This window comes from Lonchura striata, chromosome 5, assembly GCF_050655825.1.
Source record: "Lonchura striata isolate lonStrDom1 chromosome 5, ASM5065582v1, whole genome shotgun sequence".
Taxonomy (NCBI): domain Eukaryota; kingdom Metazoa; phylum Chordata; class Aves; order Passeriformes; family Estrildidae; genus Lonchura; species Lonchura striata.
In genome coordinates, this window is record NC_140707.1 from 57165722 (window position 1) to 57404823 (window position 239102).

The window sequence follows — 239102 nt, forward strand, 5'->3', positions numbered from 1 at the left end:
CAAGCGCCAATGGATCTGCCTCTTGGCTGCTGTTGTGTCTTTTGGGGGCTTTGCGAAATGGATTATCAAAAATACATTCCTGGCCATGTCTCAAACAACAAACCACTTTCTTTATGGTAGTAGTGATGGGTGATTCTTACCAAATAAATATTTGACAATATTACAACATAATTTGACAAGTTACTACATGTGGACAAATGCAGTACATGCTATCCTTACCTGTCAGTGAAGTATGAGGCCAAAAGGAAGAATTTGGAAAATATCTGAGAGCAAACAGAATGGCGTAAGGTAGATTACCAGAAAAAAAAAAACTCCAGATGATGTAGAAAAGGAACTGCTCAGAAAGGTTTTGAAGCCTCTTATTTCCACAAGTTGAGCAGATACATTGATCTAGGCAGCAGCAAGCTGAAAAGATACAGGTTTGGGTGAATTTTTTCCAATTCATAATGTTCTACTAACCTGGAAGCAAAAATTATAAATCCTCTAGAACAAGCCCTGTATAAAGTTCTTCCAAGTGACTGTTAGTTAGTTACCCAGGACTCCAGCCTGGAAGAAGTTATGCAGTACAGCACACTGGAGTAATCTGGTTATGACCTGAAAATAACCACATAGGTGGATGAAGCCATGAAGAATGAACCTGTTCATGTTCACATCAGGATACTGTAGCAATACAGTATTGAGAGACATGGCAGCTCTGACCCATGCTTCATAAAAAGTGGTTGATAATAGCACTGGACTAGATGACACCAATTACTGAAGTGATGAGTCAGGTGGAGTTTAGAAGGGTTATGACTGGGTCATAACATGATTATGAGAATGAAATATCAGGTGTGTTTTCATTACAAGAATGACATCTCTTTAAATGCATTACTCTGAATAGAAAATTACAGTGTCTGTCTCTGGAAGGAGAAGTGATTTGATGTGCCAAGTTCAGAGCATCGAGGCCCTATTCATAAGCTGAAAACTATTTGTAGGTACCTAACATTAATGTGCACTACCTTACAATATACCTGTGAAGTGTACTCTTAGACTGAGCTGTTATTTGCAAGTCTGATTCCCTTGTCTTTGCCCTTAAAAGGGCAAAATACATTTTTGCCATAGGAATGTATCTTTAACATGTAGCAACAGGGATTGAGTGAGCATGATAAAATATTATTCTGTCTCAGCTAAAATAAATAGCTGAGACAGACTAATAAATAGTAGACAGTGAAACTTCCATGCTAGGAACAGTATCACCTATTTCAAAATCCCAAAGGAGCCATAACAGGATATCCCATTTTTGATTCCCAGAAAAACCTCAGCTGATACACAAAATAGACCTGCCATATATGTTACATATTATTTTCAAGTATATCACTCAATCGGGCTAGATTTTTATCTAGTCAATTCTTTCTGCAAAATCTTTCCTAAGAAATGTCATCTGATGAGTTTAGGTCACCTCTTTGTTAGCATGTGCTGAGTGTGTTTCTCCAGGTTATATTCTTAGTCAACCAGTGACGATTGTCTGGAGAGCTGAAGTTGAAAGTGTTTGTTAATAATGGTCAATGAAACAATAGCAATTCTTTGCCTGCACAGAATGAATATGTAAGAACTGCCATTTCAGTGTACGTGTTTGGCTGTTCGAAAAAACAAATACTTATTTTACTAACTGGAATTTCACAATTCCCTGAAATAAATCTGCCAGTAAACTTTGCCTTGTGTTAGTAACAGTCATTGAGTGGAATGGAAATGGAAAGTGCTTTGTGTGTGACCAGCAAGCCCATGTTGGGAGTTGTGCAGAAGTGATGATTAGTTTCTCCTTGATTTTTTATGTGTGACTTGTCAAGTCTTCTGTGAATGAGGTATGGAATGAGAGAACCTTGTTGACATGTTTTGAAGGAAGAGAGGATGTTGAAAATTACCAAAACGGATTATATTTTCAGTCCTTCTAAGCTACCATCCTATTTTTGACAAACACATGAATCAGGCATGTATAGAGGTGTATATATAGTTTGTATAGAGGTGAAGAGGGCAGAAAGGCACTGTAATAAAACAGGAGCTTAATTCTAATCTGGATTTGCAATAGTAAGTTATTTAATTAAAAAATCTACAGTGGTCCTAACTTTACCTTTTGCACACAGTTTAGTATTTTGTTTACACTTAATATAAAATATAAATACATATTTTTAAATGTGTGTGTGTGTATGTGTGTGTTTGTGTATAATATGAACTTTAATATGGATTTTACATTTCAAATTCTGAGAGATGTCTCCAGGATGCTTGTTGAGTGCTTCACCTTGGACTTTATTGGCAGGAGGAGGCCTTGGAAGAGGGAAAAATGACTGACAGCCAGTGGGAAGAGTTTTATCCACTCCTGTCTAAGCTAAACAGGGGAGACCTTCACTGGGCATTGGTCTTTACAAAGCTAATCAAAAAGTCCTTCCAATTGCAACTCACAAATGAAAATTGACACTAATGCTGCATATACAGAAAGCTGGCATTTGTGAGAGACTTCTGTTGCTGTTTTCAAATGAAAGAGGTCACTCCTTTACTCATTTGTTTGGCATTTGTCATAATAACTGTAATTATGAGGCGCTACTGTGATAATTTAATGTAATTTAGCACATAATTAGTGAACAAAAATACTACACAATAATTCTTTCATGGAGCCATTCTGCTAATAAATTGTGGCATTCAGTGACATCTTTCCTGTCATTTTTCCCCATCAGGCTTATGTAGCCTATAGTATTTTTACTTGTCTTGCAGGGATTTTTTCCTTTTTTTTCCCCCCTTTTATTTTTTTAAGAGTATAAGTATCATAGCAGAATACTGAAATGAGAGCTGCAAAAAATTGCTCTGCCCTTTGACAAAGAACACTAACTTATCCATTAACCAGTGAGTGCAGCTTTAAAAAGAGTGTCCTCTGAAAGCGTCATTGTCCTTTCCATGCTCCGATGATGCTCAATAATGTCATCACTGATGATTCCAGGGAAAAATACTTCCATCAGTGGGAGGGGGAACAGTAATTTCAATAGGCTTTTCTGGTGCAAACTCTTTTCAGTTAATCTTGAATACAGGAGACAATCTCTGCTGTTTTCTCTTCATATAGAAGAGGAAAGGCTTGAACTGTGGTGTACTGGGACCACTCTGAACACACACTGGAGAAAGCTCAGACCATGGAGTTGACACATGTCACAATCACAAAGCTGAAGTAAAAGAACTAAAAAAGCTCCCTTTTGAAACCTCCTAAATATTAATGTGACCATGGAGGCACAATTTTGTATACCTTTCAGATCCAGTATCTGAAGGAGTGCTCCAGTCCAACAGTTTATCTTAATCCAGATTTTAAAATACAAGTTCTTCCTTAAACTCATGTTTAGCCTTAAAGAAGGCTTATAGGAATCTTACCAGTATGTATAGATATGTACCTGATGCAAGGGAATGAAGAATCTTTTCAGTACTGCCCACTGACAGTTCAAGAGGCAGTGGGCACAAATGGCAATGCCTAAGATGTTCAAAACACAAGAAAGCAGGTTTTTTTACTGTAAGGGTGGTCAAGCAGTGGTGCAGGTTGCTCAGAGAGGTTGTGGGTTGTTCATCTGGGGAGACACTCAAAACCAATGCATGCAGTCCTGAGCTCCCCACAATAGCTGATCTTGAGCAGAGTGGCTGGACTGATGGGCACCTGCAGCTAAAGAAATTTTGAGCAGAAAGGAAAAAGGTATCTCAGCACTGGGGTGCCTGTAGCCAGATGTTGGCTGCATTAACAAAGAATGGGGACAGCACCATATTTGCCTCCACACTGAGATCTTATTAGCATGCCTGAGGGCTGGAAGGGTGTGAGTAGTCCCCCCTCTCCAGAAATCTTTTTTCATCAGCTCTATTCAAAACCTTTCATTCTAAATCTGAGCCCTTATGGTCCTGCCCTTTCTGTATCAGCCTATTATATGGGGATGTGGTTAATCCCCGAGCCCTTGACCTTTAGTGATTTGTACTGCTGTCAAGACACATTATACAGCTTTCCAAACTGCTCTGCACTACAGAAGAAAATGTCCACAGTAGGGTTCTTTTGTTTAAACCACCAGGCAACCGGCATCAGCTTTATCATGCAAATATTTTCTTATTTTTCTTCAAGGGAAACAAGCCCCCCCTGCCATCCTTTCCCCAGAAGAGTTTCAGCATGAAAAACAGAACTGAGAAACTCGAGTAGGTGCAGAAGAGCTGTTTGCAATTTGCAAACCAATGAAGATTATGGTATTCCTGCTGGGACAGAGCTGAGAGGAAAATGTGAGCTTAGTATTAATATCTAGGAAGATGATGGCTTGATTTTTCAATGAAAAAAACTTAATTTTTGAAGCGGCCCATAACTTCGTGAAAAAATGTGGGTTTCTGGGATTTAGGAGCAGCTGTATGATACTCAGGGACCTTAACTCTACTCTTCATGGGTTTTGGTGGATAAGTCACCTATGAAAAGGTGTAGGAATTAGAGGGTGTTGTCCCATTAGCCACAAAGAGAGCAGATGCCGCATGCATGCAGTCTCCCAGCCTCGAAGTTCCTTTATTCAGAGATTTAATCTTAGCATAGAAGGGACAATTGTCTCTGCTTGTTCATTTATTGTTTTTGTTTGTTTGCTTGTTGTTGTTTTTTGTTTTTTTTGAGGACTTTGGTACAGTCTTAGCTGGACTAATGGGAGGTTTGAAGTGGACTAAAAAAAGCAACTAATTTCACAGCCAACAGTGATGCCTTTCAGTCATTGGCCTAAGCTATATTTTGATATGGAGTTAGGACAGGAAAAGGGATCTTTGGGTCACACTTATTATTTCTCTTGAAACTGCATCTCAATACCCTTTGCATAAATTCACAGGTGCTATGTCTGAAGTATCATCTACTTGCAGCTGTGGTCCTTCAACCTGGCAAGGGGAATGATGGGATCTAGAGGCACACTAAGAAGGGTAACTGGGGTGATGATACACGAGAAACTGCTCTTTGCACAGAGAATCCAATAGCCCCTGGTTCACTGTTTTACAGCAGAGATGACTGGGGTAGAGTTGACAGATTTAGTATGGTCACAAGTGATCATATTAAAAGAGAAAGTGAGTGGGAAATGATTATTCACAAGCCCTTGCAATACAAGTTAGCTAATGATATTACCTCTTGGCCAATACAAAACAAACAACATGAAGCCTGTTTCCCCACACAAGAGTTCCAACATTAAACCCATGAGATTCATTGTTGTGAATGGCTGTGGAGGGCAAAAGTTCAGAAAGTGGCAAGACAACTTCAGGAAGGGTAGGTCTGTCAGGACCTATCAGATATCAAACCCTGGCAGCAGCCTGAAGCTCAAAAAGTTCCCATCCTGCTCCCCACTGGGGACTGGAGGCTGCTGCAGCGGGATTGTTCTGTCCACACCTCATTTTGCTCCTTCCTGAGCATCCTCTCCTGGCAGCTGCTGGAGCCTGGAAGGGACAAACTGTAGGTACTGTACTCTACAGACCTTGTCTATAGTTGTGTGTTGGGTTTACCACCCATGATAAGTGTGTCAATAGTGTTACAGGCCTGAGAGCCTGGGCAGAAATTCATGGAACAGCAGCAGGAAGTCTGAAGCCAAGCATGTGACTCGTGTTTTGCCACTGTAACAAAGATCCTGCTGTGTTTTCTGCACCGTGTCACGGCTAAACCACGTGGGTCACATTTCACAGTGATTTCTCTCTACACGGTTGTGTTTTGTAACAGTATTGCAAGGATTTCCAAGCAGTGAAAAGATAGTTTTCTTGCATTCCCTTTTGCTGCTGGCCTATCCACCCACGTTTCCCTTTACTGGTAGCAGTTGAGACCTTTCCTTCAGAAGTTCTCTCGGTCCCTGGATTCCCCAGCTCCATTCTTGCCAAGTAAATATGGTTTTCAGAAATGAGAAATCTGCTTGGCAAAGGGAAAGGTAGGGCAAAGGGGCAGAGACAGTTGGAAAACTCGTCAGGCTATTCACCCACTCAGCTCCAGCCACATTCCCTCCTCGTTCCTCACGCCTGTGTTTCCAAGCTCATTTGTAATCCATTGCAATAGCTCTCAGTCTTTCCTGTGCTTTGAATTTGCAAATCAGTCTGCCTGTCTAGAGCCATATCAAATGTTTCCACCCAGCTCCTCTCTTTCTCCCTGTCAGCCCTGCTGACTAGATGAGTAGGCTCAGGAGCTGGGCAGGGCAAGCCCTGAGGGGACTGGAGGCTCTATCTGCAGCAAAGCTTGCCATGGCAATTGAAGACTTTACCATCTGCAGCTCCCTCTGTTTTGAGACTTGCTGTTTCATAGTGGAAGAGGATAAGTAGCTGCTTCCACCTTAACTGGCTTGCTCCTCGTTCTCCTCATCAGCTTAAGCCAGCACTGAAGGCTGAGCCAGTGGTCACACTGACACGGGGCCACTCCTCTCCCTGCCACAGCACAAGTGCTTAGTCTGCCATGAGATCTCCCTTCCACTTTCTGTGCTCACCAGAAAACCACCACATATGCAGATGTGGTCTTTGATGAGAAATAAGTGACTTTTTTGGTTTTGTTCTTCACTATAATTAACTCAACGGAGACAAGATATGTTAGTTTTGCTTAAGGAACTACAATAGGCAATGGCAACTCCAGGAACAGCTGTTGGCTGCAGCTGAATTAATTTTTTTTCATTCCCCTCTCCACTGGAATATGTTAGAGTAAGGTAAAGCTGTTACAGTGAGCTCATGGGCACTCTGTGCTCCCTTCCCCAGGACCCTGTGACTCTGATCAAGATAACCCTAGACCCTCCTTCCTGCCCCAACGGGTTGGTGGAGAGCCAGGGAAGCCCACCCTGTCCAAAGTCTATACAGACCCCTGACATTTCCTGTTCGTGCTCTTTTGCCCCGCTCTCCCCTTAAACACCACAGAATAAAGAGAGCTGAACCAACACATCTCGGGTAAGAGCCTCTTTTGGAAATCTTTGCCATCTCCTGATATTCCTCCCCTCACAGCCTAGGACCTCTGAGCTAGCCTAGGATATTCAGGGGGCTGTGTGAGGGGGGGGAAGTCAGTAAAGCAGCAGATTTTGCAACTGAATCTCAATTTTACTTAATTTCTTTTCTGAGCAGGAATCCTGGGAAAGCCCTTTAAATCACAGAAGTATTTTCTTGTGATGCTTTCAAATATTCTTTTAATTAGCAGCAATAATTCATTTAGAAGTTTTCCTTCCTGTTTTGGAGGCTCAAGCAAAATATTCTAGGTCATTTTTCTGCTGCTCTGAATTGATAAAAAAATTCCCACACATTTTGGATTGCACAAAATGTCTGTGTTATTTGATTGTGATTGACTTGAATCCCCAACATAGATTAAATTTTATTAGTTTTCTAATGTGAAAGAATCAAAACATCAGTTATTAAGCACATCGCACAGCACATATTGCTTGTTTATTTCACAGTTGAGACAATACTTTCCTTTGTTGCATTACATCCTATTTTATACAGTCTTCCTGTGTTGCCCTGACAATTCCTCTGCCTCCTCCTGGCTGTCCTCACCTCTCCAGGCCTTTCTGTTGTATCCTTCTGCTCTATATAGGTCACTACTGCACTTCCCTGAAGCCTCCCCTTGTCGTTTCTGAAATGAGATGCTTCATTAGCCACTCTCCAGTCTTCTGGCATTACTGACTTCTGCAGCCAGCTTGCAGACACCTCTGCTAGTGGCTGTCTCCCCCTTCTTGCTGCTTGCCCTACAGAAATAGTACCAAAGACGTTCATGAGTCAGAAACTCTGGGGAATGCCCATTAGTGTGCGATGGGTTTCTCTTGGGTGTGCTTCACACTCTGAATCCTAGGGAACCTCATTATGTTTCTTTTCTATTTAGATGCTCGACATAGCTAATATTTGAGGAGGACAGATGCAAGGTTTTAAATTTTTTTTTTTTTAATTCCTTACATTGCTGTATTTTGGGGTAGAGGGAGGAGATTTGCAAATGAAAAGCAGTTCCATGCTTCCAGCTCAAATGACTCTTATTTTGCCCTAAGAAAAAGAAAACTAAATGAAGAGGAAGAGAATTATGTACGTGAGTCTGTGCAGCTCCCTGCCCCCTCCAACAGGAGCACTGAAAACAAACACGGCACAAATGCTGTCTTCTGCTGGGAAGAGGCATTGCAAAGGTGGGAAACAGGGAGCACAAAGTGTGTGTGCTCCAGAGTTCTGCACACAATCACCAACAAATCAGCCTGGCAGCATCTTCACTCTCTGTAGGAGTGTGTTCCATGCAGTTAATCCCTGTGTCCTGAGTTGCCATCTGGAATATGCCACAAGCAGGTCTGTGCAGCAGAGGTGTTGCAAGCCTGCCACAAGCCAGGCAGGGCAGCCAGGGCCTGCCAGCAGCCACGGGCTGTTCTTGCTCAGCCACACTTGCAGTCTAACACACAAAATGTACCCAGTGAAGGGCAACCACCCCTTGGGAGAGGTCTCCTGGAAATAAAAGCCTGATTTGTATCAGCAGTATTTCCCTCACAGAGTGTGGGAGTGGGGTGGCCCACAGCCATCCTGGGGCACCACTGGCACCCTATGCCTGAAGCCTTTCAGAGAGCAGGAGAAATATCAACAAGAAGCAAAAAATGCTGAAATACAGCGAGAGGATGCTTGGTCCCCACTGGGCTAGGAATGAAGGCCAAGGCCATGTGGCAGCTGGGGGCTCTGAGACCCAGCCCACAGTGCACATTGCTCCATCTCACACCGTCTCTGTCTGCTGCTCATTTCAGACAGCAGCATCCTGGCACCCCCTGGCACCCTGTGTGCTGGCCCAGGGCCTCTGGCAGAGCCCCAGCAGCTCATCTGGAGAGCCCTGTGGTGTTCCCTCACCTCTGTGGAATGGAGGGCCATGCCCTCATCCAAGCATCAGAGGGCCTAGATTGGGAAGGAAGAAGAGAGATGTGACATCATCTTCTGCCTGCTCTGCCTTGCTCCTGTCTCTCCCAACAGCTGCGATTCCTCACCACCTTGAGACTAGAGCCCTTGTGTCACACAAGAAGTAGAAAACCATCCATTAATCCTCCTTCAATTTCTCCCCCCTGGAGCTGCTGTTCTCCCCCAGGCAGAGATGCATTTGCTTAGAAAGGCAAGTGCTGCCTGTGGGCAGTGAACACCCTCTCTCTGCCCCTCTCTGGAGGGCTCTTTCTCCCCATGGGGTTGCAGCAAGAGCCTCCTGCTTGTTCAGCCTCCTGCTCCATCCGTGGCAAACTGGCAGATGGGTCACCTGCTGCTCCAGAACCAAAGCACCAAGCCCCTTTGTTGACATTAACCTCAATAGTGAAAGGTGCAACTTCTGTTTGTAAAGAAAAAGAGAGAAAAGGCAAAGGTTTGGGTCATGTGTTTCCTCACCTCCCCCTCCAGTGGCTTTGATCCATTTTGGGCTATGGTCCAAAAGCTCATTACGAGACAAGTATAGCCAAGTATTACTCTGAAAGAGAAGAAAAAATGGCTCATCCATCAGGAGAAAGACAAACAGTGTCAGATATGGGTTGCTAATTTGCTCTCCCTAGGAAGAGCTGCTTATTTTTAACCAGAAGAGAGTTTTTCCACAGAGGAATGCTGACTCAGCCAGACTCTTTCTTACCCTGGGCTTCTCCCTTTTCTGGGAAGATCCCAGTGCAGACATCTCTGTTGATCTCTGAAGTGCTGATGGGCACTGCCTGGGAAAGAAACCAATACATGGATGGCAACCTAGGAGTCTCCTGCAGCACCTGAAATGTGACAGATGCATCCTGTAACAGCAGCAAGGTGGCAAATAAGGAAACTCAAAAGAGAGAAAATAGTCTGAACCACAATTCTATTATTCCATTACTCTGGAGAAAAGGATGCTGAGGGGACACCTTATAGTTCTCTACAACTACCTGAAAGGAAGTTATGGTCAGGTGGGGGTCGGTCTCTTCTCCCAGGTAACAAGAGATAGGACAAGAGGAAATGGCCTCAAATTGTGCCAGGGGAAATTTACCTTGGATATTAGGAAAAAATTCTTCCCAGAAAGGGTTGTCAAGCACTGGAACAGGCTGCCTAGGAAAGTGGCAGAATTGTCATCCCTGGAGGTATTTAAAAGAGGTGTAGGTGTGGCACTTAGGGACATGATTTATTGGTGGACTTGGTAGTGTTAGGTTAACTGTTGGACCTTAAGGATCTTTTCCAACTGAAATGATTCTGTGATTCTGTGACACCCAAGTACAGAAAAATAAGAAAAATGAGGCATGTTTTTTTTTTTTTAAAAAAAAAAAAACCAAACATTTTTCAAGACAAAACTAGTTACATCAATACTACTAGCCCAATACTCAGGGCAAGGACTGTAGAGAAAGCTAGATAAAGATGAAAATGTTGCATGACAACAAGGACATTGGGGTTTTTTTTGTGTAAAAGTCATTCAAAAGCCTTTTGAGCAGAGATTACTGAAGATGTTGATTTGCAGTGTTGCTAGGAGCACTAGGGATATGACAGAAAAGTGGAGGAAAGGTGATATACTAATATTTAAAATATATTTATGAGATGTCCTTTCACGACTTTTGGGTCCAGGCGAAGTAATGGAAGAGCTGAATGGAATTATTTATTAAAAATGAAGGAAGAGAGGGTTAACAAATGCCAAACATTGTCAAAGTAACTGGAGTCTCTTTCTTTGCTGAGATAATGTTTGGTTCTTAAAGGTAAAAAATACTTGTGTGTTTAAATTTAGTTTTGAGCCAGGCATTTTCTTCGAGAAAACACAATGTTTTGATTAAAAACCCCAAAATGATACATAATTCAAAGTGGAACATGTTCAGTGGGTTGGAAAGTGACTCACAAAGCTCCTGTGTAATCATAACTAGGGAATTGTTGTTCCGGCAGGCCTGTTTCCAGTTGGGTCATCTGCAGGAGGAGGAATCTTGCCTCACCTCCTGCATTAACTGTGGCATGTGTTGTTTTGTGTGTGTGTGTGTGTGTGTGTGTGCATCTCTTTTTCTATGGGTTTGCATCTGTCTACAGGGGCTGTTCCTTGATCCCACATCTTCAATGGCTTTTAGCAATAATCTGAAGGGCATCAACATGACCCTTTGCTGATCACATCTGCAGGCAATATAGAAGTTGGAACCTGTTGAAGAAGGAGGATATTTGCTTACTGACTCAATGCATCTAAGGCTGCTTGGTAAGATGAGCACAGCAGAAAACTTCTGCTTGGTGACTGAGCTGGAAGCCCTGGTCTGCTGTGGGAGCTTTGCCTCTGCTTAAATCAAGTTTTCTCTGACAGGTGCTCCCATCAGGAACACACCATTGTAGGGCTTCTCAGTCTGGCAGGTGAGAGCACAGGAGCAGCAAAAGCAGGGAAGGTCCATCTCAACAAATTCAGCCTGGAAATAAAGTCCAGATTTTTCACAGTTGGGGAACCACTCCTTGCCATGACTTGCCAAAGGCTGTGGTCACTGGGCACATGATATGTTCTTTTTTCAAATGCTGTGCCCATGTTCTGTTGGAGTTGATTCGAGGAAGGCCTCTGGTCTCTAGTGGTAGTTTTCATGCCCTTTTCATCTGAGAACTCCATACATTTTTGCCACTGAAAATGTAGATGCCTTACAAATGCCATTTATGTAGATTGTAATACAGATGTTACTGCCATTGCTTTATTGAAGTTGACCTGTTTATTCATCTTTTCTATATTTTAGAAGATAGTCTGCATGGGTACAGTAGGTCAGCTGTCACAGGCTAACCCTGGCAGTCCTGCTGAGCTCATCCAAAAACTGGTACTTGTACCAACTTATTCTCCAGAGAAGGATATATCCTCTAGTACAACATTAGTCAGCAGTCTCCTCTGCTTCAGTAGCTGCTATTTTTAAGTAATGGGAAGGAGGGCTGCTTTAAGAAATACCATTTGAGTCACAGGAAAATTGAACAGGGGTCAAGTCTCACTGTCCTGAGTAGGAAGTTGCACTCCCACTTCCTTCCTTCCTCTTTCCAGAAGAGTTTGGTAATCATCTCCTCCAGTCTTTCTGTCACTGGGGACTGAAACCTGCTCCCTTTGGAGCCTGTGAAACACTCCCTGAAATGGCCTCTCCCAAACCCCACCGGCTGCATCTTCTGGTGAAGCTACAGGGCATCACCAAGATCTTTTGTGAAATCTTGGATACTCAGCCTCACCCATCCCTTGCTCTGGTGTCATGGCTCCTGGAGAGGTGAGAAATAAAGTACCCTCAGCTGTGGGAGGCTGGGCTGGGAGCCCAGAGTGTGGTGTGGAGCTGTCCACAGCTCTGCCCTGCCATTAGCACCTCTTCCTACTGGGCCACCACGCCTGAGCAATGGCCACTTGACCACCTTTAATTGTTATTGGGTTTGCTGCAAGTTGCATGTTTCCTGCTAAATAAATTGATGCATAACACAGGGAACTATGATTTAATTCCATTTTGCAAATGGGAAAAGTTTAGGCCCATTCCTGTACGTTACACCACTGAGGGTTGTGGCAAAAACCGGGCTAATTCTAGGTTACCAAGGAGGAAAAGGCAGAGGATACACTCATCCTGCCACCACATGAGCAGCACTGCGGGCAGCGCTTCCTCTCTCCAGCACATGGAGGGAAGATGCTCCGTGCTGCTAATGCAGGGTGGGAGGTAGTGCTGGCTGATGAGCTGCAGGGAGGATGTGACTCCACGTGCCACCGGAGCAAGGCCAGCAGCTGTGCCAAGGCAGTTTCCAGTGGTGACTGCCACTGAGCCAGCAGACAGGTCCTTGCAGCTTGGATGTTGTGTCTGGCTAAGGAGAGACCCTGAACAGAGAGAAAAGGCTTAGCTGCCATGGTAACAACAAAGCCACTGCTGGACTGCACTACCCAGTCAAGGCGGGGTGGAAAGATAGGAGGTGGAGCTTTCTGGTTGGTTTAGAGGACACCTGCACACCCCACTTTGTAAACATATGTCCTCATTGCCTTGAAAGTGGCAATGTGCCCCTGACTGAATTTTTTGGTTGTAAGACTCAATTCCTTGTGTGTTACCCTTCATACAAGGTTCCCAAAGCTGTCTGCAGTCCTTGACTAAACTAGTGAACTGGTGCCTTCCAGAAGTATGTAGATAATAAGGAATGAATTTCATATGATTTTATATATATGTATATATATATATATATATATATGAAATAATTTAAAACATGTTAATTTTTTACACACTGAAATACCACTGGTTCTTTAAACTGATGTGAGAAGGGAACAAAATTGGATTTTCCTTTTTGTGTTTGCAGGACACACTTGCCCAAGGCTAGCAGGGAGCTTTGATAACACTAACTGCAGATCTTCATTCTTACTTAGTTAGAGGTGGCTTTGTGCCTGCTGTCCTGCTGAGCCCCACACGTGGTGAGCTGACAGCGCTGGTGCCCCAGCCTCTCAGACACAGCATGGACAACAGAGAGCTGTGGAAGATGGAGTGGTTCTGGGCAATGCTGGCAGCCCTCGCTGTGCACATGGTAGCAGAGCATCCTCTGGGCTCATTCTGGCTGCTCCCAGCAGTTTGCCTGCACAGAGGCACTGGAGCCCAAATGTCATCACAGTGATGCAGCCCAACCCACTGCAACAGAGGCAGTGTGGGCTTGTTCAGTTGTGCTGTTTGCTGTATTCATTTTTATTTTCACTGTGACAGCTTTTACATGGATAAGTCAACTCTTCTCCTAGCTAAACATGTTATTCTATTGCATTGCAAAAGAAAAGTAGAAGCACTGTTATTGTCTGCAAATGTCTATAAGTGTGGTGAACGTATTATTAGGAGAGGAGGCTCTAAATTCTTATTTTGAAGGAAAATTAAAATTGTTATCAACCGTATCTCTTTTGCATTCTGAAGGGCTGGGTGTACCCTAGGTTTTGGGCAAAAAAATCCAGGGGACACTTGCAGTTTTGCAGTTCTTCCTCTGAAACCTCTTGCAGAGCAATGGGCACAGAGAGCTGCCACTGAGCATCACTGAGTGCAGACAATAGCTACTCTGCCTCTGGCAGCTGGATGTCTTTGCAAGTGGATTACAAAAAGTTTGCCATTCTCTGTGTTGTTTACATGTGATAGGATCTTCTATAATCAGTAAGCAATTAGCAAGCTGGTATGCAGGTGTAAAAGACAGAATTCTCAGACCAGGTTTTGTTGTAGTTTTAATCAGAACTATCCCTTCTCACTGCTGTTGTGCCCTATTTTGTCTAAGCAGGATTAGTTTGTGACCAGAGGGCAGCTCATCTGTGAGCCCAGGTAATCTTTTGAAATGCATTTCTGAGGAGACCTCATTATTTTGCCAAATGACACTGAGATGGCCTAACACACCAGTCTTTCAGGGCAGCCTTGGGCAGCCAGGCAGTGCTGTCAGCCAGCAGATGATTTTCCTAACTGTGTCTTAAGCAGGGCATTGTGGGCAGCAGGGAGGAAGAAGAAAGACTGAATTTGGGGGTGCAGGTGGAAATGGGGCAGGATTGGTGCCAGGATGTGTTGTTGCATTGCTGTAAATCCTTGGCCACCAGGGCGTCCTGGGTTTTATTAGGATGATGTGACATGACCCAGAAGACTTCACACAGAAAACTAGAAGTGTTTCTGCTTTCCTCTTACTGTTTCTCTGAGCCATTCACTGTTTTCACCACTATGGAGAAATTAATCAGGAGCATGCAGCAGAAGTGACTGCAATGTGTAATGGATGGTGGGGCCTCAGTGCAAAACTGCTCACCACAACAACCAGGAGGTGTTTCTGCAGAGAAGCCTGGAGCCAATGGTGCAGGCTGGACATCTGAACCATAACCACAAAGGGCAAGGCATGCTGCTTGTAGTTGTCCTCCCTTGACCAAAGCCTGGTGGCACAAGAAAGACCTCCTGCAGTAGCCAGGATTGGGGAAGGAACACTGTGGAGTGAGCCCCCCAACAGAACATTGATGTTTCTGTACCCTGGAATGGATTGGACACCATCAAGTTGATGAAAGGCACCAAGACTGTACTCCAGCATGAAGGAAAATCAGTGGTAGGGCTGCTCATACTGAATTATGTCTCAAAGCATTGTATTTGTGGGTGCCTGGATATAGATTGTACAGTGGTTTTCTCCTTGTAAAAAAGGACACAATGTTTGTCTAAGAATAATGTCCAAATTCAGCCCAGAGTGGATTCCTCCAGAATATAGCTTTTGGCCAGACTACTCTGAATTGGACAAGAGCATCTGGAAAAGCCTGTGTCCCTTGACTGGCTAGAGAAAAAAATGTGCTTGATCTTGGCAAATATCCCAGCTCTCTTCAAGGCGCAGAATGATTCTCTCCTTTTTGACCTTGTTGCTGTTGGACTTCACTCCATCCAGAGTTTCTTGCAACAAACTGAAGCAGCTGGCAGCTGAGTTCAATACGTGCAGGAATAAGATGGCTGATTCCTTTTCCAGAAAGGCACAGCAGTGAGGCTTTGTCCAGGCAAGTACATCCCACAAAATGTAGGAAGCAGAGCAGATTTCATCAGCTTCAGCTCACAGAGACTGCCCTAGGAGGAAAAACATCATTCTGCACCACATAAATCTGCATTTTTTCTGTAGGTTAGGAGATCTGTCTGCCATGGACCCAAGCAGGCTGATGCAGCAACTTTCAACAGCAACAGGCCACCTCACTCAGGGAACTCAGTTCTGCCACTTTGAAACCCTGGAGTTAGTCACCATTACCTGGTTAGCCCACTCCTCCATGACGTAGCATGTGAGTACATTTTTAACTACCATTGTAGTGCTTCATGGCATTTATCCAGTTGAAAGGCAAAGGAGCAACACTGGTTTCAAAGAGAGGTGCAAGTGTGGGTGGAAATTCCTCTTCCACGTGTGTGTGGTGAAGCCAGCTGCTGTGCTCTGAAGCTGGCCCTTGGCTTGGGCAGAGGGAGGTGAGAGGTTCCAGTTCATTTGTGGGGCACAGGAAGGGCAGATCCAGCCCCTTTGCAAGCAGGGTGCCAATTTTCCAGCATGGCTCTGCCAGTGCTGGAGACAGATAGGTCAAGAGACTCTGCAGTTGACTCTGTACTGCTGAGATTTGCCCAGTTTCTCACCCACCTCCTGCCCTAAGAAGTGTGAAAATATGTTTTCCTGAATGTTTCCTAGCTGGCTCCCAGCCAGAGGGGGTGAATCACAGTACCACAGTCCTGCAGCTAGTTGCCCTCAGCTGATCACTCTTTGCCAACATAAGGCCCATGAAGCAGGATGGCTCTTTCTGTCTGCCTCCTAACATCCTTCAGACTCTGGGCTGGGGTAGTCCCTGCCCTGTTGCTGACCTGGTCAGGAAACCTTCAGAGACAATCCAAAGTCCCTGGGTGCTCCAAATTAGGCAGGCTTTTCACTGCATGCTAGGGAGCACTGTACACCTACACCTAAATAAATTGAAGAAGCTACTTCACATCAAAAAGACCACCCATTTTACTGACATGGCCTCCCCTTCATCACCCCCAGCCACTACTTGCTCCTGGATCTGAGTATCCACTTAGCGACACAGGCTTTCAATTGTGTGGGGCTTTTTAAATTTAAATTTGAATTTGAGAAAGAACGAAATGAGCTCCAAGTACCAGAATGCGATAGCTCTGGAATATTATGCAGCATTAATCTCAACAGTGAGTGGGAGCAAGACACTGAGGGATGCACAGCCTGAGAAAACCAGGGAGGCTCAGCAAGTAGCAGGAGCAGATAAAAGCAGACAGCTTGGAAGATTTTTTTGGAAGAGAAATATCAGTGTAAGGAAGGCAGACAGGAGAGAGACAACCCAGGCCACTTCCAGGGCAGACCTTTCAGTGAGTGCCAGCAGTTCTGTGCTGCTGGATGTGGAATTGTTTTATGAGTTCCTCTAATCTCCAGGCTCCTGGAAAGCTATTGTCTAGTGCCTGATCTAACAGGAAGTACAACTGCTCAAACCAGGGAGCACATCCAAGAAGAAAAATGAAAATCAAAAAATTAAATTCAGAGGTTAGCTATTCCTATTTTTAGCTTTTCTGCAAGTTATCTGGAATGCATGCAACTTATTTTGGAAGATTTAGGAAGCAGAGTGTGTTGCTAATTCTTGCAGTAGAAAAACCCAAAGGTACTGCACCTCTTGTGACAGATGCTGAGCTGCAAAAGATACTTAAACAGGCAAGGTTGTTAAGGGATGCTGGTTTTAGATGGCTGCATTAAAGATTTGTCTAGTAAAACTCCCTAATGTTAAAGAGAGACACAGAGAGTGGGACAGGGACCCAGCACATGTGGTTCTGCAGATGGGGTCGCAGAAATTACTGAATTGGGCCACAGCTCTATAGGTGTTTTGCATTTCCAAACTCTCCCATAAGAGGGAGGTTGCACTGGATGCTTTGCAGAGATCCCCACGGATCTGGTGGGCATTTGGCAGCAGGACTCCGATGGTTTGCCCATGTTACCCACAGCCAGGTAAAAGCATTGCCCAGGACCAGCTCCTTTCCTGACCCCACTGAGCACTGCTCTGCTCTCTGGCCTCACCATCAAAGAGCTGCAGCCTGAGCTCCTCAGAGCAATCCCCAAGCTTTCACTGAGCTCCCACCTTCATTTCAGGTCTGGCATCCTTGAAGGGGAACAGTGATTTAACCTCAGCTTGTGGCTGTCTTGAGTCCCTTTTCTCTGACTTACTGCACAGATCTAAAGAACTCAGTTTTGCTTTCCTGTGAACCACTGTGGCTTGCTGACTCCCACTGAGTTGCTCGTGATGAATACACAAAGCTCTCCCTCACCAAACACAGCTATTCCTGGTGCATCCAGGCTCCCTCTTCCTCACAGCTCCGTTTCCTGCCAAGGGCTTGTTAGCTCCCCAGTACATCAGGAACTGGGCTGAGGTGCCTTTCCCTCCTGCAAGCTCTGGGAACATCAGGATCCTAGAGGTAAAGGTACTCCAGGAGATCATAACCAAGAGATTTGTCTTGTGTTCATCCAGGAGGTTATTGTCTGCAATACTCAGGTACTAACTGCTGATGAGACCATATATATGTAACACATTTTGTTTCTAATCACATAAACAAGTATTTTCCTGGCCATGGCACTGGTGATTAAAATTTAGTGAGCTCCTTCCTCTCTCTGGCAGTGAGCATTCCCACCAAGCCAGTGAAGCAGCCACTGGCCATGGTCATGATCTGAAGCACAGGCTGAGCAATTCTGCAAAGGAACATGCAAACCTGTGGGAAGGATTGTTTTCCTTGAAAGGGCTGCAGAGTTTGATGCTCAGAGGACTCCACTGCATTATTTCATCAAGGCAAAGGCAGTGCTGCCCCACAATGGACAAAAGGGATGCAATACCTCGAGGTCTTTCCTGGCAGGCTCCCAAATTCGAGAGAAGACAGCCTGAAAAAGAGGCAGCCATGTCTCTGCTGATCCTGCCTATACTCTCCTGGAGCACCTTCACTGTGTGCATAAGGGCTACTGCTGATCACTGTGATGTTTGGTATGGGGTGCTTGTTTTTCTGACATTCCCATCCTCCAGTGATGCTGAAGATGTGGCATCTGCATGTCAGGGTATGCAGAAAGGCTGCTTCCCCCAGCATGCCTGCTAATACCTGTGAGCTTTCTATGATGTGCAGGAGGAATTGCTTTCCAGCCTAGGGTGATGGAAACCACTACACAGCTTCCCTTCCCTTCCCTTCCCTTCCCTTCCCTTCCCTTCCCTTCCCTTCCCTTCCCTTCCCTTCCCTTCCCTTCCCTTCCCTTCCCTTCCCTTCCCTTCCCTTCCCTTCCCTTCCCTTCCCTTCCCTCTTGCACAGTGACCTGTGGATGCTCCTATGTACTCTTGCTGATCCCTCAGCTGATCTCAGCCACTCAAGGGATCCAAGCCCATATCCCAGGTGGATGCTAATTTATTCAGGAGGGCTTGCTCCTTTGGCAGATGTTCTGCATTTCACTACTTTGGGTACTCAGCTGTCAGCAGAGAGTGGAACATGATGTTGAGGGCCTCCTGTACTGACAGCTATTGCAGAAAGCTGTTTGAAATGCTGGGCAGGGATGGTAATGCACCTTAGCACATGCTGTGCCAGTGAGAAGCTCCCTTGCAGGCCTATGGAATCTCACTCCATTTATTAGGCAGGCTGATTGCTCTGATCTCCACTCAGAGACACTTTTCACTACCAAGCTAGATGGAGAGTTTACAGTGTGCCAAGTGTGGCATACTTGCAACCTAAAGGGATAATGAAATTTAAGCTTTTTTTCTAGAAGGTGGCTTAATTCACTTTCATGTTCCTTGTTCAGTGATTCCAGGTAATCCTCTACCCACAGGAAGGGAGCACATGGGGATATTAGCCTGGATACTGTGCATTATCTCCCTCAGGTAGTTGTCCATGGATATACAAATGTGGTCAAAGGTGATCAAAGGTGGTTGTTGGTGTCTTCCATCTTATCCTATAAAGCTTCTAGTTAGAGCCATGAAACTGTAAATTTGGAGCATATAAAGGCCTAAGTGCTCTGCTAATAGCAGTGCAACAGGACTTTGTGTGTGTGCAAGGAACAGTTGAAATAGCTGAAGTAACATATTTGTAATTTTAAAAAATTTCCTCAGGCTTTCTGGTTTGTTTCACCATGTGGTGATGTTCCACCACCTGTGATGTTGGAGTAAACAGTGCTAAGCAACCTGGAGCATGTATGTTGTCAGTATATAACTCTAGATGGTGGTGGCATGTCATGGGTGAAGACTTGCTCAGTCCTGCTCCTCTCAGGAGCTCTGACCATAGTGCCATGCCATGTAATAACTGGAATCATTGTGGTGGCATTCCTTCAGGCTGCTCCCGACTTGAGCACATCTGAAACTACCAGAAGGAAGACAATTACTGGAATCATCATAACATGGCCCTCACACAATTGTTCAACAACATTGCTGGAGCTTTCAGCTAAGACCTGGGCAATAGCTGAGCTGTTTATTCTTGCCTGAGATTATATTCATTCACTGGTGTTTAATTCCTCAGGTCTAGTTGATGGATGGGCTTTGCTGTGTCCCACTGGTTTCTGTAGGATGCTATTCATTGTGCTTCTTAAGATTCAGCTTCAGCTATCAAGGTTGTATTTCCAAGGCAGCAGTCAGCCAGCAGCCAAGCCCTGCCAGCCAAGAAGGGCACAGTGTCCTGTAGAGCATTATTCAGTGATAAGTGTATGTACAGAGGGACATCCAGAGGAGTCTTTCTCACATTAAGCAGCACTCCCAGTGCAGTGCCTTGCTGCAGGCACCCTCTGTGGGACAGCTTTGCCTTGCACCCCTTTGCAGTCTGGTGGTGGAGAAGATGCCCAATCTCCAGCATTTGTAGCAGTAAAAGCACTGTAAGAGCTCTGTTGCTAAGGGATGGCCTCAGCATAGTTCTGGCTGCAAAAGCTGTGTGTCTCTCTGACACAGTGATCCGTGCAGAGCAGTGACAGGCACAGGTTGTCACCAGCTCTGGCTACCAGTGGGTTGCAGCCCTTCAGCAGCTGGTCTGCATCTGGCTGTGGAGCAATGAGCTGGTCCTGGTGAGTGAGGTGGCTCAGCCTGGCAGGTGCCTCCCTTTGGGGGCACAAGGGAGGCCTCAGCCAAGCACTTGCTGTGATTTCCATGCTGAGGTGATGGGTGAGGGTTACTGTTGTTCACATCCCAACATCAACTTATGAAACCTCTCAAGTCTGTCAGCCTGTGGATTTGTTTCATGCAAACAGTGAAATTCCATGCCACTTCCACTCCCTGCCCAAGGTTTAGGGTTTAGCTAAAATTTTTTCATCTCTCCTGGATGGTAATTTACAGGCATCAGTGACACCCAGCTGAATCCACCAGGAAAACCCAGCAAATGTAGGTTACTACTCATGAGTGCAACCTGCACTTCCAGGGAGTTTTGAGGCTTGAAGTACTAAAAATCACTGAGCATCTCCTGGTCAGTAGGGGAGTTTGTGTGTCCTATAAACCAAGCACCACATACAGCTGGAGATGGTCACATTGGGTCTGTTAGACACTTGGTTCCTGTCCCAAAAACTTCAGCACTATTTTGCTGCAGTCTCCTCAGGCTTGGTGTGCAAATGTGCCCAAGTCCTGCCAGCCAAGCTACAACAGCACAGAAATTACAGCCTCCATCCAGTTGATAAGATAGTTCAGGTCTTGTCTTGTCTTGTCTCATCTGGGCTGGGAGTGTTTGGACTCACAGCTCCCGCAGCACAAAGACTGGCACTCAATCAGCAGGGTAAGGAGGGGAGCTGGGGAGAAAGCATCCCCCTGTTGAAGCTGTCCTGCAAAGAGGAAGATGGGTTCCCAACAGCTACATGGCATATGGAGTAAGGCCCTTGCCAGAGCCTCATGAGTGAAGCTGGGCAAGCCCAGGGTTCGTGACTTGCAGAATATATAGGCTTTTTATCTTTTTCTAAGTCAGTCACTAAAATAAAGCTCAAACACTCACAGTCACTGATACCACAGTAAAATTTCTGCAAACTACTTAAAAACATGAATTTTACCAAATTCATTACCAGGAAAGCTGGAAATTTTAGCTCTCCCCTAGTATAATTTTGATGCTGGCTCAAGCAAAGCTTATTGCAAAACCAGGCTGAACCTGAATACTGCAGCTCTGTCCATAGTGCCATACCATGTAATTTTTCCTGCCTCTCTTCTTGCAAGCTATTTATACACCCCTGCTTCATGTAGGCTGCAGCTGTCGCTGTGCCTGAGCGTCTCAAGCCGAGTGAGCAGCTCTGAGAGGATGCTTTCTTCCAGGAATCAGGGCACAAAAGCTGCTGGAGCGTATTGTTCAGCATGTCCCAGAGAAATGGGAAATCGAGGGCAGAGAGCAGGATGGAGGCAGCTCTTGTCAGGAGTCCACAGTGGGCTTTGCAGAGAAAGGAGGCTGCCACAACAGAACATGAGAAGAGCATCAATATCAACATACTGGGAAGTAAAATTCAGCTAAGGCTGAATTGCCAATATCACAGAATATAATTCCCAGTGAAAATCCTATTTAGAAATGTCTGTGAAGGCTGGATGCTGACAGATCTGTCTCACAAGCACAGCCAGACTGATGGGACAGTCTCTCCTCTGTGCCAGAGCCCTGTGCTAACATTGGCCTAATTTGGGCCTAGGGCAAGAGAATGATTCAAAAACTGCAACCCACTATACACAAACTGAATGTTTGGTGGTGATAATGGCCAAGAATTACAACTTAACTCCATTTTGGGGCCAGGAAAGGAAATAGTTGGGCAATAGCATCACTTCCCATTCAAATCCTCTACAGAGAGGGAATCAAGGTCTGATAAGACTCCTAGATAAGAAATACAAAGTGAAGCTGATATGCTCTGAGGTATGTTGGTCGTGAGAGTTGTTTTCAGTTGTGACCTATATAATCTGTGCCTTCTTTCCTCTGGCCGTTCTGGCAAGGCTGGGAGCTATGAGTCTAGGCTACTGTTAGACACCAATTTACAAATTCTCATAGTTTATCTGTAAGCTACAGTGAGCAAAGTCCACATTATTTCTGAACAAGAAACATCCACATAAGCATGTAGTATGTTTTTATCATACAGATTATTAGCATCACAGTTGTAATGAATGCATTTTAACTTTCCTGAGCATCTCTAATATCACCCAGTCTCTATTTTTCAAACTGTAATGTAACAAGAGACATCATTAGCATAATACATCAGGCTACTACTCACAGCAAAGGCATCTCTGCTGGGAACAGAAACCTCCCATGCTCTTTCCTATTGTGTTTCTTAGGGCAAGTGTGGTGCTCTGTGGCCAGGATGAGAAAACTACTTTCCATGTGGGTGAGACCCAGCTGGGAACTGCCACCCTACTTCAGCCTTTGTTTTGATGAAAACATTGAGGGAAACAAGAGTGCAGGTTCTCAGTAAGCATAATCCAACCCACCTAATTGCTCTCTGTTTCTGAAATGGGCTCACATCGCCTCCCCACTTCCACTGCCTCCTCTGCAGTGAGAAAACAACCCAAAAAGTAAAGGCCATGAGCACGGTGGGCTGGTCTGGCTTGCCCTGTAGCCTCACACTAACCAGACATAACAGGAGCAAAGCAAACACAAGGACAATGTTCCTGTTCAACAGCAGCTGCTTGGTTTGGGTCAGGCATGAGATGAGTTGCCACCATATGTGTGCATGAGTTTGGATGCCGCCATAACCTGGCATCCAAAAAATATTTTGATCAACCCTTTCTGTTGCTGAAGCTCAGCCTTGCAGTGCATGATCCTCCACATGAAGCCTCTAACCTAAAACAAGCAACAAAGAACATGCCTAGAGTTCTCTGATGAGCACAAGATGGAAGCTGTATAAAGGTTCGTTTGCATCTGCTGGTGGGCCCTCCTGGGGGCTTTTCAAGCCAGAGGAGCTTGTGCCTACTTCTTTTACTTTTTGGCTGAGTTGGCTGACCCAGCACACACCATGAAACAACTGCTTCCAAAGCAGTGCATGTGATTTCCTGCTCCACGTGGTGCTGCCAGCCCATGCACCCCTGAGAGGTGAGGCAGGGCAGTGGCCAGGAGAACCTGTCCTGGAAACGGGGCTTCCTGCAGGCTGGCCACCAGCATGGGCAACCCCTGCAGCACTGGGGCAATGGGATCATCAAGTGGGACTTAGTCCTGAAGGACACATCTGGGAAGAAGTGATTTTAGCCTAAGAGCCTGTAGGTCCTGTGTCAATGAAGGCACTTGCTGGGTCCTTTGGCCACAGAACCTGCCCTGAAGGTTGCAGGGTTCTCATTCCAGCTCACAGGAGCTAGTTATCCTAAAAGATTGCAGTATTAAAAAGAAGAAAGGCAAAAACCCATTTTTGAAGGGACCCTCAAAAAAAATTTTTTTCAGTCAGAAGATTGCTATTTTACTTCCAATAAAGAGCTATTTTTGCAAGACAGTCAAAAGGAAAGCAACTTGGAATGTTTTATGGCCTCTGTTGCCCCCTCCAGTCCTACATTAGTAGTCGGTGCTGTTTGGAAAACAACAATCTTAGGAAAGACTGCACTAATAATAATGTCTCAGGCTTGTCTTTTGATATACTCCTGACATGCACTTGAAGTGAAAATTGGGGTCACAGTTTCCTTTTCTGGCACAACCAACTATCTGTCAAAAAAACCCAAAGCCTGTTTATAGAGAAGAGAGCTTTACAGCAGCTAAAGTGAACTTCTACTACAGGAGCTAAAGTGAACTTCCTCCCAAAACTCTGCCATAGATACAAGATGCACCTGAGGCATGGCTCTCTGTAATGGTGAGCATATCCATGCATGTGTGTAGAAAAAGCATCCACTTAAAAATTGGTAAGCAGGTCCACTTTTCTCTTTGGGAGCCAACCCAGGGGCTCACATGCTGATCAGATGCTTACTCCTAAGCTGTACCCACCAGAGGGACTTCCAGCTTTACTGTCCTCACAGAGGAGGGGGCTCAGCTATAGAAACAAACAGGTAAATCCTGCATGTTTTTAAAGGCATGTCACTGTGGTAATAACCACGAAATTTCCTTATTTAATTGTCTATTTTTTCAAGCCTTCCGTAATTTCATACTGAAGAGTGTCACATCCTTGGGGAGGCAATTCTAGAGGCAGAGAAGGAGCCAAGAGCCAGTCATGCTACTCTCAGTGAGGACAGGGGGAACAGGTTGTACAGTTTTATACCTGGATGAAGCAGACAAGGGTCATCTCTCCCACAGAGATCCCTGCCTCATGTAAGGACACAAAGGAAAAGAATTCAGCACAGCAATGACACATTTCATCAACCCCTTAATGTCTAAAATAGGTTTTTACACTCAGTACCTCCAAGGAAGTTTTCTAAGGCATATTTAGAAAGGCCAAAGTGCTCTCCCTCCTGCCTTCAGGAGCTTTGCTGTTTGCTCCTGCAGTGCTTTGGGGACACATCCAAAAGATCACATCTGGCAGCTGTGGCACTCTGGGAATGTCCGAAGCGGTGCCAGGGCGGTGGCACCTGGTGCTTGTCTGTCCCATGACAAGGCTCAGAACAGGAGCCAGACAGACCAGTTACATCTTTTCAAATGACTTAGAAATCATCAGGTACAGTTTTTTCTCTTTCAAATAGTAACTGGAGGGACAATACACCTGGGCTAAAAAGGTGCTTTAAATTGAGAACTGGCAAGGCCAGGTGACCAAGGTGGTGACAAACCAGCATATCAGTACCATGCATCCCTGCAATGGGGAAGAGCAATATCTGACCAACACTCACCCCACACACATTCCTCTTCCCAAAACAGCATTCTGATTTTCCTTAGGCTGAACTTCACTGTCCCATTTCTTTGAGCCTGCCTACTGGCTTGGCAAGTCTGAAACTCCCTTCAAATTTCACACAATCAGCAATGACAGCCACACAGGACAAAAGCTGAACACTCTTCATCTTTCCTGTTGTCCATGAGCAGAATCCTCACCAGACAGTCTTTGTGATAATGTGGATGCATGTGGAAGTGTAACACAGTCCAGCACAGACCATCAGTGAGATCAGAAAAAGGTAGTTTGTAAGTGATGAGGTTACATAGATTAAATACTGGTGAAGTGTACTTGTTCAAAGTATATTTTAGCATATAAGCTTTTTAACTTGATGCTAGAGGAGAGAAAGTATGATTGTGAGAAAAATATTGTTACAACTCACAACTGAACAAACAAAGAATTAGCAAGGTAAACCTGGAACTCTAATATACCAAGTTTCTGCTATCATTTCACAGTAGTACAGTCTACTCAGGATAAAACAGCTTTTCAAAGAAAATTAAAGCAATTTAAAAAATAGCTTTGATGTTTAAAATGCATATAATTAACAACTAAAGTTTTCCAAGATACAGTTGGATTAGTTCTGCTTGGATTGCTTCTCTTGTTCCTGTGATTCTCTATCAATCATGAAAGCAAAAGTAGAAATGAAATAAATTGTGAAGTAAAAATGGTTATCTACACCAAAATTCGAGATAAACTTTTACCAACTACTTGAATGATAAATTTTCTTATTGCAGACACTGCAGAGTCAGACTTTTATTGCGTGCAACAGACTGCTGCTACACTTTAGCACACGCTTAGTAAACCAAATGTTAAGACATTTTGAGTAGCACAAGCACACTGCAGAATAAGGGGAGTCTCCTCTGAAACCCACTATTCCCATCTTTAAGATTGGAATTTCAGAGAAGTGTATGTAATCCCTGAAAGGTTGAAGATCTCAGGCTTGCACAACTTGTCCCTACATCAATACGAGTGCTCGACAATGCACTTTAATAACCATTTTATTTGACTTGGCTCCCACCCAAACGTTAGTAAAACCTTGAGACAAGGGAGCAAGGTGTAGGCATGGTTTTCAGCCCCTGACTTACCTCACTGATCATTTCAACGGTCTTATTCCTGCCACAGGCTGAGGGAGCAAGAGCACACACAGATTGTGTGCCCACATGGAGATTTTGCCAGCCACAAAGTCCAGGAGCAGCCCTCATGAGGATGACACCAACCCACAGGCACCAAGGGAACACTTCCCTAGGACTGGCTGTGCACATGGGCATTGTTTCCTTCACTCCAGTGAAAAGTTATGGTGGTCTGAGATCAGATTGCAAAAGGCAGATCTCTCTGTATTGCAGCTAAAACAGATATAAAAATACCTTGGCCTTCTTACTAGATTTTAAAAAAAAGAATGCAGCCGTAAAACCTAGGAACTTGTTGTTTTAACTTGAAAACTGTGTTTAAACAAGCAGTGCTGTTTAATTCATATGCTGCAAGGATTTCCACTTCTGCCTGAAAATTCCTAAATGTACAGCCTTACAGAGATAATCCATTTTTAAAAATAGGTAGCTGAGGCTATTCCCAAGAGGTAGAAGCTTGTGGATTTACAGTGAAACTGATTCCAGTGCAAGAAAAAGGAAACAGATAGTCAGGTTCACCTGATATGCACAACACCAGTGACAACTTCTCTACTAATAAAAGACATGACACAATTAGATTGCTAACCTTTCTACATTGGGAATTTATCAAAAGAGGCCTGGACTTGACATGGAATGAGAAGAATTGAAACTGAATTCTGTTACAGAATTCTCCTATTCTCTACTTTTGTCTGAAGCTCTGTTGAAAGAGACCACCTGCCTCAGATCTAGGTGCAAATTACCTTGATAGAAAAGCTTTGATATTATAGTAAAAGATAAGTCAATACTGTGAAGGAGCACTCCTGTAAAAGGTAGCACAGTTAACTAATGGAACTGGGACAGGAAAAGCATTCAGGAAGAACAGAATTAAACAAATAAAGGTTTTGCACTATTTTTTGGTATCATGTAATGGGTGCCAAAAGACAGAAGGGCCAGAACACAAATTATGAACTGGGACTAGGAAAGATTACAGTTGGCAAATAGAAAAGAGAAAAAGGAAGCCAAGGGCAATAGGAAGAAAAAATGCCAAACAGGGACTTTACATGGGAAAACAAAACTGATGTTTTTTGCAGTGAGCAAGATGACACAATTTCTACTGCCTTTAAAATAGATTTGAAAACACTACCTATTACAGGGTTTTGATCCATTTTACAGAGAACATATGGTCCAAATACCAAGCAGATACAATTTCAAAGTAGCCTCAGCCTAACAGGCATTTGAAATGCCAAGGGGAAAACTGAAGAGCTCCCCAGGTTTAAGTCTTCTGCCATTTGAAGATGCTCACTGGGAACCCACACTGCCACAGTGAGGATCCTCCATGTGTTTGAAGTGCATAAGCTCTGGTGAGGGACAAAGAACAACATTTGCTGTTATTTTCCTGAATCATCTGCTATCCTGTGCTAAGCACTTTAAAACCACTTCTTATGACAACCAGCCAAGTATCAAGGAGCACCCAGTCTAATGGGGAACATGGAGTTCTTCCCAGACTCCAATGTGCCCAACGCGGTAAATGAGCAGACACTACTACCCCAGCTCACGCACCTGGAACAGTCACTGCAACAATGACTCTCCACACATCCCAGAGAATCTCTGTCAAACATCTGTCTACTAAACCAGCCAACTTTTCTTTCAAGGGACACAAAGGGCAGGAGATGTTGAGAAAGAACTATGAAGACAGTAAAAAAACCCCAAAGAATATTGTATAAATATTTAACATGCTTTTCCCACGCACTACCAAGGTGTATGTAAATGTCCATGTATTATGTAGAGGCAGTGTAATCTGGCTTTATCAAGAGTTGGAATGGAAGGAATAAAAAAAGGAGTTGTGAAGATTTAAGGAAACCTGAAATCTAAGATAAGAGTACCCTTGGCAAAGAGTATAGCAATTTCTTTTCCCTAGACTGCCTCAGAATAGATAATTTTGGTGTTGTTCATCTTCACGGCCAGCCAGCCACCTCATAAAAATGTGTTCACAAGCCATCTACTTCCCCCAGATTCTTAACCAGGACACAGGAAAGGTTCCATTTAAAAATCATTTTATTATTAACATAATCTTCCCATTTAGCCAAGTCTGGGTTCATGTATAAGGAATGTCGGTAAATATTCCATTTGAGGCTTCTTTTTACATATTTCCATTGATAAATAAACTCTGAATTCACATAAAAAAGTTAAACTTAAATAACTAATATATTTTTTGTAACAGGCATACATTGGTAAAATATAAATATTCTTGTACTCAGCCTTTGCTCTAGATAACAGTTAGCCACACATCACAGTTATTAACAACTAAAAACAAGAACTCAACTGATTTTCTGGCCTGGACTAAAATAGAGATGGAAACAGAAAATTCACATTTTGACTTCGGGCCAAAAGAGGTTGAGAGGCAGGAAGAGAACAGTTTTATTAACAGCCTTGTTAAAAATAGTCTGCACTGCCACTGAATCTTAACTTATTCTACAATTGGTAGTTGATTCCATTATAATTTTATGTAACACTCAAGTTTCACTAACAAAATATGGCACATCATCCATGAACAATATTACGATGTTTTAAACTACCAGGGCAAATCTGCAGGCAATATGAGTGATTTGGCTGTGGCTCACCACTCTGTCCTCTCAGCCTGACATTAACATATGGTGGCACCTCCCAGCTCTGGCCACTTTCCCACAAAAGAGTGGAGTTGTAACCTGTAGCTCTGAAGTTTCTCAAACTAACCAGTTACCAGGCAGTCTCACACAGTGGGTGTGCTCACCCAGAAGTCAAGACCAAAAAGCGGGTGATGGAGATGTCCTCTCACAGGACCCTGGGGATGATGGTAAAAGGGACCACGGGACTGCTGGCTTCAAGCTCCAGGGCCGTCAGGAAGCATTCGGCCGCGGCATCATCATTGCCTTGAGCCTGCAGCACCTCCCCCAGGCTGTTCCAGACCTCATGGGCTGTGGAGTTCACCTGGACAGCATCTCTGAGGATCTTCTCTGCCAAGCTATAGCGCCCAAGCTGCTGAAGAATCAGAGCCTGCAAGAAAACAAAGGGAAAATGGCTGAGAACAGCCAGTAGGGCTTTCCTGAAGCTCAAACAAGGTCACTGCAATGAAATAAGGGTAGGCAACTCTTGGACTCAATAATTTTAATTTATTTTTTAAGTTTAAGAAATAAAATACCTGATTCAGGACTGGAGCAAGCTACTTCACACCAACAAAGTCAAGTGACTTTGGACAGGAAACAAGACTAAATAACAAAAACTCCACCTATATGCCAAGAAGTAGGAAGTACCAGGGCTTTTGAGCAAGCTCCTGTTATCTGAAGTCCTCAGGTGTGTGCCCTGAAGTTTTCACACCCTCCATGTGCATCTCAGCACCCAGCTCATGCCCTGTAACACCTGAGACCACACACAGCACCAGTAGCACTTGGAGACAGCTGTAACAAGACTGAGTTCAGCTCAATGGGCAACACCATGGTCCTTGACTTAATCAGTGGAACAGGAGCAGGGACTGATACTGCCCCAGTAATGCACAAAGGACCAGCAAGCACAGAACTTCCTCATGAGCATACTTGTTACACGTCCTCTATCTTCCTCTGCGAGATGGGATCCAGTTCAACACTACACGATCCAGAGCATGTCCAAACCCACTAGGATATGGGCTAAATGAGGCCATGGAAATCTCCATCCATCACATTCAGCTATGTTACTGGGCCAGAAAAGTCATGGAATGAACCAGTAAAACAGCTTTATTTTGGGATTATAATAATCCTAACTTTACATTGTGATTCTGTATTGCAAAACACATATGGACCACAAATCTTTGTTTTGCAGAGAGGTGTCCCAGTTACATGCTTACAGAGGCCTTGTGCCTTCTGCCCTCCCAGCCCCCACTCCTTGGACCACAGTTTCTTTTATCTCTCTGTACATCTGTCCCTCAAATCCTTATTTACCTAAGCACCACTGATTAGAAAGTACTGACATTCTATATAGCCCCTGAATTACCCACCATACATTTCCGGAATTGTGCCCACCTGGCTGACTTTCAGCTTGGGTAGACTTTAAACTCCATCCTACAGAACAACTGAGCACACCCTGCTCTGTAGAACAACATAAAGAGTGCTGCACAGTATTGGCAAGTGAACAAATAAATGCAATGCAGGATAATTTCTATCAGCCCGCAGGTGTTCTCACATAAAGATGCTAGAGGGCTTTTCTGGGTTTGGACTTTTTCTGAGCTGTCAATTGAGTCAGCATTTTCAGAGCAAGTGAATAGTACTTCCAATATAAAAACTGGGTAACTCTCAGGGTCAGTGTTTTTTTCCCCTGCAGTGAAGTGATTGTCAGTGACTGGTAGGTATCAGATGTGAAACTACAAAAAAATGAAGCAAGGAGATGGAATACACAGAGCTGATGTTGCTCCAATGCATAACTTTAATAAAATTTAACTGTTATTATTTTTCAAGATTAAGAGTCTCTATTTTCATAAGGCTCTCTTTTTTTGGGGTACAGATTAATTAATTTTATACTGATTAAACATGTGCATTATTTGAATATTGCTAATACTTTTTTCCTTAAATATGCCAGACCATTTTGCCTGCTTGCTAAGGATACAAGTTGTACTTTTCAAGACCAAAGAAAAACCAAATTTTGCAGATATAAGCCTGTTCATAGTAAGTGACACATATTACATCACATCTGCCCTATTCTGTATGGCAAAAAGGATAGCTGAGATTTTCCAGGTGATAGAACTAGAGCAACCACTGGCTGCTTTGTCTGCTTTTATACTTTCCTAAGAATACAAGCATTAGTGTTGAAATTAGCATTTAGCAGTAGTGAAGGAACCCCTCTTGCATGTGCAATGAGGTTGCATCCTGTCCCCTCATGTGTTGGGGACACAGCTTTCTTGAGGGAGTGCCTCCTGAAAGTCAGTCTTTCACTGGTGTCTCAGCCTGGGATGGTATGAAGTCTCCTGCCTCAGGTAGTAACCCTGGAAAAACAAGCTTTGCTTCCGAAGAACCAATAGAAACTTAGACTTGTTTCATGCAGAGCATTAAAAGGATAGTGACAGTTGATCGCTGTAGCTGTAGGCTGAACTCAAATAAGTGATCTAGAGAAAGAACACAAAATACCCTCTCAGAATGATGGTCAGATGTCACACATTGTAAGTGTCCAGTTTGTAAATCCCCTTCCTGGATGACTTCATTAAAATTCTGAGGCACAGAGCGTTTCAAAATGTTTGCAGTCCTTGCCTGATTTGCTCTATTAAGCATTACACACCACACCAGAAGGAGCAGACATGTCTATCACACAGCAATATCCTTTGGTGACCTCACACCAACACTCATCCAAGAAATCTAACTTCAGTTTACCAGCTGTCAGCACACACTTGCTTTCTGCATTAACGCTTCAGGAAAAAACCTACACCACTAAAACCAACAACAACAAAACCCACCCAACTAACCCCCTTCCCAAACCAAAACTCCTCTAAGACTTTCCAGAAATCAGTACAAATCATCCCAGTCATCCCAGTCCTTCACTGTGTACATTCGTCTGCTTTCTAACTGGAAACAAAATCTCAAAGCTACCAGTTCTGGCCTTCACCTATTTAGCAGCAGATGTACAGACAAGATTTATTTGCACAATAATGTTAAGTCTTTTGCTTTATGGCTGGAGATGGGCCTGAAAAACACATCAGGTCTGCAGAAACACAGAGGGGTACCTAAGTGACATATGGTTCATGCCTTAAGACTTGGCATGCTACCTTAAAACCTAAGCAGAATGCCTTTTCTGTATATCCTCTCAATAAATCTTTAAAAAGATAAAATATAAGAGGGATTCTGGAACCTGAATCAATTAGAAAAAGTGCTATATCATAATTTGTGTAAATAAGAAGATCCATTTGACAAAATACAATAAAACCAGTAAGTTCCTAAAGCAACCTATTTGTTCTTTGTACATTTTAGAATACTGCAGTACTTGACAGAGGTGTTAAGACAACTGTTGGCATCTGCAGCAGAAAGCAGAATCTTTTCTGCTTTTGCCTCTCTTTCACATGAAAGAACAATAAATGTATGACATCTACTTCTAACACAGCTAAAAAACCTCTAATGTGAGCAGACCTCTTAATTTTGCAGCTCAGTACAATTGTGCTTATTACTTTACTCCATGTTTGGTTTGCTGAGAATTTGGTTGCTCCTTCAAGATTGATTTTTTTAATGCACTGATCTCCCCTCAGTGAGTTAAGGCTTTCACTTTCTCTCTGGTTAGGATGTCTGTATGTTGTACATTCTCTAGGCAAACCTTGTTTTTCTTTTAGCCAGTTTTACATTGTAGGGGTGGATTTTGTAACTCAAAAAACTCCAAGAGAGAACTCTAATGAGAAATGGCACAGGCAGAAAGTGAAGAGAATCTCTGAAGAAACAAAGAGACTTTTTTATGCCATCATCACAACCAATGAAGCCAGTGCCTCATGACTCCAGTCCGCTGATATTTATACCAGTCACTTTGAATAATCAGCAGTACTCAAAGATCTGTGGAGTTGAGATGCTCAAGGAAAGGTCAACAGCCCTTTACAGTGCCCAGCCAGAGCTGGGAATAAAAGGGATTTTGCAATTCTGAGAGCCTCCTGGGGCTCTCCAAAGGGGTTTTCTAAAAGAGCAACACTGTGTAACACTGTGTACTGTTGTCACCACAGAAAGGTTCTATGCAAACTTCACATCCTAACAGAACAAAACCCTCTAGGAATTAATCAAAATGGGGAAGAAAGGGCTTCCAACTTTTGCCACAGGTTATTTTCAAGATCTTGCCAAATCTTTCCTCACCCAGTCTGGAGTCACAAAGTCTCCTGCTTGTTGGGCAATGATTTTACATATGTTTCCTCCCTCAGTCATTCCCTTTACGCTTCATTTTACATTGCCTCACATACAAAACTGCTATTCTTTGCTTATTCCACCCAAACATCTCTCCAAGGACTATTTTTACAATGCTCAGGCAAACAAGGCCAATTTGCTCATTAGACAAATGTAAGCATCTTTTAAAAGGAAAACATTCACATGAATTTGGATTTTCAAATGGAGCACTACAGTCTTGAAATAAGATTTCCAGTTAGAAAATGCTATTATTTATCAATAAAATATCATGACTCAGAACCTGACAACATCCTGTAATAAGCAATTGTATAAAGCTTAATTGCTTAAATAAGCCTGCAAAGGTATCTTTTTTCTGCAGAAGGGCTTTCTCGCTTTCCAAATTAACCTGTCATAATGATTAACCAAACAGTCAATGCAAAACACATATCTAGACAAATAAACATAGGACTAAAATTCTGTAAAGAATTAATTTTTCATTTTGAAAAACAGCTATTTAAAAATTATTTACACCAGACATTTACAGTAGTCTAGTAAGGTCACTTTTTTACTTGCTTCTAGGCAAATGAGAAACTAACATTATTTTTTTTTCCTGTGGAACTAACTTTGAAAAAATTACAGTCATAGTTATTGCCCATCATACATCTCATCAACACAGAGCTTTATCGTAAAGTGCTAAACTATATTTGCATTAACTGGAAAATAAAGGGTAGAAAGGTAACAAAGATACAAAGATCACTGTGGTTTTTTCAGTGTAACAAAAAATTTTGTCTCAAGAGAGCAGGAGATTTCCTTAAGGTTTAACTGTTCTGACTACTTCTCCACTATGCCTCCACTCAGCCTCAAGAGAAGCACCACTTAGGATTTTTACCTTTATTCACTTGATATCAAGAGGAATCTTTTCATTTTCTCTGAGAAAAATATAGACTAGAAGTGGGAGATGTTAAATAAATTTCATTGCTTTTGAGAAAAGTGAGAAAAAGGGGACTGTGACTATGAGTCTCTTTGCACTCTTGCCTTTTTTGGGGAGGGTGCTGAACTCTCTCTGCAGAGAAGGAACCTGGGAAATGGGAGAAATGGACAGAATAAGAACAAGAAATGTGGCTGATTTAACACAAAAGAAAGTGCCAGAGATTCTCACCATGTTTAAGAAACATAGTCTGTTGACCTACAGAAGTCTAAACTATAGAGATTTGAGTAGCACCAGATATGATATTCATATTAATTTATTCCTGGCAGGTCTGTTACATGACTTGTTTGCTAAAAAGCTTCCTATACTTGTATGATACAAGTCTTATTTAGCTAAAAAATAGCCCTCAGAGCTAAAAGTTTGTCTTGTAGAAACAACAGCTACAAGAAAACATTATAAGCACAGGAAAATAAAAAACGGACTGATTTTGCTTTTAATGATAAGAGCAGGGAGACAGAAGAACAGTGGCCTGTTTTGCTGATGATCTGCTGAAGCCCAATAAGCTAACAGCTGATAATGTATAAGCAGACAGAGTTATTCAGATGTGGAAAATAATGTTTTTTAAAAGCTACAAAAGATTTAAAAATTCACTATATCCAACTTCACAATAATTTTCCCAGTTCACTATCTTTCTGTTTCAAAGTGGGTCCCAGCCTAAGAAATAATCAACTTTAAGCTGTGATAGCAGAAGGATACACTAGAAACATCCCCATCCTATCTAAAAACTTAAGAATCAGGGATTATGACCATAAACATCTACAAAACTCGATGTGCAATGTATGCATTGCAAATCCATATGCAGTGTAATTTTAGCATCAAAAAACTGCCCCTTGTTACATGCTGCTTTTTCAGCCTATTTTGCAAGTGTTAAGGTGGTTGCTATTTTTAAACAAATCTATCAAACTTGAAGGTTTACCAGAGACTTGACAGTATTATGCTATAATAATGAAACAGAAGTGTTAGTGAGGCAAAATGAGAAGAATTTGCCATGATATATGGAAAAAAAAATAAAATTCTACAGCTGATGCTTTCCAACCTCTGTGATAAAAATATGCATTTTAAATGTAGTCTACAATCAATATTTTACACTTACATAGAGTGAAACAGAACATTATTTATATACTGTGCTCTCCTATTTTCATTTTAGCTGATGACTTTGTGCTGAAACATGTCCATCTAGTCAAAGTATGACTTTGCATAAGAAATCATTTATAAACTCCTTTCAAAGGCACATGCATGTTGAGTCATTGTGCATAATTATTTTCTGCAAGTGCGAAAAGATTGTGACACAGTACATCAGTTAGAAATAAACCATTCCATCAGAAAAATGATGAATAAACATAGTTCTGTATCTGCAGACACAGGTTGCATTTTAATGCAGAGATTTTGAAGGGTGACTACATTATAAGGTTTAAAACCAACCGGATTGGCTACACTACATTCACCTTACAAGTAAAAGTGATAATGAATACATATTATTTTTAAATCAGAAAAGACTGCAACTTGCCTATCATTTGTTTACCAAAATGCAGAATAAAAAGTACTTATCTTATTTTCTCTAAAACTACTTATCTTATTTTCTTTTTTAAAAAATAAAAAGCACATTTCTTCAAATATTGTCTAGATAAAACTTCCTAGAACCTCAGTATGGATTTTTTTTTTTTAATGAAAACAACCAGCTAATAATACTACATTTCATCACTCACTAAACCAAACAAAGCAGCTGATGAACAAATACGAGCCTGTGCCTTGAGCCAACCCTGTTGTTCAGTCTATCCCAGCTCATCACCTGTGCCACGTCCCTCTCTGCCTCGCCCCTCGCTCGCCTTCCTCCATGCCCAGCCCACCCTCTGTGCGCTCTGTGGCCCCGCTGGAGCCCCAGTTTGTTATTTCTCTGCCCTTCCCCCAGTGCTAACCTACCCTCTAAGGTATCCAATTGCTTCCCCTGCTGCAAAACACTTGTTGCTAGGAGAAAACCTACTGCTTGGCAACAGATTTTTAAAACAACAACTTTGGCTTTGTTACTCACTGAACTGCACATCACCAGCATGAAATAACGAACCCATGTGGTCGGGAGTGCATCTCTGTACTTATAACTCCCTTGGAAGTGACTGACCCTTCCCACAAGGATGTGCTTGCCTTTTAGTTCCCTACTGCTCACAGCCCAGAATGCAGAAAGGTTCAAAATTGAAGGTTGTTTTTAAAAAGTGCTGATTGTAGCATTCCAGTTAGATGGAAGCCCTTGGGGGACTTATTTTCCTATTAAGACAACATAGTCTTGCAATAATCTGCTGTAATTTTGATTTGCACCTTATGTGAACGTCCTATCAGCTTTTAAAAAATAGCATGACTACCAGGCTACATTGCAAGAAGGAATTTGACTATAGCAAGCACACTGGAAACAACAAAACACCTGATGACAAAATGAAGCAGCTAGTGACTCCAGAACTTATTTAACTTTTTATCTCCATCTGAAAATTACATTGAGGGCCTTATTTTATACACTGTGGCTACCACCATAATAACCCCACAATGGTTCTCCCTTCAGAAGTCAGATGGCTGCAGCTGTGGCAAGTACTGTATCACCACTGGCATCAAGGAATAATTAAGCATGGCCTTAGCCCTCAGATTATGGCCAGTCCTAAACTTGGAGTATTTGTCATCTGGTGCAAATGTTTCACATTCTGTCCCAGGTGTGACACCATGAGGTGACACTGAAGTGTACGTAGGTCCCTGGATCACCTCCCTTATCTGGAAGCTTGGCACCACTGCATCTTCCCTTCCCCTGTATCGCTTCACCTCCCTCCCTGCACTGAAGCCACATCATTGTCTTCTCACCTTTCCCACAAACCAGAAATCAGGATTTCCCAGAAGTATAAAATACATGTACCTGTGATGAAAATGGGTGCAGGAAATCACAGCTTCACACAGTGCTGTTTATGAAATGGACCTATAGTCATTTCTGTAATTTGGTATGTTCTTGTCTTTTGTGATTCATACCCTCACCTCTTCCCCTATGTAGACAGCTCATAGATATCAACACATCACAGTGCACTCCCTACAGAAATCCTGCCACTTTATCAGCCTAATCTCTAGCTGTATTTCAACACTGCCTGGGTTCAAAGCAAGGCCAAGTTTACCACTGGATCACTGTGCTCCATACAGAGACTCAAAAGCACTGTTTGTCATTAATGCCATTATTTTTCCAGTATTGAGTGAAAGGGTCAGAAGTATAGGAAACTGTATTTCTGTTATTCAAAACCTAGGAGTAACATAGAAGTGTCAGTATCCAAAAGAGGGAAAAAAAAAAACCCAAACCCAATTCCTCCAAAAATTATCCATGTGCCAAACAGGATAAATAGACCAAGTTTTTTTGAAGTGAGGAACCTCAAAGTCAGCCCACTGAGTCAATATTCAATTACTTCAGCAGAAGCTGGATTTTTCACAAGAACTGAGGATACCAGGAATTCAGGGTCCTTACTCCACTGCCTAAAGCTAGGTTCCAGTTTAGAACACCTGAAGGGTTCTGTTTTGAAAGCTGATGCTCCATGCAAACTAGTATAATGTCTAGAAATCAACATTTTTCTGTCCATCAATCAAGTACAGATAGAATTAAGGAACAAATAATTAGAAACAGCAAGCAGTGACTTTTTAAGAATCTGTTTTTCATTAGTGACAGTTCTATGCAACCACATTGAATGCACTGCACTGTATGTGGCTTCTGGAAATGGTAATTAGAAAAATTGATCAAATGTTTTAATGAAGAAATCAATCTCAAGTCAGGGGAATAGTTTGTGTATCAAAAGAAAAACCAGAGCTGCGGATCCAGTACTAGGCTCTGTGAGTAAAATTTATAATTAATAGAACTGTCAGAGTCCAAATCGAGCTTTGGAGATTTTTAGCTAGATTGCCACTGTATTGAAATCCAGCACTTGCAATGCATGCTTGTACACACTCAGTACTACAGAAACTAGCACTTACTTTTATGAACTTTTGAGACTGTGGAAAAGGAATCAGTAGTGAATGATATTCTTCTGAAGTACCTTTTTGCATTTATGCATGTGCATTTCTCTCAAATATTCTGAAAAATGCTGTATTAAATATTCAAAATCAGAACTACAGTATTAGATAAAAGATGACCAATCTTTTCGTTACTAAAATAAAACAGATTCACAGATTAAAGCACATAATTCATTTTTTTATTCCTTTTCCCCTTAGCCAAAGAGACTTCTGCATGTAAAAATACGTACATACATATGCTATAACTATGACTAATGTCACTGTTTCAAAAGTGTTATGACACCACAGCAGTACTTACTGCACTGGCACTGCAGTAACCACTAAGAAAAGAGGTTATTTTTAATACAGCATTAATAAATATATATTTTTATAGCATCCCCAATAAACAGATGTGAACTGCCATCTGCTGCTCAGGCTCAGCACTCTCTGGAAGGGCCATCCTCATGGCAGTGTGCAAAACCTCCTGGCAGGAGAGGGAATGCACCCCCTCTCCCCCTGGATTCTGAAAGGCAAGGCAGAAGCTGTAGGTAGCTGTTAACCTGCCAGTCTGCCAGGACAGCTGCCAGCAGATCCTTCTTTAAGGGACAGCTATTTTCAGTGTGAAAGGAGGGCCCACACCCTCCCATCTGTGCACCATCAGGCACAGGTCAGAAGAGCCAGAGCCTAACCATTGGCTAAGAAAGGGCTTCTAGCACTTCCAGAAAAATAAAACAAACACTTCCCTATTACTGACTTACCCTGCACAAAATTGGCAGAAGCTGAACATACTGAAAACTACAGAAAAAAGCTTCTGACAACTAAAGAGAGAAGCCCAAACAGAAGTATTTTGGGGAAATATTATTAAGGAGCTAAGAATAACATCAACGTACCTCAACAAAGCAGCTTTTGCTAGTACTGACCTGGAAGCAAACATATTACTATAACTGAAGCATCACCTAAGTTTTATAATTAAGTTCCACATAAGCCTATCACATTTTCTCTCAACTTTTTTTTTTTTTTTTTTTTTTTTTTTTTTGTGGATTATTTTAATTGTTATTTTTTTATCTAAAACTTGCAAAAGTAAGGTATTTTCCATTTAATCAACATCAGATCAGAAGAGTACTCTTAGGTCACTCATTTCTATCTCCTGTTGTTACAGATAACCTTATGACAAGATTTCTTGCTCCACAATGTTTAGCCTGTAAGTGCTAGGAATCCTCTTTACATCATCTTCCAAAATTTTTCCCTAGCTAGTTTTTTTTAGTTTGCTCCAGTGCCAATGCCCCTTAGCCTTATTTGGATTATGCATATTCCTCTCATGTTTACAAGGATCATATATAATTATTTAAGTTTCTTACTCCTCCCAGAAAGTGCTGCAGAGATTTCCAGCACCGTACTGCTGTGCAGCCACCTTGGCACTGACCAAGCCACATGCTGGGTTTGCCATCCAGCCACATTTCTCAGGATTACAAGAGAATCACAGCCCCAGCCTGTGAGGAACCAAAGTGAAACCTCTCCTTAGTGCACACAGAGGCTTCACCTGCCCTGCTGACCAATCCCAGCTGCTTTCGCTGGGCATGGCAGTCTCTGTTCTGGGTACATAAAGCAACAGTGGAGCACAAACACCACCATTCCACAAGGGAAGGAGAATCTGTAGGCTTACAAAACTAAAGGTGAGACTACACTCTTGACAAGATGATGATGCTGATAACTGGGACAAGATGATGTCTCATGTTGTGCCCAGCCAACTTATGCACAATTGAGATGCAGCTCTGATCAAGTACTACTCCAGCTCTTTGTCCTCCCCACTCATTTCCATACTCAATCTTGCTCTTGCATTTCTGAGAATTATTTTATTTCTTTCACTGAAGGATCTCCAAATCTCACTTTTAATCAACTTTGCCTTTGTCCCGCAACTCTTCTCACTGAGTAGAGGTACTGCATGAACTATTGTAAAATCTGTTAACAAATCTAGTAATATTCAGTGAAGCCTCAGTTATTTAATCAACTAGGTCTTCCAGAATTCTGGTCAACTCTTCTATACTCTTCCACCAGCAAGTACTTCCCATCATTTCCATACTTTCATTTCCACTGCTAATTTTACCTTTGCCATACATGATAAATATCACATACCCATTGAACACTGAGGCAAAATATTGCAGTTATGGACTTTTTGTAAGTGGATATCCATCACTGTTCTGATTGACACTGCGTGTTAGATCAGAATCCGTGGTTGGTTTATGGCTCTTGAAATACATTTTTCAGACTGTATAATAAATTAGTGCACAAGGTTAGAATCTGCAGAGAAAATGTAATTTCAAATGCAGTTTCTTCCTCAGTCCTCCCCTCTGGTTTACTACTGTCAGCTGACAGGCAGCTGGAATAAACTGGAGCCCTGCTTCCCCAAGTGTAAGAGCCTTGTCCATTTAGTCACTTTTCTAGTTCACTGGAGCAGAATTGGCAGGAAGAACAAGAATGACAGAAAAGGCACTCCCCCACAAAGCTAGGATTTGATCAGAGTAAGCAGTCTGGGAAGTTAATGCTCCCTGAGTAAAGAGCTGAAATGCAGAGTGGCAGCTTCCCCTTTTCAAGGAAGGGATTTTCATGGCATAAGAACTACAGCATGGGTTTGGTGGGGAAGGTGGGAATTCTGGAACTTAAATGAGCTGCTGAGTCTGAGGTGAGATACAAACATTTCCTACCAGCTATTGTGTTAAACATCCATGGATTTATCTTCACAAAGATATTCAGATATAAATTTTATATGAACTCAAATGTGATCCACACTGCAGAAAGACCACACCTACTCATAACACATCCCTAAAATTTTGAAGCTTAGGCTTTGATTCTGCAGCAAATGAGGTGAGTTTGGATGGCCAAACAAAAACTACCTCATTTATTTTCCAGAGATCACCAGCTGTTCATACTATCATATCACAATTTTAAAGGAAATTGAGTTTGATGTGTCAATTACTTTAATAGATCTGACAGCATTTCATACTTTAAATCAGAACCAGTTATTTCTGCTAACTGTAACCTACCAGCTTGTGGCTAGTCATTCAATTACCATAGCAAAGCATCATCACAGACTGCCTTTGTGTCATAGCATTTCATAGCTCTCTGCTAAATCTTTGGGTCCATGACCCTCACAATGCCATCTGTTCCAATGCTAGTGTGGCTATCACCTTTTCAAATGGCCATAAATTTAAAAACAGACAGAATCCCAAAGAAGCTATTGTCAGCTGTCAGGACAAACTGTTACAAGGACCATGAAAAAATGGAAATTGAAATGGCTTTGCAGTTGATAGAGGTTCACCTGCTCATGTTTTGAAGATTTGCAAACATATGACAATATCTGCTTTAATTTATTACTTGCACCCATTTAAAAATAGGGTTTTGGTTTTGTTTGGTTTCTTTTTTTTTTTTTTTTTTTTTTTAATGAGAGAATGTACTTCTAAAACTGTGTCTTTATTTTAACATACTTATTTTAAGTTAGCAAAACCCACTTACCATCAGAGACATTTTAATTCAGAAGCCAGGGCAAAATCCATTCTTTTAGTGGGTCAGATCACTTCTGATGGATGGCAAGTATTCTTAGATGGCAAGCATTCTTCCAAAGTGCTACCTAACACCACCTTTGTCCATGTAGATTTAGAGCTTTGAAGCCATTTTCACACTGCATCTTATACAGAAGAAATGTTGAATCCACATTATTTTTTTTTGTTATTTCTATAGCCCTTTACAGATAAGGTCTTTACATCACACATAATTCACTATTTCATCTAAACATATTATACAATGCAGGAATATAGCTAACTAAGCTAATGTAGCACAATACATTATGTTATGTTCTGGAATAATTTTAAAACATCAACTTTTAACAGCACTGATTCAGTGAAGCCTGGTTTGGGTTTCTAATGACTGTGTCTTACTTTGCTGCAGCAGAGAATTTACACACACTCACTCTTGTGTGTTTGGTGATACCTGATAAAAATCTGAAATAATAAAAAAGTCTTGGTAGTCTTTCCTCCTGCCTCTATTTTTGTAATATTTGCAGAAGCCTTTTTCTTTCATCATTCCCTCTTCTGTCCAGATGAAACAAAAGTGTTAAAGAATGATTTTGTATGCATGATTTTCTAAGGATATTGGTCTTAAGTAGTAAGTTCAATGTGTGAGACATAAACAGTGTAGCTTACATTACAATTAGTAGTGGCTGAAGAAGACTGAACACAGTGAGTTGCAACAAATCATTTCATCAGCATCACTGATTAAAGACTATTTAATTAGAATCCAGAAAAAAATGGAACTCACAAGTTAATTTCAGACATACCCATAAAAGAAGCATTTGTAAATTCACTTACAAAGTTTAGTTCTGGAAAAACAGGAAAGCATTTAAAAACTTCATGATTTTTCATCAAAGTAGTTAGAAAAAAATTAGAAATAAGAAAATATCTGCATCCCAATGGATCTACTAAAGCTCAAGTGGTTTTGGGCAGTGTCTTTCCTTGCAGGGCTTAGCTTTCAACAGTGTGAACAATGTGCATGTTTTCATATTTCTGTCAAATATGTGCTTTGCAAATGAATTGCTTTGCTTTGTTCAGCTAAGCAGTACTAAAAGACTGAAGATTTCTTCCAGGTCAAATGCTTTATGTATAAATATGTGGCTCTTGAATATGAGCCCTCCATTTTAACTAAGTGTTTTCCTAATATTTCTTTTTCCTTCAATTCTGTACCAGCTCTTAAGAAAGAAAAGCTGTTCCTAAAATCAACTTCAAATCTAATTTAAGGGCTATTTCTTAAAAGCCAGAAGCATCAGAAGCTTTCCTTGAAGCATCACACCAGCATCTACCACAACACAGGATTTCTCAGACTTGTGTGAAAAAGCCACACATGTATAAACTACACATCAGAGATTAGCAGAAAGAAGTTGTAATGCAATGTGAGGCAGAAAGTGTTCTCAATTTCCCAAGACTCCAATAAGGGCATCTTAGTACAAAACTACAATCAACCTCAACATCTGGGCAGTAGTATATGCTTACAACCATTGTGACACACTTCAAGATATTAAGCAGCCCTCTTTTGTTTACCCCCAGTAATCACAGAACAGGAGCACAGAGTTATAGTTTGACATTTCTTACCAGACTGATCTTCCCCAGAGGGTATTATCCCTCTTCAGGGAAAAGCTGGCTTGAGAATTCTTACTCAAAGCAGTATTTATTGCATATAATGGTAATTACATAAGTACACAAACAATATAACAGAGAAAACTAACTCTGGTTACATTTGTGCTCACCAGTTCAAATTAGGGATTATAATAGTCTTCAATTTCCCCAAGGACATAAACAAGATTTAAGTATTTTTTGTTCACACCCAGGTATGATTCTCACTTGTAGGAAGATGCACCAAGGCATAGAACTGAACAGAACACCTAAGAAACCATTGCATAATAAAAAACAATTGTATAAAAGCAGCAATCCTTTCTCCTTTAGATTTCTATATCCACATACTTAATATTTAGTTCTGGTTTGTAGTTAACTTTTATTCAATTTTATCTTATTACCTATTAAAAATGCAAGATAAGAAACAAAGATTTATAGAAGTAGTTTACCTTTATCACCTATAAAAATATCTTACTAAAAACAGTGCAATGTTTAACTGAGCTCTCAAAACCAGAGCAAAAAGTAATCACAGAAACATGATTACAATCAGTACAAGTACTGATGCCTCAGGTACTTATGAATCAGTTTGCTATCCAAGCAGACATCTCCTGCACCAAGCATCTCAGCTGCAATGACTTGGGAAGTAATATATTCATTGAGCAAATCCAACATTGAGAAAACTTCCATAAAGGAAGGGAACTGGGAGAAAGAGAAATGTAGGTAAGTGAAGTGATATATTATTTAAGAGTATTGAAAGTGAATGATATACACAAGGGCTTCATTTTACATGGCTGAGCTGAATGACTATCAAGGAACTGCCACAGATCCCTTCACTTAAACTGCATTCAAAGGCAAGAACTATCAAATACGTAATTTTCACTGATAATCAATTTACAATGATAGAACTGATTTAATAATCTACATTTTAATAGGAGGTTCATCAGTGAGAGTACTAAATTTAAACATCATAAGGGAAAGTCCTCCTAAAGTCTGCCAATCATTTGCAAATCAAAACCCACAAGACACTCCACAGGCTCCTTTCAGCAGGCAGGGGAATACTGATACAAGATTGACACTGGAGATGCCTATGGGGAAAATTATTTTCTTCACATTGTAAAGGCACTGGAAAGAATAATCAGAGGAATTAAATGTGAGTGCCATGAATGTGATGCTCAGAATGAGAAATCAGGAGGTTTTTACTGTATTTAAAGCCAGGTATGTCACAGCACCTACACTTCAGTTTCCTCATTTCTTAGTGGGAATACATGCTTCAGGGCCAAACATACTTGAAACGGAACATGCTGAGCACTCAAAATTACTATTAAAAAAATACTATAACCTTTTTAAAAGATCTAAATTTTTCATTTAGAAAAAGGGTAAAAAAGCCTGGAGTTATTGTCTTACTCTCTGACACACCAACTCTTAGTTGGCGCAACACTTCTAGGTGCTCAGTTAGCCAGTTACTTTTTATTCTTCCAAATTTCCTCAGATGCTTAAATAGTCATGCCTGAAAATATAATAACTGTAACTAATGGTATTTTTTTTCAAATGCCAAGAGTTTTTTGCAAAGCTACTGTTTTAACAAAACATACAGACTAGAGTCATGATTAGCTGGTGAAACTAAAGATAAACTGGTGAAACTATTACCTCTTGGCTCTCTATAAGGTGTACACATATTAGTATCAAAATTTAAAAGGTGCAGATTAACACTGTACTGCTGACTGAAAAAGAGATGAAAGCTGAAAACAGCTTCCTGTTTTCAAGTTTATCATTACTTAGTCTCATTCATGATGTATTTCTCCAACCATCTCAGATTAACTATACTGTTTACCATGACAGAAGAAGCATTAAAAGCATTAATAACTCTAAATCTGCAGTCACTTTTATTGGGAGAAGACACTGCCCTTTTCCAGTGAGATGAAGTACACAAAGTGGCCAGAGAGAAATCAAGAGATGGCAGCTTTCTGAATTTTCTTCATGCCATTTATTGATACTTGTTGAAGAACATATACTCTAACAGGATTATTAATGGGAAAATAACAATCACCCCTTCAAAATAAACAGTTTTCAGAGATGCACAAAACCCACTGCAGATTTTCCCAGAAATTAAAGCTCCCTGCAATAACTGCTTTCTCTGTAATTAATTTGTTCATCTAGATTAAACAAATAATTTGATATAAAAAATAGCCCATCACTAATCTTACAGGCCAATTCCCTAACTTCATCTAACACAAGTTAGATGAAAAAACCAGAAAACACAGTCTATTTTAAAAGAAATCTAATCTTGGAGAATATATATTACGCTATTCACATATAATAAGTTGGTTGAATTCTTCCAAAGTGCAAGGTGCAAGTCATCTTTAAACAGTAGACTCATGAGCAGGGGAATTACTGCTAAGTGTAAAACTGGCTAGCAGAGAAGCTAAGCTTCAGCAAATGGAAAAGAGGTGTTCAAATAAAATTTAAAAGGAGATGAGCTGAAGAGGAAGAGAGAGACACATAAGACTGCTCCAGACTGGGGATTTGCAGAAAAAACTCTGAACAAGAGTTCAGTTGTCTAAGAGTAGACAACTTATCTGGGGAATGCAGCTGCTTGACATAACTCTGCAAAAATGAGGATTAAAATTATTTCATGGGGGACAATTGCTTCCAGATCTCTAGTTTTGCATTAAGGTAAGCTACCTTTTGCTTGATAAGGATAAGATAAAGCACAGTTTTCAAGAACAAGTTGTTTATAGTTCCTAGTCAGAAAAAAAGAATTATAATTGATTAGGTAACTTCTGGTCCTCTCAAGAGCAGGAAATAGCTTCTGCCAAAATAAGTAAAGCTCCCCTGTGACAAATACAAAGCAAAAAGCAAAATATCATTTAACCAGTGCATAGAAATGGACCTGAAAACTGCATGAGATTTATAGCAAAATACATGCACTGATAACTCCTGCACCATTTTATAATAATAGGCTTTTCTAAGAGAGACTGAGAAAGAGTCAGGGCTCAGACACCTGGCAATGGTGCTGCAAGCTTCTCATGCACATTTATTCACCACCTCAACTAAGCACATGGAATGGTTTATCTCATTCAGATTGCTGTTGATGGTAGCACTTACTTATATTTCACCAATTTAGAAAGCTATGCAGCACAAGAAAAGAAAAGGGAAAAAAAAAAAAAGACAACATGTGTAGATGATTGCAGACTTCAAATGTCCTGTAGCTAAAGAGTTCTCACCTGTAGAATTCTACAACAGAACCTTTCTCAGGAGAAGGAAAATAAAATCTCTCTTGTTCATTTAAAGATGAAGATGGCTACTCTCTTAAAGCCTTTTTCACATTCTTTATATTTACACCCCTCCACCCCAATCCTTAAAATTATTTCTTTATTAATTATATGAAATTAAATTGTAAGTGATTAGATGCCAGATGCTACCTACAAGCAAAGCATACCAGGTGCTACATAGCTTTTATTGCTGTGTAAGTTCTCAGCCCCAGCTATACTTTAATAAATTCAATGAGCACAAAAATGTCCAGGGAAGCAAAATAATCATAATTAGCTCAGTGCATACTTCAGCAGAATGACCTAATTTAAAAAGTGTTTTGCAAAGCAATTCTCATATTGAAAGGCAATTACACAGAGCAAAATAAAAATAGAACTTTTGAGATCCATGCAAAAAAGCACCAGCAAGTAACCATGAAAAAAGATGTAAAAGACTACAGAGGATAGCAGTGAAGAGCACACATTTTTAATTTTTTCCATGGCTTCTCTCTTTTCCTTTTTGCTCTTTTTTTGAAAATAAGGAGAACTTCAATATCAAGAACAACTATTAGCACTTTACTGACACAAGGCTTCCTGGCCATTTCCTGAATTACCAAAACTACTGACATTTTCCTTATGTTAAATTAGTCATCCTTGTTAATATTTTTTTGATCAGTATGGATCTGTATGTTTTACATTCTATTTTAGGCAGCCAGTTACCCAGGAAAAGGCACAGAGGAAAAGGGATGTCAACAAAACACAGCTGTCAATGTAGTCGGCCCTTTCGAAGGTAAAAGACATAAGAAGATGGAAAGACTCTGGAAAGACTTTTAATAGGAATTACCCTCTCTAAACCCTACCAAAAAACAAAAAAAGCTTGAAAAAGGAAAATTTTCATTATGCTGTGATCAGATGCTTTTACAATTTTGCTGACTCTTTATCATCTCTACCTAGTACTACAAAAGAGATACTTCCCATGTAAATAACAGTAAAGAGTAATAAATATTTTGTTTTCTTTAAATAATATTAGACACATGTCTGTCTGTAGGAGCCTCAATGCAGATCATTAAGGTATACTTGAACCTTTAAGAAAAACAGAGAGACAGAAGCCCCAAAACCTAATTTCTGGAGGTCCCAGGTGAGGCTTTTCAATTGCACTGTTTTGAATTGACACTTCTGTATGCAAAGACATTAAGATGTATCCAAAATATTAACGCAGATTTGTAGGGCAGAATATATGTACAGATACATACATGTGTGTATTTTATATGCACATAGTTGAGTGACATCAGTTGAGAAAGGTATTCAACTCTTGCACCTTCCTTCCTTGATTGCTATGGGTAATGTACCATGGAAACAAGAGAAGAAAGAAAAATTTGTGCTTTATAGATTTTTACCACTGGTAAAAATAAAGTAAGTCTTGCATAACAGTAAAATGTAACAAGTCCTTGTCCACAGACAAGTGTTCCCATAATGTTTCCTAATACAAATCATTATCTCTATCTACAAAGCTTGCCTTGCTTGCATTTCTAGAACCACAAGATGACAGAAGTAGGAAGGGTACTTAAGATTCTCTACAGCCAAACTTGAAACAGAGTTACCTACAGTGGGTTGCCAAGGGTCAGATTTTGAGTATCTCCAAGGATGTGAGACCCCCACAAACTCCTGGCAAATGGACGCATCTCACATGTGCCTCTGAAATACTGTCACCATTACACAAATGCTATCACATCATGCTCCTGTTCCTGTCAATTACTTGAAACAGTGCAGGGCAGGGAATCCTGCCTCAGATGCTTTGTTAAGATGGCTAGAAAACCAAAGCCCTGTTCCAGACTGGGCCATCATGATCCTTGGCTTTTTTCTTTAACTTGAAACTATACTTGGTTGCTACTTCCCAAATTATAATATTTAATTCATAGTTGCTGTATATGAAGTGAATTAATAATAGCTCAGTTTTGATAACAGAACCCAATTCAAAGATTTTATCCTATAAAATGTGAATCAAAGCTTGAGATGAACACTACTTGTATCTCAAAAACTGGAAACAAAGATTCTTAAAATCCTCCAAGCAAAGACAAGGAACTTTGGAGTAATACTGCACGTTGCAGATTGACCTGCTTCAGCAGCAAATTGTCATGAATTATCTGATGGGTGAAATTTTATCAGTTCCACACAATACAATAAAAACAGTGGAATTATTTGTGACCTGCCAAATAAAGAGCAGTAACTCTAGCCAAAGCATCCCCTCCTTCTGCCAGCATCTGCCACTAATTAATTTTCCACTTTTTAAAATGGGAACAAACAAGTGATAAAATGGTTTCTGGCAAGCTGTGCCTGAATAGATAAACTGTGGAAAAAATCTATCACATAGATAACATGAAAACAGAAATTTAAAGGTTGTGTGCAAAAATCCTTATGCTAAAAAAACCCAGCAATCAAAAAAAGAGAAAAAACAAAAAACCCCAAACAAACACCCCCCCCAAAGTTTAAAAAAAAACACCCAGCCCAGCTTTCTGAGCCTTTAAGTGTTTCAGGGTGGGTTTGTTTGTTTGTTTTGTTTTTTTGTTTTTTTTTTTTTTGGTCTACTTTTAAATTAACTTTCCTGGGATTTCTATTTCATAGAGTTTCCCTCTGTATTCAGAAAGCTGCTTTAACCATTGCTACTAGATTCTCAAAAAACAGTACACCTCAACAGCTTCGCTTCTCCATATGAGTCTAGTTCCTTTCAATGCAACCACTGTGCATGCTGCACAAAATCAGATTGCCTTTTGCATCTTCTGCTACTCAGATTGTCTAAACCAAACAACCATTTAAGCAAGCTGCAGAATTCCTCTTGTAATGACAGCTGACAGCTGAGGACAGTACCCAGGAGTTGAAGAGACCTTAGAGAGCTCGCTCTCACAGGGTGAAAACCATCCAAGAATGGAAGTATTTTCTTGTTGACAGATCTACTCCTGTCACAGCTGCTTTGAGCCATCTGGAATAAATACAGAGTACTGTAAAAAGAAAGTTGGCTATGAAGTAAGACTTATAATACCATCAGCCCCATAATTCCACTTACAGAACAACAGTTCTCAGGGAATCAACACAGTCTTGCCTGAGTAAATGGGAGCTCAGTGCTTCAAGCTATAAACAAAATTAGTGCTGTAAATTCCTACAATCACTTTCTGTTTCCAAAAGAGCAACTAGGTTCTAATTTAAACTTAATTTGTAGTAGTTATTGTTGTCAAATAAAGAACATATATAGATCTACTTTAAAAGAGTACTGTGAAATTCAGATAAAGCATTTAGGACTTAAGAAATTCTACTAATCTTTGTCCAAGTCAGTATGAAGTAGTTAACAGCTGTATTTGATCTCAACATTAACAAATAAAATAAGGTAACTTTGAAACAAACAGGGAAAAAAACTTTTTTCACCTTGATTTCTACTGTAATATACTTCAAGCACTAGTGGCCATGCAGGTTGATTTTATGCAATTTTTTACTGCATCAAGCACTGATGGTTTTCTCTTGTAAGGCTAAAAGGGGAAATAATATTTTCATGACAGAAGAGAATATAGCCTGTGAGTGACTCACAGCAGATGAACTATTTAAAATGTATCGAAATGGTCCTTGAGTCACTTGAACTCAATGGTTTCCAGCTTAAAATGCAAGCAGAATGGCCATAGTATTCTCAGGGTACAGAACACAATCACTTTAAATATTTAGATGTTTAATCTGGTCAAATCACAGTAAAATGCCTTCTGTATGGAGTAGTGAGATTTTGCTTTCTCTACTTTTTGTGAAATGATCTTGAAGTTTCTAAAGGACAAACCCACGACATTTTACACACAAATCTAACAAAACCAATGACCTTTATTTCTCCATTCTTCTTCAACCACGCTGTGCATAAGGATGCACTTAGAGAGTGAGTCAGATGAGCACTGAGATTTGGCATCAGCATTTAGCTCTGTAGTAATCAGTTACAACCCAAACCACCCATGAAAACCAGCATAATGTGCTTAGAACAAACCTGTGAAGCCTAAACCAACAATTCTACCGTGCAGGGGCCTGAGGATGAAAATAAAATGAATTACTGAATGTTCTCCAGATTACAACACTGAATTACTGAAAGAAAAAAGTTAGTTGTGTGACTGTATTTCTCTTCCTTAACTCCCATGACCTCTTCCACACAGGTTCTGAATTCATGTTTTAAAGTCTTCTCTGTTTTTCCTTTTTTTCAGTCAACTCAACATCTGTGACAGGCTCACAAGCACACACAACCCATATACACTGCCAGACTTCCTTCTGGCAGTGTCTTTGGGTTGAAAAAAACATATAAGAAGACAGTATAGTACAATAAGAAATAAATAACTGTATTTATAACTGAGAGTTAAAGCACACATAGTGGTTAATCTAAGCCTTATGAGATCTGGTTTAGCTATTCATAATTATAGGAAAATAACAGTGTGAAGTAGGAAATGTAAGTCCCTAAGATATGGCTTTCTGAAAAGTAATTTCTACATGAGCAAATTGTTAAGTAATTTCTCCCTTTCTGCTCCAGTTTTCTGCTCTTAGAATCTAAGTTACTAATAACATTAACTGGCAAGTGCTATGGTTTTGTTTTGGTTTTCATTTTTGATATTCAGAAAATACTACAGTCTTCTGAGATTAAAACAGCATGAAAATGCTGGATACCTATTTCATCTCAAAGCTACATTTAAGTAGGAAAATTTCATCCTGAGAGAGAATACATAGATTTGTTTCCTGGACAGTGGATTGAAATATTCATTGCAATTTCAGGCATTACTGAATGATGGCCTGTTTCAGGAGTTTCCTGACGTCAGCAGTAAGGGCTACTTTCCACAACAGCACTCTGACTGCAGAAGATAAAAAAATGTTTATTCCTTTTTTCACAGGGGAGGAAAACAATGAGAAAAGCAGGAAGGCAGCAATAATGCAGAAATCTGGAGGCAGTGATAAAGAGTACGGAGAATGGAGAACGTTGTATAAATAAATCCATTCTGGCCAAAATCAGGAAGGTGATAACCATAGGTATATGACACTGAAGTGTAAATCATCTTTTTAAAATTAAGTAATTGAAGAAAATTTTAAATTTTATTCAGTGTGAGAAAAAATTATTTGAAATACAGAAACAAACCAAAGCATTTCAAACCTTTAGAACACAAGTTCATGTTGTTTTTTCTGAGTGCACTATACAAACCTTAAAAAAGAAGAAAGGACACTGCATTTGTTCAAAAGAATTGCTGCTGCATTCTGTAAAGGACACCTAATTAATACTGACATGTTATTGCTTCCCTTTTGACATCTTGTGAACAGTCAGAGCTAGCCAAATAGCAACGTGGTATAACCTCTGGCTTGGAGAAAATTTCACTTGGTGACAAACAGTAAAAAATAGCACCTGAGAACAAGGCAGAGTTTAAAATGAGCACTGCTCAACAAAATAAAGTGAATGAATGTATGAATTAAAACATTAACTGTACAGGAAATAAAAATTTAGTTCCACAAGGAACTGCAGATAATTTAAACAGCATTTCTCATTGAAAAAACCTAGTTTTGTTGTTAGGCTGATTTAAATAATAAGCCCCCCAACATCTTGGAAGGGGTGGAAATAGCAGTGAGCTGTGCCCCTGCAGCCTGCTCTCCTTTGGAATAGCTCCCATCTTAGGTAATTCAACAGTATGGCCCAAGCAGCTCCATTTCCCTAGTTTAATTGAGCAGAATACAGCTAAACCATTTTTCATTTACTCATGGATCAAGACTCCAACATTTGGTGTTACATTGTCTTAGGCATTTCATTAGTAAGGTAAAAATCTTCCCCATCAAACCTCCCATTTATGATTATAATTTTGTCGGCAAACAGATCTCTTTCATCACTCTTAACTGCTCCAGTTTCCACACCATCATCAAGATCTCCTGGTTTTCATTTTAGTAACTTTCTTGAAACAGGAGTAAATCTGTGAAGACTTTAGAGACAGCAGCAAAATGAGTAAGAAACTGTTTCTTTAAAAATATTGCAATTTTGTAAAAAAGATGATGCCAGCCAAGAGAAAGTCATTTAATTCAGATAATACACTAGACCTCTGCAGAGTCTTCATGGTCACACTGATAGAATGTGGACTCTGCATGAGAGACAAATGCAGCAGTCTTTTGGCAGAAACTACAAAGCACAGCACATGCTCACAAGAAGAAGTAAAATACTTCTGAAGCCACAAAACGAACCTTTCTGGTCTTTACTTATACAGTTCTCCAGTAATTTAAATTAACATTGCTTCTGTGTAGAAACAGTAGATCATATTCACGAATAGGTACTTGGAAAGACAGTGAAAATATTGTATGAAATGATATATGAAAAATAGTAAATTTTTCTAAGTTTGGGTTTTAATCCTTCTTACCAGAGTGATGTAACATCATTAAAAGGATGGATTATAAAAGGAAAAAACTCCTATTCCCAATATGCTATTGTTGTTCAAATTGAAAAATACATTTTATTTCACCTTTCCCCCCACTATGGACAACTACAAAGATTTTCAAATCAAAGATTCAGATTTCCAAACCATTAGCATCAGGAAATTTTATTGAGTGTCACTCAATAGACGTCACTCATTCTAAAATTTTAATTAAAACAAACAAAAGTCCTTCCAAACTGATTTCAGGTTCAAATATTTTAAGTAGTTTCACTTGGAGAAGCAGGCCTGGATGCAGATCCTACATGCTAGAATTCATGCCATCTTTAAATCTTACTTGGTTTGTTGCATTTTATACATAAAGCTACTATGATTTATACTCAGTACTTGCCCCTCAAAAGGAAATTCACCAAAACTTATTAAATAAATATAGGCTCTAAGGTAAATTTTATGTGGAAACAGTTGCATTTGATATTACTTTCTAAGCATTGCTAGAAAGCCATATCAAATATTTTTAAAATTTCAAATTAATCACAGAAAATAAGAGGTTTTGCACAGAACTTTCATTCATAAACCAACTGTCAGTTTAGAATTGTGAATACAAATATTAGAAGTTAATGTTTCAGCTGTTGTCATAGAGGCTGGTACCTCCACACTGCTATTGCTATAGATCATTTGCCACTGAGATCATATTTCTTTATAATAAATAGGTAAATATACACAAAGTGTTGAGATGTACAGATACTCATCTGTACACATAGGCAAGCGTAAACACTGCAAGCTTCCTCATTAAAATAGTTTTTGCAATAGTCAAAAGGTCAAGAAGGATAGAGAAGCTTGTACTTTCTCCTACATGAAATTACACAGACAAGTATTTTTATAGCATACATCTTGAATATTTTATTTAAGCAGCATAAATCTCTCAGAATCTACTCAAAACAACATCCTACTGCAGAAAAGGTGTAGAACAGTTGAAAAAGCTCATAGAAACAAAATTTTAAATTATAAGAATCCTTAAAAAGGACTGTCCAATCCAATGAAATGAGAAGTTACCTTCAAGACAGGACTCAAACAGAAAATCTCATAAAAATGTCATCTGGACTGGAAGCCCAATAATTTTCATCTCACATGTCTCTTAGGCAGCTAATTCTCAGTCATTCTGAAGAGCACTATGTGTTTACAGACTTATTTATTCAAAGGTGCATTCTGAGGAGGGGCAAATAGACACCCAACAAAACATGAGTTTTCATTTTCATTGAGTTGCACTGCTTTAGATTGACTGCCTGCTTCTTTGGGAAAGGGAATCTTTCGGCACTTGTCAGCAGGCTCAAATATCCTGAAATGCTGAAAAAGGTGAAACAAAAAACTTTCTCTGTGCTGCCGCCTTCCTATCTGATCTTTTGTCTCATATGTTTCCCTCAGGGAAGCACAAGAAATTTCTCTGAATAATTCATAAATACCTAGGCAGAAACCAGCTTCTATTTCTGAACAAAAAGATTGGGTAAGAAGCTGATTTCAGTGGTTCTATTCTCCTCTATCTGGAAGAAAATAGGATTAAAAGTAATTTTCCTAATATGGTAAGCACACAATATATACATGTATGTATCTGTGAAGTATGTAAACAAACATATGTTATCCTAGGGAAGGTACCTTTGCACTTGGAGCTATACATTCATTTGGGGGCAAGACTGATTCTCTACCTTTCAAAAACCCAAGAAATCACATAGCACAAAGGTAATCAACAAACATGCAGAATGCAGAAAACAGCTGTACTCTGCACTGGTGTGGCCTCGAGTGCTGTGTGCAGCCTGGGCACCACAATGTAAGAAGGATATAAAGGTACTGGAAGGCATCCAAAGGAGGGCAGTGAGGATGGTGAAGGGCCCTGAGGGGAAGCCGTGTGAGGAGCGGCTGAGGTCACTTGGTCTGGTCAGCCTGGGGGAGACTGAGGGGAGACCCCACTGCAGTTACAACTTCCTTGTGAGGGGAAGAGGAGGGGCAGACACTGATCTCCTCTCTCTTGTGACCAGTGACAGGACTGAGGGAATGGCCTGAAGTTGTGTCAGGAGAGGTTTAGATTGGATATCAGGAAAACCCAGAGGGTGGCTGGGCACTGGAACAGCTTTCCCAGGAAAGTGGTCACAGCACCAGCCTGAGAGAGTTCAAGAAGTGTTTGGACAATGCTCTCAGACACAGGGTGTGACTCTTGGGAGTGTCCTGTGCAGGGCCAGGAGTCGAACTTGATGATCCTTGTAGGTCCCTTCCAACTTAGAATATTCTATAATTTTATGAATTTAACTTTTACTTCAGAATACAAAAATGACTGGTCTTCCCTGTACAGTATCCAGCTACAGTATCCAACTCTTCTCTTACCATAAGCCACCTTCATTTCCCAATGGCATGAATACTGGGCAGCTGCAAATTGTTTCTTGTTCTATAGTTTCTATTAGGATTGAAATACTCTTATGGCCTGCAAATCCCTTTTATGTCCCAACACATAAAAGACAGAATAAATGCCAGGAAAGGCTGTTTCCAAAGCATCTTGTAATAGGAATATAGATCCCAAATTCACAAGGTACAGGTTACCTACACCAAGTCAAGACTTCACACTACCGTATCACCAGCTGAGAAGACACTGCTTACGAACATGGGCTCAAGACTTACCAGCCTCTGCATGCTTTTCACGTGGGTAGGATTAATGGATAAGGCCTCTTCATACCAGCGTTTGGCTTCATCAATATTTCCACGAAGTTCAGCCACCTGCCCCCTCATGTAGAAAACATAATGTGACACTGGAAAGAGATTAGCTGCTTCCTGGGTACACGCTGTGGCCTCAGCAGGCTTCCCAATTCCTATGTAGACTTCAGCTGTGGAAGGAATGTCACGACCAATTAATGATTCTTGCTTCATCATACCATGACTAGACGTTGCCACATGTGCTTTATTGGTAAATATTTTCCATTCAGATAAAGACTATTTTCCTAAAAAAAATTGCATCTTAAAAGAGAAATTATTACCTAAATTATTTTAAATGCATTATTTTTTTCAGGAAAGTTGTTTTTCTAAGTATATCAGGACTTACAACTTTTAAATGGCTGTTTGAAACCCCAGAATACTCTTTCTAGTTTGCTATTTTTATCTTAAGTCTTGGATTTTTTTTCTTCTTGTGGAGAAGTCTCCATCGCATGGCAAGAGAGACTCCCCTCCCTAAGAGAACTGAAGAAAGACTATTTCAGAGGTGGTGAACTGACTGAAAGTTCCAGGTTTTGCCTCTTTACGTTGTGAGAAAGTAAAGAGAATGTGGGAGGAGTAGAAGGGCTCTGAAGGTTTCTTCTGATTTTCTTATTATTTTATCTTTTAATTCTTTTAATAAAGTTTTCTTTATACCCTTTAAAGTTTTGGGCCTGTTTTGCCCTCCTCCTAATCCTTATCTCACAGCAGGAAATGAGTAAATAATTTTAGTGAGTACACTGGCATTCAGCCAGTACTAAACCCACTCCATTAATTGGTGCGTTGGCCAGGAGAGAAGAAACTCAGATTGGCAAACCAAAACTGCCATAACCCACAAAAATTTTTTAAAAAAACAAAAAAAACCCCACCAAAGAGAAAATAAGTAGTGGAACAAGCTGCCACAGAAGGCTGAGAAATTATCAGCATTATAGATTATGAGAATTACTGTAGATGGTCATCTGTGGCAGTTTATAAATATTTAAAGTCAATGATGCCACAATGCAGAGCAGGTGACTTTACTACACCCTGTTGGACCTTGCCCTATTCTAATCTGTGTTGCTTTTGAGTAGCCCAAATGAGATCACTACTATTAATCACTGTAATTGCTTTCTTTCCAATCTCCAATCTTCTGGGCTTTTTCTCTAAACCACCAAACCATTTATAAATGGGAGCCATTACCCTGCCATGACTTTCACACCATAAAACTGTAGACGTAAATAGGTAAATTAAAATGCTACATAAATGCTAAATAAAGCACTGTTTTGTTGAAAACATGAAAGAAAAAAAATATGTCACTGCAAAAGTGATTCTGAAAGCAGAGCAAGGCATAACAATTGCTGGCTGATTTCTAAATTACATCTTTCTGATCCAGCTATCAATAAAAACAATTCTATGTTATACATTTTTAACTATATAAAAATACACTGGATCATAATTTTCTGGTTAAAATTTTATGCAACAGCCACCTGTGATACTGCAGTTAGCTTGAGGCATCAGAATAATACTAAATCCACTCAAGATGACTCTACATTTAGACAAACAATCCTGAGTCTTTTACACTAACAAAACCAGAAGGAAAAGAATGGAATTTGGGCTCATTATCACAGCTGCAAGGGACAGGTTGCTCAACAGTACTACTACTGTTCCTTTACCTGCATATGCAGTTATTTCTTTTCTATTATAAAATTTTGTAGTTACAGGAAAATCTTACAAACATCTTTTTGCATTCAATGGATTCAGTAATCTGGGATTAGCTCAGTTGCTTGGAGCATGGTGCTAGTAATGCCATGGTCACAGGTTCCATCCCCTCATAGATCATTCACTTAAGAATTGCACTTGATGATCCTTGTGAGTGCCTTTCAAATCAGAATAGTATGTGATTCTGCAAGGACACCTAGATTTCCAAGCACTGAGATGCTCTAGAAACTTTAGAAACTAAATTCTTCAGAGATAAGGGAGAGAGTACTGTATTTGCTCTACAAAAGATATGACTCCAGTGGTAACAGCTACATTCTAAAACTACTGCCTAATCTTTCATAAATGATCTTACAAACAGAGCAACTCGTGTGCTTTTTATTTCTTGGCTTGTTTCAGTGCCACACACATGGAAAAAATATTATCTGATAAGTGATAACAGATTCTGAATGAAACAGATTTTGCTAAGTCCTTAGGCTAGTAATAAAGGAGAGGGCATAAAAAATAAATTTCACTATCACAATACCTGCATGAAGCCATATTTGAGCCAGAGTCATCCAAGGATACATGGGACCTTGTTTAGGGGCACTGCTTTGCAGGGAAGAAGCAACCTCAGACAATGCTTGCTCCACTCTGGAAGCTGCTATTGAGGTGGCATGGACTGAACCTGTAGAAGCAATAAAAAGAATTTACCAGCACAGAAATAATGAAGGCCATATACGTTGCATAAAAGATGTAATTGCAACCCTTTTCATAAGAGGCTGCACCCCAAATTCAATATTTAATTTACATTTACCATCCTGGAGAATTTTTTAAAATGCTGGATCAATTTTCTTATGAAAGCTTTCATATTGGTCTGAAAGTCTATATAAAACACACACTAAACTTTGGTAACTGTACCTGACAATTTTTCATTTTTTTTGGGTTGCTACTATGAATATTCTCTATTAAACTTGACACCTCTTTTCTAGGAATGTGCAATCCAAAAAAGGTTTGTGATGGTATGACACACTATAGTCTTCAGGTTGCTGCATTCACTTTGATGTTAGTATTAACTACGTCTTTCCACAGAGTGCAATTAGAGGATTATTTTACAACTAATAACAGAACAAAAAAGAGAACTAAAATACACACAGCGATCACGACACACACCATCACAAATACACTATTAAACCGCACTGAATGTAAAACTTGCCTAATCAAGAAGGCTGAGTTAAAGTACCTTGTGGCTAACAAGTCCACAAAGTTTTTTTGCATAGAAAACATTCCCAGAGCATACTAAAGATAATTCTCATAAAATGTATCATTTCCAAGTCAGATTAGAGTCTCATTGGCAAATAATAACCTTTTCAAAGTACTGGAATTAAAAAGCTTCTATGACTAGAGAATATCTAATGGCAACTGTACTTTGTATAGTCAATTACTGCCAGCATATTTAGTCATGACTTTTTTTTAAATCAAGACCATGAATGTTTTAAACTACACTCCTTCTTGTCATCTAAGCCTCGGTATATCTCTAGTTGTTTTATAATTACAAATTACAAAATCTCATACTGATTAGGCCTGATTAAAAAATAAAGGCAGTAAAATATTCCATACTGGATCAGATGAGAAATTGTCCAATTCCATCACCATATCCATAATGATCAACAATGGCAGATACTCCAAAAGAAAGTATTGAATCCTGTACAAGTTGAACTGCACCCCAAAAGCTTGTCCTCATCATTACAAGTTAATAAATAAATAAAACCTTCACTCTCAAGATCACAGGTTTTCTAAGTATTTTAATGGGAAGAGATCTGTCATATTAAATGTAAATTTTTAAGTGTGATGAGATAAATCAGCAAACCAGAAAGCACCAGAAATTCCTAGTACCCAGATCAATAGGAAGAAGAAGTTAGTCTGAAAGTATGCATCATAGTTCCCTTAATTGAAAGAAACAAAGGAAAAGCAGCACAGGACATAATTAGCATTTCATGTCATTATGAACAAGGAATTGCCCTGGATATGTGAAACAGTGTCTGGCAGTAGAGTTTGCTTTCCTTTTTACTTGCTGATGAAACAACTCCAAGTCCAGCTTGCACAGCTGAACATTCACTACAGTTAATTTTGTCTCCCATTTTAAAGCTTAAATTCTGAAGAAATTTAAAAGGGAAGTCTAAGCAAGAAGCACATGAAGTGTGTTATAAGAAAAATACTAGCAAGTGTACCAAAAACAAGCACTAGTTATGAGTAACCCTCTTCTTGTCTGACAGCCATTTCTGTGAAGCACTTGTTAGCCTTTCAGGGACTAATAGTGAAAGCACCTTCTTCTCACCAGCACAATTTGTAAAGAAAAGGTGCAATTCACTGCCATAACAAAGATCACCTAATCCCTTCCTTTGGAAAAGTAACTATACAATTCAATGTTAAAAAGGGCCTATATTTTCTATTATTTAAAGCCAGGATTCTGACTGCTAGCCAAGCCACAGGTAATTTAATATAGAAAATGTGCTGCTGAATTTTAAGCCTCCAGTACTAAAGCACATATGATAATATATTAAAACTTTTTTTATGTCAATTTATTTATAAAAAATAACTATACTGTGATAAGATTCTTATGAGTTTCTGTGCCATCTGTATTAAAATTAAACAGAGTGAATACTGAGTGCTTCCTACCCTGGACTTTATAAGGAGTGGCAGAAAAAGATGAAAAAAAGTTTGTAAGTATTGCTAAAATTTCTCTTTGAAGCGGTATTATTCAAATTGTTTCTATTTCCTCCTTAGGAAAAAGGCATTCCTTAACATATTGCAGCAATTAGTTCTCTGAAGAAAATGCACACATATACAAAGCAATGGTCAACCAGGCATCTTTCAGGGTCATTGCACTCATGCTAACACTCTAACCCATAAAGCCCTATATACTTTAGTACTCCCACAATTAGGTGTCATCTGACTAATTTCTGGCTCTTTTTGTTAAAACACATTTAGTAAACTTTTCACTTCATAAACTAAACATAATTTAAAGATCTTGTGTACTAAGAAGTTTTTTCCTACCTTCCTTCAAATTTTAGTCAAGTATTTTCATATTAGTGCTAACTTATCTGTACCCTTGCCTTAACCCAAAATGTCCTGAAATAACAGGTTCAGATCTTTGTATTCTAATGACAATTCTAAAACATACAGCAATATCAGATACAACTGAAATTGTAAAGACACGAAGCGGCTTGTGAGAAACTGAGGGGAACAAGTGTGTCTTAGAGTCACCTTGAGGCTTTATAGATCCTATGTAGCCAGTTTCTTTGGAGGTTCCCTGTTCATTTTGTCACTAGCTCTGCTCTCTTGTCTTGGTCTTATCTGCATTTGTCTTTCTTTGATCTGAGGTCAGGACCCACAGACAAACACAAACATATCTCACTTTCACTTACAATTTACTCTGTTGTAGCTTGCTTCAAATTCTCAGGTAGAGTTGCAGCAATTTCTCATTTAAAATTTTACTGATCTTTCATGCACAAAAATACCTTTGCACCTCCTGATAATTTCTATACCTGCTGTTATAGCACAACATTTAAGACTCACAAATAACAGAAGCAGCAAAGAGTATTTATTTTGAAAGGGAAATCATGAAGCATGGAAAATTAAAATATCACCAAAATAGATCCTGGCTACTCACTTTCATTTGTTTAGCTTTGTTCTGAAGCATTTGTTTATACTAAAATGGCAAAGTGTGAAACAGGGACTGTCTTTGCAAGACCTAGAATTCACCAGCTAAATTGTTTAAAATCTGGAATCACGATCACATTGCAAAGTGTGACAGGAGGTCTTAACGTGACAAAATGTTCCTAAACAAAAAAAGGTATAACCTGCCACTCAAGTTTCCTATAATGGCACTTGCACAGAACCTAGTTTCTTCTCATCATACTAATATCCTTTCTGCAACAACCATGTTGCAGATTCAATGTTTCAAGTCAATCTCAAATAGAAAACCTACCAAGAGCCTTGAACAAAAACAATTTACCCAAAAAGTTAAGTCATGTCACAGAAACCTTTCCTTTCCAAGTCACACCTACAGATAAACTTTTGTGAATCAATTTATTCTCTTTGGGCTTTTCATAAATGTTACAAAAGAGTTCACATGAACTCTCCCATTAAATACCATTTATAAACACCACACACCCTATGTAAATGAGCGTGTTATGAATTCTTCAGTTCTTTCCTTGGTCATTTCCACATAAATTCTTCACAAGGCAGTGTAATGGACGTAAACTAATATGTGGACTCTATCAGGACCTAGATGGCACGACAGCTTTGAGAAAATCAAAATAACTTTGCTATGTTCATCAATTTCCCTTCTGAAAATGAGTAATAGAATGGATTGTAATCCTTCATGGAACATGATCATATCAATTCACAAAATCACTATGGCAGGATTTCTTTTTATGCCATAACAGAGAATGTTACTCAACAGTTTTACATTCATCCCATTTTAAACATTTCAATATTTACATAAAGAAAAAAATGCTTTAACTGCAATGCTCATGCAGGAGAAAAGATGAAAACCCCCATGACTCAACTTTACATGCACACAAAGAGGTGGAAGTAAGAACATTAGTGATGTGACACACAGAGAACTGTAAGAAAAGCAATTACATAATACAAAGAGGCAGTACCTTCTGCAGGACTAATACATCCCTGAAGTGATGCATTTGATAAGACAGATTGGCAAATTTAACCAAATTTCACTTTTTTTTTTTTCATTTAAAATTCATTAAGAGCCTGAGATACCTTTCACAATCACAAATTACAAAACAATCTTATATTTTACTACAAAGTTGTGCATGGAGATGACAGTAGTCAGGCAAGGACAGCATTATTCACAAAGCATCCTCTCAGCTCCTTGGAAAAGATTTTCTGTGCTTAGTCACTGTCAATTATGTGGCTTATGTATCTTCTTGCTTTTCTCTCCTCCACCAAATTGATCTCCTGTATTACCCCAAAAAATTTATGCAAAGGTAAAGTAAACAATGAAAAATATAATTGAATGCTATGAGCACAGCTTTACAAGGTAACTGGTTGGAGAAAAAGAATATTAATTCACATCTTGATTAAAACAAGTTATTTTTATTGATCTATATTCTTAATTCTTTCTTATTTAGTCTGCTTTCATAATTTCATTATTTCAAAGTGTACTCTTCATTTATTTTACATGCAAAACTCATACCACAAAAGAAATAGCTTATTATGAGTCATGACAGTAGCTGCAATATTGCGTTCTGGATCAGTGTAATTCTTTAGGAACAGCAGTGGTATAATACAATGTACTGGCAATTGGCCATTGTGTTACACCAGACCTGCCTAATATATCTTTATTTGCAGTCCTCTAGAAATGAATACTGCCTCTTTAATTATTAAATGCAAGTGTTAGTTGAGTGCATTCAGGTCTCGTAAGATTACAGCCCTTAGGGTGACTGAATGGGCAAAGAGCATCAGCCTTGCTTTACACATCAAGATTCGACTACTGATGGACAAAACATGTACGTCTTGTGCTAAAGGAAAAGGTGATTTTAGTCCTTCAGAAATTAATAGAACTGCACAGTCAATACTACTTACAAACTGAAAAAAGGGAGTAAACCCCATGAAAGTAAGCATCTGATGGATTGCCTTTGGATAGATCAAACCACAAATTACAATCCAAAGTAAGAAGAAAAAAAAAAAGTTATATAGAGATGTATAAGCCAGAAATTCAAAAAAGCGAAAGGATTTCTGATAACCTTCAAACTGTAAATCAGGTTTACAGGATTTCAAAAGATAAAAAAATTAAGTAAGATGGTACACCTCTAAAATCATGTTCCTGTTCAACAGAAATTGAAAGTCAAGTCAGTAATACAAAATGCCCTTGGCTTCTTTCACTAGAGAAAAAAAAATTCAACTGAGCAAGATACAGAACATGAGATTTTCAGCTCCTGAAATCATATTAACACAGGCATCCAGGGAAACTGTTCCTTACTGAGGCAAGTTTAACTTTCATTAATTTAACTTTCATTAATTATTGACACCATACAAAGGACTCCAATATATTTTTTTCTTCTTTTTCATGGTTCTGCTACTTTTCATACAAATGGTAGAAGCTCCTTTCCCTGAGGATACAGTAGCTTGGAAATTGAAAACTTGGGCTCCACATAATGGAATCTGTGCTCTGACTTCATGATTCTTTCAGTTTGCCTTTATTCTTGAGTAGGTTCTTACTAACTTAGCTTTGCAAAGAACAAGTTAACTGGGATGTACTGTTTATAGTATAGGTATGAAGAAGTTCAACTCAATGACAGCCAAACCTGTAATAGCAGCTAATCAGCTATTCAAATGCTTCAAGGAAGTCAGACTCAAAGTTCTGTAGGACACAGATTTCCTGGCAGTTCCAGTTACAGGCTTACATATGAACTAGTGTTTTCAAAACCCTGGTCTTATGTCAGCTATTTAACAAGTGAATTTTGCTAATACACTAAGATTTATTTGCTACATTTTGCTTGGAATTAATATATTTGACATGAAACCAGTCTAATGACTAGGTGTCAAAAATAACTTCTTAAAATCAGACAATAGTAAATTCAGTGACAAAAAAGTGCTATGTATAAAGGTATTAGTGAAGGACAATTTAAAAGAAATTAAAAGGAGTTAAAAGGAAAAGGCTGAAAAACTACATTGATTTTACCCTGTCACCTGAACTACCCCGGCAGCATTTTGTATTTAAACACCATGGAGACCAATCTTATAGCTGGTTTAAACTGGCATAATTTCAATTAACAGAAAGGCTCTTGACTTGAAACAGCAGAATGCTGATTTTCACTGCTCTTTATGCCTCCTCCAAATCAATCCAATATGCCCTACTTGCATCATGATACACACTGATATTCAGGCAATGGTTTCCTTTGAGTGAATTTTCAGGGAATGTTTTTGTTGTAATTAGTGACAGGCTTTCTGAAATTAAGTTATTAAAAATTGTTCAAATAAGAGGACATTCTGTGGCAGGGACAGTCTCGTTAGGCAAAAGATGCCAGCACTGGAAATAATTTACATCAGTAAATGCTACAAAGCAGCCTTGGCCAATAATCTCTTTCACTGAACACCTATAATTCTCTGTAACACTCATGAGAACAGAGTATTAAATATGTCTGTAGCTTTACATCTTTTGGGATGAATAAAACAGTCTTCTCTGATGAAACTCTTAAAACCCATGCAGTATTTAATGAAAAGCAGCTGAAAGGCCAGATTTCACTGACACTGTTGAAACATAATCTATTCAACCACGGTTTATCAGGTATGAAGATTATCAGAAAAATACAGCACAAACAAGCTCATCAGGAATAGAAAGCCAATTTACAGTGAGTAGGTGAACAGGGCTCAGGAACTTGGTCACAGTATGGAGAGGCTGCATGGGGCCAGACAAAGGTGTCTGGCTTAGGATGAGGATGAGGAAGATGAGAAGATACAAACAGTTGGAGAGGAGATTCTGTTCTTGAGAGAGAAGATGAGGAAGTATCAGAGGCTAAAAAGCGAAACAAAGAGAATGGTAAGGGGGTGTGGAGAGGGACAGGAAAGAAAAAAGATCCAACTGGGTTTAATGGACTCATGGATGCCAAAAACGCAAAGCATTTGTTTCACTATTCAGTAAGATCGAAGGCTCCTACATAAAATAAATATCACATCTGAAAGCAAAAATAACAAAAATACCCCTTTATTTATGCTCTCCTTTCCTACTAAGTTAGATTTAAAAAGCAAATATTTTTTCCCCTTATGTTCCAAGGCATAAATTTAAAAAAATATATATAGTGAAAAAAAAGGTCAAAATCTAAAACTCAGGTTATATTGTTTCTTCATATGATAAACTTGGTGGACTGAAAGCAAATGGGACAAAAAGTTTTTAAAAAGATTGATTGCAATTTCTCTGAATCAAATAGCCAATTAGCCTGTAGAGATTTGCATATTTTTGTATGTCCTTGGATGTGAAATGTGTCTGTCCCCCTGTGAGATTGATTGATTGATTCATCAAAGCTTTTTTTTTTTCCCCTCTACATTTTTTTCCTTCATTGATATATACAAATATAACTGCATGCCACTCATGGCAAGCCAACTGAAACAGACAAGCTTAAAGTAAATTGGACACAGTTATTGATCAGGACATTAGAATCAACAGTCTAGACTTGTAAGAAAATCACAATCTCTTTTGATACTTTAAAGGCTACACAAATTTAAACTTCAATCACTTAATCATTATAGGATTGGAAAGAGCTCCATATAAAGCAAGTTTTCAATCTTTTTTTAAAAGGTCACCTTCTGCTAAATTGATAAATTTAAAAATAAGAAGAATTTACACCCATTGTACCTGGATTTTTTGTAAGGATTTTACATAAACTTCAAATTTGAATTTTAGCTCTCGTTTCTTGGTACTTAAATGACTGAATTCAGACTAGACAGGCAAAAGGGATCATCATCATCATCATCACAGACGGCAAACAAAGTTATGAAGGGAAAAATTTCCAAATGTTCACACATATCCAGACATGGAAATGTATTCACAAAGTAGCATTACATGAGGTAGTTTAACAAGGAGGGGGACAAACACTTCCATCCCGAGAGGATTTTCAGCCAGAACTTTCTTGCATTTTAACATTTTTTTACTTATTTGCCAAATTCCTTCTGCATTTCTAAACACTGTGGTTCCACAGATTTTGCAAGTGAGCCCTTTCAGCCCTACACAGGTCTAACATCTTGACCATCTATCGTTTCTATCATCTATCTGTTGTGCATAATATTTTACTGACAGTCTGAAAGTCTATTAAACTTTCTCAAATACTATGACAAGCTTGACTGTTTTTATTCTTGTAGTACCATCTTCTTTTAATTCCTACAAAATGTTTATATAATATTCTGATGAAGAATTCTGGACAAATACTGGATCTGGAGCTTTTTTATATATAATTACATAGATTCAGTAGATAACAAAGTTCTAGTCCTTGCCAGAAATTAAGTACTGATATTGCAACACAGTTTCTTCTGCTAAAATTAACAATTAAAAAACACCAACATCAACTCCAGCTTCCATAAAAAAAAAAAAAAAAAAGAAAAAAAAAAGGAAAAAAAAAAAAAACGGAAAAAAAACCATAAGGGACATCTACCAACTGATCCTTCACAATTACCTTTTATAAAATAAATAATCAAAAACTGATCCCATATTTTTAATTTTCCATCTTGTTCCCCTTAACAACAGAGTTAAGTTCTAATAATACAGCTAAGATTCAGAAAAAATACAATTTGGACCTGCTAGAAAAATCAGAATGTGTGCAGAGATCCTATTTAGATCAGGATATTGGCTGCAGGATTTGAATTTGGGGCAAGCTGCTTGAAAAGCTTACTGTTTTGAATGAGGGTTCATCTTTACTTAAAAGCATTGAGGAATATGCAGTCTTTAAAGTGCACTAATTCACTGTGCTCTCAAGTATGGCAGACATAAACTGGGACACCCTGAAGGTATAAATCTAGAGCTGTATGCCCCCACTGAAAAAGAAACAAAAACCACCACTAGCCACAAAAACCTTTCACAACAACCATCCCCAACAAGCATTTTTTGAACGCATAAAACTTTATCTATAGTTATATCTATCTATATATATGAAACCTATAAAACCTAGTTAGGCTCTTAAAAATGAAACAATCAGCTAGACTAGAATACAGAATGATCACCATAGCATGATATGTTATCTTACCCCTTTTAATTATATGAATACAAGACAGAAGATTCCATGTTAATTACACCATATCATATTGCTATTCTTGAAACCAAGTGACCTGATCTTTGCAATTAAAACTGTGTGCACTATAGCAAGCACAGAACACTACACTGAAAATTGAACATTCAATCCAATTTTAATTTTCAGAAGTTAAATAATTAAATTGGATTTTTCTCTACTGCACCATTGTGATACTAGACATACAGTACACATTTCAATGTGTCTTAATTTATAGGTCAAATATACTGGCAAATTCATATACTGGCAAATTTTCCCATAAGCTGTTTGTGTCAAATAGTGATTGAGCAGAAATAACTCCCTGAAAGGTCCCAGAAAAAGCATTCTGTTGGTTTTAAAACCCAGAAAAAAGAAAACTCAGTATTTAGAACACAAGTAAGATATAGCAAACGTTTTTGGAGTTAGCATATCATGGTAATTCCTTCTAAAATCTTGGCAGAATGTATGGCTCATGTACTTTTTGAATACGTAACTTCTAAGGTACATTAGTTGCATTGGGATAACAGAATATATTCATACAGGCAAATTATATATTGTCAGTATTTACGGACGTGTAACAATTTTAGCTTTTATGTAGCATACCTGCACAGCACAGTTTTTATATGTATATAAAAATACCACAGTATGTATGAGTTACAACAAATAAATTTTGCTTATAATGCCAAAATATGTCCACAGTAAGCCTAGCCACACATGTAATTATATTTTAATATATATTTGAGATTTTAATTAATTCAAAACTATGTCTTTTATTCTTTTGAGATTCAAAGGTCTCTAATTTTTTAAAAATCTATCTTTTAAACAAAAATGTGAAAATACTGAATGAACGAAAAAGCACAGGACTTTGGCAAGTAGGCTAGTTCAGCATACTAATTTTTAGCCCTTGCATAAGGAAATACTACTAAACTCAGCCAGATCCACACCACAGTTATTTTAACTTTCAGAAAACATGGTCAGCAAGTACTTCATAAATTAAAAAGAAGAAAAAGAAACCTTATATCACACAATGTCTATTTCCACTAATATGACAATAACAAAAATATAACTTCATTTTGCAAAATCAAAAAAATAACTAATGTGAAATCTAGCTATGGCCAGATCATTTAACCTATTTTATTGTTTATATGCAGTTCTTACCTGTTTCAGGATCACTGAAATCTGGTAATGTAATTGTATTGAGCTGTCGTCTATCAGCAATTGCTCTGTCTAACAAGCTGCTCCCACGTCCAGAATCACTGTAATGAAGTACAGAAATTGTAAGCTATTAAAATACAAAATTATATACTGATATACAAGTTGCATGCTGCCCTACTCCCACAAAGGTTCTTGCTATAAAAGTTACTGCTATGACCAAATTTAGTACCAAGCACTACTAACCACTCACAGTGAATTAAGCCAGTTGCATTAAAACAGAATTAAGCTGAGCAAAATTAAATCCTTATTTACTTCAGCAATTCTGTTTTCATAATTAATACACTTAAAAAGGGAATAGTGGCTTTTAATTCAATTGATAACTAACAGCTCTACAGAAAGAATCTATTGTATTATATTTACATGATATGGGGTGAAGGTTTCACAGAAAGCCGAGAGAGCAGGTGTAAGTTTGAAAATCCACACTTTCTCCAGAGTCAATAGAAACACTAAAACCAGGACATCTAATTTTAGGTAAAGACGTTATAAAGGGCTGGTTTAATTTTGTGTTTTCAGGTTTTCTTAATATATGCACATATACATATTAACTGCCTAATGTTCAACTTGACTCTAACAGCATAGCAGAAAACCATTTGAACACTTCAAACATCTCAGGAGCATAAGCAGTACGAGTGATTTTTATTGATTGCACCTGTGGGCAAATGCACTTAACCTCTACTTTAGCAGTAAATCAGTATCTGCCCCTCAGGCTTCTTGTAGATATGCTTGCAGGAAAACTTACTGCTCCTAGAACTACTATTAAAAATTCAGCAGAAGAACAGGGACTGAAGAACTAAGTGTTTTTTCTCCTTCAGATGAGGCAAGCATTGAGATACATTGTCAGCAACATGTAAGGAAGCACATATGGGCATTCCTTCTTTAACATTCTGTGGTTAATATAGTAATTTCATTTTTAGGATTGTTAAGTCTAGTACTATTCATTATCAAGAAATATTTTCTTTAAAACCTCATTGAGAACCAAACCACCCCACAAACTTAAAAGTAATTAAGATTTAAAGCAGCTGAACTGTTAGCCCAACTTAGCAGAGTGCAATATTTTGTCCAATTCTCCCTGAAGAGAAAGAACTGTATGAAATAGTTTAAAGTAAAGCCTGAGAAACTTTAATTTAAACTGCATGTCTGGAATTCTGCACATTTCTCCATTTGTCTTAATTTTAGAACTGCCTCCTTCTGAATTTGGAAGTTTCCCAACAGTTCTTAATAGTTGCAAAAGTCAGTGAAACAACATTCCCTCTTTTTAGAGCTGTTGCTAAAATGGTAGAATTAAAATTTTTCATTACTCTGACATTACTGCAATATTTCCTTACAAAATGACATAATCATAGAAATCCACAGGAAACAGAGGGGAACTTTCTGGGCCATGCACTATCAGCTATGGCTGTTACATCACTTGGTGTCAATTTTCTGTGGTAATTACTTCCTCATTCCACATGCAACCACATGCCAAATGTTGCTGACAAGTAGAGCCAGACCTACTGTCAATATCTTCTAAGCACAGCACTGGAACTGTGGTTTGTTCCTTTTTTGAATGCAAACCATAAAGTGGAAAAGAATTCAACTATTTTCTAATGCATTTTAAGCAGTAGGCTAAAGTAAAACACTTAAAACCTCCAAGCCTTGCACCACAAAATAATTTTAAAAGTCATATTAACTATCTCATGAGAAAAAAAGATTGTATGTCAATTAAAGACAAAAGTTCTATATTGACTGAGAAAAGGTAATTCACCGTATTGCATTTAGCCCTTTTTAAAGTATATCTGGGTATTTGTGATTTATTTTTATTTATATTAAGGACACTGAACCCATGATCCCACTAAATCTGATTCATTGCAGAGGAAATATTTAATATAACCCACAGCTTATCAAAAAAGTAAATTCTTATCTCATTGGGAGAATGATACGCCAAATTATTTTTCAGTCTAAATCATAATAGAAACAGGTATTTCAAATAAGAATAAAAGATATTTAAATCTTTGAAGAACAACATTATAAAAAGGGTTCAAATTATTTAAAGACCTTTTATACGGGCTTAAAGAACTTTTTTTAAAACATCTCTCATTATTTCCAGTGGGAGACATAATTTTCAAATGGGGCTTTGCAACAAAATGAAGTTTGTGTTAAAAGGTTGAAAAATTAAAGCTTTCACAACAATCCTACATCATCATTCTTCAGTATAAGAGGAGTGCAGCTAGGTGAAGAGAACTTCCCAGTCACCAGGTCTGAGTGATAACTGTTACCCCTGCAAAAGAGTTGGATGGATCTGGATTACCATGATACAATATGTAGGTACTCAGTCCTTGTATTTCACACAGACCAGCCAAAGGAAGACTACAACTCAGTATCCTTATTCACTGCTTGATGTAACTCTGAATGTGTGATTTGGGAAACCTGCCTCCTTCCATCACAACACTTATCCACAGTTCGTGTTCATTCCATTCTGAATTGGATTCTAATGCACTACCATAACTTCAAGAAAGGACTTAAGATGTCAAGATAAAAAAAGTCAGTATGAAAAAAAAATCAGATGAAAATAGTCCTCACTGATTCTTCCACTTAGATGTTCTTGAAGGAGAATGGTGCCAAGGAGAGTTATCAACCACTGCTGTTTGAAGCTGACACAGCCAAGAGTAAGTTTTCACAGTCACTGCTGATGCCTGAAGGAGGCATTACTTAAAGTGTGTTTAACACGGCGCAGTAGCTCTTAGCACAAGAACAACAACGCAGTAATGACAAGTTATGATTAGAGCCCCGATATGTGTAAAGGATATAACAGCAGAGATGGAAGGTGAAAAGTTGTGTTGGAGTACATGCAAAGCCAGTCTGAAATTAGGCTTGCAAAAAACTGTAGCTATTCTGCAAAGTGCAGTATTCTGGTACTAAACTCTTAACCCTGCCTGCCCACACACACAACCAGCTAACTAAAATACAGCACCACCCACTAGGTTAGAAGAGAAATTTTCTCCCTGGCCCCTACTCCTCGTTCAGTCACTTTGAATTGAAAAGATTCAGCTCAAACCTTTCTGGTTGCTGACATACTTGCTTTCTGTAACCTGAGTGATGCTCCCTGCTCCACAATGCAGTGTCAGGGTCCCTCAATATGCCGCGACTGACTCAGGCACCCTCCCAGGCTTTTCCTGCCACACCCCCCAAACTTTGCTGCTCTGAATGCTCACTAGCTCCACAATCAGGGAAGCAGTTTTCCCTCTTCTGCCATTTGGTTAACTCTCTCAATCTTCTTAAAGAGATTAATGTGTTTACATGACTGGAATCAAAGTACAGGAAAAACTGAATGTCCATCATACTACTACAAAGGTATCTAATGCTACCTGGTACAAAGTTCTTCTGATGTAGCATCTCTTCTCCAGAGGCTGTCAACCCTTCAAACAACCAGACAGCAGGAAATTCTGCTTGTCTCCTACTCCAGGTATTTGATAAACATATTGAATAGTACCAGCATGGATTTCTGCTAAGTTGCCTTCTCATTTGTTTCACAGCTTATCTAAATATATATATGGCAAAAGACCTTCACAAAAGCATTTTGGAAACCCAAACAGGACTATAACAACTTATATTCATATATTTGTTAATCCCTTTGAAGAACCTAAATAGGTTCATAAACAAGACCTCTGTTTAAAAAACCAGCCATGCTGACTCTGCAAATACATCATTTATATCCACGGGACCCCGATGCTTCCATGCTTTTAATTAATGTCTTGTCCTCCTTCATATTATTCAGTGAAAACCCTTGAACTAAGCAATCTCTCCACTAGCCAATATATAAGACTAAAACCCTGATCAGGAAACAAAACAAGACCATACCAGTACACTGAGAATTGGTTAACTCATTCGAGTTAATCAATCTGTGTAACCAGCCTTCATCATTGCAGCATTTAGGAGCTTTGGGCGTTTACTTCATAGACCCCTGGGTAATTCCACATGACCATCAACTGGTGTCTCTGAACATCAGTCTCTAGTTTTCCAGAGGATTAGTTTGTTTATATGAAATACCAAAACAAGTAAATGCAGGACTTCTGACCTAATATTGCCTTGAAAAGCTACTAAGCAAGGCAGTGAGCAGCCCAACATTCTACAGCATATTACCTTGGGTTAGTTAGATTGTAGCAGGATTTCCAAATCTGGAGCATATGTTTACAGGTAAGGAGTGCTTCATCTGGGCCTCTGCACAGGGACTCCAGTTTGACTTTTGTAAACAGTAATCTAGTGAAAAGGAAAAAGAAGTTAAAAGATATTTTAAGATTCTACAGGCTGTATCATGTTGTAGGTTCTCCACCAAGATTAACCTAGACAGCTGCCTTGTTATTTAAAGAATATAAATACAATGTGACAATAAAGGAGCTAATCCATTGGTAGGTACATTTTAGGAGTTACAACACCTAGGAACAGATAATACACTAGAAAAATACTAATTTAAAAGCAATTTTTAGCAAAATCACAGATTAAAGAGCACAAAGCAGGAGGAGAGCATGCATATAAAACTGTCAGCCTACTTTCTGTTTTAAAACCCAGGTGTACTTTGGTATTTTATTCCACTGCAACCTTAATCATACTAAGTGAAAAATTTATATGATTGCTCATATGGTTTGCGTGGGAAGACTGAGAAGGGTGGGGAGGGGGAATGTGTGAAAGCTCAGAAGTTTCTTATCCCAAATACAAACTTGGAGGCTGCTAATAGTAACTGAAAAGTGCAGAGAGTTTTCTCAAGAATAAGAAATTACATCAAGTTATAGTAGCTAAAACTTCAGCATTGCACTGAACATCCTTGGCAGAAACTACCCAGCATGTAAATCCAAACATTAATCACACAACCTTAAGTGTACAACGTGTGCACTGTGGGACTGAGGAAGAAACCAAAGGCAGTTTGCTATGTTAGTTTAAGAAAATAGTTTAAGAGCACCTGCCAGGTACATAAGGTCATATGAAGTCTCTTGATATCTTGTAAGAATCTAGAGCAGTGTAATCACTCTGTAACATAGAGCAGTTATACTAGCTTAGCTTTTCTCCTATCAGTAAATTGGATTTGAGTATAAAGGGAAGTACATGGATCATTTAAAGATGCATTTCATTTGGCAGAGATGTTCTCCCTAGATACTCATTTAACAGTGACTGTAATCCCTGAAAGAAGAAGATGTCTAGGTCTATCCATGATTTTACTGAAGATAAAATGAAATATGACAAATAACATCCTCCTTCCTTCACACTCCCCTCAACTAGTCTACCCCTTAACACATGCACATGCAAACCTCACCCAAAGAGCAAGACCTAGGCATCAAACCTGAAACCAAAATCACAGGAATCTGTCTAATACAATCTCTTTCCTGCTTCTCTGTAAGATGGTACATTTGACAGTTTGAAGAGCTTATAGAAGCTCAGTTTCTTAAAATTTATGATTGTAAAGCATTTTACAAAAGTTATGGAACATAATCAATTCAGAAGCACTGAATTTGCAAGTCATTCTAGAGTCAATAATCATAATATATACTTTATTATGTACAGTTTACAGATAGACTGAATTTCCATTAACAGTATTCAAGCATTTAAGAGTTTTAGGGATTTTTTAGCAGAGGGGAGGCACAGGGTCAGCAAAATGCTAAGATTCAACAAGCAAATTTTAAAAGGAAAAATGGAGCAGGGGATAGAAAGAGAGGAGATCTGGTTATTAAGAAATTACTTAAAAACATAGGTACAGCATAATAGGAATCAGTGCAACAAAAATGTTGGAACCTGGGCTACTAGTGTAGGATTCAACATCAAGACAGCAGAAGACAAATATATTTGTAAGAATGAAAGCAATACATCAGTTTGGTGCTTTTGGATGCACTTAGTACATATTGCAATATCATTCCTGTTTCTTGTGCATTATGGCAGTCAACAGGACAGTGTGTTCACATATTTTCCAAAATAAAAACAACAAACAAAGTACATGATGGAAAAATATTCACAATTCTAATACAGAAAGGCTAGGACATTGTATCTAATAAATAAAGTACACCAGTGTAGGATTACCCACACTATAGCAAAAATAATCTTGGGAGTATAAAAGGTCGCATTAATAAAGCCACATCAAGCAGCTCCCCTGGATCCAATTAATACTTGGACTATAAATCTTAAAAGTACTAAGACACCTCAGAAAACTAAAACATGATGTTAATAAAATGAAAACCTGTCAATCATGCATACTTTACAAATGGGGGAAGGAAGGGAAGATGAAGGAGGCAACAGAAAGGAAGAACACCATGTGACAAAGAAGTCTCACATATTACCTTAATTCTATCAAGTTCCCTTGAAACATGGCTGAAGGTATAAGCAGCTCAGGGACAAGTATTACCAGGAAGGTTTTAGAAACCAAGAGGTAAGGTTATCTGAAAAAAGATTTTCTGAAAGGTCAACTTCACACCTCTGTGAAAACAGCTTTTCTGGGACACAGCCTGCATTACAGACACAGAGAATTTTGAACCTTACAAGAAGTTTTGATACACTACTAAAATTATGAAGAATAGATAAAAACTACCAAGTGATATGTGGAGGAAAATTAAACTGTATATTTTATGAACATCAGTAACTACCTGTTTGTGTCTGACAGTCAGAAGTTTAAATTACTGGCACATGGTAGCAGAGTACCCTTGACATGGTGGAACAGCAGTCTATTAAGAATAGAAGTACTGAAGAAAAATAAATGAAAAGTAGAACAATGTGTGTCAGAGATGTAGAATAAATACAACAGGTAAGAACAGAAATCTGTTTGGGTCAAATCCTTTGGGGAAGGGAAGTAGGTAAAACAGGTTCTTTCAAAGACAGACTAAAAGAGAATTTGTTCCAGCAACAGTGTTTTCTATGGATGCAGATCTTTAACATCGCTAAAAATAAAGTGAATTATATCATTTCAGGTGACTAATTACTCAGACACAAAATGAAGAACAAATCAAACTCTTAAGTGGAACGACTTAGTTATTCTTGGAGCTAATGGCTGATAAATTTATGAAATAGCTACTGAAGCAGTAAATTACTCCATTACTTCAAGACTGTTCTCACTAACTAATGAGGACATTATAAAACAGCTACTCATAACCTAATCCATATATTACTGGATTTTTATTTAAATAAAAGATGAAAAATCCCAAACAGGTTAATAACTAGGTCTTTGAATGTCAGTGACAAATATCTTGATAGTGAAAGTTAGCAAAGACATCCAAGATGCAGCAGAAGCCTGGTGTTTAACACAAGGATGCTCAAACATTTTAAGGATATGTATATCAAGTTGAATGGGTAAAACTCCATGTGTGACAAGCCAATCATTGAGAAGATGTGCAAGTAAGACATCAGAAATGTGCAGAGATCCTATCAAGAACAGCAGGGGACAGGCAGGGGACAAAAGAGCAACACCAAAAGCTGCATCTTATGCAGCAAATCTAAACTACACTTGAACAGATTATTATACACTAAAATTATAGTCTTTTAGGGCTTTTCTGTATCAATGTAGGAAAAAAGGGAAAATGTGTTTACTAAAAGGGATAAAAACTAAGAATATTCAGGAATGAATCCCCAACCTTCACCATAATCTTTACCTATGTTGTCTGAGCTATGAAAACTATGACAAATGGAAAATAGGAACACTTTAAGAATGACTAAAGTTCAGGCAGTCAAAAAAAATCAATTTCTCAGAATTATGGAAACAATGACACATAGGATTGTCCTTTCTAACATAAAACTTCAAAGAAAATATCACTTCTGGAATGAGTGGGGAACAGCATCTATATTGCCAATGATTCTGTCAGGAGGGAAGGAGCATGAAGCAACCTGTGTTGCCATTATTCCAAACCAGAGCTGCCTAACAGTGGGTTCATCAAGGTAAGACAGCTGTGAAGAGGCCAGATGCAATTCAGGGAGTATTCACTGGAATGGAAGAGAACGACCCAGTGGCATTGTACAACATCCCAGTGAGACCACACCTGGAATGTTATATGTAATTCTCCTTGTAACAGCTAAAAAACCCACACACTCGAGGAATTTCCAATTGGAGCAGCTGCACAGAAAGGCTGCAAGGGTGATCTGGAAACTACAGAGTACAAAAAGTACTTCATTGAGTTAGTATAGCAGAAAAAAAAAGCCAAGAAGAAGTACAAATTCCTTCTATAAATATAGACGAGACAAGCAGCAGGAAGAGAAAAGAACGATTTATCTAGAGGAAATTGTTTCCACAAAAACAAGTATATCTAAAGGCCATTTAGACTATTAAAACACTAAGGGTGGGAATTAGGTCTCCAAATTAATAATTAGGTTGTAGAAAAGACTGCTTCCTCACAGTTTGTTCTGTTTTCACCACAGAAGAGCTGGTGCAAATAACCTAACTTCTTAAAATACAACTGGTAAGTTCATGAAAAGAATTACAGATAGGACCACTATAATAATGGGACCTTGTGCCATCAAAGGTTCTTGCTACTGCTTTATTCCTAATCAGTGAAAATTAATCTATTAATTAATGATCTGAAGCTTTCTTTACCAGACAGTGTAATTTGTAGCAAAGAACTTAAGAATCTCCAAAATGCAATTATTGTCCTAATTCTCATCCATCCTGTTTCACTTTTTGAAGATGCTGCAACCATAAATTTTCTTCTATAGCAACTCTCTTACAATGTCAGGAGATCAAGAGGAGTTAATTGGTCCAATACTGGCTTAAGCTATTGAAGGTATTTCTATTCTGTTGAATGAAGCAAAAAATTGAACTATGGAAGACTGAGCTCTGCTATGTGATAAGTAACACTACTAATACTGAGAATTCTTAGTTACATCGGTGAACAGATACTGCTCACCTCAAGCATCATTTTAAAACCAGCTGTTTTGCTTTTGGGATCAAGTCAGCAATTTCCACAAGTTGCTGTGCAGTGTAAGAGCACAATGGCTTGGATCAGCCATAGCTGGATATCTGTATTTAATACACTATTGTATGGGTGAGACCTGCCTTACATTATGTGATCCTTTCTTCAAATCAAGCAACATGACACACTGTGATGCATCAGCCTGCTACAGCACTGTCACCCAATGCAGTAGTAATCAGGAATCTCTCTGAAGTCCTTCAGATTAAGCAACATCCTACAGGAAACTTACAGTTCCACTAGACTTCTTCTGAAGGGTCCATATCCCCATATCCTGATCAAAATTCATCAGAATGCTCTACTTGCAGTTAGCGTTGGAAGCAAATTTCATTATTATTCTCTTATTATACAGATTATTTACATTGTTCAGAGCTTGAAGAAAATAAGGAAGGGCTGTATATAACACTTTAAAGTATGTGCATTGAAAATTATAGTGTAAAGCACCAAAAGCCTTGCTGAGAAACCCAAGAGCCACCCTAGGAAAACAAAATTTAAAAGGATGCATCAGATCAGCTTGATTAGAATGCAGGATTAAAAATGAAACTACTTTGGTTTATGTTTAACCTACTTGTTAACTTACTAAGTTTTAAGAGAACCTTTTAAAATAACTTAAGAGTTTTCTAAGAGTAATTTCAGCTAACAGTATTTTTTACATGACAATCAATTATTTAAAATGTTAGGAAATAATTAATATACTGGCAGTCTCATAAATATGGGTCCAAGCAACAAAAAATCCACACAATGTATCAAACGACAGCCTGATTTCCCAGAAAACCACATCAATTTCTACAATAGCTTAACTAGAATAATAAACTTTATATATAATCAATTCTGATATATAGCCTGTTACTTATGAGAACATAAAAGAAAGGTGGCAAATACCAGTTCTGTGTGGAGTTCTATAATACTTCATTTTTCACTTTTAAGTGCTTATTTGATATATCCCACAACTTCAAATCCTCAAATGCTAGAATAATTCAAAAGAAGTTGTTCTGGTTTTAAAACCAAGCACTATATTAAAAAAGCAAAGAAACTGCCTCCCCCCCCAAAAAAAACCAACCCCCACAAAAACTATCAAACAAACAACACCTCCAGCCACCCAAAAAAATCCTCACCAAGTCTAATCTTATGACTTCTAAAATCCTAGACTAACTAGTTTGACAATAATTCTGCACTAAAAAAGTCATAAAAAGGATGATGCAGAATGCAACACTAAAGATACTGAACTCTGAAAATAAACTCATTTTTAACAGACAACGTAGACTTCAGATTATCTGAATTCAAGGGAAAAAATAAATATGGTGATGTAGAACTTACGTTCATCTGTGTACTTCATACAGTTTGATGTAATTTCTGTAACAAACTGTGATAGTGTCAACTATTTGTGCAAATTAAAGCAGGTTAACTATGAGACCCCAGAGAATAATTGCAGTGGGGAAGCAGTGAACAGAATAGACAAAATTAAGGTGCAACAAATATTATTCAGAATGGATTATTTGCAAGAATATAAATCTATTGACCTTTCTAGATAAACTGTTAGAAAGTTGCTAAGTTGCTTGTTGCACTCAATAATTACATTCATAGGAAAAGTTCTGATTATTGACAGGAAACATAACAAATGAGGAAGTAGGCAGGAAGCCAAACTTTGGCATGGTCAGTTTTCTCTGTGTCAGTACATGCTGTGAGAAAGTGCCCTTCTAAAATCCTTGTAACTACTCATAAATAAATAGCTTGGAAGAAAAAACTTAAAATTAGAAGAAAATCCTGAAGTTCCCAGTGTTTATCTCATTCACAATCCAGATTTTGACAATAGTTTCCTTCTGCAAGTTGATAGTTCCTTTTAGAAGGAGAAGGTAGAGCTGACTGCCTTAAAATTCTTCACTTGAGAATTTCAATTAAATCTAACAGGACTCTAATTTACATGTAATATACGCCCCTAATGAAAAGATCTTTATAAAACACAGTAGGAAACTTCATGAAGAAACTGTTCAGCAGCATGGCTTAATAACTGTCAGGCCAAATTTCTTTTTAAAAATGACATATATAGGTATTGGAACAAATACAGCCTTTGCAATCTATATGTGGGAACACATTATAAAAGTAACTAACCATGAGAAAATAAGAAAGCCAGCACAGGTAGTTGAAGTCCCCAGTGAAGCAATTATGCTCGAAGTAATTAACACAACCCTTTCCAAGAGATGTGATGCACATGCTTCTCTGTATAATGATGTAATAAATGTTATTGAAATATTTTGTGCAGTTCTGGCTCACATGTGATGAAAACTGGCTACAGTGCAAGGAATAACTGAAAGGCAGGAGAACATGCCCTTACTGCCAGCAAGTACCATGAAGTTCTTATCAGAAAGGATTCTGAGAACTGGTCTTACTACAAAAGCTCCATCAAGAGAATGGAGTCACCAGGATTGCAGAGGGATTAGCAAATTATGATATAAAAACCAGTAGCTGGAAACAAACCAATAAGGGATCAATTAAAATTAAAAATAAAAATGCAGTCTTAATGAAGAGTGCAGCTCCAACACTGAAACAAGCTACCACATGCTACTATGGTTTCTCCAGGTTTTGATGTGTTCTGATCAAGATTGAAGTTCTCTGGAAGGGATGCTTTAGCTAAACCTATATTAATATAAAAAGTAAAGTAAATGTAGAACCTTCTAAAATATAGACAGTCAGGGGGTTTGAGATTTGATCCTCCTAGTCTCAAACTATTAATTTGAGCATCCAGTTATGATAGCTGTCCCTTTAACACTTGCTGTAGAAAGCTTACAGCTAGCTTCACATTACTCAACTCCCAAATACCTGCCTCGTCACCAAAACACAAAATTACACAATTGTAAAAATTTTCTCCCTATAGGGAGAATGACAACAAAACTGGACAGACTATGAAAGACATATACATTTATAAAGGATGTATTTATGCACCAATGATCTTAGATGCAACCATGATAATCAAAGTACACAAAGAAACTTAGAGGTGTCTTCTGCAATTGCAAAGTGAGATGCTGCACAGTCTACTCCATGTTGAGTATTGAAGGAAAGTTCTATTATCAGGAAAGACATAAATATAAGGAGTTCATTATTAAACATGAAAAATCATCATTTTTAAGTACCTTGAAATCACTAAATGCCCAACACTGGCAACAGAAGGTCAAGCAAACAAATCAAGTTTTTTTAAATCTCCAGGAAAGCATTTAGCTTGATAAAAAATAAATGTCCTAAACTCAGTCAATCACCAAACCTTCTCCAACAAGAGCCGCACAGATTCCAAGTACTGGGAAGCCCATATATACACAGAAACATGGACGAAATAAAAATAGGCTGCTCAGATTGCTATTTGAAGCATGACTTTCAAAAAAGCATAAGAAGCAACAAAATCAGCCCTCAAGCCCCAAAATAACAAAATTTTGTGAAAATCATAAGTAGGTATGTTTGGTATCCATTGGATGGCCTTCTTACACACCCTATTATTCCCCATATATTTGCTCCCAAAGCAGTCAGACCTGTGATTTTTGCTGCAGTGTATGTATACTGTATTCCACATTATTAACCCAATGTCCTTAGGAAAATGTAGATCTCTATGAACTATAATGAAGATAGTTTCTGACTAAAGCCAGAACAAATTAGTTATACTTGAAAACTTTTTGTTTGCCTGCCTTGAATTCCCTGCAGCAGCCAGCTCATGACCCAAACTGGGACTCTTTCAATCAAGTTTCAAAGAATCTACAGCCTAGCAAACATAATTCAGGGGTAAGACCCTGAGGCCACTGACCAATTTGTTACATAAAGCATTATCTACCTATCAACAGTGTCTTCTTTAATGGACCATTCAGTAAAAGCATATAACAACAACCAAAGGGGAAGAGGGATGGGGAAGTAAGATAGAAGAGCCAAGGATAAAAAGAAAAAACACAAGCAAATGATACTGTGTTTCATGACTTACAGAAAAATCATTCCTGATAACTAATTCATTTAACTCCCAATATAAACAGGATTGAAATTGAATGAATTTGAAAATTCATGTTGTCAAATATTGACAAGAATGCATTCACAAATCTGAAACATATGATTTTGGCAAGCACAGAACATCACTACTTCTTCTCCAATCTTACATTATCATCCTTTCTTCAAATAATCCCCAGTGCTCTATTTATCAAGGGAAAAAACCCCACAAAAGCACAAGTTTTACCAGCACCACACACTGCAGTGCAACTAGAACTAACCCTGGGAAAGCAGAATAGGGTAGTCTGTTTCCTTCCGTTGATAAATATCTTCCTGTCCCACAAAACAGCAGTGTATATCCAACACTGCCTGTACCAACCAATTCTTTTCTATGCCCACCTGGACATCTCCAAGAAGAAAACAAGGTTTTTATTCACTGAACTGAGAGGAATGTTAAAAGGCTCTGTGATTCTGGGAAATCTAATGTAGCTCAAAAGAGCCTTGAGGGTCAGGAAGGAAAAGATTTAATAGTTTTCAGAGGAATGACATATTGGCCTGATGCTTCTGTGAAATATTCTTGGAAGAAAAAAAATTTCCATCACACTTCAAGAAATGTAAATGTTTAAACTGTGAACTAAGTCTTGAGTTGTCTTCAAACCTGTTACCATATGCCTTTCCTTTTTGAGTGTACTTAACATTAAAATAACATGCTTGCACTCCTCAAATAACCCATCTGCTGTTCCCTACTTCTGCTACTTTAAAAGCTTGTCAGCTGCTATCCATTGCAGTTCCAATTCTTAGCATAAAATTAGCAATTTACTATTTACTTTGCCTAATTACACTAATTGTAGGCATTGTATTTGTATTAAAGTGCCCCAGCATTTAAAATATTAAGGGAACCCCAAACAGTTAAGATTAAGAAAACAATATCCCAAGTACTTCACTAAGAAACCTGACTCCATCTCCCTTGACTGAGAACCTACTCTTGACTAATTATGAATTTAAAACAGACAGAAGTGCTGTTTCAAGATTTCACATCATTCAATACACCACCAAGATATAAATTCCTTGTAACAAGAAGATTAAAAAAAAACGAGGGACTATTGCAAATAAGGCTGCTCAAGAAATTGCAAATGTACAATATATACTGTACAACATAGACAAGCCCAGTATGAACCAATGCAGTGCAACCACCACTACCTTGCATCACCCTGAATACACCCTCAGACTGGAATGCACACCTCTGGGACTACTTACACATTCAGAGTGGGAAATCACTGGATTAATAGAAACAAAACTCAAGGAAAACCCAAGCAACTGAGACCTGAAGCCCCGCTCATGGCTAAGTACTTTAGCAGTTTAGGATATTTTGTCACTCCTTGCTGCCTAGTCTCACATTCAGGGCAGCATGTCCTTGTTTCTGTTTCAGGAGGAGAAATGGATCATCTCATTCAGCTTCCCACATAGTTTGATGGTTAGGACTCTGAGTTGCATTATTTGTGGGCTAAATCCTGTCAAGCTGGATAGGAACTGAACTTCATATTTCTACTACTGGGACAAGCTCTCTAATGAAAGGAGAAAACCCTTAACTTTCAATGAATTCAAAGAAAGTAGCACCTGATTGGGATTACCTATTCAGGTTTACTAGTGCTGGCATCTTATTCCCACCCATCTCAGTATTGATACTGAGTGCAGCATTCAAACTCTTCAGTATCTTAACCTGTTCAGTAATCTTTTGTCTAGAGATCTTTTTGTCCCTAGATTAAAGCATTCTCAGATTGCAGGAGGCTTCAAAGATTAGCCAGCATTTAAAAGGAGACTGACTGTATTTCTTTATGATTTCTTTATAGAGTGGCTACAACCTAGCAATTTAAGCCTACGAGAAGTTTGGAAAAACAATGCTATAAATATTCAGCAAATAACTTTCCTTTTTGTATCTCTGAAAAAAAAATTACTACAGATCTATTTCAATTTTACAGGTTTCTTAGATTTTTGCCAATAGTTTTCCCAATACCTGTTCAGATCTCAGAGCAAAGGGCATATTTATGCTGCCAATATAATGAATACAGGAAGAACAATCAACTCTCTATTCAAAGAAAAAGCTATACCTTGCTACTAACAGCCCAGGGTGTTTGCTCATTCCTTCCATTTCTTTAGATAATGATCAGACAGAACTCTTTGGCTCTGAGGAATTCTTTCTACTTATTGATCTAAAATGCCCAGGGCAAAATCATTATCTGATTGGCCAACTCTCTAGCTTTATAGTGTAGGAAGGTTAATATTAATTACAGATCCAAAGGTATGCTTGCTGTATGCTTCAAATATTGAACTCGAACTCCAGGAATGCACTGGGTTTTCAAATATCAAAAACTGACAGACAACATATTTACTAATTGATTACAACAGAAGAGTGCTGGAAAGTAGCCACTTCTCTGCATTATTAATGGTGTATCCTATGAGCTCCTTGCAACCTCTGGCATTTTACAAAGAATGCAATATTAGCTTGTGAAAATGTAGATTCTTTTTAAAGCGATACAAAAGAAAAAGAACATACAGCTGTGAAGAGAGCAAGAACAGCACTCAGTGCAGCAATGCAATGACAGCATACAGAGGAATGTAGATAGGAATAATGCACAAGAAATGAGAGAAATAAGGAATAACATAAATCAAAAGCACTATGCTTTAATATTTCCAAATACAGGGATTTATTACTCTGCAAAGCCATCACATTATCAATTTGCATAAAGCTGTGGTAAAGCATCCTGACAGAAACACTGAGAATACCACGAGAATTCTTGTAGTATTCAGCTTACAGGATTGCAGACATAACTGAAAGATAAAGAATAAAGACAGCTGAAGTGTTTACAAAAGCCAGTAAAGCACCATAGGTGAATAATGAAATGTTTCAGTGTATCTAAAAATTAGCAACCTGTAGAGGAAGAGAAGAGGATCTCTTTCCAATCTACATGAGATTATATTGTTTACAGAAGTTGCAAAATAAGAACACAGATTCAGCAATACACTAAGAGGTTGTATTTTATATATACGCATGTACACGTTGCCAACCATTTCCAAAGCACTACATATCAAAAGCTGGTAAATCCTTGTAAAAATAACCCAGTTACATGATAGAATCAATTCAAATTTATATTATTGACCAGATGTGCCTGTCTGGCTGTCAGTATCAATTGCAGAGAGCTGATAAGAAATCTCAATCATATTTTTGATTTCTTTGGGAAATTGACAGCGCTAAAAACAAGACTCTGAAAGACTTTCTAGAGATAAATTTAACTGTTTCACCTTGGATTCGTCAGCATTTGTTACTGCATTTGATGGTGATTCCTACTGTCAAGATATTCCTCTGAAATTCCCTGATCTGTAGCAGTACACTGTAATGCCGCACACTGTATCACCACAGAGTCCATATCATACCACAGGAGCAACAATTTAGCATCACTGCTATGACCTCTATGATTAATATACATACATACATTAATACAAACATCAGTACTGTAATGAACAACTTGGAATGTTTAACCAAAGCCGCAGTATAAACTACTCTGGAAAAGCCATGAACCACATTTGAAAAATCCATAAATACTTTCTGAATGCTCACAAGAGTATTTTTAACCATTTTACTGAATTGATCCTTGTTCTCCCATTACAATAGAGATTAATATAATAGGGAATTCTCTTATAACAATAGGGAATTCTGAAAGTACAGTCTCAGAAATACTTTGGGCTATTACTAGTCTGAGACACATAGCAGTTACAGCTACATTATTTACATTGCCACTAAGTGGCAGAAGATGAAACAAAAACAGACAGAAGATGACAGTCAAAGTGCTTTGAACATATTTGCCTTTAACAATAATAGGGTATAAAATTAGGAAGCTGATACTTCAATTGCCTTTCAAACCTTGACTTACTGACAAGTCCCTTGGTCCTGAGGAAAGCACAAACAGATTTGAAAGAGAAACTGCTACATAGTTCTGAAATTGTGAAACATGTATAGAAGCCTCTGATAAGAATGGAAACAAGTCATAGGTGTGCAGATCACCTCGGAAGTGAGATACAGCAAATGGCAACAAAAGCCATTGCACAGAACTGGCTGCAAGACACAGAAGTTCTGACAAGAGGTGATACCAACAGAGGTCCTGGTCAGATTTGTGATGAAAAAGGCAACAGTACCTTATAGAGACAGTCAAATGGAGACTTGAAATGTCAATGAACAGGAAGGGAAACAACTATAGTTTCTGTTTTCAAATTAATAATACTTAAAGAAATAATATTTTTCTGGTAGGCTGATATAATAACAATTTATGATATAGAATCTAAGAATGAGGTAATTAAAAAAATTTGTCCAAATAAGCATATAGGATATATGGATTACAACTTTAGTGACAGCTGGTAAAGCACCAAAGTGAAAGACTGGAAGTTAATGAGTTAATTGAAACTGTCCTTGAGATATTTTCCTATAAAGAATTCTATTAGATTTTTATAAGAAAATAAATAAAAAAAAAAAAAAAAAAACCAGAAAAAAACAACAAGAAACCCTTTACAAAAGTATAAAATCCAAATGTATGTTAAGATGTACTTAACATGAAAAATAAACAGAAAGAATGATTTCTTTCTTAAACAACAGAACATTTAGCAAACATGCTTCTTCCCTGCTCACTCATGTAGCTGTCCATCAGCCAACTTCAGATGACTGTTATTAGGTAACCAAACAAGGAGATTCTGTTTTATGAGGTATTTTACAAAATAGATTCCATACAATATCCGTAGAGTTATCTGTACGATGGGATAAATCTATCCTAGCTGATAGGAAAGTCCTGTTTATCCTTCTTGCAATATTTCATAAAAATAGAATACACAAACATAGTACGAAGCATGCAACAGGGAGAATTTATTTACACAGATGGTGTAGAAAAAAACAAAGTAAGATCAACTATCCAGTTCTAACCACCCTTCCAAAACAAATACTTTAGCACTGTTTAACAAGCCTTTAATAAGCGGACTTGAAATAAATGGGTGGGAAAGAACACTGGTGGAAAAAAAAATAGGTCCATCTTCAAATCCATCCCCTCTTGAAATGAATGAGATGAGAATTCAGGAAAAATAAGAGAAAGCATAGAAAGGAAACAAGACATTGACTCACATAAAATTTTCTGGATATTCACTCAAGGCCATATCCATGATATTCAAAGCATCATGATAGTGTTTCTGGGCTGATAGTAAGAGTGCAAGGAGATGAAGAGAGTTGGCATCATCTCCTTGTAGCTGCAGAGCCTGACGAACATAACCCAAAGCTTCTGGTATCTAATTAAAAAAAAAAAAGGCAGAAAAAGAAAGCACCACTATTAGAAGTATTGCCTTTTACTTGATTGACATCCATAAAATTTTCAAAATGCTTATGTGACATGTAGAATTCTATACACTCCTGTAAGACACTACTCAGAAGTTTAAAATGGATGTGATGCTCTACAGTGAATACTGAAAATTAAATTAATATATCAATCCTGGAAACAAAGATATAATAAAATAATATAAATATTATATATATTTATATATTATAATATATAAAATTAAATAATATATTAACCCTAGAAAGTAAGATATGTTTTTATAAAACAGTTACCTTCGGCCCCTTAAAATATTCTCTTTCGAATCCTAGTTGTATTTCTATATAATTTTGAAAATATTTTAATTGCAATGCTTAACTGAAATGTACAGCAACAGTAACTTTCTTTATGTAGAATTTCATTGTCTCCTCAGCTGCCTGTGTTTTTGTTCAAAGTAAGTACAGTAAGTGTTAAAACAAGTGTTAAAACAAGAAATTTAATTAAGCAACACAAGTATTTTGGAATTCAGAATGTACACAGTCATAGCCTGCTCCTCAAAAATATTTTGTGCTAGTAAAGTGACAATCCATTCCACTCTAACACAACACAGTCCAAGTTCTGTGCTACTCATTAGCAATGAAAAGTTGTCACTAGAGAATGTAAATAACTGCGCTCAAGGCTACTTTGTGAAATAAATGTGACATAGAAAGAGATTGACCATGATATACAGAAAGTAGTTCCATATTATCCATATTCATCTGATGTATGGTAGAATGGCTTAAACCTAACAGCTGTACAAGTTGGACTAAGGTCTGATCTCTTTTATAGTGACAAAATATTTTCCAGTTTTCTTAAATACTTTTTTGTAATTTTGTTCACAACAACCAAGCCTCACAGAGATACTCAGAGTGGGTACAGATATCAGCAGGTACTCAAGATTTAAGCACTGTAAAGATCGTTAAAGACTAGATTCAAGAGCTTCCCTCTCTATGATCTGAGCAGAGATTACACATAATAGTTAAAAACACCTTAAAAACTGACTTTTTTTGCTCCCTGTCTAGCAACATAAATGCTGAAATAAGTGCAATGACTTCCATCTTATTTCTGATCCTAAATCTGGAAATAATGACAAAATTCTGGAGAACTGCATAAGACTGAAGGTGCTTGGAAAGAGTATTTCGGGGTTTTTCCATATGTATGAATATGTGCACAAGGAAAACCAGGTTTTTATTGAAGAAATCTTCATCTCTATTCATCAACAGATACAAATTCTTACCTTTGTATGACAGCACAATGCTGCACTTTTAAAACATAACTAACCTGTCTGGAAATGGCAAGCTGCAGTGCCAAGTAAAACGCTGCCAAATGATCTGTTGGAGACAAACTGTGAGCCCTTAAAAACAAAGAAACAAAACAAAAAATGAATTTTACCCCTGTTCAGATAGGTTAGACATATCCATAAATGCATATATATTCATTTATTCATATTCAGGACTCTTCACTACATGTATGCTCAAATTTTGATATAAGTGGTGTTCATTTCAGCAACTTTTCTTATGCTTCTCAATCATCCTTGATCTAAAGAAAGCACCTTGGGACATGAAAAGTCTTTTTTAATAGAAAATAATAATGTAATTTCTGCTTAAATCTTAAAATAAATCTTTAATACAAAATTATTCTTCAAATAAATTAATACTCCAAAACACTAGATGTCATTACTTAGAATATTTATAAGAAAAATTCATTAAATGAAATTTTCTTACTGAAAAAAGGTGGGGGGGAAATCCAAAAATGAATTCCCCAGAACACCATGCTTTTAAGGAGATTGATTATATCAACTTTTTTCCACCTTTTAAAAAAATATGTTTGTTATCTCCTCTTTAATATTTTGGTCAAATGCACACTCTGAGTTTTAATCATTTTACTATCCTACAGAAATTCTTCTTGCAATACACTCTACTATTTTTGCCTGTAATAAAATCTTTCTGCTACTAGATAAGAGCGTTTTAGCAAGGGGATGCTTGAGCATAATGACAAAAAAAATATTATGGCTGTACCCCAAATGATCTGTAGTAAATACTGGGCAGGAAACCTGGGACTATTTTTTATTTACATTTGTTGCATTATTTTAACGGAGTCTCATTTAGAACTCTATTTTGCAATAATCATCTTTGGAACATCTAGTGAGTCGCTTCCGTTGGGAGGAAGCATCAAAACTGACCTTTAAACCACCAAAACCACAGAGAACCTTCTGCTTCTGACCTGTGCATTTCTGCCTTCTCAAGTCCCAGCAGCTGCACAGGTCCATTAGCTTAGTAACTACACCCAACATGCTTCAAAGAGGTTTAAAGTTATTAAAGGACAGCTCCATATTTTGGTAACTTCACCTGTAAATTGGAGACTAGATGCACAGGTAAAGCTAACAGGGTCCAGGACCAGTCCTTTTTTAAATTTTAATTCACAAATTAAGCAATACTAAACAAGAACAAGAGATTTTTACTTAGAGAGTACTTCTTCAGTCACCCAAGCTTCAGATAGTGAAAGAATGAAGCTATTAGTATCTATCTACCATGTGGTGAGTTCTGTGAAACTTCAGTTTACACCAACCACAGGAAAAGCATTGAAAGTCTCCCAAAGTTTAACGAAAAAAAAGTTAGTGAAACAAACATCCCCTCAGTACTGCGTGAAGAGGGCAACAAGCACCTTCTTGAACAGCCACCAACATAAATTGGTAAGCCTTGAAATCTGACTCAGGCAAGGGTACAAAATGTAACTGTATTTCTTCAGGACCACTATTTCTTCAGGAATTGGCTCTCTAGGTAGGTGATTTTAAAAATTCACAAAAAAAATTATTGGAAAAAAAAAAAGGTACATCAAAATACCGAGTCCAGTACAGGTGGCTTGCTTTATAAACTGGTAGATGACAGAGAATTTAACTCCCATCTCCTGGAAAACTTTTATTTTTCAGATGTGGTAAGAGAAAATGGGCATGACTAGTATGCTGGGTGAAAGACAACGTAAGACACAACCAAGCAACAACATTAGAACAGAGATTGAGAAAGAGTAATTTCACAGTGATAAGAAGCTGAATTTTGGCATGACCTGGCAATGTGCTTTTACCAGCCAGAAGGCCAAACATGCGTTGGGCTACATCAAAAGAAGTCTGACCACAGGGCAAGGGAGGAGATTCTCCCCTTCTACTCCACGCTCATGAGACCCCACATGGAGTGCTGTGTCCAGGTGTGGGGTCCCCAGCATGGGGAGCATGTGGATCTATCAGAGTAAGTCTAGAGAAGTGCCACAAAAATGATGAGAGGCCTAAAGCACCTCTCCTTTAAAGACAAGCTGAGAGAGTTGTGATTGTTCAGCCTGGAGAAAAGAATGCTCAGGAAGATATTACAGCACCTTGCAGTAACTAAAAGGGTCCTACAGGAGAGCTGGAAAGGAGGTTTCTACAAAGGTATGTATGGATAGGAAGAGGAGTAGCATCTTCAAACTGGAAGAGAATAGATTTAGATTAGATATTAGGAGAAATTCTTCACTATGAGGATGGTGAGGCACCACCAGAACACATCCTGAGAAGTTGTGGATTCCCGATCCCTGGCAGTGGTCAAGGCCAGGCTGAAGGGACCTTTGAGCCATCCAAAAAGTTGACTCTCAGAATTCTGAGAATCACTATTCTGAACTGGAGAATAGGGTCAGCAGAAACTGAACTGGAATGGGTTAGCTTCACACTATGGTCCATTTCATCCCTTGTTGTTTCAAAGAACCCTCAAAAGAAAGCAATTCACTGTTGGAGTCTCAAAAAGTAGTGAATGCACAGAATTGGTGAAAAATGGTTAGCATATTATTTTTGAAACAGTGATGATTAAGTCAGTAGAGGTAAGAGGGATAAGTGAGGAACTGAGGTATAAACCAGGAGGTAGAAAGTTCAGTTTCAACATGGAGAAAATACCTAAGTAGTAAAAAACCTAATTAAAACCACTAAGGAACAGAAGAGCAAAGATAAGTTAAAACATACTTATATACAGAGGAATTGCTAAAACAAGACAGAAAAAAGCACCAACACATACCAGCCTCGCTCTAAAGTTACCTGCAAAACACTTTTTCAACCCTATCCCCTCAGATACAAAATCACCACCAAAAAGCCAGGGCTTCATTTTAACATTAATGCACAAAGTGGTTTCCCTACATTTAGGCTTATCTCATCAAAGAAGGGTTTTCAAAGGTACATAAATATAAAAGACATATTTAGATGCTGCAGCACTTTTGCCAGCTTTGCCATCAAGTTTTGTTTCCTCTGTAATTAGGGTAGAAGTAACCTCATTCACCTGTTGTCATTTCATTTGCAGAGTCCATGAGAATGAACTACTGTCATCCCCAATGGCACTGCTTCCAGGTAATACACTTGGAAGATGACATCTGCACTGCCATTGCCTACACTGTTATGTTTCCAGATAGAATTTTAATTTCCTCTAGCTTACTACCTCAAAACCTGCACTTCACCCCTCAACCCCAGCAGCACAGCATCAATTATTGCTCTGCTTCTACAGAGATAATTGCAAGGGCCTCCTATACAATCTGATCAGTGGACAGCACTCTTAGAAACGCTGTCTCATTGAACCATGACTCAAAACCTTACATTGTGTGGTTTTTCATACTAGATGAGAATGTCTGAGCAAATATATTATACTAGAGAGCAACACAAATGTCTCTAAATAAAGGGAAATCCTTAGAAATCAATTTAGGCAATGCTGGCAGAAAATGATGGAAATAAATGCTACAGAAATACATTCTGTTCTCATGATGGGAGACTCCCAGAGGTGAAGTTGTCATTATACCATTTTTACAAGTCTCTCTTTTTAGAACATAATAAAAGCTTTGCACTACATATAGCAGAACAAAATGGAAAGATCAACACCCACTTACCTCTGAAATGCAAGAAGAGCCTTTCTCTGCAAGACCTCTTGCATTCCTCGCAAAGATGCTAAAAAGGATATATTTAATCAGTGATACGAATGATGATGAGGTTTCATGCCACACACTAATTGAAGAAGCTTTAATACATTGACTGAAAAAATGGTTGCACACAGAAGATTTAATGTCTATCATTCTGCCAGGTATCCTTCTTTAGGCAGCATGGGAATTTCCAAGCGTGAATGTTTATGCCTATCTTACCATCAGTAGCCTGCAGACTGTAAGTCAATCCCAGTGCCAAGTAGCCTTTTGCTTTGAACTCTGATGTTTTGTCCCCGAGATCAACAACTGCTGTGGCAAACCTTTCAGCTTCTTCCAACTGAAAATATTACAAAACATCCATGTAAGTCTAAAACTAGCTAAATCTTACATTATAATGATAAGAATTCTCAGAATACTCAGAATGTATATTATGCACATTTAACCTGTTAAAATCTCAGCCATGATTGCTTTGAAGGACTATTTCATTTTCATTAGACATCATTTTCTTACTAAACACTAAGGAAAAACCAGAGATTTTAAGCAGAAACACATATTTCTATGATTAAGAGAAATCTGGCACAAAGCACACTCATTGCGCTTTAGCCTTTTTTCTTCTTTTTTTTCTTCTACTACATACAGATTCAATCCATAGGGAACAATTTAGTGAACTAGGATATAGTTTAAGTAAGGCTGCATTTTGTCAGCCTCAACAAGTCACATTTGTGCTACTACACCATTTTCTCAATTTCTATATGTAACCTTTCCCTTCTCTTTAACTTCTTTTTCAAATATACTCATTCTTGTAAAAATTACACAAGTATCTTGAAAACAACATGATGATCTTTCATCACTTTAATGTTTTTGTACAGATACACCCATTTCAAGTTTATCTAAAATACTCAACTGTCCCAATTATAAATTCATAAACCACAGCTACCTGCAAAGATGGTACCACCAGAAGTATCTCTTGTTTATAAGAGGTTTGCCTCGTTATTTTCCAGAAAGTTATTTTCCTCTTCCAGAAAATAACCAAAGTCTAAGTTGCATTTATGATCCATCCTCTGATGTTCCAATTTCCATATATTTTAAGCTATGTCTTAGACCAGTATCAGAATATGCTGCCTTGATAAACATAACCTCTGTCAAGTATTTCAAATTAGCCATTCAAACAGGGACGTACATGTGCATGTACATTCTGTGCTGTGTTTTTAGATAAGCCCAAGAGCGTGCAGTCACTGTGCAAAAGTATTCACTACATCTCTAAATGAAGATTTTAGTAGAGGTCCCGATGAGAAGACAGGGGGCAAAGCTTACCCAGTGCAGAGATCCCATGCAGAGCTTTGCAGCAAGGAGTGGAATAGTTGCATCATCCGGTTTCAAACGTATACATTCCTTCAACACTTTAACAGCTCGAGCAGACTGTTTAAAACATTTTCCATTTAAATTACTATAAACATAAATATGTTTCACAGATTTTTCCTTTGTGAAGGAGACATTACTACACATTTTGTTGACAACTGGTCAGAGCTCCTCAAGCTAGTGAAAGACAAGTCTTTAGGCACTGCTATTGTTATTTAATTCCTATTTAAACTTTCATTAAGCATCCCCAGAAGAATGTAATTCCAATGGTATACAATTCAGAAAACAGTTTTGAGATGCCTCTAAAACTTTGCTAGGCCTGTAAACTCACAGCATTTGAGCCAGACAAAGGAAAGAGAAGGAATGGGACAGAATTTTCCAAACAAGGAATGTTTTGGTGTTCTTTGTGAGTTAAAACAGCACACAGGAATAGGTCTGATATAAGATAGAATGGCACTGCTCCTCTTTTTTTTTTTAACTTATTTGGCTCCATCCAATCACAGTTTGTAAGATAACTCAAAATAAATAGTGTTGGAAGAAAAATCAAGTCTCTTCAGAGCCCATGTGCCGCTAAAATATTTTCTAAGGAAAATACATTCCTTTTGCCCATTCTGAAAATAAGCAAAATATCCCCATTGAAAATTATATTTTAGAAAATTAATTATTTACATTATATGATGAATGTATTCTCTTTACAGTATATGATGAATGTATTCATGTAATATGACAGTAAAAAGCAAAAAGAACTGAAAACAGAATTGCATCTAAAAGCTAAAGTTCCTGGTTTATAATTTTTTTTTTAAAATCCATTAGTTGCACAGAATACACAGCCTCAAAGGCAGCAATATTAAAGAAGATAAAGTCAGGCATTTCCAAAGGGGGAAAAAAAAAAAGAAGAGCATCACGAATCAGCATTAATTTTTACCTAAGAATAAAATAAATTAAGTAATCAAAAGCACACTTAAACAAGTTTTACAGGATAATAGGATCTGGTATAATTCACTACTTGTATTCAATCAGCTTATTTTAAGATTATTGGCAAGATAGTTGTTATAATCACCTAAATTAGAAACTATACAAATAACAACATTCTTTGTAAAGCACTGGGAATAAATTCAGGAGTACGACATAGTTAGTCTATTCAATTATTAGAATTATTTTCAAAAACACTACAGATGAAAATTATGGAAGTGCTAGCCATTGTTATCAAATGCCAACAATACAGGAATTATATGAAAAAATTTATACTTACTTTTCCTGAGGCCATTAAGGACAATGCAAACTGATACCAGAGATGGAACTCTTCAAATGCAAACTTCATAGCTCTTTCTAAACACTAAATATGGGAGGGAATTTTTATTTTAGCTCATTTTTTTCAATTATTGAGAGGATACACTAGTATTGAGATTTTTTCTAGACTTTTATCTAACATACATATAATAAAAAAATTAAATTTTTCAAATACATGAAAATAGCTGCCAGATTCTATATGGAAAAGAATGCAACAAAAAACTGATTCCCCATTAAGTGTGTTTGTTTAAATACTCTTGCAGATACTGTATTATGTAGTCTGAAAGAAGGAATGATGAATATCAGCTTACTGAAGATACCATCTGTAAAAAGTAGGAGATAAGTCTTAAATGAAAAGGAAAATTGTATGCACGCTCTTCCTAATTTGTGAATACTTAATAAGCAGTGGTACCACAAGCACTTACAATTAAAATAAGGGGTGGTATCTAAAGATTCACCTTGAAGCATTATTTCTACTTGTAAAAATTTTAACTTCACATTCCATATTCTGCTGAGATTTTAAGTGAACTAACTGAATGCCAAAAGAAAATTCATTATTAATACACTGAGATTAAATAATGAAATTAGCATTAAACACTAATTTTGAATGTTTCATATCTGCTGTTGTCAATAAGAATTATTTCATTTTGCTATGTTAACTTTAACTAATCAGCCCGGTTCTATACAGTAGAAAGGTGAAACACTTTTCTGGAATAAACTGATTTAGGAAATAATTTTCTAGTCTGCAGAGGCCAGCAGCTTTCTGCTCTGACAGCTACAGTGTATATGCTAAACTGTGAAAGCATGAATTATTTTTCCCATACAAACTCAGCTTTAACATTACAGAAAGCACAACCAGGTGTGCAGTATGTTTCCACACTACACCAGAATCTGAAGCAAAGAACAGCGCTGAAGAGGAGACAAAACAGAAGTGCATTATTTTAATGTATGATAGAATTTATCCTACTGCACAACGTCCAGTACCAAGAATATTATCAAATAGAATTTTTATTACATTATTGTAAGGAAATTATTTTCTTTACGATTGCACGTTATTTTAGAAATACTTTCTAATATTGTTGTTAAAGGTTCACCATCAGATTGCATGTGTAGTAAGTTAATTAAATGCCTGCTACGATAAACAAAAAAGAATTTATTTTCCCATTGGACTTTGCATAAGTGGAAACAAAAAGAGCACAGAAACAAACAAGTAAGTTATGTGTGATTGCTTCTATTATTTTAGATACTTTACATAGATGCATACATAAGGCTCACTGTACTGTAAAAAATATAAAATTTCTTTTCTAGGCCTTGCTCAATTAAAAATTATTTACCATTTCGAACTTCAGAAAATGAGGTTTAAGAAATTGATACTTCAGGATTTTATAATTTTGCAATGATAAGGGCACAGGACACAACTGTAGATTATCCTAAATGCCTTGAGTTTCAACATACTAATAATATATCTACCATTTCTTTTGCTTAACTTTAAGTTCTATTTCCTTGGCCTTGCTCAATAAGAAAAATGACAAGTTATGTGATTAGTCTTTTCTTTGTAAGATACAGAACTGGACATTAGGGTACGTGGAGGTAAGGGATGAATGGATGGATGGGATGTGTTTGTGATCTGCACAACAACATGAACGAACACCTCTTAAACTGGGTTCTTCTGACAAAGTCACAACAAGGAATTTCAAAGACCTACAGGCTCTACGAAGAAATACCTAACAAACAATAGTCACCAGGCAGGCTGCAAGTTAAGATAATGCTCAGGATAATGGCAACTGACTTTACTACTTGAAAACACATTCAGCACAATCCCTCTCCTACAAAAAATGCCATTGCTGATACTGCCTTGTAAACAATCACAAATCACTATATGAACAGGCTATGTTGAACACATTACTGAATTTGGTTGTTTATCACTATGGTTTCCTGGAAAGTACATGCCTGAAGTTAGAGAGCTGAAAGATGAAATCATTAAAATGTAGGAAAATTTCTGGTCTGGAAGACATCTCGTCTTGTAGGACACTTAAAAACTCAATATCATGCATCCTACAAAGCTTAAAAACGAACTTGATTATAACCAGAGTACTTTTGTTTAGGAAAGAACTGACAGGATAAAGTTCCTTCATCTAGTTGACACTACCTTAAGAAATTGAAAGCCCATTATATACAAACGCAATAAAAACATGAGCCCTTTTCAGATAAGAACGTGACTTGGCATTAGAACAGTTTAACAAGGAGAAGACAGATTTTTGATCATTTAATATTCTTATATAACAACCAACTACCTCTGTAAGTATTCAGCTATAGCTAAACCAGAAGGCAGCAATAAGATATTGGAACTGGTGGGTGAATACCATTTTCACAGTTAGAATAATTTCCCAACTTCTGATTTAATCTACAACTTCACCAGAGCAATAAAAATCAGCCCAAAGAGAATGAAGCCCTAAAAAATTCAATGCTTATTATATAACTGAACAGAATGTTTTAACATTTCTGAATATGTGTTTATTACAATACTTCAAATTATGAAAGTTACAGACTATCAGCAGCAGGATTTGAGGGCAGACATCTTCTGCTCACTAAACCTGCAATGTTCCCATAAATATAATGATTCTTAAACATTCTAAAAAAGACCAAAAATCCACAACAAAACCATCATGACACCAGACAAAATGTAAGAATCAGATTTGGAACCCAGGGCTGCTCTATTCCTGCCTAGGTGTTAATCTACTATACAAAACTGAAAAGTTGCCAGTCACTTAGAGAAAAAAAGAAATCAAAGCTTTTCAGGTTTTTTGGTCTCATTTATTTGTTTTTTTAAAAAATACTTGCTGATGTCTCTTGTTTCAGAAGTTCTAGATTGAAATATATGGATGGCCACCTCTTGCACCTTTGGTGCAACCACCTAAAACTACATGAAGGTGATTGTGTCTGTAGTGACAAGTAAATGGAAATATTCCTGATTAGATTATGTTGTAGGGCTGGTCCTGTGTGAGCTTTGTACTCCTTTGTTCTGTGAAACACCTTCCATTGTACTGATTTAAACTGATTTGTATCCCAGCTGGCAGCTACGAAGTTCTTTCAAGAAAAAGAAGACCCAAACTGAGGGTTTAACATCACAGGAGATGCAGATAAATGGGTGATCATCAACACATACCAGAGAAAAACTAGAGTGCTTTTTTTGCATCTTTTTCTTAACAGAAGTCCTCTATTATGGTAGAGAGAAACCATTTCTCAACAAAGCAATTCCTGGGTATGCCTTCCTATTCTTTCTGGAGACTAAGAATTAATTGTGGTCAGCAACAGTACCCTGTTGCTGGGTGAGTACTGTCTGAGCAGCAGAAAGATCTGCTCTGCCCAAAGAGCTGTAGCTGTTTCACAGGTATAAAACTGTTACCAATATTTGGCAGTTTCCTGAAGAATTTGCCACAATCTAACAAACACAAGCATGCTTCATAATGAAGCAGACATTGTGGTAAGTAACCCATTTCCCAAAGACCTGAATTTTTTTTTTATTAACTTTATTTCCTTTTTATTATAAACTGTAAGAACTACAGATCACCTCAAATATTAACAAGTGTAAAAGAAAGTTTTCTTCTGAAAACTTATTTCATTTGTTACAAATATTTTTTTTAGGAAATTATATTTATCATTTCTATATCCAGAACAGCTTTCATTTTTTGCCATTCCTTCTTGCTCTCTCCATTAAATGTGCACCCTTATAAGCAGATCCATGCATCCCCACCTAAAAATCGTGCATTTCTGAGGCATTAAACATTTACCTCACCTTCCACAAAACTTTTCTTGTTTGGCCACCTCAAGTCACTTGTATAAATTTAGACAGTAAACATTTTGGGGTGGAAATTATCTCGTGTATTTATAAAACGGTGAGAGTAACAGTATCCTATGTTTGTTTCAGCCTTTTCTTACTACCACAATTAACATGATTAATAGAAAACAGCAAAAATTATGCAGATGAATATTCACTATTATCACAAACCTCTGAAAGCATTTCATACTGGCCTCTTCTTCCCAAGGCTATTGTAAGTAAATCGTAGACTACAGATGCACTTTGCAAACTGATGATGCGATCATTCTTGTGCTCTGGTATTCTGCTCAGTACAGCATCCCGGTTAGCCTGAAACACACCACAGAGAAAGAAACCAAGTCAAGCACTATAATTCAAGCTGCATTTTCACTCCAGTTACTACCTTTCTATTCAACCTCACAGTCAGTAGTTGTTGTAAGGAAGAGATCTGAAACTAATTTTTAGATAGAAAGAATTATCAATTTTATGTATTAGTCACAAGATTGATGTTTCTACATGGACCTATTTTTAATTACTCCATTCTAATTCCATAATCCAAGTAATGTATTTAAAATTATTAAAGAGCTCTCAGAAGAAAAAGAAGGTATATTTTCAATATAATGGATATACATCTACAAAAATTTCTCTTTATCTTTTGTGTGCTAGTAAAACATATTAAAAGTATGTTCAAGTCCTCTATTCCAGCTTTCGTAAAATAAGGCAATTGACTTATTTCCTCTTCACAACATTATGACACTATCATCTCACTTGTGAATGGTAATATGCCCAGGATAACCCACATACACCTTCAGGAGTTACTGAGTTACTGAGAAATGAAAACTGATCCTGGTTCCAGGTACAGTTTTGGAATCAGGCTGTTTGCAGTAAAACTTTGTATTTTCAAACCTATTTTGCAAAAGGCATGTTGCAAACCTAATTCCTTAAGTAAAGTGCTCCTTCTGGGAAGGAAGAAAGCTGAGCTGGAAATGGATTAAATTAATTGACCATGTTCACAGAAACCATGTTCAAGAGCAAAGAACAAAGTTCACGTCTCACCATAGTTAGTACCTCCCTGAACTACCCAGTACTTCTCCTACTTTATGATCAAGCCTCTGAAAAGACATTATCTTGCTATCATATCTATTTCTAGTTTACTTGGCATTTAATATTCCCATTACACATTTGTACAAATGTTAGTATATATGTCAGTCTGCAATCAGAAGTCAGATTATTCTCTCTTCTTATCACCCTCATTATTTTTAATTTCACAGGGAACGGCCCACTTAGCATGTTTACTTAAAACCACCAAATTTTAATAGGTAGCTTATTTCCCCCTCTTTCAGATGCAAAAAATGTCACACAATAAGGGATAATAAATTTTTCTCCACTTTAACAAGGTAACATTTTAAGCACTGAACAACCTCTATACATCTTTAAAAACAGAATAATTAAATACTGAAATTTTTTCAAAGAGATATGTGGAGTGCAAAATGCACAGATATCTCAGGAATTATCAACTGAATAATCTACATTTTAGTTTGAAACAACCACACACATGCACACACACACACACCCCAATGAGATATTTTGCTTTCTTTTGATCAAGATGTCTTTGGCTTTTACTTTTTACACTGCATAAATATTCAGTCAGCTTCAAGAACTTCTTTTTAACTCCACCTTTAATCACTGTTTGACTCAGCTCCTTGCAAGTTTTGAACAAGCTGTGAACTAGCACTTCTTGTGAAACAGTGGTTGACAATGCCAAAGCACAAGAAGTTCACAATTATTACAGATACCTTGTGTATTTGAACAATCATTTTCTTGATAATTATAAAACAGAAAGTACATAGGAACTGAAGTGCTCAGTATTTCAGAACTGCCGTGGTCTCAGACACACTAAAGTGACAGTCAAACTGTAATGAGTCACATTTACGCCTGTAGCACACTTGAGCGGCGCAGCCACAGAGCAAGGAAGGATATGCTCAGCCATTTTCCCACTGGTTAAGAATCTCCCACAAAGCAGAGCCCAGGACGTGGTGAATAGTGGAATAGTGACACCAAGCCTAGTTGGAGGCCAGGAACTAGCAGTGTGTCCCAGACATTGATACTGGGCCTAATCCCAAGCATGTTTGCTGAACTGATATGCCAAAGGGCTGTGCTGCCATCCAGAGGGTCCTCAACAGGCTGGAGGGATGAGCTGACAGCAATGTCCTGCACCTGGGATGGAACAAACCCAGGCACCACACATGCTGGGCACTCCCCAGCTCAAAGGCAGCTTAACAGGAATGCACTTGAGGGTCCAGTGACACCCAAGGTGAGCAGAAGCAGAAGCTAGCAAGGTGCCCCAGCTGAAAAAAAGGCTATTGATAGCCCAGGCAGCATCAGCAGGAGTGTTGCCAGCAGGTTGAGGACAGTGATCCTTCCCCTCTCTGGCCTCAGCACTGGTGAGGCCACATCTGCAGTACTGGGTCCAGTTCTGGACTCTCTGGTACAAGAGACTGGAGAGAGTCCAACAAATACCCACCAGGTATTTGACACCCGAGTAACTCTTTTATGAGGAAAGGCTGAGAGAGCTGTGACTCTTCAGTCTGGAAAAGACAATGCTCAGGAGGGGAGCCTTATCAATGTTAGAAATATCTGCAGGGAGGATACAAGGAAAAGGGAACCAGGCTCTTTCCAGTGGTGTCCAGTGACAGGACTAGAGGCAATAGGTATGAACTGAAACACTGAAGGTCCCCTCTGAAGATCATGAACTTTTTTTTTTTTTTTTTTTTTTTTTGCTGTGAGGGTCAATGAGCAGTGGTACAGGTTGCTCAGGGAGGCTGTGGAATCCCTCTCCTTGGAGATACTCAGAAGATGTCTGGAGAGAGATGCAGCCTGCTCCAGATGGCCATGTGTGAGCAGGGGGGCTAGACAAAATGACCTCCAGAAGTCCCCTCCAAACATAATCATTCTGTGATTCTGTGACCACAACTCAGCTGACATGCAGCAAAACATACATGCACTGTTAACATGAAGATGTCAGATCACAAAACCACAGGATGGTTTGGGTTGGAAAGGACCTTTTAAAGATCATCCTGTCATGGGTGGGGACACTTTCCACCAGACCAGATTGTCCAACCTGCCCTTTATTGGAGTGTTTTCTTACAGACAATGAAAACAAGGGACCATAGTACTTTAATACAATAGCATATCAAAACACCAACTGCTACTCAGTCTTCTCTAAGTGTTATTTCTTTCCCAAATACTGGTTTCAGAATCATAAATCACATCCTACTTCACAACTACTACAGCTAGAAAGTTAGCATGCACTGAAGCTGAAATAAAAGGTCTCAATTCTCAGAAAGGTAAGTTTGTAATGATGAATATTTTTGTGCTATATCTCTATCCCTTTCCTCACTCCAAAATTAATTTGAACAAATGACTTAGCCAAAGTCAATCATGTCAAAGATCATACTCCCCCGAAACAAACTCTTTTGCCCAAAATAATCTGCAATAATTACTGTAAAAAATTTTGAAAGCTTGCTAAAGTTATATGCTCTATAGTGACAGCATTTGATATAATTAGGCAGATCTAATTCACAAAGGAAAAGCTGTAAGTAACCTGAAATTACACTTAACAAGGCAGTACTTTTAATTTGGTTTTTGCCTTCTTAATGATGATATGTAAGGAACTACACACGCAAACACAGCAATTAGTAGTCAGATCTTCCAAAACTAGGACTGCTTTCACTTCACATGAAGACCACAGCTCACATCAGTATTCTCTACACCTCCACTGCTGCTCAGGCACATTACAGAGACACAGGCAGCACCTCTCAGTGGTAAGCATATTCTGCAGCAAAACCAACATATGGTAAGTGGAAATGTTTGCTCAGCCAATTTTTCTGTATTATGAGAATCAGAATCTACACAGAATTTCTAGATTCTGTCATGAATACTGCAAGGCAGGTCTCTAGGAATGAGGAAAGCAGTTGGCACTACAATGTAAATATCTGCCATTTTAAAACTGTTAAACTAGGACATGTTCACTAAAATGTTCTGATCCTATTTAACTGTAGCAAAACAGAAATTATGCCAAAACAAGTTACTGATGTGCAGAGAGACAGACTGCATGATGCCTGAGACTGCAGAGGTTTCACCCCTCTAGCTAAAAAAACAGCAAAAGCTCCAATATTCATTTTACCTGAACATAAAACTGACATGGTATGAGAATGACATGGTATGTGGCAGTTGACTGATGACGAGCAGAAAATATGGAAGGTTGATAAAGGGCACAAGTAGACCACTGAAAGGAATAATTTATTGAGGAAATGGGGACATTTAAAAAAAATAATTCAGTAGCCAAGACTGAATGTCAGTATCATTAAAAATCATTTACAAATTTGAGTGACTGAAGTTTAATGCATGATGGAAGGCACTTTTTGACACTTTTTTATTCTGCTCTTCTAGTAGTTTTTGATTTGCTTTTTACAATAAACAGAACTTCGATTTTATGTCTGTCTGAATAGCAATCAACTGGTGTAACAGTGGTTCACACTGGTAAGTGATGGCAAATGAAGGACCCGGCTTGTTCACCTGCCTATGGCTGGAAGGTTAGGTACAGCCAGCCCAAAGGAGAAAAACCCCAGAACACTTGCAGACCTCATCCAGCTGGCTCAGAGGAACAAAAATTTGAGTTTCAGAAATAACTGCCTGCTTTCTGAACAGAAATTAAAAGACAAAGCAAAGGCTTAGGGGAAAAATAAAGCCTATTTTATAAAAAACAAAACAAAGCAAAATAAAAAAAAACCACCCAAAAAACAAACAAAACAAAACAAGGAAAGCACACACATACAGCAAATGCACATACATTCACTCTATTTTACCTACCATAGATTCACTAATAAGCAGCAGCAGTAAGGCTTCTTCTGTATTTTCTTGAGGACAGAAGATGCTGTTCAAAATGAGAATTTAATTATTTAAGCAAAACACGTTATTTTTATGAGTAGTTCACACATATATATTAAAAGCACTGTAAAAACTGGAAAATGTCCAAAAAAGAAAAGAAAAGTAACTTGCATAGAAAAATAACTGGTTAAAATTCATTTCTTCACAATGCTTTATATTTGCATTTCAGAAAACTTGGCTGAATACAATAAAAGAACAAAACTACCACAGCTGTCAAAGTTGAACTCATTCAAATATCCTAAAATTGAACATTAATTTGACAACTGTAAACACTAAACCCATAGTTTATCGAGCCTCTTATACACAATCTGCCTGAAATCAATCTACATCATGGATTCAAGTGCTGGCAAGAGGAAACTCACACAAGAACAGGAGAACTTTTGTATTTTAGGCAATATGTGAAGAAATACTTTCCTGAGATATGCTTGAGAATTTTTTCCTGATGCATTCAATGTCTATGAATATTTTTAAATTGACCCATGACAATCTCCTCCTGTTTGCCATAATCACTCTTAGTTCCAAACAGTAGAATTATTTACTTGTAATGAAGTACAGTTCCCTTCAACTTAATGCTGAAGGTTTGCATAGGACTAGTTTCTAGACTTGAGTGCTTTCTCTGAACACTGGATGCTTTTTGAAAACTCTTCTATGTTGGTGGACAGACAACAGTAATCTACATTGGGTACTGTCAGGAATTCATTTATCCATTCTCAAACAAATTAAAAAATCCCCCAAATCAGTGACTATGTTTTATCTGTTCAGATTTCTTCTTCTAAACTATTTCTGAATTAGCACAAGTACTATTTCCTGTTAATTCAGTTCATTATCTCCACAATTCCCCATTTAAATTGAGAAAATAATTTGTTGCTGTCAATAATAAATTCCTATGGTGCCAAGGATATTTAAACTAAAATACATTATAGACAGGAAACAAAAGTTGTCTGATATTAAAACATCTTTCCAGTTTTTTTTAAAGTACTAGAAATATAATCAGTAATTCAATGCGTGAAAGAAAATAGAAACTAAAAGATATCTTAATTCCAGGCAGTTTGAAAGCAACATTGTGAATGTATTGTGGTAATATACAACAAAACAGCTAAGACCCCAGGGCAGCTGTTCTGTTGTTGTATTTTTATTTTTTAATCAATGTAACTGCTTACCACGTTTTTAAGAGTATTCTACATCTTAGAATTTAGCATATGATTTGTTATTACATAACAAAAGAAATTTCAAACCAGTTAGCCATGAATAAGAACCACCCACGATAAGGAACGAGGAGTGATGAGGAAGCTCAGAGTACTCCTTATTTAACAATCCACTCCTCTTTGCAGAATTTAACAACCTGGAAGAGGACTTAACCTGACCAACCTATAATGGCACCCAGAAAGCAGAATAATGACTGGAAAGAATTTCTGGAGAAATTATTCTCTCAGAGAAAGAAGGGATGCTGCCCCAAAGAGAACTACTAAAACACCACTTATCAAACCAAAAGTAAACATTATTTTCTCTAGCAATTTCAAACATATTTTTGTAGATATGTTGATGTTTGTCTCAAACAAGATCTTTCCTGTGCAGAAATTACTGAGACATTTCTTTGACCTCTCTAAGCAAAAAAGCTCAGTTAAGTTGACTGAACGAATTTTTTGTTTGTCCTGATAGATGCAGGCACACAATTAAAGTAATTTCAGTGTAACAGGGCAAAAGAGGCAACTGAAAGCATGAAACAGCTATCAACCAAAGACAAGCCATGGAAGTTATGATCAGTTGAAGAACTGGTTCATGTAAACTCTAAGAGACAATAACACATAGATCTAAAAAACCATACATGCTACTAGCCAAATTACACCCATTATAATCCTTGTAAGAACACAATGCAGCTATTTAATGTTAGGCAACATACTTAGAAAAAACAGTGTATTGCAAACGCAGAGTGGGTGGTCAGAAGAATACCTAGGAATAAATTTCCTAGATATCATTGTCTTTGATACTTCCTTTCAGTCACTGCTGGAGATGAGATGCTTGGCTGGACATGTTTTATGTGGTATGGTATAAACCAGTCTGACCTAATGAAAGGACTTAATTATATGCTCTGTTGAAACTGTGTAACTCCTTACCTGCATGTGCCAAGGACAACAGAACTAAACTGAACAAAGCCCCACTTTTGCAGGAAATATGTTGCTATGAAGGATGAGTTGAGAATGGAGAACTTAAGTTTGAAAGACTGAGCCTGAGAAACCTGCTGTAACTATTCTGGATACAGGAAGGAGAATTTCTAGAAGTCTTTGAAGATAAAGGCCATTCTATTTAATAACAGTAAAGGCACCATAATTATGTGGGCTTGCTGCTGTGTAAAAGATTCATTAATGGAACTTTGTAATAAATACAACTAAACAACTCAAATGATGTCATATTGCAGGCATTTATGTTACAATATAAGGATACTGTGAACACTATAACAAAACATCTCTCCACTATGTAAATAGGGAGACTTCTATAATCAAGAAAGATACTAACTTCTAAGAAAAATTTCAAATTAAAGGAAATGGCTATCTATATTTAATAGTAACCCTAATGGTGATTAGTTTGGAAAAAAAAAAGTTACATTTTCAAGAAGGAAGAAACATACCATAGCTACTCTAGAATTCACTATGAGATCTACCAGACAAAAATGAACCAAAAAGTATCACCTGATTTGATTAAAGATGAAAACTGAATAAAAAGGTGGAATCATAAAAAAAAAAAAAAAGCCAAAACTAATCTAAGATGATTAGCTAAAAGATTAGCCTTGGAAGACAAACTAGCTTTGAAACTGCTAGATAAATTTCTAGATATGTTATTTTTTTCATAATACTTCCAGGACCAACTTGAATCTCCATATTACTGAATCTTTCCTTTCTATAATAAAGAAGAATACATGTCTAGAAGCAGCACATTTAAAATGTGCAATACCTGATTTGCTACTCAGTTCATGTTTTCTTTTGTATCCCACATGTAGTAAGAGATGTCTATCACATGCACCAGGACAGGAAAAAAAATATTTCTACAATTGAGAACAAAAGGTTTAATGTATACAGTGCAAAGTTCCACTGGGAGAAGCATGTTTCTTCTCTAGTTTGCCTTGGGGAATCTATCTACACACTGCCAAGTTCCTTCTCCATTTTCAAAAATGTAAAATAAATTATCCAGTGTACTGGGGCAACAAGTGAAATTATAGAAACAAAAGAGGTATAAACTCAGCCATACTTTTCTCCAGTGTATACCCGTGGTCTCCTACTGAGTGCATAATTCTTCGTATTTGAACCTTTCCGAAGTGGATCATCAAGGGGTGATTGGTGAGGAGGATCCTCCAGTGGATTCCAGTAACTCTGTTCACACATACCTCGTAACAAAATTTCTGCAAGTTGTCTTGCTATTGTCTGTAAAAGCAAAAGATAAATATTTTCCCTAGAAATGCTGAATACTAACTCTTAAAAAATGCTCAGATTTTTTCTTATGAAGACTACTTATATACAATAATTTTTGTATTCTATAACATCCAAAAAAACAGGCATGATACTGCTTAAAAGATACAAAATCCAGTTCAATTCTCTAAACACAAAGAAAAATAACAGCAATAACAAACAATTTTTCCATTTTATCAGTTAAATCCAGATACTTCTGAAGAATAAATAACCCAGCTGTTGCTCCTAAGATAATCAATAACCTAAGATGCTCAATAACCTCTACTGCCTCTGCAGACCTGGAACAGTTGCTTGCATGGGAGAGACCACAGTGGAGTAGTCCAAACTGCAGCCTGCCAAGAGAACCATGGTGAAAAACAGGATGATATTCCCTGAAGGAACTGCAGCCCAAAGGAAGGACCCCATGTGCAGCAGGGGAGAAGTGAGGAGTAAGGAGCAGGAGAGAGGAACTCACCACAACCCTCCACCCCTCATGCACCACAGAGGGAATTGGGAGGGTAGGGAGAGGAGGTAGAAGAGTCAGAAGTCAAAGACTGAAGTTGAACCTGAGAAAATGGGGTGGAAGGAAGATGTTTCAGTTTTTGTCTTTGTTTCTCACCATCCCACTCTCTTTTAAGTGACAATAAATTTAATTTCCTCCAAGAAGAGCCTGTTTTGCCTGTGACAGTAACTGGTAAGCAAACTCTCTGCCTTTATCTCAAACCTATCTCAGACCTTTTCTAGCTTATTTCCTCCCCGTCTGTTAAAGAAAGGGAGTTTGAGGACAACTGAGTGAGCATGTGGCAACCATACAAGGCCAACCCACCACAGAAGGTTATGGTCTGTGGGCTGAATGGGGCTTCTGACAACTCATACCTGAAGGTGCTGGTGTTAGCTACTCTTAAAGCCAGCAAAAATGAAACAAGGTTGAAAATCAGCATGAAAAGATTTATTTTGACCAAGTATTATTGTCACCACATATTTAACCGTAGAAATACTTACATAAATATTATTAAATTAAATAATACTAATTTAAGGCTTTTAAGTCATCCTATAATCCATAACTATCAGGTTAATCTCATTAATGTTTCACACACATGCATAGACCCTCCACGACTACATATCACGATTATGAAAATTCAAAGATTTTCTACCAGGGCAGTAGAAAGAAGGCAAGGTCTAAATTTGCATCAGAATTGGCAGCATTTCCCAGTAACATTTTCCAAAAAAAAGAAGTGTAATGTTTAAGTCACAGACAGCACCATGAGATCTGCATCTTCCTCCATAACTCCTATACCATAATAAGTCCTTCATCTTTTCCATGAAAATTTGCATTATCCCTCTCCACTGAAAGTCTGTTATGAAATAATTTTAATATATTTACTAGGAATCAGTTATTCAATGAATTAAGAAATCACTTACCTTCCTTACTACCAGTTTGGAAGTTTTAAAGGCCCACTATTAGGAAACTAATCTAGAATATTTTGAAAATAATTACATGACAGTAAAAGATATGAGCCTCTACTTTTTATTATATAAAAGATTAAGTTTGTGATGATATAAGTAACAAAACTTCATGATTTTGCTTTTGTGGTTTTCCTTGAAGAGGCTTTATAACTTGATAGCTTTCAACTTAATATAAACACACAAAACCAATGTATTCCCCCACTAACTTACAAAGATATAAAACTACATTGACTCGTAAATAGGGCAATTATAATTAAGGTTGAAAGTATGGTCAATCAGAGACCAGAGTCAGGTTCTAATTATAACCACAAACAAGAAAAAGGAATAGGGGGGAGACTGTGTACCAAACATTCCTTACTTTAATCATTCATTAATCATCCTTAAGCCAGGAAATGTAACCTTATAAAGTGTTGGATAACAGGTCCTTATCAATATGCTACGTATCCAACTGTCTCTAACTCATCCGCTATATTTATACTTTCTCTGCCTACAGAATTCAGATGCTACAATAGGAAAGTGGTTTAATGTAACTTACCATTCGCAGGTTTTGTGTAGTTCTTGTTTCAACAGCTCTTAGTAATTCTCTAAATCTACCAACTCCTCTTGTCAAGTTCCTGTATATAAACATAGAATTTGATAGTATTCCAACTTGGATGAAGTAACACCTTAAAATATTACTCAATAAAGTTGTTAAAATCCATGCTAACTTTTTTTTTTCATTTCATGGCCTCATTGCCTTTCTGTGAGATAGACATATAGAGACACAGATATAGATAAATCCATCAGGGAACCTCACCACTGATTACTATAACAACATTCCCTGACAGTTTATTGAAAAAAAGAAACATTTTCATGATCAGTAGACAGATCAAGGGAAAGCAAGGAAAAAAGTAAGAAGCAACCACCTCAAAAAGAAAACAGACAAAACAAAGTTGTTCTCATTGCTACAGTAATTTTAGTTTTCAATTACATTAGGCTTCAAGGATAAACTTTGAAAAAAAATATTTAGCTGCCTCTTGACACCTTAAAACAGGGAGATTAAAAATGAGTAAATCTTGTAACCCTGAAAGCAATACAAAACATAAAATTCTGAACTCCTTTTTAAAAGGGTAAAAGCACAAACACTTCAAGGCCCACTGTGTGGCCAGAAAAGGACTGGGGGATCAGTGTTCTGTTCTTGACTCTGATTTGTTTTTCACGTGGCTTCTGCAACCCAAGTTTATCCATCTACGCTTCTTCCACATCTGCTGCCTAAAGAGCTTTGGCAGAGATTCAAGACCCTCAGAGGCATCATTGATACTAACAATTTCAGCAGGTCTGAACTTTCGTCTGAAAAAAAATAGATTATATTGAATGGTCTTATAGCTTTACTTTTTTCTCATCTCTTAATCAGTTGTTTGGAGGTATTATTGTACATAAAAGCAGTTGAGAATATTTTATTTTCTATTAATACAATTTGTCTTTGAACTGGTGAAGGACTGGGTTAGCTTTCTGCTGTCCTGAACAACTGAATTCTGCAGCATGAACAAAACAGATAGGACAACCATTTCACTATTTTGGGTTTAATTACAAAACAAAATTATGATCTAAAGTGTATTTTGTGTTAAATCACTGCTGTTACATCATATGTTTTCTTATGGTGTAAAGTTATGTGCAAGTTGTGTAGCATTTACCAAAGACAGAGCCAAAAGAGACAAGAAATATTACATATTGTGTAAGTTTTTTATAAGTAAAAGCATTATGCAATGCGCTAAAAATCACAAGTTAAAACTGCCTTCCTTAGACTGCTGGCTGAATTTAAAAATACGTTTAAAATACTGACTTTTGAACTGCAACTGTACAAACTCCAAAAAGCCAGCATTTTTATACGGATATCTTCTTTCAGTTCAGCTGCAGAATATCTGAAACTAGTGTTTGATGCAAGAGATCTTGCTATAGGTCTGCAGAACTCCTATCACTTTACCTAGAGACCTACTAATTTATTTTACTCTTCAGATTACATGACAGCACTCATCTCTCTTCTGTTTTACATAATAAAGGATTTTCAGGATATTTCAGAAACTTTAGTTTCCACACATCTTTCACTAGCACAGGCATCACATTTCATTAACACAAGTTCACCTTCTAAACTACTTTTATATAAAAGCTCATCTTAAAAGAAGTAGCATTTCCAAGTAACAAACCCATACGAATGGTTGAAAGTTATGCCAAAGAATGCCACCAGTTGGCTAAAAATAAATAATCATCAGTCACACAAGACATAAAAATTGTTTGTAAAAAGCCCACATGCTACAGCAGAGCTTGACCAGAGAGCGACAAGCTATTACATACTAAAGAAAACTCATCTTGTGCAAATATCTGCATGGAAACAACTGTGTGAAAAATTATATTAATTTATATATTTCAAACAGGCAGCCTCAATAGCTGGTGACTATTAGACTAACTTCATACACTGAGGAAAGACAGAAAGTCATTAGGCCAGATTTCAAAAAAACCTCCAAACTCATTTGAAGCTGGATACATTCAGCACATTTGTAAAGCCAAAATACATATCATTCAGTAATACCACATTGCAAATATTTTAAAGAGCCAAACCCAGTCCACTGGAATCCCAGTTTTAAGTTTTCTGGTCTAAGTGGGTATTTCTCATGAATGGAGCTCTCTCTCAAAGACTCTTGCAAAATCACAAATGCGTCCTTATAACAAGATTAAAAAATAAACCAACCAAACAAAGCAGACTTGCCACAAAACTGAAATGCTTCCTGCAAAAAAAGAGTGATGAGCAAGAACTTGTCAGCTTGAAATTTTATTTTCCCAGTGCAGATGAAACACACACTATATAGTAGAACTTCAAATCACAATAACTTCACTAAATTTTAGGAATTGGCATTTTTTCCATATGAAGTTTGTCTTTTGATGCGTTACAAAAACAGTAACAAAACACTTTATGAAAATGCATGCAACTTTCACAAGCCTTTAAACACTTCATGACAGGTTACTTTTAGTTACCCATTACACTTTTTTAAGCATCTGCAAGGGACTGAAACTTGTGACTGAAGTTCTACTGTATCATGGAAAAAGCAGTAAGATTGTATAAGAAAAAAGCAGTTAAAATAGAGAATTAGCTTTTGCTTCATAAAGCATTTAACAGTGATCCACTGCACACATCAACACAGACACAAAACAGATTTGTCAAGCATCTTCTACGTGAAATTTACTTTAAAAAAACACCTCAAAACTACAATTTAAATCACCCTAAAATTGAGTTAAATGCTTTTAGAGACAAGAAATGAAGCAAAAGATACCATTAATAATATGGTAGATCTCCACACCACACTGCTTTTAGCAAAGTACATTTCCTGTATTTGTTAACAGTTTGTAACATTGAGAAGAGTGGTGGCTGCTCTGGTACACGGTTTTCCTTCCTAGCCTGGGATACACAGCTTTTACCTGCTTTTCACTACGATGTGCTTTCATGTCAGCAGTCCTCCCTGTGCTGATGGACTGCCAGAGCAAAAGGGCACATTAACTTAGACAGCAATGTCCCACAGTGTCTGTAAATGACTTTGAGATACCCTCCTTCCAGGGACAAGGAATTTTAAAGTACATTAACATTCACTTGGAACTGACACGTTTTCAGCGATTTCAGACAAGACAAAGACAGCCCACAGATGGACACTGATAATTACAACCATGTGTGGTTATATGACTGCCTCCTGCCAGAACATGCTCAAATCAACTCCTTTGAATTGTATCTTCCTCATGTTTAAAGACAATTAGAATGTTTGCTGCTTTAAATCTTCAAGAAAAACACCCCTACTTTGACTCTTTAAGTAGCAATCTGCCAGTTAGGCTGAAAACCAAGATCTGAAAGTCTGTACAGACATTCCTTTAGGGCCTGTTTGGATCCTTGTGTCTATATATTTGCACCCTAAACTCCAACTATTCATGTTAGAACCTAGTTAATTATTCTGATACAAGATCAGCTTTTAGGCTTCTTAAACAAATTCAGACAGTATTTCTGTTTAGAATAATGCAAATATCTTAACTGCACCTATACAAAGATGCCCACTCCTAAATAGAGACAGAAATTAATAACATTAGATATGATACAAGCAAAGTGCAGGAAGAAAATTAAGGGGCACCAAGGATAAGCTTTCAAGGCAGGATCAGAAAACGTGTATATAAGCATGAGATTAATTCTTAAGCTGTAACAGAACATCCTAATACCGAGGTATGTCATTTACCATACTGCTTTCTATGGCTCTACAAAAATGAATTTTACAACATTTGAAAAGAATTGCAATTCTATGGTTTGGTTCCATAACTTTATTAAAGGCTGACCAAATGGACAAGACTACATACTCTGCCCAATGGATGGTGCTTTGGATAATTGTGACTAATGTCTGTGTCTGTTTTCCATCAGGTTTAAGAAGGTGGAGAAGTATAACTTAATCCACAATTAGAAAAACATCCTGGTAAGCATTTGGATACCTATCTATGAGAGGTAATATAGTTGCAACTTCAGACAGTTCTATTTTCCCACTCTTCCTTTAATGCTTAAACTTTCAGTACACCCACAATATAATATAATTTTCACAAAACATTAATTAACACTGGACATTATTTTCTGCATAAAATGTAGAAAATCCCTATTTTGCTGACAGAAGCTAAACTACTCCTTTCTAAAAAAAAAGGTAATGAAAAAAATTATCATGGCATACGTCTCATTTTATCCACTGTTACCTCATACAGAAATAAAAATCCTAGATATCTCAAATTTGCTACAGAAGATCATGTTAGCTTGATGCTTGAAAGTTCTTTAAGGATATTTGAGCTTATAAATAAAACATTTTCAGTGTGCCATTAGAGCTACACAAGCCTAAGTATTTGAAAGAGCCCAATCAAGCAGCAATTCTGGCATTCATGCATTCAAAATGAAAATACTTGCTGCCTAGACTGCAGTTCTCCTGGTGGTTAATCCACCTAATGGTTCACGACCTGAAGAGGAAGATCTCATCCTCCCCAATCTCATCTCGTAGTGCTTGCTCCCTTTTCCCACCATTCTTCCTTCTTGGTATCTTCCTCCTCGCAATTGTATGGTCCTATCTCTTTTCTGACAGCCATACCAGCCATTATCAACCTTCCAGTGAATCAATTCTCACCAGAATGACAGAAAGCTATGATTTCTTTGACAACAAAATTCCACAGAAGAACCAAACAAGCACCTGAACCAGCAAAAGACAAACAAGGAAAATGCACACTAGGAGGGTAGGAGGAAGGATCTGGAGAAAATTACAATAGTAACTTCTCTGTAGACTGGAAAAACAAAAGCATTAAGAGCAGTAAAATGAGTATTTTGAGGGGAGCAGGGGAGTGTACAAAATATTAACTCCCCTATTTGAGGATCCAAGACCATTTTGTTTGCCAGCCATCACAATTCAACATAAAACCAAAACCTTCAATCTGATACTTGCAAATTAAATCATCAGCCACTGTCAGCAAGATATGTGGTACATGAGCTAAAAATGCTAAGTATCTTCTTGGAAAAAGTGAGCTGGAGTCAAAATTCCAACTACAAATTATTAAGAGTATAAGTCTTGAACATAACGCAGATACTAACATTACTCTTTTACTGTTCTTTGTATAACTAGTTGTTACAAATGTTGATAAGATTTTGAATAAAAATAATTCCTTCATGCCTTCATGTTATATCCATCTTAGTCTTCCATGTAACACTGCCAGGTTTCCCACCTGTAACTTCACAATGGAATCTTGTTTTCAACTTTCGAAGTTAGGATGCAATTCTGAGCAATAAACATACAGTAAGGTTTGAAAGAGAAAGCATTCATAATGGATTATTTTATCTTTAATATCTGAGGGAATAACAATTTTCTCTCATGTTCAAACAAAGTTTTTTCAATGAAAACTAACAGGTGAGAGAACAGTATTGGAAACAAGGATGAGGAAAGCATTTGATATGACAGACAATAAAATATCCTTTGCAAATTTATTTTTGCTAGGAATCACAGAGAAATTATTTTTGTTCCTATCTTGAATCTATTCCTGCCTTAGCTTCCTAACCACACAAACACAAAAGCAGGCATACAGAAAACAAAGCTCTGTTGAAAACTGCAACAGCAGTGATTTTGTTTCCTTTCCAACACACAGCAGTGATGTTTTACATATAAGAAATGTGATGCTTTGTAAGGTTTCAATGTTTTCATCTTACTTTCTATTCTTTACTTAAACACCAACTTGTTTTGAGAGTTATGTAGGATGTGAAACAGGATTTCAAGAGATGCAGAGCGATGGGTATCCTGCACTATATTCTAATACAGTAGAGAGCTGATCTTATTGGATCTTCATGTGCATTTATGTCAAGCATTTACATAAATCTTCCTCCCATGGATTTCTTCCCAGTAAAGTCCCTATCTGTGAGCACTGTACAGATATACATGTGGAACAGAAGCACCTACAGAATGCCTCCCATCCACTGTTCCTCTCTTACCAGAAAGAGAGCAATGTTGTTATGTTATTTCTGTTTGAGATATCAAATATGTTAAATACTAATGTCAAAGTTCCTGTGCTCACAGCTTTTCTTGGAAAAACATCAAGACTTTGAACTCATTCAATATGAAATTACAAAGCAACTACTATACAAGTTATGTAATCAGCCTGAAAGCATGGGAAGTTACACTTCAGAACATTTTTTTAAAAACTCAAAAATCCTACTCTAAGTTTTAGAACAAATTCCTCAACTTCTTTGTTACATTTCCAAGCTCAAATGTTCCTCATCTCCCAAGTGAAAAATGGGTATGTAGTTTGTTTCTTTAATAAAATTCTGTACGCTTCAGAAGAAACCATTAATTTCAGTTTTGTGTCTTAGCACTAAACTAACACTTTTCTGGTTGAGATTATTCCCACTTCAACTTTTTTTTTGACTAATTGAATTTCCATGTATTTTCAAAATACCATCACTTAGCAGAAAGGCTAAGTTAAGTTTCAAGCACTTCCTAGTTTTTTATACAAGATAATGCATACCTGAAAGATAATCACTGAATCCTCTACAAAATCTTGATTATTTGACTTAAGAGAAAATCTCTGTACAGTTAACAAATGAAAGGGAAATTTGAAGTAGATCAACTAACCTTATAGGTATGCAGCAATACTCCCTATGTTTCTGTTGAAATTATGATCTTCCAGCTCATATAAAAGTTATTTTCTTTTCTGGTTTGAAACTGATACACGTGTACAAAGATGATTTTAGATTACATTCAAACTTGAAATATGTTGCAAAGTTTCCTGGAAAGATCTCAAATCTACTTTCTATAACCTAACATCAGGAGGGATGACACTTAAAAATGAAATAAAACATCCTTAAAATAGATTTATTAAAAAGCAGGCTATAATTTGTTCCTGTTAGAAAAGGTATATATTTGAAGTTCTCTTCAGTTCTGGTAAACCTAAGTTAAAAAATGAAAAAAATAAAAAAGCAATCCCTAAAAGCAGCCACATAACAAGCAGCCTGGAACAATGACCATATTAGGAAATATTGTAAGAACTGTGATTGACTCTGAATTAAGGAAAGGAACTAAAAGATGTAACAGCAGGAATATGTAAAATAATGATTGCCACAGAGCTATTTTTCCTAACACCTTGCTTCATATCATACCACAAAAAAAGTACCACTGGCCAAAGGAACTAGAAGAAGAAATTCAAAATTCTATATATAATATGTAATCTGTTTATAAACTGCAAGTGACCACTGTACTAAAGACTGCAAAAAAATATATATGCTTGTGTAGGCGTTAACAAGATCACCAGCAACTTTGCTGTGAAGAATTAAAATGCACACAGAATAAAATCACCTTCCAAAGCTCACACCAGATGAGCTGATACAGTCTAGCAAAAACACTCCTGTCTGGATATTCCTTAACAATCTACCGCATGACCTTTTCTGTGCAGTTGCTTTTTGTTTTCTTTGTTAATTGCAACCTGCTAGGTCTACTGCTCATTGCTTTTACAAAAAACATGTCAGATTAAATGCACCATTTCCGTCCCTGGCCTTCAATCAAAATTCTTCAAAATGTGGAATTCTTAGCTTATTCTTAACCATGACTGCCATTGGGATTTTTGCAGGAACTGTATTTTATTTATTTTTTGTGCAGACATGAAAATAGAGATCTTATTTTTAGTTCTGGTAGATGAAAAAAATCAGCTTTCAGAACATTCCATTCCTCCTGCAATTAAATTATGAAAACAGAACAAAAGTGTAAATCTCAGATCATATTATTGCACCACTACTTCAATACTTTAAGAGATTTCAAAAGTGTAGTGATCATTTCTATGTGGAAATTCCTGAACAGCTTAAAATTCGGGTGGGTTTTTTTATCCTACCTTCAGTACATTAAAATCTTGAACTCTTTACAGACACTGCATTATTTCCTTCATCTCTTGTTTATGTATTTGAAAGAATAAGAAACATTTTTGCTACAAAACAGTAGTCCCATCTAGAGTTCCAGTATTTCAAAAAATCACATTTTCCTAATGAAATAAGAAGCCCCAGACACAAGTTTTTAAACTACGTGATTTCAACAAATTTCAGAAATGTACTTAAAGCCCATCTATACAGAGTTTTGAAGTTCTTAAAAATGGAGAGTTGTATTCTTTTTCTCATTCTGTGTGGTAACTGAATTTATTTTTAGGCTTTTAAGCAAAGCCTTATTTAAAATAAATTATAAAGGAAGTCCCATGCAGAATCTAAAGGGATCTACAGAGCAGGTACAATAAAGATTGTATACTTGTATACATACTGTTGATCTTCATGCACATTTATCCTACAGCATAACGTTAAAATAAGTGATAACTGAAGAGATTTGGAAAAAAATTACAAAATCAAAATTATAAAAATCAACAGTTTCAATATGTTGACACTGTTTACCAGTGTTAGATAGTAAATTTCAAATAGTTAAAGCTTAAGGTATTTTAAGTTCTTACATTTAGTAAGCAAAACTATAAATATTTTCTGTGACTAAACAATTTTCCAATATGTAAATAAATACAATATGGACAGCCTTACTATTTTAATCAAAATGTTACTACTTTATTAATAAGAGACCTCACAATTACAGAATCCACAATTGCTAAAAATAATGCCCAGTTAAAGCACAACTACAAAACCTAATCCAAAAAGTAAGCACAATAAAAGAAGACTCAAATCTCACCCATTCTTGAAATATAGAACATGTGCTCTCTGAAGTCCTGTTTCCAGGAAAAAACTAAGCTCTTGTTCATGTGCAGTGGGCCCTGGCTTAGGGCTTCTGTTTTGCATGTTGGCATTAATTACCTAAGAGAACACAAGAAAAGGAGGGGGAAAAAGTCTATTTAGGAAAAAAAAACAACCTTAAAATCAAGGGTTGTGTACTTTTCCACAGAAGCTAATATTTAATGTTGGAGATATCTTTGCCATTTGTAGAGGTAGCTAGTAGACCATTTCTAGCTTTACCTCCATTGCCACCTAAATATAAACTCTTTTGTTCTTGGCTATACCCTTAGAGATAATTTATTTATCAAGTACAAATATTGCTAAGCAAAATTTTACAATACTTTTTCAGAATTTTTTGTGAAGAATGGTATATAAAAGAGAAGAATATGAAAAATAATATTTGCAACCTTATTCAGTAGCAGGAGGTGATGGTATTCAAAAATCTAAAACTCCTGTTAGTGTAGAAAAGACTGCTGCAGAGAGCAGTAAGAAGATTAAAAGCTATCTCCAGAGTGATTTCCAAAAAACAATTTAGAAATAATTGTATTACATCAGCATTAAAAATGCTGTCAAAATGTAATCAGCTTTCAGTGCACGTGGTCTACCAGCCACTATAAGACAATAATAAAACAGCAAAAACCCTCAAAAATAAAAACCTGTATATATTTAAAAAACAGTATTATTTACTTTTCCCCTCCATCACATTGGTTTTCTTTTCCCTTTCTTCTGTTTTTCATGACCCTAAATGAGTCTTATAACTCCTTCAAAGACTGCTGTCAAGTGACAGGCCTGAGGCTTGCAAGCAATGGGTCTGAAAGAGGATCAGATGGATATTGCCAGCTCACTTCACTCTAACAGCATTCACAATCCAAAGAACAGAGTCCCGAGTGTACCTCAAAGTCTGAAAAAAAGCAGTAGTGTATAAATCCTAGAAATAAAAGGTCACACAAATTTCTTTTAAAAAGGAATTTATATCAATCTTTAAATCTTCAATTTAGAAAATCACCTCAACTTACCCTTTCTATCTCCTGAAGGTACAGGAGAGCAATATCCCCAGCCTTCTCATAGCATGTAACAATTTCTTGTTCACGGTCCACATGGAGATTGCTCGCTGAGGAAGATATTGGCAGCTTCTCAAGACAGAGACCTTGGGAGGCAAAAAAAAATTCAAACAAAGCATTAAAAACCAATGTCATATAATATAAATAGCTAAATAATATTCCAGGTTAAGCCTCTTTAGTCAGGGGAAGAAACAATGGAAATGAAGCTATGGTCCCCTAAAACAGACACTAATAAATATATAAATGAAAATTACTCTTCCTTAATAATTATAAATCCAGAAGCAGCATTTTTTTAAAGCAATTCTGATTTAAAAGGCATTGTGACGATCTACCATAAAAAATATAGAGTGTCTTTATATACCAGTTTCACATTACTCTGTCTTCACTTTTCCAGAATGATCATAGAAACCAAGGTACAGCAATGAAAGGCACTCAAGGTAATATTAATCCAGTCACTGCGCAAGAGAAAAGTATCCATAAAAACAAATACATTTAAATGTATTAGGAAGCAATGTGTTAGGAAGTGTAACTTTTGTGTTTAAATTTAGAAGAGGTAGTTCACTCTCATCAAGGCCATGTAAGTCTTTTCTGCTCAGGATTTACCCAGCAAATACATTAAGTATTGCTTTAAAGCAAAAAAAAAAATTCACTTGTCTCAATAAATAAATAAATAAAATCCAACAACTCTTACTAATCAATACTAACTCCTACACGATGGAGAGGACCTTGAGAATATAAATCCATTTATCTGATGGAAGACTCAACCAATCCCTGACACTTGTCTAACCTGTTTTAAAAGCCACTATAATAGGGATGCCCTGGCCTTCATATGCAAATTACCACAACTACTCTCACAAATAGTTTTTCCTAGTTCTAGAATCTCCTTCTCTAGATTAATTACTTTGATTCATCCTCACAGAGAGGTTTTTCTATTCTTCACAAAATACTGCAAGTTAGAGCATGGTGTCAATAACACCAAGGACATGGGTCTGATCCCCCTATGAGCCATTCATGTCCTTCTGGGTCCCTTCTAAGTCAGAATATTCTTTGACTGATTTAGAGAGAGAGACATACTCGCAGGAAAAAATATAAATTCTCATCAATTTTTCATCAATTTCTCTTTTCATGCTTCCTTGACAGTTAATCATTTTTATTTCCTCTGGACACTCTCCAGCTGGTTACCTCTACCTTGACCCACTGTGCCAAAATGGGATACATGGCTTCACTTGGAGGCCTCAGCTGCACAGAGCGAAGAAGATAAAAGACTTCATGGTTTTCATAAGGGAACTTTTTAAAAAGGTATTAAAAATCAGCAGAACTTTGGTGCCTTCCCTTACATATTAGTAAAAATTATCTTCCATTTATGATCTGCAACAGACCACCAGCTCATGTCCTTCAAGCCAACTATTTCATCTTATATTTATTTGAATAATCAATTGCATTTGCAGTAGCACTTTCCACATATTAAGAGAGCTTGAGAGAATGCTTTAAGTCTGTATCACAGTTTGTTGGCCACCTTTACCCTCCAAACCACCCTATTACCAGTACAAACAACACAGATCTTACACCTTTATGTGCTATACATCCAGTTAACATAAAATCCTGAATCCAGTACTAAAACCCCTGCTAAAGACAAAGTAACATACAATATACTTTTGAAAAGAACTTTGCATTCCTAAAATGCAGCAAACACACAAATTGTCTGTCTCTTAAAAACCTGCTAATCCTGAGTACAGTAGATACTGGGTGTTTCTGACATGTAATAGTTTTCACCTAGCATACCTCTAGAAGTTAACTATATTTGTGAATAGTCTATATTTGTGAATAGAGTAGCCAACTAATCTGCTTTTTTTTCAATTTTTCAATCAAATCACAAACATCCAAGAATTTTTTTAGTATCAATAAGTCAGAGACCCCAGAGCAGCAAGGCTTAACTACAGAAAAAAGTCAGGTCTCCTTGTACTACAGTAGGTTTGAAGAAACTCTCTAAAAAGAAGATCTAAATGTAAGGTTGATATTGGATAGAAATTTTGCTGTGTCCTACAGGAACACCTTCAAACAGAAAATGCACTGCAATAAACACATCAAATGACTGAAAGCACCAGGTAATTTGTGTGTGAATCACTCGTCCACATTCCTTCTCTCCTACATTATGAACAGCCAATGACCCCAAGTAACCATCTCCTACATCAAGCAAATTACTCAACTATTTGTAGATCTGAGTCACATTTATTCTTTCTATTTTTACAGTTTATGGCCATAACTATAATATTTAAATCTGAAAAATTCACTATAAAGACATTTTCTTATTTTAGCTGAGAATTTTTATTATGATACAAAAACACCTTAGTGTTCAGCCAAAAATGTTAAGTAATGCAGTAGGGAATATGTTAAATTTTAACATATTTAACCTTGTTCTTTGATGAAGTACAGAATACTACTCCATAGAGAAACACTGCTATATAACTAGCATTCACTTTTTTTTTCTGCTATGTTTATTAAGGACAGGAAATTATATATTTTTTTAAGCATGTCATGCTTTGGGGAAGGAAGTTTATTTGGAGATCTATTCTGAAATGACCTTTTAAAAGAATGGTTTGCATGTTGTATTTGTTTTGATGACACAAGTAAAAATTGCAATTTAATGCTGTATTCACAATGAAAACCTATCAACTAGAGGAGAAACCTTTAATAAATTATGGTTTATTATGTTAAAACAAGTCACTCCAGACTGCTCATTCAATTTCTTTCTTAAATACAGATGAAATTTAATAAATAGTGTATTAAAGTATATAAAAGTACTATTTAATTTTAAATTTATATACACAGCAACACAGCAATAACAGTTACATGGTATACTGCCCAGTTCCTCATAAGAATACTGAGAGATGAAAAGAAGTTAATTAAAATAGGGATCATTATATTAGGCCCTCAAAAACAAGAAAAAGCACATGGTAACATACAGAACAGAAAAACAAATGAAGTTCAAAAAAACACATATAACCCTAATTTATCTGCTGAAGTCTTGTCATAGAATCAGACACGTCAATTGTCCCCTTTGTGATTCTTCCTACACCTGCCAGACAGGAATCTGCTGTTCTCCCTCAAAACGATAGGCATTTCTTTAACTGTTTATACACTGCTTAGGGGTATTTGGAAAAAAGTACAGGTTATTACCATAAAATGTTACTGCATTTGCTGTAAAGGCCATAGCTATTGCTTTATTTAACTTTTATTTTGTTTGATTCTGCATTCAAGAGTACCATGACAACTGGTATCACAAGTTGACTTTGATATTCAAGGCTTTTAAGTTTGAACCCTTCCAGTTAAAATAATTTTCAGATAAAAGCTTCCAACAAACTGGGTCAGTTTTAATTTAGGAAGACACTTATCTCATACATATCTAGTCCTGATATCAAGCAAGATGACTCCTGAGGGAAAAGAAAGTGAGAAGCAGTGAAACAAATACGAGCCCATACTAATTAAGTTTACATGTTTTGCAAGGTAACTCTAAAATTGCTTGTCATAAGAGCAAAAGAGCAACAAACAGCATTTGGACAATAAAATAACATTCCTGGTGTTTAAATTATATGGTAACTTGCAGAGGTTTTCCTTAAATTTTCAAAAAGTTACCCATATTTTGTAAAATGGTCAGAAAGCAAACACCAGACAGTTTTATTATTTGGAAAAAGTGGCATTCTTGTGTCTATAGTCGCAAGTCAGTGGTCAAGATTAAGCCAAGTAAACAATTTTTACAAATAGAAGACCAGGCCAGCCCTACCACCACATCTGCAGAAACTGACCACTACCCAAAAAAGAGGATGCCTCAGCAAGAATAAGCAACAAACTATTTTTAAGAAGTCCTCACACCCATTTTTATGTTGAAAAACCCCTAGGCTTCAGTTCTGTAGGAAAACCAATTAAGCCACACTCCCATTTCACTATACAGAGTAAAACCAAAAGTTACTAAAGGTCAAAAGGGAATTCACGGCACAGTTCAGATCTTTACCACGTACTCTTATCACACAGACCACTACTGAGATCATTCCAAAAAAACCAACAAAACCACTTATAGCATTGTGTATCTGAAGATTCTCCATGGTCCCAGCTAGTACCTTGCCTGTATAAATTTTAGAGACCACAAATAATAATTGTTAATCTACTGTTTCCAGTAGATAAATCAAAGGACAGAGGAAAAACAGTAAACTACTGGTTTATACTTAAGTCAATAAGCATGTTTTTTCAAGAGAGTGTTGTCTCAATACATAGAGATTTATGGGTTTGCTTCTGTTTTCTTTGCATAGACATGTAAAACCCAAGTGTATCTTAGTATACAGCACTTTCTGTTCCCTATATATGATATGCAAAGTGTTAGTACATGATATAATAAGTGTTCCAAATGCTGTACACAAAAAGCCCCTTTTCACCTCCTTCTAAAGAAACTTCATGTTTAGCATATTGTTATTGCTATCAAGGAACTCCCACATTTATTTATTTCTGAACTTAGAACATGCACTGCTAATCTCACTGAAGGGAAGGACTAATTAAGTCCTCAATCAAAGATTTTTCTTGCTTGCAGAGAATTTTTTTTCAGAGATTATTTTAGAAAGTAAAGCACGGGGCTGTTTTTATCTTCAATTCCCTACTGATATTTGCAAATTATTATAAAGGAAAAGAGAAAGAGAATACAGAATAAGCAAATATATTTATAATAAACTGCCTTTTACTTTTACAGCTACTCCAGATACACTGTAGGGATTGCCTATTGGTTTAGACAATTTAAGGAAACAAAAATAATTCCTATGATTTTTGAAGTACCTTGTACTGCCCATACTTTTATGCCAAGATTTGAGGGAAAATGTCTCTAACAATTGTCCGAATGCAAAGTCTCCTATTTTATGGCTAGTTTCACACATACACTCTCCAGAAAAGGCACCAGAAAAAAGCCAATATCCCCTTCTCTTAGCACACTAGATTTTTAGTGAAGCACCTCTGGCTACTCACTCTTTTAAACACAGGCTACTTATAGAGAATTAAATTCCATTCTAGACTAAACCCAGAGTAACATAAGCAAAATTTTCAGCATTTTATCACGCATGCTCAAACTGCAATGTCATTTCATTACTACAGGTTTTCTAATGCCATAGTTATGCTAGTGCTTCTAAGTGTCTTGAAATTTCTCAGAGTTTAAAAAGGGAGAAAACCCAGAAATATTCACCTCTTTTTCTGAATTGAATACCTACTTAGTACTCCAAGCAGTCAATAAAAGCACAACAATATTTTGGGATTTCTTTTAATATTATCTGAGACAACTGTTGTGAACAATTGGTCACACTCTTCCTCTAAATATAATGCATTCCAATCTTTGTATTTCCTTAAGAAACAGTCTTTTGCAATATTTTTTAAATAGATCAGTATTTTTTTCGAACATACATTTGTTTCTTAATAATCATATGCCAGCCAATTCTTGCTGCAGTATAGCCCTTTAACAGGCCAACATCTTGTGGCAGGGCTGGAAAAGTTCCAACTAGAGATAAAAGCTGGAAAAAGAACTAGTTATTGTTGCACATCCTGGAGTGAGTGGATGCTCCCCAAAAGCAGAAATGCTGCACACCAGTATATGGAATGGGCGTCAAGGAAGCTGTTTGCTCAGGGGACAGGAAATTATTTAACTATAGAATTTACACTGTTCTGCTGTAAAGTGTCAGGATTGCTCCTACAAGCACCTCTAAGGAAAAAAGGCAAAACTCTACTGTGATACCTGTTCTCCCTGTGGCATGAGAAAAAGAGGCCAGAATCACTACTTTTTAATTGGAGCCCAATATTTTTAATCTCTCTTCACTCTGTCAAAGGAAGGATTCTGAATAATTTCTAAATATTTGGGAGAAACTAAGAATAAGACACCACCAAATTGCCCAAGTCCTAAAGAATTCTATTTTAATAAGAAACATAAGTTTCTCATTCAAAGTTTAGCTTTCAAATAAGACAGCTAAAAGCTGTACTTAGGAAAGCAGGACAAGTGCTTGGGTTCCTCCCAGTCCCTGCTCCAGCAGGGCAGATGTCATAAATGTAGTCTGGGGAAAGAAAAGTTTTACTGGAGAAAATTTGAACTCCCTATGGCACAGGCCTCCTAGTCTACAAAATTCTCACTGACAGTCTGCAACATTTGCACAGCAAGACAGGAGGAGGGAGGGAACCTGAGTTCTTGACCCATTGCCTAATGAGTCTAGAGATCCCCAGCGTAATTACTAAACCAGCTTTCATTTAGCATTCTTCCATGAAGAGTTGCTTGGTGTCTGCTGACACAGGCTAGCAGTGCACGAGATCCCATTACAATTGCATATGATTAAAGTTAAGTGCAGCATCTTTTCCCAACTGCAAAGTAGCAATCCACATGCACCTAACACTGCCACTGAACCTAAGGAGTATTTCCATGCTTCTGTAAACAGAACTAATTAATAGCCAATCATTTAACTTGGTAAATGCAACATTAAATTTGAATATGGGTCAGCAGCAGTAAAGACAGCCTCACCTTCCTCAACATACATCATCTAAATGTAAACACATTTATTCAAACAAATATGTAGGCAATAAAGATGTAAAATGACCTGCAGCAATAAGGCTAAAATGCTGTAATGTCACAATCTAACTTATAAAACAACATCCTTCACACTTAATAAGAATTCATTACTGTAATGCAACAGTCATCTTGACAGATACCTGAGGTTGTCTATGAATCTATAGACTATGCTAATTGTAAACACATTTTCTTTACTAAAATCAAGTTTACAAAGCTGCAGACTTTAAGAAACATCAGACCTGTAAATTGCTATGTTCCTCTATAAGCATTTTTAGAAAGGGTCATTAATTTGTAATGCCAAGTATTATAAATTCATTTTTTCAATTGTCTTCTGACTTAGGCAGCAGTATCAGAATTATGTTGCCTAAAATCTGAATAATCTTATTTCCTGTTTAAATAAAAACTTCCTATTGCAGAGTTCCTCACAAGTTGCTTCTCCTCAGAATAACACCTCAATATCCCACTGTGCATGCATTTCATCTGTTTCCATAAGCAAACAAAATTGCTCAGAAACATAGGCGATACTGCCTGCACAGTATTTGCATAATGCCTATGCATGCTCTCCAGTATATTACCTCATTCATATAGTGCTGAAAACGTGCAGAAACTTAATTGTTCTGTTCCCAGAGGCCACAACCCGAGGGGATTATTAGCTTCAGCCAACATTAAAATGGATTATAAATACATGCTTCTGTATGGCAACAGCACATAATTTTTTTTTTCTGATTGATCTTACAGGAAAGTTGGGAAAGTTGGAGCTAGTAACACAAGCTTAACATGAAAAGAAAAAGATATACATACTCTTTACTTCTTCATGGATTCATAACTTGTCTTATTTTAATTTTTCATGAGTTTAAGATCCTCCTCAATCTCAGAACTGAGCATTGCAAATTAAACTGATCTGGGGAAGAAAGTAAACAAATAGTCCCTAAAGAGACAATCTTTGGAACAAGGGAACCTTCCCTACCTATCAGAAAGTAGTTCTTCCTATGAGGATACTTAAAAATCAAGTATTTAATACATCCAGAAAAATGTAAAACATCTCCATGTTTTACTTTGAGCCAAGACTTGCCACCGCAATCTCAAGACTGTCTTTCATTCCTCCTCCCCCTGCTCAGCATCATTTCTTAGCTTTGCTCAATCCACATAAGACATCTCTAGTAACCAGTACTGATATCAAAGTTATATTTGTGGCAGAAGAAAAAAAATCTGCTTCTTTTTTTTTACTGCTCCTTAAAATTTCATATTAAAGGTATGACATGCTCCTGTGACCAACAGGCAACAGCTTCAGGGAGCCAGCTCCAGCAATTTCATACATCTGCTCTCAGGCTCACATATTGCCACAACAGTCATGCAAACCTGCCCTTCTCCTCAGCAATGTCATTCTTTTATGCCTATTTTTCTCTCCCTCATCACACCCTCTTGAAATAAACTGGCAACTCCAGCCATAGGCATTTTGCTACAGAAAATTGTTTTAGTTTATGCTTCTCCTCTGTTTATGTGCCAAATAAATTTACAAGCAGATGGGGGAAAAGCTAACCAACAGATCCAAATAAGTATTCTCATGTTTTTGCAAAACTAAGTGGTCCACTGATTTGAAAAGCTTCATCTTTTCAATATATGTTTTATACTATATTTTAAATGTCCCACTGCATGTGTTCAACTTTCTGAATTTTAAAAAATTATGTATTTAATACAAAAACTATGATTTTATTAACACTCTATCCCACACAACACCTTCTACATACCCATACAGAATCATTACTCAGAAGCACAGCATCAAAATTAGCTCCTTCCTTAAAGAAAACACTAGGTGTAATCAGAACTGCATTCTATGGGCATACACATAAGAATATCAAATTTAAAGTTAAAAAGGTATGCCAGTCCATAAAGTAAACTACATAAAAGAAAGCAATCTTCTTCTACAACTCTGTTTTTAACATATAAAATTGAGGAAAAGTGTGAAGAAAAGCAGGAAAATATTGGAATTATACTAAGCAAGTTTCAGAGACTTTGCCTCGTGCATACACACAGTCTCCTCCTCATTGTTCTAATGGACACAGAAGCAGATATCTTTTCATCCCTCATCTTCTGCGAGTCAGGACAGAGGACAAGACATCACTACTAGAAGTTATTTTTGTTGCCAGAAGCCAGGAAAATAATTAAAACTCAACCATTTGTCCATGAGCTATTCAGTCTGATAAAGTACAGCCATTCCTTTATCACCACACTAACAATTTTGCGCTTTCCCTAGAATGAGCAACAGAAAGAAAGGAACCACCTTCCAGCACTTCTTGGTCACTGAGAGCCTGTGATTCCCTACACACCAGAGGCTTGCAAACAGTCAGATGTAATAGAAATTTAAAAAAAAAATTCAAAAGGTAAGTTGACAGGATTTTCTTTAAAATTTGTTGAAATGTTACAATGTTGCATTTTGACAAACTAGCATGAAACTTTATTTGGAAGAGCTGAAGCATCATTTCACTAAGTAGATATTTCCAAGAAAATAATAACAATCATTTAATCATCCTTGCTGGGTTTGAAAGTCTTTGAATCCTTGGCTTGACTTACTATCATTCCATATTATGCCTCTTCTCATACACAGTCATCTAAATATACTGTCCTCAATTAAAGCTGTAAGCAGCACAAAGAATTGAAAGCATTATTTTAAATATACATATATAAGCATTTAATATACTCATACATATACTCATTTATGTAATAAAAATTAATGAGTGCACCACAGGCAGTAAATGGCTTAGTTCTCTGGTTTTCCCTTCCATGTTCCAATTCCATTTTTTCTCCCCACCATTGTCACTACTGCTATTCCTCTTCCCCTTCTTTTAGGTGTCAGTAGATAAAACTCCAGCAAAATTTAGCTTGAGGCTGACCCCTGAATCCATTGTGTACTTTGTTGTGTCCATACATACATACAGACCCTTCCTTGGCTGTGAAGAACAGAGAGGCACAGGAGACTTGGAAATGAGGTAATTTCCAAGGGCTTGTTGTGAGCTGTGGAACTGTCTATGGTTACAGTGCAACATGCTCATGTAAGTACCCTGTAAAAACTGTAGAAGAAACATGTCAACTCATGCATCCCTCTCAATCCATCACCTCTGAGGTTACAGAATAAAGCCTCATAGTGAAAAGGTAAGTACATGGACATGGTCCCACATTAAATAATGAAAAAAATTTTAAGGCCATTAAAAACTACCATTTGTTACCTGCCCTCTGCCTTTCTCAGTGGTAAGAACATCAGTATTTGACCACTAGGCAATAGTATACAAGACTATAAATCCACTGGAACTGGATACAAATGAGGAAATTTCAGCAGGTTCACTGCTTCGGTGCAGCTGGGCCAATGCTTGCAAACAGGCATGGACAGTCCTTCACTGCTTAATAATATGGTGCTATGACTGCCAAAGAAATAAAATCCAAATACTCTGACCAGTTTTATAAACTTTCTATAATATAGTTATCCTTGTACATACAAACAGAAATAAAAATCCCAGTGAAGCACAAAATCTCTGTAAGAATAACTTGTATTTAGTTGGGTAATACCTACAAGCCACAGTCACCTCTGAAGAGACTCTGAATTCAGACTATAAAATTTACAGTCACTCTTAAAAGGAGAAAGAAAAACATCAACCAGAAATGAGGAAGAGGGTGAGAATTAAATGTACACTACTGGGTAGAAACATATGCTCTTTAGTTGTCAGCTACTCTAAACCTGTCCAGACTTTGAATACTAAATTTAAGACTGCTCTGTAATTACCTCCTCATTCTAGATCACATAGAAGACTATATTCTTGCAATCCTCTACCATAAGAAGAAAGGAAATTAAATTTTGTTAATCTTCTGAGAGAGTTGGGGCTGCTCAGCCTGGAGAAGAGAAGGCTTTATGCAGACCTTAAATCATCTTCCAGTACCTAAATGGGCCTGCAAGAAAGCTGGAGGCAGACATTTAACAAGAGCATGTAGAGACAGGACAAGGGACAAAGGCTTTAAATTGAAAGGGGACAGGTTTAGACTAGCTGTTAGGAAGGAATTGACTACTGTGAGGGTGGTGAGGCACTGAAATAGGCTGTCCAGAGAAGCTGTCCAGACAGGCTGGATGGAACTTTGAGCAACCTGGCCTAGTGGAAGGTGTCCCTGCCCATAGCAAGCTTAGAATGAGATGATCTTTAAAGTCCCTTCCAACCCAAACTGTCCTGTAATTTCACTCAAACTGGAAACACTGTAGCTAAAAAATATGTTCCTGGACATGAACAAAACAACAAAAAAGCCCCAGCAGTTTGCACAGGTAAACTGGCAGCCAGTCAACCAATAGAACTGACAAAAGTAATGAAGTCCCATCAAGATAAATCAAGCCTCATATGACAGATTTCAATGTTTTAAGAATAAAGATTGAAATCAGAAGGAAAAAAACCAAACATCTAGACAGAAAATACGCTGGGTTTAGAAAAAAATCTGAACCGACAAAAAATTCCAGAGTACAAAAGGTATCTGTTTTTCTATTTTCTAATACATTATGTTTGAATTAAGTAAAATTAATAATACTGATTTTATGTGCAAAATTTATGCCACTGTGGTTTAAAATGCTTTATATCCTTATGAGGCCAAATAAAACAGAGCCAGAAGAGTTGAACTCTGGAAAAGATTCAATTAAATTCCTTGGAGATAAAAGCAAATTTAAGTTCTTAAAGTTGTTCAAGTCCATGGAAAGAACATGACAAATTCAACAGACATCCTCATAGATTTAAAAAACAAAACAAAAAAGAACAGCCAAAATCCACAAACCTGACTGGTAGTATACCCAAAGCAGACACTGCTCTAAAGCCCACAGAGATGTTATTTGAGGAAACGGAGCAGATTTACATCATATACAAGAATTCCCTCAATACTCCCATTCCCACTTCAATCTAAATAGTGACCAGACTTACGAAGCATCCTTTTGATCCTGCTACTAGCTGGTTCCCTTGTTTCTTTGACATCTCTATAGGACATGATTCATGCCTGTCTAACATTTACTGGAGGACTGTGTTGGTGGAAAACAGCCACTCTCTCCCAAGACTAACATTAGAAACAGTCCTTGATCAATTTGTCAGTCAAAGCTATAGAAGCCTCTCACAATTTTTTTGCTGCCTTTGACACTCCTCTTGCCATTACAAAACGTACACATGCAACCAAATCCATGCTTAAACACAGCAGACCAAAGCAAACACTTCACTCAATAAATTCTAATAAACCCCTGGCATACAAACTGCCATTTTCCCCAACACACTGACCAGCCCTAAGTCTATTACAGTTTTCTAAACTGAAGTGGCACTGCCACCTTAAGACACGAGGCCAGCATTACAATTTTCATTATACTAGAGTAGTAAAGAAGAAAATGGTTTTTAATTACCTTCACTTTCTGATTTTTTTTTTAGAAAATCAATATTCATATTAGAAAAATTTACATATAGAAGTGCGTAAGTGATGCATTGCCTTAAGTCAGTTCTCATGTTATTAATACTCTTCTGAATTAAGTGGCAATTTAGCTATGCAGCCTAGCTTAGGCTGAGCATTTTAACATTCAGTAAAAGGCATCACTATGAATCAAAGTTCTCCATTCTACCCACAGCCACCACAAAACTGCACTGCATTTTTTAGCCCTTAACTTTCGGCAACAATGATAATACTTTTAGCAACTAGCCACAGTTACTGTGACATATATGGGAGGACTTTTAAACGCATACACAAAAAAACTGATCAGGTGACAGCACAGTTAGAATATTAATTGAAGTAAAAGTCTTGTCAACTATCATAAACTTGGAATAATTTGGACTCAAACCATCCTCTTATTTTATCTACAAATATGGCACTCCACTACTGTGTAGATGACATTCAAACTAAAAAATTCTTCACTTTTGGATAAGATATAAATTAACTTTTAAAAAACTACTTCCACATTATGATACTGGAAAGAGCAATCTTACCCTTTGTAGAATATGCTTCAGCAATCATCCGTAGCCGATATGGTGGCACTGCAGTCAGTTGCAAGTCATCAACACCAACTCTAGCGTATGTGTTCAGAGCTTCTTTGTAATCACCTTCCACATAGTTTAATTTGGCCATTATTAGGTTAGCTTCTTGTAGGAATTCTGGCTAGAAGGAAGAGAAATAAGGAAGAGTTTTCCCTAAGAAAACACATCTAATTCTTTCTGATAATTATTAGGTATGCTGTCACACCTAGAATATTTCTTCTAACAGAGCAACAAATGAACAAAATCCTGTCTTGTGCAATATTTGAGAAGCTTGAAGTAATGGGGAATTCACTAAATCTCATTCTGGCAAGCTACTGAAAAGTATTACCAGCCATTTTAGATATTCACATGTGTATTTACACGTGTACCAGAAATACCTCTCAGTTTGAAACCAGCTTTTCCAGGTGATAAAACTATTTAAAGGCAGCCTATCATTACAGCTCCTCATACGACTTCTTTTTCTAACAAAAGCACAGTTGAAAATAACATAACATCAAAACTTAATGATATATGTTCCACAGCTTACATATTTAATTCACACCATTTCAAAGTATCAGGGCAGGATAAATGTCTTGAAAAAAAAGAATTAATGGGGGATTGAAGAGAGAAAAGAAAGAGAAATTAATACTCCCAGAAGCCACTGGAAACAGAATGTTACAGATGAGTGCAAAAGAAGCTTCTTTTGATCTCTAAAAAGATGGATGTTGAGTACAGAAGAGGTAAACTGATGTAGTAGCTCCAACAACAGTTATGTAAAAGAAGGACCAGAATGGTTTTGAACATTAGAAGGTTCTGACAGAAAATGCTCTCTTGTATTAATCTCGCTTTCAGAATCTGCAAATATAATTTAAGGAACCTTTCCTCAATACTTCAGTCAATTTCAACTTTTCTCATTCTTGCTCAGGCCTACTTACATACCTTGAGATTACCCCTATCAAGTGCTGCTGTGAGATGTTTCCTGACCTCAGTCAGCTTTGGCTGGGGGCCCCGGGGACTATTACTGTGTTTAAGAGTGTTTTCCTTCAAAAATTGTTCTAGTTTGGATTCCCCAAGAAGAAGCTCTGCCATGTCATCTGTAAAAACAACAAACACAGGAAGTATTAGAAATAATTTTATTTCACTAACATTGCCTGAATTTTAAACACAAACTAGCCAAAGCAAACACAGCATTAAGTATTCAGTTTTATCACGTCATGTGATATTTTGTTTTACTTTTCAATTTATCTTTTCCCTGCCTGATTCACTGTAGAATCAAGTCTCCTGTGTTCTAAGATAAAAACAATTAAAATATTAACCTGAAGTCAGTATTCTCCACTTCCTCCTCAAAAAAGCAACACTTGATTCCAAAGCTTCATGTAGCTCTCTGAACAGAAGACCCACTTCTGATACTCACTTCACCAAAAAAACTGGTTTCGAATATGAATACTGATATTGGATTAAATTATTTATTTGAAGTTACATGTCCCTCATTATGTCTCACCATCCATATGTGTTGTGATGTGATCACCATCCATATCTTCTCTAAGACTCCCTCAGACCGTTTCAAGGCTCCACCCATCCCAATTCTTCAGTATGACATTTCTCATCCCTCTCCCCATTTCTTACAGCTTACCACCACTTCTCAGACCTGAAGGTACAATGTAATACCAGGCTGCCCAGCAAAACTGCACCCAGCACACTTCCAAAACTCAAGAAACTGGTAATGTTCTACCTCACCCTTAGCCAGGACTACTAAACTTCTTTTACTGAAATGTTTTGAGTTATTTCTCTAGTTAGAAGAGCTCTGTAAAGCTCATCACCTTTCTAGGACTTTAAAAGACCAAGTCATGTCTTGCAAACAATGTCTGAACAGAACTAGAATGAGAGGTTCTATGGTAATTAAGAAATATTTTGGTAATGCACAAGAAACCCATTATTAGCTGCAGCAGGGAACAAGTGAGGACTGAGCACATTTATGACTTAATATGGCTTACAGAGTATTCTGTGTTTAGAAAACAAACAAGGATAACACGTTATCAGAGTCAGCAAAAAGCAGAGAAAGGGGAAATGGATGTTGTCAGCATAAGCACTTGGAGGGACCAGCACCAGGCTTTGAAATCCCCTGCACACAGCTTCCACTGCTCCACCACGGTTTAGCAGCAACAGCCACCACCCCCATAGCCACTGTCAGCTGCATTCCCCTAGGAAAGGGCCCAAGCCAGAAATCCCAGACTGCTTCCCACCCCAGCCACACAGACTCGTCTGAAGCAATTTACACTAGTTTTGCCATTCTTTTGTTGAAGTCTGTTCAGCAAAAATGAAAACCAGAAGATATTTCAATGTACTAAGTGAAGAAAAATAAATAAAACACATACTTCAGCATTAGGGAAGGCACAGGATTATACACAGATTATACAGTTTTGAGAATTACACAGATTACAAACCCCCTCCAGATGACACTGCAAAACATTTGGCTGTTCTTCTTCTAGAATTTTTTAGCTTGTTATCTACTCAACATTTCCCTTGTTGCATTTTTTGTCCATTGACTCCAACCACTGTCTCCATCCATACAGACAGTCACTTCTCATCAAAAGCTTATGGTTGGTTTGTCCTTGATAAACCCATGTCAACTGATCCAAATCACCTCCTTATCCTACCAGGACATAATTCCTAATCTTCTCAGAGCCTAAGGTTAGGCTGATCAACTTCCAGTCCCTGGACGCTTGTTGCAAATGGCCACATGTACCTTCTTCCAGTCACCAAGAATCACCCTCCATCACAAGGACCTTCAAAATATGAGTGTCCAAGCAATAGCCTTGGCCAGCTCTTTCCTACTCTGACACAGGCTATCATTTGCATTCCCCTTTGAGGCATAATGCTTCATTTCATGAGACATTTCCATCAAACAGAGTAATTTCCATCAATATTACACAACCTCTGATACATATACTAAAAAGCACAAATGGTACAGAAACCATAGCATAACTGATAAAAAATCAACAGCTTGTGTAGCTTCAGGTTCAAGCTGCAAACTAAACAAGAAATTAAAGTGACCAAATCTAAACATGATATTTCAACCCAAATCTCCTTTGTTACAGACTTACTCCAAATCCCACATTTCATTACTACAGCCACAGTATTATTACAAACAAACAGTAAAATCAGATATTATGACCAACATTATCCTGCTCAAAGATAGCTTAAGCAGAACACTCTGGAGGACTGCACTTTCTGCAATTATTCCATCTTTCTGGAAATCAAAGAGTTTAAACAGCATGCAGAAAAAAGATATCTAATTCTGTACAGCAATTCAAGGCAGGTTAGTTTGGTTCAAGGAGTTTAACATGGTCTTTATGAAGGGCTCTCAGAGATCAGAGGCCCACTCCAAACTTACAAAACTGAACTTCAGTTCACTGTATGCAGTTAATTGCCTTTCAAAGAGTCAGTCCCTGGCAGGTCCTTTCAGGATAGGTATTTTACTCATAATATTCAGAAGACACTACAGTCTTGTTCTGAGTAAACAATTTTTGTTTATGAGACCCTTTAAAAAGTGGATTAACAAACAGGAGTGAAATTTGAAAATAATACTTTAGGTCAGCATGATAATGTTCCACCTGGGAGAAGAACAATGAAAATTAATTTTATTAATTGTACTTTTAAAGCTAAGTGGCAACTTTTAAAAAGGGTGGAAATATGTGAAACTGGTTGCTTTACATTTCAAGGGATTTGCAAGTTGATACTTTCTCTCTGATCTGTACTCATGGAAACCAAAGTATTTCATTTAACAAGTAAAATTTCTCTTTCCTTTTATTCAGTTTAATGCTCCACTAAGCAAGCTCCATTTCCAAAGACGGTCCAGGAAACAAGATTGTCAAACAGAGCAAAGAATCGAAATGACACTCTAAAACAAGTGCTTTGGCTCAGGAGCTGAAATACCACCAAGGCTGTTCACAGTGAAAAGAGTGAGGTCTATCACTGACATTCTTTAACACTTCAAATAGCAGAAATTCAGGAGTGCCAAAGAAGAAAGCATCACGTGGACCTTTCCCTCTTGTATGCAACTCCTTAAGTAGGTCCTAAAAATTGTTCTGGTCCACACTCTTGTAACAAGCATTTCTTTAATTAAGTTAAATATAGTAGATCTATCACTATGGAGAAAGAGGTAAGAACAACTGTACTGCTGAGCTAAGAACAGCACCAGCTGCCAGATATGTTTTATTTATATAAACTGCAAAACTGTCAAGGAAGCATGTGAAACAACTAGTTTGGATTCTTACAACACATGAGGCAAAGAACAGGTCAGGCACCAAATAAAAAGAAACGTCTCACTGCTAGGTACGAAAACACATACCTTGAGGCATGAGGATTTGTAAAACAAAGTGCTGACTGAAAATATCTCTGTTAGTAATGGGGAAAAGCAACCAAACGGCGCTGGCACATGCAAGAGCAAACTGTAGCCATATCAGCTACACCACAGAAAGAGGAACACCAACTTTAGAAGACCAAATTGTCACCCATTTGTGAGGCCACAATAGAACAAGACAGGGATAGACATAGATCTAGCACTCTACAGAATGTTTATAAGATTATTCCTCTCTTACACATAGCAGAATTTCTCACAAGGGGGAAAGGAAGAGGAGAGAAACAAGAAGCCACCTCTCGAAAATTTAATTTATCCTCTCTTTCTCCTCTTCCATCCTCTCCCCTTGACCCTAAGATAAGCTTTACCTGTCTGATAATGACTTGAAAACTTTAAAATTTTTATGTTTCTAAAGACAGGACACAAGCAGGAACAAAGCCTTAAGTTCAAACTGGCACATACTCTGAAACTATCCTGGCACCTTAAGATGAGAATCAAAGTAGTCTATAGGACCCAGGTATTTTGCTCCCATCCTTGATGCCACTCAGAGAAGCTGATGATCCACACAGAGCTAGAGACAGTCACAGTGCAGTGACATGTATTGCCCATACTTTCCTTCAAAGGAAACATGGGAGAGGAGAAAACAGCAGCTGCAACTTACACACAGACCTGACCGAGCAGCAAAACCAAAGCTGCTGTTCCAGGTCATTCTTACACAGCACAGCTCACCCTGTCCCTGCACCACTGTTGTAGATCATGAGGCACAGCACCATGAGAGACAGAGAGGCAGAGTTCCTTGTCAGACTGGCTTTCATGACAGAAGTGCTGCACTGGTGCAGCTGCTGATGACTAACGCTTGAAAACAACAGCTCACAGACTGCAAACTATAAAAGCCACTGCAAAGCAGAATTTCCTTATTTACTGAGTCTCTCATCTACTAAGTCAAACAGGGCCAGATATTGGCAACAAACTTTTAAATCAAATTATTATTGAGCAAGTACTTTAGTAACAAAGCGTTGGTTTTATGCGTCAACCATTCTGTGTCAGTAAGAATGACATTCAGTGATGTTTGTAACAAAATTCCAATTACATGGACATTTCTGAAGGAAACCATTTATGAAGCCATAGCTCTAGCAGAGTTTTCCATTAGTTATAGCTATCCCTTAAGACAACCTGAAATAACGTAAGAACTGTTTGAGAAGAAATTGATTTTCTTTTTCTTTCAGCAGAGTATGAATGATCTAGAGGATAGTCTTCTATTAAACACTTTACAGAGACAAAATTAAATTAATTGTGTTAAGTTTATAACATGAAGTTTAGTGTTCCTTCAGCCAATCTAAACAGATGTTTCAGAAGAAAAACTGTTCAAAAACAGTTTCACTACCATGAAATCCAATATTCCACTTTCAGAAAATTCACTCAGTTATGGCTTGATTAAAAGGAGACTCCCTCTTATTCATCTATTTCTCTGCTGAAGAATTCAGCAACAACAATTAATTAGCAGATTTAGGCGGTATTTGATGACTTACATCACAACTGCATTGCAGAACCATTTTGGACAAGAACAGCCTAACTTGCCCATCTGCTTCTGCAACATCACAGTATCACTGAAACCAAAGCCTGACTAATAGGATGTCCTCTGCCTGTAATCAAAGACAGCTCCGAGCACCTTGGAGCTCCAAAACAAATGCAAAGATGCTTTAGGTGAAAGGCCCAGTTCTCCTAGCATTCAAAACAACAACAAAAAACACAGACACTTCAGACACTGTTTTCTTTCAGCTTAGAGAAAGTTTAGACATTTGTACAAAATGGCTTTACAAGAGCCTTGTGTAGATATAACTATTCATCTTTGCAATATGGATCAATATGAATCATCTTCAAAATAAGAATACAGGCTGGCATGAACAGGGGATAGGAAAAAGCACACAATGATGTGCCTTTGCAAATAGTCTCTAAAAATATCATCATGAAAGCCACTTTGCTACTTTATTTTTAATATCTGCTTTTTGAAGCAAATTCTTCACCACAGTATAAGGATCTGAAAAAGTAACACACACAAAAACAGAATTAAAATAGAGCATTAGTCTTCTTTTATCCTTGGTCAAGAATGATGAAGATTACTTGTAATACTAATATTTACCTAGGTTAAAACCGTGGTCTATCTTGAACCATTCATTGAATCACATGCTAAAATGCAAAATAGTCATCTTTCTGATGAATATTACCACAGCCTCCAGGCACTTGTTGAAGAATCCAGGGGTTGTTAGCAGACTAGGTGAGAGGAATATCTAGATCTAAATTCCTTTCTAAAAGTAAGATTAGTGAGAAGGAGAGAGAAAGAAAAGAATGGCAACATTGCATACAGCTACAAAAAAAAAAAAAAAAAAAGAGCATAGCAGAATACAGATTAGGAGCTCTCTCTTGCCTTCAGAATTCACTCCAAGAAGTGACTTTAAAAGTTTGATTTCAGAATACACCAAGATACATTAGAGTGAATGATGACGTGGTCTCAATAGAACTAATGAAAATAATTGTTCTGGTAAAGTATTACTTTTTCCGTGGTAGTTCAGATAAAAACCAAAGCAAAACACTGATGTTTGTTCAGATCATCACTACTGTATATGTGGTTTCTCAAGGGTTCCTATTATTAATGCAGAAAAAATTTTAAGAGTCTGATAATTGCTTTTTTCAGAAAGAAATACTTGGAAGTTATAAAGGAAACACACCTCCTGAATAAAAACAGCTATCACAACCAGCAATAACCATCAACAACCCTGCTCCTGTTAACAACTCCCCATGCACCAGATGTTTCTCTGCAATTAAACATCCATATCATACTGTTGTGATACACTGGCAAGAATGATCCTGTGCTAACAATACTTACGTGTTGTTTATGGAACCTCCCTCAACAGCTCAACATCTACAGCAAGAAAAACTATGGAGAAAAGCACTCCTTCTTCCTTATATGCCAAATGGCATAGATTAAAAGAAGTATTTTTAGTATTTCATTTCCCATTCCTCTGAATTACACAGCTGCAAGAAAAAAGTGCATAATTAGGATAAAATCTCCTACCACAAAGATTTAACTAAATATGCTCAACCTCAGACTCAGGCCCTGGGGATCTGAATTTGAATAGGATGTATTTAGGAATAGGAAATACAGAGCAAAATACCTACAGAATCTGACTGGCCAAACAAACTTTAATCTTTCCTTGTAAGCAAGCAGATAAATCTAGAAACGTGTTATATCACATGTTGCATCATTTCACCCACTCTTCACCAAAATCTTAAATATTTCAGGTAACTTATTTTAGACTCTTAAAAAGCCCAACTGTCCAAATGCATTGAAGTCTAAAGATCATGATTATCATTAGTCTCAAATTAAGACATTGCATCAAGTAAGATTAATTAGATGAAGTACGGAGTTGTAAGAATAGAAGATGCTGCTGCTTCAACTGCTCTGTCCTGGAGCCCAGAAAGAAAAAAATTGAAAAACTGAAGTCCTAACTCGGGATTATTTTTTAAAAAGTAATATTTAAAAAAAATCAGGGTAAGAAAGGGACAAGGATTAAAGAGGACAAGTATGAGGTTTCCAGGATCCTAAAGGGAAGGCACATTGATGTGTGAATTCCAGGAAGTTGAGATTTGCTTTGTAAACTCCCTCCTGGTGCTTCAAGCCTTCCCAGAGGGAAACTAGCCTGGGACTGAGAAAAGAAACTATTCCTACTCAATCCCTAAAACTTAAAACTCTTAGTCTGTCTCAAGGTAAAACTGAAGGCTCAGAGTACCTGAAGGACTGCATGCTGCAGTATTTTCTGATGACTGTTCCCTCAGACATCCTATATATTTGGAATATCATTGTGCACAACTTTAAACAAACAAACAAACAAAAACACCGAAGGAATTTTATTTAGGAGTGGTATGTAGCAAGAAGGATCCCAAAGGGGTCAATTACTCTATATAGTAACCAGACAACAATTTCAGAGTGAGGTTTCTGCAAAACAGCTGAAAACAAGAAAAATGTTGTAGCCTCCCACAGAACATTTATTAAGAAGGCCATTCAAAAATTAAGCTTTCTTCCAGAGGAGAATCTGGAAATCCTGGATCCAGAACTGATTTCATATTCATCTGGCAGAAAAAGCATGAAACACATGGTTTTTTACCCAGGAACAAGTTGACTATGCACTTAAAGCACACTTGCTTTGTTCACAATGTATCAAACTGTGAGTGAGAGCATTGGCTTGAAGAGGAATATCAGTACAAGACTCCAAGTACTCATTCAACTTTGTACTCAGCACTCAGTAAATCTGGACCAGGAGATACTTAAATTAAAATGAATGTTAAAACTGTTCTTAGATTTCTACAAGGTTTATATTAAAAACAAGAAAAACAATATACATATATACACAGATGTCACTTATGATTCCATCACTGACTACTTATCAAGAATCCACAGCATCAGAGGATGGCTGAGGTTGGAAGGGACCTCTGGAGATCATCTAGTCCAATACCCCTAATCCAAGCAATATCAGCTAGAGCAGGTTGCCCAGGATCTTGTCCGGAAGACATGAGACAGCAGAATATGTGCGGCCCAACAAGCTCTACTGGTAGAAAGGTTTCACACTGATGCAGATGTCATACATGTAAAACCAGAAGCAGAAAATACAGAGTCAGCTGTTCAAAGAAATTTAATTTTGCTCACTAACACCTTTAATTATATACAGTCATTTCTCTGCCTCTTAAGTACACAGTGGGCATGGCACCTTTTTACTTTGCAGCTATATAGTATCTATACAATTTTCCTGCTTGACAGCCAAAACTTGCTTTGAAGAAAAATATTACAGACTTTCCAATCTATTTATGCATAGGCAAATTTACTTTCAAAGTACTACTACTACTGAAATTTATTTTGTGATTACACATATTAAGAACAGAAAACTGTTTCAAACTATTTTTTTTTATATTTAAGCTCACCAAATTTATGTTAAGGCCATCAGAACAGTAAATAATCAAGCCAGGGAAATCACAATGTATCATCTAGAATATCGACAGGCTTACAGTTGAATAAAACTTGGCCCCTTCAGTCAAATACAATGTTAAACCAATAAATAAGAATGCATGCCATACCCAAGACTGGGAACACAAAGTGTGGGAAACAGGACCACCATCATCTTTGAGTGTTTAACTGGAAACAATTCTATCAACCACACTGAGGAAGAATCATCAAAATTTAGCTTGTTCCCATGTATGTTTTGTTTAGGTTACAAAGATCAAAGAATGACCGGGAGAACAGGAAAAGCACATGCTCTGATAGCTAGGAATTCATTCCAATCTTGCTTCTTGACATGATTTATTTCTCAAAGGACAAAACAGTTTTCCTGTTGCTACTACCAACAGCAATAAAATACTAGAGACAATTAGATAGAAGGCAAAAACCAAGCCATGCCATAAGGACAGTGGCTCTTGTCCATTCTCTACCAGTGCAACTATATTGCAGCACAGTGCAAATTTGAGAGATGATGACAATAGAATCCAAATTTTGTTGTCACAAAAAGATAAAGAAAATGACTGACAAAAAATTAAATCCCTAAATTAACTGCCAGGTCCAAAGAGAGATTTCTCATCTTTGGGGTGACCCAAAGCTCAGATGAAAGCACACAGACGAGACTCTGTTCCCCAGAAGGCAAGATCTTGCAGTTCTCTACCATTTCCATCTCCTCCTCTTAGCTCTCCAGGTCAACCTCAGAAGCCTCAAGTAAATTATTGAAATACAGTACCCTAAATCTGTCAGTCTCAGAGATAGTTGCCTCAGGTACATAACTATGAGTGTTAAGACAAAAAGTACCTTTTGGCAACTTGGTTGGTTGGTGTTTTGGTGGAGTTCATTTTTTGTGTGTTTATTTTGATTCTACCAGCTGCTCTAAAAACAACAGGTCCCTATTCTGCCTTTCCTTAAACCGAGCTCTAATGCAGTCCCTTTAAAGCCTTAATTAACACCATTGAAACACCATTTTCTTCCCATTAAGGTAAAGAGACTGCAATTAAATAGTAAAAAGAAAAACAGAAGTGTAGCTGCAAGCTAAGCCCATGCAAATCTGAGTTTGAGATAAGGCATACTTAAAAGATGAACTACAACTTGTTCATATAATTAACTGCAGAAAAATATGGGCGGGCCTGTAAGCTGTTGTTGTTTTCATATCTTGGTTGCCTGTGCAAAAGTTTTATGAAGATAAACCAAGTTCTTGGTCTCAGATGAGCTGCATACAGAATTCTAGAAATAAAAGGTATTTCCAAGCTACTTTTTGTTAAAGAAGCACAATTTACAACTCTAGATCATTTGAGATTATAGTAAAGAATTTTGGCTTATGCATACAAATTTGAGTGGAATCATACCAATCACACAGGTCATCAGTGGGGCAGGAACTTGCAGAAATTCATGCAATGCCTCCTGAAGTAACTCCTGAGCAACTGATAACATTGCTGATCAGAGCAGCTATTAAAAACTGCCACCATCCATTCTGCCACACATTTGCTAACACCAGAGAAACGCCCAGATTCAGCATCTTCCTCCACAGCCTGGAGAAGAGATCAAATGCTCTCCAATTATTAAAGGTCTGGCAACTCACCTCACACTATTAGCCAGATATCCTTACTTCCTCCAATTTATCTCAGAATCTTGCCACTTGGCTTTTTACAAAGTTATTATCTTCAGCCACTTCTTATCAGCTCAAATTAAACAGCAGTCAATGTAGAGAAAACTGTGAAGAACTGAACCAATAAATTCTAATATTTTATTCTTAAAAAGACAGATTTGTGGGGAGGAGGAATGGCCCAGATTTGGTATGGAAGGAGAACAGCTCATATTTGTTAAGTTAGGGACCTTCTGCCCCCTTCTTTACTACCATGCAAATCAAACACAAATAAAAGTGGTATCAATGATCCTGAGTTTATGCCTATAAATTTATTTCCCTATAGAAAAGTTAATCCTAACTTTCAACCCTTGAAGTTATTTTAAAGGAAATGAGAGCAGCTATAATACATACATACCAGTATCTATTCACAGATAAAGCTGGGTACCATTTCTTGTAACTTTTAAACAAGGCAAAAGTGCAATCAACCTAACATTACTACAAGAGATGTCCAATTTCTAAAACAATTACATTCACAGTATATAGAAATATCCTTATAAATGTAATCAGTTATAAGCCCCAAATATCCAAAATATTTCTTTCATTCCACTAACACCAACTACACGCTTCCTCACAGTTCCCCTCACCTTTGCCCTCCACTAGCTGCTGCTACTGTTCTTTCCACCAGCTGTTACACTACTCAGATCCCAGCAAATGAGCTTGGCAAGCCAGCAGACACAGAAGGCTCCAGAACAAGAAGCACAGAGTTTTCTGCTGGCCAAGCAAGTAATTCCCACCTCTGGTGTTCATTAACACAAGGGAAAGGCCAGGAACACATAACCAGGAGAAACTGCACAGAGAAGAAGTAGCTTGATTAAAGGGAGGAAGAAAGAACTACTCTATGTAACAGCAGTGAGGTGTCAGACCAGCTTGGTTACTTGTGAAATCTCATGCTAGCATTTTCTATTCCAGATGAACATGCAGTGTGAGTACAAGCAGATGATCCACATCATCACTTACACTGTTGTAACACCCCTGGCTATCTGAAGAAACAAAGCTGTCAGTCAAAAATAAGACAACACAACTAAGTACTGTCATCACCTTTGTTATTCGTTCAGAAAAATGTCTGTCCTTAGTAATCTTGTTCTGTAAATGTGACAGTGAATGCAATAGAAGAAAAGCAAAGAAGATAACAAATTAAGAGTCCTGCACTTCTGCTTTGGCGGACATGCAAAAAGGCATATCACATGGTCTGCAAACTTTTCTGGCAAAGATGTCAATCTCTTAGGAAAGCTTTCCATATACAAATCACACTACAAACTGAATGTATAAAAACGAACAAATTTGGTAAACACCTTCTAAGTAGGGCATGAGTCCTAAGAGGTTTAGAAATCCCTTGTGTATTCTGAGGATAAGCTTTAACCATACATCTGAGGTCTTGTATTTCACAAGGCTGCAAAACAGATGAAAACTGATAAGATGTTTCTATTTTTAGGTCCTACTTATATCAAGATAAGGGAGCAGTATAGAGGGTGACAAACAAAATTAGACATGCAAAATAATTCATAATCCCTTGGGTTTGCTATTCTGCTCCTAACTCCTCTCTGTTCCATTACTCTGCCAGGCTAAATGTGAGGCTAGGTCTATTAGAAGACTACAGAAACAAGGTGTTGAGAGGAAAGGCAGTCAGAGAAGAGATCCCAGCCAAGACAAATCAAACAGAAATGGGATAGCAAAAGTAGTAAGAAATTCACTAGGTAAAGAAACCATTGTATTACAATATTGGTGTATTTCCATGAGCAAACTTGATACCTTTAGGTAATGTTCTATTTTCATGGCAATGTCACAATGCTCTTGGTAGCATATAGATCCATGAACTTCCTGGGCATGCATTCTCTGCCCACAGTAATGCAATATTTCACACCGGCTAAGGTTTCCACAGAACTACATTATTCTACCTCATCTGAACTATAAAAATTCGCCCCCTCAGTGCTTTTCCAAACAGAGCCATCCATCTCACTGAACTTGAGCAAGGTCACGTTCCAATTACAGCAAGAATGAATGGCCGGAAACACCCATGGAAATTCATGGATCCTTTGTTTTATCCATTCAGCTGGCTACTGAACCAACCTAAGGTTTCCTCATTTTGTTTCCAAAGGAAGGAAAGAAAACACGAGAATACAGATGTCCTGAAAAATGCCCTGAGCAGATACAACCTTCATACTGAAGTCCATTGTAGACATTTCCTATGAGATGCTACTGTTTCATCAAAATACATGACAGCCTTGCAATCAGCTTTGCAATGTGATTGTTAGCTTTCAGTTGTATTTCTCAGTTCTGGAAGCACTTTAAAATACATTCAGATTCATTTCAGATATTCAGGATTTAGTATTTAAACCTCTTTCAATACTCTGTGAGCAAGCAATTATGTACTCAAAGCGTGCATTAACTGTCATGACCGTGCTTCACCATCATGGTGTTCATTTGCAATGTTAGACAAAATTCAACCAGCAATGAAAATGTCTTCAGTTCACTTTCTTAGAGTGAACCTTTTTAAGTCAGCTAAACCATTTGGGAACACTCACGAAGTTTCATTAGTGAAAACTGCTCTAAGATTTTATTTCTAAGAACTTGGGGTGTTTCTCAGTTCCATTCAAGAGCTGATACTCAGGATGTGAACACCAAACACTCAAGCAGAGCTACAGACTCTCCAAGGACTGCATCTTTGTGACCTTCAGGGCAGCACAATGGTTTCTTTGCCAGCTGCTACCATTGTTGAAAATCCTGCTGTACTGGTTATAACCAGCAAGGTGCTGGCAGCAGAGGGGCTGCAGGAGTAGCTCCAGTGGGAAAGGCTGGGTTGCCCTGCCCCAGGCCCAGCTGGCTCCAACAGTACCACAGCCAGACACAGCTGAGCCCCTCAGCACAACTGACAACACCTCTGGGAAAGTGTATTTAAGAAAGGGCAGAAAATGCCACAGAACTAAATAAAAGAGAACAAAAGGAGTGAGAAACACCAGCAAAAAACAACATCAACGTCAGAGAAGGAGAGGGACGGAGGTGCTCCACTGCCAGGGAGTGGATATGCCAAGGTGGATATGCCCTGAAGGAACTGTACCACGTGGAGAACCTGTTCCAAAGCAGGACCACTGTCAGTGGGGAGTTATGCTGGAGCAGAGGAAAAACGTGAGAAAGAAGGAGAGGCAGACAGAAACTATCTTGCACCATGACCCCTTTTCCCCCCACACCACCTGGGGAGGGGCACAGGAGTGAAGTTCAGCCTGGGAAAGGGGAGAGAAAAAGTGTTCCTTTCACGTCTGTCTTTCTGTCTTAGTATCCGACTACATTTTAACTGGCAACAAATTAAATTAAGTTACTCCAAATCAAACCCATTTTGCCCAGAGCAGTAACTAGTAAGTGATTTTCCTGTGTTTATTTGAAGCTACAATCTTACTCTACCTTTTGCCCCTACCCCTTTAAAGAAGGGGCTGGGTAAAGACTGAGCAGCTGGGTGGGCATGTGCTTCTAGCCAAGGCTAATTCAGAACCTTGCACATAACAGTTTTAACCCAATCTTTTAGCAGAATACTGATTAAGCAAGAGCTCAGACCAAGATTTGTGTTACATGGCATGAATCTCATTACTGCTACTGAGTCCTGGTTCTGAAGTAGAGAAATACAATACAAACAGGCTAAGTGGCTAACAAAATCTGAGTCAGGTTAAAGACCCTTTTTTCATCCATCTATCTATTTATCCATTATGAAAAGCAATGCAAGTCACAGGCTTGACACAGAATACACATTATCTGTGATCCACATTGTAATTATTGCATACAGAATAGCAATTCATCAATATTTCTCTTCTCTCTTTTACTTAAAGCTCAGCAAGCTCAAAAGACCTTTCAAATACAATCAATCAGACATAGAAATTTGTTGTAGGGTCATATTTATGCATCCAAAATCCTACCTAAACTGTAACTGATATTTGATCCACTGCCAGGTTTTATACACAGACTTCTGTTAGGGATCCATCAGCAGAACTAAACAGCATAAACAATACAATAATCAAGTCCACTCAAAATACTGCACCTCTCAAGTGCTGCATTTCATCAGAAGTACATCTACTGCTTTGTATATTCACACAGACCTTTGTCCTGGGAGCTGTCATTGCTGCTTCTTCCTTCATCTTATTTAGGCCGCAAGCTTCAAGAGATGGGAATTTGCTAATGCAAAACAGTCCAAATAATAACTTGGACCATTAAACTTTTTATCAAGTTGTCTAATCCCAATTCCAAAAAGGAGCTGTAACTGAGTCCTAGTAAAATAAGTCTATTCTTTTGCAATAGTCCAAGATTGAAGAGATTACAAGAGAGCTTCCAAAAAGGATTCATTCCCATCTGTGTTCCAAATGCAATAAACACTACTCCTAGCAATGTCGACATCCTCTGTTAAAATGCTCCAGCATTCAAGAGTTGAAGCCAATTCCCTACACACCAATACATGGTTAAAATAAAGATGCTCTTCCCTCTCCCTCTTCCCCATGCTTTTAAATCATTCCTATGACATATTGTTACACATTCAGCAAAAAAACAGATTTTGGTTATCCACTCCCAAGTCAAAACTGAACATCAGTACAGAAGGATGCAGTAAAGTTCAGGGTACCGAACTTTTAAGTTAATTACTTCAGATTAAGTAACAATAGGGATATGCATCAGAGTGCCTTTCAGTTCACATCTCTCTTCACGGGTGGAACAGAGGCACTGCCTCTCCTTGGTAATCTCACTAGCTGATAACCTTGGCCTGCAAACTGTTAGGTACACCTGGATTTGGAACACAAACTACCAGTTCTCCACACTCTCAACAGCAGGTGAAGGCATTTCATTAAATAAATTACTCTCCTCCTGTGTTACTCCAATACAGAAGAGTCCCATATGATCAATTAATTTCCTCTTTATGTTCTCAGTTAGCCAGGCTTGGAAGTCAGGCACATTGACTTAATCCTTCACATGCAGTCAAAAAGAGATAAAAGCTGCATATGACACTTTCCCATGTTTCAAAGATCAACAAATGCTTCAATAATTTGTATTTTGACTGGTACAGAATCTAGAAGATGCCTTCACAGGAAAACCACTGAACTGTAAAGTTATGCAGATTGCATAATCTTCTCTTGATATGCTTCAGCTAGGTAAAACATACACAGGTTAGAGAAATGTAAGTCAAACTGTCAATAACATCTGCCTAGCTCTCCCTGCCTGTCTGAAATACCTAAGTACATCTTGAAACTATGAAGATCATGCTTCCCAACTACACAGCAAAAACATATTTGCCTTTGCTTGAAGTTATCTCTAACTAGGTTATAGTCTATCATTCAATGATGCATGTCCTGAAACTAAGCATACCTTCCATCTTTTCACTCATGTTTATTTTTAGCTAGCATAACACCAGTGTCAGGAACACCACTCAGTTGTTCTTCGAGCAAACACACATAAAGGTTATCTACTACCCATTTATTCTTAAATTATTTTCTCTTCTTTGAGTCAGGCTTTCCCTCTTTTATTTGTATTTCTGTAGAGCTGAATTGTGCAGTTTTCTTCCCCATCTAAACATGCAAAGCTATCACTGCTTTCACAACAAACTTCCAGTGATGTCAATGTTATGCCACATCCTCTCTGTTAACTTATCACCTCTGAATTCACCCCATCTTCACAGACTTGATTGCTCTCTGAAAATACCCCTAGGTCCACCTCAAGCAGATGAGTGAGCCCAGAGAGACACACGCTATCCCCATATTTTTTCTCACACAAAATTAAGGTATCCACGCCAAAGAGAACTTCCCTGTATCTCCCTCGTTCATTACATACTTCCATGCCTCAGAATAAAGGACTGCTTTTCGCCTCCTTCACACAAACATACAGAAGTTTGTGACATAAGAATTAAGAGAACAAGCAAAATATTTATAGGCCTTACAACAAAATAAATGAAGCTGCACTATATTGCTTTTAAGCGAAAGGACGGCAGCCCTCACACAACACGCTGTGCACAGACCCTCTGTCAGTCACAGAAGGACATTCGGGCTTTATGCACACTGTCGGCATGTGCGCCTGCAAACTGCAGCGCTCGTGGTAAACAGCGGCGGCTCCGCGCCGCGGGCGGGCGCGCAGGGCCGGAGCGCGGCCCCGGCTCCGCGGGGCCCCGGGGCGATGTGCGCGGAGCCTCGGCCGGGCCCGGGGCGGCTCCCGCCTCCCTCCGCGCCGCTCCCGCGCGGCCGGGCCGCCCCGGCCGCTGCCCGCCGCCTCCCCGGGCTCCGCAGGCCCCTCTCGCCGGCCCGCCCGGCTGCACCTGCCGGGCCCCCGCCGCCCGCCCCGCGCCGCACCGTTCGCGATGAGCTTGGCCGAGAGCTGCTTGACGAGCTCGGGAATCCGCTCCCACTGGCACTCGGAGCGGCACCGCTCGATCTCCGTCTCCAGCCGCGAGCCCGCCTTCCTGGTGGCCATGGTCGGGCCGAAGGGCCCCGGCGGGGGAAGGGGCCGGGGCGGGCAGGGGGAGGCGGGTCCAGGCGGCGGCGGCCCCGGCAGCGGCGGAACTCGAGCGCCGCGGCCGCGCCGCGCCGGCGGCCCCGGCAGCGCCGGAGCGGCGCCCCCTGGCGGCGGCGCGGCGCGGGGCGGGGCCGGCGGCGGGGCCGGGCGGGAGCGCGGCGGGGCCGGGGGAGCGCTCGGCCGCCGCCGCCGGACAGCGCTGCCGGCACCGCGGGGGGACGGGAGGGACGGGGAGAGCGGGGCCCCGCAGGCGAGAGCCGCGCCCTGGAGGTGCCGCTGGAACCGGCCCTTGAGGAGCCGCTCGCTCACACGAGGGGCGGCGGTGGCACGGTCCGCTGGTTGCTTCTCCACACCGACCACACGCCTCTGCTAACTTTCCCCGTCCACAAAAGGTAACGCAGAGTGAGTTGCTGCACGTCGCTGGTCACCTCCTCGCCCACCTGGGAACCATGATCCCGCTCGCCCGCAGGGTTTTAGTCCATTTAATGGCGTTTCCCGTTTGGTGCTCGCGCCCTGGTCTCTGCCAGCAGCCGGCTGGGCATCCACACCGTGCTCCAGAACAAGGGCCACCGCTCAGGACTCGGCTGTGCCTTAGTCAAAAACAGAGCGAAAGAAAGGTACACAGATTATGCCCTATGTTTTGAGAAAATTAATGGATTTCCAACATTTGGCTAGAATAAAAACACTAGCTGAAACAATTCCAGTGGTACTGTGTATCTATATCAAACGCTACATCACACAAACGTGACACAGCAATTCCACAAACTTACATACATCTTACAAAGCTGCAGCCATGACTGATTTTCACTGAAAAAGCAGCAAAAAGGCCCACCTACTTTACCCTACTGGGGGAGAAAAATCTCACCAATTGCTACTTACTTTTCACAAAATAAGGATACAGCCTATTGACAGAAATAACAAGTTTTGCAGAGATGTGGTGTAGCTACACACAACATGAATTCGAATAATTCAAGTGTCTCACTCCACATCCTTGGGTCATAGTGCAGACTTGTACAATTAATTATTTTCATCCACAGAAATGAGCAGTCAGTGAAGCCACAGGAATTTGCTTTTACATGCATTGCACTCTTCTGGATCTAGCACATGTTAATCTCCAGAAATTACAAGTTCACAAAGGCGGAAATCAAATTTGGGCAAAAGTAAAACTACTGGCTGTTCTATAAATAGATCTGTTAAATACAAACATGACATTGCCTGTGGGCATTGGGACAGTTGTTTACATAATAGAATTTCAAAACAATTATCTGCTTCGTCTGTGTTCACATATACTAGAGACAGGTGCTTTCTGAAGTTTTGCTTGGTTTTGATCATCAGCTGAAACATCAGAATTTTTTAAAATATTTGCAGTTTCCATTGAATTGACTAGGAACAGACCCAGGCTTACACAATTAAAAGCTTGTTAGTGTATTTCCCAGCTATATCCTCAATGTAATAAATACTACTTGCAACAAATCTTGTTTTGCTTCCATCATCCTTAGACCATTACAGCTATTGTAACATTATGACAGGCATAAATTATCTTGTTCAGTGTTTCAAGTAATTTACTTTTCATTCCCAGTGTTATTAAAAGCATAACAACACAAAATTCAGATATTGTAATTTGCCTTTTAGTCAAATTGCTTTTATAGCACCTCCAGGTTACAGTCCCATTTCAAACAAAATATTCTTCAGATTTTAAAAGTGAAATGAAATGGTAGTAGAGCATAACAGTGTTTAAAAAATACAATGGAGTACTGCAGGATTGAAGAGAGGACTTAATAATGTAACAAAAGAATAAATAAATAATAAAGCATTTTTTGCATACATGAGTTTTCAGAAGATCCAGAGAACATCAAACAGATTATAACGTGTTTTTTTTACTGGGGAGAAAAGATAAGTTAAAAATTAGGAAGGAAAAGAATGATCATTTAAAATGTTTGATATTTGAACTACTAGTTCTTTTACAGATAAGACTATGAAAACTAAAATTTCAACTTTCTAAAAGAGCTGTTTGCCTATAAAGATTATTCATATTGACTCACAACAATTCTAACACATTTTGTTAGCACTGATCACATCATTTCACTAAAAGCTACCACAAATAGTATTAAAATATTTACATTACAGCTCATCAGGCTTATTATCTCAACAGCTCCTACTTATGAAGTGAGACATCTATGCAAAAGGAATTATCACATTTTGAAATGCTTAGGAAATCTGCTTTAACATTAATGAAACTTCCATACACCCAAGACTGTTCTGATTCCATTGTAGATGACCCATAATGGAATACAATCATGGATTTGGAATGGATAGCATAAAAGTAAGAGAGAAAATAAGCAAAATCCTGCATATTTTGTCAATCAGCCCTTATTTTTTCAACCTTTAACAAAGTGTTCTTTCCTGGAGATGGCCTATTTATTACACTGTTGGGTCAGACCAAAGCATACATATAACTTGGCTAGAAATAATCTGCTTGTAAGGTGAGGCTGCTGCCTAGCAAATATAGAGGGATACCTGGTTTGTGAAAAAGAGGGAAATTCAAAATGCAGAAAAATTACTAAGATGTATTGGTCAATCATTTTGCCTTATGCTATCTCTCCCACTCCAATCTCCCCAGACACAGGGGGAAGAGAAACAGTGGATTGCTCAGTGCAGTTTCATGAGCTTGGTATGAAGAAACACGGCCTTTCACTACACAGCTACACACTGTGGTGGTCTGAGCCTGGCTGGATGACAGGTACTCCCCCCAAAGCTACATGATCATTCCCCTCCACAAGTGAACAGGGAGAGAAAATACAACGGAAGGCTCATGAGTTGAGATAAGGGCAGGCAGAGGTCACTCACTGATTACTGTCACGGGCAAAACAGACTCAGTTTGCAGATAGTATTTTAATTTATTATCAAGCAGAATCAGAGCAGGATAAACCAAATAATGAAAACACTTCTCCCCCACCCTTCCCCTCTTTCCTGGGCTCTACCTCCCCCCCGCCAGCGGCACAGGCAGCCAGGGAACAGGGCTTATGGTCAGTTCATCACCTGTTGTTTCTGCCACTGCTCAGGAAGAGGGGTCCTTCCCATGAGACAGTTCTCCACGGACTTCTCCAGTGTGAGTCCTTGTCGTGGGCTGCAGTTCTGCATGAACTGCTGCAGTTCTGCATGAACTGCTGCAGTGTGGGTCCCTTTACAGGATGCAGTCCTTCAGGAGCCTGCTGCTCCAGTGTGGATCCCCCATAGAGTCACAAGTCAAACCCTCCCTAACATGGGCTTCTCTCTCCACAGGTCTGCAGGTCTCTGTCAGGAATGTGCTCCCATGGGCTCACAGCCTTCCTCTGAGCACCCCCCTGCTCCAGGTGGATCTCTGCTCCCCTGCTGACCTCCATAGGATTCAGGGGCACAGCTGCTCACCATGGTCTTCACCACGGGCTGCAGGGGACTCTTGGCTCCAGTGCCTGGAGCACCTCCTGGCTCTCCTGGACTGACCTTGGTGTCTGCAGAATTGTTCCTCTCACATATTCTCACTTCTCTCTTCCTGGTCACAATTACATCTGTGCAATAACTTTTTTTTCTTTCTTAAATATGTTATCACAGAGGTTTTACTATCTTCTCTGATGAACTCAGCCTTGGCCAGCAGTAGGTCCATCCTGAAGCCAGCTGCACTGGCTCTGTTGGATGTGAGAGAAGTTTCAGCAGCTGCTCACAGAAACCATTCCGGTAGTGTCCCCTCCACTACCAAAACCTGGCCACACAAACCCAATACACACACTCATATGGTACTCTCATTCTTCTCATAACCTGAAAATAAACCTGGTAAAGAAACTTTCTGCACTAGTACTCCACACAGATCTATGAGAAACAGGTGTGATGGGCCTTTAAACTGGTGACAATGTAAGAGAGAATATTCACTGACTTAGAAAAAGCAGCACTTCAATCTCTGCTAAGATATTAAATATTCTACAACAAGGAATCACAAAAAAAACAATTCAAAATACTTGCATTTATAAAGGCGACATATGAAAATAGACTGCTCAAAACCCAGAGGAGTGGAAAAAAGCTCCTACAAGTAAACTTGCAGGGTCAATGGGTTTTTATTCTAGACCGAATTTTTGGCTTCTTAGACAAATACTATTCACCACTGATGTGGCAGGGAAGAATCCAAGATTAACAGCCAACTTGTGTCATAGGTTAGCAATGCTTAATAGCCAGTGTTGTTTCACTATTTAAAGAAAAAGTGTTGAATATGCAAGTTTACCTACTACACTCTGGTTTTGGTTTGGCACACTGACCAGTGGTATGTTTTTTTCCAAAAAGTTTGTCTGAAACTGCTAGTCATGATGCTGATTCTTAAAATTATTTTTCTACCCATAGTATACATCAGAGAAAGAAAACAATTTTGAGGGTAATATGGTGATACAGAAGACAGCATAAAAGTCCTCTTTTTATATCCACAGTAAAATAAAATAAAAATTAAACATTAAAAAGCTTTTCCTTCACACAAATGGTAATTTTACTAATCTTTTCTCTTTCAATTAAAATCAACATTATAATGCCTATTAGAATGTTAAATATATTCCTACTGCAAGTGATCAGAGATGCAATTCAAATACTATTTGTATTTTAAGGCAATCATAATCAACTCCTACTACCATCTGATATTCTGTTAAATGTGAAGTGCAAAAATTCTCAGGCCAAAGCTCATTAGTGGGATAATTAATTTCCCTAGAGTGAAGAGCACAGCTCATAACCATTAACAGAAGCAAAACTTTTACTGGAACCCAAGTTGTCTTTTTTTTTCAGTTAATGCAACATTGTTGTTGAAAGGAGGAACTACACAGTTCTCAATTTCATAGAGATTACTGATTTCAGTAGGAATGGAGAACAGACCATATGAAAATTCTTTGAGGAAAGAATTTCACAGTGACATTTGTCTCTTTTTTGAGAGTATAAACACACTGTTTGAAAGGAAGTGAGACTGAAGAGTATTCACTAAATCAACAGTCTGACAAAAAGCCCAGTATAAAACCTACCACCCCTGCCTCATAGCAAGGAAGACAATCATGTAAAAAGTAAAATAAACTTTATCAAATTATTTCAAGGTTTTGTACTTAGAGGAGTTCATTTTCTTAGACATAGTTACATCTGCAAATGTACATTATTTTGTAAATCATTAAGCTTTATGCCTGTTTGCAAGTTGAAACCATACACAAAACAATTCAAGAAAACTTAGGAACCTGAAAAGCTTTCTTTAAAATGGACTTGATTTTGTAGTTTGTTGCCTTCAAAGTGATTCAGTTCATACAGCACTTGTGAGATAATGGGAAATTGATACTGAAAATGGAATGTAAGCTTGTACAATCAGGCAAACAGATATTTTTACTATTTTATGAAATTCCTTTGTGTTCATTCACAGTCATTAGTAAATGACTGGGGCTAGCAGCCATTGATATTGTCTGAATCCAAAGTTTAATTACTAAATGTGCTAAAAAAAAAAAAAATCATATGCCAAAAGAAGTCCTTTCTAAGCCCACCCATGTGAAATGGGAGCCAGTATTGCCAGTGAAAGGGCAACAGAGTTATCACTCAGCTGCAAGTTTCTACTAAAATCCTGTTCTTCCAGCTCCATGTTCCATACTACGTTTTAAACCTGATAAACTGTGCCTGGAAAAGTCATCTGCACCACAAATGCACATATTTACACACACCAAAAAAAAGTCACCTCCCAGAATTTAAAGAAACCTGCACACCACTGTTTTTCAGAGGCTAAATAAATGTATTTATATCTGAATTGAAACTTACTCCACCAACCGTATTTTTACAATGGTATGGTGCCAGTAAATTTGCTATCCTGCATTAATATGTAGTAAAAAATAGGGAACAAAATGGGAAGAAAAATGACATATCTTGCTGTTTCTCATTTTTATTGTGCCAGTGTAAAACATTGCAGTCATGTTCAAAGATCTAGGGATTTTAGATAAGTGCTTTGGCTACTTTTAAGTTCAGGGAAAAGCCAGGGTAGGGTCTAATCATGGCTCATTCATTGTGCTACTGTCATGGTAAGCCTCTCTCCTGCTCTGTTTCAAACACTGCTTGAAGGGAAGCAGGTGAAGAGGGACCCTGCACTGTCTTTGCACAATAACAAAACTCACAGACACAATTCAGCTAAATTCTAGATATGATCAAGATTGTAGCTTAATCTCTAGTTTAAACTCAAAAACGAAGATCTTCCTAGGCAAATTGAACCTCATAAGCAAAGGCATTTTCCTATTCTTTTGACTTACTTCTGAAAACAGCATCCAGAATAGTATTACGGATTTTTTTTTTTTAAATAGTAATTATATGTTTTTAGAAAGATACAACGGTTTTGCACGTTCTTAGGCCTCTACTTTTCAAAACAGAAAACCAGCCATGTACCATTTTTGACTATTCCTTAAGGGGAAAAATAAAATACAATGTCATACTGCAAACAAACATTTGCTTGTTGCAGTGAGCGACAGACGAACTATTTGCCAGCTCCATTGCCAGACCACCAGAGGGAGTCGAAAGCTACACACAACTTGGGAAAATTTCTAAACCCGTAGTAGCTTAAAACATTGACAGAAAATACTGTATGGTGTGAATACTATGAGAAATGGCTAAGAAAGTTGCCGAGGACAACGAAAAATTTCAGCAACATCATCAGTTCATTATTATCCAGAGGAAAGAAAAACATTGGTGGCAAAGGAGTATTCAGCGACTATTTTTGTTCTGTTTGGAAAGAATGAAAAATCATGCATTTAAATTAGATGTTTTACTTATGTTATAACTGGAGAGAAGTCTTCAAAAAATCAGCAGATCCAGAATTAATACAAAATAGTCTTAAACAAAGAGTGGCTCATGTGCCTTTGAACAGGTCATGGAACACCAGGGGCATCCTGAAGACACTGGGCTCCTGCCTGTGTGCCAAAGGAAGGTGGAAGAAAGTGGGAAACACAGTCTGCCCAGCCTGATGTGACCCTAAGAAAAAATGTGCATACAAGCCTATGTTATTATGTTCCAAAAGCAAGGTCCTTAGCAGAGAGGGGAGAAGGAGACTTTCTATGATCAACTAGGGAAAATTCCAAGAGATCCACACTCCTACTAGTCAGAAACAGAGTGGACCCAGTAACACAAGTGTGAGCTGCTACTTCTGCATAGCAAATATAGGTTCAGAGATCTGACCAGTCACCAGTTTCTGCCATAACAACTGGCAGAACCAAAAAAATATTTGCTTAACATTTTGGAAATTAAATATAATGTAAAGAAAACAGCATTTAAAAAGAAAACAACTATACAAAACAAAAAAAGTTGAGACCTGCTCCAAATAAAGTTATATAAGAAATTAGATCTTTAAAAAGTTATCACAATAATTAACTGGTTAAATACCAAATAGGCAGCAGATTCTTCCAGTCTTGATTTCTCCCAAAACAAGATTGCATGTTTTTTATCAACATGAATTGATCAAACACAAGTTGTCTAGACACAACTGATTTACATTTGATACAAACTGTCAGGACATCCACAGACAATTCCCTGAAATCCTTGCTGCATTGTGCAGTGGCAGCCTACAAAACACCAGGCATCACCAAAAAGACTACTGAGGACCACGCAGCCAGCATAATTCTGCCACAGTGTAGCCCACACTAATCTGCACTGGAGTGCTGTGTGCAATTCTTGCCCCACTGGTTTGACTCAGCATTACATTTCTGACATTCTTACAATACTCAGTTAGCATCACACACTACAACTTACCTTATCTGGTCTAACTCAGACTTTCAGAACTCTACTGCCTAACACTTGCTCTTGTAGGTCAAAAGAAATTCTGCTTTCAGCTTCAGAGAATCTTCAGAGATTAAAATTAATTTTTAATTTTTTTTCCCTCTTCATATCTTCTGTCATAGTCCCATGTCATAGCTCCTTTCTATGAAAAGCTCAATTTGGTATTTCCAGAGAAGATTACAACTGGTTCATTTAAAACACAGTAACATGATCAAAGAAATCTCCAAAAGGTCTAGCTTTTGTCTGAAACCACAGAATAGAACTTCCAGTCTGCTTCAGTGCCCTGGAGATCATTCTATCAGCACAGATAAGGTAAAAACAGCATATATGCTTTTTTTAGCTGCTTGATAAAAACTCAAGTAGAAAACAATAATCTTACTGTGAGGATGGCCTGTTGAGAATGGATGTGAACTATCCTCCTATGGACTTTTTCCATCTTCACAAAGATGATTCACAAAGCTTCTGGGGCTAACTGCCAGTTTTCAGCCTCTTACTGCTCCTGCTGGATCCAATTACAGGTTCCTGAAAATCGGAAGTTCCACATCTGCAGGAAAAAGCTGATTTCTCCTACCTGCTGCTGACCTAACTCTAATTCAAAGTGTAAAAGTCAGCCAGCAAGATCTGGCACCTTGTTCAGAGTATATTTCAATCCAAGTTTGAAGGTGGCACTTCAGCTCATACCTTTCAGTTTGCACACATTTCCCCTGTCCAAAATTTTTATTTAGTTATTTTTAAAACTGTTTTTTTTGTACTTCTAGCAATATTAATTCTGTTTGTCACTTAAGTCATCTGAAGAGTAAGGTACCTATTTAATGATCAGTGCAATTTAAACTGGGTATTTCCACAATGATAAAGGAAAATGTTTATTGCATAGCTTTTCTTCATGGTTTTATTTCCTCTGTATATTGGCCATTTGACTCCACAGTTCTCTTTGGGCCGAAATACCCATGTATTACCTTTCAGGACAAGCAGAAAGACTACAGAAATCAAAGAAATGAGTGGGTTAACATAAATAGAAAGGCCAGGAAAGTAAGACAACTACATATAAAACACGGGGAGTAAAAATAAATAACAGTAATTAAAAGCAAACACCATACATGCATCCCCGTGAAAAACCCAAAGAAAACCTGCATAACCTACTTAATCCCAAGGTATGCAAGAAAAATGTAGGATTCTTTAGGTATGATGATATCATTATACCATAGAATTTCACCATATATATTCACACATTTTCCTCTAAACCCAAGCTCCTGACAGTGTTCGAGCTCAGTAACAGCTGAAATACTATCAGTCTGTCTTAGAGACTTGTTCAGATACTTCTCCCTACTGCCAGAGAAGTCAAGCATAATGTAACAGCCAATAAACTCTGGTTATTACCAATACAACTGCCTTCATCCATGTATCGTCTCCCTAGACTTCAGATATTTGGTTTATATTTTTTTTTACATTTTTCTGAGAGAAGAGTTCCCAGGACACACAACTTCAGTAGTCAGAAGAACGATGGACCTGCAGACCACAGGGAATACCCATGCTATTGCTCTGCACTGTGCTCTCCATGAGCTTCTCTTATGGGAATCCAAGGCTGACTTTTTATCAATTACATTATGTACTTCTCCAGATTACTTTGCATTAACTTTGAAGCCGCCAAACTGGTTAACCACACAATACAGGGCAAAAAAAAACCCCCTCTCTTCCTGTTTTTAACAACATAGTTTGAAGAAGAACACAGGCTGCCTAAGATCAAAACCTTCATTACAGATACCATTCCAGCATAGCTGAAGGGTCTGATTTGCCAAATGTTGATCATACCCTGGTGCTTAACAAAACCTGCAAATAAGAAGTACCTCCAAGACAGAAGCCCAGCAACAAATTTTCCTAAAACCTGTGTTTCTGACAGGACTGGCCAACAGTCTGGGCTTATCATCAATAATAAGCATGGTTAGGCTTGAACAGCCCTAGAGACAGGAGCGTGCACTTGACATCTGGTTCCACTAATATTCTACAAGTCCTGAGCAGTCTTCTAGAACATAGCTTTCCTGTATTTTCTTCACCACTATATTCACAAAATTATCCTTTCTTCTAGTACTTCTATCAAATTCACAATCATCCTCTGGACTCACTCCAAAAATCCTCATTCATTTCCTGAATATTAGGCAAAAAAAACCAATTCAATTAATTATCTTGCCTTTTGATTCTCTTGCTTTTTTGAACCTGTCACAAGGTTTTGCATGTTGGCATGATAAAGAATTTAGAGAAGTGTGTATCTGTCAAAAAGAAAATTCCACTGCAATCTGTTGATAACTGGCATTAAAGAAATAAGGAATTCATGTCCATAATGCTGTATTTGCCACTTGAAAACTGCAGTTTCCAAGAAGAAAAGTTGCCAGGTTAATCTGCGTGGGGTTCTTTTATTCAAAAAGATTTTAACTGAATGAGGATATCATTGCTCCTTCAAAAGCAATGATGTACAACCAGAATGTCCTGTAAATTACAGCAACGCAAAGCACTCAGCATTCCCTTCTTCCCATTTCTTTCCTTCTCCCCATTCCCTGCCCACATTGACACATGAAATAGAACACCCTGTTCCAATCACTGCAAATTAACAGAGCCTGCTCCTTTATAACCAGCTGTCAGAATCTGTCACCATTTCAATTTTTGCCTTTACAGCTTCAAAGGTAAAGGCAGAAATTAGATACGAGTTCTCCTACTAGGACTACCGTAAAAGTTTTTATCTGGCAAGAAAACAATTCTGCAGGTCTCTTTCTCTGCAGATGAGAGAGATCAATACTGTAAAGTTATCTGTAAGCATCCATAGTTGCTGCAAGAGCATCTTAAGACTACCAAAATTGAAAGCCAATGCCAAACTTTTATTCATTTTTGTAATCCAGCAGCATGTTAAGATTTAAAGCCTGTTCTCATTTTGGTCCAGAAGTAGATCTCAAGTCTTGCTTTTCATTTGACAGCACTAAAAACTGAACTGACCTGCCTCAGCTGCAATGGACTGACATGGTGATACATACTAAGCAGAATTGTATGAACACTGGAACGTAAAAGCAGCAGGGACACAGCACCTCAAGCTCTAATTTGTAGCATCCCTCTATAGTGAGCACATCACCAGAGTGGGATCCTGCTCCCTCAAAAAGGCATAAGTTCAACAAGAGTAACTGTTATGTACAGCAGGTTTATTTGCTTAAAGAATGAGAACTCATTAAGGAGACACCTGAGAAAAGCTTTGAGGTATTTGCTGGTTCTGTGAATTTAATTTTTCTTCTCCACTGTATATGACTTTTATAGAGAAAAAAACATATGCACTGTTACTATTGAGTGAGCTTCTGCAGACCATACAATGACACATCTGTAAGCAGTCACCTCAAGTAACTTAGGGACAAATTTCAAGCATTGTCCCCTCTCTGCAGCATCACCTTTAAATTTTCCCCTTTCTTTGCACTTTTCTTAACTCTGAAGACTTTAAACTTGAAAGCTTTTTTAGCATAGCTGAATGTCACACAGAATCATACCCATAACTTAGATAAAATGTACTTGGCTAGACATAGTTTTATCAGCAAATATCATTAATATATATATGCATATTTTGAAATGGCTACCTTTCCAAACAGATTTTGGTTATTCACAAGGCCTAATCCTAAACTCTTTTATTTTATTTCTGCTTACAAAAATAGAAATTTGATCGTAATCATACCAAGACAACTACATATTTAACAAAATAAAAAAAACAATTAGGGAAAACCAGATGAACACAAATGAGACCACTTTTAATATTTGATGCTGGATTTCTTGACAAATATCTTTGTATTAAGAAAGCTGTAAGAAGTTTGCACTCAGTTTGCGGTTTCATCTGTTAGGTTTTTTGGCAGTTCCTGAAGCAATTAAGAAGAGTTCTGTTTTTCTTTTCTTTATTATTGGCATTTCAAAGGAAGTTAGCAGACTTCTGCATGACTCTTGTAAATACAGTTAGATTGGTTGCCAATTTTTAAAATCAATTTTACATGTGAATAATATGGATTTCTCTCTACCACTGAATAAAGTATTAGTCAGACCAGCCCATAATATCTCTACCTAAACACTTGTAATTGTTTCCCAGCCAGTTGCTGTCTTCCATTTCTATCACACAGAACATGAAGATTGTCAAAATACATATTTTCTTGAAATTTGCATTACTGCAGGTCTCTTGCATTTTTCTATTATGCAGTTTCTGGGCACAATAAACAAGAGCTGGTCTATGTAATTGAAAGTATCACTTTATTTTCTACTGCAGACTACAGGAATCAGTCTGAGTTTTCTTTTCTACATAGGTGTTCTGAACATTCAGAATCTATTTAATACATGATATATAAAAATGTGTGATGGCAGGCAAGAGTTAGTGAACAGCTCTGCATTTCTTCTACTTTTAGATAATCTAATGCCTTGTGGGCTAAAGGACCAAACTGAGTTGAAATATCCATGTTATATTCTGTTCTCTCAATCCAGAATATTCAGTCAACTATCTCAACTGAAGGAAGGCAATATAATGTTTTGTCATGTAAAAACTGGAATTTGAAAAAGACTGTCGCTTATCAGGGAAGGAATAAAAACCATTAATTTAGTAAAAACACCTGGAATGATACCTGAGACACAACAAATAATTTCAATATGATGAACTAAATGTTATAAAGCCACACACACACATGCTCAGGGACCTGCAGAGGTAAGAAATATGTTTATGTTGGACAACTAGCAAGAAAGCTTGCAATTCATTGTCAGTGAATAATACATGAACAGGGAGATAGCCGGGGGAGAAATTACCCCTGAAAATATCTGCTCAGAAGATTCTCACTTCTGACTTCCCATAACCTTCTTCCTCTTCTGTGGCAGCTTTATCTGGTCCTCCAAATCTGCGTGAGTCCAGAACCCATTTTTAAAATTCAAGTTTTCTTAATCAAAGCATATTACTTTAAATTGAGATCTAGTCATGCAATAACAGCATGTATCTACATGCATGCAGACAACATATGCACAAAGTATAATATACTTGTGCAACATTTCATTATAACCAATGAACACATTTTTTGCTGAGAATTATTCTGTTCTCAGATGACCGAGAAGAGATACATCTGTGTAGGAATTATTTTGTTCAGAAAAGTAGCCACGGAAAAGGGCTGAGAAAATGCATCCATCAGCAGAGCAAATTTGAAGCCTCAATCCATTCTGTGATGAAATACATATTGCCCCTAGTCCCCAACTGTTTAATGTTTAATAGTTTTTTTTTCATAGCAGTAAACAATAAATAAGCCCAATACACTGATTCTTTTCCTTAAAGTATAGAAATTTCACTAAGCCAGAGGAACTGTAAGTTATGTTTTCTTTGTACTTCTCTAAATCCTTTAGCAGAATTACCTGCTAATACTAGTATTTGTGTTTCTAAAAGTATTACAAAGAAATGGCTTTACCAGATACTGAGTACCTTGAAGATTAGATTAAAACCCACACTAATTGAAATCTCTACTCATAAGAAATTTGATTTTTCACACAAATCTGCCTACAGCATTGCTGACAGCACTCTATTTCTGACAGTAGACAGATATCATATTAGACATTAAAGCAGATTGAGGCACAGAAGCACTGTTAAGAAAACTTAATCTGAGTATACACATAATTCACAATGTAGCACCTCTTCACCAAGACAATAAAAAGTATTTATAGTACTAATGAAGATTAACTTGTACACTTCAAATTTGAAACAGTGGTCTGAGTATGGAAAACACGGCTCATGGTCTTTATATGACCTTGAGTTCCAGGCTGGTCAACAGATTAAAACCCTGTTCTGCCAAGAGTAAATACGCTCCTGCAGGGACATCAGAACAAGATGTAAAACTTATTCTTGAGCTGCCTAGTTTGCAACTCAACTTTCAGTCTATCAATGTGTATGTACATCAGCAGTTATTTATGTAAAGATGCTAATCTAAAAATTCTGACAGCTTAGTGTCAAGTACACTTCCTCCTCAAGAGCTTGGTCACCTGGAGGCAGCAGGCAGTCAAGCATTTCAGCTACCCTGGGTAACTGGTTCAAAGCAAATACAAGGTGACACCTAAATGTACTTGGCCCTGCCCAAAAGAAATAGCCTGGGATTAATTTTTTATTAAACAACTACCATGAGAGCACAAAGAGGACACAGAAATATTCAGCTATAAAAGTTATCTTCGATGCAAGTGATGTATTCTAATAACTTTAGTCTCACAACAGTCTCTCAAAACTGTGTAGAAAAACAGATTGACAATACAGCCATTATCTCTAGCATTTAGTATCTTCTGCAAACATTCTTGTTGTTTCATCAGTTTGTCAAAAAACAGTTTAAATTTCCCAATAGAGAACAACTGTTCAGTGTTCCTAACATTTAAGTTCTTTCAGCTGGATCACAATATTCCAAATCCACCTGGTATCCCACAGTTTTTTACACTTACATGAAATCAGACTGAAATTGCTTTTTCTTGTCCTCATCCTGAAGACAAGTTCCACAAACTCATCGAAGTGCAAACTTTATAAGCAACCTGTTCTCCATTCTCCCAATTCACTTATACTGTCTGCATGACAAGTATAAATGGTGGATTGTTTGTTGTATTTACAGCAAGTTTATTCAGGAGAGGAAAAGTATTCTTTTACAAATGAGCCATGTTCACTATTGAGATTACTTCCAAAGAGAGCATTCAGAAAGCAAATCTGAATATATTACACTGACAATTATTTTTCAATACTTTAACATAGGCCACTTAAAATTGGTTGTTATTAGCACATAGACTGATCTTTAAATATACTACTTCTACATAAACAGTGCAAATCTCAATATTCACATCAACCTGAAATTAATGCTGCAATTACTGTTGACATTCACATCAAGAAAGTAGTAAACTATTTCACATGAGCAATTCCAAAACCTCAGAATGCCATTATTAATATTAAAGAAACACAGAACAAACATGTTGGGCTTCAAAGCCTTGTTTTGATACACACAATCCCTGTAAACATGGATTTATTGTATGTGTCAATACTGATATCTGATATAATTCTATAAATAAAACCACTGATATAAACAATTTCTATAACCTTTTTTTTTTTTTTTTTGCATAGGGTTTGGATTAAGGTTACTTCAGCATAGAGACAGCTGTTAACAAAATCCTCTAGTCAATGAGTCTTCCATCACACAAATTTAGGCATATGACAAGGAGCTTCTCTGACTTCAGTGAAAACTTACACATGTAAGCATTTGCAAAACTGGAGTCATCTTTAGCACTTAAGTTACCCCTAGTCATTGAGAATGCAAGCTATAAAAGAGCTCTCCATAAATTTATAAAATATACTGATTTAAAAGTTTATGCTGATGTTTCTTGAAGTCACATTTATGATTCCAAACAGTTATGTACATACTATACTATCACAGTAGGAAATACTTCACTGTAGAACACCACAGTGAACAAGTCGTGAAGCACAGTGTTCAATATAATTTCCCTTTAGTATTCCCAGTGCATAAGTTGTTAACATCTACACTACACAAGGTGCCCAAGTCTAGTATTTGTTATATACAATGTAAAAGCAAGATAGAAAGAGCTTTGCATTTTACAGTAAGGAATGAAAACAGTGGGTAATATACAGGGATTCACTCCTGCAAAGTACAGAAATTTCCTTCACAATGACCACAGCCATCAAGTATGATGGATTTCAGGTCATTCAGCCCAGTAAAACAGCGCTCAGCACCTTGTAGGAAGAGAGATCTGAGTGCACTTTATTCTAGAACACCTCCTTTGGATGTTATAAAGTGCAAAAAATAAAACATATATTCTAATATTTTACAGTCACTATTAGACTGCCATATTTGCACAATGCAAAATTCAAATAACTTGGTATGCATTTTTATGGACCCTATAATGACAAATGTTGAAACTGGAGTTTTCTCATCTTTAAAAAAAAAAAATCTTAGTATTTTAAAATTATTGTTTAACTATAAAAAGAAAATATAAATTATAATTAAATCTTGAAATAGGTATTTCAATATATGACTATTTTCCAAAGCATCAAATATGAAATTTAATTTTTTCTTATAGCATTACATTTTAGAATCTGTAAAATCTTTTAGAAGTTAACAACTTCAAAAAATAAAAATTGTTGTATCACAGTACTAGACATCTCACCTTATCAGATATCTTTTACCCTAGAAGTGTTTAAAAAAATAAATTAATTTAAAAAATCTAAGACTTCTATTCTCAGTTGTTTATAACAAGATATGTGGAGTTATTTTTTAAACAAAGTAAGAGTTCCATAGTGCTTCATTTTAATTTTAAAATTCAAATAAATGGGACAGAATGTAACCATAAGTTTAAGAGGCTTTAAAGTACTACACTGCTTTGGTGCATTGTACCAATGATTGTTTACATGCATGAAGAATCAAATTCTACAATATTCTTCACAGAGCTGGATAAGAGCAGAAGATCCTGAAGTTCTACATGTTATAGAGCTTTCCTTTCTTTGAGCAGTGGGGAAGGAACTGGGAGGAAGGTTGTGACACTGAGGACCAGTCTTCTTCCAAGCGGTACCATGAGCAGCACAGCTACTTACCTTGAGCTTGGCCGCACACCAGTAATTTAGCCCTCAGAGAATACAATGTTGGTTGTAGAACAGTATTATACTATATCCAGTGATACCAAACAATTCTTGAAGGAAATGTATGGAAATACAGAGCTAAAAAGGTATGACTGAAATACATTTCTAAAGCAACAGAAGTCTTCCTGTAGCAGCCTGTAAGCCACAGGGAGGAAGAGCAGGAGAAGACAATACAGGTACTGCCAAGTCTATAACCACTTAACTCCTCGAGACAGGATATTCTCTGCTGCTCATTCAGAGAACTGGAAGATGGTTTCTGGGTTATTGCTGTCTGTAGGGTTTGTGGGCTGCAATGTCTTTGTGGGTGTAGTTTTACCATGAGAATGAGAGGAAGAAGAATGGGAACTTTCACTGGAGCTGCTACGTGTCTCTGTGCTTGTACTTGTTTTTTTCATTTTCCTTCTTTTTGCAAGAGGTGCCTTGTCCACATTCTGGAGACAGAATCCTTCCCTTTTGTACTTGTTAAAGGCCTGTTTCAAAATAAAAGGTAATTCTAAGCTTTTCAAGATATTTAACATATTTTATCACTTATTGTGAATGGTCTACAGTACAACACAAGATAAAATGTAATTTCTTGACTAATTCCTATTTTAGCTGTAACAATGACTCTACCAACCTTTACAGGTACATAAGAGCCAATACAAAACATTACTGATTGGCATCTTCCTCTCCTTGTTCTTTTCCATTTAGAAGTATTTTTTATTTAGCCTTAACCTATTTAACACTACATTTTCAGAGAGAACACTGCTAAATTAGTTTTTCTTTCAGTCCAAATTATGTTACATTGTCAGGACCTCTCCAAGAAACAATTACTTTGTTCTTCTCTCCTTCCTAAAAAGCAGCCACAAGCATTTCAGCATAGATCTACTACTCAATTTTTATTTATTCTTTGCAGAGGTTATAATGAGAATCAACACTATGTTTATAAAATACAGTTACAGTTCAAATTATTTTAATAAATAAACAACAGTAGATAAGCAAGCCCACTAAAAAAGCATCATGATATAAAAAATATTAACTACATACATATATTCCAGAAACTCTACCTCAATTTCATAACCATAATGACAAAAAGTCAGTTACTTAGGTTGAATATGAAGTTTCGTTTTTTTAAATAATATTTTTAATAGATTTCTCTAAGAAATAGAATACTTTTAATTGCTGTTTCAAGAATGGCACCCAATGCCCAAATCGTCACAAAAATAAATACCTCCAAGAAATTTATGCTTGCTTCATCATTCATATTTTCATGTACTTCATCAGAGATGTTATAAGAAAATGTTATTGAAGAAAAAAAACAGCTATAAGCATATACTGAATTATAAGGACATACGTATAGTTTTAAAGAGAAAACACACACAAATCTAGATGACACAGTACAAAACAGCACATGACAAAAAATTTCTCAGAACTTACATGGAAAGTGGCTTTGACATATGTGTGCACTGCAGCTCCTGAAGAGCCTAAGTTATCAGGTGTCATTAGAGGGTTAGATGAGAGCTGGCTGCCATCCTGAAGCCACTCGTTGTATCTCAGGCTGGACATTTTAATCCTTTTGTTTGGATCCACTGTGAGAAGTCCTAAAAGAAACACATTACATTCTTGCAAACTGTCAGCTATTTATCTTCAGTCAATAGAAAATGCAAATATTTCTTAATAAAATCTCATGCATTGCTTTGATAAGTAACTGATGTCAATATTTATCCTAGGTATGCCAATATTTACCCTAGATAAAGCTCACACAATGTTATACTATCATCCTCTCCAGAAGAATCTTAAAAGTAAAAAATGGATATCTGTTTGCTAACTCATATCTCTCTTCACACAAACTCAGAACTATCAAATTATTTCTTCACTTAAAACCTGTCTAGGATAAAGTTCAAAAGAGTAAGCCTCAGATTCCCTGCACAATTCACTCGTCAGAATCTCAAAATCCCTATATTTTTGGCAGAAAAATTCCATACAAATCTGCTTCTACAGAAATTCAGAACTCCATCTAAGTAGCATTAAGGTGTCTACCTCACGATGAAAACTTAATTAGATGCTCAAAAGCTTAAGGGAACCAAAGCATGGCAAATGTCAATGAGGTAGCTCAGAAATACAGTAAGTAGTCTTTGTACAGGAATTTAGAAACAGCCAATGGAAAAGAAATAGTAATACATTCATTTTCTGCAAAAGCTCAGTTTTTAAGACATTTATCTCATAAACAGTTTTGTTTTTTCAGAAAGGCAAAAATAACATAATAGAAAAATTCTGCTTTTAAATATGTTTTAAAAGTGAGTTCACTTCAGTTCCTTGCAATCCCACTAACCTTATCAACATTTTACCAGGTTAGAAAACTCTGCTAGGCGTGCAAGCAATTTGTAACACATTCTGATGCATCCATTGCTTATAGCAGAGGTCAGTACACAGCCCAAGCTGTGCATATTGCCCTATCAAGTTAGACACTTGGCAGCATCCAGATATCGTATGGTTTTCCAAATTCTAGATTCTACCTTTTAAAATAAAAACATAATGTACATTAAATACTTGTAAACACATACCTCGAATTAGCTCTTTAGCCTCTTCAGAAACATTTTTCCAAGCCTCTCCTTCAAAAGAAAATTCTCCCTTTTTTATTTTCTTCATAATTTCCAATGCGCTGGTACACGTCAAACTTCTGTCTTGAGACTGAAATGGTACTTGTCCTGACAGCATCGTGTACTGTCACAAGAACAAAAGCAGCATTAGGAAACACAGTGTGTTTATAGACAACTCTGCTGCTCAATATGAAAGGCTGTTGTTTGCATCACCAATGCTACACAATAAAACTTGGCCTAACATAACTTTAAGGCTATAGAATATTTAAATATAGAAGACTTTCTCTGGAGTCCTTGTTAGAAAAAACATTCATCTATTCCAGGAAGCTATGAACAAGATATATTTCTACCTCATTTATATCTAATGAAACTAATTTTCTGTAGATCAAAATACAGGTTGATTCCTTCTTGGAATTGAAACTGTTGAAAGATTGATATGGATGCCTGTAAAATCCCCTAACAAGCATATATCTTTTTGAGAAGCTGACTGTATCAAGTAATTTTTCCATTCCCAAAAATGTTAAATTTTATTTCCTACTTGCTAAAAAAAATTTCTGCTCCTGGAAAAGACCTTTCTTTGGAATATATTATTTGTGCAGCGCTACTTTCACCTCCCCTTAGTTCAGCATGTACACAATTTATGTCTGAAATCATCTGAAGTCCCTTGCATTTCAACAAAATAAAAATTATTTTTAAATTATAAATTTATATTATAAATTATAAAATTATAAATAAATTAGTTAAAACTCTCAATCACTCACCAAAATAACCCCCAAACTCCACAGATCACAAGACTCATCATAACCATTGTGATTCAAGAGTTCTGGGGCAGCGTAATGAAGAGTAAAACATGGAGTCTTAAGAGGTTGATTATCAGGTGGTTTTAAACGAGCAAAGCCAAAATCAATTATTTTTATTTCTGAATTATCAGTTTCATCTGTAAATAGTAAATTCTGAAAAGCAAAGACAAAAATCAATATTAACACTGGGTACAAAATTTGTTATAATTTTGTTACATCTATCACTACAGAAAATGTTCCATTATCTAGAGGGAAAGTGAACTGCAAGACACTGAGGGAAGAGAAAAAGAGAAATAACAGTACTCTGGGCTGTTAGAAATGTGATGTGTTGACCTGCACATGCATATCTGCAAGTCAGGGTGATTCTGAGATTACTAATGAAAATGGATACCTAACACAGAAGGTTGGAGAAAAGAATTCTGGGAACATTGACAAGAAAAACCGTAAGACATCCATATGTTGGAGATGGGAGAATTGCCTTCTTCTTCAAACAAAACCAAGTTTTCTTAAGCTTCCAATTCCTTCTGGCATGTTGTCAACAACAGCTTTCTTGTGTGGGGGATTCCCACTGCTCCTTCTTACTTGTGACTGAATAGTCCTTGGTAGTCAATGGCACCACAGTACTGCCATGAGGACAATAATGCACAAGAGTCATTTGAAAGTGAAGGATGGTGGCAAAAAGGTGCACCTTGGTGTGCAGTGGTGTTAATAAGCGCACCAATAGCTCAGAGGTTTCACTGAGAGCTGTCTGGCACAGGTGGCAAAGCCAGTGCACATATATGTTTTGGAAAAAAACTGGGACCAACAGCATTCACGCACTGAAGGTCACGTAACAGTCCCACCACAAACCTACTCCTTAGACCAAGGCAGAGACATTGGTGCACTAGTCCCTGAGAATTCCAGCTTTACACACTGGAATGTGGCACTTTTGGACTTGAAGACAGACAAGTTGTTATCAGTTTGAAAAATATAAGGTAATCTGCTTCTTTTTTGTCCCCTGAGCATTTGTATTTGCCAAGAAAGATACAATAGGGACACTAAGTCATAGAAAAACTGTCTGAGGCCCAGATAAACCATAAGCTAATTCTGCTCTTCCCTTCAGCTTCTGAGAGAAGAGCATCATTTTGCTGTTGCTTTTACTGTTCAATTTATGAATGCTAGGAAAAGTCTCAATATTAGAAATCCTATAGTCCTATCTAACCTTGTAATACAAAAGGTGAATGACTCACACAAAGTAATTAATTTCAAACTCATTAACAAGGGTAAAAAATGATTGCTAGACTGCCAGCAGATCAATAAGGAGAACCTGAGACCATTAATTATGGACAAAAGAAAATAGCTGCTACAAAACAGTATTTTAGCATTTTTGCTTTCTGTACTGCTGATAGAGCTCAATGCATATTCAGAGGAGTCAGTTTTTAATTGTTGTGTGTAAATGGATCTACAGGAAGCCTAATTTCAGCAAAAATATTCATACAAGAAAGACAAGTGATTAATATAATAGTCTTTTTTCTATGGTGATGTAATATAACCTACAAGTAAATAAAGAATGAATAACATTGATTTACGAAGTCCTTTCTTATGATAAAAATTAAATTGGTTATGCATGGAAAGAAAGGTACAGTCCAATTATCCTACACCAGGTTCAGGTATTCCTATTAATTAGGCAAATTAAGCCTGTTTCAGAACCCTCCCATCCCCTAGATATTTACAGCTATATTCCACCTATATTTTAGAATACATAAACAACATTCTCTCACACTTGTTATGTTTTGTTGTAATACCTTTAGGACCCAGTTCACAGATTAAAGAACAGAGAAACAGCCCTCAAATCCTCTACTGAGAGGCTCCAAAAATGGTCACATATGCTACACAAACTCTTTATTCCTATGAATTCTCTATTTTCTATCCAGTACTTTTCCTCTGTTTTATAGACCAACATGTGTGATCTAATTACTATTGATAAAAAGAAGTCTTCCAGTACATGAAATTCAAAGTCTCACTCTTAGTTACATTTAACCAGCCAGACATTAGAAAAAATAATTATCAGTAGCACATTAGATTGCAAAGTTGAGCATCAAAAAATCTGACTGGAATTCTTAGAAAAGCAACAGAATTTCCTATATATCCTTTTACAGAGAAATGCACTAACCATATCTATATTGGGAAACCTGCACATCCCATTCTAAGTTCATGTCAGAACCTAAAATAGTAACTTTCAAAACAAGCAGGAAGGAGACAAGCAAGTTAAGTCCAACTTTGTGGAAGCAATGGATTCTGCAAGCTGTTTGCTAACCCTTCATTACTTGACTTCCCAGACTTCTGTTCTTGAACATAATGCAGACTTGAAGACTGCCTAATTTACCACGCAGCTAAGCTCTGCTTTACTGTGCCTTTATATTCAAAGCGGCAATAAGACTCAAATGATAAGAGCAGAAGAAAGAAAGAGGGGTTGGTTTCATCCTTTTAATAATTACGTGTTTCAAAAGTCATTTTCTTACCCTGATGATGCGACTCTTGGAAAAAAGTTTCTTTGATGACTTTTTTAACTCATACATTAGAATTACAAAATAGTCTCTCTAACTGTTTACTTACAACAGGAGTCCAAGACAGAGATTCTTTCAAACTCATATATTTTGGACTAGTTTTCAAAAATAACTAGCAACACCTAGAAAACTTCATTACTAGTTGAACTGGAATTATTATAAAATAGCAAGTCTTCCATATTACAGAAAGTATATTACAAAAAGATAAAACATCAGTAGGAATGGTGGATTATTTTTTAACTCCAGCTACAAAAAGAGCAGCTATTTCCTGGGGTCTGATGGCTGTCATCACCCTACAATGAACATCCTTACTGGATGAATCCACATTAATCTACACTATTGTCAGTCTCAAGAAAACATACATCCCAACCCATTGCTGGCAAAAACACCCAAGAAAACACTGGCTCCAGGAGGTAGAACAAAGCCAGTGGTCAATCTTATAATAGTAAACTGAATATTTACTATTATAGAAGGCACAATGATGCTGCACAGCAAAAATACCAGAAAAGCAGTTACTGAAAAATAGATATTAATATATTGTTTCTTTTGGGAAACTACTGAACTCACTGAACTCAAATCACACATCTCTCTTAGTGCTCATTTCATACTTAACTGGAAAAGAAGCCCTACTAAGGAAATTAAGATCAAACAGAAGATGGAAATGTACAGACAAAATACCCAAGCAACCTAGCTCTGCTTATGAATTGTTTCACACCATAAATGCATACTAGTGAAAAATGCCCCCAAATAGGCAAAGAATGTTTTTGAACAAGAGTAGAGACTGCTTACAGTTACTTTTACCTATGAACAGAAAAATATCTACAGAATTTGCTAAGTAAAAGTTGTAACATCTAATTAAAAATACAGAAGTAGAAAACTCTGTAACAAAAGGCTGGGGAAACAGATACATCACATTCCAGACATTTAATAACTTATTGTCAAAACACATATATGCAAGTCACTATACCTCAGGTTTCAGATCTCTGTGGACTACTCCTACATCATGCATATGGCTCACTGCTGAAACAAGTCTCCGCATAATGTGACTGGCTTCAGTCTCACTGAAATGTTTCTTTTTCTGAATACGTTCAAGCAATTCTCCTCCCTTCAGCAATTCCATTACTAGGAATGTGTGAAGCTGAAACAATAAAAATATAGCATGTTAAGAAATTTAACATTACAAACCAACATTCACTCAGGAGTTAGGTGCTATTCTGACAGGTTCTCAATGTTTGAAGAAATAGCACTGCTGCTTGTAGTAATTTGGAAGACCAAAATAAAGCACCAAATCTCAGATGGCATTTTTCCCATCAGTCTTGTTGAGACTGAAGAATAATGCCTTCCCATGTGCACCCATATTTATTAACAAAAATGCAATGCCACCAGCTAAATGTATAAATTTGTAGGGAGATGAAAAGGCTTTACTTAGGCTAACAAGTAAATCTGGAAGAAGCAAAACTTTTACTGCTTAAGCCTGTTCTGATATGAGGATATGTGTCTATTAATATGTATAAGGAGGTAACCACTTAAATGTTACTAAATCCTTTAAAAGCATCCTGAAACTTTACCTCTGAAATAAAAAATTATCTAGAACCTGTGATTTTATCCACTATAGAGTAGTAGCCAAAACTACTCCATCATCAGAATTAAAAAATATATCTTACCAAAAATTAAAGAGCTTTTTTTAAAATTAAAAAAGCAATGAGTTTTTAGAAGGTTGCTCTTTTCAAGGCAATCAGTAAGCAGAGGCTTCCTTGATTATAAGACAACACTGGCACACAGTCAACTGCAATTCAAATGTCTTGCCATTAAACAAACAGCAGACTTCTCAGAACAAGGAAGTGAAGTCAGCATTCTCAAAAGGCAATGGATGTAGACACGCCATGGCTTCGAGCCCTTCCCTTCCCTGAATGACAGTAACAAAAGTAGTATTTCCAAGCAGAACAAAAATGTTCTGGGAAGGGGCCAAAAAATGGAATTCAAAGCAATAGTCAGAAGGTGCACACTTTATATACCAAAGAACAGAAGCAGAGCTATGTGGACAGAAAACAGTAACACTTCTTAGAACAACCAAGGTGTCTAGCAGTGCTTGAATGATGTCTTCTCCTGCAAATTTTCTTTATGTCTTAGGAATATCTTAGGAATATCAGGGAAGTTAGAAGGATAAAAATACTTTTTTCACTAGAAAATTTATGGCTTACCAAAAGACTGCAACCCAATATTATATGGTTGGAATACTAATGTAGAATTTGAACAGACTGGTATCAGAGCAAGTTAAAAACTCGAATTTCTTCTTATTACGACAAACTGCAGAAAGGTCAAAATTAGAAGATTTCCATCAGTTTTGGTCTTCAGAATATTGTGTGCCAGTAATCTTAAAGCTAACACCTGGGATCTACCAGAAGTAGCTAAAAATACAGTGGGTTGATTGTCTGAGAGCAGCCTATTCAGTGGCAGAGCAGTCTGGAGAACCAATTTCTTAGGTTTAGCATATTCATTTTACTCAAAGGAAACTGAAAGAAATGTCCTGTTCTACACATGTGCACTGATATTGCACATATATGTAAAAAGAGGATTTTCTCGTCATTAAAAATTACAGTACAGACTGTACTGTACAGTACTGTATCCTCTCAGTGAATTCTGAAGTGCTCTACATGAGCTCTCTGCTGTTCCCAGCACAAACAGCGTGAGGGGGATAGACTGGGATATGTGGAGAGGTAAGAGACCCCTTGTTCCATTACAAAATCCATAGACCAACATAGACCAACAGAGTAGTTTAGGTTGGAAGAGAGCTGCACAGGACATCTGGTCCAAAACCCTAGCTCAAACCAAGGGCAACTTCCAATTCAGATCAAATTATTGTTTATTCCACGCTGTAGAGTTTGTATTATGTTAAAGGAAAAAGACAGTTAAGACATCTAAATAAACTGATCTTAATAAATTTTCCAATACACTCTCTACTTTCACATTTGGTAATCTGGCAAGCTATTTGGTTATCTCCATTAATTTACTAATGTGTAGGAAAATATACTAGATATATAAACTTCATATGCGGCATTTCTAGATTAATTCACAAATACAGTTTAAGATTTATAATGATTCTGGGGGAAAGGTGATGACACATTTCAGTATCATAGATACAGAAATTGGGCCACAAACACATTGTATGATGGCAAACAAAGACAAAACAGAACAATGAACAGAATTCAAGTCTCTAATTTTTTCACATACTGTTTTGATTTGCTAGAGTAATAGCAAGATTGTTAGAATGAAGGATATCTGCTTCACTTTCTGTACTGACTAGACAAAAGCCCTAGGAAAAAAGTTGCCTCCACAGTTACAGAATGCTTAAGTCCAAAAAGTTCTTTGGAAAACACATAGCAGTTGTTTGGTAGGTGCTGATTACAGTTTCTTCAAAATACCTGGTCATGAAATACTTCATGTAACTTCACTACATTTGGATGTCCTTCGCAGAGTCTCAGAGCTGTTATTTCTCTCTGGGTGTTGGCTTCCATTCTGGAAAAATTGAGCAGTCATTTTGTAGCAATTTTACTGAGCAAATTGCCCATTCCGAGTGTTATTTTTTAACTGTTTGCAATCCATATTTTTTTTACTATTACAATCACTTGAACACAATTAAATGCTTATTAAAACTAAGTGGAGAAAAACTCTCCTCATAACCCTGCAATGTAGTCCATCAAAAAAACCATACCCAATTAAAAAAATGTTTTTATTGCAACTGCAACTTCCTACAGCAAAAGCTGATGTGATACAGAATAGTTTCAATCTAAAACAAACCATGACCTTAGTCCAGGGCAATTTGACTTCACCTTTGTTACTACCAATATTTGTTAGTTCATCTTTATCTTGGTCCCATCTTTTTTCATTCTTAATGGGGACAAGTGCTTCCAGAATGAATTGGAAACTATGAACTCTACTAGAAAAATAATATCATCTATATATGAAATGTGCTATACAAATGAACCCCTAAATAGAGAATTGTAAAAATCTGAAATGGAAGAGATAAGAGACCATTTCCAGAGAAAAATCATTGCATAAGTTCCCTTTCAAGTATTGAAATCTATAGCCATAAAAAGTGAAAACTGTGATTGTTATAAAAACTACATGAATGGTGACACAGCAGAACATTTTTTTTCCATTATTATACATATATAGTTATATATATAGTTATTATAGATATATAGTTAATAGATATTGATTTACTTTTGGCAAATATTGCCTGAAAATTTCTGCCAAAACTCTCTCTGAGAAAGGCTAATATGTACTAATTTAGAGAATGGCTTTACAGGTAACAGATTGAGATAGAATCTCTCAACACATATTTTCTTAATTTTTGGTTGCTTTTTTTCCCCTCCTAATTAGGATGAGAACCACAGTGAGAATTCTGTACAAGAAAACTCTGTCTTTCTGTAGGCTTCATATAATCAACAAGTAAACTAAGCTGTTCCACCTGCATCTCTGCTGCTGAAATTTTTTAACTGGAAGTAACTTCTGGTCCTTAAAGAATTAAAAAACCTGACTCACAGAGTCTTTCCCCCTAAACTACTATCAGAAGGAAGCAGACCTTGGAAACAGATGAAAAAGGTTCAGTATCATGAGCAAAATCTTTGAAATTTGTTTGTGGGCTTTTCTGAATACTTCCCCCCACCCCGTAAATAGTTACCATCTCAGATTTTAAGCAACCCTGTGAGAAACAAATAGGCTGTTCTAAAACAGTAACTCAAGCAGGTTTACATTGTTTCAGTGGTCATCCGATATACAGAAAAACCTAAAAATGTTGGCTGGGGACAGGTCCAGCACTATTAAAAAAGCAACACCACAGAGCTCATCTGAGCTTTCGCCTCAAGTATCATGAAAAGGTTTCCTGAAATGTAAGATTCCCCTTTTGGGCACATTTACCCAGTAGGAGTGAAAGACTAACTTTGAGGCAAAGAAGTTGCTAGGAATTTATACTTTTCCTTTTAGCAAGATTTAGTGGTGTGATCCTCAGAGCAATATTACTTACAGACTCTAATTCAAGTTGGGTTTTAGCCAATTGTTCAGAGCGTGGGTTTACTGCTAACTCTAAATACTGTACAAACATGCTGAGTCTGCTCACACCCTGCAATCCTAAAAAAAAATTTCAAAAATCTCTGTATACAGATCGCTTCTTACCTTCATTTAGCCTGAGCCACCAAGATGAAGGAGAAAGAGCAAAAGAATCCATGAGTAGTGTAATTCAGGGACATAATTTCTAGAAGTTCTAGGGGAAAATTCAATACTGGTCTGCTCACTTACCCAGAAACAAAACCCACATTATGTTGAGATGGGAGCACTAACCTACAGCTCTACTGATACCAAAGAAAAAACTTGTAAGTGTAGACACATGGCAGAGATCTTCACATTAAAATACCCAATGTAGTTGTCTACCACACACCACTTAAGGCCTCATTTTAATGAGTGAAATCCCCGTGAATCCATCTTGCAGGGTGAATTAGTTCACTGCAATATACATACCTAGAGTAGGATTCAGTGGCCTAAGCATAGGAAAGAAGAGCCTGGAAGATGACATCAGCCATGAAGACATCTACAAAAAGGTAGTAGTCACAAGACTGATGGGAACCAGAGGACAGAGAAGACACCAAGAGATGCTAAAATAGCCCAGTGTAGATGTCTATGTTTAAGTTACTGAATCCCACTTCTAGTGCAAGACAGTTTTAGGCAGGTTTCCATTAATTCAGCAGACCTCAGAAAACTAACTCAGACACCTACACTTCAGCTTCTTGCTCTTCAACCTGTCCTATTCAAAAAGCACATGATGAAATGACAGACACTTAGGTCTGGCAGACAGCTTCTTCTAGACTCTGGAAAAACTGAGGTACAGCCAAATGTCTCGAGCAAGAGATCACTGAACTATCATTCTGACAGCCAAACATTTCTACTCTCCTGCCAGCATTCTGCAACACACTAGGGATGTACTTACTAATGAACTCTGCAAAATGAAGGTAAAAATCCATCTGCTACTCAAAGAATCCCTTATCTTTATTCTCCTCTGAGCAAAAACTCCCAGAGATATCCATTCTGGAAAAGAACCAGATGGTACCCATGTACAAAGCAAGTCAGCTGCTTCCATTGTGGTGTTCTCTACAGAACATCCAGGAAACAAGATAAAACTTACAATTCCCATTTTACACACACACACACTTAGATATGAGGCAACACACACTGCAGACCATTCCTAAAAGCAGCATCCTAGGCAATCAATTGGGCTGCTTAAGAGGGAGCTAGCGTAAGCCTATGTCAGTTCACTTAAGTCTCAAGATAGAAGAACCTTATACCTTTACTTTGTTAGGAGCAAAATTAGGGGAAATAATGGTAGAATACAACTAGGAACCAGAAAAGTACTCTATAGTTTTCTTCTTGTGTCCCAACTAAAGCAACATTATTTCAAAAGACTGTCAGAATCTTTTAACGGTCATAAGGTTACAATAAGTGTCTGTAGATTCAAAGAACAGGAAATAATTTTCAAGTTATTACTTCTAAAATTGTAGTGAACATTATTCTACTCCATGGGTGACAGTAAGCAAAGAAAATATTTTTATTGTCTTATAGAATATTTATACCTTTTGCTAATTATTTTTACTGCATACTCTTGGCTAGTTTTCTTGTGTAAGCACTTTCGACAAATGGAAAAACTTCCTTCTCCCAATGGTTTCTCTTTCAGATCCAGTTCATAATGATGATAAAATGGAGAGTCCTGTTAGGAAACTGTCTGTATTTAGTTTTGCAGAATACTTTTAGTATACACAGTCAAAGACAAAGAGTAAAATTTCATGAGAATTTTTCATCTATATTTAAAACTGTAAAAGAGCTCTCTTTTTATTAAAATATAATCTTAAATTTTACTAAATAAAATGCATAAACATTATTCTAACAATCATAGAGTAAAGCTTACATTACATTAAACAAATAATCACTAAATAAATCATTACTACTACAACAGTTGAAGATACAAAATCTTCAGACAAACAGGATCAAAGATGGTCATACATACATTTATCCACAAAAATATGTGCTCATTTGAGGACATCACAATAGCATGTGCTCTTATAAGGCTTCACACAACTATATGCTCTTTTGGGTAAAAAAACCATAGATGGAATTATTATACAATAAATTAGCTTCAGAAATATCTACAGTGTTTGGCTGAATAAGAACTATCAGGAGTCATATTATTATTATTACTATACTTCAGTCTTCTGGAAAACTAAATAATCATCTCATTCTTCAGATTAAACTTCAACCACTTCTTAATAGGATCACATGCAAGATCTGATGGATCATTAGATGCTTGAATCATCCAAGGAGCCATTACAGAGAATCGATAAATGAATGATGATTACTTTGAAATCCATAGCCTAGATTATGATTGCTGCTTGGGAAGTTACACACAGTTAACCAAATTAATTTAAATCTTGATATTACTATTACCTTCATCATAGCACTTCTGGCAATAGTTGTAGTTCCAGGTCGCTCATCCCCCACATAAAACTGAAAAGGATCTACTGTAGCTGCATTGCGTTTAAACAAAATAGAAGGTGCAACGAAAGAATATCCCTATGAAATTAAAACATCAGAAAAGGGTATAGCTTGATACTGTTGCGCAAACTACCATAATACATATGAAACAACAGAAGTTTCAGAAGAATTTTTCAATAGATCAGAATTTTTGTATCATAATAGAGAAATTGTAACTTACTTTGTTCAATATGAATAGATATCTTTCTGGAATTAGTTATATGATTCTCCACAGTTAGAAACAAAACAATAATACTACAAGAATTCTAATAAATGCTAATCTGGCTCAGTTACAATTGCTTTACAATAGTGACAAAGGCTTGTACTTCAAACTAGCTAGCTTCCCAGGACACCTTAAAGTTAAGGCATGAAACAGTTTGCATGTTGTGATGTAAGCATCAAACAACTTTAAATGGATTAACTTTATATTAATTTGTGTGAGCAACGATATGCCCAGTTTGAGGATCATAATAACAAGAGCTGTGACTACCACTGCAGAGTGAATCAGATGTTATTAAGACAAGCATAACCTGCTTGATATAGTCACTATGAATCTAACAAGCTCCAAAATATGACACTACATTCCTCTACCCTGAGGATTAAGCTGCTCAAAAACAGACAATAAAAAACAAAGGGAGAAGAGAAAGCAATCCAAACTGCTGTTCTCCTCTGCAGTTTTGTTACCAAGTTGGTTGCATGTGAGCTGTTTCTGCCCATTTGACATCCAGACCGTGTAGTCTAAGAAGGGATTGTTCTTTAATAGCGTGGAAGGAACAGTAAAGAAAGCTTTGTTACTCATCTGGAAACATCAGTCAACTAACTAGAGTGCTCCTACAACACGTGGAGTTTCAGCTCGCCCACTTTCTAAAGGATTACTTCCACTAGCACATAATGTGGAAATGGGTGAACTACATTGCTCTTGTTGAAGCTGGCAGCCCAGGCTGATGGAGTCAGGATGACAAGACTCCTAAGGTATAAAGAAATCAATAAAGAACAGACTGACTTTAGTCCAACAAGTAGGACATTCAGCTGGGAATGGAGAAACAAGGAATTTCGTATTTGCCCTTAGGACTGTTTCCATCTTTCTCATTTTGTGACTGTTGAACAAAAAGTCCTGGTAACTGGGACTAGAAGTTACACAATTAATTCCAGAAACTTAATAGGCAGGAGGTGAAAAAAAAAAAGCTACCTATACATTAGGAATTGTTCAAAAATAAATTTCTTTAAAATATTAATTTGTGTTTTTAAAATACCTGAAATATTCTTTCGGAAGTCTGAGGGGTTGCTGCAGGAGAGTATGTTGGATCCATTTCTGTAAACTCTTCTGCAAAATTACTGACATCCAGTTCATCTCTGATTACTGGTTTAAATGGAGCTGGTATTTTTTTGGCAGCTAAGTCCTCCCAGTTCATATTCTAAGCAAAAAATAGGAAAACAAATTGAATTAAATGAAAATTTTACAGAAAGATACTGGAAAGAGTCTTGTCCTGACACACAGTCCTAACTCCCTTTGCCATTTTCCACAGGCAGATGAAAAACATTCAAATTATGCTCTACTAATTTGCTTAGTTAAAGCCAAGCAGTGTCATACTTATTTGTATGTAGACAGAATCCAAAAAGAAAATCAATATAATTTAAGTGGAGGTGTATCAAACAATTACCATGATGGTCCCTGATTTTCTTCCTCTATTTCAGAATAACCAATATTTATATTTTTGTAGGCCACAGCGCATGCATCTTCAACTTTTCATTGCCAATTTCTATGCTTAATTACTGATGTGAGCTGTCAGAGCCCTGAGAGCATAAACCTCCAAATTCTTACTTGGGAAGCATGACTAGAAAGAGGAAGCATAGAAATAGCAGATATGAAAAAACTGCCCTGTTACCGTAAAGGAGTGGAACTGAAATTAAGTAAAGAATAGAAAGTGTTATATGATGGCAAAATGCATCTCCCAAAACAAACAGTAAAATAAGGAAGTTTAATTATGTTTAACTCTACTTAACTTCAGAAGCACCATAAATACATAATCTGTTTTTTCCAAAGAAAGCACACCATTTTAACCACAGTGGACAGAACACTACAGATATTGTACGCAAATCCAATCTTCATCATGATTTGAAAGCAAATGTTAATACACTGAAATCAGAATTAACACTTATTATAAAAGACTAAAGATTTAATTAGGCCAAGGAAAATAGAGGACTTTGCCACTAGAATTATTAATAAAATCTGAATATTAATAAAATTCACCAATCTTTAAAAATAATGTTTTAAAATAAAAACCCAACAGACAACACAATTTCAGTGTTTTACATTAAACCTTCTGATTTCAGCAGTGTGTTTTTTTGCTTCTTCAAGTAACTGATAGATACAGACAGCATGTATTAAAAACCTAGCATGCCCTTCTAATACACACAAATCCATACATACAAACACGTGGCTATTTTTACTAACTTCAATGCAATTATTCATGCAACTAATAAGTCTCTAAGTTGTTCTGTTAACTGAACAATGGAATTTCCTTAGACTTTGATTTCAGAGGCACTAACGCAGAATAAGTGGGATCTGGTGAGTTTTATTGTTTACCTGGAAAAAGGGATGCTGTTTGATTTCATCAGCATCAGTGGGACCACAACCTAGCCTCTTCTTGGGGTCTTTCATTAAAAGACGCTGAATTATATCCTTAGACAGAGCGCTCATTTCTTGTGGATAAGGTGGCTCACTTTTTAATATTCTCCTTTAAAACAAACAAAATAACAATGTGGAACTTATTTAAGAGTTACAATACTAATGGAAGCTTTAACATTTCACTTAAACTTCTATTGTACCTAGGAGGATAACAAATATGAAACCAACCTTTTTTTAAATAAAAGAAGGTTTAAGGAATTGCAGACATAGAACATCTGAAGAGATAAATTATGTAACTTAATCTACAAAAGGAGAACAACCCTCATTGCACATGCTTTACTTATTTACTTATTTAAAAGAAATCCCATAGTTGCAACAGATAGCTCCATGAAGAAATCAACTTGATGCCTAATAGCAGTCAAACCAAAAATAAATCCAACATTAAAATGTATTAGGAAATAAAGGAAAAAAAAACATATTTGGGGCATTGGAGGATTGCCTTCAGCCTCTGTGTTGCGCACAGTGCTCATGCCCCTGTCTCAAATGAAGGCACTGTAACTGGAAAAGTTTTAGAGAACAGTAATAAGACTAATCAGGCATAGAATGTGTTTTATAGAATGTTATAAAAGGATAGAAGAACACAGTTGCTCATCAGAAAGAGAAAAAACCCAGAAACTACACACTGTTTCCAACACAAGAATAGAACTCTCCCTTGGAGAGACATTTTAGAACAAAGTTTCATTCTCAAATTTAACACCAGACAACCATTGTGCCACACGAGGGAGTAAAATTATCTAAAAATAGCTAAGATTACTTCCTACCTAGGTAAAATAAAAGAAGGACCCAGATCCATTTAAAAGATAACTTTTTTTTCCCCCTAAACTCAGAAAAATAAAACCATGCTATAACAGCTTGTGAGCAAGTAAAAAAATTGAATTCTTTAAGTCTGCTGCAATTGGCAAGTTTAAGCATATTTAGGTTAACCCATGTAATTTCTGGTTAGAATAACCTTGCTATCAAGAAAGAAGTTTGTACCAACTCGTATCTCTGTGCCAGTAATTTCATTATCGGGCAACTGTCACTATTTGTTTTCTGCTTGCCTGCTCTACACAACCCTCAGGGAAAGCTCCAAATACGCTCCTGTTCTCCCAAAGGCATGCAGCAGTCACCATGCCCCAGAAGGTTCCACACAACTCAGGGCAGCAGCAATGTTCTCATATGGTCTTAAAAGGATCAAAACATTCATGACAAACTGCACACACATAACACTGAAATGATCCAACAAAGAAATGACTATCAGTGGAAAAGATTTAGAAACCACTGGCTATTATAAATATAGGAGTAACACAAGAGAGATGAAATCTAGTCTGAAATACAATCATATAACTGGGAATAAGAAGATTTGAGCTATATAGCTGGGAAGAAGAACTACAAACCAGAGGGTCATCAGTTGAAAGTGACAGAAGAGGAAAAGGAATTAGATCTAATAGAGCAGCACTGGCATCAACAACAGGAATCCAAGAAAAAGGAAGAAGTATTTTTTGTTCAGACGGTAAATTATCCCTTCTGTTAACCAAGATCTTCTTGAAACATCAACAAGAATAAATTGTCCATATATAAGAAAGAACAACAGAAGCTAAGTTAAGAAAAGGCTTTTTTAGGAAACAAGATTTGGGAACATGTTCAATATAGGAAACTGTAAGAATTTAACTTCTAAATTTATCAAAATAAAAACTGAAATACCATAGGACTGCTGTCTATAAATGCATAGCATAAACATCCACCAGAACATAAACAGATTGAATAGTAAACTTGCCACAACTAAAGAAAAGTAAATTATTAGCTGTCAGAGCACAGATGTTAACAACCTTGTAGTTACCTAAATTATCAGAAATATTATCTTAAAAAGCACAGAAGGGCCTACCAAAAAAGTCAAGTCCTGTAAAAAGTTTCCCAATTTTTGGGAAACAGTATCTGTAAAGTTCAGTTCAAGGCTTTCTGTAAAAGAAGAAATTGTTACTCCTTCAGAGTCTCATCTAGTAATCTTGGGAATCAAAATCACCAAATTCAACCATAGCATAAGTAACCAGTCAACCAAACTTTTAAGTTTAAATAGGGCAGAAAGATGTAACTAAAGTTTTAACTGCAATATAACAACCAACGGGGTGAAGTCCTGAATCTAATGACTCCTCTCTCCCTTGTATTTTTTCTACTGACTATCCAAGTTTCCTGTTTGCTGTAATAGAGAAGTAAGAACCAAGAAACAGGCTTTCATCTCCCAAGAAATTGCCTGAATTTATAACATAAGTAAAATAAATTCTCTACATAATTGAGGCATATTCTACCATCCATTAAAACTTTAAATATCAAGTGATTTCGGGTGAGGGTTAGAACTAGGACAGTACCTTCCAACAGAAGCAAAATATTCTTAGTTTGGGGACTGGGCTTACAAGCTGATTTTTAACAGTAGTTAGTAATCTGAGCAATTTAAGGCCTCAACTTCCTGTTCCAAAAGAAATCCAGTAAAAGGAAATTTTTTGTTTTGAGGGAGATTTCAGTAATGTGTTTTGGAGAAGCTTATGGCTTTGCCTTTAAAAATGCTCCGGTGCTTTTACAGAACTACTGAAAACAAACCTTTAAAGTGTGGAGATTACTGAATGTAACAAAAAGGTTATATGTAAAAAAAATGGTATAGTTTATTTCATTTCTGTAAGTATCATATTAATTTCTTCTCAGATATGCAAATAGGGCTAGAAAAGATCTTTTTTTCATGCTATACACTAATAAAATAAACATTATTTGTAAGAAAAAGGTGGGAGTAGGGTACATTCTGACACTTTAAATCTGAAGTCTGCCAGAACAACCTAGCAAGAGCTGATAAAAAAGTATCTCTAGCTAAAGATATCTCTAATGTATTAAGATCTGGAATGTGATAATCATATTTATGTATAACGCTTTGGTATTTCATTTGACTTCCTTTTCAAGAGTAAACATGCAACAGGGCTAAGTATCTACAAGGCTGTGGCTCCGTGATAGTTTAAACAAAACAGGCCTTTTGTAAAATCAGTTCTACTAGCTAATAAAAGCTATCTACTTTCCGATGTCATTCTATCGAACAGAACTGGAGCACACAATGTTACCATGGCAGCACTTTCTTCCTAAATTTTAAATTAACAAACTTTCACAAAACATGTATTATAGCAAAAAGATCATCTGTTAGCAAGCACATATTCTTCACTGCTTTGAATCTTACCTAGAAATCTCTGCTTGGGAATTCTTCTCTCCATCGACTGTAAATGGCGATGCTCCAGTTAATAATTCATACATAAGAACACCAACACTCCACCAATCAACAGCCTATAGAACAAATGTAATTAGGTGTTATGATAGACTGAAGTAAAATTGTTAACAAAAGAAAGAACAGAACAATCCATACAGAAAGCAACTAGCATAGGAAGAACCTACCTGTATACAAATACAAAGGCAAAATGGGATACAACAAAGCATGAACAACTGTGGTATTGACTGAAGGTACTTTTGGTGATAAATTAATTTTATATTGAAATCACTCCACTTAGCTTCTTCAACTAATTTCTCAAGCCGAACTCTTTCTACTGACTGCTAAAGTTCCTTTTGTTTTCTCAACATAATTAATTTTGACTTTTACCATTGTGATGTGATATGAATTCTAATACATACTCAAAATAACAGAGGAACCTAAGGCTTGCTAAGAAGTAGTGGAACTTGAAGTTTTATGAGCTTGAGAACGAACTTAAGGAATGTTTAAAAAGCGGAATTTAAGATACAGTCCGCAGTTAATCCAGGCACCTGAAAATGCTATGAAATCATAGAATGGATTGGATTACCATCCAAATGGGATGGATTAAATACCATCTTGTTCCAAAACCTTGCCATGTAGGACCAGGACACCTTTCACTAGACAAGGTTGCTCAGAGCCTCATCACACCTAGCCTTGAACACTTTCAGGTACAGAGCATTCTACAGCTTCTCTGGGCAACCTGTTCCAGTACCTCATCAGCCTCACAGTAAAGAATTTCAACCCACTATCTAATCTAAATCTCTCCTCTTTTTGTTTGAAGCCATTACCCCTTGTCCTGTCACTACATGCCCTTGTGAAAAGTCTCTCTCCATCTTCTTGTAGGCTCCCTTCAGGTACTGGAAAGTTGCAATGAGGCCTTCTCCAGGCTGAACTCAATTGTCTCAGCCTTTCCTCACAAGAGAGGTGCCCCATCCCTCTAATCATCTTGGAGACCCTCCTCCGGACTTGTTTCAACAGGTCCAAATCCTTCCTGTGCTGGGACCCCAGAGCTGGATGCAGCACTGTAGGTGGGGTCTCAACAGAGGGAAGTGGAAGGGCAGAATCCCCTCCCTCACTCTGCTGCCCACTGTGTTGGATGCAGCCCAGGACACATTTGGCTTTCTGGGCTGTGAGTGCACATTACTGGGCCATGTCCAATCTCTCATCCACCAGCACCCCCAAGTCCTTTTCAGCTGGGCTGCTCTGATCTGTTCATCCCCAGCCTGTGTTAATACCGGGGGCTGCCATGACCCAGGTGCAGCACCTTCCACTTGGTCTTGTTAAAACTCATGAGATTTGCATGCCCAGCTCTTGAGCTTATCCAGATCCCTCTGGGATAGCATCCCATTCTTCAATTTTTGGTGGCTGTTGTTATTAATACCAATACCAACAACAACAACTTTTTAATGTTTAAGTATTCGGATCACTATTTGCCTATTTCAGTTCTTGAAATCTTTCACTTAGGTAGTATCTGCTTCTATCAGATATTCCAAACCTGACAGATTTTCAAGGAATCTGCTTAAAAGCACAGTTCCTTCCTGTTAGTAGATCTAAGACATTTCCAACCTTGAACACAAATTCAGACACTTCACGTTTCACCTGTTTTCTGTTTCACAGAGGCAAATCTTTCAGGAAAACCATGTCTCCAATATCCTACTGCTGCAACAGATCATGTGTAAAACAGTGGTTTTGGTTGTTAAAGAAGTTTAGTAAGGATATAGCACAAGCCTTGTTATTCCCACCTTGCCAGTTTACTGCATTTTGGTTCCTGTTACTTTCCCTGCTATCCATTTTGCATGGACAGCTCCACACTGTACAGGCACTGTTCAGTTCTGGTCATCCAGTGCCACTGCTGCACTGCAGGGGCCTTAGAGAGATGGACTGTGGTAACACATGGGATATTTGGCTTACTATATACTAATCATATCATTCATATCTCTCATACCTCATAACTTCCAAAATACTTATTTCTTTCACAAGGAAGGATGCTGCTATGAATAATAAAGGAAGAAGTTTAATCCTCTCAACAAAACTAATTAACAGGTGTTTGAACTTCTCAGGTTTACAGCCATGAAATCTGAAAATCAATGAAACTTCTCCTTCACTTATGTTGGCAAAATTAATACAATACAGGAAGACAGCTAGTGAAATCACAACAATCTGTCCACATATTTTACTTGGTTTTGCTTCAAAATACACAGAATCTGATGTCTTGTATATTCAGCCAAGAATATCTAGAAGAACTACCTGATGAAGTCTCTGTACTGTTATTATCTTTGCAAATAAATAATTCTCAGAGAAAAAGACCAAAGAACAACTTCTTGGCATGTGTTTTTTCAAAAGAAAAGGAGGATCTGCAGAATCAGAAATCCAACTTTGAAAAAATAAATACTGAAATACTAGAGCAAGTCCTTAAGACAAACACTGCAATCATCTAGAAGAGATTATAGATGATAAATATTGATTAATGAGAGCACAGCATACTAAAGCAATCTCGCTTTCTCTTTTTGCAACATCTTTGAGTTGTTAGATCTGCAGTAAGTATGAAATACACTAAAAATCTGCTAAAATTAGCATATATGACATTGTCAATGGTAAGGTAGTGATTGTGTGGTGTAAACTAACGTAACATACATAACTGCAAAATCACCCCATTAATCACCTAAAAGCTGCTCTCAAACTGTGAAGTTACTCCTTAGCTCTCAAACTGTGAAGTTCCTCCTTATAGAATACTCTATGACTCTGCATAACACATGATGAAAGTATCAGACAGAACCAAAGGTAACAGAACAGATTTTCCTCTTTAAGTCAGCAACAAGATTGAATTTGTAAGCTTTGAGAAGCCTGAATCATAATTCAAGGTGACTGAGAAATTGGAGAGATGCTATGGAGTTGGCATGACTAAACTAAGAGAGTGCAGGAAAGAGCTTCAATATGTATGTTTTTTAAATTCCATTTTCAATAGCAACTGGGCAAGCAGTACAGTAGAAAAAGATGAAGAGGTTATAGTGGAATTCAAGGTAGGTGTGAGACAATGACTAAGTGAAAATACAAAGCATACTCTATTTTATCTGTAGTAGAAGAATCAGGGAGGTCATTCTGCTCTACTTCAAACTGCCAGATCCCAGCTGTGCCCACTACAGTGCTCCCTAACTGAAGGTAAACTCAGACCAAAACAGACACAGAATGCATAAAGAAGGAAAAGAAAGAACTTTCTCAGGCAAAAATCAGACTCTTCCAGGTCTTACACAGGCTGTTGTAAAAGGAAGCACAATCAACTACATTCCATGATCCGCAACAGAAAGACAACTCAACTCAGTCTACAGCAAAAAACTAGAGAGATTAAATATTCTCCAAAATTTCCCAGTATAGTGAGCAATCAGAGTAAGTTATCTAGGAATATTGTAGAATTATTTTGGAGAGTAGGGTTGTTTGTTTCACCTGTTTAATCATCTGTTAATTATTGTCTTGATCTTTTCTATCACTTACTGAGACTTTATTGTGCAATAAAACTTGAGTCACAAGCCAAACAATTTTACAATATGGGAACACTTATAGCATTAATAACCCATCCCATACCTCAATAAAGGTAACAGATTATTCTGATATCCAGTTTAAAATGTATATCAGAATTAGCCACAAATCATTTTCCACTCTAAACTAGATTTTTTATGCAAGGGCAAATAAGTGTTAACTATAAGTTTATTGTCCCACAGCATATTGAGAACAAATTTTGAACAGAACACAAATAAGCCTCAATACCTTTATAAATATGCCTTTTACTTCAGATCAGAAGAGAAAAATACATCAACATGCAATTGAAGACTCAGGAAACAATCTATCTTAGGACAACCTTAAATAACACATACTTAAAGAAGATAACATGTCATATTTTACAAAAAAACCCTCAAGCTAAACAATATGTTGACTGCAGAATTAGTTTATTTTCAGTAATAAACTTAGAACATACCTTATCATGTCCTGTGTCTCCCCCTCTTACAATATCTGGAGCCATGTATTCTATTGTTCCACAGAAAGAATATGCTCTCTCGTTCTAGGAAAAAAATAATTACAACAAACAATTACAATTATATTTTACAAATAATATGGGATAGATATGGCTAACAGTTCCAAGATGCTGGCAGCAATTCTTCTCCAAATAGCTCAGAGCTGCTAGCTAAATAATATTCCATCATATGTAGTGATGTATCACATAATGCTACAGAAAATTTAGTCTTTTATGAAAAAATAAAATGTCATAAGTTTGTGTTGCAGTCTAAGATAAGCTCACAAAAATTAATCTAATATTTAGAAAAAACTCTCCCAAAAGTCTAAATTAGCTATATATTTCAGAACTTCACAAGATTCCCCAACTAACATAGATATACATTTTGAAGGCTGCAATACCAATACTCTAGACAACAAATGAAACTTTTCATTAAAAAGGGTATTACTTCTAAGATGTACAATTTGACTAAACTGGATACAAGATCCTTTGAATTTATATTTAGGAATTCATTATGACCTCTAGAAAAGTTGTTTTCTTTCACAACAAACACATACATAAAAAACAACATTCTCTCAAGAAGAGACTTGGAGAAAGACAAGACAGAGAAGGGGAAAGGCAGACAGTGTTGTAAATTTAATTTCATTCTATACACTGAATTATTCTCTTGTTCAAAACTAAGCTGTTTTCACAGGCATGTATAATTGTTCCCTGGTAGCGATTTACCTTTGAGGTCAACATGAGGTCATGCTGTACCTTGCTAATGACGAAAGCACATGTGTTTGGGCCATGCAACATTGTTCCTCCCTTATCCTTCATGCTTCTAGCATTTTGGGGAGAGATCCTGATAGGTCCTTTAAAGAAGAGTGTTCAAAAAAGCAAATATTTCAAAAGTCAGGTTTTACATTTCTAAATTCAGGTTTGGAGTTTAAAACAGGTGCTATATAAGAGACTACACTAATGAGAAGAAGCTTCTTAAAGTAGAAATAGTGCTCTGTACTACCCTAAGGCATAAAAATTAAAACAGTCCAGCAGCACATTATTAAACTGTATTTCTTAAAATACATATACTGTGACTGGCTTTTTGGGGTAAAATTCTGAATTTAGAATAGTAAAAAGGCCTCATTTTGTGTAGATATTTACTTGAAATATTAACTTCTGAGACAAAACCATAAAATAAAGAGCTTTTAATTATTCCACTTTCTTTTGACACAACTATTGGTTCTCTTTGATAATTTGTTCTAGTACCTGTTATCTTAAAGAAATATAGTGTGATAGAAAGCACAAACAAAGAAATATGCTAGAAATTCCTAGCCCTGCATCAGAGAATCTAAACTAATTCAATCTCTGGTCTTTTTTCCTTCAGCTGGGAAGGTAGGAGGGAGGGATAAAGAAGGGTGAAAAGGAAGGGGAGTGGAAAACACAGAAAGAAATTGCTCTTCATGTGCTACCTCTCCAAAGAGTAAAGATAATGCAGCCAAAGTGAGATATCAAGACAACCACCTGAAAGCAAAGCACTCTGACTTCAACTCTAGACTAACACAGATTTGCCTTCATAAAATGCTGTGGAATGTTTGGACTTCAAAACAGCTGAAGTCACAAAATCCAGATATTTGTTAGAAAGCTTTGTTTACACTGTGGTTTATTAAGGTACAAGTTTCATCCATTACATCTAGCTGTTACATAAAAAGCACAGGTTTTAGAGTATGAAGTTTCATTAGGAACACTTAGGTAAATTTGTCACTATTAAATATGCCTCTTACAGGAAGTCATTAATAGTTGCTGCTGTTATACATTACATGTGGGTTTAAAACATTTTAAAAGACTTATCTCCATTAACTGTTTTATTTTCTGTCATTTTCTGGTCTCCTGGATATAGGGGAGAGCGTCCAGCAAAGAACCAAAAATATGATTCAGGAAACCTATGAGAAAAGTCTGATAAAGCTGGGACTGTTTCACCTGAAGAGGTGAACCTGACAGTTCAGGGAGATCTCATCAATGTACAAAAATGCCTGAAGCAAGCATGCAAAAAAAAAGAGGGAGCAAGGCCCTTTTCAGTGATGCCCAGTGACAGGACCAGAGGAGGAAACACTGTTTTACTGTGAGAGTGACTGAGCGCTGGCACAGGCTGGCCATGAAGGTTGTGGACAATCTCTCCTTGGAGATATTCAAAAGGCTTCTTGTGGGCAACTCTAGGTGACTGTATCTGTGCAAAGGGTTGGGCAAGATGACTTCCAGCAATCCCTTCCACTCTGTGATTCTGTCACAAAATGCCACAAAAAATGAAATAATCTGTATTCCAACATTCATTTTGAAACCACAGCCAAGTCTTATTTTGTACCCCCTTCAAATTTACATTTCATTCAACTGTATACCATAAATCCAAATTCCAAAAGCCACATTATTAACACTTCCATGTTACGAGATGTAAGACAGGAAAGGATGCTCTTAAAAAACAACTGAACTTGAATTACCTACAGGTAATGCTCACTGAACATGCACATCTTACAAATACTTGAGCATAAGAATCTTTGTCTTTCAAACTACCTGAAAATGTAGAAAGCATGTGTGTAAAATTTTCTCCTCAAAGATAGAAAGGACTTACGCTTTCAGAGTTACCTAATGATCTCCTTCCACAAATAAAAAAAGCACATTAAAAGCAACACAAAAAGCAAAAGGATCAAACTCCATTTTGCTGCAGAGACTAATCATATGCACCATGTCTACAGGAAAGGCCTGACTGATGGAGAAACAGTCACTACTGTCATAGAAGTATGTGTCCTTTAGAGAATACATCCTAGCCTACAATAATACGAATTCAGTTTCATATTTTCACAACATATGCAAAGGTAGCTCTGACAGTTATTAAGTCTTGCAACTGCTCAAAGTTGCCTTTCTTCCTTTGTTAAATGTACTTCAAAACTGCAAGCTGCATCAATTAGATGCAGGCTCTAGGCTATATCAGCAGTGTTTTGAATAGCAACCATTAGAAAGGAGAAGATAGACCAAAATTTCTAGAATACAGAAATCAGTATAATCATTGTTCCTGTTTTGTATAGGTGTGAGTGTATGTAATCAGAGTCCTGAAAGTCATAACTTACAGCTTTGCTACAAGCATAAATACTGAAAACTTTCCCAGGATACCAATGTCAGGGCCCTGAGCTTATCAACGGGCTCCACAACCTCTTTCACCAATTCTAGGAGTTAGGCATCTCTGCTTAAGACAAATTCTGACAAAATGCAGCCGAGTACCCTGTGTCAAGGGCCTCCTCCACTTCCAGTTGGGAGCTGGAGTTCAGGCTCCTGCTCCTACATCAGCTGTGCTGTAGGTATGTCTGTACTTGGCTGGGTACCTCATTGATACTGATCCATCAAATTCAAATCCTGACTTGTCCTCAAGCCCCTCTCTTTCCAACTAACTTTTCTGATAAGCACTGGACTGTTGCCCAAGCCTGTTTTTCTGGCACTAGACTCCCTCTGATCTTCTTGCGCCACTGGTCAGTGAGCACATGGATCCATACTTGCCACAGTCACCCTTCACTCACACTAATGCAGGGAGCAGTCTCCCCATTCTGCTGTTTCCTGCCAAACTACTCCAGAACCACAGATCCTCCAGGAACAGCTGACAGGACTGAAGAATTTAAGTAGTTGAAGAGTACAGCAGTATCACACAGAAAATCTCATATTAGCAAACTACTGATCAAGTATTAGAGTTCCCTTGGTAAGCTCAAAGAAGAAAACCAGGACCATGGGATAAATCAAAAGAACACTATCATAGCTGAAAATTTACTTGTAATATGAAAAGGCCACATAGCAGAGGTTGTTCTAACAAGCTGTCCTGCTGAATGGATTTTGTATTTCAGAAAAATCACAAGTAAAGACTGAAATTCCTGACATAAATAGGACCTGTACCTTCAGCAAGCCTTAGAGGTCATCCTATCATAGATATTTACCTCAAAAATAAAAATGCACCAAAGAAATAACCCATTCCCATAGAAATTATACCTTCACTGTCATTTTCATAGCCCAGAATAACAATAATTACAGTCTTAATTTAGGAAGACATATGAAAATTGGCAGAAAGACCTCTCACAGTTCAAAGATGTGCTGTAGGTTTTAAATGGGGGGAAAAAATCTCGCTTTAACAAGGTCTTTACCATACTGACTAGTTTCTTCGTTTTATTCACTCTTTTTATGTTTCAATTATTTTGGGAAACTCACCGGTGATAATATGCAGATTTAACACTAAATAATAAAGCTGTCTATGTCAGAAAGTATAACTTCAACCAAAAAGTCTCTCAGCTGAACACTGTTGCTTCTGTAGCTGTAAACTTCTATTCACAACCAAAACTATGACCTTTGCAGGAGACAAATGAGGAATAACAAAGACAGGCAAAAAATGTTCAGTGATACACTAGTTAGACTCCTCTGCTGCACATAACAAAATCATAATGAAGACTGTAATATAAAAGTGAAAGCTTGGACTAGATCAAGAACAGTCGTAATAGGGTAGATCAAGGTCCACTAGTTTGCAATGTCATCATATGAAGATTTTTATAAAAAGGATAGGGTCATGTGAAATTAACTGAACATCCTACCCTGGTGGCTGTTCCAACTTGAAGAAGGCAGTTAAGTCAAAATTCCATGTTGGTTACTCTGCCTCTTGCCACAGCTAGACTAATGATTTCTGCTTTCAAAACACACATGGAGCAATACTACTGAATTCTTCAAGCAAGAAAGATATTTACCTGCCAGCAGATACCATCAGAACAGGTAATTAAAGTGGACAGCAAGGGCAGTTAAACCTTGAACTGCATTAAGCAAGAAGTCAATCTGTGACCTCTACCTCTGTGACCCCAACAAAAGCCAATGGAAGGACACACTCTCATTTAATGTCAAGATTCAGGAACCCTTTTCACAGACTTTTACAATACCTGTGTTTGCTTTCACAGTGCAATGCAATCACAATTCTACCAGCAATTATTTAAATCAGTTCCTGATAACAGATTTTAAAACAAACAACTAGAGTATAGAAAACAATTCAATTCTGCAGACAAAAAAAAACCAATCCAGAAATGTATTATTGTCTGGGAGGAATACAAGTATGTACCACTGTCAACTTGGATGAACAATTTGTACTAGGTTCCTCTCAAAAGCATTGTCTTTTTGAGAAGAGAGAGGCAGTAGTACCAAGAAAGATCAGCATACAAAGCAAAACCTGAAAACCTCCTATTTCTTCAACAATAAGCAAAATTATAAGATATGGAAGAGTACTAATTCTGGGAAGAATTCTGCTCGCTATTACTACAAGACTTCCACAGTTAATTTTTTCTTTTAATGAAGCAAATCATATAGAACATGTCAATTCTCAATATTTATCATTTCAGAGGGATCCAGATGTAAACGGTAAAGAAGTATGAATTGACAATTTTGTTCAAATGCAATCCATCTGGTTCTAAATTCATTTACATTTGGCTGTGAATCTGTGGTCACTTAAGATTTTCAGTTTTTCACCTGGCTGACCAAGTTTCATGGAAGTAAGGTATTCACAGTTATTCAAAAGAAAAAAAAAAAATCTATGAGAAGAATGACAATTGGAATGTTTGCCCTCAGAAAGTTACCTGTTTTCTCTTTGAAAACAGAATCAGAATTTTTCTGAGTTGACTAGCAACCTAATATCCAGTAGAAGATTGGATAACAGACTAAACACAGATTGGTGTTTCTCTTCAAAATAGCATTTTTTTTAAAACGGTATATTACAACAGGAAAACAGCATCCTTAAATCAGTCATTGTAAAAAATCATGATCTGTCTTGCAAAAATTCTTAAACAGCACTTTGTTATTTTGACATCAAAATCTGGAGAGAAACTATCTTATGCTCTGGTTTTCTGCATTACTGGTCCATGATAGAAAAGCACAATCTTCTTTGTCAAAAGCACTGAAAACGGAAAGCTCTCGAGCAAAGGCTCAAACAGCCAACTGATTACTGATGACCTAGTTTGCAATTAAATTAGTCCAGCTCAGTAATGTGCCTTTCTTTAGAGTGTTTGGCATGTTCTTAATATTCCATTTCAGGACAGTTAAAACTGAGCCAACTGAAGTACAACAAACAAAGCAAAAAGCTTTTGCCATTGTTTAACTTCTTTTTCCAAAACTAATTATCCAGGCAGATCTATAACCGATGTTAACTTCTATGGACTAATTTCACTATTCAGTTTACTCTGACTTTTTTAGTCTTTGAAGAAATGTAAATCTTATAACTGTTTGTTAGGTCTACGTCACTGAACAATCCTTTAACTAAAACACAAGCATATGTAGCAAGTCATCTGAAGTATGAATAATTGTACTCATTTTTGCAAGAGAATGTTCATTGTTGGAAGATGCACTATCTAATTGCAATGATAAGACATTATCACTTTAATTGGACAACTATAAAGGGTCTTTTGAAGTTAAATGCATAGCTAATCTACTAGGTCACTCTCGTTAGATTACAGTTCCTAAAGCACTAATTAAGTCAACTTGTAGTCACTTCCTTCTGTTCTGGATTACCTTGACACTGCATTAACAATGTGTATAAATCTCTTCCCAGTCCATCTACCAAAACCCATAGTGGACTAGCCTCCATTTAATCACTTTCTCCAATAGAATGTGCTTTAAAGTCTTTTAAAAATACATACTACTTTTCTTTCCAAAACAGAATGTTCACTCTGTCATCAAATAAATAAAATCAAGTAATTCAACAGTGAAAGGCATCTGAGTTATAACTAAATTTGCAACCCTCATCAAGAGATTTTCAGATGAAGAAACAACAATTCTATTCATTCTACACATCAGATAGAAGTACACAGACATCCACCCAACTGTCTTAGGCTTCAATTCAATCATCTGGAATACTGAATATTCATTTTCATATTATTTATTACTAAGGTATTTGTATGCTCACAAACACACTGTTTGAAGACTGATAACATTCAGTATTTACGATCTAATTTTTTAAACTTCATTAAGCAAACACATAAGCTTCAGAAAAAAACTTAAGCTAATGCAGAAGACATGTACCAATGCAGAAAAATTGAGGACTTCACTACACTCTGGAAGAAAGTGTACTTTACTGGATTTAATTAAGAAGAAAAACATTAATTATTATGCATGGCTAAATAGATCATTTTTACAGTAATTAAATGCATTTCTTCATATTATTTTGCTTAAGACATAAAGATCTCCATGTATACTAAAATAAGAATTTTTGTGTAGTTATAGAACTAAAGGCAATGTGAGGGGAAAGAAGGATTTTTAAACATGAAGTAGCACTTTAGCAATATACCTCAAAATTACAATCAAACCTGATGACTAGGTTAAAACTGACATTGACCAAATCAAAACAATTCCAGCATAGAAGTGGAGCTATTAATGAGATAAAAAGATATAAGCTACAAATCCACCAGATAAAGGTAACACACAAGAAATACGATGGAAAAAGACCCCAAAAACAACAACTTAGAGTTCTGGGGTTTTTATAGATAAATGAATTACAAGACTCAAGGAAAAAAAAGAAAAACAAACAAAAACCGCACTGAAGTGATTTCACTTGGGCAATGAACAAAATAGTGCAGTAGAAGTTTCAAGTTCTACCAATTCTCCATGTCCTTTATAATAACTTATATTAGTGTCATGTGCAAATGTACTTTGAAACCCAGTTAGACAAACACTAGAATGAGATGCATGAAAACAAAGATAAAATTATCTTTTTTATCCCAATTTTCTTTACAATCCAGTTGAGATTTTAAAATCATATACACTAGCCTTAAATTCATCACAGGGTTAAGAATACAAATGCCATAAAAACCAATACTGAATCTCTTTCAATCTCTTAATCTATTACCTAATCCCTTTATTTAATTAGACTAGTAAAATTGTAGGTGTTCATGAGCTTTTAAATAAAGTTTTCATCAAAAGTAATTTCATACTTAAATACCATGATGCTGACCTACCCTACAAGAAAATTCTTTTGTATTGTACTACTTTATTCCAGTCAGGTTATTTATTCTTTTTGCACGTAAATAAAAGCATATTGCTTCATTTTAAAGAAAAACAAAGGCAAGCCCACTGTTGTTTCAGTTGTAAAAGACAAATTTCAGGTTTTAGCAAAGCAGTACCATAAAATACTTTAAAGCTCTTAAAGCTGCACTGCTTTAACTTAGATGTTGAATTTCACATGCTATTTTCACATAATAACTAAAACAGAGAGAATACTTGACAATGCACTCCTCACACATGCTTCAGTAGCTGTGTGGCAGAAATCAATAGGTTTCTGTTTTCCTACAAGTCACAGGCATTTGCTTCCTTTCACTCAAACAGTGCTTAAGGAAAAGCAGCTTCCCACCTCTCCACTGTAGAACAGTCAATCTGCTGTAATTATTGTAGTCCTGTTTGATTCATTAGGTGCCCAGTACATGGAAATCTTTAACAGTCAGATTATAACAGAGATAATAAAAATATTGAATCATGATGTTTTCTAGCAAGCATCACTAACTACAAAACTATCCAAACTTCATAAATACATGGTGAAGTATTTATCTCTAATAAGAACTCCAAATATAGTACAGATCTCTACTGTGATAATTTTTATCCCTTTTTAATAACCTAAATAAAACTTGTTTTAGATAATCAGTCCAAAGAGAGGGTTACTAGAATAAATTACAGTTGCTTAAGTATGCATTTCTAATGGCAAAATTCTTGCAAGAAGTAGGTGGACCATTGAAGATGTGAAGAAAGGGAGAGAAATGAAAGTACACTGCTCTGATTGAATTGCAAATGCTACACCTTTATCCAACTTACACAGTTACATAATTTTATTTAAAAGTGTTACCATAGTGAGGATGAAAGCAGCTATACAAGCAAAGTCTACCTGTTGTAAGTACATTGGTTCAGAATTAAGTATCTATTGTAATGAATTTTAAGTGCTCTAGTAGTAGCTCAATTGTCTACAAAAATACAATATGAAATGTGAATTTCCAAGTGTAAATAGGTCATTTTAATTGTGTTTAAATTCAGTAGCTAAATTACAATTGCACACATGAAAATCTAAGTCACATGCAGACAATTCATTAGATTTTGAAAGCAAACAACACAATCACAATTACTTTTTTTGTTAAAGAAACATGAAAACTGTTGAGATTTTTTACAGGAAAGACAAATATAAAATGTATAACAGAATAAAAGAAAAAATATAGTTAAATGAACACATTTATCAGGTATATACTGAAAACAGAATGGATTAGAGTCAGAAGAACCAACAATAAATTTCGAAGAAGCAAGATGGCTTTATTTAATGACTGGAGAAAGAGGAATCCAGTTCAGAGTGTGGATAAAGCAAACCGATATCTCTAATGCCTATCCAAGTCCTCCCCTTTCCTTACCCCGCTTTTAAATAATGTGCCAAAGGTGAGCACAGATGAGATGTGCTTCTTAAAAAAAACTGGTTTAAGACTTTAAGGTTCTCATTCATTATAACATTCTTAAAACAGTGAAGATTAGGTTTCATTCAGCTTTGGATCAGAAGCTGGGGTACTGTTCTTTTTCTCACCCTTCAGCACAGTAATACCAGTACTTGACTTTGTCTCTTGTGCCTAGCACAGTTCTTCTCACAGCTCTAACAGGTCCCACTCTGCCTAGCCACACCTTTCCCTATCATTCTTTCCTGATGAAAACTGCATTTCTCTGCACTTACTCTATGGCACCAGTGTGGCAATCTGCTGCTAATCCCTTCTCATACCAGTTGAACCTCCTCTTGGTTTTGTGCTGTAACTTAGAAGGAATATACTGACATGTTCTCTACTATTTCCCTGCTTCAGAAAGTAAAATTTAATATCTTTTAAAATGGTCCCTCCTAAATCCTACCACACTCCATTTGAAATGCAAATATTCTAGAGGAAACTACCAGCTATCTATTTTTAGAAAATCCTTCTGCTGCTTCTAACAAAGCCTTTTAGATCTGCAGTCCCAGATTTCAATACCTGTGAAACTTAATGTGAAAGCCAAAAAACATCCATTTTAAAATTTCCTCAGAAGTAAAATCATACACACTTTTGACTCTCTGAAATCTAAAAAGCCTGTTTGGAGATAGAACTGTACCTTACAAATAATTAACAGCTAACATCAATAGTCAGAGATCACTGTTAGGTACTACGTCCTTAGAAAGAAATAAGCTTTTATCCTAAAAGCTTGCAATTAAGCTTATTAAAAGTGACACAAAGACATGAGAAAAAGACAAGATAATAATACATTAATTATTATTAGCATAAGGAAGAGTCATAGCATACCATTTGCCTAGTCATTCCAACAAATTAGCACAGTCAAGCTTTTTTTTTTTTTAAAGCATCTGAAAATGAAAACGTAAGTGACTTTTCAGACTTATGCAGGTCTTTCCTTTTTCATGTCAAGGGCAGCAGAAAAAAGTATGAAAGCTTCTCAGGGAAAGCTAGAACAAAGATGTATGACAACACTGGCAGGCCTAAAACCAATAAACTGAAAGCTCAAAACCTAGTAACAGAGACAACTAGATTTTGTTTTATGATGTAGGAGTCTGGAATGCAGGATTTCCATCCTTTTTAAACGTGCTTAGGATTGCAACAAGACTTTGTCATCTTGCACAATTCTGTCCACACCTACGGGAGAGCCAAATACTCACCTCATCAGTAAGAAACTCCTTACTTAGACCAAAGTCTGTCAGCACCACATGGCCATCAGAATCAAGGAGAATATTCTCAAGTTTTATATCCCGATATATAATCCCCAACTGCAAACAGAATATAAGAAAAAGTATTTCCAAATAGTGCAACCACACCAAAAAGATGTTGCTGAATGCTTTTAAATATAAAGCCACCAAAATTTACATTATTAAAGTAATCTGACACATGAAAGTTGCATCTCAAAAAAGACAAAATTTTTTTCATTTTTAAAAGCCTTTGAAGAAATAACTAAAATTAAATTTTAAATCTTGCACTGCGCACATCTTAAAATTTCAAGGACATACTGTATATCCCTTGAATCCAAAAGTGACCAAATACTTGCTGTTGAGTGCAAAACTCAGTTCTCCTTTCATTAAGATTGAAAATGGATGCTTCTGTCATACAGCCTAGACATAGACCATGCATATATGCATGCTTTGTAACAGTCTACAAATCTACTTATTACTTCTGAGAACTATAACACTTTTCATTTCTGCAGCTGTGCTAGAACTCTACTACTAAGTTGTGTAGAAACAAAGATAACGGAACATTACAACCCAAAACTTGTTCATGTTCACTACAAATTACTTTTAGTAACATACACCAGTTCACAAGGATTACTAAAAATGAACAAATCATTTGTCAACAACACTACTCTTCACCCTGCAGGCAAAAAATTGTGGCCTTAATCTGGTGCACAAAGAGAGACGCTTCAATGAGGGTTATTGCTAATTATACAACTAATGTCCCATTGCTAGATAAAGTTAATTTCAATTTAGAACAATCTAAAACAATAGTTCTCCTTATTTACTTTATATGATACAAAAAGAATACAGCTATAATTTCTCAAAATCAGCACCAGAATAAAGTTATTTTACCTTGTGGAGATGTTCAAGTGCCAAAACGATTTCCCCGATGTAAATTTGCACCTCATTTTCTGAGAATCTCTCTCTGTGTGAAAGATGAGTAAACAATTCTCCTCCATTTATATAGTCTAAAAAAATAGAACACAGAAGCTTATAATTTCATTTTTTGAAGATTTTATTTTCTTATTGGAATATTATTAGGTACTTTGTAAGCTATTTAGTAAAACATTCTAAGATGCTTTTCCTTAATTGTAATTCACTAGTATTTCATAGTGCTGTACAATATTCAATTTATTTCTTAGAGAACTGAAGGAAGAACAAGAGTCATGTCTGAATAAGCATCAAAACCACAAAATAAACCTCAACTACTCCCAAATTATAAAGATAGGGTTTTTTTCACAAAAATAAGTCTTTTAGTTATTTAGGAATATGAAAAGAAAGAAGCACAAATCATACCTACAAACAGAACCCTTGCAGATTCTTATGAAATACTCTGATGGGTAACAAGGCAGACTAACACGAAGAAAAGCAATTCAGAAAACAGGTATTAGGGGAAATAATCAACTATGAACAATTACAAAATTTTCCCTTCACAAGGGCAACCTTGATGGCAAAACTGCAAAACTTACTGCAGGAGATTATTTCCACATACACTCCCTCATGGAAACCACACTTTCATTCTTTGCAGGCTATGACACAAAGATTTTTCCCTCAGCAAGGGAGAGGGGAAAAAAATTATTGCAACTGAGCTCTACTGTAACAAAAACATATTTTAGATGTAGAGTTGTTTATGATAGCAGTGTACATTACAGCCATTAATTTGCAATTGCACAGCCTCCATTATTTTGTTTGTGATCTACACACACAGAGCAGGGAACATGCCCCAAAAATCTTACCCAGTATTTTTTTGAATATTGCTTCTATAGATTTGTTGGTATAAAACACAAATCCATTAAAGGGGTCTGATCGTATTTTAAGTTAATAGTTTGAAGGAAAAAGCATATACAAAAATTACATGTATTTTGATCTCTCCCCACTTTTCAGATCTCCAGTTCTCTTTGAAAAAGAATATTAGTGGAATCAAACAATATGAGATGGATTATTTATCTAGACCAGCAAGCAAATGAAAAAGATTTAATGAAGCGTAAATAATCCCCATTTTACAATTGTTTCCTTCTTCTAAACAAATTAATCATGTAGAAAAAGGTAACAGAAACAAATTTTTAAAATATTTCTAGCCAGAACTGCTAATTTAGTAGTAGGGAAGCATTGAATTGCCATTGAATTGTTCTAAGGACTGTGACAGATCCAAACCAAAGCTGCCACTGGAGGGGCACAACAAACTTAATTCTATCCAGATTGTAACACTAACCACAGCCCAATGAAACAAACAGCCTTCAAATTCTTGGTGTGAGATCAACTGCATCACTGGCTCAACAGGAAAAAAAAATCCTGGTTACTTCAGTATAATCTGACCTGTCAGGTGGAGTTTATTTAGCTATTTTTTGAAGCATTAGACATTTAACCTTGTGTGACAAGCTCTGTAAAGAATTGATGGTACTCACATGGATACAACACTTTGTTCATTCCATATAGTTTAAAGCCAACATAAAAATTGGAATCGACTCCCAACTCTGTTTTCTAGAAATTTGGCAGAAATGCAGCTGCATGTCTCTACTTGATTCAGTCTAAATTCATATAGCTGTGTAATCTGACAGCATGAAGAACTGTTCTAAATATTGCACCAAGGCTTCAATTCACAAACCTCTAAAAACTAAAATGGCAGGTAGTTCAGCCCAGTACAAAAACAAGACAAATACTCGTTTCCCCAAAAATCCTGAAGCCTTTGAAACACTTAAATTCCAAAACTAAACTAAATTGATTTATGCAGACTTCTTATATAAGACATGAAACACTTGTAACAAACAGTTTGGGTTTTTCCCCCCCTCAGGGAAGGTGTGAAGCCCCGTTGATTTATAAAGTAGCTTTACATTATGTTAAGGAAGAATTTTAACTGTTACAGAAAGTCATTAAAAGAAATTTTTAAACTAATTATTCCTACTTTCTGCTGAAAATGAAGGATAGAAAGACCTTTCTGGCCCAAACAGTTATACTAAGAATGGATAGAAAAAAAAAAAAAAGAAAACAAAGCAAAAGACTGTAATTGTATCTTAGCTATGAACCTCTTGCTTCAAATATCACCGCAACATTGCATTATGGTGGACACGTGCCCTGTCTGCACTACTTGCTATGCACTGTTCTTCAGGACTACTGGGCTTGCTCCTTTTTGACTCTTACGAGAATATAATATCAAACTAAATTTTCTTTCATAAAGAGACTTTTATAGCCTTCTACTTATGCTTATCACCTAAACTTCCCCCCCTACTATGTATTTATTTTCAGGCAACTACATCTATCTCAGGTTTGAGGGGTTTTTTTTTGGTTTTTTTGGGTTTCCCTCTTTTTTTATATATATATTTCTTATAGGATCTAAAAATACCTGGACTTAAATAATGGTTCCGTAATATTTATAATAAATATTCACATTTTCTCTCACTTAATATTTCAATTTTTTTTCCAAATTGTTAGTCAATAACTTTAAATCAAATATAAGTTTCAAAACCTTAATTTTTAACAGTTACTATCAAGGAATCACAAAGCTATCAATATATTTCTAACTATTTGTGTCAATCTTTGATTTATTTCTTTGATATCCTAGTCAGAGGAATTTGCAGTTACAATTTTCAACTCTCATTTTCAAAAGGAGTTTAGTGAACACTCCATTTCAGTTCTACCTATTATTTCACTGTACTATGAAACTAAGGTATGTGCATAGAAGACCTTTCTAAGAATTGATGGCTAGATGTGTATATTCATTTAACGTTAAGAAAAAATTTGCTAATTTGATGTAAATCAGACTGTTAATAAAGGTTAAAAAAAATAAGTTATGGATAAAAAGGAATGCAAAACTTCCATTTCAATTAAAAGACAATTTACTTTCTCAAACATTTCACTAGAGAAGCATATTATGAAACCAAGACTTATTAATCATTCATTTTACAATTCTTTTAAAATACTCTGTGTAAGAGTATTTTAAAGGTTTTAAGAAGGTTTTAAAAATTGCTGGCAATTTTCTTACAAATATGTCTCATATACCAAACACTAAAATTTGCTGCTAATCCAAAAGGTAGAAATATTTCTAAAATTAGAGTAGTACCAAACCTTATGAACAAGCTCCACTTTCAGCACAGAAATCTGTGATTTTGTACTGTCTCTTAATGCCCAAAAATTGATACATGCAGGTATCTCAATACTCAAAGATCAAATTATCTCAAAACATTTAACAAAGCAAATGCTTCCAGGTCGTTGATGAATATTCATATACAGTTTTTGCTGCATGTAAGTCACAGATAACCACTATCCTCTCAAAGTCAGAGTAGCACTCTCAAGCTCGAACAGAACAGGAAAACCACAAACACAGACACTGTTGAAGATGAATAGTATTTTACTTACTATGCTTTCTCATACAATCTCCACACACACTGTACTTTAGACCACATAAAAAAAACCTTACAAAACATTAAGATAAAAGAGCTCTTTTTTTTTTTCATAAGAACTTGAATCCTGAAGAGTACTCACCTAAAATGAGATGAAGCTTTGTATCTGTCTGGAAGGCATAATGTAACGTGACCAAAAACGGTGATTGCCTAATGTGCTCCAAGACTTGTCGCTCTGTCCTTGTGTGCTCAGTTGTTTTGGCTTTTTGAACTATTGTTGCTTTCTTCAATACTTTCATGGCATACAGTTTTCCAGCATCATGGCCGCTTACTTTCCTCACTAGGAATACTTTTCCATAGGCTTAAAAATTGGGGAGAAAAAAATCCCAAAAGAAAAGAAAGAAAAGAGAGATAAAAACCACAAGTTACCTACTTATACTACAGATCTGGCTGATGCCATTATTATTTTCAATTACTCATTGTTATGGCAGACAGTAATCACTCAGGCTAAAAATCTACTAAAACACTTTTTCTCTTTCAGATTGACCTCTTCTGAGCAAAATTTCAAAAAATTAGCTTCATAAGTGAATACTGCAAGAGTGGAAAAAGCAATTGAACTTCTTCAGTACTTAAAAACAATTTTAAAAGCTGATGATTTTGTCCTCTGTAATAACCTAAAACATCCATACCTAGAATTAAGCAAGAGTTCTGAGTAAGAGATGCTATTTTTTGCTCTTAAAATAGTCTGCTCATATTTGCACAACTCATATATTTTCATTACTGGTTTTATAGCACTAAAGTTACAAAAATCCATAGAAAAGCCAATTAATTCTTCCCATCTGTATTTTATACATAGGAGCTTTCTGAGGTTCTCATACTGGACTTAAAAGGACTCCTGGGAATTCTACATAAATAAATTTTATACCTTTACCAGGCAAACCTGTAGAAACTGTAAAGGTTAGAATTAGTGTTCAGTTGCTGGGCCATGATCTCACTGCAATTACAGAGATATGGTGAGATAGCTTGCATAACTGGAATACTGTCATGGATGGCTACATACTTTTTAGGAAAGAGGCCAGAAAGGCAAGGTGGTGGAGTTCTCTTTATGTAAAACAGCAACAAAAATGTATCAAGCTTTGCCTAGGGGTAGATGAAGGAGGAGCCAAGAACTTATGGATAAGAATTAAGTAGAAGATTAAAATGGGTGTTTACTACAGGCCACCTAATTAGTAAGAGGAAGTAGGTAAGGCCTTCCACAGACAGTAGGAAATAGCCGTCACCATCACAGGCCCACAATTCTCATAACCACCCCTACAGCTGCTAGAAGAGCATCACAATTTGGCACACAGGAGCCCAGGAGGTTCCTGCAGAGCACAGATAACTTTGACATAGGTAGTGGGGAAGCCCACAAGCAGAGATGTGCTACTGGATCTTGTATTAAGAAACAAAAAAGGACTGGCTGGGGATGCGATGGCTGAAGGCAGCCTTGATTGCAGTGTCCATGAGATCGTGGAGTTCAGGATTCTGCATGGAAAAAGCAAGGCAGTAAGTAGGATTATAGCCCTGGACTTCAGGAAAAATAACTCTAGCACCAATCCTCAAGGGCCTACTTGGAGGAATCTCATAGGTTAGGTCTCTAGAAGGTAGGGGCAGGTCCAAAAGAGATGGTAAATATTCGAGTAGCACTTCCTCTATGCTTAAGATCAGGCCATCCCTGTCAATAAGACATTAAGCAAAAGGGTGCTGGAGGCCTGAATGGATGGGCAAAGCACTCCTGGCAAAACTCAGGCAGAATAAGGAAGTTTACAGAATATGGAAAAAGGGTCAGGCAACTTGGGAAGAATATAGGAATATTGTCAGAGTATGGCAGCTATGTGTCAAGGAAAGCAAAGATCCACTTGGAATTAAATCTGGTAAGGGATATCAAAGACAAGAGGGGCTTCTTCAAGAATATCAGTAGCAAAAGGAAGACTTAGGCAAATGTGGGCTCACTGCCCAATGAAGTAGGCACCCTGGTGACAAAAGGTACAAAAAAAACCAAAAGTTACTAAACACCTTTGCTTCTTACTCACTGCTAAGGCTGGCCCTCAGGAATCCTAGGCCCTGGGGGCTTTCCCTTGGTTGAAGATAGGTTTAGGCAAACCTGACACCCACAAATTCATGAGCCCTGGGGGGATTCACTCATGAATGCTGAGGGATTTAGCAGATGTTAGTGCTATACCACTCTCCATCGTCTTTGAAACATCATGGACAACAGGAAAGGTTCCTGACGACTGATGAAAAACCAATACCACACCAGTCTTTTAAAAGGGCAAGAAAGAAGATCCAGGAAGCCATAGGCCAAACAGCCTCACCTTCACCCCTGGAAAGGTGATGGAACACCTACATGCGCATGTGGAGGAAAAGAAGGTTATAGGAATAGCAAACATGGATGCACCAAGGGGCAATCATGCTTGAACAATCTGGCATCCTTCTATGAAGAATGAGATATAAAGATGGTTAGAGAATTGAAGCATTTCTTATGTGAAATAAGAAGAAGCCTATTTCTTCTCCTCTTTAGCCTGGAGAAGAAAGAGGGTATCTCATCAATATGAACAAATATTTTATGGACAGATGTCAAGAGGATGGGGCCACACTCCTTCCAACAGTGCTCAGCAACAGGGTAAGAGGCAACCTGCTCAAACTGAAAAACATGAAGTTTCATAAGAATGAGAGGACAAACATCTTTGAAGATGACAGAACACTGGAACAGGCTACCTGGAAAGGCTGTGGAATCTTCAACTCTGGAGCTATTAAAAAACCACTTGCACACAATTCCATGCAACATGTTCTGGGTTAGCCTGCTTTAGCACAGAGGCTGGACTAAGTGGCCTCCAGTGGTCCCTTCCAACCCCAACCATCCTGTGATTCTGTAGCAGACACACACTATGTGAAAGAATCAGTGTTTCTTTTGTAGATGGCAATATTTATTGCTCAGCGAATGAGGAGAAAGGAACTATTAAATGGTTGACTTATTTAGATCAAGCTACTTAACAAGTTTTCTTACAAAAAAGATTTTTAAAACACTAAAAAGTTATGGGTGCAAAAAGGAGAATCCACTAAAAAATTAAGAGCTATTAGAAGACAAAAAGTTAAAAGGTTAAAAACAAATATTCAGCTTTTTCAGAGAAAGCAAGTCACCACAAGAATTCATCCTGCCTGATTCAGTCATATATGAACAAGTGAGGAAAAAAATGTGCTTCATTTAGTCAATTATGCAATAGAAATTGAAGCTGACTGCTGAAAATTACCACAGTATCAAAATACTAAGTAGACGAAAAAAAAAAATGGCAGAGAAAATGTCAAACAGTGAACACATAATCCACATGAAGTATCATAATAGCACAGAGTGCTAGAACTGAGGAGAGAAAAAGCATCAGGAGTTACCAAAGACCACCCCAAATACAATGTTAGAAACTTCAAGGAAAGTACTGAAGAAATTATACAAGTGTACCCACACCTTCAACACAAGCCCAGAAGTCCCTTATGCTGTGGTAGAAATCTTTGTGTGCTCCTGTCTTGAATGAAGCACACTATTTTGGTACCTTCTCTCTTCTGTCCCCAACTACCCTACTCCCATCAGGGGAAAAAAAAAAAAAAAAAAAAAAAAGTATAAAATATTAGGAAAGTATAAAAGAACTCCTCTAAACATGATGGGAACTAAACATTCTTCCATTTTAGTCTGAAAAAGTAGAGTACTTAAGATTCCAACAGAGAGTTAAAGAAGAAAAAATTTTAAAACTCTAAGATGGTCAGTAAAGAATAAATTTTCATTATTTTTAGAAACAAAATATCTAAGGCAACAAATTAAATCATTAGGTATCTGCATTAAAAGCACACAAGCAAATATGCAGTTAAGCTGTGGAACTACTGTTACATGATACTGCAGCTGTCAAAAATGCAGATGAATTAAAAAAGATTACATAAATCCCTGAAGGAAAGGAAAGCACAGCAAGTGTTGCCAAACTCTAAAGAGAATCTCTGGCTCAGGCAGACCCCAAACTGCAGGCTGCTACAAGCTCACTAAGGAAATCATCATTGTAAGCTGCTCCTTAAGCCATCATGAGACAGAAAAACTAACCAGGTCACTGTTTTGTCCAATCCTTGTAATTAGCTTTGCACTACTTTCTCAAAGAGAATGCTCAAATATCTCAAACCTGAAAATACATTGGACAAGCATATACAATCGTGATGTGAGACACTCATACTGACTTGGCCTTTAAAACAGCTACAGAATACAGAGCTCCTAATAAGCATCAAGTGCAACTCCAGATTTCTTTCTGGATTTTTCCAGATGGGTAATTTAGAGTTTTTAACTACCAAATGACATGTGAGCTTTTTCCTACATCTGAGTTCTACTTCAATGCATATACAGATCTGATACTGCTCATATACTGAACAATTCTTTCTCAGGAGTTCTTTACCTGACTCATTGCACCCTAAGGAATCATGCTTCCCTTCTTTACAGAACTCATTATCTGCAAAAAGAACTTTCATAAAATAAGTTTTCATAATCTATCTCTCAAGAATGGCAAACAGAGTCAGAATAGGTGGCATCTTTCTATTTTGTGACATATGCAGGACAGTCTCTTTCAAGATTTTGCATTTTGTGGTGCATTCTCCAACACTGCAGTTACAAGATCTTGAGCCAGACTGAATGGTCATCAGCTATTCATCACCAGGGAACACGAAGTTTATCAGAAATATTGGAGAACATTAAGTTAAATTAAAATGAACAGAAGTCTCATGATTGTAACACTTGGCTACCTGTGATTCTGCAGCAGGCACAACAAGAACAATGTGAAAGAATGAGTGTTACTTTTGTAGATGTATCTTTAATCACATTTTATATAAACGTAGAAGAATGCATCTTAAGTGAGAGAATGCAGAACCTACTACAGCTTTTCATGTAGTATCAGAGAAAATTATCTGGTTAGTGTGATAGCTGTAAGAATCTCTAGAAACTATACTCTTTTTGCCATAAAAGACTTTGCAACACAGAACTTTGACATGGTACAAATTGTTTCTTCAGGAATCTGAAAAGGACTGAGAGAATGATGATGATTCTCAGCATTTTTAATGAGGATAAATCTTAAGTAGCACTATTTTAATCAAATGACTCATAATATATCCAACACCAGAATCTCTGATAGCACCACAAGAAATCTACTTAAAAGACAACACTGCAAAAGCCATTTATTTAAGTGGCAGCAAAAAGAGAGCACATGAGCTAATTGCAATATTCTCACCTGACAACTGCACTTCAGTAAAGTTTTAATTTCTCAAAGAGCAACATTTTAATGTTCATTCTCATAAAATCTCATGCACATCTCATCTACTGCCAAGGGAGAAATACTCAGCCAGTAATATATGCCCAAAATGAAACACAAACAATTTACTAAATATCCACCCCTCAAATTCATTGAAAATACATTAAATGATAGAAAAACTACATAGACAGACACAAACTTTGTTAGACTGACCTGACAGCTTAAGAGAAATTAAATAAAAATGTAAGGAATTGTTATCAGCCTTTATGGATGACTAGGAGATTTCACACCAGCAATTTATACCAAATTTGCACTCAATTAGTGAGATAGAAAAATATAATTGGGTGCTAAAACCTCCCTTTTACTACTACCCTTCCCATGAATATAAATTCATAGCACTAGATTGTGACTATATATAAGCATACATATAAGTATACCTAAACATAATTATGTATATAATAATTTATATTCATAGTAATATATATAATTTAATATATATCATTCTAAGTAACAATTCAGCAGATCATTAGAATAGTATAAAATACATGCTTGCTGAAAGACAATGAGTTAAAAATATGAAGTATTCTTTGCTTCTTTCTGTACAAATGCAAGCACTAGAAGGCATCGCATCAGCTGATTCTTACAGAGAAAAAGGAGCACAATTCTTACTGTTTATAGCACACTAGATGGTTTCTGTGGACTCCTAAATTCATCAAAACTTTACATTTGCATCCATAATTTTTAAATGAATCTTTTCAAGTGCTAATATAAACTACACCTCATTATTAAAGCACTTGTTTTAGTGTGAGTGTAAGAATAAGCACAAGATTACAAAGGAAAAGGTTCAGAGGTACAAAATATTTAAGGATTTGAAAAAATGCCATTGTATTTTTGCACAATATATTCCTAATGACATCTTTGCTCTGCAGTTTAGATTTAGATTTAATCTGCCTAAGGAATTTGGAGGCAGAACTCTTACTGTGCTAGTATCAGTCCATATGAATTAAAAATTGGGATATGACAAAGTTAGAAAAGCATATAGCTCTAGCAGCTAAAAAATGGGGGGGGAAAGCCAAACAGAAACCTTAACAAGCCTCAACTAATAGCATTCTAAATAATTGTCTATGACCAAACTGTCAAAAACAAGGCATTCTCTGTCATCTTTCCTTAGATATCAGATAGGCAAGAATAATTAATGGACTTTTTTCAACATTATTACTTACTGTGAGAATAAATTCCCTCTCCCATTAAACAAGTGAGTGATTAATATGAAAGGCAAAACATGACAGGAAAGGGTAAGTTGCATCTTAAAATGTACTTAATATCAGCATTTTGTTTTTGTTTCTTTTTTATCTTTTTTCAAAGGTAAATTTGCTACAGTAAATAGTTACAGTACACAATACATGCCTAATTTTTTTTTTGTTCATTTTTAAAGAATGTCAGTTTTTAGAAGGCAGCACTCAAATTCAAGACAATCTACCAGTTGATATGGATACCATTAGTTTTTAATTATTAAAAAAATTAAGATAAATAATTTTCTTCAAAAATTGTTTTAAAGGTACTGCGTACCACTGAAGTTTGATGAAGTCAGAACAACCAACAGCTGCCTGGGATCATCATCTTACTTTCTCCTTTCTTTCTTAAATGTAAGGCTGTTTTTGCTATTCTCTCTGGCCTTAGTTCCAATAACAATCTTTGCTATTTATCTCAAATTTAATGTAAAGATTTTTTTCAGAATTCTCTGGTCTATGAAAAGGACAAATTTGTCCAGGTTCTTAGATTGAACACAGCCCCCTCTTTTCAGTCTGTTCTTCATGCAGAAAACCATTTTTCCATTTCCAAGCCCTGTCTCCCCTTAGCCATCCCACCTAGCATTCAGTACACATTTTAGCTGTCTTCAGCAGAAACTGAAATAAAATATTTAATTGGAGTTTGGAATTGTTTTTAGACAAACACTAATTTTGTTTCTCTCTCCTGAGCACAGTATGCCCATTTCTTTCCCCTCTTTTTATGAGAGAATATTTAATATTTTCTTCAATATGATTTGAAAGAATTAACTTCATTTCAGTGTTTTAGATTTATCAAAATACTTTCTGACCTCTTAAAAGAAACTTCATCATATGTTCTTGTATTACAAGATTTTTGATATGGTTATTTAAATCTGACATTCATCCCAGTAATTTTGTTCCCTTCATATGAATAAATCCTTCAGATCCTAAGGATCTTCCACATCTAAGGTGAATATCCTTCCCACATGAGCACTTTAATCCAGACAAGCACATATAAAACATTCTCTCATATATGGTAGTTAGATTCTTGTTTCTCATTATTTTTCGTCTTCATTAGTGGACTGCAGTTCAAAAGGTAGAATGGATTGTAAGTGCACATGCTCAAGAACCAATTTTATTGTCTCTTTTTAACCACAGCTGAAAGAGTGAACAAAAGTGGCATTCATTAAAGTTCAGTAGAAAAAAAGGAATAATCCATTGGTAGGAAAATGTATGAACCAGAATGCACTCTACAGTGTTTTTCTTATTTTAAAAACACATTTTCAAAGAATGAAGCAAATAAGCTAAGTGGGCGTGCATAAATCAACACAACCACCTTCTCCTGTTGTTCCTTTCCTGGCTTTGGGAAGCAATTAGATTACTTTGCTGAAAAATAACCTTCTATAGAATAGACTCTAGTTTTCTTTGTCACAGGGAGAAAAGCTTTAACTAGATAGGAGGGACAAGCTGGAAACATGAACATGGACAGGAAACCTGAAAATTCCATATTAGCAAGGCTGTGACAGTAAGCGAAAGAGAAAAGGACTTATGCAATTTCAAAAAGCATATACTGAGTAGAACACGAGCCAGTCAGAAGTCACATCAGTAACAGTTTGCTCCCAAAGCAACACTATTAACAGCTTCTCGAACAGTGGCACATTAATAGTGTCATGTCTTTCATTTTACTGATGTAAAGTGCTACTGATTTTTTAATGATTAAGTTTATTTCTATTTCTACCCAATTAATGCAACATAAAAGGTTCCAACTCAGATTTTTGCTTTCTTGTCTTCACACTGAGACTCAGTTCAAAAGATGAAAGCATATATTTTTATATTATACAATTTTATACAAAAAGCAAAATATAACAAGCATGCTTCCAATGGAGCGTATATATTAGAAGAAAGCGGATAAAAGAATGTAAGAAAGCAATTCAAATAAAGAAAATAGTAAGTATGAAATTATGCTAAGCCATACAATGAAAAAAGTTATGACAAAAAATGGCTTCCACAGGAGAAAAATCAGCACACACAGATACTATTTCTAATAATCTTAAATGTTTGTATTTTTAACACATAAAGCTTAAAAATGAGGATTTAAATAAGCCTTCATTGCCGTTACCTGAAAAGAATCACCACTGAGTCTAAAAGAAACTATCACAATTACATATCCTTGAGCAAGGTATCATTTAATTTAATACATTTTAAGTATCTTCTGTAGTTATTCCAGTTGCTTCATGGCAGACTATTGTATTTAAAATATTATAATTAGTTTCAACAGCATCTACAGTCATCACTTAATGTAACTGTGAGGTTTCAACACATTCTCCCTTGCATTAAATCGATTAAGTATTGGTTTAAAAACACTGCATGCTGCACAACTCCATAGTGAAGCATTTTAAAACAGCATCGCATTTTTATTGAGCATTAGTTATATTATATACTATCAATAATACTTAAAAGCTCACACTGGGATAAAGCTTTCACTGCCAGAATAAAGATGGCTTTTCTCTATTTGCTTATAGCAATGACCAGAATATTTCTCAAGTTCGGAAATTAAACTTCATCAGCAAGAACATCTTAGGAAGGTTGCAGAATCTCTGCTACTGGAGGCTTTTAAGAATGAATCATCACCAGGGGTGATGCAGTTATAACTGACTGGGTCTTGGGCCAAGCAATTAAGGGACCTCTTTGAGGTCTGACATCCTCAGAATCCTGTTTTCAGCAATTCCTTGTGGCAGCAAACATTGCCACATCGAAAGTAAAGAGAACTAGCTCCACCAGCAACCTCCGACACATCTAGTGCATGAGTCTTAGCTATCATAGGCTTGAGACTGAACAAAGCTTCTTGACTGCCCTGATGGTCTACATTTCTGAAGCAAAAACTTCAGGCTATGGGCAAAACTGACTAACAAAAAAGTGAAAAAAAAAACAAACAAAAAAAACCCAAACACCACAACAAATGCCAACCACTCTTCCTACAAATGCTATTCCAGGATACCCAAGGAATCCTTGGATTCCTAAAGTTTGAGCAATCTTTTAGATTACACAAAGATTAGATTAGACAAAAGACATTTCTGGAGCAGCAAGTCTACTAGAGCAGGATGAAGTCAGACAGCCATGATTACTCGACTTCTTTTTTTACTCACACACAGAGTCAACCCCATTGTAAATCCACTGAAGTAGCCTTTTCTGAAAGGGGTCACTCAAAAATTATCCTGTTGACCTGAGTGAATAGAATGGCTTTGCACTGCAAGCCTAACGATTACCTGCTATAATTAAGAGTATTCCAGGCCAAGAAAAATTTGGTCAATCTGTTCATGAAGAAAAGAAGGCATGGGAGGTAGCAATGAATGACTGGCAAGAGTTTAACAGTAAGATGGGCTATTTCAGAGGTACTGCCTAAAGACAAGATGAGCTCAGACTACTAGACTGAACTTGAAGACTGACCCTTATGAAACCACCAACTTACTTTGGACTCCAAATGCAATAGCTGTAACACTAGTGTGATCCCACACCAATGGCAAAGATAACAAAGAGACAAAATTCAAAAAATTTACAAATCCAGCCAATGTTTCCAACAGCAGGAGACAAAGACATCCTCACATAAAGGCATAATGGTTTATAATTTCATTTTTGTCAACCCCACTCAGATCCACACTGACCATTTCAGAAAATCACGACTGCTTCTACCTAGGAATATGCAACATTTATCTATGAATATTAAAGCTTCCTTGTAATCTACCTCTATTTAAATTTAACAGCAATGTTTCAATTTTTTAGCATGTTAAATTTAAATTTTAAAAACTTTACCTTTGAAACAGAAAAATATCCTCTCAGGTAATTTAACAGCTTAATTTCTAAAAGAATCTATATGAATTACAACCTCGCTGCCAGCCATTAATGGCTGATAACACCCAAAAATTTAGTACCATTTAACTAGCATAAAACTCCTGCAGACCTTGGTGATAGTCCACATTCATGATTATTCCAATCTACTCAACAATGCATCTGACTTAATACTGACCAAAAAATAAAAAAGCATAAACACCCTAAAAAGAACAAAACCCATTACTTTTGTCTGTATATGGGGCTGTGTGTCCCTTTAGCAAAGGGACAAAAGGGCAAAAGGACAACGACAAAATTTTTTTGTTCATTACCATCAGTAATCCTACAACATCCTCAAAGTCTCCCACATTGTGCTGAAACCCACAATACAACAATGAACACTATCCACCTTAAAAAATACTAGGAACTGACTAGGACAGAGTTATGGAGCCAACAGCGACCCTAAAATGGATTAGTTAAAAAACAGAGCATCTTATTTATAATGTATTAAAATTACTGGTTTTTTTCCAAAGCACACTCTGAAAACTTAACACAATTATCAAGACCATGCCTTAACATAGATTAGGTTTTTCACAAACTATATTAAATTGTCCAAAATTTCCAACTATATGTTTTCTTTTTTCCAAAAAAAGGGCATATTCAAAAGTTCTGTGCTACAACACGTGACCTTGAATTTTGCATATCTGTAAAAAAAATGAAAAAATATGCTATGCAATACAAAAGTGCTATCTTCCTAAAGACTGCTCCAATTACCCAAACCTCAGCTAGGAAACAAAGTCATACATAAGAGTAATACTTCCAACATTTAACTTAAAAATAGTTCATCTTACCCCCTGTTCCAAGGACTTTCAGGAGCTCAAAGTTTTCAATGCCAACTTTCTCTGCATGGCCTGTCAAATTTGCTGAAGGGAAAAAAAAAAAAATCACATCAGATATGTAGTACACCAAAACATCACTCTGACATCTTACTACAGCCCCAGCAAAACCAAGTTAGCATCTGAATTAAATAAGCAGTGCTAAGAAGACATCCCAATTTCATACTGTATTCAACTTGAAAAGCAAGGGACAGCAATTTTCTTGCTGCCATCAGTGTGCTCAAAGTGTAAAATCACAGAATAGTAATTGAAGCCCCTTTAGTCTGTATACACCATCTTCCAGTGTATCACTGGGCACCTTAGAAAAGAGTCCAGCTCCACCTTGTCTGTAATCTCCAATCACATAGTTATAGACAGCAGTCAGGCCACCTCTTAGCCTGAGCACCCTGAATACTCTATTTTTTATTTTTTTTTTGATTATATAGCGTGTGGGATGACAAACAGAGCTCCAACTGTTTATTCATTTAACACAGGATTGTTAAAGACTCTCCATTAGTATCAAGTAGAAATTACCTTAAGTCTACATAACTCACAAGTATGGAAAAATCTAAGCTGCTACAAAGTTGTGTCATTTGTTGCACAGTCTGGAAGCAGGAGGTTTTATGTTTCTACAGATCTATATCAGTTTAGGTACTTATTTTGTCTAACATACATTTTTCTAAGCAGGGATATAAAGACCTCTGTTTGAAAAATGGAATTGTGCAGGATTGCTTTATTGTTTATTGCCTTTTTTTTTCCATTTCCTAAGCTCCTTAAGAAAGCCTTAAGCAGTTGCCATTTTTCCATTTTTGATTCCTGTCATCCTATTATGCATCCATTTGCATCAACGTGACTACAAACCATTCAGCAAAAGCCCTCACTGAAATGATCCAGGTTGAAAAGCAGCAAGACAAAAAAGCAACTAAGCTTGATAATTCACACGTAAGTTCAGTTCCCTGATCCACTTTACTGAGCAGCTTGATAAGCACAATAAAGGATGCAGCATCAAGTAGCAAGTGAGTCAATATGCACACAGGAGCTGAACTGAAGTTTGCTGTACTGCTCCTGATTGCAAACAGAACAAATACTCCTACTAGAGCTACATCACAGTCACTGCTTAAGAAAGCAGTAAGGAAGCCACACTCACGTGCCAATAAAGGAGTTATAGCAAGTAATGCAAACCTAGACTGAGTTAATGTATATAGAATTCAGCTATGCTCTGTCACAGAAAGTAAACTGTCTCCAAGCAATTTAATATTACATATTACTCTTCTTAACAAATACTCTAAATGGTACTTAACACACACAGTTTTAAAACATCATCTTCTAAAGAGACCAGGGCCAGAGTATCCATTTTTTAATGAAGGCATGGACATCACTAAAGATCAGGACACAGAACTTCTCTGGACACCAGCAAAGTAAGTGCTGAACTTGAGGTGGGAAGAAAGTTTTCACTTTAAAATCCACCCATTTGGATCTTCCACAATGGACTACTCCAGAAAGGTTTTACTGTCTCATATCCTTTAAGAGCATCAGCAGAAGGCTTTTCAATTAAAAATGCTTCTAGAAAGTAAAACAGTCACTTAATCCTACCATATTCTTGGAACTGAATAGGAAGAGTGGAACCCAGAGAAATGCTGCATCTCCAGTAACATGCTGAAGATTTGCAGTGCTGGCTGTGATCCTAAAAAGAGATCAAGTCTTAAAACTCAATCCATTATTCTAAACTGTATCATAAACTCACATACAATAACATTAGTAAAACCTCTTCCACTTCCATAAGGCTACACAATAAAAAGCTGAGTGCTATCTAGTTTGAATTATTATGTACTTGTTTCAATGTGAGCTGTAATTTTGCACTCTCCCCTTAACTCCATTTTTACTTTCACTCAGGATGCTCAATGGCCTTATCCTAAAAAAAATGTCTGAAGGTTACTGTAATATTATTTTCATAATAAAAGGAGAAATTTACACCACAAATAAGCATATGATAACTTCAAAATAAGATCCACCTAATTCTTTTTACATTATACTGAGGAAAAAAGCCATCCCACAAGAAAGCTAAAGGATGCTGCGTAACACAAGTATGACAGGACACTTGAGACAAACTCTCTCACTATTACTCCCTATAAAGCAAGAAGTAAAATCACCCTTCATTAAAAAATAGGAATAACAAATCTTCAAAGCTATAAAAAAATGAACAATTCCCAGAAAGTGCTCCTCCCAATGTTGCCACATGGCAATGGTTTTGCTCCAAGAGGCTGAGTTGCAATGCTCAGTCTACCTGTGAAGTCATACTGCAAGAAAAGCAAGCTGAAGAGCCTGTTTCTGACATTTTCTAATAACACCCCTAGAGCAGTCCTTTGTCTTCATCTGCTGAAACCAGGTGCGGCACTTTCACACTCTAGCAGAAATGAAGTGCAGTTTCTCCAGGATAAAAGTTGTCATTCCAACATTTCCTTCAACCTGCTTTCCAAAGCATAAATCTCAAAAGACTAATTATTCTATTCACCACTCACTCCCAGGAACCTGAACGACCATTTCTTGAGGACCTTTTACCAGTGATGCTCTCTGCAGTTACAAAACTATTTCAAAACTGAGGATTTTAAAGGATTGCAATGAGACCACTACTATTACTGACAGAACAGTGAAAGGCTTCTCACACCTCACAGACATCACTGTGCTGGAAATAGTATCAGAACCCAACCCAACAATTACCTGTGCAAAATGCACAACATATCTGGAAAGACTGCAATGGGATGTACACTGGTGAATAGAAAACAGTTTCAAAAACAGAAAATTTACTTCTCCATGCACTTTTTTCTTCAAGTGTCTGGACACATCAGCTAAAGAAGTGCCCCAAGGAATGGAACAAAGTTTGGATAGGAAGAAAAGCACTGCGCAAGTCAACAAGATGAGAGTTTCTCCACAAATAATATGAAGCTACACATGACACTAAAAATGAGGGTTGTACATAATGTGGGGCAAAAAAACCCTAATAAATCCCCTTGGAGATTAGCTCACTGCATACTGGCACAATTAGAAGAATCCTGCATTTACTAATATTCTACTGTAGTCCACACCAATCAGCATTGAACCAACATAGTTAAGAGTATACAGCTGAGGTCAACAGCAAGAGATAACACATCAAATCAGAAAAAAATAGTGAATAGAAAGGCCAGGATATCATAGCATCCATAAAAATAAAGAAGAAGCAGAGATACTAGTCACCATCATCACCTCTGAAGGCAGGAAGAAAGGAAATATCCAGAAATACTACCACTGCAAAGACAAGCTTTCCTCTCCATATAGTGACAGCAGTGCACAAAGACTAGTGCTGTCATCTTCAGTCCCCTAGAAGCAAGGCAGCCTGTCTATCCAGACTACAAGTTCTCCTCAATGGAGGATCTCCAGATGATGTAAGAGACACGATTGTCACCTGCACTACACCTGAACTTTGAGAAGGCCACGACTGAACTAAGAACTGTGTGAGCTGGTACTGTGCAATGATTCTATAAGCTTTTAATTGCACTTCCATGATCTTGAGAAATAACATTTCAACAGTGTTTGTTTTCAAGTTAAAATGCGCTCTATCCTCTGCTTCTGGACTCTACTGCAAACACGTCTTGAAGCAGACAAACAAAGCTCAAGCTTCCTCTGCTGAACTAGATCAAGCTTGCTTGAAAGTTGAAACTTGTCTCTGCAACACAAGACCAATACTTGTTTCACTGAGCAGAACAATGAACCTCAGGTAATTTTAAGAACAGAAAAAAACAAGAAGGAAAATTAAACAGAAGACATTCTGCAATATTCCAAATATTAGGTTGCAACGTCTAGTATCAGTATTAACTTGATCTTAAACTATTACTTCAGAGAATGGTCCATCCCCACTCACCTAACAGATCTACTGAAGTCACAGCATCAAAGAACAGATGTTTTAATACTGATATGTTTATGCCTTACTCAAGAGTGGAGAGAGGGGGCACACTCTTTTCAAGGGGGAAAAAACCTCAATGCCATGCAATAGAAACTATGCAACCATTATTTATTAGACACTGAAGAAAATACATGTGTTATACTGTTTATCTGCTATATAGAGTTATACTTTATTACTGGTTACAGCAACTAAAACTATTTCTGAAAGAAGTAAAAGCATCCTCAGGTCCTTGAAATCTGAGACCATTGACACCGAGTAAGTGTCAGGTCATTGAACAAGAGCACCATTTAATCAGCTCAGGGTACTATCTTACAAGCATTAAGTGGAACTTAAAAACCATAACATCTTAAGAATCTTTTTCTTAGGCAAAAGAAAAAATGTAGAGCAAAAACAAAACACACACAGAGTTCTGAACTGGTGTGAAAGAAAAGAATACGCAGTTCATGTTGCTCTGAACTCCAGGGTATCAGCTGAGGTAACTGGGCTAGTAACTGCTGATTCTCTAGAGTATTAGATGCTCAAGGGTAAGACCACCTGATCTGAGAAAAAAAAATTAAAAACTTGAAAAAAATTTGGAAAAAATTCAAACTCTCACAAAGCTGCTGATTCCATTCTAGAAGGCTTGGAAGCCAAACTATACAGCCAAATATGACAAAGACCTCTGTAGTACTAGCTAATATAATATGTATACATATATGTATGCACATGTATGTTTAACTGCATACATGTATACTGCATGGAATATAGTATGTGGAAATTCAGAAGCATAAAATGCTGTGGAAAACAATAAGAAACTGTCATTACCATCATGAAAACAGAAGATAGGAGACCATCCCACCAAAGATATTACTTGCATATAAAAAGCTGAAATAAATATAAAAGTCTAGGCATCTGAGGTTAATGATGCAAACTCACAGAAGTCAGAGCTGGAAAATGCTCCATGTTAAGATCCATTTGCATTCAGCAGCAGCCCTTTTTCTCTTACAGAAGCAACTTCAGTATGAGGTTTATCATAACTGTGAGCTGAATCACTATGAGGTCACCAAGATTGAACCCTGAGGCACCTCCATGGTCAGCTAGAAACTTAATGTGTAGCAACACTTACATCACATAATTGCAAAAAAAAACCCAAACAAAATGTAATTAGACAAGATGCTAATGAATAAAATTGCTACAGATAATCTAACGCTGAAGAGAGTTGAAACAATCAGATATCTAAAGATTGCACATATCTTCTCAAGCAAAAATTTATATCTAAGTAAAAGACATGAATCAATTTCAGTTTTCTCTATAATTCATAATGAATGAAATAATTTATAAAAATCCAGTCACAGGCACCTTGGACACAGCATCAAAAGTAACATAATACAAATTAATTTATCAACAAAAAAAGAGCAACTGATAACTTACATGTTGATGGAAGGTATTTACATATTTGGTTATGCAGACATTAACATGGAAACTTAAGAATTATCCTCTCCCAGGTAAACCTTTTATAACCATCTATCCAGGACAGCATAAAATATTTAGAAGTGTTCAGAAAAATGAGAAGAGGAAACAGTCACAGTATATCCCAAAACACAACACAAACCCCAATAAACTGACTGCATGTAATGTGAGTCTTCCACAAACCAGTCTGCCTATTTACAGACTGAGTCAGAAGCAAAGAAATCTCAGTAGAACTTACACCTCATTGTTGGGATTCTACAGAGGGGAGGAGAGAGAGAGCATGTTTAACATAAGATACCAAATTATGCAATGATGGGGATACAAAAGAAATATTTATGTGAAAAATATACTGGGGAAACATCCTCAGATACCCAGGCCTTGTCATATGACTGAGGAACTCCAGCAAGTCAAGTGTTCTTTGAACTGCCTTGTGAATAAAACTCTAAGATTTACTAACATGGCATGTAAGACTCCTAATTCTTTTGTGGAATCAAGCACAAGCTTTTCAACCATCACATTAAGAATACACTGGACCAGAGCTAATATAAAGGCTGACAATGAAGACTGCATCCATTAGTCCTCATTTACATTACACATTTTATAGAACATCATTGGAACAATGACAGCAAAATGATCAGTTGTACCAGACCCTTGTACAGACCATTTTAGCCAGGATTCCAAAACCTGGAAGGAGGAAAGCAAACAAACAAAAAAATCCCACTCAACAAAAAAAGCCACAAACACAACCCAGGAAAAATCACTGACTGTCCTTCTTCATAATCAAGGCTACCAGAAGGTAAATAACAATAAATTCCTAGAATACAAATAATTTTTAGAAAATATTGATTGTGTAAAGAGCAAAATCTGGAGATTTAAGTGGTATTAAAGACGATTAATAAACTTAAAATACTCTTTGTAGTTCCCACAATCCAAGAAAACATATATTTTAGTGCTCAAAAGAGAAAAGTAGAAGCAAAAGCAATCCAAGCTTTGAAACAGCCAACTATTAGTACCTCCTGATCCCTAAACAATATACAAAATTATTGTTAATATTAACATATTATATAATATTTTATTATATATAATATATTGTTTAGTATGTAACAGTACAACATATTGGCATATTATATTTGTATATTTTAAGAAAAACAAAAAAAAAAATCTGTCTTACAGAAAAATTTACTTTAAAAGTATCTTTTAAGTCTCATTAAGTTTCCTCTTAAAAATGGAAAAAATAAAGTATTCTACAGGTGCCAGATGTACCTCCACAGTGAAGGCTGAGTTCTCTATTCAGTGCATGATCCATCATGTTTTTTAGTCATAGGAATTTTCACAATTCCTTAGAATGTAACATGAACTTTCTAGTTTACAAATAAATCCATTCTAATTGAAGTTCCCATTCAATAAGGTATAACTAAGAACTGCAATATTAACCCTATAGATAATCCACGTATTTATATTCAAAAGCCTTTTATAGTTTCATACTGAATCATAAGTTTGACTCAAGGGGAAGTTCCAAATTCTTGTGCCTTTGGAGTTCCGCAGGCTGTTGCTACATTATCTTCTGGGCTATACACCCCTTTTCTCATGCATGTCCGGCAAACTGCAAACTAAAGCAAGTTCTTCAGCCCAAAGATTGTGATAACATTAAAACAAATCTAGTATCCTATTCAAAACAGACTTGCTAAAAGTAAAAGAACAACGCTTTGCTTTTGTAAAGCAAAACAAACAATGTATATAGAGCCCATTGCCCACACATACACAGAGTGTCTCAAGTTCCCGTCAAGATCCCAGTTTTGGTAATCTCTCCCTCTCCCTGGGCAAAGCAGGGAGTTCACAGGCATGCCACAAGATGGGTAACCTCCTACCAGTCACTCACACACACTTAAGGTATAGGATCCTTTGATCCTTTTTTCCAGAAACAAGAGGAGGTGGGGAGGAAATCTCAACTCTTAACCGTTCTGTTTCCTTCTTCTGACATCATAAGCCTTTTCTTCTCTTTCCATAACCTTCCCTATCATGTAAAATGTTTCCTCTGATAGGCTTTATGTTTGACATTGTTCAGTTCTGAAGCATCACCAAGCAACAGAAATGTTAAAATGCAACAATGTTCCTTTTTCAGTGTAAACAATATGTATTTTCTATGCTCTGCAAAAATATTTAAAATTTGCAATAACTCTGAAAGTTAGCCTTCAAAAAATAAAACCTTTCCAAGATTCCAGAAATAAATGCTAAAGAAAACGTCATTTTCTTATTATTTTCACCAGAGAGCTTCAGTGAGAATCAGAGACAGCCACCACTTCCTACTATTTCAACTTTGGCATAGTTCTGCTTCTACTTCCTGAAAAGAGATTCCACTTTCCCCAAAAACTCATTTTCCTCCCCAGTAACTATTCTGAAGTGGCCAAATTGTGAGCATTCTATTAAGAACAAAAATAGTTTGCTGTTAGGAAAATTAGGAAAAGAAAAAACTGATAAATACAATTAGAAGAATATCATTATTAAATTATATGCGTGCTAAAAGTCACTGCTCTGTTTTATCTGCAAAAATCTTATATATACACACAGTGCAGTGCCCAGTATTTGTAAGAGAGCACATCACATGCTATCACACAGAGGCACTCAAGCGTTCCTTCCCTATCACAGACCCAATCTACATGCCTATCTAGTGATGTTTTTCCAGCAATTACTTTTTGGTCATACAAGAGAGGAATTTCAGGGCTCTAAGTCTATGAGACATAAAGCTAAAATTAAACCTGACCCTACATATCAAAGCCAGCATTGTACTTTCAAAGTTTAAAAGAAGTCAAGCCGTGGTGTGATAGGGTTAACAATCAGCTGGTCTGTGTAGCAACAGCACTGCATATGCTCTAACTTAATGCATTTTCATATGCTTCCATACTTGCTTGGAGCTAACAACAATCATCTGTTTCATTCTTTAAGATCCTCATTTCATCTTAAATTTAAATTCTAAAGTATGTGCACTTACTCACTTGACCATAATGGCTGTCCTCATTTAAGACTTTTAAAGCAATCCGAAGACCAAGTAATTGCAAATACAAAGTGTAACTGTGGGTTTACATGCATTCAATTAATTTGAATTAGTGAGCTTGTTACCATGGGGTTCAAGTAACAGCTTGAACCAAAGATATGAAACCAAAATACGAAAAGATTCTCCCTTCTCAAAGAAGCCACTATTTCTACTACTAATAGTAAATTTTTTCAAAGCACTCTGGAGACTGACCTCTTTTTCACCTGCCAACTGACAGCTACTTTCAATCTGTAATTCTAAATTATCAAATTAGTCACAGAGTTAACAACATCAAAGAAAGAGCACAGAGATGAGGGAAACACTGCAATCTAAACAAATTGCACAATAAAGGATATTCATGATATAGAACATATTTAGAAACAACAAAGATCCGCTGGTTCCAGATTCTAGTTCTTGCCTGTCCTCTCACTCTCTTTCCCAAAATGAAAAGCAAAATTAAATAATCATGCTGAATATACTTTAAAGATGTGGTGGCTTGACCCTAGTCAGCAGCTAAGCATCCACGCAACCAGAACCAGTAGAAAAAAACCTTTGCACATCCAAAGTATCCTATACCTTTATATATTTCTGTATCAACAGAAGCTGACTGCAACTTTTCTCTTCAAATTATTGTATCTCTGTGCATTGTATAAAGCAGTTCTGAAACAGTATTTCCATACGTCTTGCATTGCAATGACACTATTGACACCTTCAGGAGTAGGAGTCTCCCAGGAGTACATGACAGAGCAGCTCCCTCCTCCACCCTAGTGCTCCAGAAATAGACAAGTCATTGCTAGAAAGCATTTTTCAGAAAGCAGAGTTTTCTAAACATTGAATATGGAGAAGAGAACAAAGAGAGGAGAAGCAACCTATTCCTACTAAACTGAATTTCAGAAGCTTAAAAGACAAACAAGGTTGAGCATTTTTAAAATAAAAGTGCGAACAGGTACTTCATACAGCTCTATATATGATCAGGGTTAAAATCGAAGTTGCTTATTATGCTACACTGTTTATTCCTCAAACTACCTTTAAACAACGACCCCTCAGGGATACGTGTTCTCAGCCTTTATAAAAGAAATCGAGAATAAAACAGACATAGGTATGTAAATACATCGAATAAATTGTCCTATTTCCTTTCCCCTTACCTCTTCCTCTTCCACACTTAAATACAGCAACACCTATCGAGACAACTATGTTTTCCAGCAGCTCTTTTGCATCTTCTTGAAAGAAGAAAACTACAGACCCTTCGATTTCTGTAGCTATCAAGAGACCGCCTTTTTTTTTCTTCCCTCCTCCTCCTCCCCGCGCCAAGCCGTGTTCCTCTGGGGCAGCTCCCCCGACCCCAGGACCGAGGGACAGCGGGGCGGGAGGCAGAACCACCGAGGAGACCCAGCACCACCACCTGCCTTTCACACCGGCCCATTCGAGAATGTCAACTATATTAACCCGGCAAGCAGCTCTCAAACTTTTGCAGTGAACGGCATCATATGCTTACTCTCACTTCATCATGGAGAAAAAGATGATGACAGAAAAGGAATGAAGGACATGGTTAACAGCACCTTCATTATTAATCAATATAGTGAATATACATTCTCATTATGTTTTACACGATCTTCTAAATTGACGTTAAAATTTAGATTTACTGCAGTGTTCAAGTTGCCTGGAAACTTCTGAGAAGCAGAGAATCCCTACTAAAAAGAAATAAAGCTCATCCCCAACACAGCAACCTACAACGGAGGATTTCTGCTGTACCTTTAAAGGTCTTACGTATTTCACACGTTGAACTACTTCTCCAGAGGGTCGTCAAGTAACTACCGAGCTACAAGAAGATTCATAGACTGAAAATCCAGATAACTCTGTGGTTACGTGTTGGCACATTCCCCTCCCTACAATTCCGGCATTTCACCGAGGTCAAAGAAAAGCTGTCACATAAAACGACTTCATTTAGGACTGGAACAAACCGGCCCCCCAACATAGTCATAGAAGTCGATCAAATATACAACTTACAAAAAAAAAAAAAATGTTTATAAGAGAGCCTGGCTACCCTTTATCTCCTTCAAAAGCGTCAAATACTACCAGGAAGTGGGACAGGAGAGCCAGGCATGGAGCAGAAGTCGAAGCGAACTACTTTTTTCAGAAATAAGGCCCCTCCCCGCCCCCATCGTACGCGCTCCTGCCCTTATATTCCAGCTCATCCTCCTTTCCCCCCGCCACTGAGATTTCCCTACCGGTCCCAGGGAACTCTCGGAGCTCCCTGCTCAGCCGTGCTTTCCCCAGTTCTCCTCCGCCCCGCGACCCCCGGGCCCGCCCGCTCACCGTTCCTCAGCTCGTGCTTCACCGTGAGGAGCGGCAGCTCCGCTTCCCCCGAGGGTCCCTCCATGTCCTCACGGGCGGCTCCCTGCCGCTCCCGTGAGCGCGGCGGCGGGGCGATGTCACCTGGCCCGAGATGGGTCCTATTTGCCAGGGGCACTCCGGGGCAGAGGAGCCATGCAGGCGCGCTGGGGTCTGCCGCTCTCCCCTCCGCCTCGTTGGTAAACGGGGAGGGGGGAAGGGGGAGGCGGACGCGGGGGAAGAAAACCCCAAACGTACACCACCCAACAACAAACAGTTATTAAAATCTAGGGAGGCACACGCACGACGGATTCCCTCCCCCGGCGCTCAGAACCAGCCCATGTCCTTGCGCCGCGCCTCCCCTCCCCCGGGCTCCGGCCGCCCTCCCCGCCCGACAGCGGGGAGCGGAGCCGAGCGGAGCCGAGCGGAGCCGGATAGGCTGAGCGGCCCGGGGGGAGGAGCGGGAGCGCGCGGGGAGCGGCTCCAACTCAGGCGCTCGCGCCCCCTCCCTCCCCGGGCCGGGCGCTCATTGGCCGCGCGCGCCCGCGCGCCCCGGCGGCCGTCGGGCAGAGAACGCTCCCGCGCGCCGCCCCCGCCCTTCCGCCGGGCGCCGCGCGCCCCCATTGGCTCGACGGCTGCGCCAACCGCCGGCCCCGCCCCCCGTCTTCCCCCCGGCCCCTCTACTCCCCGAGCGTGTTTGTAAACATTCCCGCCCGCCTCGCCGCTGACCCCCGACCCCCGCGGAGGCGGGCACGGCGCTGCCGAGAGGTAAGGGAGGGCGCTGATTGACCGCTGGAGCTGGCAATCACCTGAGGGAGGGGCCATGGCGCCCTTCCTCGCGTTACGGGCTGGTTCCATCGTACTCGAAGGGGGGACCGGCCGTGGGCTGACCCACTCGCAGTGGCGGCGGGGAGGAGCTGGCCTCCAGCCTGGCGCGGGGGATGCGGCCGCGGGATGGGAAGCAGGGTATCTCCGCGGAGGGGCAGGGAGCAGCGGGGCTCAGCCGGGGACAGGGGCATTCCCGCAGGGCCCCGGCCGCCCGCCCGTTGAGCCCCCGCCTCCCCGCACGCGTGTGGACCCGCGGCGGCGGCGCGGCCGGGCTGGAGAGCTGCGGCACGGCCGTGCGTCCGCCTGCGGCACAGCGGTGTGTCCGCCTGCGGCACGGCCGTGTGTCCGCCTGCGGCACGGCCCTGTGTCCGCCTGCGGCACGGCCGTGTGTCCGCCTGCGGCACGGCGGTGTGTCCGCCTGCGGCACGGCCGTGTGTCCGCCTGCGGCACGGCCGTGTGTCCGCCTGCGGCACGGCGGTGTGTCCGCCTGCGGCACGGCCGTGTGTCCGCCTGCGGCACGGCCGTGTGTCCGCCTGCGGCACAGCGGTGTGTCCGCCTGCGGCACGGCCCTGTGTCCGCCTGCGGCACGGCCCTGTGTCCGCCTGCGGCCCGGCCGTGTGTCCGCCTGCGGCACGGCCCTGTGTCCGCCTGCGGCACAGCCCTGTGTCCGCCTGCGGCACGGCGGTGTGTCCGCCTGCGGCACGGCGGTGTGTCCGCCTGCGGCCCGGCCCTGTGTCCGCCTGCGGCCCGGCCGTGTGTCCGCCTGCGGCACGGCCCTGTGTCCGCCTGCAGCCCGCGGCCGTGCGCCCCGCGGCCGTGCGCCCCGCGCTCGGGCCCCACAACACGGGGCGCGCGTGGCGCAGGGCCCCGGGTCGTGCCCGATGCCGCCTTCGCACTTGGCCGGAGCCGTGGAGGGGGCGGCGAGTGTAGTCGCCTCTTGGGAGGCCCAAGAGGCCGCACGCACTCGAGTTCAACCAGCCTTGGTGATCGCTGGAAGGGCGCAGGCCTGCAGGGTTATCGCGGCTCAGGAGGTGCTTGCCGTAAGGTGGGAGTGGGCGAGGTTGCTGGGTAGGTATATCCGTGTGCCCCGTTCACCTTGCCCCTCTGGGGCGCGTTCATCTGGTCCCTTTAGCTGCGAGGGAGACACTGTCCTCACAGAGGATTTTGTTTGTGGTGTTGGGGAAGATACGGTTCAAAACACATCAGATCTGTTCATCTGAGTTAAGCCTCTCAGTCTGTTACGTTTTGGAGCCAATCTGGTATTTCTAAAGCTGTCCTCATTTCCTTGCATCAGATAACGCAAATTACTTATCTCTCCCTTTCTTATTTACGGTAATTTCTGACTCGTTGCTCTTGAATGCCGCTGCTTCTGTCCTTACACACAAGCTGCTAATTCACAATGCCATGTCTCAGCAGTAGTGTTCACACAGAGTCTAATTAAGTTACATCAAAGATCAATGAAATAAAATGTCTTATGTTAATGCATTATTCACATTCCATTATTAAATATTTTTGTGTTTTTACACAAATATGTAAAAAAGGCACGTACATGTATACATTTCTACAATTTCCTGTGGAGAAATTGAGTTTGGCTATTTAAAGTCGGTGAAAGTTTATGCTTCGTAATTATATACCATACCTCAGGTTTATGGTGCCTTTGCAGTTGACACCCCAGAAATGAATAATACTACCTAAGGGTTTCATAGTATTTTTGATAAAACTTCTGAAGGTGTTTCCCACCAAGCACTGCAGCTGTTGTGTTGAGCTATCTCCCTGTGGCATATGGTACACACATAACTCCTCCAAAAATGTCCATCCAGTTACTGCCTTTCCACCTGTATTATATCAAAACTATGAAAATAGAAAGTCTGAACATGGGAGATGTTTTCAGACTGAAAATACTTGATTCCCTAACTTTTGTTACTTGTTTTTAGAAGCATCACTATTGCAGAGAAAGTAAATATTATAGCAGTGTAATATTAAAGGGAATAATCAGCATTATAGAAAAGGGAAAATGAAAATACTAAACTGATTAAAGTATTAATTTATTATTTAATTAATATGCTTTTTCATCTTTGTAACTAATGGCTTCTCTGTACATCTGGTGGGGACTGTGAGATTTACTTCTTCATTACAAGGCTTAACAACCACTTCTGATTGTTCCATGTCCCAGATACTAGATTTTAAAGAGCCTGGTGCTATATTTCATGCAGTGGCTCTACTAGCCTACACTTGGACTAACTGTCCCTGGCAGCCTCAGAGGAGAGAAGCTGAAATCTGACTCCATTTACCAGCACTCAATGTGAAGGGTGCTGGCATTGAATCCAGTAGTTGTTAATAGTCTTGGTTTCAGATGTTCATAGCTTGACAGGCTGTGTCTCTTTATTTGCCCCAGGCTGAAAATTCCTCTTTTCAAATTTCAGCTAAAACAACTTTTAAATATGATGCAATAACCCTAAAATACCAAACCAAGAATACTGATCATGCTGACGATGCATATAATAATTTGTCAAGACAGCATACAATTACTGAGCTATGCTAGCCTCCAGCTTGGATGTACAAAGACATTGCCTGGAAGAATACTGGCCAGGGACACAACAATTCCTGGAAGCATGCCAGCAGTCAGAAGTATGGATAGTCAGGTGCCAGCACTGATTGGGCTTTTGTCCTGTTTAAATCACTGCACAGACTGTCACAGAGTCAGATGATGGAGGAAATTTGGCTCAAGCCTGCAGCCAAAGCAGCATGAGAAAGCCAGGAAGAGTGATGAGCTTAGACCCAGAGGGAGTACAGACTGGTCTGTATGAGATTTCTTGTTAGTTTGGAGAAGTTAAAACCACTGTTGGTATGTTAACTGTGCTTTTAGAAGGGCAGTTTAACTGACTGAAAGTGTTATTTGCATTTAAATACATTTGTGTAAATGCTGCAACACTGAAAAAACCTACTGCTTGTATGATGTGTATACAGTAAATTACCCCTGTTGTATAAAAGGAAAAATATTTGATGTTTAAATTATTAAAAGCTATGGGGCAGTGCAGAGCCATTCATGCACCAGAGTGTAAATGGTTTGTGTTTTTAAGCAGCATTTTCATATTCATGTGCACAACCCAACAGGTCAGTCAGCCAACAGTTCAGTGTTTGGGCTGAGCATGTGCTGCGAGATTGGGAATATGGAGTAACACCGTTCTAAAGATAGATGTCCCTTCCCTACCCCACAACACAACTGTTAAAAAATATGTGTGTTTACTTGCCATTCCTAATTGTGAAAAGAGGGAGGAAAAAATGCTGTGGGAAATTCCCACATGAAAATATATTGTTGAGCTTCATTAAAGAAAAAGTGTCACAACATTTTCTTTTTGGTTCTAAAAGAGGTGGTGTGCCAAGCTGGTTTGAAGGCTGAGGTGAAATTGAAATGCTCAGTGCACAGCCTTCTGAGAGGAAATGAGAGAGAAAAAGAAGAACATGAGTGTTAGAGCTGCATATTTCCAGAGTGCCAGGGCCTCACAGTTTTGAGGTATTTGATTTACTTTCTTTCTGAAGGGGAGCTGCTTATGGAAATTTTAGTTTCTATGGAGCTAAAGTTGAAGGTGTTTGGTACTTTCTTATGGTCATTGAATTGTTACAGAGATAGGTGTTATTTTCAAAGGACAGATTTCTGAAAGGTAGATAATGCAAAATGTTGCCCTTAATCACTCCATGGAGAACATTTGCACAGTAGAAGAAAAAAGGATTTGGAAACCACAAAATGAATTTAGGGAAGGACTCACTGTGAAAGACAAACATGACATGAGACAGCTTTTGTGAGAAATTTTAGTATAGTATTAGTTCTAGTTTTTAGTTTGCATATCTTCTCTGTGATTTTTATCTTTTGTTTAATCTGAATCTTTAATTGAACATTCTGTGCTTGATAACTGTCAGAAAAGTAGACTGGGTAGGTATACTTGCTGTTAAAAGTATTTTTTATGAAACTGCTCTGGGCAACAGTTTTATCTCTCTAAAACCACTTAATGTTTTTACCATGAAAGGAGAAGTTATGCTAAGCATCCAAGTCTAATAATTCTCTTAACGGAAGTGGTACAGCTGTGTCAGGAAGTAGATAATTTCTTGAAAGAGTGCATTTAAGCATTACTGCTTCTAGGGTCCTGTTTCAGTTAGTATTAATTTCTTCAATGAAAGGTGATTTATTTTTTTCTTCAGTCACTATACAGTTGCAACTACCATTATTAGAGGCAGCACTTTCAAAACTTTAATTACTAAAAATCTACATGGTTATAAAAGAGGAAAAAAACATATTGTCATCTCTCTCAGTTTCTGATGAGGAAAAGGAAAATGAATGAATGCTGTCCATAGGGGAAAGAAAGCACTAGCCATTGAAACGGAAATAGGGGTTTATTTCACTTTTTGAATTGCTAAAGCTTCTTAAGGTAGGCAGAAATGGAATTTCTGTTTAATAAAAATGATTGACTTTTGTATCCTAATCCTCACTCACAATAGTTTGATTTTTTTTTTTCAGATTTGTTGGAAGGAACACAGAGGAGTGTTCTACACAATGTTGTCATTAAACCTCAGTAATACTCACTGAGTAAATTCAAAGTCCTTTTGAAAAAGACCTGCATGTTAATTCTCACTATTTTGAAAATCTACTGCCAACTTTGGTGAAGGGGACTTAAGAAAGGAGAACTTAATCAAGGTGATCTGAAAGCTAGTGATGATGAAATTAAAACTTTTAACTCATCATGAAGACTGTGAGTACATTCTGATAGTTGCAGAAGTTATGGTTCTGTTTTCCTACCCCAGAGAAGGAAGCATAAACATGAGAAAAAAAGCGTTTAAATGGCAGAACTTCAAGCTGTGCATAGTACATCTTAAAGAGAGCCTGCAGAAAAAGTGTGAAAAGAAGTGCCACATAAAATGAAGGGGGAAGGAGAATTTTTGAAAGGCATAAATGAAAAATAATAAATTTATTTCCACAAGTTTTCTTCTAATGATGTATTTAAAGGTATTGTATCTGTTAAATTACCACAGAGCAAAAAGAGATTTAATGAAGGGAACAATTATTACAGAGGTTCCTTTCCCTTTATCTTGAGAAAAGCTGTATAATTATTGATTTTGAGCCTATTCTTTGAAATGTAAAAATATAAGAGGTCTCTAGGAATTGAAATAACAGAAAAGAAAATCTGGAAACAAATAGATAAATTAAGATAATATGTTTCAAACTCAGTTGGTGTATCTCCTGGAGTTTGAAAGGAACTTCGAGCTCCTCAGAAAACAACCAAAAACTCCCATTAGTTTCAAGTACTATATCAGGTGACTGGAAGGCACTTCTTAACATAGAGTATTATAATATTTCATAGCATAATACAATGTGATTTAATATATGCAGCATTACAACTAAAAACACCTTTAAAAGGACCAGGAAAATGTTTTGATGAAAGATTTGAAAGATTACCCTTAGTTTTAAAGAACAAAAAGAAACTAAGATGTATTAGAAAATCAGTAATAAATACTTCCATTAACATGACCTAGATGTAAAATACTATTGTGAAAAATCAAGTAGCAAAAACTATGAGAGTCGATTACAAATTTTCAATACATCCAACAAGATGAGGATTTTTAATTTTACCTTTATAATTGATGTTGGCACTATAAATCGTGAGACTTGGGACTAGAACTAACAGATATTGAAGCAATTCTATAATTTCATTACTTTTTTCTTAATTTTTTAATCCCATACTGATTTATTAAATACAGGATGCAAATTAGGGTATTCTAGCTCAGCATTGCTGTCTCCAGTGCTGGCCAGGAGCAGCTGCATAGTGTCATGAGAGTCTGTGGTTTAACAATGCAGTTTCTGAATAAAGACCTCTATTTGTTTGCTTTGACTTTGCCATTTGCTAATTTCATCTGATGACCCATAATTATTTGGTTACAAAAAAGTGTGAAGAATTGTTACCTTTTATTCCTTCAATGATTTTGTTGCATCTGTCCCTATTTCATAGGCATACCCAGAATGTGAAGCAGTAGCTTCACCACCTAAAAATACCCACTAAAATATTTAGTGTAGATAATCTGCCATAGAGGTTATGCACCAGGCACTTGGAGGTCTTTGAGCTTTCAATAATCCATGTACAGCCTTCATTCATTTCATTTCCTTTTTCTTAAGTAGAGGACTTCTAGGGGAAACCTAGATTATTTAAATGTTAGAACACTCAGTTTTAATACATCTTTTTTCTTTTGTAATGTAAAGTGTTTGCTGTGACAGTCTTTAAAGAGGATGTCAAACTCCAGCTGGTCAGAAGGCATTTTACACTCCTTTTGTAAATTCCCTGGGATTTGCATTTTCTCTGAAGTGTTAAAGACTTCTATGCAAATAAATGCCCCATTAAGCAGTTTTCCTTTGGCTGTCATTTATTAAGCCTGGCTAAGAGTGAGGTTTGGCATCCTCCTTCTTACAGTATGTCACATTCAAGTTTACTTTTTTGTTGTGACTGCTTCTTAATGTATTGATGGGGAGCATGACAGCAATACAGATTATTGACATTGTAAATAACTCCATTAACTCAGGTATTTCAACCCCCTCACCCCTGAACATTTCTGAGCTTTATCAAAGATTTATACTAGTAACACATCTCTCTCCATTTTTAAAATAATGCATTCCTATTCAACCAGATTTTATTCGAGATCCAACACTGATTACACAAACTGTTGTAAATTATTTGCTTCCCGTTCAACTCAGTGTTGCCTTCCTACAGCTCTAGTGAGATGCATCTTCAAATTGGAAGTCAGATGAGGCAAATGCCACAGATTCTTACAATTACTTGTAATATGCAGAGAAGTTAGTGGATGACTTTGATTAAATCACTTCTCTGAGTAACTGTCTTGCTTTAACCCCCACCAAGCCTACCACCTGCTCACTCCACGAGCAGGTTTGGGGAGAAAATTGGAAAGGTAGAAGCTGGAGAACCCACAGGTTATAGAGAAATAGAGAAAGCAGAAGCCACACACATGAGCAAAGCAAAATAAAGGAATTAATTCACTGCCTCCCATGGGCAGGCAGGTGTTCAACCATCTCCACTAGAGCAGATCCCCATCACAAGTGATGGTGACTTGGGAAGATGAAATCTGTCATTCCAAATGTGTCCTGCCTTGCTCCTTCTTTCACCCACTTTATATACTGAACATGACACCATATGGTCTGGAGTATCCCCTTGCTCACTTGTCCCTGGCTGTGTCTCCCCGCAGCCTCCCATGTACTTCTAATTTCCTTGCCAGCGTGGCAGTAGGAAGAGTGAAAAAGGCCTTTGCTTTGTGCGAGCTGTGCTCAGCAATAGCAAAAACATCTCTGTTGTCATCACTGTGTTCAGTCAAATCCAAAACACAGCCCCATACCAGCCACTGTGAAGAAAATTAACTCTGTCCCAGCCAAAACCAGTTGTATGGCCCCAAACAACTCCCTTGATAAGATTTTAACAGGGCTTACAGTTTTTCATGTATTTTGAGTTAGATTCATGGGAGAAATACTGACAAGATATTCTCAAGAGATCAACAAAGAAAACTTTACTGGCAACTCTAGAATTTAAAAGGATTTTGACAAATAGTTTAGAGCAGCATTCAGTCTACATAAACCACTTGTTAAAGTATTAATTTCACCCATTCAACTTAGTAGACTCAAAGCCCATTCAATTTTCTCAGAATTCCAACAAGAGAGAATCAGATAGTGAAAAGAACAAATATAGCTACCAACTCCTGGGTTCCAGCAATGTTCAACTAAGAGAAATACCAAGAAGAGGAAGATCCAGATATGCTTGTCTCCTGTTCAGCCTTAAATAGTCCTTGGCCTTCCTGGGCCCTTCCCTCAGGTGGGACTTCGGTCATTTGGCCACCCAGGAGCTGGACTGGGAGCTCCAGGGGCAGGTGTGGAGCATTGCCTCCAGTGTGCTGGGGATTGGTGTTGTGCTGGGATGCCTGACACATTGGAAAGAATGATGTCTGAACTCCAATGATTTCAGAAGGCTAATTAATTACTTTATTATACTATAACTTTATTACACTATATTACATTAACAAGATATATTACTAACTAACCAGAAAACCTATGACTCTCTCCTGAGAGTCCCGACACAGCTGTTGGATCCAATTGGTCCATGAATCCAAACAAACATCACCAGAATCCAATCAAGCAATCACCCTGGGTAAACAATCTCAATACCACATTCCACATGGGCACAAACACAGGCACAGATAAGAATTGTTTTCTCTTCTCTCTGTGCTTCTCAGAAAAAAAACCCTGAGAGAGAGAGAGAATTATGTCTCTCTTTTCAGAGAATGTGAATGCCACAGATTGGTGGCTCCTGCAGGGCTGGAGCCCACAGGCCCAATGGGTTGTATGGGACAGGGCACTGCCTCACCAGGGAATGGCCTGACCTGCCTCTTCTACACACACAGAAATGCTTTGAGGCAGCAACCCTTCTAGTCTCTCATGCCAGCGCAGAAACGTGTATCTATAACATGGTGTGGCCTTATAATATCTTCCCATCCAAGAATTTGGTTTTGGCAGTAATGAGTTGTGAGATGCTTGCCATTATTTTCCTGCATCTTTAGATTAAACTGTTCCACTGTGTGACAGTATTTTTCTTTAGAAAACTGTGATTAGTGGAGGTACTGGATTGGTTTCTGCATAAGATAACATAATTACTTTTGGATAACAAGTACCAAAACAACAGAATTATAAATCATTTGAGTTTGGACAGGAACCCACTGCAGTCACTGAATACTATCCTTTGATGGATATTTAAGGAGGAGATGGAGAGGATTTCTGAGGAAATCATCAGAGCCTCACTGCTTTGACAAACAGCAAGTGTTAATCCCTTATTTAATTTTGTGTCTCAAGTCAGACCATACCCGTGTTTTCTGTAGCCTTTTATGTACCCTTTTGGACTTTGGATATGCCATGTAAAAGTAATCATACCTCCTCTAAGACAGCAGTTGCCTAATCTTTCCAGTGCCTCTCTTTGTCTGCAGAAATAAATGCCTTCACACCACCCACACACCCCAGGAGAGCAGCCTGCCCCCCACTCCCTGCCTCTGCTATGGTAGCAGTGACATCCATTTGCTTTCAGTTACAGAGTTAAGGGTGGTGTTGTCACAGCTGAAGGTGATGTTAAGTGTCTCTCACATCATCACTTGTCTTTCCCTTTCACAGTGACTCTTAGATAGTTGAAGCTTTGGGCTACAATTTAATCTGGTCTAGCCTTATGGATTTGGTTGTTCTGTTTGGTTTTGTAAAACTTTATTCCTGTTTGGATTCTTAAATGTGACTAATATAGAAGTCATATACTCATTAAACCAGAGCCTTTTCTAGAATAACTATAAAACCAAACATTTAAAGAAAGTCTACTTATCCATTTTATTAATAATCATACCATCCCTTGTTTGTAGAATATTCATTGCTAATCCTCATCTATTTACTTTGGAGAAATTTATCTCTTGTCTTTCCTTGTCTTATTAGTTCCTTGTCTTGCATCTACCTGTTAACATATTCATGCAATAAATATTCCAGCCATCTAATTACCCGCTATATTCATAAGTTGTTTCAAAGAAGCCATGAATGTATTGTGATTTATTACAAAAAGATCTAATTAATGGATTCTAAATGTTATTTTATAGGTGGTATCAAGGCTATTTTCAGCAAAAGTTTCTAATTGAAAACATATAGCTTTACCAACAGGACAAGTGTTCAGTGCAGATAAGAGATTACATCACCATGCAATAATAGTGAAGAGCCCTTGCTATAGCTGGGCAAGATACAGACTTCAGGCTCAGCAAGGTGCAGACTCAGAATAAACAGCTGCCCCCCAAAACTTCTTATTAATGTGCTATGATGAAAGCCCTTAGGAGACACTTGTGAACTGGGAAAATTACTTTTTCACTGAAACTGATAAATAATATAAAGATCAAAAATTGCTTGTCCATCAGAAGTATATGTCTATCAGGTACAAAATCAGCCATCTATAAATGTGGTATTCTCTCTATTCCTGTTTATTTTTAAGAAAGACATTTGAGATGCTTGACTTCTGCAGAGCTCTTGAACCCAAGGTCACTGAAGTTAGATGCATTTCTGTTAATATTCTTAGCAATTTTTAATATGCATAGTTGATATCCCGAACAATGCCCACTTAATGCACTTAATTTCACATATTTTCTTTTGTATGCTTAGTAATCATGGAAAGGTCACTGATCATTATATTCTTTGAATTATAGGCTATGCATTTTGGACTTTTATTCTATTAAATTATTCAGTCTTGAAATAAATGTTTAATTGGGAATAGTTCACTTTATGTGATCAACCATGGAATGAATGTATATATTAATATATAATGCATCTATATATTTTATATACATATATATGCACTTTTTTTTGCCTAGATTTTGAAACCAAGTAGAGATCACTATATTTTCCTCCTTCAAAAGGAGTGGAAAATATTGTGTAATATTGCCCAAACTGAAGCTGGATCTACTCAAAATGCTTGCCTTTTAAACTTTCCACTAAATGGGGGACGGGTGGGGAGAGAATAATGTTTGTTGTTTGATGTAAAGGACACTGATTTGTTTATTTTTATATATGGTTTCATATTCTTCTATATGCTTTCTGGTAAACTGTATCTTTGATGTCTAGCAAGAAAGTCTCACTTCTTTCCAGTCTTATAATTTAATGCTTCAGTGAACTTGCATTACTTCTGACAATTTTCACATGTACACAATGATTGTGTGTCTCATATATCTGCAGTTTGAAGTACTTAATAGATTCAAAATCAGCCTTGTATAGCAAGCTTTCTATGTCAAACTCAGTTAATTTATAAAGACACGTATTATGAGAATAAAAAAGAAATTTCCATTAGGGAAATCTGTCAGTGGAGAATGGAATTTGAAAGTCATTAAGTACCATCATCTCTTCATATGTTTTAGTAGTAGTAACTATTTTTTTAACAGCAGTCTCCTACTGCTCCATCAGTCTGACTGGAAATCACAGCAGTTTCTAGTAACTGATGTCTGTTCATCTTCCTTTTAACTGATTAAAATCCTCTTTTCAATCTGTAATGAGAAACACCTTGGTCCTGTATTCAAATCATAATGTTCTTCTGTCTTTGCATATTATTAAAAATACTTCCTGGTATTTAGGATACAGCAATATATTATAAAATACACCTTGCTCTATATAATTTTGGTTTGGTTATATTTCCAAGTAGTTGAACAATTACCCATTCTGTAGTTTTATTTTTTTTCTCTCCAGAAACGCTGTTCCTATATATGCTCCATCTTCAAAATTCCAGGTGGTCCCAAAAATGTCTCTTTATACTAACTATATTAAAAGAGAAGCTACCTAAATAGGTCTAGGTTTGATTCAAACTCACTGCTCCCTTGGCCCCACAATCAAAATCACACACATTTGACTAATCTTTCGGAGACAAACTCCACAGCTTTTCAGAGTCATTTTTCAAATGTGAATGCTTTATTTTAATTGTACATTTAGACTTGGAGCACATTAATGCAAGTTGCTGAGTGCTTTTAAATTGTCTTGTCTTTCATCACTGCATATACTGTGTAGTCTGACCCTTCTTTGGGAGGAGTTACTGCTGAAAATTGCTGGAAGACTCATGTAAGATGCTTGTCTCAAGAGGAAATATATTTATTAAATTAGGATCAAAGGAATACCTGTGTTTGTAAATTGCATTCTAATACAAAGACAGTTTTGTTCCTTTTAAATATATTGGCTTTGAAAGTGGAATCCTAATGAAACAGTCCATGCAAAATTCTCAGCATTTGCATCTAGTTTTCCAAGTAAAGTAATTTAGGAGGTAGCTGGTGAAATCCGTATGGAACACTGCAAGCTGCAGTTATATGGGATAAAGTCCACTTCGATATCAGATTTTACATTAACTTCTACAAAGAAAGAAATGTCCCTTAGCTCCAAAGTTTCTGAACCAGAGGTCATGAAATGCTGGAAGGATAAACCAGCTAGGTTTTGTGAATGTTTTCTCTGCTTTTGAGCTCTTCCTTAAGGTGTGCATTATTGATCACTATCGAAGTCAGGATACTGTGCTAGATGTAGCTTTAATTCTATCTTCTGAAGAATATTGTTTTAATAATAATTTGAATTATTTGTACTTTATGTATAAATTAACTGTACCATGAAACTATTCAGTCTTTATGATGATTAAGTCTCTATAATGTCAATTGCAAATCCATTTCAGAGGAGGATAATTCAGTCAGATCAAAAACTAATGCTCAAACAAACCAAGAGTCTTTTCTCATTTGAAATTAAAATTAACCAAAACTTAGCACACTCTCCATACTTAGGATATATAATAAGAAACATGAAAAAAGTCCAAGATCAGAAATGGACTCTTTAAAAGAGCCTCCTAATGAGAAATATCAGAAAATGCTTTGGGTTGGAAGAGACCTGGAAAATCATCTCGTTTCAATCCCTCTTCCATGGGCAGGGACACCTTCCACTAGACCAAGTTTCCCAAAGCCCCTTTCAAACTGGCCTTGAGCACTTCCAGAGATGGACAGCCTGGGTCAATGCTTCACCACCCTCTCAGGAAAGAATTTCTTCTCAATATCTTAGCTAAACCTGCCCTCTTTCAGTTTAAAGATATAACCCTTTGTCCTATCAAATTCCAAATATGGGATATGGAATTTTAAGGTATGTTATTAAAATTTCCTATATGGCATGTATACAGAAACCAGGAAAAAGGATCAATGGTTGCTAAGCAGACAAAACAGAGTTAAATCTTATTTCTGAACTGTATGGTTCATCAGTACTAGTTATAACTTATATCAAGGTTGTTAGCTTGTTTCATATACATGTTTATAAAAAGCAAGTGTATAGCTTATATATTTTTCTGTCTTTATGCTTACTTTTCTGTCACATCTTGCTTTACGTAGCTCTGCATGTAGGATGTGGCTTGTATACAAACATGTATGCAGCTGAAGTACAATACAGAAAATGTTTAAGCACTTCATCTGTCCATGAGCTCAATGGGACTA

The 239102-nt window shown here is 37.5% G+C and overlaps 2 protein-coding genes and 1 pseudogene across 7 annotated transcripts; all 3 read right to left on the bottom strand.

Moving 5' to 3' along the window:
* Positions 1-28259: 28259 nt before the first annotated feature.
* Positions 28260-148288, bottom strand: TTC7B (tetratricopeptide repeat domain 7B). 5 transcript variants are annotated; one of them, XM_085582274.1, is made up of 21 exons: positions 148043-148288; positions 131622-131776; positions 130656-130824; positions 118050-118180; positions 116993-117114; positions 108301-108379; positions 106102-106274; positions 102781-102844; positions 98101-98238; positions 94054-94137; positions 92757-92861; positions 91662-91779; positions 91413-91470; positions 87804-87876; positions 86300-86460; positions 72392-72508; positions 68216-68313; positions 64654-64818; positions 57823-57963; positions 55536-55738; positions 28260-29255 (listed from the first exon to the last, which is right to left on the bottom strand). In XM_085582274.1, the coding sequence occupies exons 1-21, from the start codon at positions 148161-148163 to the stop codon at positions 29034-29036; spliced, it is 2697 nt and encodes an 898-aa protein (XP_085438400.1). In that variant the 5' UTR covers positions 148164-148288; the 3' UTR covers positions 28260-29033. The 5 variants fall into 5 exon arrangements, with proteins under 5 accessions (XP_085438400.1, XP_021387607.1, XP_085438402.1 ...); XM_021531932.3 differs by lacking the exon at positions 64654-64818; XM_085582276.1 differs by lacking the exon at positions 64654-64818 and having other exon boundaries at positions 130656-130820; positions 148043-148265.
* Positions 148289-160688: 12400 nt separating this feature from the next.
* On the bottom strand, positions 160689-225625 carry RPS6KA5 (ribosomal protein S6 kinase A5). 2 transcript variants are annotated; one of them, XM_021531934.4, is made up of 17 exons: positions 225210-225625; positions 214453-214524; positions 203342-203560; positions 199715-199830; positions 198797-198904; positions 188071-188154; positions 184035-184138; positions 180740-180890; positions 179406-179567; positions 178066-178191; positions 177198-177331; positions 173997-174090; positions 171542-171712; positions 167990-168181; positions 167193-167352; positions 166066-166229; positions 160689-165119 (listed from the first exon to the last, which is right to left on the bottom strand). In XM_021531934.4, the coding sequence occupies exons 1-17, from the start codon at positions 225271-225273 to the stop codon at positions 164880-164882; spliced, it is 2361 nt and encodes a 786-aa protein (XP_021387609.1). In that variant the 5' UTR covers positions 225274-225625; the 3' UTR covers positions 160689-164879. The 2 variants fall into 2 exon arrangements, with proteins under 2 accessions (XP_021387609.1, XP_021387611.1); XM_021531936.4 differs by lacking the exons at positions 173997-174090; positions 177198-177331; positions 178066-178191.
* Positions 185511-187389, bottom strand: LOC110471371 (small ribosomal subunit protein uS17m pseudogene; annotated as a pseudogene).
* Positions 225626-239102: the final 13477 nt, after the last annotated feature.

Bases quoted from the DNA above. Each gene is read 5' to 3' on its own strand.
- TTC7B (XM_085582274.1), bottom strand. From the start codon at position 148,163: ATGGCCACCAGGAAGGCGGGCTCGCGGCTGGAGACGGAGATCGAGCGG. The intron at 92,862-94,053 runs GTAAGTATAAAT...TGTTTTAAACAG, and splicing joins CCTTAATGGCCTCAGGAAAA to TCTGCTCGAGCTGTTAAAGT. The intron at 91,780-92,756 runs GTAAGCTTTGCC...TAATATTTTCAG, and splicing joins GCATGGGATCTCTGCACTGG to TTGGAAGAAGCTGAAAGGTT.
- RPS6KA5 (XM_021531934.4), bottom strand. From the start codon at position 225,273: ATGGAGGGACCCTCGGGGGAAGCGGAGCTGCCGCTCCTCACGGTGAAG. The intron at 174,091-177,197 runs GTATAAATATTC...CAATTTTTCCAG, and splicing joins GTAAAAATAATTAGCAAAAG to AATGGAAGCCAACACCCAGA. The intron at 165,120-166,065 runs GTAAGTTCTGAG...ATTTTGAAACAG, and splicing joins ATGTCAAAGCCACTTTCCAT to GCCTTTAACAAGTACAAAAG.